Source organism: Oncorhynchus mykiss, chromosome 11 (genome assembly GCF_013265735.2).
Source record: "Oncorhynchus mykiss isolate Arlee chromosome 11, USDA_OmykA_1.1, whole genome shotgun sequence".
Lineage (NCBI taxonomy): Eukaryota > Metazoa > Chordata > Actinopteri > Salmoniformes > Salmonidae > Oncorhynchus > Oncorhynchus mykiss.
This window is the reverse complement of record NC_048575.1, coordinates 56,943,498-57,231,855: the sequence shown is the minus strand read 5'-3', so window position 1 is coordinate 57,231,855 and position 288,358 is coordinate 56,943,498. Positions and strand designations below refer to the sequence as shown.

General features: G+C 41.8%; 9 protein-coding genes across 24 annotated transcripts; 7 read left to right on the top strand and 2 right to left on the bottom strand.

Moving 5' to 3' along the window:
• Window positions 1–10,657: 10,657 nt before the first annotated feature.
• LOC110536043 (transcription factor 7-like 1-A) lies at window positions 10,658–57,560 on the bottom strand. Of its 5 annotated transcripts, none has more exons than XM_036935881.1 (13): window positions 56,603–57,560; window positions 56,362–56,434; window positions 56,129–56,256; window positions 31,396–31,479; window positions 29,686–29,897; window positions 17,211–17,346; window positions 16,931–17,033; window positions 16,111–16,194; window positions 13,152–13,298; window positions 12,739–12,901; window positions 12,499–12,606; window positions 12,209–12,260; window positions 10,658–11,566 (listed from the first exon to the last, which is right to left on the bottom strand). In XM_036935881.1, the coding sequence occupies exons 4-13, from the start codon at window positions 31,463–31,465 to the stop codon at window positions 11,091–11,093; spliced, it is 1,551 nt and encodes a 516-aa protein (XP_036791776.1). In that variant the 5' UTR covers window positions 31,466–31,479; window positions 56,129–56,256; window positions 56,362–56,434; window positions 56,603–57,560; the 3' UTR covers window positions 10,658–11,090. The 5 variants fall into 5 exon arrangements, with proteins under 5 accessions (XP_036791776.1, XP_021477228.1, XP_021477227.1 ...); XM_021621552.2 differs by lacking the exon at window positions 29,686–29,897 and having other exon boundaries at window positions 11,091–11,566; window positions 56,603–57,143; window positions 57,389–57,558; XM_021621555.2 differs by lacking the exon at window positions 29,686–29,897 and adding an exon at window positions 12,006–12,042 and having other exon boundaries at window positions 11,431–11,566.
• Window positions 57,561–94,211: 36,651 nt separating this feature from the next.
• LOC110536042 (ubiquitin-conjugating enzyme E2 D4) lies at window positions 94,212–102,536 on the top strand. 3 transcript variants are annotated; one of them, XM_036935878.1, is made up of 7 exons: window positions 94,212–94,469; window positions 98,085–98,148; window positions 98,377–98,408; window positions 98,514–98,591; window positions 98,690–98,795; window positions 99,641–99,734; window positions 100,310–100,773. In XM_036935878.1, the coding sequence occupies exons 1-7, from the start codon at window positions 94,446–94,448 to the stop codon at window positions 100,341–100,343; spliced, it is 432 nt and encodes a 143-aa protein (XP_036791773.1). In that variant the 5' UTR covers window positions 94,212–94,445; the 3' UTR covers window positions 100,344–100,773. The 3 variants fall into 3 exon arrangements, with proteins under 3 accessions (XP_036791773.1, XP_036791775.1, XP_021477226.1); XM_021621551.2 differs by lacking the exon at window positions 100,310–100,773 and adding an exon at window positions 100,823–102,388 and having other exon boundaries at window positions 94,214–94,469; XM_036935880.1 differs by lacking the exons at window positions 98,377–98,408; window positions 100,310–100,773 and adding an exon at window positions 100,823–102,536 and having other exon boundaries at window positions 94,213–94,469.
• Window positions 102,537–107,771: 5,235 nt separating this feature from the next.
• Window positions 107,772–122,822, top strand: LOC110536041 (drebrin-like protein B). Of its 6 annotated transcripts, none has more exons than XM_021621546.2 (15): window positions 107,773–108,031; window positions 111,056–111,111; window positions 114,372–114,484; window positions 114,590–114,664; window positions 116,100–116,246; window positions 116,773–116,850; window positions 117,695–117,846; window positions 117,959–118,013; window positions 118,626–118,700; window positions 119,052–119,187; window positions 119,510–119,626; window positions 120,038–120,154; window positions 120,350–120,429; window positions 120,627–120,708; window positions 121,371–122,822. In XM_021621546.2, exons 1-15 carry the CDS (start codon window positions 107,949–107,951, stop codon window positions 121,505–121,507), a joined length of 1,503 nt encoding a protein of 500 aa, XP_021477221.1. In that variant the 5' UTR covers window positions 107,773–107,948; the 3' UTR covers window positions 121,508–122,822. The 6 variants fall into 6 exon arrangements, with proteins under 6 accessions (XP_021477224.1, XP_021477221.1, XP_021477222.1 ...); XM_036935875.1 differs by lacking the exon at window positions 107,773–108,031 and adding an exon at window positions 108,161–108,225; XM_036935876.1 differs by lacking the exon at window positions 107,773–108,031 and adding an exon at window positions 109,112–109,175.
• A 12,705-nt stretch (window positions 122,823–135,527) lies between these two features.
• On the top strand, window positions 135,528–143,354 carry LOC110536040 (AT-rich interactive domain-containing protein 5A). Of its 2 annotated transcripts, none has more exons than XM_036935873.1 (7): window positions 135,528–135,635; window positions 137,094–137,176; window positions 138,591–140,150; window positions 140,376–140,428; window positions 141,025–141,122; window positions 141,219–141,378; window positions 141,504–143,354. In XM_036935873.1, the coding sequence occupies exons 3-7, from the start codon at window positions 139,997–139,999 to the stop codon at window positions 142,767–142,769; spliced, it is 1,731 nt and encodes a 576-aa protein (XP_036791768.1). In that variant the 5' UTR covers window positions 135,528–135,635; window positions 137,094–137,176; window positions 138,591–139,996; the 3' UTR covers window positions 142,770–143,354. The 2 variants fall into 2 exon arrangements, with proteins under 2 accessions (XP_036791768.1, XP_021477220.2); XM_021621545.2 differs by having other exon boundaries at window positions 139,995–140,150; window positions 141,504–143,353.
• An 82-nt stretch (window positions 143,355–143,436) lies between these two features.
• Window positions 143,437–147,519, top strand: LOC110536039 (DNA replication complex GINS protein SLD5). The gene is made up of 8 exons (XM_021621543.2): window positions 143,437–143,772; window positions 143,927–144,013; window positions 144,109–144,222; window positions 144,327–144,424; window positions 144,558–144,646; window positions 144,799–144,889; window positions 146,433–146,537; window positions 146,906–147,519. Exons 1-7 carry the CDS (start codon window positions 143,665–143,667, stop codon window positions 146,527–146,529), a joined length of 684 nt encoding a protein of 227 aa, XP_021477218.2. The 5' UTR covers window positions 143,437–143,664; the 3' UTR covers window positions 146,530–146,537; window positions 146,906–147,519.
• Window positions 147,520–159,426: 11,907 nt separating this feature from the next.
• LOC110536038 (phytanoyl-CoA hydroxylase-interacting protein) lies at window positions 159,427–187,148 on the bottom strand. The gene is made up of 6 exons (XM_021621541.2): window positions 186,997–187,148; window positions 179,492–180,162; window positions 168,360–168,539; window positions 166,512–166,686; window positions 160,628–160,745; window positions 159,427–160,528 (listed from the first exon to the last, which is right to left on the bottom strand). Exons 3-6 carry the CDS (start codon window positions 168,525–168,527, stop codon window positions 159,985–159,987), a joined length of 1,005 nt encoding a protein of 334 aa, XP_021477216.1. The 5' UTR covers window positions 168,528–168,539; window positions 179,492–180,162; window positions 186,997–187,148; the 3' UTR covers window positions 159,427–159,984.
• A 2,973-nt stretch (window positions 187,149–190,121) lies between these two features.
• Window positions 190,122–197,914, top strand: LOC110536035 (DNA-directed RNA polymerase III subunit RPC4). Its single transcript, XM_021621540.2, has 9 exons — window positions 190,122–190,296; window positions 193,517–193,685; window positions 193,788–193,831; window positions 193,949–194,106; window positions 194,213–194,337; window positions 194,440–194,611; window positions 194,727–194,977; window positions 195,069–195,221; window positions 197,019–197,914. The coding sequence occupies exons 2-9, from the start codon at window positions 193,518–193,520 to the stop codon at window positions 197,136–197,138; spliced, it is 1,191 nt and encodes a 396-aa protein (XP_021477215.2). The 5' UTR covers window positions 190,122–190,296; window position 193,517; the 3' UTR covers window positions 197,139–197,914.
• A 2,333-nt stretch (window positions 197,915–200,247) lies between these two features.
• LOC110536034 (glycerol-3-phosphate acyltransferase 4) lies at window positions 200,248–232,580 on the top strand. Of its 3 annotated transcripts, XM_021621539.2 has the most exons (13): window positions 200,248–200,404; window positions 201,724–202,340; window positions 207,448–207,517; window positions 207,606–207,906; window positions 215,222–215,296; window positions 215,410–215,499; window positions 223,097–223,190; window positions 223,474–223,589; window positions 225,154–225,209; window positions 225,351–225,436; window positions 225,514–225,642; window positions 231,578–231,657; window positions 231,824–232,580. In XM_021621539.2, the coding sequence occupies exons 2-13, from the start codon at window positions 202,167–202,169 to the stop codon at window positions 231,930–231,932; spliced, it is 1,380 nt and encodes a 459-aa protein (XP_021477214.2). In that variant the 5' UTR covers window positions 200,248–200,404; window positions 201,724–202,166; the 3' UTR covers window positions 231,933–232,580. The 3 variants fall into 3 exon arrangements, with proteins under 3 accessions (XP_021477214.2, XP_036791766.1, XP_036791767.1); XM_036935871.1 differs by lacking the exon at window positions 201,724–202,340 and having other exon boundaries at window positions 200,258–200,404; XM_036935872.1 differs by lacking the exons at window positions 200,248–200,404; window positions 201,724–202,340; window positions 207,448–207,517; window positions 207,606–207,906 and having other exon boundaries at window positions 215,224–215,296; window positions 215,378–215,499.
• A 1,427-nt stretch (window positions 232,581–234,007) lies between these two features.
• On the top strand, window positions 234,008–288,027 carry LOC110536033 (inositol polyphosphate-5-phosphatase A). Of its 2 annotated transcripts, none has more exons than XM_036935870.1 (16): window positions 234,008–234,993; window positions 269,998–270,039; window positions 270,476–270,576; window positions 270,908–270,995; window positions 281,678–281,741; window positions 282,377–282,480; window positions 282,724–282,776; window positions 283,360–283,479; window positions 283,594–283,678; window positions 283,781–283,876; window positions 283,974–284,048; window positions 285,428–285,501; window positions 285,613–285,724; window positions 285,834–285,902; window positions 286,007–286,066; window positions 287,198–288,027. In XM_036935870.1, exons 2-15 carry the CDS (start codon window positions 270,022–270,024, stop codon window positions 286,046–286,048), a joined length of 1,101 nt encoding a protein of 366 aa, XP_036791765.1. In that variant the 5' UTR covers window positions 234,008–234,993; window positions 269,998–270,021; the 3' UTR covers window positions 286,049–286,066; window positions 287,198–288,027. The 2 variants fall into 2 exon arrangements, with proteins under 2 accessions (XP_036791765.1, XP_021477213.2); XM_021621538.2 differs by lacking the exon at window positions 234,008–234,993 and adding an exon at window positions 248,058–248,495.
• Window positions 288,028–288,358: the final 331 nt, after the last annotated feature.

Here is a 288,358-nt window from a genome sequence, read left to right as displayed (position 1 = left end):
ACAAGATGTTTATCTTTCATTTGCTGTATTGGACTTGTTAATGTGTGAAAGTTAAATATTTCTAAAGAATATTTTTGAATTCCCTGCACCAACCTTTTCAGCTGAATGGGGGGGGGGGGGGGGGGGGGGACTTGCCCTAGGGGATCGCCTTGCCATAACAGGTTTTAATGTCTTGCCCACACAATCAACCTGATTGTAAGAGATGCTCTGAAGGTGATGAAGCCCAATGTGGACAAAGTGAAAACAGCTGTGGAATACTTCCACAGGAGCACAGTAGGTCTACACAATGCCAGATGGGGATGCCTGAGCCGAGGCCTAAACAACACTGCACTACAAAGTGGAATTCAACATGGATGCCGTCATCTCTACCCTGGCCATTGTCAATGCACCTGTTGATGCTCTGACCCAAGAGCAATGGGAGGTGGTGGAGGAGGTATGCAGAGTTCTGGAACCATTTGAGCAGGTCACTGTGGAGATAAGTGGAGAGATGTACAGTAAGCAGTTATTACTACATCATTATTCAACCCAGTATTATATACAGTGGGGCAAAAAAGTATTTAGTGAGCCACCAATTGTGCAAGTTCTCCCACTTAAAAAGATGAGAGAGGCCTGTAATTTTCATCATAGGTAAATATGATTTTGTCTGTCATAGTTGAAGTGTACCTATGATGAAAATTACAGGCCTCTCTCATCTTTTTAAGTTGGAGAACTTGCACAATTGGTGGCTGACTAAATACTTTTTTGCCCCACTGTACATGTATATGAGCAGCAGATGAGAATGTAGTATCAGTAGACAAAACATGAACCTGAACTAATAAGCTACTGTTCTCTCTTTTCAGCTATGTGTCAGCCTCAAAAATGATACTCCTGTGTAAGGGTCTGCAGCGAATCACAGCCAGCCGCCAGAGAAGCAAATGTAACCACAGGACATGTGACAGAGTTGATGGACACCCTATGTTCATCAAAGTTCCACAGAATGGAATATAATCACGTGCTATCAGAAACTGCTGCACTTGACCCCAGGCTTAAGAAGTTAGCCAACAGTGATACCAGAGCGATTGATGAGGCTCTTCAAAGAATAACCTCAGCAGCAGGGAGGGACAGCCCCAGCAGTCAGCTGGATCAGCACCAGGGCAACAGGAAGAATAGGGATCAGATGGAGCAGAAGCATCAGCAGTAGGGTCACAAACGTCTGCTGTTTGGATGCTGTTGAAGGAATCCCTCAGCAGATGCCATAATGGAGGTCCGATCCTATTTGGAGGAGCCCCTCCAAAGATCTGCAGATCCACTGAGCTGGTGGAAGAACAAGGCCTCTGTCTACCCATGGCTTACTAAAGTCATGACAGGGAGACTCTACATAGTGGCCACATTCGTTCCCTCTGAGAGGGTCTTCTCGAAAACAGGACAAATAATTACTGAGAGAAGAAACAGCATCAGCCCCTAAAGTGAGACAGCTTGCATGTCTGAATGCAAATCTCTCATAAAAAGCAAAATATGGTCAGCATTACTGTGTGCTGCCGGTCATAACATGGCAATAAAGAAGAGATAGGAAAGAGGGACAGTTTAATGTTTTAAGTGGGATGCTGCAATTTTGCACATTGTTATTTATTTTTTATTTATGATGCAATATTCTATTATTATGTTGTCCAGATTGTATTATTTTTGAAATATTACATTTACAGTTGAAGTTGGAAGTTTACATACACTTAGGTTGGAGTCATTAAAACTTGTTTTTCAACCACTCCACACATTTCTTGTTAACAAACTATAGTTTTGGCAAGTTGGTTAGGACATCTACTTTATGCATGACACGAGTACATTTTCCAACAATTGTTTACAGACAGATTATTTCACTTATAATTCACTGTATCACAATTCCAGTGGGTCAGAAGTTTACATACACTAAGTTGACTGCCTTTAAACAGCTTGGAAAATCCCAGAAAATTATGTCATGGCTTTAGAAGCTTCTGATAGGCTAATAATAATTTGAGTCAATTGGAGGTGTACCTGTGGATGTATTTCAAGGCTTACCTTCAAACTCAGTGCCTCTTTGCTTGACATCATGGGAAATTCAAAAGAAATCAGCCAAGACCTCAGAAAAATAGAGATGTAGAGATGACGGGGGAGTTGGCCTAGGGGATCGCCCTAGGGGATCGCCTTGCCATAACAGGTTTTAATGTCTTGCCCACACAATCAACCTGATTGTAAGAGATGCTCTGAAGGTGATGAAGCCCAATGTGGACAAAGTGAAAACAGCTGTGGAATACTTCCACAGGAGCACAGTAGGTCTACACAATGCCAGATGGGGATGCCTGAGCCGAGGCCTAAACAACACTGCACTACAAAGTGGAATTCAACATGGATGGAAAATAATTGTAGACCTCCACAAGTCTTGTTCATCCTTGGGAGCAATTTCCAAATGCCTAAAGGTACCACGTTCATCTGTACAAACAATAGTACGCAAGTATAAACACCATGGGACCACGCAGCCGTCATACCGCTCAGGAAAGAGACGCGTTCTGTCTCCTAGAGGTGAACGTGCTTTGGTGCGAAAAGTGCAAATCAATCCCAGAACAACAACAAAGGACCTTGGGAAGATGCTGGAGGAAACGGGTACAAAAGTATTAATATCCACAGTAAAATGAGTCCTATATCGACATAACCTGAAAGGCCGCTCAGCAAGGAAGAATCCACTGCTCTAAAACCGCCATGAAAAAGCCAGACTACGGTTTGCAATTGCGCATGGGGACAAAGATCATACTTTTTGGAGAAATGTCCTCTGGTCTGATGAAACAAAAATATAACTGTTTAGCCATAATGGCCATCGTTGTGTTTGGAGGAAAAAGGGGGAGGCTTGCCAGCCGAAGAACACTATCCCAACCGTGAAGCACCGGGGTGGCATCATCATGTTGTGGGGGTGCTTTGCTGCAGGAGGGACTGGTGCACTTCACAAAATAGATGTCAGGAGGAATTGGCCAAAATTCACCCAACTTATTGTGGGGAGCTTGTGGAAGGCTACCCAAAACATTTGCACTTTGTTTATATACATTCAAAAAGTTATACTTTAAATGCACGTGTAATAGCATCCTTCTTTTTACATTTATTTCAATTTGTGGGATGCTGCAGCTTTGATATGGTGCAAAATCTTTTTGAATGGTTAGATTTATATGCACTTTGTTTATATACCTTACAAAGGTATACTTTAAATGCAAATGTTTAATAGCATTCTTTTTCATAACAAACCAACGCATTTTTAAATACATTGTGGTAAAGGTAGAATATGATTTAATTTAATAATTTCATTAGAATTGTTTTAACACCAATCATAGTCAAACTATCGCAAACTGTTTGACTTGAAAAAATACAAAACATATATTTTTTTAAAGGGCCGTTTGGGAGCCAAAAGAGCCGGCTCTTTTTTGGTGAGCTAAGCTGAATGAGCCAGCTCACTAAAAAGAGCTGGAATGCCCATCACTACTTCCTTCACTGTTCATAGATGACAAAACCAGGGGTTTATTCATTAGTAGGATTCCGTTGAAAAACGTTTAGTAACAGAAACGTTTACTCTAGGAACCAAACGGAAGCCAAGCAAGCGAAACGGGGAAGGACCTACCATTTATTTGTCCACGAGAAACTCTCCGTTGCAAAACGTTTTGCAACAGGCCAGGCTAAGCAGGGTTGATCCTGGATGGGAGACCAGATGCTGCTGGAAGTGGTGTTGGAGGGCCAGTAGGAGGCACCCATTCCTCTGGTCTAAAAAAAAAATCCCAATTCCCCAGGGCAGTAATTGGGGAAATTGCCCTGTGTAGGGTGCTGTCTTTCAGATGGGATGTTAAATGGATGTCCTGACTCTCTGTGGTCACTTAAGATCCCATGGCACTTATTGTAGGGGTGTTAACCCTGGTGTTCTGGCTGAATTCCTAACCTGGCCCTCATACCGTCACCTAATAATCCCCAGTTTACAATTGGCTCATTCATCCCCTGTAACTATTCCTCAGGTCGTTTCTGTAAATGAGAATATTTTCTCAGTCAATTTACCTGGTTAAATAAATATAATCACTCAATCTTTTCTTGGCCAATTACAATATATGAAGGAATCCAGCAGAGGTCAGTACAGGCCTTCTGATGGTGTAATGAACCTTGATATTGATCATCCAGCTTGGCCTCAGAGCCATACGAAACATACTATACATATTTCTGAGCACCTACAAGACGTATGATGTACTAAAGGTCTAGTTATACTGAACAAAAATATAAACGCATGTAAAGTGTTGGTCCTATGTTTCATGAGCTGAAATAAACAATCCAAAGAAATGTTCCATATGCACAAAAAGCTTATTTCTCTCAAATGTTGCGAACAAATTAGTTTACATACCTGTTAGGCAGCATTTCTCCTTTGCCAAGGTAATTGACAGGTGTGGTGCATCAAGAAGCTGATTAAACAGCTGATTAATCAGCATAATCAGCTCCCGAAAGGCACTGCATCTTAGTGCTAGAGGCATCACAACAGACACCCTGGCTCGATTCCAGGCTCTATCACAACCGGCTGTGATTGTGAGTGCCACAATTGGCCCAGAGTCGTCTGGGCTTTGCCGGTGTAGGCCGTTATTATACATAAAAATTTGTTCTTAACTGACTTGCCTAGTTAAATAAAGGTTAAATGTAAATTAAAAGTTCCACCTTGTGCTGGGGACAATAAAAGGCTACTCAAATTGTGCAGTTTTGTCACAAAACACTATGCCACAGATTCCTCAAGTTTTGAGGGAGCGTGTAATTGGCATGCTGACTGCAGGAATGTCCACCAGAGCTGTTGCCAGGTAATTGAATGTTAATTTCTCTACCAACATTGTTTCAGTGAATTTGGCAGTATGTCCAACCGGCCTCACAACCGCAGACCACGTGTAACCATGCCAGCCCAGGACCTCCAGATCCGGCTTCTTCACCTGTGGGATCGTCTGGGACCAGCCATCCGGACAGCTGACAAAACCGAGGAGAAATTCTGTCTGTAATAAAGCCTTTTGTGGGGAAAAACTCATTCTGAATGGCCTGGCTCCCCCGTGGGTGAGGCTGGCTCTCAAGTGGGTGGGCCTATGCCCTCCCAGGCTGCGCCCATGCCCTTTCATGTGAAATCCATAAATTGGGGCCTAATTAATTTATCTCAATTGACTGATTTCCTCATTTGAACTGTAACTGTAAAATAGTGGAAATTGTTGCATGTTGTTTTTATATTTTTGTTCAGTATACATTTGACAGAAACAAGTAGTATACCGTGACATTCTAGCAATCCAAAGATTACGTGTTTGAGTCACAATGGGGACGACGACTATAGTGTTTTAGCTAAACATTCCTCTAACCTAGTTCTAACCTTAACCCACCTAACCTGCTACGAACATTCTCCTAACCTTTGTCGTTTTAGTTCTCCTAACCTTTTATGTCCTAACTATTGTCGTTAGTTCTAGCCTGGTCTCATAAACTAGACGTAACATAGTAAACATCAATCCGGGACACTCAAAATAGTATGATACGTTTACGTTTGGTATAGTTACATATTACAGGTGATTACTTAAGGCAAAAACGAAAGTAGGATGGGTGGGTAGACATATAACAGGAACATCTAGCAACCTAAAGGTGGGAGTTTGAATCTCTTCACAGAAATCTTCAGCATTTTAGCTAATTAGCAACTTTTCAGCTACTTACTAATTTTTAGCTACATTGCATGTTAGCAAACCCTTCCCTTAGCCCTAATCTTAACCTTTTTAGCTAACCTGAACCCTTCCTCTAACCTTAACCCTTAAACCTAACTCCTACACTTCACCCTAACCCCTAGCCTAGCTAATATTAGCCACCTAGTTAAAGTTAGCCACCTAGCTAGAATTCATAACATATCATACATTTAGCAAAATCGTAATGTAGTACATTTGCAAATTCGTAACATATTGTACGTTTTTCAAATGTATAACATATAATACAAGTTGTAATCCATAATATATCATATGAAATGGGTGATGGAAATCCAAATGAATACATACCATACACGTAACATATCATACTAAATGGATTATACAGAATAAAACTAAATGTTCTGAGACCAGGTTGTTAGTTCTCCTAACCACCAATGTAAATGTTCCCTGGAATTCTCCTAGCTTGTTCTGAAGCAACAAACAACCTGGTTTCAGAGAAAGATGTATAGTACTATATGTCCTCCAAGAGGGATGCAAAGTAACTCATCCAATTTGTATGCTTTTGTACGACAGGGTAAAACGTAGGAAACTATACGTCCTATATTTAATTTGATATTGTATGTATGACCGCTATTCCATTCATAATGTAGCCTAATGTAAAGTTATATATCATAGGCTACTAAATGCCGGGAATAGACTTGCATACCAAATCCGATGAATTATATGTATGTTTTATAAATGGTTTATATTTCCACAGACGCCTACATTTTGGGGGGGGGCATTTCATATTTAAAAATAGGCACATTAATACAATTGGATTAACAGAATGCTTCATTTGAGTCCTTCTCCACAGCTGTGAAAAACACACTGCATCACTGTTGCACTTTTAATTCAACATCAACTGGATTAATATTACCTTTGTGATACATTTCCCATCAGAATAGGCCTGTTAGTTGCAAGAACCTGTCACAATCTGTATACAAGAAAGGCCAGTTTGGAGCTAATGTCTAACGAAAGCTGTTTACAGACCAAACTTTTGTTGGTTCAAATCCCATGAGGAACATTTTGTTATCCTTCAAGGTGGTTTGGTTTAAGAAATCCATTGTTTTTAATAAGTAAAGGACTTTTTTCTTATATTGAATGAGGTATCCATGCCTGGCTACAGTGTTGTGAACGATCTTACTGTGAACACATTCTTATGCAAATGCTGAGGGATTCACTGGAGTCTGACTACTTCCATGGAGCTGTTTGCAATGTGTTTTGTCAATTTGTGTGATAGAAAGCTCTAGATCCTCCCAGGTACAGCCAAATAAATGTATTTCAGTAAGTGCAAAATCAAATAAATTGCAATTTGTTGGAGCACATAACCTGAGATTTTGGGGGACATGATAATCATCCAAATGTTAATGAGAGGTATTTGACATCTCAGCTGGAAATGGGAGACCTGTGGATTGTTGTAATGAATGTGTCTTAATTACGGTGTTTGACATTTAGAAATTCAGATGATCACTCTCATTCTTCAGTTCTATTTGCATTGCCTTCTTTAAGGTCAAATGGGTATGAATAATACATTAAGCAGGGGGTTCTTCAGCTCACAGCCAGCTCAGTGCCAGCTGAGTCTTGTCAAACTCATTGAACGTTGGGGATACAGTCAATTAATATCACGTTGGGAAAGCAGGGTAAAAGCACATACACTGGAACCTTCCAGACACTTCCAACCTCCTGTTGTATCTATCGATAGGAGCACCAAGATAATGACAAAGGAAAAAGGAGCCGTGATTGGATAAGGTTCAAGTTTTAATGAGTGCATAGAGACAGTGCAAAAATAAAATACAATGGTCAACTCAGTTAGTCCATGTAGCCATTTTGTTAGCTATTTAGCAGTCTTATTGCTTGGGGATAGAAGCTGTTCAGGAGCCTGTTGGTGCCAGACTTGATGCACCGGTACCTCTTGCCGTGTGGAAGCAGAGAGAACAGTATATTGCTTGGGTGGCTGGAGTCCAACGATTTTCGGGCCTTCTTTTCACACTGCCTTATATAGAGTCCTGGGTGGCAGGGAGCCCAGCCCCAGTGATCTACTGGGCTGTCCGCATCACCCTCTGTAGTGCCATACGATTGAGGGCGGTGCTGTTGCCTTACCAAGCAGTGACATAGCCAGTCAAGTTGCTCTCAATGGTGCAGCTGTAGAACTTTTCGAGGATTTGAAGGCCAGTGCCAAACCTTTTCAACCTCCTGAGGGCGAAGAGATGCTGTCGCGTCTTCTTCACGACTGTGAGCATGTGTGTGGACTATTTTAAGTCCTTAGTGATTTGGACACTGAGGAACTTAAAGCTGTGGTCCCGCTCGCTCCACTGCAGCCCTGTCGATGTGGATGGGGGATAAATACAGAAAGTTTACAATACAGGCTGTTCTAAAGTCAGTTTTACTGTATATGTAAACCCTTTGTATAATGTATTACTTTAGTTGACGATATGGTAGCCTCTGTTTGTTCTGGCTGTAGACAATAACACAATTTAAATTTGAGACTACACTAATTGTGTGTTTTGCAGCTCTGTCTCAGACTCCCAGGCTGTCCATGTAGAATGGCACTGGTTACTTACTCAACCTGACTTCTGTTATTATGGCTCATACTTGCTAGCTAGACCTGACTCGTTGTAGCCTATAGGCCACTCCTAGGATTTGATGTCCTTTTGACAGCATGCTACCAGCATATAACAACAGGATGTTACATTGTCTCCTGCATGCCAAACCAAATAGATTTTTCTCTATAATCACATAGTATGATATATCTCTAAGAATGAACCACTGATATTCTAACCTGAGAGGAATCATATTAACTCCTCTGTCTAATTGGGGACTTATTTGTGTCTCTACGGTGGAGATGTGTCTATGCAATGTCTCCACATCATGCATTTGAAATATCAAAGGGTTAACCTGGAATTCATTTGTGATCAAAGGAGGGCCCAAAAAATAACCTTGGCAAGAGACTGCAAGAATTTAATGAGCAAAATTAACATGTATTAAAGCTGACATTGTGCTTACATGGCAGATGTCTAGTAGAGCAACCAAATACTACACTTATTATTGCATAAACAATTCAGACTCCACAATGTTGTGCAAATAAAACTTAAAATACAAATATCAAGAAAAGAAAATGTCGTATCCTATATGTGCAGTATGAGGAAACAAATAGGAGAGGATTTGTTCATATATGAATTGTACACATTGCAGCTACATATGAAACACCAAAACAACTAACACTATTGCCTCATCACAAATTGTGAAGCTGTATTCCTGTGATAATTTTGAAACAATTATGCAATGGTGGATATTGACTGAAATTCATTGACAGTTATTAGATGGCTTGAAGCCAGCCTGGAATAGCCAGTGTGCTACATTTTAAGTTATTCACCTGGAGTCTCTCAGTTTCATAATTTGATACTGTCTAAGGAGAATGCAACATTACAATAGATCTGTAGCCTTGAGGAGGCAGTTTCACTGGCTGTGTTTTACAACTCATTACCTGTAATTTCAGTGACGGATAGGGGAAGCAGCTTGAGGGCAAGCAGACATGGCACCAGAGACCACGGCCTCTGCCTGGGATGAGGTAAGAAAGAGAGGCAAACAAGCAGAGACTTATTATAGCTAATGATTGGTTAAAACATTGCTGGGAGACTGACAGCTCAGTATCTCACCGCAGGGCAAAAAAGGCACAGTCTGTCGCTTGTGGTTCAGACCATAAAGAACCCAGTCTGAGAGAGAGACGCCCTTGTCTGAGGGCATTGTACTGCGTGTTGAGGAAATGGTTCAAGTTATGGCTTATGGAAAATACTAATGAATGACAGCTATTGGTATTGGCTGCATACATAAAACATTTGAATAAAACTCATTTTGACTCTGCTCCATCCTAATTAGGCTAATGTGTATGTTCACAGCATCTCTATAAGAGCTGATAAGGATACTGAGCATGGTAAGCAGATGAGAGAGTATGCATGTGGTTAACCATTGTTACTGTCAGACTCAGAAGGGGCTACACTGGGCCCTGGGGAACCCACAGAGCTGTGGGTTTGGAAGGCAGGTCAGTCTCCTACCATCTGGATGTTGCAGGAATACAACGCATCAACTAATTGCTTACGTCCATTTGTTTTTTTGAATTACCGAACTGCCAATTATATGGATGGGCATTTCAATGACAATCTACAGTCACAGCAGCTCTGCTTTCGCCCTTCTTTATAAGAAGTGTGGGTAAGGTCTAAAACATAGTCACAAGGTGAAGGAACTTCATGTGCCAGTCCTCCAGCTAGAGGCTAATTGGTCCATCCTTGGCACTGCTCCCCATGTCCAAAGCCACCAAAAACTGTAACCTACCGTGTGTATTTTTTACTAATTGAATTGCCTAATGAGGTCCCAGGGGCTACATCCCAATACCTCAGAGTTAATTAAAGCCTCAGCACTGTGCCAAATGGTGAATAAAGATGCAGTAAAACAGGGAGAGAGCGAAACGGGTTTGGTGTGCTGGGGACGAGTCTGACCTGCTTTTTTGTCGTTGTTATGGGACTCTACATTCCAGGAAGGAACAGATGCCTATTTATTTTTGTTGGCTTCAAATGTTGTTACCTTGGCACGGCTTTTCATTTTCCGGTGTGGTTAGCCTAAATTCACCCAATTAAAGATTAACTAGTGATTCTTCTCCCACTATCGTCATGATATTCATTATAAACAACTAAATTGACAAAAATACAAGATGAATGACCACTTCCAATATTTATCTTGAAGAATGTCAGAACTTAACAGCTGATGGAGTACTAAAACTCCCAGCAAATAGTCTTCTTCCAAGTTAGTATCTGTACTTACAGGTTTGAACCTGTAGGAAATATGTTAATTGCTTATATTGCATATATGTCGTCAAAATTATGTTATTGATTCATATATATTCAAATGAATGTGCGTGATCAGGCAGTGATGGAAGAAAAGAGAACCAGGCATTTCTAAAAAACAATCTCAAAGGTTTATTTAACATGTCAAAAGAAAGTCACACTCTTGGGAATTTAAAAGGGGCATTTGCAAGGACTGAAATTATTGTCCAGAACTATAAATCAAACTCAATACTAACATTAATAATGTTTTGGCTAAAAGGAGAGGGTGTTTTTTGTTCCTTTTCTTAAATTTTCTTTTATACAAGTAGTTTATTGGATAAATGCATCAAAAAAAGAAACCTGTTCTGCAGTAAACTTTACAAAAAATACATTTTGTTTCATTGGAGAGGAGTAGAAAAGGATGGGATCAAATATTGACCAATAATATTTATTCCTTTTCATCATTTAAAAAAAAGTTCTAATATCTATTTTTTGAAAAGTCAAAGCAATATACAGCACAATAAAAGAGAAAAAAAGAATTGCTTTTGTAGATTTAGTCAGACGATTTGGTTACCAAGGAGAGGGGCTGTGACTGGAAGAGGGCATGATGGGAATGTAGGGCTGCTTGATGGAAAGGAGAGGGCGGTGAGAGCATTGAGTGGTGCAGGGAGCTGAAGGGGATTGGCCGAGGGAGAATGGGTGTGGAGTGGCTGCCTGAAGTACCAATAGGGATGGAGATGCTTGGGTGGGAAGAGGAGGAGGATGAAGATGAAGATGACGAAGATGAAGCAGATCCAGAGGGTTTGCCAGTTAGAAAATGGTGGTGCAGGCGTCCTTCTGGTTTGGTGGTGAGGGACAAGGGCTGGGCCTGCTCTGAGTGTGTGGCGGCGGGAGCGGCCGGGGAGGCCAGAGCTGCAGAGGGTGTGGCTGGAGAATCCAGCATGCTGCCGTGAGACGAGGCAGGGCTGTCACACATTTTCTCTGAGGGCAGGTATTGTACACACTGCTTCTTGTTACTGATTGAGAAGTCTGGAGAAACAAAAGGAGGGGGCTTTGTCAATATTGCTGTTAAATAAGCCTATAATCTGTTACAAGTCCTTCAACAGTGCCAGTTCCCTTGCATACATGATAGTTGGCCAAAAATACAAAACATTCACAGACAATGTACAGAACATGGAAAACCAAAAGGTCTGGGACAAAAAAAATAACTTCTAATTAATGTAAAAAAAAGAAGAGAAAATAAAGAACACTACCGCAATGGGTGAAATGCACAACTAAATGGCATAGGTTTTTAGAAATTAAAAAGATTGGGTGAAAAAAAGTGTGTCTATGTCGATAACACATTAAATGCCTGCATGTAAATGAGGTTTGACTGCTGTGCTGCAACAGACCAGACCAAACCACTGTGTGTGGAGAGGAGAGCAGTGTCCTGCAGTTCAGCCTAACTGGTTCATAACAGCAGACATACCTGCCTCAACGCCACAATTAGCACTGAACTTCATATGCTGCTTGTGAAAGTATAGAGGGAAGAGAGGAGTTAGTTAGGAGTTAGTGGCAAGCCAAGTGTAGCTAGCAGCACTGTTTCACACAGGCCTATAGATGGAGTTCTTTCTGCCCTAAATAGAGAGGATAGGTCCAAGAGAAGAACAGAGAGAGAAAAGGACCCCTTACCCTCCGGTGTTGAGTCTGGCTTATTATCTCTCTTCCTCTTTTTCCGCTTTCCCTGCACAGATAATCAAAACAATGTAGTCAGAAAAAAAACAGGTTACTATCAAAATGAAAGCAACATGCTTCAACACTACAGCAAACAACTTCAGTGTATGAGAACAAAAGTCTTGTCGATCATTAGAATCACAGTATATATGGAATTATTTTTTAACCAACTGGAAATGAGGCGCTTACTTCCGTAACCCACATTTCCCTCCCTTGTTGAAAGATCCATGGGAAAAAGTCCTACTCACATAGTTATCTCGTGCTGACCAGCCTGGGTAGAGTTGGGAGTGGAGTTGCCTCTCTTTCCTTGCCAGCTCATAGTATTTGGCTTGCTCTTCTCTCGATAGTGAGTGCCACTGAACACAAACATGACAAAAGTCAGAACTGGCCAAAGCATGTACAGAATTTACACACACACACAAACACACCTACAAACTGTGGTGTGTCTTTGTGTGGTCAGGCAGTGTGTTGTGCTGTGCTGTGCTCACCCTTCGGCCCAGTATCTGGTTGATGGCAGCGCTCTCCTTCAGGGTGCACTCAGCCACCACCTTGGCCCTCATCTCCTTCATGTACAGCATGAAGGCATTCAGAGGCTTCTTGATGTGGGGCTTTTTGTCCTCCTCCTTCTTCACCGGGCCGGGAGACTTTCTGCTGAGACACAAAATACACATTGCAAATGTCACTTAAAATAGTCCTCCTTGTGTATGAGGTCTGATTCCCTTCCAGAAGACCTGGCTGACCTCTTACAAAGAAATAGGATGCTCTAGAATCCTGGCTCTCTAAATGGAATTATGAATAGAGACGGGATACTCAGTCAACAACCAATTTTAATAAGAGTAAATAAAGTGTTTATATGTTTGGATAAAGGTAAATGTGAAGAATCTCAGTTATTGGTCCTTACGAATGCATAGAGGGGCTCATGTGGTCATGAGTGTTTGGTTCCTGCTTGATGGCTGGTGATACGATAGCAGGATGAGGGATGCCAGTCTGGTGCATGCCGTGGGGGTGGTGGGGCATCATGTGGGGGGAGAAACGGCTGGACACCAAGCTGGAAACAACAAAGACAACACAACCCTAACGGTTAACAAACTTTCAACAAACTTCTTACACACTCTTTGGGTCTGACCTGTCAAGTCGACTGTTTGTCTGGAGTCTAGACTAAAGTAATGCCCACAATGAGCTACATATTTCTTTTTTTTTGTTCAAATAAAGGCTTTTTCAAAAGTCCCTTTATCCAACCATGCCTGGAGAAAAGTGAAGTGTATGGTAACCATGGTGACAGAGGGGACCTGACACCGGAAACCACTGCTTCCCGTGTTCAAAACCATGCAGGGTCTTTCTTCCACAGCTATCAGAACAGAACACCTTCAGATAGCTGTTGGAAAATGAGAGTGGTGCTAACACAATGGTACATTGTACATGGACAAAGGGGGAAATTAAGTTCCACGCTCCTCTGCCACACATTCTTGTTAAATGCATGAAAGGAAAATCCTTTAATGCTTCATAAAAATCTCAATTTAACAGACAGATATGGTTTTGAAAGTCCAAAATACACTATAAGCTTGTACTTCATGTGAGTGTGTCCAGACTTCATGTGAGTGTGTCCAGGCATTTTTCCTATTTTGTTGCCTTACAACCTGGAATTAAAATGGATTTTTGGGGGGTTGTATCATTTGATTTACACAACATGCCTACCACTTTGAAGATGCAAAATATTTGTTATTGTAAAACAAACAAGAATTTAAGACAAAAAAAATGAATAAAACTTGAGCGTGCATAACTATTCACCCCCCCAAAGTAAATACTTTGTAGAGCCACCTTTTGCAGCAATTACAGCTTCAAGTCTCTTGGGGTGTGTCTCTATAAGCTTGGCACATCTAGCCACTGGGATTTTTGCCCATTCAAGGAAAAACTGCTCCAGCTCCTTCGAGTTGAATGGGTTCCGCTGGTATACAGCAATCTTTAAGTCATACCACAGATACTCAATTGGATTGAGGTCTGGGCTTTGACTAGGCCATTCCAAGACATTTAAATGTTTCCCCTTAAACCACTCAAGTGTTGCTTTAGCAATATGCGTAAGGTCATTGTCCTGCTGGAAGGTGAACCTCCATCTCAGTCTCAAATCTCTGGAAGACTAAAAGACTGAAACAGGTTTCCCCTCAATAATTTCCCTGTATTTAGCGTCATCCATCATTCCTTCAATTCTGAACAGTTTCCCAGTCCCTGCCGATGAAAAACATCCCCACAGCATGATGCCGCCACCACCATGCTTTACTGTGAGGATGGTGTTCTCGGGTGATGAGAGATGTTTGGTTTGCGCCGGACATAGCATTTTCCTTGGTGGCCAAAAAGCTAAATTTAAGTCTCATCTGACCAGAGTACCTTCTTCCATATGTTTGGGGAGTCTCCCATGTGCCTTTTGGCGAGCACCAAACATGTTTCCTTATTTTTTTCTGACCACTCTTCCGTAAAGCCCAGCTCTGTGGAGTGTACGGCCTAAAGTGGTCCAATGGACAGATACTCCAATCTCCGCTGTGGAGCGTCGCAGCTCCTTCAGGGTTATCTTTGGTCTCTTTGTTGCCTCTCTGATTAATGCCCTCCTTGCCTGGTGGGTGAGTTTTGGTGGGCGGCCCTCTCTTGGCAGGTTTGTTGTGGTGACATATTCTTTTCACTTTTTAATTATGGATTTAATGCTGCTCCGTGGGATGTTCAAAGTTTCAGATATTTTTCATAACCCAACCCTGATCTGTACTTCTCCACAACTCTGTCCCTGACCTATTTGGAGAGCTCCTTGGTCTTCATGGTGCTGCTTGCTTGGCGGTGCCCTTTGCTTAGTGGCGTTGCAGACTCAGGGGCCTTTCAGAACAGGTGCATACTTAAATAAAGTCCACCTGTGTGCAATCTAACTAATTATGTGACTTCTGAAGGTAATTGGTTGCACCAGATCTTATTTAGGGGCTTCATGGCAAAGGGGGTAAATACACAAGCACGCACCACTTTTTTATTTTTATACATTTTTGAAACATGTTATTTTTTTCATTTCACTTCACCAATTTGGACTATTTTGTGTATGTCCATTACATGAAATCCAAATAAAAATCCATTTAAATTACAGGTTGTAATGCAACAACATTGGAAAAACACCAAGGGGGATGAATACTTTTACAAGGCACTGTACATACAGTATTATCATATATTTATGACAAAACTGTCAAATATTACATGAACAAGCCTTGTTCAGGTGGGACAGACGGCAAGACAAACTTTGTAACACTGTGGCAGGAGCTGAGAATACTATTGATCATACAGAGACCCTGATGAATATTTCATCCTATACTAACACCGGAAGGCTCGCTACAAATCTTTCAAATTTTGACAGTCGGGCAGAAAGTTCAATCAGATGGGAGTTGTCGGTTCAGATGAGCTTTGATTTGTCGTAATCGATTCTCAGCCCTTTCATCTGTGTGTGTGTGTGTGTGTGTGTGTGTGTGTGTGTGTGTGTGTGTGTGTGTGTAGCAGATCAACTGAGAACATTGGCCTGGCCAGGGTAGTATAGTTCACAGAAAAGACTGTGCTGTCTACAGCGTATGGTTCTGAATGCCAATAATCTGTTCACGCTCTCTTTGGAAGGAAGGCTGAGCTCGTTTTTAGAAGACTTAGCACCCCTATTCCTTTGTAGTCCCTACCCACTGGCTGTCCACGGTTGGATACCCCTGTCCTAAGACTGTTATAAACTCAGCAATGAGAACATCATAAACATGACTACAGAATGCATTACAACCACAAGATATTGCTCTCTTTTTGGGGATGGCTAGGATGATGGTGAGACTGGGTGACAAAGAGCAAAGCGATCCACTCACCTGGACATAGATGCATTCATTGCGAGGGTGGGATAGGGGTGCCGGAACCCCCCCGGGGGGATAGAGTACATGTGCTGGCCCTGCCTGAGAATCAGAGGAGTAGAGGAAGGCACCAGTGAGAAGAGGATCAGACACAGCTGACAGATAACGCACCAGCACTAATCCAGCACTCAACTGCAATCCCCTGCTTGCGGAAAAGCACCGTTCAAATTGGTTACAAGACCCATAGCAAAACCCATAGAATGTGAAGAATTTATCCTAAATATCTCAAATATGTCAGTGTTTTATTATCAAAATTGCATCAGAATGTGCCTATACCGCAAAGTTTGACAAACACTGTACATATACCGTATTCAAAGTTTCTCCTATACTATACCAGGTTAGGACTGTACTTTGAGATAAATGCACTTTAACAAAACTATTCTCCATGTCTATGAGTTAGGAGGATGTGGGTTACTCCACAGATACATGACATATTGCCATGGGGCAGAGAGGAAAATGTGCAGTTTTATAGCAAATCTCATGTTATTCTACATATTTTGCAATGAGGCTGAGGGTATTTTGCATTTTTATAGCTCATTTCCTACTATTCTACACATTTTGCTATGAGGCTGAGATTATTATATATTTTTTTTCTGTCATTTAATTTTTTTTTTGTTGCCATGGCTTATAACATATGCTATCTGGGGAGAAGGGTGTTTTGTGGTTGTGGCCCCCAGAGCCCATAGCAACTCCCATCCCTCTGCTGCAAGGGTGTATGGTATGCCAGTGCATAAATATGTATATAATACTGTTCTATTTAATGCTGTGTGTTACTCACTGTGGCACCAGCCATCCCAGAGGGTGAGGGATCTGTCCCACAGCACCTGGAGACAGGGGGTAGTACGGAGAGAGCTCTGATGGATGGGGAGTCCGAGGAATGCCTGAAGGGAACACAGAGGGGACAATTGAAGCAATAGATAATTTAAAGTCACAGTCAAGGTCATTTTCTCTAAGAAATTAATAGATATATAGACTGCAGTTTAAGTTTAATGCAAGCCATGTAATGCTTGCATTGAGGTTGTGTGTGTGTGTGTGTGTGTGTGTGTGTGTGTGTGTACCGGTCTTTGGGTCAAGGATCTCCGGGGAGAGGTGTGAGGGAGGGGTTCCGGGGGAGAAATGTTCATTGCTGTAGGTGATGAGGGGGGTCAACGGGTGGACGTGGTGAGCATGCTGCACCACTGGGACCTTGTTGGACTGTAGGAGAGACGAGAGGAGAGGAACACACAGAGGGGCTTTAGACACCAGAAAGAGAGAAGACTAGATAGACCAGGGTTTTAATAGTCTCCCTGGGTCTCCAAAGACTCAAACAGAAACAGGCTCATTCATAAGTCTGACATTTGTTGTGCCTGATGCTTGCCATATATGACCAACATGCATAGCCCTCTGCATCCTAATGCAAACTGTTCCAAATCCACCATGGACTCTGTTGGCATAAAGGTCATGACACATGTTGTTGGTAGTCACTGTATCATGTGGGTAAAGGTGAGTCCCTATGCCTGAGAATGCTGCCCGTCTGCCTGCCTCCCTCCCTGGTAAACAATGCAGGCTGTGGCTGTGTGTGTGACAGGCCCTATGATGCAATCTGGATCCCCACCAAGACACAGTGAAAGCCTGCAGATGCATACCAACACCATTACGGCCATTACGTGGAGGAGAGAACTGTTTGTTCAGCCCAACAGGCAAAGCAACAGGGCCCAAGATCTGAAAGTTACACCAACACAAGCCCCCAGTACTGTAGGTAGCTCAATGCCCATACACATGGCTAATCCCTACTCTCAAGCCACTAACTTGCCCGCACACTATTCAGTTCTTCATTGATCCATGTAGGATGACATTAATCCTGAACAGTGTTTTTAGTTCCTCATTGATATGGTTTGAGTACACTGGTACTAGATCTATCGATCTAGTCTAAGAGAATCAAATCCTATACACTCAAAGCACTCACAATACAGCATCAATCACAATGGGAGGTGGGGTATACATACACTTCAAGGAGTTCAATAACTGATTTTGTTGGAGCAGACTCATTGTTATTTCAGCTATTTTAATAGGGCTGTGTGGTGGCAGAGAAACGCCATATGCCCTGACTCTAGTGCAGCTAGCTAGCGGACCTGGCCAGGACAGCCAGGATGATACGATGATAATAATAATAACCAGCGTCTCTACTTTCATTAGGCAGCGTTCGGCCTCACCGTTATTTCCTCTGGCTGCCCTGCTCAATGAAACGCTTGTTGGCCCAACTCGTCACATGTGAGGGCCAGGGGGGGGGGGGGGGAGAGAAAGGAGTCTTGTTCCTCCAACCTAACCTTTCTTCAGTATCCCTCCCAACCCCCTTCTCAACCTCTCGTCTAACCAACGAGGTCCAGGATGGAACAAGGTTTGCATTGAAACGACTGTACGCTCTCTTACTTCATGCTGCTTAGAATTGTTCCAAATATCAGGCATGCATTTTCTGCCCTTTTTTTAAAGCAGTTCCAACCTCTCCCCCTTTTTAAGTCTTTGCAAACGTGTTTCTCCTGCTTCCAAAGCCTGCTTGGATTTTAATAATGTCCGTTGTGATGAGGAAATTGCAGATGCAAAGCCTTGTAAAAGGTAAAGTACATATTAGATGTAAATAAAAAAATAAGCCAATGATACATGGATAAAGCTTTCATATTATAGGATTGCGTACGTACGATGATAATACATACATACATACATACATACATACATACATACATACATACATACATACATACATACATACATACATACATACATACATACCACCTAGTTGAAGTTTACATACACTTAGGTTGGAATCATTAAAAGTCATTTTTCAACAACTCCACAAATGTCTTGTTAACAAACTATAGTGTTGGCAAGTATACTTTGTGCATGACATCTACTTTGTGCATGACACAAGTCATTTTTCCAACAATTGTTTACAGACAGATTATTTCACTTATAATTCACTGTATCACAATAACAGTGGGTCAGACGTTTACGTACACTTTGCTTGACATCATGGGAAAATCAAAAGAAATCAGCAAAGACCACAGAAAAATAATTATAGAGCTTCACAAGTCGGGTTCATCCTTGGGAGCAATTTCCAAATGCCTGAATGTACCACGTTCATCTGTACAAACAATAGTAAGCAAGTATAAACACCATGGGACCACGCAGCCGTCATACCACTCAGGATGGAGATGCGTTCTGTCTCCTAGAGATGAACGTATTTTGGTGCGAAAAGTGCAAATCAATCACAGAACAACAGCAAAGGACCTTGCGAAGATGCTGGAGGAAACGGGTACAAAATTATCTATACCCACAGTAAAGTGAGTCCTATATCAACATAACTTCAAAAGCCGCTCAGCAAGGAAGAAGTCACTGTTCCAAATCCACCATAAAGAAGCCAGACTACGGTTTGCAACTGCATATGGGGACAAAGATCATACTTTTTGGAGAAATGTCCTCTGGTCTGATGAAACAAAAATAGAACTGTTTGGCCATAATGACCATTGTTGTGTTTGGGGAAACAGGGGGAGGCTTGCAAGCCGAAAAACACCATCCCAACCGTGAAGCACGGGGGTGGCACAATCATGTTGTGACGGTGCTTTGCTGCAGGAGGGACTGGTGCACTTCACAAAATAGATGGCATCATGAGCAAGGAAAATTATGTGGATATATTGAAGCAACATCTCATGACATCAAATTAATTACTGAAAAATCATACGTGATTTTCTGGATTTTTGTTTTAGACTGTCTCTCACGGTTGAAGTGTACCTATGATAAAAATTACAGACCTCTACATGCTTTGTAAGTAGGAAAACCTGCAAAATCGGCAGTGTATCAAATACTTGTTCTCCTCACTGTACATACAGTCAAAAGTTTGGACACAATTACTCATACCAGGGTTTTTCTTTATTTGTACTATGTTCTACATTGTAGAATAATGGTGAAGACATCAACACTGTTGTAAGCAAAAAAAAGTGTTAAATCTAAATGTATTTTAAATGTGAGATTCTTCAAAGTAGCCACCCTTTGCCTTGATGACAGCTTTGCATAATCTTGGCATTCTCTCAAACAGCTTCATGAGGTGGTCACCTGGAATGCATTTTAATTAATAGGTGTGCTTTGTTAAAAGTTAATTTGTGGATTTTTTTCCCTTCTTAATGCATTTGAGCCAATCAGTTATGTTTTGACAAGGTTGAGGTGGTATACAGAAGATGGTATTTTACCAAATAGGACTAAGTCCATATTATGGCAAGAACAGCTCAAATAAGCAAAGAGAAAATGACAGTCCATCATTACTTTACGACATGAAGGTCAGTCAATTCGGACATTTTTAAGAACTTTGAAATGAACTTTGAAACTCTCTATCATGAAGAACACCACAGGAATGGAAGACTCAGCGTTACCTCTGTTGCAGAGGATAAGTTCATTAGCGTTAACTGCACCTCAGTTTGCAGCCCAAATAAATTCTTCACAGAATTCAAGTAACACACACACACAACATCAACTGTTCAGGAGACTGTGTGAATCAGGCCTTCGTGGTCAAATTGCTGCAAAGAAACCACTACTTATGGACACCAATAAGAAGAAGAAGAGACTTACTTGGGCCAAGAAACACGAGCAATGGACATTAGACCGGTGGAAATCTGTCCATTGGTCGGACGAGTTCAAATTTGAGATTTTTGGTTCCATCCGCTGTGTAGGTGAATGGATGATCCCCGCATATGTGGTTCCCACCGTGGTGTGATGTGTGGGGATGCTTTTCCAGTGACACAGTCCCTGATTTATATCGAATTCAAGACACAATTAACCAGCATGGCTACCACAGCATTCTGCAATGATACGCCATCCCATCTGGTTAAGGCTTAGTGGGACTGTCATTTGTTTTTCAACAGGACAATGATCCAACACACTTCCAGGCTGTGTAGGGGCTATTTTACCAAGAAGGAGAGTGATGAGTGCTGCATCAGATGACCTGGCCTCCACAATCCTCTAGGCCTCAACCAAATTGAGATGGTTTGGGATGAGTCGGACCGCAGAGTGAAGAAAAAGCACCCAACAAGTGCTCAGCATGTGAAACTGTTGGAAAAGCATTCCAGATGAAGCTGGTTGAGAGAATGTGCAAAGCTGCCATCAAGGCAAAGGGTGGCTACTTTGAAGAACTAAAAATGTATTTTGATTTGTTTAACACTTTTTTCGTTACTACTTGATTCTGTGTGTGTTCTGTCATAGTTTTGATGTCCCCACTGTTGTTCTACAATGTAGAAAATAGTACAAATAAAGAAAACACGTTTTCCGGGATGGAAAAATGCCAACAATGTAAACTTAAAGGGATATTTGGGGATTTTGGAAATGAGGCCCTTTATCTACTTTCTCAGAGTCAGATGAACTCATGGATACCATTTTTATGTCTCTGCTTGCAGTTTGAAGGAGGTTGCTAACTAGCATTAGCGCAATGACGAAGTCAAATGGGTATCCCCTCCTTTCTGTGACTGTTGCCACCGCTGCTAAAGAAAACTAGAGAAAAAGACTGGATGGTCGCATAAAGCATTTATGCATAATGTAGAAAACCCAAAGCCCAAATGTCATGTATACTTTAGACATTCTTTGTTGTTCCACTTCATGTACAATGTGAGTGAATTTTCCCTATATTGTGGATGCTGTTTGAGACCTCTAGACCTGAGAGCCAACATTTTTGGGAAGCACTTCAGTGAGAATTGGAAACGATCGCCATTAATAATTCATACTTTGGAATACACCAATCATGTGTTCGCTCAGAAGAGAGTTTAAAGTTTAACAGCGCCAGTTTCAACATGAAGACCAGTCTGCATACGAGTAAAGCAAGCAAAAAAATGGAACAGAAATATGTAGACGTGGGCTGTCCACATGCAAAAGCATTTAGGCCAGCGGCCTACCTGCTTAAACCATCTTCAGAGGAGAGGTCCCATTGTGGTCTACCTTTAAGTACATAGATGGTTACCTCATCAACTTCTACTGGGTTATTAGGTGCTGACAGAAAAGCAATAAGCAAGTCCCTCCCTCTCGATCAGAATAATTGCGAGTAGTTACAATTAAATAAAAGCATTGGTATTACACTTCTTCATTCTGTCACATTGAACTTTCAGTTGGATAGCAGTTCAACAGTAGTTACCAGTTAGCCAACATGAAAAAAATGAATTGCCCAAAAACAAGTAGTCTTAATGTGTAAAAGTGAAGAACGCCAACTTAAATCATGGTTCTAAATAAAAGGAGGAACTCCCCTGCCCATCAATACCTCCATTCAGCCTCTAATTACCCCTTTTACCCATCACAACCTCACATGCTTGGGTTCATGAGCCGTGGTCAAGGTGTAATATGGAAACCACATGGAGCATGAGCTGTGTTTTAAATATAAAACAACATCTACGTGACGGCCGGGACATAGGAGCAATCTGGAGACAGACGGGACCTGCATTGACACACAGACATCGTGCTCTCTACATAGACCTGCCTGCTCGTTAAACTACCCAGTCCACTGTAACAAAGCACAATGCCTTCACAACTGACGTGTGGTAACACTGTTGAATGATATTGGATTCGAGTTGACACGGTAACAGGAAAATGAAAAATAGAAAAAAGTTGCTGAGCCAGTGCAGAGACAAGGTGGCTGTCTGTTAAGCGGTTTGAGGCAAAAGAGGCCAAGGTGGCAGTACCTCACTGGGCCGTTAAACTTGGAACACTGCTAAGAAAAGCTTAGTCCTTGGTCAATGTGGGTGGAGGGGTAGATTTCATTCAAATAAACATGTTTTTGGATCCTGCACATCTGAATTGAATTACTAGGCAAACAGCCGATGGGGAAGAGCGCTCAGAAGAAACTGAATAACCCCAGAGCTTTGTGTGTGCCTTTCTGCTACGTGACCCCTTCTGGGTGGGAGGCTCAGAGGCTTTTCAAAACTCCAGGAAAGAAAGAGTGAAAAGAATGCATGGCATGCTGAGAAATCCAATAATTGTTTTCAATGCCAACAGGAAAAAGGACATAAGAGTGGACTGACTGTCATATGCTTTTAGAACAAGCCCACCAAAAACTACAGCAGACAAGTTGCATCGCTTAAAGTCTGAACAGTCATCCCCACTGAAAGGGTCAATGGCAATTACATTTAAAGTTAACAAAATGGCTGTGTCACGTTGCAGTTGCTAGACACCAATAAATAATTTAGTGTTTCACCTAGGTCACGAGGAACTGAGAGGGCAAGCGAAAAGGCAAGCATTGACACAAACATAGTGACCACTAGTTACCACAGCCACAAAGTCATAGATTCCGGCCTATTTGTTCAACTTATCTTCTTTAAATGTGATTTCAAACCTAACCACACTGCTAACCTTATGCCTAACCATACCCTTAAAATAAAAACAAAAAGCTACATTTTTTTTTCATGAATTTGTGAATGTGGTAACTACTGGAAACCTACAAACATGGTGAAATTACTAAAAAAGGATGTAGAGATTATTCACCACTGATTAATCAAATAGCCGATTTTGAAAGTTTTGGTTTTCAGATGACTGTGTACTTAGATGTCGGGACCTGGTTCCTATATTTGACTTTCACTGAGGTACTGAGTCCAGTGTGTGTCTATAAAAGCAAGGTTTCTGCAGAGCCATGGAAGGACTGCAGCCTTCCCATCAGTATTCAGTTAAGGCTTTCCAAAACCTTTGATTTTATGATGGACTCTGGTTGTTTAATGCGTAATGCAACATGGCAAATCTCAGAGCACACCCAGTAAAACAAATTTTGACTGCAAGCTAGCAGAAAGTAGCTTTGCCAAAACCAACCTGTACCATTCTCATTCGATGTCTTACAAAAACTGCTATTCAGTCTAATGTGCCGAAAATATCAACGGAAACTCCATGGACAGGCCTTTTTTGGATGCACACCCATGTCAATGCTAAGCTCTTACTACTTCGATTCACTTAACAAGCAATCTGGTGACCTCCATCCTGCTCTAAGTGAGTTATGACAAGCTGCTGACAGTGACCAAGACCAACGCTCCTGTTGTCAACATGATTGTTCTGTAATGGGGTACTGAAACACAAGATAGAGGAATTCTTCTGTCTTTGTCAAATTCAGAGCATGAGGCCATTTTGTGCTGTGAGTACTGATGATCTGATGACTGGGCAGACAAACACTGAAGTTAGGGCTATCCGATCTCATTAGGAAGTCACATTCTTTGTAAACATCCCCCATTGATCTTTTAACTTTTGCTAGTGAAAATTATGTGGACACCCCTTCAAATTAGTGGATTAAGCTATTTCAGTTACACCCGTGTATAAAATGTACCACACAGCCATGCAAACTCCATAGACAAACATTGGCAGTAGAATGGCCTTACTGAAGAGCTCAGTGACTTTCAACGTTGCAGTCATAGGATGCCACCTATCCAACAAGTCAGTTCGTCAAATTTCTGCCCTGCTAGAGCTGTAAGTGCTGTTATTGTGAAGTGGAAACATCAAGGAGCAACAATGGCTCAGCCGTGAAGTGGTAGGCCACTCAAGCTCACAGAACGTGACCACCGAGTGCTGACGCACGTATCATGTAAAAATCGAGTCCTTGGTTGCAACACTCAATACCAAGTTCTAAACTGCCTCTGTAAGCACCGTCAGCACAATAAATGTTCATTGGGAACTTCATGGGATTCCATCACCAAGCAGCCGCACAGAAACCTAAGGTCACAATGTGCAATGCCAAGTGTCAGCTGGAGTGGTGTAAAGCTTGCCGCCATTAGACTCTGGAGCAATGGAAACACGTTCTCTCAAGTGATGAATCACGCTTCACCATCTGGCAGTCCGACAGACAAATCTGGGTTTGGCGAATACTAGGAGAACGCTACCTGCCCCAATGCATAGTGCCAACTGTCAAGTTTGGTGGAGGAGGAATAATGGTCTGGGGCTGTTTTCATGCTTCGGACTCAACCCCTTAGTTCCAGTGAAGGTAAATCATAACGCCACAGCATACAATGGCACAATTCTGTGCTTCCAACTTTGTGGCAAAAGTTTGGAGAAGGACCTTTCCTGTTTCAACATGACAATGCCTCTGTGCACAAAGCAAGGTCCATACAGAAATGTTTTGTCAAGATTGGTGTGGAAGAACTTGACTGGCCTGCACAGAGCCCTGACCTCAACCCTATTGAACACCTTTGGGATAAATTGGAACGCCGACTGCAAGCCAGGCCTAAATCACCCAACATCAGTGCCCAAACTCACTAATGCTCGTGGCTAAATGGAAGTAAGTCCCTGCAGCAATGTTCCAATATCTAGTAGAAAGCCTTCCCAGAAGAGTGGAGGCTGTTATAGCCGCAAAGGGGGACCAACTCCATATTGATGCCCACAATTTTGGAATGAGATGTTGGACGAGCAGGTGTCCACATACTTTTGTAGTGTATAAATACAGTGAAGGACACATCAGGGTTTCCATTAGGAAAAAGTGCCACGACATTTGACCGGTAACATTTGAATTTACTGGACATTTGAGAAATGTACCGGACCCATATGCATTGGGTGCATAACCTGATTAGGGTGTCCATTCACGGTGCTCAGAATGACACAAATCACATTTAGATTATGGTCATTCAAATTAACAGAACATGCAAGTCGAAGATGCAACAATGTGCGGTCCTTCTGACCAAATTCTGATGCGCACTTTGAAGATGCTTAGACTAACTGTCCACATGTACTTTTCCTCAGCCTACAAGAGGAGTAACGCACAACAAAATCACTAGCCTTTGTCAATCTACTATCCCCCATAGTAGGAAAGTTGACCTGTTCTATTTGGTCAGCTTGTTGAGAAGGAAATAGCCTATTCCAAACAGACTCTGGGACAGTTGTGGGAAGATTGATCCCAAATTCATACAAACAGTAGGCCTTGGCTACATCAAACAAGTTTTTTTTGTTTTTAAGCAATGCGTCTGATGAAACAGATCAGAACGTTTAGCTTAAAATGTTCTTCACATTATAAGCTCAGCAATCCACACAAGGCAGTAGGCTACACGTGAATGTTCGTTTCGCAATGCAATTAGCAGGAAAACACCATTGTCAAAAGGGCACTTTCATGTGAGAGGTTTCATGTGACAGATGAAAATATCCACTAAGAGATTTAGTAGCCTACTTTGAAGCAAGGAAATACATTCCTCATAATGTATTCAACCATTCAGGTTTCAAACAATGAACTATGTTGTTTTCAAAATGCCTATCCTACTGCCTCCAGCTCATTGCAGAGTGGTGTGTGACACGGTGATGAGGCCTTCCCTTGGCATTTGAGATGCAGCAGCAGCAGCTCTCGCGCTGTCTGACAGATGTCCCACTCAAAGACTCTGTATGCTGTACGTGTGTGATAAATAAGGTACATGATGAATATACTGCAGAATACACACTCGTCACTATAATTCCACTAAATTATGCCAATTAACATATAGACCGATAAGCATGACCAGTCAAATGAATTTCCATAGACTGGTATTTCCATCAATGAATAGGCTAAAAAGCATTACTTCGCAATGGGATTTTCATCTTTTCCTCGACAATTGGCCAGAACCAATTTGATTTAAAAATCGACTTATCTACCCTGGTACACACACTAAAAAGGTAAAAAAATATATGTTTTTAAGAAAGTAGTGTTTTTTTTAGACAAGGGCATTCCATGAGTTGGTACAGTGCCTTGCGAAAGTATTCGGCCCCCTTGAACTTTGCGACCTTTTGCCACATTTCAGGCTTCAAACATAAAGATATAAAACTGTACTTTTTTGTGAAGAATCAACAACAAGTGGGACACAATCATGAAGTGGAACGACATTTATTGGATATTTCAAACTTTTTTAACAAATCAAAAACTGAAAAATTGGGCGTGCAAAATTATTCAGCCCCCTTAAGTTAATACTTTGTAGCGCCACCTTTTGCTGCGATTACAGCTGTAAGTCGCTTGGGGTGTGTCTCTATCAGTTTTGCACATCGAGAGACTGAATTTTTTTCCCATTCCTCCTTACAAAACAGCTCGAGCTCAGTGAGGTTGGATGGAGAGCATTTGTGAACAGCAGTTTTCAGTTCTTTCCACAGATTCTCGATTGGATTCAGGTCTGGACTTTGACTTGGCCATTCTAACACCTGGATATGTTTATTATTGAACCATTCCATTGTAGATTTTGCTTTATGTTTTGGATCATTGTCTTGTTGGAAGACAAATCTCCGTCCCAGTCTCAGGTCTTTTGCAGACTCCATCAGGTTTTCTTCCAGAATGGTCCTGTATTTGGCTCCATCCATCTTCCCATCAATTTTAACCATCTTCCCTGTCCCTGCTGAAGAAAAGCAGGCCCAAACCATGATGCTGCCACCACCATGTTTGACAGTGGGGATGGTGTTCAGGGTGATGAGCTGTGTTGCTTTTACGCCAAACATAACGTTTTGCATTGTTGCCAAAAAGTTCAATTTTGGTTTCATCTGACCAGAGCACCCTCTTCCACATGTTTGGTGTGTCTCCCAGGTGTCTTGTGGCAAACTTTAAACAACACTTTTTATGGATATCTTTAAGAAATGGCTTTCTTCTTGCCACTTCCATAAAGGCCAGATTTGTGCAATATACGACTGATTGTTGTCCTATGGACAGAGTCTCCCACCTCAGCTGTAGATCTCTGCAGTTCATCCAGAGTGATCATGGGCCTCTTAGCTGCATCTCTGATCAGTCTTCTCCTTGTATGAGCTGAAAGTTTAGAGGGACGGCCAGGTCTTGGTAGATTTGCAGTGGTCTGATACTCCTTCCATTTCAATATTATCGCTTGCACAGTGCTCCTTGGGATGTTTAAAGCTTGGGAAATCTTTTTGTATCCAAATCCGGCTTTAAACTTCTTCACAACAGTATCTCGGACCTGCCTGGTGTGTTCCTTGTTCTTCGTGATGCTCTCTGCGCTTTTAACGGACCTCTGAGACTATCACAGTGCAGGTGCATTTATACGGAGACTTGATTACACACAGGTGGATTGTATTTATCATCATTAGTCATTTAGGTCAACATTGGATCATTCAGAGATCCTCACTGAACTTCTGGAGAGAGTTTGCTGCACTGAAAGTAAAGGGGCTGAATAATTTTGCACGCCCAATTTTTCAGTTATTGATTTGTTAAAAAAGTTTGAAATATCCAATAAATGTCGTTCCACTACATGATTGTGTCCCACTTGTTGTTGATTCTTCACAAAAAAATCCAGTTTTATATCTTTATGTTTGAAGCCTGAAATGTGGCAAAAGGTCGCAAAGTTCAAGGGGGCCGAATACTTTCACAATGGACTGTATGATGGGAAGTTGTGATGTCATCGGCCTCCCACTCCATTGCAATAGAGAACAAAAGAGGAAAGACCCACCCTCCTCCTTGTGATGTCATGACTTACCTGGACCACCTATTGAGATGTGCCTTTTGTTAACTAAATCAGGTGTTAAATGAGGTGAAAAGGAGACTGGAGTGCCACTTTAATGTTGAGTCACTTATAACTAATGACATGTCGAACAGTCTAACATGGACCAATCAGTAGGAATGGTAGAATGACCTGAAGGAGCGGTATTGGCAGCATGACCTCCATGATTATGATCGGACTGCATTACTCTAGTTTGAGGAGTGCGTTATTGCTGCTGTGCAAATGATCTGTGGTACCAGATGGCAGACAGCTCTCTCCCTGTCCAGTCTGCTCCAGCAAGGCCGGACACTACTGGTGGAGAGACAAGGCAAGGGCTGACTCCCACAATACATCAACTGGCCCTGCATCGCCATTGATGTATAATGAATGAAGAGGTAGCCCTCTGAGTATGATATGGGGGCGGGGGTGGGTATTCACAGACAAGCAATGTTCCCTTCTATTGTTCCCTTCTCCCTAGTCTGCCCACCCGTACCACCAAAAGCAAAACCAACTGAATGCTAAACAAACCTGTCTCGTAAATAATTGAGGATCTCGGCCGGAGCAGGCTCTGATTAGCATACAGGCCTTATGGACCCAATCTGCACAGCAGCTACAGGACAGAATTCCCCGTTCCACAGGCTTCTCATCTCCAAACAAGGGTTGAATTTCTTTTTCAAAGCTTCCTCTCGCTCATGGTCCACTAAGACAACGAGAGGAGTCCAAGTGAGACCAGCTCCATCATTCATTACAATTGACATTGTTGTCTGCTGCAGGCCAGGCACCGTGAGGGACACTTGATGATCTGAGTCACCAGGAATCTGATCATCAGCGATGGCATCATCATCTCATTACTGCTGTAGAACTGCTGCTAAATGACTAATTCATCAGCAAATACACGAAGGGGGAGAATGCCTTTCTACAAACACATTCTAGGGCAGATAAGTCATCAGTAAAAGGGCCATATGTGTATGAACAATTTAAGATTCTGAAGGTACATGCATGTGCGCATACTTGAGGGTCACCTCCAGGAGTCCCACAATCAATATCAGAGAAAAACGCTGTCTCCACGCCAGCCATCATGAATATACAATTATGACATGTAATGAGTGCTTGCAGAAGAGAGCAGGAATACATCAATATTGTGGTTGATGGAAGCCCTGCTGCTGTCCCCTGGCTCCCTCTCCTCAGGTCCCTCTGGCTGGTGTTGGCCCTGGCCCCTGGGCAGTAATCCCTGGACCCCCGTGTACCTCTGCATGTTCCCATCCGCTCCCATTGCTCTCATTAGTGCAGTGCTGGGGCCCTGCAGGCCTGGAGAGCCTGCCTCCTGCTCCCCCTCTCTGCTGCCTGGGTAATGAGCACATAATCAGCCTGGCTCCCTGGCAGCAGCTCACCAGAAGGGCATGTGGGTTTATGGCCGTGGTGTGTGTGTGTGTGTGTGTGTGTGTGTGTGTGGGGGGGGGGGGGGTAAGGGCACAGTGGGGTGTTTCAATCTGAATCCCCAGTGGCCCAGCCTTCCTTTGCTACACTCCCTCTGTATCAGAGGATGCTTCTGCTCACACATTTGATGACCCTTTGTCTCAGATCACCTGATCTAGAATGGCTACTTCCTCTTCTAATTCACATGACCCAATACTCTATTGCCAGAAAAGATTTAAGGGGAAGGACATGTAAAAAGTGAAAGACAGTGACTTGAGATGGGAACCAGCAAACTGTCCACTACCAAATCTAAAGTTAGGCAATTAAAATAAGTCAAATATTCTCCTTCAAAATTAGCTACAGTAAATCCCTCACGCCTGAATGGCAAAGTACACAATAAGTCTCTCTCTATTTGACCTTCCTGGTTCAATAGACGTCGCACAGATATAGAAGGCTCGCCACAACAGAGAAATCCAGAGTTCAGCCAAGGCAGGGCAGCATGGAACCAAGCCAGAGTCCTCAGTGTTCACGTCAAGTCTTCAATAGTCCCTTTCAATTCCTCCTGATTCACTTCCCATTACTCTGCTCCTTATTCACATTTTCTGCTATTCCATAATGCAAGACCATGCATTTCATAATGTTATATATTAAGTAAATAAAATAAAATCCATTGGCAGGAACAAAACAGGGCACAGCGGACAAACGAGCCATGCTCACAGAGTCACCGACAGGTCAGCACTTATTGTAATAAAATATATTTAAATTGGCTTCCAAGACCATTTTAACAGAGAGTGAAGTCAGCCACAGAGCAGCTCTGGATTCCCCAGGACAAGGCCTGCACTACTCCCACTGACAACAGCTTCCCATTGACACCACTCAATGAGGACTTTGTCAAGTGCATCATTGCGTTTATGAGATCCGACAAACACACCAAACTAAACAGACCCGTCTAGCCGGGATTACTGAGGTCACAGGCTGAGTCACTGTGGTTATTTTCCCACAGCGTGTTGACTGAGGCTGGTTCTCTCTGAGCACATCTACAGATCACTTCCCTAACCCCAGATCAGCAAGATATGCTGTTCTTTCTCTCCCCACTTCATGGTATGTTGATCCCTAGTGGCGTTTATCTAGTGTTATCACTAAAACACGGTTCCATATGAGGTGTAACAGGCCCAGCAGGTCCTGCATGTCCAGAGGTGCACAAAAGAGGCTGTGCCAAAACATAATCACGGATGACTTCTCTACGGAAAGGCATATGAACTGGCGGACGTGACCTTAAATTATATGATAATTAATGATAAATTATGTATTGGCCTGGCATGGTATGGAATGACTAGATGACTGTTGTGTAATGATGTAGTGTAGTGAAGGGTGCTGTGAGCTGTTACTAGACCCAGTGGATGGATAGATGGTATGGTGTACTCACTAGGTGTCCTGGGGTGGGGGAGCGGGAGTCTTTGAGTCCAGCAGCTCCAGGGACATCCAGCAGAGGCCATTTCATCTGCAGGTACTGTGGGGTGAAGAAGGAGTAACATGAAATCAGGATTATTTAGATAGATTCAAATGAAAGCGATCACAGAGAAAAGGAATGTATTTCTATACCTAATCTGCTTCATATACAGGGTAAAGCTACAAATCACACAGTTTTACACCATATGCTATTATCGAACTTGCTATAATGTGTCGAGACTAACTCGCTAATGCTTGTTGAGAATGAATAGCATGAAATATGGTTTAGCTATTCCAGAACAGACCACAGTGTAATAAATGGTGTGGGAGCCAGCAGAGAGCCATAACTCTGACAGACACCTGTATGAGACTCATATGCTGTTGGAGTCAGACACCGGCTTTTGGCAGCAGGGGGAGAGGGATGTGAACACAGCGGACTGGAGGGGGACTGTGAAATCGCAGTTTGTCAGGGTAAAAACAAGATTCCAGCTGTGGGCGCCCATCGACTAGCGGGTGGGAAGGGACAGCTGGAAGGAAGCTCCATCAGGAGAGGGGAAAGGCAGGGGTGGGGTCTCCGCACTAAACCTATGGCATCCTGGTGAATTGTTTTGGCCTTTTGACCCAAACCAAACTAATCCACTTTTATTGTTAGCATTTTTCAACTTGCTATCATAGTTGTTATCATTGGCTTAAACATTACTGTTTTCTTTTCCATTTTTTTGGCACAGAGTTTAACACAATTGTTCATTTATGGCCGCCCAGCCCATGTGTAACTCCCCATGGAACAGGGTCATGTATGGAGGAGTTGTTTTATTTCCTCCTGAAAGCAACACGTTTAAAATAGATTTTCTAGATCAGTCTTGGTGCGGTGTGTGGAGCTGGTGCTCAGACCGATGCAGAGCTCGGCCATCTGGTTTGTGAATCAGTTTAAATACCGAATACAGCAGACTGTCATACATGTGCATTTTCTCCATGGTATCCAACGATTTCAAATGAATTAAAAAGGTTTTCCTTTCAGTTTCTGCTGCATTTGTGGTATCATAGATATTCTACATTGCCTTTTTACATTTGCCTCAGCCTGTGTCAGTAGTAATGTAACAGCATTGCTGTTTAGTAATTGCGAGTTGTTTTACACATTACTCCGTAGTTTAATTTATGTTCACTATGACACTCCCCAAAATGGCTGGGTCAGCAGTAGGCTAAATAGAGAAGGAAGAACGACGTGCATCTCAGAGTCCCCATAATCAACCTCTGTCACTGGGGCTTGGGTTTTATCAGGCAAACTTTGACTGTTTCGCTGTACTGATTTTAAGGGTTTAAGACCATTTTAACAGTTTAGCTGTTTCAGCTATTTTACTCATCTCTCTCTCAAAATCCATATCCCAGATTAAAATAAAATATCTATTTTGCATGGAAAAAAGCCATATTGTACAATAAGACATGGTACGTTTCCTCATCTTACATAAACCAAGGCTGTGCACTTAATACATTGTACTGTTGCAAAGTCTATAAGGGGGAGAACTCGCTGCATGCATGTGAAAGATGACAAAAACCTTTTCAGGGCTTAAAAGGAGTTGACAATCATCTGTGCAGGATTAGATTTTTAAAGCTTCATTCATCACTCTGAGTTCATAGGGAGGAAGGAAGCTTGGATGACTGCAGGTTAAAAATGGAAAAGACATAACAGGAGGGGGAAAGGGAGAGAGGGAGAAAAACATTTTCAGGAATGAGTTTGTCGGAGCAGGCAGAGGGTATTGTTTCCTGACAGCTGGGGCCCAATAGAATACTGAGGGAGGGGGGGAAAGGGGACCCTTATTCCCATCCAAAATGGGGGGGGGGATTCTTGGAGTTGACATCAGTCCTCTTCATTTTCACCACACTGCTCAAGGCTGAATCGCAGGTCCTAATGGGCCCAAGTCCATACAACTGTCAGGAGGCCCTTGCTTTTAGATGCTGCTAGCTCCCTATTGAAACTTTATTTTGTTCTGTGCATACTGCCTAATGAATGCTGCTTTCTGGAGGGATAACCAAAACAATACATTTTTCACTGTCTAATCTATGTCAATCACAAGTCCCTCCACAAATGAAACAAGCCCTATTGTGAGCATTTGGTCTACCCTGGCCTGACCATGCCAGCCCCCAGCTCTCCCACCCCCTCCTTCCCTTATTGGACAGCTTCTAAGGGGACTGGGGAACATACCCTGAGGCACTTTTAAATGTCAAATGAGCCAGCCTCCTTCATAGAATTGTCACTGTACTCGATGCAGCGGCTAGTTAGAGAAAGACCCCTTCAAAACGTCCATCTTCCCCAACCCTCCCTGTAAAATGTCTACCTCACACAGCCAGTATCAGCAGTTCCTACATCACTGTAGTCAACTACACACCAGCCGCACACTACGAGAGAGGGAGAGGTGGTAGGGGATCAACTCAGGGGGGCTTCAGAGTTATTCAACTGCTTTCTATAAATCTTTCCACACACACAGGTCAGTGTTCCTCATGCAGGAAAAGCTGAGAGTCTAGATTTTATATAGATATTTCCTACACTCCAAGTTCGGGGCAGAAGCCTCAAATTAAAGTGGGAATGCAATGTTCTCTCTTCAAAATAACAGAACATTTAGACTAAGAATCAAGGGACCCTTATTCAATCAAAATCAATGAAAAATTCTGTTTGACTAAAAACACAAAAACCTGGTCAACAGATTTGAATAAATCACCCCAAAATAAATACACGTACATAAAACCCAGAAAGGAACACATGGTAAATGAGAAGATACTGTTAAAATGGTTATTCCCATGGCTGAAGTCTTGAATAATCTGTAAAAGATTGAAACAATTGAAACTAAAATCAGCAATTACACTTTACAGTAAACTTCAGGCAGTCAAGTAATGCTTTGTAGATGCCCTTAATTTCATTAGAAACAAACAATTTGAGCAGGCCTACGTTGGCCTCCATAGAGACACTGGTTTCACTGTAGAGTCTGCTCTGGTGAAGAGTTTCAGAAGCTGTGAGAGCTGTGCAAATAAAAGTCAACTTCTGCAACTATCTGATCCATTTCCATGCCTCTAATTGTCTTCCAGCCTCCCTCTGCCTCCAGAACTCAGAATAGACATCAGTAGAATACTGTGCTACTTATCAGGGACCCAGATGCAACAAAGGTGGCAGAGTCACCACAGAAAATTTCCCAAAAGCCAAGATGAAGCCCTTTGGTTTTTCGAACAGAGAGAATACAACATATGCTCTGGGGCATGCGGACTGCCAGAGTTGGGTTCTAATTGTTACATTTCTCTCACAGAGCAGGGGGAAACATGGCCAAGTGTCTTTGTCATCTCTGAAGTGTGTGCCGTCATACTGCTGGCAAGGCAACAACATCAGAGCATGGAGGAGAGGAGAGGCAGATGTCTGGACATTTGTTGTCAAAGTAAGTCAGACACTCTGCCAGAGACCGAAAAAACAGCCCAAACTTTTCCACTAACTATCTGCCGTGTCGTTACAACTCCTTGAAAAGGTTTAATCAAATCTGCGATTGACACATCCTCAGGTTCTTTTGTTCTATAGTCAATCAACTATAAAAATGTGTCTTTGAAAATGTCTACAATGTCTATTTTAAGGGACCACACACACTGCACCAAATGCTGATCTGCCGTTCATTCGGCACGGTGTGTTTTAGGGTTCACCCACTGGTGGATGTCCTTTCTGCACGGTTCTACATGTAGAATGGGTTTGCACTAAGTTTCTACATTATGGCCGGCACTCTGTTCAGACGTTCTAAGTACTCTCGGCCAGCAAACGCTACCGTGTGTCTGTGCCGAGCAACCTTGGCTAAAATACTATTTCTTGCTCCCCACATCACCGTGAATCTCAGTGTTTGGAAATCCCTGTTTAATGTTCTAACTTTTGATGATGTATATAAAGTTAAAAGTTGTAGCTGATGACATCTTTTTTTGAAATGCGTATTTTTCGCATACAGTATGTTGACACTGGTATTGTGCTGGAGATAATAAAAATGAGGTTGAAAAGTGGTGGAGTTGCCCTTCCAATACCAGCAGATGAATTGACAGGGACACTCCAGGGCAGAAAACCTGCCTGGCGGGCAGGGTGTCTGCTCTGGGCTGGGGCCATCAACCCCACTCTCAACACTCTTCTCCAAACAGCAGGGAAAGAGAAATGCTTCCAGGGATTGCTCCAGCATATATGTCAATCACCTACTTTGTGGAGAGCCCCTCCCCATTGTTTTCTTTTGCCCCTCAACAGAAAATGGGCCACACAGCTTGCTGTTAAGAGTGAGCTGTTAATGATCCTCTACCTATATGAACAGCAGCACCACACAATGGCCTTGCCAATCCTTACGCCATAGTCCCTCCCTGTTTATTTCCGCTCAAATCACCTGCTTATGCGAGCCATTGCCACCTCTCCTTGATCTATGCATGTCATAAAATGAAAAACAATGGTCTAAATTTGAATTAAGATCCATTGTTTAAGGACATTACAGGCAATTACATAGACAATTATTAAGCAAACTCCAGCCCTCATTGTGCTAATTAGTGGTTAACTGACAGGGAAACGATGGGAAGTTATGCTGGTCAGCTTGGCTGCTACTGGCCACAGAAATAGCTGTTAGTGGAAAAACAGCCCATTATCCAGTCTGCAGTAAAGTGGATTACCTTATAAGAGGAAGTTGTCCATAAAAACAATCCTCAGGAAAACGAAGGAACTTACACAGAGAAAATATTATGGTGCCTACATAATTGATGGAAATAACAATTAGTTACCGTGAATATATCCACACCCTGTATTTACCATTTCTTATGTAAACATAGATATACACTGCTCACCTTCATGGAGTTGTCAGCTATTAACAACAATGTTTTTACATGAAAGAAAAACATGACCTTGAATAAAAGTTGATGAGCTAATCCAATGCAACAACAACTAGAAACACTATCAATTCACTTTCAAAGCCCCAGAAACAGTCCTTTAAGGATAAACTGTGTGCCAAATGCACAAGCCTTCAAATGAATACATTGCAAACTATGCCATTTTGAATCTGAGAACATAAAAATGATAGATGTGTTTGGTAGGATATGTGAATAGCGGGGTGATATTTCCCAACGCCCCAGCCCAGAGCAGACACCCAGGTTATGCATGGGGTTAACCCCGAGAAGGCTGCTGTCTCAAGCAGTGTCACTAGCATCCTTCTAATGGCTAGCACATTCAAAGTGTCCATTAGTACGTGGAGGAGTGAAGTTAAGTGACTGTGACAGGGGCACTCCCTCAGCTCTCTGGGCCTCTATTGTGACCAGGTTGGTCGCCCTGCTCTCTTATTCACAGCCAAGGAAAAACTGGGTCAAAGGTCAGCCATCCAGAGTGCACTGGTTTCTATGGCAACATGGCCTATTAAGGCCAGGCTCATAGGCCTCTTAACATGCTCTTGTATACAAAAGAACTATTAGCGCAAAGAGGGAAAGAGAAGAGTGAAGAGGGGAGGCAGCATGAGGGAGGTCTTAAAAACACAGTGGAGGGGCTTTGCCAAGATTCTAAATCAGTTACACACTGTGCCAAACAGTCCCAGATAAATCCAACATAACAACCATCCATGCTTTCTTACAACCATCAGTCTTGGTCAAATAAAGAGGTGACATCACTGGCCCATGCTCGTCTACAAACTACAAAGTTGACGTTTAAGACACAGAAAAACAAAGAAAAACTTGCAGAATCATCAACACTTTTTTTTTAAAAATTCAACTTTTATTTAACTAGGCAAGTCAGTGAAGAACAAATTCTTATTTACAATTTTGGCTTACCTATGCGATGCTGGGCCAATTGTGCGCCACCCTATGGGACTCCCAATCACGGCCAGTTGTGATACAGCCTAGAATCAAACCAGGGTCTGTAGTGACGCCGCTTCGACCGCTGCGCCACTCAGGAGCCTAATTGGTTTGATGCTCAACAGTAAAAAGGCAGCTTGCGTTCTTCTACACATGCATTAGATTCATTTGTAAGGAATTCTAAATGACACAAAAACGAAATAGATTAAATTGTATTGAACTCAGTGAGATTTAGTGTCATATGACTAGTTCATGTATATTCTGAAAAATGCCATACTGGTCTGCAAGCCCTGATTGATTTAGGCTGTTATTTAGGCTGCTAAAAATCAGGTTCTGTTTGTAAAGTCCCCACTCATGAATTTTGACTTCCGTCTCATTCCACTAGGCTAGCTGCAAAAACAAATGTATACAGAATCTATTTTTACACAAACAAACAGTGCAAGCCCAAGATATACCTCTTATTTTGGCCTTTCTGAATAGTGCCTTGAGGGTTTTACTAGAGAGAAAAAGACTGTTGCTTTAATGACTGTTGCTTTAATTTTTTTGTATCTCAAGCAGGTATCAGGGTCAATTTGTATTTGGGGGGGGGGGGGGGGGGGGGGGGTTGACATGATCAAGAATTATTGCCAGAGTTTAACGAGTGTTGCTACAGCAGAACAGTGAATGTCTCTTTAAACGAAGTACAGTATCATTTTACTTTAAGGCAATTTCAGATCAGATGTGGTTAGGAAAATAAGCACTTGTTGGGGTGAAAGTTTGGAATAAGTTAGCAATTGTATTACAGAAAACAACGGCAGGCTGGTCAAATAAAACAATGTATAATTAGAGCCACAAGAAAATAATGTGTCTGGCAGGAGGCTCACTTTCTCATTCAAAGAGAGTAGGCAGTCACGCTGTTACACTCAATTATTTGAAGTCAATTATGTGGTATCTGGTTTCAATTGTGATAGACTACCCTGGTAAACTCAGTATTAATGCGGTCCAATGTCAAGCCATGCTACACTTTTAACGGAGGAGACATTGTCAGCCTTTCACGTAATTTCCCCTGGCACCGTTTGTCCAGTAACACAACATTTTATTGTTTGGGGAGCAGCCTACTTTCATTGAAATGCACAGCCATAAACCTCTGTAATTAACTCCAGAACTAGTTGTGACTAACAGTGGTTGGCTGGATGTTTAATGTAAAGCTCAAGAGAGAAATCAAATTAACTCTCTCTCTATGTGTGTGTGTGTGTGTGTGTGTGTGTGAGCTAAAAAAGTGCAATATCTACACAAATGACATCAATGAAACCTGCATTTTTCATTTATACACAAACACAAATGTACTGACAGAGACAGCATGGGTTACCAACATAATAGAGTGTGTGGTGCCAGCCAAGCAGGTTATGATGCGATAATAAGTCCACCATACACCCCCACACAACAGGGTAAATACCTCTACACAATAATCACTTCTAAACTGAGGTAGAAACAAAAAATACACTTTTTCCAGAAAATGTAGATAAATATTTACACATCTGGGTAAATTTGATCTTAAACGAGGACAAGTCTGCCAACTTTTATATAACTCCTCAGACCAGCTGACACAGGCAGGAGGCCATGAAGCATCTTTGAGAAAAAGTCAGTATAAAAAGAGGAGTGGTTAGGTGGGGTGCTGGGGAGAAGGAGAGAGAAAAAGGGCCTAAATTAAACACATTTGTTTCTGCTCTCACATACCACAAGTCTTATGAAAACAGAGGGTTGATTGTGTTCACTCTGCAGCCCCCCCCCCCCCCCCTTCCCTGCCCCGAGCACCAGCCCCTCCCCCCACACACAGCTGCCTGCAGATGCCTCCTGTGTTTGCACTGAGAGTAGGCACAAATCTCAGGGCCTGAAGTCTCAGCCCTGCCTCATCTCAGTTTTACTGCCTGACACCCCTCTCACCCCACTGCTAACCTAGTCTCTCTCTGACACACACACTGTGGGTATGCATGCCTGAACTTGCAGCCAGAGTTAAGTTGTTCAAGTTTAATATGGCAGCATTTTGGACTTTTAAAAAAAACATTCACATAAAAATGAGTAATCAAACAAAGTCAGCCCTTATTGCTGATTCACCTTTTTAGAGATCAAAATGTGTAAAAATGCACCAAACAAAGGAAACAAATATTCAAATGTTCACTAGTACAAACATATATAAAATGACACTTTCCAAAGAAAGTGACATTTCTGAAGAATTTAGGCCAATGGAAATCACCCTGCCTGTCCCCTGCCTGACAGTCCCGATTCCAGAAACATCAATCTTTAGGAGGGACACGGAGCAAAACGAGCCTGGGTCATAAGGTCCTCTACCTCTTCAAGGTTCACCAAGTCGTCAGAGCAAAACAACGGAGTAGTAAGCATATGCAAGGAACCTTCCCCTTCCTGAGCACACAAGAACCGCTCAGTCCCTGTCAACACTCAGGAAAAACCTCTGGAACAAATACTTTCCGGAGTGTTTGGCGAAAAAGGGAGGAGAATGAAATTCAGTGAGCTTAAAGAAAGAAAAAAAATCTTTACGGATAATAAATGCCATGTCAAATTAAATCAAATGATCTGTATCTGAAAGGGATTATAGGAAGTACCAAAAGGCACAATGCTAGCCAAGAGTCCTGATGAATGCCAATGATATCATGGAGATTTTCATGATATCAGGGAGAATGGGGGCCACTAAATGTCAATGGAATGACATTGAATCAGAGTTGGGGTCAATACCATTTACGTTCCAGTCAATTCAGAAAGTGAACCAAACTCCAACTAAAAAGCATTCAAGAGAATTGGAATTTTAGTGTACTTCCGGAATTGACTGAAGTTAAATGAAATTGACCCCAACCCTGATAGAAATCCATACACCAACTCATGGTTAACCTTGCCAATTTCAAAAAAATATTCCAGTCTTTGCATATTACTATCATTCAACCTGAATACATTCTTATGAGAGGGGAAAGGTGATTATGACCAGGGGCTGCAGCAAATATCAGATTCCCAGGCAGGGGCAGAGCTAAGGGGAGGCCCCTATCAATTACACTGAGTGTTCAGGAAAGCGGAGCCAAGACCATGCTGCCACAGACCTACCTGAACACCAACCACTCTCCACAAATCACCAATCACCACTAGAAATACTGCGTATACTGTTCAGCTCGCATAGTAGTTTTGTTGAGATTGGAGAAAAAAAATATTTATATCTTGATATAGTCTTTCCTAAAAACAAAACAATTCTCTCCCACTTCACAATGCAACAACTTCTTCCAAATCCAAAGTGCTCACTCCTGCAAACAATTAGAGATGACCTGAGCACTGTAAGCTGTGTGTGTCAGATAGAGAGGGGGAGAAGGAGCTGATGGAGGAACGAAGGGGGAGAGAAGGGAGAGGGGTGCTTGTGCACAATTACAGCAGGGATTTATGGCCTGAGAAACAATTTATAAATCACAGCGCCTGAGCTAATGTGATCCAGATTGCTCGCCATGCAGCTGCAATTTTGGTCTGTGTGAAACTGCATAATAAACCTGACTGGAGGTCATTTGTTGGGTGGTGGTGGGGCGGAGAGAGACTGGAGTTGTGGGTGGGGGCTAACGAGGGTGAGGTCTTTGGCTCGCAAACTCTGGAGGTGTTTTGGACAAACATGCTGGGAGTCTTATATGTTGGGTGGGAAGTTTTGCTGAGGTGCAAAACAGGATTGTTGATCTTGACAGATGCTCGAGACGAAGTGTTCTTGCGTAAACCTCACAATGACTTTTCACATGCAAATAATAAGTCAGACGTTTATAAAAAGCTCAGTAAATCAAAATGCCATTTTGTATTGCGATGAAAGGTAATTGAAGGAGAGCAGCAAAGCAGGCCTCTAGCAAAAAAACTAATCTTGTCTTTGAACAAATCATATTTATACAATGGTACTAGCCTAGCTTGCAATAAGACGCTATATTCATGTCTCAGGCACAAGTTCTAAGCCAATGTCATTGCACCCATGTGAAAGAATTTAGCCACCATAATCAAATCAATGAATTAGACCTGAAAATGAATTTTAGATTGTGATGAGAAAAAAAGAATAGTGTGGCTTTTCCCCCTCTCTTTTCATATCTTAGGGCTGGTGTGAAAAAGGGAACGGATGTGCTCAGTGAACCCGGGGCTTTGGTGACCACTCAGCAAACTGGCCCTGAACCTTGACCTCTCACCCTTCACCCTGGGGTGCAAACAAAGCTCTGAGTGACATCTGAAACAGGAGACCCTATGGGGAGAGAGTGTCTGGACAGGGCTGAACTGACCCATTAACTCTGCTGATAAGACTTAGTGCCTTTTTTGTTGTTTTATGTCTTAAACCATGGGGTAGCACACAGCTCAATCAAAATAACGAAGCAAGCAACTAATTTGAGGTTAAAGTCTTCATCTCATTTATTTGCCAACGCCTCCATATTATACGAAAACAAACAAAAACTGTTCCCTAATGAACGACTTCACCCGCCTGACGCCAAGCTTAGCTGTGATTACCAACAACAAGCAGGAGGGGGGTTCCATGGAGCTAGCGTTAATACATGTTTAACGAGGGGCTTTGCTAAACCCAGATTAATATGAATTATAGCAAAGGAGGAGGTGGGAGAACAGAATAACATGGCAAAACACATTACTGAAAAATACAATAAAAGATGAAACAAACAATTCCCAGTCTGTTTATAAGGAGCTCACTGAAGATTATTCACCACTCTTCCAAAAGGTTTCAACACAATAGCTCATGTAAATAGCCTTCTAGCATTAGCATGATGTAAACAAAAACACTGGGGAAAGTTGGAGAATATGGCGTATAGAAGAGATGTGAGCCTTGGTCTCCAGAATGCTTAAAGCCACTGTAGTATTTAAATCAGGCAAGGAGGGAGGAAGACTGGGTGAAGGCAGCATTCTGTAGCTCAGCTGTGAGGCTCTAAGCCGTTGCCCTAGGGTCTTTGTCCTGCCTTTCAGGGCAGGTCTGAGGTAGTCAAAGACCCTATTCATGAACAGCGCTCCCCCTGCCAACACCCATACAGCCCCAGTCAACTCAGCCCACAGCTATAGAGCCTTTCCATTTCACACGAGAATCAGACTTGCCCCCAAAGCCTGCTTCAGGGATTTCCAATAGCAGGCCTTTCCAGCCCATGTACAAATCAAACAAAAGGATTCCTTGGACTATTCCATGTCATATAGGCTTGATTAGAGCTATTTTTTAAATGTAGCTAGCTGGTCTGACTATGCAGCAAATAAGTCATTCACATTTGTAAGGATTTTGTATCAAAGCATGTCAATTGATGAGGGATTATGCCAGTGGAGGTGTAGAGGGGTGTGCATCCCAAAGAGTCGGCCATATTGCAACTGAACATAGAGACCCCACACTATATGTTTTTTAGAACACATTTCAAGTCTTATTCTTTAGTATACCATTGATCAATCATGCTAGTGGGACAACCATTTAAAAATTCTGAAAACATATTTGAAGACAAATATGGAAAAGTGTCAAATGAAGGAATCACAAGGACAATCCAAGGCAGAAGGAAAAATCCCAGTATCACTTGAAACCGATGCTTTAGGATCTCAGCTGGAGTTCGTCGGTGTGTAGAACAGTGCATCATGGTTTTAAATATGCCATGAAAGGCCATAAAACCACAAATCAAACTATGAAAAGCTGTAAAAAAAAATGTTTTAAAAAAAATTAAGAATATATACATACATAAAATATACACACATCTCATCTGACTAACTGGATCCATAAGTCTAGGTGGAGACAACGAAGCTACACATTTCAGATTACTTGAGTCTTCGCTTTGGCTTTAATCAAATTTGACGCTCTGTAGAACATTGTGACTCCTTAACAAGTACAATTGGTTTACAGGGGTTATGTGGAGGTAGCTAAAGTGCACCCAGGGGCAATAGAGAATTGCATGTTAGGACATCATCCACATCAACAAGCTGAATGATAACTAAATAACCATTTCCGTTATGGCGTTACACCGAAAGCTCTGTCAGCATCCATCAGCTGTGCTCCTAGGACAGACTGTCACAATGTGCAGAGCTGGTGGTCCAAAACTGCTGTTCCACCTATATGCCTTATCCCAGAGCAACCTTGGTTTTTTATTTAACCCACCTGGAAGACCAGGTGTGTTGAATTTAGGCAATCACTGAACTGATCAATTAGCACAGTTGGTCAGGTGTGGGGCCTAGTTGGACCAAAATCCTGCAGTACCTGCGACACTCCAGGAACAGGGTTGCCTACCCCTGCCTTATCCTAAGAACCTTGTCTGGGGAAGATGCAACACTTTCAAACATGAACACTCATATTTCTGACAAATGTTTTGAAGTGTCATGTAATCACCTAGGTATGTACAATTTATAACCGAGGAACACTTATGTATGCCCAAGAAAACACATTTTCATCCATCTGTGTTAATGTGGCATCTAGGACCTTTCTGTAGCATGAATGCAGGTGCAATGTGCTGTCTCGACATCCCTTATCAGGAGACTTGAGCCGGGACGAGCAGTGCAAAGCCACAGCACCGTTATGGGGATTTGCTTTTCTGGAAGGAGACAAACTGATTTACAACTTCAACAAGAAGAGCAGCTGCTCCGCTCACTAAACTCATCCTGGAAAGATACCCATTCATGTATTTTTATAAACTGGGTGGTTCAAGTCCTGACTGCTGATTGGCTGAAAGTCGTGGGATATCAGACCAAATGCCACAGGTATGACAAAACATGTATTTTTACTGCTCTCATTACATTGGTAATCAGTTTATAATAGCAATAAGGCATGCATTGGGTTGTGCCTAAGAGAAGCCCATAGCTGTGGTATATTGGCCATATAGCACACCCCTTCAGGCATTATACAGTGGAGCAAAAAAGTATTTAGTCAGCCACCAATTGTGCAAGTTCTCCCATTTAAAAATGAGAGGCCTGTAATTTATCATAGGTACACTTCAACTATGACAGACAAAATGAGAAGAAAAAAAACCAGAAAATCACATTGTAGGATTTTTTTATGAATTTATTTGCAAATTGTGGTGGAAAATAAGTATTTGGTCAATAACAAAAGTTTCTCAATACTTTGTCATTGCCAACAAAGGGTATATAACAGAGGTCAAACGTTTTCTGTAAGTCTTCACAAGGTTTTCACACACTGTTGCTGTTATTTTGGCCCATTCCTCCATGCAGATCTCCTCTAGAGCAGTGATGTTTTGGGGCTGTTGCTGGGCAACACGGACTTTCAACTCCCTCCAAAGATTTCCTATGGGGTTGAGATCTGGAGACTTGCTAGGCCACTCCAGGACCTTAATGCTTCTTACGAAGCCACTCCGTTGCCCGGGCGGTGTGTTTGGGATCATTGTCATGCTGAAAGACCCAGCCACGTTTCATCTTCAATGCCCTTGCTGATGGAAGGTTTTCACTCAAAATCTCACGATACATGACCCCATTCATTCTTTCCTTTACAAGGATCAGTCGTCCTGGTACCTTTGCAGAAAAACAGCCCCAAAGCATGATGTTTCCACCCCCATGCTTCACAGTAGGTATGGTGTTATTTGGATGCAACTCAGCATTCTTTGTCCTCCAAACACGACAAGTTGAGTTTTTACCAAAAAGTTATATTTTGGTTTCATCTGACCATATGACATTCTCCCAATCTTCTTCTGGATCATCCAAATGCTCTCTAGCAAACTTCAGACGGGCCTGGACATGTACTGGCTTAAGCAGGGGGACACGTCTGGCACTGCAGGATTTGAGTCCCTGGCGGGATAGTGTGTTACTGATAGTAGGCTTTGTTACTTTGGTCCCAGCTTTCTGCAGGTCATTCACTAGGTCCCCCTGTGTGGTTCTGAGATTTTTGCTCACTGTTCTTGTGATCATTTTGACCCCACGGGGTGAGATCTTGCGTGGAGCCCCAGATCGAGGGAGATTATCAGTGGTCTTGTATGTCTTCCATTTCCTAATAATTGCTCCCACAGTTGATTTCTTCAAACCAAGCTGCTTACCTATTGCAGATTCAGAACCTACCTGTAGTTACTATACTTACTGTACCCTGCGTTCTTGGAAGTAAAGATTGCAGAGTAGACCCAGAGAAAGCATTTCCATGGCCTTCATATGAACTTAGGTGAAACCAGATTAATATCTGAGTACCAAGGAATCTAGAACTGTACGATCTGATAGTATCATGCAGCTGTCTGATTGGCCTGCAAGGGAAGGGCAATGCATTCTGGTCCACAGCAGAGTAGTGCTCTGTGGGGGAGAGAATCCCTCAGATAAGAGGGCCTCAAGGTCTGGAAGCTGGCCGACCTCAGGATAACAACCAAAAGAATAGAAAGGCCCATATCTACCCCAGTTTATGCTCCCACCACCACCACATCTCATCAACAATCTCTCCTCTTCCCTTCTCAGCTCCCTCTGTCTCCTGCAGAGCTTAAATTAAAACCAGCTGTTTGGAATACCATACTGATGAAAACCTATTCAGATTTTTTTCTTCCTGCTGTACAATCAGTTTTTATAGCGTGGAGTGAGGACTTTAGTGTACACTTTAAGAGAGCTAACGTTACTTAATGTGCTATAAAATGGGGCTCCACGACATGAGGACCACATACAGAAGGAATCCCAAAGCCCTGAGTAGTGGTGCCGTCACTGTGTCCCATCCCCATCCATCAGCCAGGGCCCAATCACCTGGGAGGCAGATTGATTACCCAGACCCCTTGATAAAACCAGGGAGCCAAACTCCCTCCTAAACGGAGGCTTACTCCTAATACCGGAGACCATAGACATTAGTGAGCATGAGACATGCTGGCATTAACATGATATATTATCCAGCCTCCACAACCTCCTGCTCATGTCATGACAACCATTTTGTTTTCAATACAATTAACAGCTGTATGGCCTTGCTAGGAGCTCCATTGTTTAGGGGAGGATTCCACATATCACGATGGTGGTGTCATGGCTTAGCCCTTACCTCCATGCCGAAGTTGACAAGTTTGTCTCCGAGACTCAAATTGCATTGCTTCTACCTTAGCTCATCTGGCTCTCTGAGCCCCATGACGGCCCATCCCGAATACGCTAGAAAAATAAGAGCATCTGCTAACAGAGTGCTGTCCATGTACACCACACAGCCTGTGGTATGTTGAGAGCTCTTTTCCCTTTAGGCATGGGGGAGGTCAGGAAACTGCCTTCACAGTGACAGTGTTGAAGTTATATTATGTGGACTGAGTGGCATACAGGCATACATGATCCACACTCTGATGTCCTGAAACCTGCTGCTGGGGTTTAAATTGATAGTTCGAGATTTTTTTTTTATCTACTTCCCCAGAAGCAGATAAACTTGTGGATACCATTTGTCTCTGCATTCAGTGTGAAGAAAGTTCCCAACTTGCGTTAGCACAATAAAATGGAAGTTTATGGGAAGCTGTTCCTGTAGACTGCCAGTCATTGCACCAACGCTAGTTAACATTTGCTCGCAAAACTACCTCAAACTTGGTTCATACTGGACAGAGGAGTTCAGCTGACTCCGGGCAGTAGATAAAGGGCTTCAGAGCCAAAATCCCGAACTATCCCTTTACTGATCCGCAACATTACATTGACTCAAGCCATTGACACATCTCACCTTTTAAATGTGATAAACACTTACTTGCTACACTTATTCAGTCGATCCACAGACCACACCGTCATTTACCATGTGTGCGCTTGGGTGGTCTGTTTTTTGGAACAATGCACATCTTTTGGTTAACCCGTTACCGCAACGGTCCATGCATTTCTAGACTCCCAAATAGCAAAATTCACAAAGGGGCGATAGCAGAGATTCTTGTTGTCTTCTCACGTTGGAAAGATTACCAGCACTGTACACTTATTTTAAAGAAAACCTACTGCATATTTAAATAATAACTACATGTAATGAAAGTGTAGTTGTTTTTTTTAACATTACCTTGCTACTCCGCTAGCAGCTTGCAAGCTAGCTGGCTAAAAACAGCAAGCAAGCTAGCCTTTTATCTTAGCACATCTCCCCCATGTGAAATAATATGCCCTGGAAAATATTATTATACTTGCCAGTGTAACCTACATCATCCCAGTTTGATATTTTTGTATTTAATTAGGCAAGTCAGTTCGATTAGCCTTCGAGTCGGCCCAACGCTCTAACCACTAGGCTACCTGCCGGCCCTGCTATGCTGCTTGAATGCATCAGATAAAAATACAGCACATAGTTACAGCTGTTTTTACCCTTTCAAAATAGCCTACAATCATGTAATTATTGCTTCTAAACTAGGGGGGGGTTCTATTAAGGCTATAATGTTGCTTGGTTTATTGTTTTAAAACAGTCGCTGAGATTATAATTTGGTTATCAATGCAAAATAGACTGCCAGTTTGATGCATATAGATCCGATCAATGAACCAAGCGAGTTGGTTCAGCCTCATCTTCACCACACTGCCCCTACCCGAAGGAAGGAATAATGCGATGCAAAATTTGAGTGCCGTATGCAGGCCTACGTACTACAAGAGGCCGCCCATTTTGTGATGAAAAACGACATGCATGTAATGCGCTACGATCTAAGGTGCCTGTCAACCAGCTCCTTACTTACACCTGTAAAAGTAGGCACAGTGAGTTTGTGTTATATATATATATATATATATATATATATATATATATATATATGTGTGTGTGTGTGTGTGTGTATATATATATATTTTTTTTTTTTTACAAACATGTTATTTCTACATACTGTATCAAGTAAAACAGACACTATCAATGTGGATTTGAAAGGTATTCATGCTTTGGCTGGCAGATCTATCAAGTTCAACAAAAAGTAGTCCCGATTTTTTTCATGAAGAAAAGTACTGTACCACATCTGAAACTCTGAAGTAGTTCTGGCCAGACCTAATGGATGTGAAAAACACATATCTGGGATAAATAAATTGATAAAAACACATTTGCACACATATTCATCTTGGCACTTCAAAGGGATTCATTGATGTCACAGAACGTAGGGAGTCTGTGGCTGAGGGGGGGGGGGGGGGGGGGGTTATCCTTTCCTCAAAGGGTGCTGAGATGCTCCTGATGGGCCCTGCTCTTGAGAAGCCAGCGAGTGCTATAAACAGAATTTCTAATGGCAGGCGGGAGGGTTGGTGGGTAGGTGGTGAGCTAGCAGGAGAGGGGTGGCGGATGGAATTGAAGCCAGCTCATGCTTTTCCACAGAGACCAAAGAGGGAGGAATAGAAACCAGGACTGGCACCATTTCACACACACTTCAATACAAGTGCTGTTATGAACTGTACATGAACAACCCTGAGTCTGAAAGATGAAATACAGAGAAATATCCCTCCTCCCAGAGACACCGGAAAAGAGGTAGGCTGAGATTCTAGAGCAATGACCTAAGTAGCATCTTCACCACTTCATGAAGTAATCAGTAGAAATGTTAATGCCAAAACAAATGCAAATGCCTCATATCTCAAGTGTAAAACCAAGTTCCTATAGTGTTAAAAGTGGTTTGTACTCTTTTCATTCAATTACTATAGAAGGGGTGGGTACGCCTACTAGAGAAAGGTTTTCATACAGACTTTAGGACATGCAGTGCCTTCAGAAAGTATCCGAATCCCTTGACTTTTTACACATTTTGTTGTGTTACAGCCTGATTTTAAAATGCATTACATTGAGATTTGGTGTCACTGGCCTACATGTCAAAGTGGAATTATGTTTAGACATTTTTTACAAATGAATTACAAATGAAAGGCTGAAATGTCTTGAGTCAATAAGTACTCAACCCTTTTGTTATGGCAAACCTAAATAAGTTCAGTCGTAAAACTTTGCTTAACAAGTCACATAATAAGTTGCATGGACTCACTGTGTGCAATAGTGTTTAACATGATTTTTTAATGACTACCTCATCTCTGTACCCCACACATACAATTATCTGTAAGTGAAATTCATGCACAGATTCAACCAAAGACAAGGGAGGTTATCCATTTTCTCGCAAAGGGCACATATTGGTATATAGTTACAAATAAAAAAAAAACAGACATTCAATATCCCTTTGAGCATGGTGAAGTTACTACAAAGATACAGGTGTCCTTCCTTACTCTGTCACCAGAGAGGAAGGAGAGGGCTGCAGGTAGCCTAGTGGTTAGTGTTGGGCCAGTAACCAAAAGGTTGCTGGATCGAATCCCCGAGCTTTCATGGTAAAAATGTCACTGTCCCTGAACAAAGTGGTTAATCCACTGTAGGCTGTCATTGTAAATAAGAATGTGTTCTTAACTGATTATATAAAAAAATAAAGTTAAATAAAATAAGAAATAGGAATCCGCTCAGGGATTTCACCACGAGGGTGACGGTGACGGTGACTTGAAAACAGTTACAGAGTTGAATGGCTGTGATAGGAGGAAACTGAGGATGGATCAACAACATGGTAGTTACTCCATAATACTAACCTAATTGAGCTTTCCACACAATTCAGGTGTGAAAAGCCCTTAGAGTCTTACCCAGAAAGACTCACAGCTGTAATCACTGCCAAAGGTGTTTCAACAAAGTATTGACTCAGGGGTGTGAATACTTATGTAAATGAGGTATTTCATTTTCAATACATTTGAAAAAATGTCTAAAAACTTGTTCATTATGGGGGAGATGGGTGAAAAATATATTTAATCCATTTTGAATTCAGACTGTAAATGTGGAATAAGTCAAGGGGTATGAATACTTTCTGAAGGCACTATCAGAACTTTAATCTGGGTTACAGCTGGATATTAAAAAGTGTTAGTAGAACACGGTTACACAGAACCTTATTTTCCTTTAGTTTAGCCAAATAAACTTGTAGGACATTTCATTTACCCATTGCAAGCAGTAAGCCCACTTATGACAAATACTGTATACCATTTTAGAGGCGAGATGTTTGCAGGCCTTGACGTTCCTGAGGGCGCATGCAATCTTTTTTAATCGAAATGCTGCCACTAAATTGATGTAGATGTGTTTGCCTTTGAAGAAGAAAAAATCCTTTCCAAAACATAAACCTAGTCCAAAATGTTGCTCTGTTTACACAGTCCTTGGTTAAAAAAATATTTGCAAGCTTACATCGAGATTACTTTCAGCAGTCGCACACAGCATCGAGGCTTGTCAGAATGAGAGCTCTGGACACTGTTCCCTCTGTAGCAGAGCACAGACAGAACCTCCCCTGCTGCTCTCCTCACCACACCCCTCCATCTCCACCATTGGGACTGCAAGGTGAGTGGAAAAGGCAGTGTTCTACCTGATTAAAAGACAACTCCACACAAAATGCCACACTTCCGACTTACCCCCACACCAGTTTGTTGCCAGTGTTTTGTGTTAATGTCAACTCTAGTGTAATTGTGTTTCCATAGCTAGGCCTGACAGTGAGACTTGTGAAGAGCAGAATCAACATCCTCTGCATAATCAAATCAGTTGCTTTGTGAGAAGGTGTTAAAGTTCATAGTTAGACATTGTTATGTAAATGGTGGCTGAAAAGTACCAGTGGCCTGTCTGGCTTTGGCCCCAGGTGAAAAACTGGTCCGCCGGAGCCATGGCCCAGTGAGACATGGGTGCCAGCCCCCGTAGATGGAAACAGAAAAGTCTGAGCCTTTTGGGTAAAACACTGACGTAAATCCTCAGTGGAAATGCGCCAGAATACTGTTTGCTTATACAAGGTGAGGCCCTTTTATTCAACAAGACAATGTCACTGTTTACTTTTCTTTGTCTACATATTTTTAAGCACCAAAAAGACTGGAAAAGGGAAGACGTCAGAGAGGCATGCAATTGTAGTACTGACATGTTCAGACATTGTAGCAGCACATTCACGCCCTGATTGACTAGCACACATGCATTTGATTCAGTTGTATCCAGGTGACTTTAGCCTACCTGACAGACTGCACACACAAGAGATAATTCACTGTTTACTGATACAACATTGTAAAAAGGGAGTCTCTTTAAAATAAAAAAAAAATAAAAAATCTTGACTGGAATAGAATAGGGCCAATAAACATTAGTGTTTTGAACAATTCCCCCAGCACTCTTCACTGAGAGTTCCTAATCACAGCCATCTACAATAGGCCTAAAAAAACAACACTGACAGTCTACCTCACAGGGGGAAGCCTTCTTGGCCCTCACCCATGACAAAAGTCTGGTGAAACATCTTTCCAAAAGCAAAGTTCCTCCTGAACTCTCAGCGGATTACAGCGGAATTTCAGCTCAGAACAGCCACTAAATCAGTTATGCTTCACCCTCTAGAGATTTGTGTTGTGCTGAGCCAAAGTGTCTTACATTGCTCATGATAGGGTTGTCATATGCACATTCTAACGTTGTGCCTCAAAACAATAGACATACCATACTAGATGAAACCAGAAACACTGGACTCGGGTGTAAAAACAAGGCGTAACTCTACAGAAAGCATGCAGGTCTCTTGAGAAAAGCCTAAGAATAACGCTTATTCAGCTGTTACGGTTTACTTCATCTGGGTATTACATTACTTCTAGAAACATGGAATATCAATTGATTGAAAATACCCACCTATTGTCCTAGAAATACATATTTGAGTCATTTAAAGACCATCACATAGCTTGCAATTATTTTATCCAGTTACGGGGAGGCCAGAAGGGGGAGTTGTTGACAGTATTGTTCAAGAGAGAGAATGTACCATGGGGAGAAAAAGTAAGACTTCCCTAACAGTCTCACCTAAAAGTGAGATGCAAAATTGGCAAGGCAGAGTTGTTGAAGCATCTCTACTGGTCCTATGGTTGTGTTTCCGTTCCCTTTTCTGATCCACAGGTATTCTGAACTTCTGAACTGAGTTGTATTCTTATTCCTGATATACATCTTTAAAAACAGACACTGCAGGCCAAATCCATTGTTGTTGTTGTTTATTTTTTATGTAGTAACTGTTCAGAGCTGGAGAGCAACATATTTTCAACACCAGACTACTGTATGAAACAACTTTCCCCCCCCTTTGGAATTAAAACTTGAAATCTGCAGCTTGAGGGCTATTAGGTATTCTGTTTGAGAGGCTTAACTTTTATGCCCTTCATTTATATACATAGGAGAGGACCAATCTGGAGCAATGATGTCAAAGTCAACAAGACAAAGTTTTGGTATGAGCCTGTATAGAGATCTCAATCACAGTCTCCAGCTAACGAACCAATTAGGAAACATTGCAGGTATGTAAACAGAGCAAATGTTACTGTGGAACTCATTAGTTTAACAAACTTGTGTACCCAATGTTTGAGCAGAGACCAATGACCAAGTATTTGCCATTAAATGCAGCTGTATCCAACTCGGCATACCAATTTTAAAAACTATCATTGTAGGCTAAAAAGATTATAAATTCAATATCAGATTATTCAAAGTCAGAGCATTTTCTACTAAATCCCAGGCAGTGAGTTTTATTCAGCTCCATATGGCAATACCAGTAAACCAGTCACAGTTTAAGACTACTTGTTCAGTAAATATCCAGAGTATTCCAGCCAGCCATTGTCTCAATGTGGCTTCTCTACCATGGTGGTGCTCTTTGACAGAGCGGGTTCAACATGGCCCATTAACCTGATTCTTTCCTCCCCCTATAGTTTGGGGGAGCTCCAAAAGTATTGGGACAGTGACACATTTGTTGTTGTTTTGGCCCTGTACTCCAACACTTTGGATTTTGAAATGATACATACATAGTCCCCCCCCATTTTAGAGGATCAAATGTATTGGGACCTCATTTACCTTTATTTAACTAGGCAAGTCAGTTAAGAACAAATTCTTATTTTCAATGACGGCCTAGGAACAGTGGGTTAACTGCCTGTACAGTATGTGTATTAAAGTATTCAAACGTTTGGTATCTGGTCCCATACTCCTACCAAGCAATGATTACATCAGGTTTGTGACAAAAAAAACTTGTTGGATACATTTGCTGTTTGTTTTGGTTTCAGATTATTTTGTGCCCAATGGAAATTAATGGTAAATATTATATTGTGTCTTTTTGGAGTCACTTTCATTGTAAATAAGAATTGAATACGTTTTTACATTAATGTGGATGCTACAGATGCACACATATCAAAATGCTAACCTCACCCGTTATTGTAACGGTGAGAGGCTAGCATGTCTTTGGCATATAATATGTGTCTGTATCTTTCTAACTCATCATTATTTATGATTAATTCAGGACTATCCATAATCATAGTAGCATCCACATTTATGTAGAATTGTTCAGAAACACACGATTCTTATTTACAATAGAATTGACTCCAAAATAGCACAATACATTATTTAGCATTCATTTCTACTGGGCACAAAATAATCTGAAACAACTAAAACAAGCAGCGAATGCATCCAACAAGTTTGTAGTCACAAGCTTGATGTAATCCTTGCAAGCTAGAAATATGGGACCAAATACTAAACTTTTGACTACTTTAATAGACAGTGAATTTTTCCCCAATACTTTTGGTCCTCTAAAATGGGTAGACTATGTGCAAAAAGTGCACCTCATTACCTCATAGTCATAGCATCATTTAAAATCCAAAGTACTAGTGTACAGAGCCAAAACAACAAGTGTGACTGTCCAAATCCTTTTGGAGCTCACTGTAGCTCCAGCATTGGTACACTTAAAGGGAATGTGGATCCCTCCCTAAAGCAACTGAAATTGAGAAAGAAAACCGACAGCCCTCCCGACTCACTTTTTGTTTAGGAGTTTTTTTCCCTTCTTTTTCTGAACAAAATCAAAACCATGGTGGGAGGTAGCGCTCTGGGTCCCAGCATGCTTTGTGAGGGGTCATGGAGGAACAACATGAGGTCAAGACAGGGTTTACCAAAATGTTATCATTTCCCTCACTCAACATAATAAATAGGATATTTATGCTAAAATACTAAGTCAATTTTCTGTATCTGGAATTGGTTTTCGTTGTAAATAACATTAGTATTTGGGGTCTGGCACATTTACAAAAAACACCCAGAAAAAACTATTTCACTGACCATGGATATGTTTAACATTTTGGTAAACTTGCACACAAAAGACAAAGGGAGGAGAAAGGAAGGAAAAATATCCAGAAGGAAGCAACAAGAGGGGAAATATTGTATATTTGTCCATACAATTAATATTATTGTGATGTGAGTGAGGTGCATGGATTGCTTGCAAAAACATGGATCATACAAAATGTTCTAAACAAAATGGTCTTAATTTTAAACAACTTTTCATCTCATTGCCAAATTCCAGATATGAATCCACAAAAATTATTAAAATGATAATTTTGGTTCCTTCGATCTAAGATTAAGGCAAACATCTGAATGTATCCAGAAAATTTTCAAAAAGGGACATATGAGTGAAAGTACAAGCAGAAAACACAGGCCTTCTACTTAAACTACTATTTTATTTTGACTATTCATAAAAAAAATTAAAAAACATGACTTGAGGAACAAACAAATATCTCCACAGTGGTATGAACCTTGTGTGTAGAGAGTAGCCATTTAGTTAATGAGCCCCAATGGAGACCTCCAATGAAGCCATCAAGCGCCTGCTCAGAATAACAATGGTCAACTAACGCCTCACTAATTGAATGGAAGGTCCATGGAGGAAGGGAGAGTTGGTTTGAAACAGTGAAAAGGAGACAGAAAAAAAGCAGATAAAGGAAGGGGGTTATTGCTTTTCAGTGAAATGCTTCACTGGTCCCATCCAAATCACTCGCTTTTGGGGCTGAGAGAAGGATTGTGGGATGGAAATGCTCTTAACAACAACAGTATTTTATTAGGTGGTGTTTCAGGGAAGTTTATGCTAGCCACATTGTTTTTTAGTTGATTTGATGCACAGAAAGGATATTTTCTTTAACTGTTAATTATATACAACGGATAACAATATCTACATGAAATGCATACAGAAATCTGAAGTGTGTACATAATTCTTCCCTATAAGCAGGCCTCGTAATAGTGTATTAGATTAGTGCACACTGTTTTTCCATAATATGCCACACAACCTGCTATATATTGTGGTATATGGAAAATAGATTTGTGGCAAATAATGTCATTACAGTAGGCATCATTTTCTTTGGGGGGGGGGGGGGGGGGGGTGACACTTTCTAAATCATGGGCATATGATTTTGGGTAAATAACTGGTCTAAAGCTAATGCTGACATGACAGTTAATTGAAGAAAACAGGGGCATTCAGCAAGATAGCTTATGGGACACTACTGTGACCTACTGCATCTTGTTTTGATCAGGTATTTAAACTGCAACATCTGATGCCATGTGCATCAAGTGTCTAAGAGTACAGGTATCATGCACCCATAAATTATTGCCAAGGTTTGTTTTATGCAAATTGTTGAATTTGGGCTCTAAGGAACATTGAATGGGCTTGAAACTTATGGATCTCAATGTAGTATGTACTTAGTTCTGGAGTCTGATGAGTTTTGCTGATAACTACTTTATTGAGGAAAAGTGTAATTACTATGCCTGCGATATGTGGTTGTCCCACCTATCTTCAGACGAACGCACAAACTGTAAGTCACTCCGGATAAGAACGTCTGCTCAGTGACTGAAATGTAACAAGTTGTTGCTAACCAGGCCAGTGCCACAGCTTCAGTTGAAGAATCACATTTACAAAATGACGATACTGCTCATATCTATCATATCATATATACGTGTCCTCCTCTAAATAAATAGATCAATGTCTTGATTAATCATGGACTTCATGAGAATTGGAAATTGAGTCTAAATTGGCAGTTAGTATCCTACAGAAGGCTGACGGGGGAAAATCCCCAAAGAACAAAGAACTAGTTACTCCTTGAGAGGCCACACTAAGGGAATATGGCGGTCTGGTTATGCAGAATTAACTTTTACGCATGCCTTCAGTGGACAGCAGATGCAGATTAGTGGCAACACTGAAGAGTAACTTTTGCTGGACTTTGTTATGGCCACTCACCGTTCTTGCGCTAGGGGACAGGGCCCCATTGGATAGGTAGGGGTTGGTAAGATCTGGGATCATGAAAATCGGGTACCCAGGATAATGGGGACTCTTGAAAAAGCCACCATCTTGCTGTCTTCTGAATGCTGTAGGGACAGAGCATGGAAGTCAATATAGAAAAAGGGACATCACTGTAAAGGTAATGCATTAAACATATATTAAGCAACAGCATTGCAAGAGGTAGTTTTTACCTTCACTAAAGTAATCCCTGGTTTTCTCGTAACTGTCTAAATCTGGTCTTGGTTGAGGGCGCCTCTCTGCTTGCTGATAAGGACAGAGGCACACACAGAACAAGAAGGGAAAACATGTTATTGTAGGCTCGTCTATTTCAGCAATACGTTCATACCAGAAAAATATTGTTTGAAATGTGATGTATGTGGCCTATTTAGGACAAGCTGTTCAGTAGATCACCCTTCACTGCAACGTCCTTACCTCGGAGTCTGATGAGCTACTGTTGTTTTCCGATTCGTTTACTAAAGAAGACTTCAGATCATCCAAATCCCTCTCGGCTGATACATTTTCGGATATTTTTTCCTCTTGCTCCCCTTCATCTTTGAATGATATCATTTCATCATTCGCCCCTAAATCATCGCCGCCGCCTCCGTTAAGTTGTGGCATTTTGTGGATAAAAAAGTTTCTCCCTGATAAAGTTGGCAAGAAGGCGCGATCGCTCCAACAATCCGAAATAGTCAATTTGCAAAGAAGAAAAGTCCAGTTTGCGCAGTAGTATAAACAACACTGACAGTGTGAAAACAAATGCCACGTTTTCACATCTCCATTTTGATATACTGAATCTCCCACTTTTCCATGATGATGAGCTCCAATAATCCACCAAATACAACTGTTTTAATTTCGGCGTCAATATCCGGATAAAACAATTTCGCAAAGTATCTTCTTCACTCTTCCCAGTCGGTTACCTGTAGCCCACTCTCCCTCTGTATGGGTGCTGAAGAATGCAACTTCGATATTCTTCCTGAAACGCACACAGGCAAACAAACTGGGTACGAACCAATTGAAATTGAAGACTGACGTCCAATTTCACCTCCTAAAATCCATCCATACGTGAGTTACAATTCGACAGACAAAATATGTCTTATTATAAGCATGGAACTCGAACCACATCTATTGCTTTTTTTCTCAGGTCACTCTCTCGTTAGTAAATATAGTTTCGACCAAAACTATATTTAGTTCGAGGAAGTTTACCTTGTTATAACTAACCTTCGTAAGTTCAAAACATGAACTGAAATTATATCCGGTGCAAAATCGATATTTTCGGGTAGGTCGACCGAGGTGTTTCCCTCCACATTAGCTGACGGGGAATGCGCTCAAAAACTACTTGGTTGTTCAAGTGGAAGTAAAAGCGCAGCCTGTTCAGAATGCAGAGGAGGAGTTAGCAGAGAAAAACGACACTTAATTTATCATGTAAACGGGGAATGCTTAAAGGAACAGTTTGACCATATTATACATGACAAAGTTACCATTCAGATTGAAATAGTATCCTGTTGTTTCAACATCAGTAAGATATCGATGGTTATGTGACTAACAATTCTTCCAAGATCTATGACAATGTTATAGGTATTTCACTTTAATTTAGACCTTTAAAATGACAGTTTATTAGGCCTAGCTACATGCCTACAATCCATTTAGTTGTATCTTATTTATTATGCTAATTATTCTATGAAATAAATAAAGTAATATTCATAAACGTTTGTTCTAGGGTGCACTTACTGACAGAATTTGGCAGAGAGAGTGAAGTTGGACTTTCTATCAAGAAAACCAAATATTATGGAATTTCTCTAGGAGGGTATAATAACTCCTATTATAATAGCCTATGCAGTAATCTTTAGAAATACTTAATCCTCCAACAACAGTGTATATATTTTCTTTGTGCTGCTGTGTCCAGAAGAAGCAGCACTGTCTTTCATCCTTGTGTGTTCCCATGCAGCCCTATCTCCCGTCCAAGCTGTGAACCCAGCAGCAGCCATGCTGCCTACAGCCATGTGATAATGACAGGCTCAGTAAAAGAGTCTTAATTACACGCTGCCATGCTAAATGTGTGTTGGTGTGTGTTCTTGGAACAATGCACTTGGAAAGGCAAGGCCCAGCATCATGGGGATAAACATGGTCTGTTTGCAGGGCTTTAGGTTTGGCTTGGTAATAAAAATCCTCTCACTATATGAGGTTGGATCCCCAGCCCTCCCACCCAGACAGGACTGTCCTGGTCATATCACTAACATTGCCTGCTTGATGCCCTCTGCATTGAGTTGGGGCTTTTGGATGTACCATTGAGAGGAATCTACATGTGTTTTGTGATGTTGACTAATGAAGACGCAGCTAACGACTGGAACGAGCTGTAACAAACACTCAAACCGGACAGTTTTATCTCAATCTCTTCATTTAAAGACTCAATCATGGACACTTACTGACAGTTGTGGCTGCTTTGCGTGATGTATTGTTGTCTCTACCTTCTTGCCATGTGTGCTGTTGGCTGTGCCCAATAATGTTTGTACCATGTTGTGTTGCTACCATGTTGTGTTGCTAACATGTTGTTGTCATGTTGTGTTGCTACCATGCTGTGTTGTCATGTGTTGCTGCCTTGCTATGTTGTTGTCTTATAGGTCTCTTTTTATGTAGTGTTGTCTCTCTTGTCGTGATGTGTGTTTTGTCCTATATTTATATTTTACATTTTTAATCCCAGCCCCCGTCCTCGCAGGAGGCCTTTTGGTAGGCCGTCATTGTAAATAAGAATTTGTTCTTAACTGACTTGCCTAGTTAAATAAAAAATAAATATTGAGGGATTTTGCCTGCTGCAGCTAATATAAGTAGTAGCAATATATATATATATATTTTAAATGTAACTAGGCAAGTCAGTTAAGAACAAATGCTTATTTACAATTACGGCGTACCCTGGCGGTGCTGGGCCAATTGTGCACCACCCTATGGGACTCCCAATCACAGCCGGATGTGATGCAGCCTGAATTTGAACCAGGGACTGCAGTGCTGCCTCTTGCACTGAGATGCAGTGTCTTAGACCGCTGCGCCACTCGGGAACCCAATACATTTTTACTGAAATTATTCTACTAATCTTATATATTTCCAACGAGTTGTGCTATATTCCCAAAGATCCCAGATAAATATGTTTTTTAAATTGTAATTCAAGATAAAAACGCACCCCCCTTCGATCATCATCTATTATGAATCAGGAATAGCTGTCACTGTTACTTGTACATCAGATCAGATCAGTTCAGAGAATGTGGCAAAGAAGAAAAATAGTCAAATGATTGCTATTAGGGGGATACCTGTCACTGTGCATGAATGTTATAGCATCTACCTGCCACAGGCAATCTTTACCTAACCCACATTCTTCTGTGACAAAAAAATACAGCCCTGGAAATTGTGCATCTTTCTAGGCTGAGCATGACATATTGGTGTGGCCTAGTGCATGAAAATGCATAGCTGATCAATTCTGTTATATCAATAACAACAAATGTACAACTGTGAAACTGAAGCTTACCAAGGAAAACTTTATATATTCAAGCCATTTTTTCCCTGCATGGAATCTATCTATTGATCTGTACTGAAAACATAAATTGTGAAGTGTCAGTGAGGATTGGTATAAATGTTACAACGATTACAACAACTGTCATGATCATTTAGTTGAAGTCAGAAGTAATTTGCCCTGATCTGATGCGCATAATGAATGATTCATAGTAAACAGATCGACAATATTATTCTGTGGCACAACAGAAAATACTATATATTTTTGACTCAACCCCTCTTTCCTTCTGCTTTTCCTCTTCTTTCCTCATGTCCTCTCAAACTTCCCTCTTCATCTTTCTCACTGAAACTTCCGATTCCCTTCTCTTCTGATGCAATCTGACAGGCTTCTCTGTTTGAGAAAATCTTATTGAAGTTGTCGACCGTGTGTCGGCTAGCAGAGGTTTGATTGACAATCCAGCAGGGTCTCCAAGGGCCTCATTAGAGTCCCACTCCCCCTGTATGTATGTGTGTGTGTGTGTGTGTGTGTGTGTGTCCATGGGCATGTGTGTGTGATCGAGCAAGAGATATAGTGTGTGAGATTGTGTATGTGTTTTGCAAGTGCATAACATCTCACTATGAAGTGCATGTATGTGGATCATGAACAATAGACCCAGCTTAAAGTTCCTCACACAGGTGCATTTTTGCCCCAATGCCTACATCTTAGTGTCTTCCCCTACTGCCGCATACCCAGCACATAATACAAAACCTTTCCCTCATGATGCGTAGAAAACTCTTGCACTATTGTATTTCCAAATGGATAACCTAACCATAACCGCAATAGTTACTCCCACGATTGTTGGTGCTTACACAACTTTTCAGGTGTTAATTACCTTACACAAGTCCATTATCATGAAGATACTTACAGGACAAATTATAATGTTCTTTGTTTCAAACAATTATTTTAAAGGATTTTTGATTTCTAATCACTGAAGGGCACCTTGCATCACATTACATATTAGTCCTTCCAGTGGTGTGTGTTTGTGCGTGTCCCAATACACATAATTAACTTAATTCACACACCACACACTTAAAAAATAATTTATTCAATCAAATATTAGATGATAACCTTAGAAAATGTATTACAATTACATATATTTGAGGTTTTAGCTCTTCCTGAACCAAAAATCTCCAACACACGAACACTTCTAATGCATGCATCAATGACACTGAGTACTACTGCTGTTGTACATTTAAGAACCAACAGCAGCACACTGCAACATGGCACTTATAAGATGAAGTGAAAACTCAAGGGAGTATACAGAAAATTAATTACTAATACAGTAGTGTTTCGTCAATACGTATTTTTCTTGAAGACAATTGCAGTCTGTTTTACCCATTATAGCACTTCTACAGTTGATTACAGGATCTCTATCTCTTCTAAATATCCACTCCTATCATATCATTCTATCATTTTCTCCATGTCTCCCTTGTTGATAGGGATTTGTTTTAACTGGGAGCTGATGAGGGGTCAGGAGAGATGCGAACCACCACAATCTTAGCCGGAGGGCAGATCGACTAGGGGCCAGAAAATGTATTCAGAGGGTGCTGTCCCTGCATCTGCCTTACTTTGAAGTGGCTCTCTCAACTCTGGCTGAGAGAGAGGGAGAAAGAAAGAGAGAGCGGGAGAGAGAGGGATACTCAAGGTCATTCTTTCATGTTTTGCCAAGCTTCGCTCAATCAGTTTCCCATCAAAGTAATGCTTAATTCAGAGCTAATTCCAGCCTCCTAGTCACGAATTTGCCTCACTGTTGTCTAGGTGTTAGGGGTGCTATTTTCTGTGCTCTGCTCTGCAGTGCTATGTTGAACACATGGCCTGCAGAGCCCATCTACTCACTGTGTCATGTATGTGTTGCTGGATAGAGACATGTCAGACTCCACACTGGCTGTCCCCTTCTGTCACAGTCAACCCTTACAGGTTCAAGTTTTACTCCACTGTCCACAAGTTAAAAGCTTGATCCACATATAACACATGTGCTGTTTTATTACCCTCAGGCCCATTCAGTGTCACAAATGTAACAACAAAGCCAGTGGATATAACTACTGATATAACTGGTTTCACAGGTGGAAGAAGAATACGTTTATATTTTCTGTCACACTGATCATTGATCTACTTCAGAACATATACATTCTCTCCTTAAGTGGGATTTTTCCATAATACCTTTATTGTTATTCAAAGAACTTCTTTATGACAGTTGTTGCCGGAAGTTACTCAGGCACCCAATGTATAATCTTCTCTCTGTTATTCAGAGAGAATGTTTTCTGATGTTTTGTTGATTGACAGGGCTACCCACAATCCTACTGCCATGTCCCCATGTTTATATAGTTGTCTCTCTCCCCCTCCTATCTCTCCTCCACACACATCAGTCAGACTTTTAGTGAGAGTGCCTCATGCAATCATGCATTTTATTAAATTACACCATATCCGTTTTTCTCGAAAGAAAGACCTATTTTTCAAGCTGGTGGGGCGTGCGTGCTATTTAAGACTGCATGAGGACACTATATTAGGTGACAGTTTTCACTGCCCATAGGGTGTAACTGAAACACTAAACTATGCAGAGAAGAGAACATTTTAAAAAGTGTTTTAGCATGCTATTCCTCCTTCTGTTTCTCTTTAGAGTTGTATTTCACTTAAAGTATTCATTTGCAAAAAGCTGTATTTTTCAAGTTACAGTATCCACAGGTGTCAATTCTCACACACACAATTCACATTATCTCTGTCTAAATTCAGTGAATCTTAACACTGTATATAATCCCAATTTAATCAGTTTTAAAGCTCATATGAGCACAATTACATTTTTCATACTGAATAATCCTGTCATACAGTATACAGTTGTACTTTATATGCAAAACACTGTCGAGGAAAAAGATGAAACATGTATCAGTGCATCTTCCATTGTGGGTTTACGGTTTATATAGCTGCCTACAAGTGGCCGAGCCTTTGATTGAAATACCCGTTCGTGTTCTCTGTAATGCAGAGGATGCTTTTAAGGAGCATTATTTCTGAGAACTTCAAAGCTTGCCAAATGCACTCTGCTTGTGAGTGTGCGGCCTCTTGAAAATGTCCTTATATTTTCCAAATGGACAGGAAGAGGCACTCACTGGTATTGAGGTGATGTTAATGCAGTGCAGTGCTTGTTTTCCACATAACCCTGTTTGTCCCTGGTGACTGAGCCAGCACTGTACTCAGCCCTATTGAGATCATTTATATGCAACTCTAGATTAACCTTATTTACCATCTAATGAAGAGGGAAGAGTGCCATGCATGACAACATAATGTTACTAACTACCCTGTAAAAAAAATACTTGATGCTTTCTACATTTGCTCGAAGCAATTCCTTATTTTCAAAACTGAAAAAAATATCTGGTACAAAATGTAAAGTTACATCATCATCAAAGTTATATCATCAACTATATCCTCTGGCTAGATTATTCACAATTAGTTCAGTTTGCATGCAATGTAATTGACCTAAATCACTGTTAAAAATGTAATATACTCTATTGTACTATTGGACTGTGCAAAATAAATTGATGCCCTCTCTGGATACAGGACTCTCCCGTGCTGCCGTCAAAAAGTATATTTATCCAGTTAAAGGCCCAGTGCAGTCAAAAACGGATTTCCTGTGTGTTATATATATTTCCACAGGTTGGAATAATACTATGAAATTATGAAAATTATGATAATGCCCTTTTAGTGTAAGAGCTGTTTGAAAATACATTTCAGCCTGTTTTGGTGGGTGGAGATTTGGCCTTCCATGGTGACATCACCATGTGGTAAATTACTTTATAGACCAATAAAAAAAGGGTTCCAAACCTCTCTGCCAATAACAGCTATTTTTCAGTTTTCCCCTCCCTATTCAGACCACTCCCAGACAGTCCTAGTAAAATTCTTGCTTGAGAAATTACCCTATTTTTGTTTATTTTTGACCATTTAATTGAGAACAATCCCAGTAAGGTACTTAATTGTTACCCAAAAATTATTTGATATTGAGATAAAAATGGCTGCATTAGACCTTAACATGATCAGTTACAAGACAAGCCCTCTATCTGTCTGATGTTTTGTCAGCTGAAGATGCACAGCAGAGCTCCTTGGAAGATTGGAGGTCCTTTCCTGTGATGTAAACCCTATACAAGTGAGAAGCTGTTGACTTTATTTCATATGTTTCCCAGATTTTATGAGTTTTACGTGCATGAGATGGTTTGCATTATGCATGAACCATATGTTGAGCAGTGGCATGCATCACTGTAGACAGCTGGAAGTAACTCGAGCCACTTAGTCACTTATCAGTACTGGCATCCTTGTCATTTCCCATAGCCATCCTCAACCAAGAAGAATCTACCCATTGTTTTAATTTCTGTGAGCCCTGTGTTAACCCAGCAATGCCTTGCTGATTGCTGCAGAGATATTTAGGAACATTTTAGATTTGTCTTTGTCCACATAACACTCGTCTTGTGACATCCAAGTCTGTGTGTGTGTGTGTGTGTATTTGTTTGTGTATTGAGGGGGGTCAGTTGGTAGAGTTTGAGAGAGAAGCTGCACCTGCCCTATATTTCAACACAGGGGTCTGGAGCAGACACTCAAGTAGAGAGATGGCTTTCACACCACTGCCCTCACTAAAGCTGCTTACTTTTCTAAGACAACAATAACCGCTCTGCTGTGCTGTGGAATGGCCAGGGCCAGGGCCATTCTTCCACACAATAACCTGGGCGCCTGCTCTGTGTGGGCCCCAGATTAACTCTCGACTGAGCCTTGCTATGTTCAGGTTTACTGGCTTTCCTCATGTCCCCTTGTTTTTTTGGGTTTAGAGATTCCTGTATGCTTTCTAACTGTCTGTTTTACGCATAGAGACAGGATCCCCCGTGGGGGGTTGTTTAGAGGTTACAGCGGGGTAGTAAAGAGGTCAGGGAGAAACTGTCAGTCTATTTCCTTTCTCTGGCCTTGGGAAACAGCACCACAAGTCGTTTGCATATTTTTAGTGTCAGAGCTGTTTTTCTCAGAATGAATCCACAGGAAAAGATGCAGTTATTTCCACTTTATAGGATCTTTCATTTCTCTGATGGATTACTTTTTAGTCTCTTTTTTCTTTCCCTTCTTCACATAAGATCATGTCCAGCACAGAGTTGGTCAATATAATAGACTGGAAGCCATCATTTTTATGTGCTAGTGTTTAAAACTCTGGACCATAAAATTACTACACAACCTTCTTCAGACATTTGCTTCATGCTGCTGAGTATCAACCGTGTGCCTTCAGCTGTGATTTGGGTGTGAAAGGAATGTAGGCCTTAGTGTTATTTATTTTCTCTTCGCCATCGGTGAGACTATACTAATGGGCACACATCTCTTTATGCCGATCTGAGATACCTTAATGTATTACCTCAGATAGTAAACACTATAGGCTAAAAATATATACAGGGGTTATTTTCTGATGTGGAACTTTACTGAAGGCTCTCTTCAAAATGTAGAAGTCATCATGTTTGAATGGACAACTTGTTTTTCTTTTTTAGTGTTAAGGGCTGGCATAGAATTTCTGTTTTGGTAAAGTGCAAATCAGGATATTCAGTTGGGGCTGACCCCTCTTCCCTCTGTGACAGACCAATCCTTCCCAAGGCCTTGCCAGGTATTGAGAGGGTGCATTCAGATGTGAAGGTACTCATAAACCTTGTAAGCAGTCATGCTGATTCACATTAAACCTGTCTCACCGATTGCATGGCAGATATTATCCACAGACATCCTACCTGCCCCTCCACATTCCTCCTTGTGTTTAGGAATTACACATGCACATCACAATACCACCCACTACTTCACCATGTTCTGTCATCATCTGATGATTGACAGACTGACCAATCGCCCTATTGTGCTAGCTGATAGTGAAGGTCACACTGTTGTGTTAAAAAAGCTACTGTAAATAAAAATACTAATAGCAACGCCTCCCGAGTGGCACGGTGGTCTAAGGCACTGCATTGCAGTGCTAGCTTTTGCCACTAGAGATTTTGGGTTCGAGTACAGGCACTGTCGCAGTCGGCTGCGACCCGGAGACCCATGGGGAGGCGCGCAATTGGCCCAGGGGAGGGTTTGGCCGGCAGGGATGTCCTTGTCCCATCGCGCACTAGCGACTCCTGTGGTGGGCCGGGTGCAATGCATGCTGACACGGTTGCCAAGTGTACTGTGTTTCCTCCGACACATTGGTGAGGCTGGCTTCCGGGTTAAGTGGGCATTGTGTCAAGAAGCAGTGTGGCTTGGTTGGGTTGTGTTTCGGAGGATGCATGGCTCTCGACCTTTGCCTCTCCCAAGTACAGGAGTTGCAGTGATGAGACAACACTGTAACTACTAATTGGATACCATGAAATTGGGGAGAAAAAGCGGTAAATAAATAAATAAATACTAATAGCAAAAAAATGATCAAAAACACCCAATTACAGAAAACATATTTGTGCACATTAAAATTGTCTTAACCAGACTGTTGTCCTTTTTCTCCACTGATTCTGCAACGCAATTATCACTTATAGTGAAAGGACTTGTACATGCCAATAAAAACAAGTAATTTCTGCTTAGCATTGGCCTACTTACTTTCTAATGCTTGGCTGTGCAGCTGCACTGTGCTCTGAAAAACAAACAGTGCTGTGCAGCTGGGCTCTTCAAGACACAGGGAAAGGGGAATTTTAATCCCATGTTTTTTTTGTTCTTTGGCACCAGTCAAATGTATTTGGTCGTAAGAGAGGAAATGCACCGCACCATCTGAAGGGGCTGGGGAAGTGGGAAAGTCATGCCACAGCCAGTTGTAGACGAAGAAACACAACGTGCCAGGAAATTAATCCAAAGGGGTCAAAGTGCACCCAGAATATTCAAACCACACAGAGCCTAATCAGTTCAGTTAGTGGCACATTGCTAGCATACCTTAACATTTTAGGCCAATGGCCCAGTCCCAGAAACACACATGATGATGAACACTACTCTGGGTTTGCTATTAGTTTATAAAAGCTAACATGCAGCAATATAGGTTTTATAATAGTGACAGCATTGTATGCCTCCTAAACATGTGACAAAGTACTGAAACCAGATCCATTTCCTGTAGCCTGATATGAAAATAAACTCTCCATGGACCCTAAAACCAGTAGTAGTAGTATTCACTGTAGCATTTACTGTGGTATACTATAGTATATTGTAGTATTTACAGTTAACTATGGTATTTACTGTACTGTTTTTGCAGACTAATATACTGTTGTGTTTTGCAGACTGTAATATACTGTAGCATTTACTGTAGTGTTTTTGCAGACTGTAATATACTGTAGTATTTACTGTAGTGTTTTTGCAGACTGTAATATACTGTAGCATTTACTGTAGTGTTTTTGCAGACTGTAATATACTGTAGTATTTACTGTACTGTTTTTGCAGACATTACTGGGTTATTTTTTAAATTATCTTTAACATCGAAGTGGAGGCTTTCTCCTTCAGGAAACCCACTGGAGAAATACTAGAAGAGCAAATGTTCCATAACCTGTACAGTTGTGTCCAAAAGTTTTGAGAATGACACAAATATTAATTTTCAGTCTGCCGCCTCAGTTTGTATGGTGGCAATTTGAATATACTCCAGAATGTTATGAAGAGTGATCAGATGAATTGCAATTAATTGTAAAGTCCCTCTTTGCCATGCAAATGAACTGAATCCCCCCCAAAACATTTCCACTGCATTTCAGCCCTGCCACAAAAGGACCAGCTGACATCGTCAGTGATTCTCTTGTTAACACAGGTGTGAGTGTTGACGAGGACAAAGCCGGAGATCACTCTGTCATGCTGATTGAGTTCAAATAACAGACGGGAAGCTTCAAAACATGGTTACTTGCAAGGAAACGTGTGCCATCATCATTGCTTTGCACAAAAAGGGCTTCACATGCAAGAATATTGCTGCCAGTAAGATTGCACCTAAATCAACCATTTATCGGATCATCAAGAACTTCAAGGAGAGCGGTTCAATTGTTGTGAAGAAGGCTTCAGGGCCCCCAAGAAAGTCCAGCAAGCACCAGGACCGTCTCCTAAAGTTGATTCAGCTGCGGGACGGGGCACCACCAGTACAGAGCTTGCTCAGGAATGGCAGCAGGCAGGTGTGAGTGCATCTGCACGCACAGTGAGGCGAAGACTTTTGGAGGATGGCCTGGGGTCAAGAAGGGCAGCAAAGAAGGCACTTCTGTCCAGGAAAAATATCAGGGACAGACTGATATTCTGCAAAAGGTACAGGGATTGGACTGCAGAGGACTGGGGTAAAGTCATTTTCTATGATGAATCACCTTTCCAACAGTTTGGGGCATCTGGAAAAAAGCTTGTCCGGAGAAGACAAGGTGAGCACTACCATCAGTCCTGTGTCATGCCAACAGTAAAGCATCATGAGACCATTCATGTGTAGGGTTGCTTCTCAGCCAAGGGAGTGGGCTCACTCACAATTTTGCCTAAGAACAAGCCATGAATAAAGAATGGTACCAACACATCCTCCGAGAGCAACTTCTCCCAACCATCCAGGAACAGTTTGGTGACGAACAATGCCTTTTCCAGCATGATGGAGCACCTTGCCATAAGGCAAAAGTGATAACTAAGTGGCTCGAGGAACAAAACATCAATATTTTGGGTCCATGGCCAGGAAACTACCTAGACTTTAATCCCATTGAGAAGTTGTGGTCAATCCTCAAGATGTGGGTGGACAAACAAAAACCCACCAATTCTGACAAACTCCAAGCATTGATTATGCAAGAATGGGCTGCCATCAGTCAGGATGTGGCCCAGAAGTTAATTGACAGCATGCCAGGGCAGATAGCAGAGGTCTTGAAAAAGAAGGGTCAACACTGCAAATATTGACTCTTTGCATTAACTTCAAGTAATTGTCAATAAAAGCCTTGGACACTTATGAAATGCTGGTAATTATACTTATTCCATAGTAACATCTGACAAAAATATCTAGACACTGAAGCAGCAAACTTTGTGGAAAATGTATATTTGTGTCATTCTCAAAACCTTTGGCCACGACTGTAGTTAGGTAGGACTTGGGTCTGAAGGGATCGTTCAGCGCTTCTGGTATTTATTATAACCTGTAGGGAACAAAATATATGGTCTATACTTAGCATGTAAGTTTCTCACTTATGGGCACAAATTGTGATATGGGGAGGGGAATGGACACGATATATGCTAATTAAATGTTGGAGAAATTACTATAGTTAAAAAGTGTGAACTGTAGTGTTTTTGCAGACATTACTGTAGTATTTACTACAGTATTTATTTTGCGGATAATACTGTAGTATTTACTATACTATTCTAAAGTATACTACAACATTTTATAGTAAGATCTACACATGATCGAGAGATACTACAGAATTTTATAGTTAATACTGTAGTATTCTATAGTAACTGTAGTATTTATTCATGAGGGTATGTAACTCAAGCTGCAAGTATCGTGCTCAGAATTGCCTTTGAATGGAACAAATAAGCCTAGCCACATGTAACAACTACACTGGATCATATTTTAGTTGCCTATCACTTTAAGCCATCACACAAATACAACTACAAGGAACACAGAATAACCATTTTCTGTGTGCAAAAACAGTTTGAATACTTTAGAAGTAGAATGTCAATCTATTGAGTAGCAATTGGTTCATAGAAGTAAGAGCTTTAAGCACTTTGAGAGCTGCAATATTATTACACAAATATTGTTAACCATTTTCAATCTTTATAATTGACTGTAATGTACTGTAACAACCTGTGACCTGTGTGTTGATGACATAACAGATAACATGTCAAGATGAACATGCAGTAAGCTTGGCCAAAGAGCATCTGAAATTTCACACAAAGCTAAAGTCCAGGTACCATTAAAAAAAGATGAATGTGTCTCTGAGAATGTCCAGAGACAACACATAGACTCGTCCCAAACCCTCAAGACACAAGATTTGAGGACAGACTGGAGGTCTTAAATCTCTCTTTGGTTAAACTGTACTAAGCTCAAGGGCAAAAGCATGTGTGCACTGAATATAGAATTAATTAACTTATGCCCCTATAAAGCAAGCAGAAAATGTAGCCCACATCAAACTAATTTAGATTAGGCTATGCACAATTATTTTATGAGAAATGTTGTATTGTAAAAAATAAAATAAATAACACACACACCAAAACAATAACCATAACATTTTACTTTTTTTATATGAAACATTATTAAAACATTGTACTCTACTGCTTTAGATGTATCCTGGCTGTCATACATTTCCGCCACGTCTCTCTCTCTTGGAAAATCACTCTTTCCTCCATATACTGGGCTTCTATTATTCTGATTTTAAGCCACAGGTACCCACTGTAGCTAAAAAAGCTCTGATGCACTTATATGCCACACTTCAGTTGAGTGCAAGGCCTCTCCTATAAACTATAATAACTTCAGCAAGAGCCTCAGCTTGAGAAAAGGTCTAGGAGAATGATGCATTATTGAGTTGAAGTCGAAAGTTTACATACACTTAGGTTGGAGTCATTAAAAATAGTTTTTCAACCACTCCACAAATTTCTTGTTAAACCTCTCTGGGATCGTTCGGGACGCTAGCGTCCCACCTTGCAAACAGCCAGTGAAATTGCAGGGCGCCAAATTCAAAACAACAGAAATCTCATAATTAAAATTCCTCAACCATACAAGTATTTTACACAATTTTAAACATACACATCTCGTTAATCCAACCACAGTGTCCGATTTCAAAAAGGCTTTTCGGCGAAAGCAGAACATATCATTATGTTAGCTCAACAACTATTCACAGAAAGCATTCAGCCATTTTCCAATCAAAGAGAGGTGTCACAAAAATCAGAAATATAGATCAAATTAACCACTAACCTTTGACGATCTTCATCAGATGACACTCCCAGGACTCAATGTTACACAATACATGTATGTTTTGTTCGATCAAGTTCATATTTATATCCAAAAACCACAGTTTACATTGGCGCCATGTTCAGAAATGCCTCCAAAATATCCGGAGAAATTGCAGAGAGCCACATCAAATAACAGAAATACTCATCATAAACTTTGATGAAAGATACATGTTTTACATAGAATTAAAAATAAACTTGTTCTTAATGCAACCGCTGTGTCAGATTTCATAAAAGCTTTACGGCAAAAGCACAATATTCAATAATCTGAGAACAGCGTTCAGCCACAAAAGCAAGCCATACAGTTGCCTGCCAAATTGTGGAGTCAACAAAAGTCATAAATAGCATTATAAATCTTTACTTACCTTTGCTGATCTTCGTCAAAATGCACTCCCAGGACTCCCACAAGAAATGTTTGTTTTGTTCGATTACGTCTATACTCATGTCCAAATACCTCCGTTTTGTTTGCTCGTTTAGTTCACTATTCCAAAAGGCACAATGCGCGAGTGCAAAATCCAGACGAAAAGTCAAAAGAGTTTCATTACAGTTTGTAGAAACATGTCAAACGATGTTTACAATCAATCCTTAGGGTATTTTTATAATAAATCTTCAATAATATTCCAACCGGACAATAGCATATTTATTACAGAGGAAAAATAATGAACGGAGCGCCCGCATGACCACGCAGTAAACAACTGATTGGCCTCAGCCTAGTCCACTTGTTGAAACAGCTCTTATATCGACACCCTTCCACAATAGAAGCCTCAAACAACTTTCTAACGACTGTTGACATCTGCTGGAAGCTGTGGGAAGTGCAATCTGGCCCCAAAAACACAGCATATTGGATAGGCAATCACTGAAATGAAACTACAAACATCAGATTTCCCACTTCCTGGTTGGATTTGTCTCAGGTTTTCACCTGCCATATGAGTTATGTTATACTCACAGATGTCATTCAAACAGCTTTATAAACTTCAGAGTGTTTTCTATCCAATACTAATAATAATATGCATATATTAGCATCTGGGACAGAGTAGCAGGCAGTTTACTCTGGGCACCTTATTCATCCAAACAACTCAATACTGCCCCCCTGTCACCAAGAAGTTTTAAAAAACTATAGATTTGGCAAGTTGGTTAGGACATCTACTTTGTGCATGACAAGTAATTTTTCCAACAATTGGTTACAGACAGATTATTTCACTGTATCACAATTCCAGCGGGTCAGAAGTTTACGTACACTGAGTTGACTGTGCCTTTAATTAAACAGCTTGGAAAATTCCAGAAAATTATGTCATGGCTTTAGAAGCTTCTGATAGGCTAACTGACATAATTTGAGTCAATTGGAGGTGCACCTGTGGATGTATTTCAAGGCCTACCTTCAAACTCAGTGCCTCTTTGTTTGACATCATGGGAAAATCAAAAGAGATCAGCCAAGACCTCAGAAAAACAATTGTAGACCTCCACAAGTCTGGTTCATCCATGGGAGCAATTTCCAAATGCCTGAATATACCACGTTCATCTGTACAACCAATAGTACACAAGTATAAACACCATGGGACCACGCAGCCATCATAGCGCTCAGGAAGGAGATGCGTTCTGTCTCCTAGAGATGAACATACTTTGGTGCGAAAAGTGCAAATCAATCCCAGAACAACAGCAAAGGACCTTGTGAAGATGCTGGAGGAAACAGGTACAAAAGTATCTATATCCACAGTAAAACGAGTCCTATATCGACATAACCTGAAAGGCCGCTCAGCAAGGAAGAAGCCACTGTTCCAAAACCGCCATAAAAAAACAGACTACGGTTTGCAACTGCACATGGGGACAAAGATCATACTTTTTGGAGAAATGTCCTCTGGTCTGATGAAACAAAAATAGAACTGTTTGGCCATAATGTTATGTTTGGAGGAAAAAGGGGGAGACTTGCAAGCCGAAGAACTCCATCCCAACCGTAAAGCACGGGGGTGGGAGCATCATATTGTGGGGGTGCTTTGCTGCAGGGGGGAATGGTGCACTTCACAAAATAGAGGGCATCATGAGGTGTGACAATGATGTGGATATATTGAAACAACATCTCAAGACATCAGTCAGGAAGTTAAAGCTTGGTCACAAATGGGTCTTCCAAATGGACAATGACCCCAAGCATACTTTCAAAGTTGTGGCAAAATGGCTTAAGGACAACAAAGTCAAGGTATTGTAGTGGCCATCACAAAGCCCTGACCTCAATCCTATAGAAAATGTGTAGGCAGAACTGAAAAAGCATGTGCGAGCAAGGAGGCCTACAAACCCGACTCCGTTACACCAGCTCTGTCAAGAGGAATGGGCCAAAATTCTCCAAACTTATTGTGGGAAGCTTGTGGAAGGCTACCCAAAATGTTTGACCCAAGATAAACCATTTAAAGGCAATTCTACCAAATACTAATTGAGTGTATGCAAACTTCTGACCCACTGGGAATGTGATGAAAGAAATAAAAGCTCAAATAAATCATTCTCTCTACTATTATTCTGACATTTCACATTCTTCAAATAAAGTGGTGATCCTAACTCACCTAAGACAGTGAATTATTACTTGGATTAAATGTCATGAATTGTGAAAAACAGAGTTTAAATGTATTTGGCTAAGGTGTATGTAAACTTCCGACTTCAACTGTAGGTATGCATTACCAAACAAGCAGTTATGGTCAGCTGCCGTTGTTTTACACAGCAGTTGCAAGAGAGAACAAGTCTGAGATGTTTCTGCTTCTTCTTTGTATACACAATTTCCTTCAATATTCTTCTGATAAAGCTGTTCATTATCAACTCTTCAGCATGATTTTCAGACAGTATTGACTTTGCCAGACCTGGCGCTCTGTAGCTGAGGTATAGTATTGTGTGCTAGAGAATCCAAGATACAAGCAGTCCTTTCTTAGTTGCTTTATCTCTTTAATGATCTATGTTATGCCCAATTTGGTCAAAATGCATTACCCATACTTCTGTGGGAAAGCATGTATACTATGTCCCATCTGAAGGAAATCACTATATTGAAGGACCTAATAAAGACATACAAAGAAAGCAAAGAGGGAACAGTGGTCTACTCAGATGAAGAGTTGACTAAAGGCAACCAGGAAATGTATCATGAAATGGTCAGTCATTTTATTGTAGCCAGAAACCCTGAAACACATTCTTGAAATAACGGTGTTTCAGAATAAAAGAGAAAGGCAAGAGAGCAAAAATAATCAATTTTAATGTTTTATTGTTTCCAGAGGGGAAAGCTCTTTATCATGCTTCACATCCAACCTCTCACCTCCCCCTTTCGGCCTTAAGGAGCATCCTGTGACCCCTAACCTCCTGGACAATGGAGGCCAGGACATTTCCCAGTGAGCAGCGACGTAGCCAACAACAGGAACATGAGATGTGCTCCTGGGAAACAAACTGTTTATTGTGTGACAGGATGGACAAGGCCCTCCATCTCCCACTCACTTAGTTTCACACACACTCATGTGCACATAGTTACATACACACTCACAAATGCCTCCTGTTGATTCGGGAAACGCAAGAACGTCTCCACCTACACTACCATTCGAAAGTTTGGGATCACTTAGAAATGTCCTTTGTTTTTGAAAGAGACACTTTTTTTTATAAATAACATCAAATTGATCAGAAATACAGTGTAGACATTGTTAATGTTGTAAATGACTATTGTAGTTGGAAAAGGCAGATTTTTATGGAATATCTACATAGGCGTACAGAGGCCATTATCAGCAACCATCACTCCTGTGTTCCAATGGCACGTTGTGTTAGTTAATCCAAGTTGATAATTTTAAAAGGCTAATTTATCATTACAAAACCCCTTTGCAATTGCTGGCACAGCTGAAAACAGTTGTTCTGATTAAAGAAGGAATAAAACTGGCCTTCTTTAGACTAGTTGAGTAACTGGAGCATCAGCATCTGTGGGTTCGATTACAGGCTCAAAATGGCCAGAAACAAAGACCTGGCCAGCATCCCGGAGTCGCCTCTTCACTGTTGATGTTGAGGCTGGCGTTTTGTGGGTACTATTTAATGAAGCTGCCAGTTGAGGACTTGTGAGGCGTCTGTTTCTCAAACGAGACAATCTAATGTACTTGTCCTCTTGCTCAGTTGTGCACTGGGGCCTCCCAATCTTTCTATTCTTGTTAGGGCCAGTTCGCTCTGTTTTGTGAAGGGAATAGTACACAGCGTTGTACCAGATCTTCAATTTCTTGCATGGAATAGCCTTCATTTCTCAGAACAAGAATAGACTGACGAGTTTCAGAAGAAAGGTCTTTGTTTCTAGCCATTTTGAGCCTGTAATCGAACCCACACATGCTGATGCTCCAGATACTCAACTAGTCTAAAGGACAGTTGTATTGCTTCTTCAAACAGAACAACAGTTTTCAGCTGTGCTAACATAATTGCAAAAGGGTTTTCTTATGATCCATTTTAAAATGATAAACTTAGATTAGCTAACACAACTTGCCATTGGAACACAGGAGTGATGGTTGCTGATAATGGGTCTCTATACCACTATGTTGATATTCCATTAAAAATCTGCCGTTTCCAGGTACAATAGTCATTTACAACACTAACAATGTCTACACTGTATTTCTGATCAATTTCATGTTATTTGAATGGACAAAAATATCTGCTTCTCTTTCAAAAACAAGGACATTTCTAAGTGACCCCAAACTTTTCAACAGTTGTATATGTCTTGTCAAAACCTGTTACTCTGAAATGTTTTACAACAAATAGGGATTCTCTCTTCACTTTTCTGTGGGCTTCTGTGTCTGGTCATATGGGGGATGGTCCTCGGTTTCTGGTAAGGAGTGGGGGGACATATATTTTTCACAAGATATTGCATACATCCAAGTGCATCAACTAAACATGTTGAAGGACTTTAGTTTTCTTTTTTGCTAGCCTTATGCCTTTCTTTTTGTATTGCTTGACTGTCCCCCTTCTTTTGTGGTCGACTCATGAAGTAAATGGTCCTTCTCTATCTTTTGTTGTTTTTATTCAATAAAGCATAAAAAGCCCTGTGTCTGTTCTTGGTTTCAAGGACACAGTCAATAGGGAGGGCACTTCTTTTGTGAAGAAATAAAGTGCATTTTCTTACAAACCCCCTTGGTCCTGTATGGCTCAGTTGGTAGAGCATGCGCTTGCACCGCCAGCGTTGTGGGTTTGGTTCCCGCGGCCACCCATATGTAAAATGTATATACGCATGCCTGTAAGTCACTTTGGATGAAAGCGCCTGCTAAATGTTATATTAATTTCATGTATATTTGAATAAACACAGTTGAGAATCTCCCCTTAGGAATGTAAGCACTTAGAATCAATTGACGAAGACAACGGCCAATGCATGTAAACATTTCTGTCCACAGTTTTCTTTAATACCCCATCTACAGGAAATACGAGTAAAGAAGTAAATAGAAGCTTGTAAATTCCACAGGGTTGTGGCAGCAGTATTCAGAAACACTTCTTCTTCTCGTAATGGAAGGTGAGTGTCAGCATGGTGTCAATAAACACAGCAAAGCCCACAAATACTGCCTTCCCACTGGGCACAGATGTCAGTTCCATGTCTAGTTTTTATTTACGTTTGGTTGAGTTGGCAACTAACGTGAATTCAACGTGAAATCAACAAAACGTTTCTCCATGTCATTAGGTTAAAAGTTGGGTTAAAAAAATAATAATAATCCCATTACATCTTTTTTGTTGAAATGACGTGGTTCAACCAGTTTTTGCCCAGCGGGATCTGTCTGTCTGCTCAGCATCAAGACATGTCTGAGACAACAGAAGAGCTGCACTATGGTCTCATGTTACTGCTTTTTTATTATTATCATCACATGGCTGGGTTGGTTCAGGTAGACAACAGTTAACATCAGTGTAGTACATCACTGGCTGATTAGACTTGTACCAGATGTACTATTTGGTACTGCCACGGTCTGTCTATTTGAGAGGAAATGCCTTATTTGTTTCTAAAAGAAGCTTAGCAAAATTGGACAACCTAGATATATTTTTTTAAATACACTTTTTTCTCACTTTTCCTACTAGCACTGACTTTGCAGATAACTACTTTGTTGGTGAAAATGTACTTGCTACGATTGTGATATTTTGTTGTCTCACCTAGCTATCTTCAGAGGAATGCACTATTGTAAGTCGCTCTGGATAAGAGTGTCTGCTAAATGACTAAAATGCATGAATGTAAATGTAGAAGACAAACAGCATGAAAACATTTACTTGTGTTCAGGCTGTGACTGTTCCAGAGACTGCAACAACTGTGTCAGTTAATGCTCAGGACTATTCATTAGTAAGGCTCTGGAGACCACTCATAGCAAGGGCAGTGTAGTAAAACAACTTTTCCAGCAGGCACATTGCCAGCCTTGCAGTTAAACAGACAGACACAGGGGGTGCAATGCTCCTCCCTAAAATGCTTACCCCCCAAGGATTACTGGCTCTGGTTGAGTGTGAAAGTTTTCCTCGTTCCTCAACATGTTTGATGGGTTGAATATCACATCGAGAAAGAGAGTCTTTATTGTTTTGGAACTTCTGTGACTGGTTGTTTATTATTCATTTTTTACGTTTATTTCACTTTTGTACATAATCTACCTGACTTGCTTTGGCAATGTTAACATATGTTTCCCATGCCAATAAAGCCCCTTGAATAGAATAGAATAGAGAGAGAGAAAGGGGGGGGGGGGGGCAATTTGGCTCACTATCTCCTCATCCAATGTATTTTTAGAAGCTCTGAGAAGTTCTTCGGGCCGTAATGTTCATAGCTCCTTGGGGGGATGGGTACTCATGTCTGTCTGAGACTATGGGGGGCTGGAATAAAACTTGGGGGAGGGAGGAGGGCTGACTGCGCTAATTGTTGTTACAATGGTCTCCCTGATAAATATGCTGATGTAATCCTGTGAAGGACAATGGGATTCGTTATTTGACAAAAAGGTGATAAAAGTGTTCATGATGGCTATGTTTGATTTGGCCCACCTCTTTTAGCACATCCTCTTCTTTACTTTATATTAGTCAGTTACAGAGGTGTTATACAGAATACCTTTACTTTATATTAGTCAGTTACAGAGGTGTTATACCTTTACTTTATATTAGTCAGTTACAGAGGTGTTATACAGAATACCTTTACTTTATATTAGTCAGTTACAGAGGTGTTATACCTTTACTTTATATTAGTCAGTTACAGAGGTGTTATACAGAATACCTTTACTTTATATTAGTCAGTTACAGAGGTGTTATACAGAATACCTTTACTTTATATTAGTCAGTTACAGAGGTGTTATACCTTTACTTTATATTAGTCAGTTACAGAGGTGTTATACAGAATACCTTTACTTTATATTAGTCAGTTACAGAGGTGTTATACCTTTACTTTATATTAGTCAGTTACAGAGGTGTTATACAGAATACCTTTACTTTATATTAGTCAGTTACAGAGGTGTTATACAGAATACCTTTACTTTATATTAGTCAGTTACAGAGGTGTTATACCTTTATATTAGTCAGTTACAGAGGTGTTATACCTTTACTTTATATTAGTCAGTTACAGAGGTGTTATACCTTTACTTTATATTAGTCAGTTACAGAGGTGTTATACAGAATACCTTTACTTTATATTAGTCAGTTACAGAGGTGTTATACAGAATACCTTTACTTTATATTAGTCAGTTACAGAGGTGTTATACCTTTACTTTATATTAGTCAGTTACAGAGGTGTTATACAGAATACCTTTACTTTATATTAGTCAGTTACAGAGGTGTTATACCTTTACTTTATATTAGTCAGTTACAGAGGTGTTATACAGAATACCTTTACTTTATATTAGTCAGTTACAGAGGTGTTATACCTTTACTTTATATTAGTCAGTTACAGAGGTGTTATACCTTTACTTTATATTAGTCAGTTACAGAGGTGTTATACAGAATACCTTTACTTTATATTAGTCAGTTACAGAGGTGTTATACAGAATACCTTTACTTTATATTAGTCAGTTACAGAGGTGTTATACCTTTACTTTATATTAGTCAGTTACAGAGGTGTTATACCTTTACTTTATATTAGTCAGTTACAGAGGTGTTATACAGAATACCTTTACTTTATATTAGTCAGTTACAGAGGTGTTATACCTTTACTTTATATTAGTCAGTTACAGAGGTGTTATACAGAATACCTTTACTTTATATTAGTCAGTTACAGAGGTGTTATACAGAATACCTTTACTTTATATTAGTCAGTTACAGAGGTGTTATACCTTTACTTTATATTAGTCAGTTACAGAGGTGTTATACAGAATACCTTTACTTTATATTAGTCAGTTACAGAGGTGTTATACAGAATACCTTTACTTTATATTAGTCAGTTACAGAGGTGTTATACCTTTACTTTATATTAGTCAGTTACAGAGGTGTTATACAGAATACCTTTACTTTATATTAGTCAGTTACAGAGGTGTTATACCTTTACTTTATATTAGTCAGTTACAGAGGTGTTATACCTTTATATTAGTCAGTTACAGTGGTGTTATACCTTTACTTTATATTAGTCAGTTACAGAGGTGTTATACCTTTACTTTATATTAGTCAGTTACAGAGGTGTTATACAGAATACCTTTACTTTATATTAGTCAGTTACAGAGGTGTTATACAGAATACCTTTACTTTATATTAGTCAGTTACAGAGGTGTTATACCTTTACTTTATATTAGTCAGTTACAGAGGTGTTATACAGAATACCTTTACTTTATATTAGTCAGTTACAGAGGTGTTATACCTTTACTTTATATTAGTCAGTTACAGAGGTGTTATACCTTTACTTTATATTAGTCAGTTACAGAGGTGTTATACCTTTATATTAGTCAGTTACAGTGGTGTTATACCTTTACTTTATATTAGTCAGTTACAGAGGTGTTATACCTTTATATTAATCAGTTACAGAGGTGTTATACCTTTACTTTATATTAGTCAGTTACAGAGGTGTTATACAGAATACCTTTACTTTATATTAGTCAGTTACAGAGGTGTTATACCTTTACTTTATATTAGTCAGTTACAGAGGTGTTATACAGAATACCTTTACTTTATATTAGTCAGTTACAGAGGTGTTATACCTTTACTTTATATTAGTCAGTTACAGAGGTGTTATACCTTTACTTTATATTAGTCAGTTACAGAGGTGTTATACCTTTACTTTATATTAGTCAGTTACAGAGGTGTTATACCTTTACTTTATATTAGTCAGTTACAGAGGTGTTATACCTTTACTTTATATTAGTCAGTTACAGAGGTGTTATACAGAATACCTTTACTTTATATTAGTCAGTTACAGTGGTGTTATACCTTTACTTTATATTAGTCAGTTACAGAGGTGTTATACCTTTACTTTATATTAGTCAGTTACAGAGGTGTTATACCTTTACTTTATATTAGTCAGTTACAGAGGTGTTATACCTTTACTTTATATTAGTCAGTTACAGAGGTGTTATACCTTTACTTTATATTAGTCAGTTACAGAGGTGTTATACCTTTATATTAGTCAGTTACAGTGGTGTTATACCTTTACTTTATATTAGTCAGTTACAGAGGTGTTATACCTTTATATTAATCAGTTACAGAGGTGTTATACCTTTACTTTATATTAGTCAGTTACAGAGGTGTTATACAGAATACCTTTACTTTATATTAGTCAGTTACAGAGGTGTTATACCTTTACTTTATATTAGTCAGTTACAGAGGTGTTATACAGAATACCTTTACTTTATATTAGTCAGTTACAGAGGTGTTATACCTTTACTTTATATTAGTCAGTTACAGAGGTGTTATACCTTTACTTTATATTAATCAGTTACAGAGGTGTTATACAGAATACCTTTACTTTATATTAGTCAGTTACAGAGGTGTTATACCTTTACTTTATATTAGTCAGTTACAGAGGTGTTATACCTTTATATTAGTCAGTTACAGAGGTGTTATACCTTTACTTTATATTAGTCAGTTACAGAGGTGTTATACAGAATACCTTTACTTTATATTAGTCAGTTACAGAGGTGTTATACCTTTATATTAGTCAGTTACAGTGGTGTTATACCTTTATATTAGTCAGTTACAGTGGTGTTATACCTTTACTTTATATTAGTCAGTTACAGAGGTGTTATACCTTTATATTAGTCAGTTACAGAGGTGTTATACCTTTATATTAGTCAGTTACAGTGGTGTTATACCTTTACTTTATATTAGTCAGTTACAGAGGTGTTATACCTTTATATTAATCAGTTACAGAGGTGTTATACCTTTACTTTATATTAGTCAGTTACAGAGGTGTTATACAGAATAACTTTACTATATATTAGTCAGTTACAGAGGTGTTATACAGAATACCTTTACTTTATATTAGTCAGTTACAGAGGTGTTATACCTTTACTTTATATTAGTCAGTTACAGAGGTGTTATACCTTTACTTTATATTAGTCAGTTACAGAGGTGTTATACCTTTATATTAGTCAGTTACAGTGGTGTTATACCTTTACTTTATATTAGTCAGTTACAGAGGTGTTATACCTTTATATTAGTCAGTTACAGAGGTGTTATACCTTTATATTAGTCAGTTACAGTGGTGTTATACCTTTACTTTATATTAGTCAGTTACAGAGGTGTTATACCTTTATATTAGTCAGTTACAGAGGTGTTATACCTTTACTTTATATTAGTCAGTTACAGAGGTGTTATACAGAATAACTTTACTATATATTAGTCAGTTACAGAGGTGTTATACAGAATACCTTTACTTTGTATTAGTCAGTTACAGAGGTGTTATACCTTTACTTTATATTAGTCAGTTACAGAGGTGTTATACCTTTATATTAGTCAGTTACAGAGGTGTTATACAGAATACCTTTACTTTATATTAGTCAGTTACAGAGGTGTTATACCTTTACTTTATATTAGTCAGTTACAGAGGTGTTATACCTTTACTTTATATTAGTCAGTTACAGAGGTGTTATACAGAATACCTTTACTTTATATTAGTCAGTTACAGAGGTGTTATACCTTTACTTTATATTAGTCAGTTACAGAGGTGTTATACCTTTACTTTATATTAGTCAGTTACAGAGGTGTTATACAGAATACCTTTACTATATATTAGTCAGTTACAGAGGTGTTATACAGAATACCTTTACTTTATATTAGTCAGTTACAGAGGTGTTATACCTTTACTTTATATTAGTCAGTTACAGAGGTGTTATACAGAATACCTTTACTTTATATTAGTCAGTTACAGAGGTGTTATACCTTTACTTTATATTAGTCAGTTACAGAGGTGTTATACAGAATACCTTTACTTTATATTAGTCAGTTACAGAGGTGTTATACCTTTACTTTATATTAATCAGTTACAGAGGTGTTATACAGAATACCTTTACTTTATATTAGTCAGTTACAGAGGTGTTATACCTTTACTTTATATTAGTCAGTTACAGAGGTGTTATACAGAATACCTTTACTTTATATTAGTCAGTTACAGAGGTGTTATACAGAATACCTTTACTTTATATTAATCAGTTACAGAGGTGTTATACAGAATACCTTTACTTTATATTAGTCAGTTACAGAGGTGTTATACCTTTTACTTTATATTAGTCAGTTACAGAGGTGTTATACAGAATATCACACAAATGGGTGTGCCTGGCATCTACTACCATACCCTGTTCAAAAGGTACTTAAATATTTTGACTTGCCCATTCACCCTCTGAATGGCGCATACACAATTAATGTCTCAAGATTTAAAAATCCTTCTTTAACCTGTCTCCTCCCCTTCATCTACACTGATTGAAGTGGATTTAAGGGACATCATACAGTGCATTCAGAAAAAATTCAGACCCCTTCACCTATCCTACATTTTGTTACATTACAGCCTTATGCTAAAATTTATTCAATCTTTTTTCCCCCTAATCGTTCTACACGCAATACCCCATATTAACAAAGCAGAAACAGGTTGACATTTTTGTAAATCTATTAAAAATACAAAACTGGATTATCAAATTTACATAAGTATTCAGACCCATTACTCAGTACTTTGTTGAAGCACCTTTGGCAGCGATTACAGCCTCAAGTCTTCTTGGGTATGACGCTACAAGCATGGCACACCTGTATTTGGGGAGTTTCTCCCATTCTTCTCTGCAGATCCTCTCAATCTCTGTCAGGTTGGATGGGGAGCATCGCTGCACAGCTATTTTTAGGTCTCTCCAGAGATGTTTGATCGGGTTCAAGTCCGGGTTCTGGCTGGGCCACTCAAGGACATTGAGACTTGTCCCGAAGCCACTCCTGCGTTGTCTTGCCTGTCTGCTTAGGGACAGTGTCCTTTTGGAAGGTGGACCTTCGCCCCTGTCTGAGGTCCTGAGCACTCGCAACAGCATGATGCTGCCGCCAGTATGCTTCACCGTAGGGATGGTACCAGGTTTCCTCCTAACGTGACGATTGGCATTCAGGCCAAAAAGCTACAACTTGGTTTCATCAGACCAGAGAATCTTGTTTCTCATGGTTTGAGTGTCCTTTAGGTGCCTTTGTGTTCTTGGGGACCTTCAATTATGCTGTTTTTTGGTACCCTTCCCCACATCTGTGGCTCGACACAATCCTGTCTCAGAGCTCAAGGGACAATTCCTTCAACCTCATGGCTTGGTTTTTGCATTGACATGCACTGCCAACTGTGGGACTTTATATAGACAGGTGTGTGCATTTCCGAATCATGTCCAATCAATTGAATTTACCGCAGGTGGACTCCAATCAAACTCTAGAAATATCTCAAGCATGATCAATGGAAACAGAATGCAACGGAGCTCAATTTCGAGTCTCATAGCAAAGGATCTGAATGCTTATGTGAATAAGGTAATTCTGTTTTGCATTTTTTATACATTTGAAAACATATTTCTAAAAACCTGCTTTCACTTTGTCATCATGGTGTATTGTGTGTAGATTGATTAAATAAAAAAATTCTCAGCAATTTTAGAACAAGGCTGTAATGTAACAAAATGTGAAAAAAGTGAAGGAGTCTGAATATTTTCCAAATGCACTGTAGCTTTCACCTGGTCAGTCATTGCCATGGAAAGAGCAGTTCTTAATGTTTTGTACACTCAGTGTATATAAAACACAGAAAATCACATGTTTGACTGAACTGGGCCTTTAACATATTTCCATATTGGAATCCCCAAAGTAAATTATCTACCCCCTCTCCTACTGGTGGATCACTTCCACTGAAATTGAAAACACCAGTGGCCGATAGCGGGTCTCAACCCTGAGCTGTGTCTATAAATGGCATGTCTGGGATCCTGGGCTTTTAACTTTGTTAATCATGTAAATAAATAAATAAATGAGGCGTTATTGGGCAAGGATCCCTGCTTCTAAATTAGATGCCCCCTCACCAATTAAGCCAATTGAACACAACAGAGTTCACTTTGGTAACTGTTAAAGACAATAATGGCATTTAATGAGAACGTCCCTTTTATATATTTTTATAATGTATTTAACTAAACAAGTCAGTTAAGAACAAATTCTTATTTACAATGACGGCCTACCCCGGCCAAACCCTAACGCAGGGCCAATTGTGCGTCGCCCTATGGGAATCCCAATCACGGCTGGCTGTGATATAGCCTGGAATTGAACCAGGGTCTGTAGTGACACCTAACACTGAGATGCAGTTGCGCCACTCGGGAAACCCTAAGGTAATAAATGTTTACACCACTTTATCATAACAAGTTTTGCAAATCTGAACATGCCCCTCACACAACAAAACCATGCAGGCCAATGCTTAGTCCTGCACTAGTTGGTTGGAATTTCCAATGACTAAGATAAGGAGTAGCTACTGTAGACCTTTATACTGCACCATGAAAATGTTTAGAAGAAAATACACAATATATACAAAAGTATGTGGACACCCCTTCAAATGATTGGATTTGGCTATTTCAGCCACACCTGTTGCTGACAGGTGTAAACACATTTTTTTGAAAAATTTGAGCACAGCCATGCATTCTCCATAGACAAACATTGGCAGTAGAATGGCCTTACTGAAGAGCTCAGTGACTTTCAACGTGACACCGTCATCAGATGCCACTTTTCCAACAAGTCAGTTTGTCAAATTTCTGCCCTGCTAGAGCTGCACAGGTCAACTGTAAGTTCTGTTATTGTGAAGTGGAGCAACAAGGGCTCAGCCCAAAGTGGTAGGCCACACAAGCTCACAGAACGGGACCGCCAAATGCTGAAACGCGTAGTGTGTAAAAATTCTGTCCTCTGTTGCAAACTGCCTCTGGAAGCAACATCAGCACAATAATTGTATGTCAGGAGTTTCATGAAAAGGGTTTCCATAGCCAAGCAGCCGTACTCAAGCCTAAGATCACCATGCGCAATGCCAAGCGTCGTTGAAGTGGTGTAAAGCTCGCCGCCTTTGTACTCTGGAGCAGTGGAAAGGAGTGATGAATCATACTTCACCATCTGGCTGTCCGCCGAATGAATCTGGCTTTGGCAGATGCCAGGACAACGCTACCTGCCCCAATGCACAGTGCCAACTGTAAAGTTTGGTGGATGAGGAATAATGGTCTGGGGCTGTTTTCATGGTTCGGGCTAGGCCTCTTAGTTCCAGTGAAGGGAAATCTTAACGCTACAGCATACAATGACATTCTAGACGATTCTGTGATTCCAACTTTGTGGCAACAGTTTGGGGATGTTGCTTTCCTGTTTCAGCATGACAATGCCCCCGTGCAAAAAGCGATGTCCTTACAGAAATGTTTTGTCAAGATCGGTGTGGAAGAACTTGACTGGCCTGCACAGAGCACTGACCTCAACCCCATCGAAAAGCTTTGGGATAAATTGTAACACCTACTGCGTGCCAGGCCCAATCGCCCAACCTCATTTATGTTCTTGTGGCTGAATGGAAGCATGTCCCTGCAGCAATGTTCCAACATCTAGTGGAAAGCCTTCCCAGAAGGGTGGAGGCTGATTTGGCAGCAAACTGGGGACCAACTCTATATTAATGTCCATGATTTTGGAATGATGAATGTTCGACGAGCAGGTATCCACATACTTTTGGTCATGTAGCGTATATCCTGTAACTGAAAGTTTAAGGTGAGGATTATCATGATGCCCATCTACTCTGGGAATCTGATTAGAGACCAGGGGGAGGCAGAAATGCACTTCAGTTTAAGAGTCTTTATACATTTTTCGGGTAATGGAAATGACAGTTGTGGCCAAATATATTGGCACCCTTGCACATTTTTCAAATAATGCACCATTTCTTCCATACACCTGTTGAAATTTAAACATATATTTTGGTATCCACATATGTATGTCTTTGGTGTGCAGGGGAACAAAACAAAATGTTAAAAAAAATATCTGAATCTTAGGATTTCTTTGTCGAATAAGCTAAAATGGCCCAGATACAGTGCCTTGCGAAAGTATTCAGCCCCCTTGAACTTTGCAACCTTTTGCCCCATTTCAGACTTCAAACATAAAGATATAAAACTGGTTCAAAAATAAACATATCCAGGTGTTAGAATGGCCAAGTCAAAGTCCAGACCTGAATCCAATCGAGAATCTGTGGAAAGAACTGAAAACTGCTGTTCACAAATGCTCTCCATCCAACCTCACTGAGCTCGAGCTGTTTTGCAAGGAGGAATGGGAAAAAAATTCAGTCTCTCAATGTGCAAAACTGATAGAGACATACCCCAAGCGACTTACAGCTGTAATCGCAGCAAAAGGTGGCGCTACAAAGTATTAACTTAAGGGGGCTGAATAATTTTGCACGCCCAATTTTTCAGTTTTTGATTTGTTAAAAAAGTTTGAAATATCCAATAAATGTCGTTCCACTTCATGATTGTGTCCCACTTGTTGTTGATTCTTCACAAAAAAATATAGTTTTATATCTTTATGTTTGAAGCCTGAAATGTGGCAAAAGGTCGCAAAGTTCAAGGGGGCCGAATACTTTCGCAAGGCACTGTAATTATACCTAGCAATACAAAGGAATACACACAAAATCCAAAAAGCAAAAAGAATGAAATATTACAGTCCAGAATATATATATATATATATATATATCATGAGGTAGTCACCTGGAATGCTTTTCCAACAGTCTTGAAGGAGTTCCCACATATGCTGAGCAGTTTTTGGCTTCATTTCCTTCACTCTGTGGTCCAACTCATCCCAAACCATCTCCATTGGGTTGAGGTCGGGTGATTGTGGAGGTCAGGTCATCTGATGCAGCACTCCATCACTCTCCTTCTTGGTCAAATTGTCCTTACACAGCCTGGAGGTGTGTTGGGTCATTGTCTTGTTGAAAAACAAAATCATAGTGCCACTAAGCGCAAACCAGATGGGATGGTGTATCGATGCAGAATGCTGTGGTACCATGCTGGTTAAGTGTGTCTTGAATTCTAAATAAATCACTGACAGTGTCACCAGCAAAGCACCCTACACCATCACACCTCCTCCTCCATACTTCACGGTGGAAACCACACATGCGGAGATCATCCGTTCACCTACTCTGCATCTCACAAAGACACAGTGGTTGGATTGACTGACCTTCATGTCTTAAAGTATTGATGGACTGTCGTTTCTCTTTGTGTATTTGAGCTGTTCTTGCCATAATATGGACTTGGTCTTTTACCAAATAGGGCTATCTTCTGTATACCACCCCTAACTTGCCACAACACTACTGATTGGCTCAAATGCATTAAGAAGGAAAGAAATTCCACAAATGTACTTTTAACAAGGCACACCTGTTAATTGAAATGCATTCCAGGTGACTACCTCATGATGCTGGTTGAGATAATTCCAAGAGTGTGCAAATCTGTCATCAAGGCACAGGATAGCTACTTTGAAGAATCTACAAAAAAATATATATTTTGATTTGTTTAACACTTTTTTGGTTAATACATGATTCCATATGTATTATTTCATAGTTTTGATGTCTTCACTATTATGCTACAATGTAGAAAAAAATAAAAAATAAAGAAAAACCCTTGAATGATTGTGTCCAAACGTTTTACTGGTACTGTACATGTCAGTTGTTTTGCTCTAGGAAGCCCACAAGCTCCAGAAGACTCATCTGAAGGTGGCCCGGTACCAGTTTAAAAAATGAATGGAAGTATACAGTATATGGAAGTAGTTTAGTGCCAAAAACAAATTGGTTAAATATGAGTAAAAAAAATGTATAATTATAATTCCATGATCTTTCTTATATCTTTCAGAGATAGGACAGACACCTAAAAACAAACATAATTTTGATCTGTTTTTCCATGTATGAATCTGTTATTCAATGCGTTTCTATGGGCTAATAGCAGTAAGGGCAAATTAATTTGTTAATGTATTTTTTTTATACCTAAAGTGGTCCTAAAATTCTACATCAAATAGCTAAATGATCATTGGTATGAACATCTTAAAACAATTCCATATGTTAGCTTAGTAGTAGAACCATTTTTTTGTCATTTTCATTTTCCATACTTCACACTAATGTGTGGTATGATATCCCATGGTCTTTATTAATATACCTGCTTGGTCAAAGAAACTGTGTATGGGTGGACTGTTGGTCTGATTCCATGCGGTTCCATAGCTGGCTATTGGCTTATTGAGGCCAGAACCAGGCTAAATAAATGCTTGTGTGGTAAGTTACCAGGGAACTCTTGCGTGTCAGTCTAGCTGTCAGAACCTTTATAGAGCAGGGGGTTTAGTCAGTCTGAGAAGGATTTGGTATGTCAGATTGGTAGGTTATGGTAAACATCAGCCACACGAGGGCCCACACACTGTCATGAGGAATAGTTGTGGACGGATTCAGACCTTCTTTAGACTGGGTCAAAGAGCCATCGGCTGCAACCTAAACGTTGACAAACAAAATCAAATCAGAGTCAAGGAAATGTGCCATGAAACAGTGATTGCACTGCACATAATGCCCCTTTATCAATAGCCTAGTTAAAGAAGCATGGGATTGTGCCCAGAGATGCTGACTTCACTGCAAACATGACAATTGGCTCCACACAATCGTGAGTGTATAATCAAATCAGGAACATTGATACAGGGAGTGTACACATATCTATCTGTAAGTTGGAACACTGGATCTTTGTTCCATATAAAAACTGAGAACAGCCATGGAATGGGAGAAGGTAGAGCACCTCTACGGGCTCTCAGAGGCTGTGCTCAGCTTGAACTTTTTTGAGCTTTTATTGGATAATTTCGACATTAGCAGGACCCATTTAAAATTATTGTGAAAATGATTGTGAACATGTGCATTCCCACTGGGCAAAAAAGGATTGAATCAATGTTGTTTCCACGTCATTTCAACCTAAAAAAATCTAGGTGGAAAACTAATTGTAAGGGCATTTAGTCTTTTTTTCCACCAAACTTTTAACCTAAATCCAATGACATGGTGAAATGTTATGTTGATAACATGTTGAATTCACTTTAGTTTACAACTCAACCAAATGTAAATCAAAACTAGACGTTGAACTGACGTCTATATCCAGTAGCTTGTCACAGCAGGTTTGACTAGGATTGATGGTGGAGACTAGCTCAACAAAGGAACATGTTAAAATGTAGCTTGGGTATAAGTTATGAAAGGACAAGAGCCCTTAGTTTCTGACAGTGAGACAGACATCCTCTGATGAAGATTCTTGGTTTGAGAGAGACATCTCATAAGAAACACACTGCCTTGTCCATGATCTCTAATTACACCACTATACTCCATTGTCTTCAGTTGAGAGAGAGGTCAGCCAACCCCCCCACCCCAACACCTCACCCATATCATACTTGTCCCAGGGCATCCACTGCAAGACATATACATCCCTTTAAATCCAGGGGACGCCAATGGTGTAACTAAAAACTCCCCACTGCAGGGGATAGGTGGGGATTTCCCTAACCGATGGTAATGGGTTACCCAAGAAACAAGGAAACTACATCTTGTTCTCTATCTAGAAGGTTAGTTCTCTACCATATCACCATGACAGACAGTCTTTGATGGCTATTATTGCTGGATGGTACGATAGCTTAGGGCTCTCTAGTGCAGGTGTGTCAAACATATGGCCCTAAAATTACATTTTAAAAAATCAATATACTTTAAAATGACAAAAACCAAAGTTTCTTGACTGTCCATCTCGCTAATAATCACTGTGCACAGCCAATGGACCTATATTCATACAGTTTCTTGAGTGTTCAGCTCGCTAATAATCACTAGACAGTCAGGGAGCGTAAAAAAATCCCAAAACAATTGATAGAGGATTATTTTGTTCAAATTTTGACAGCAAGGAAATATAACCAATTTTCAGTGTAGCCCTCCGGACCTCGTTGAAGAACGAGTCCGGCTCCCAGGTAAAATGAGTTCGATACCCCTGCTCTAGTGGTAGTCACCCACATTATCTTGGTTTAAAAGCCCAAAGTAGCCAAACAGTGCACATTGAAATTTAAGGAGACAGTGGTGGAATGACTGTGGGAAGCTTTCAAGCTGAGGCTTGAGGCCAACAGAGAATGTTGGGGAATCCACTCCATGCTGATAAATGTCCTTTGCAAGTAGGCAGAGTCAGCGCACGAGGCCCCTGCTGCACAAGGCCCGGAACTGCCACCTCTACTGCTGGGCTGGCTGAATCTGATTACAGGCAGGCCCTGAGGACAGTTGGGTCATTGAGTGCCCAGAGATGAGCAAACAATAAGATATTATCTGAAGGAATCTCTAGCTTTCCAAAGGAAAATGGTCCTTCTCAGTGTCACATTGACGATAGGATCCTCAACCTGACATTGAATCAGTCATTTAAGAAGAATAAACACTGCCACCCATTCATAGATACTCACTAAAATAATGAGAGCTCTTTTTTCACCCTTGTTTAAGACATATAAAGGGAAACTCATGGGGCTTTGCAAGACAAGGCTGTGCAGAAATTGGAGCATGCAGCTGACTCACAGATGAATACGCCTTTACAATGATTGGATATTGACTGAACAATCCCTTGGTCTATCACCATGGTACTTGACAAAGCTATATAGAAAATCTAATATAAAGCAAATGTATGTGGTTTCTGCAATTGAGTGTGCGTGACTATGTAGTGTAGCCTATTGGCTAAATGATTTGCACATTTCATCAAAACCCTAACAACTTACATAACTGCTGTTTTGTATAATACCGAAGAAACATAATACACTGAACAAAAATATAAAAACATGTTAAGTGTTGGTCCCATGTTTCATGAGTTGAAATAAAAGATCCCTGAAATGTTCCATACACACAAAGGTTATTTCTCTCCAATTTTCTGCATACATTTGTTTACATCCCTGTTAGTGAGCATTTCTCCTTTGCCAAGATAATCCATTTAAATTGACTGATTTCCTTATATGAACTGTAAGCCGGTAAAATCGTTGAAGTTGCTGTATGTTGCATTTATATTTTTGTTCAGTATAGAATGCATGCACATCTGAATCTATTTAATCTAATCTACTCAAGAATGCATGGCGAATATAGATCCACTATAAAATAGGAAATGGAGCTATATCCAACTACATGGTTATAAGTTGCAAAAACTATAAATTCAAGGTGTTTATACATTTTTTTATTTGTTTTATTTATTCATAGAAACTTTGGATCCACAAATATGTTTCTTTCCCCCCAAAAAATATTGTTGACAAACTGTTATAGCTTATATTAAGCTCAAGCTATGAGTACAGTTATGTTATTGGTGTGCATGAATCGTCAGATGTGTGTTTTCTGTGTTAACTGTAGTGCTTTCCTTACCATCTTAAATAAGCATGTCCCATTCAAAAACATAGAACCAGGAACAGATATAGCCTTTGGTTCACTCCAGACCTGACTGCCCTTGACCAGCACAAAAACATCCTGTGGCGTACTGCATTAGCATAGAATAGCCCCCGCGATACTTAACTTTTCAGGGAAGTTAAGAACCAATATACACAGGCAGTTAGGAAAGCAAAAGCTAGCTTTTTCAAACAGAAATTTGCATCCAGTAGCACAAACTCCAAAAAGTTCTGGGACACTGTAAAGTCCTTGGAGAATAAGAGCACCTCCTCCCAGCTGCCATGCACTGAGGCTAGGAAACACTGTCACCACTGATAAATCCACGATAATTGAGAATTTCAAAAAGCATTTTTCTACGGCTGGCCTTGCTTTCCACCTGGCTACCCCTACCCCGGTGAACAGCCCTGTACCCCCCACAGTAACTTGTCAAAGCCTCCCCCATTTCTCCTTCCCCCAAATCCAGATAGCTGATATTCTGAATGAGCTGCAAAATCTGGACGCCTACAAATCAGCCGGGCTAGACAATCTGGACCCTCTCTTTCTAAAATTATCTGCCACAATTGTTGCAACCCCCCTCTTCAAAGGGGGAGAGACTCTAGACCCAAACTGCTACAGACCTATATCTATCCTACCCTGCCTTTCTAAGGTCTTCAAAAGCCAAGTTAACAAACAGATCACCGACCATTTCGAATCGCACCGTACCTTCTCCGCTATACAATCTGGTTTCCGAGCTGGTCATGGGTGCACCTCAGCCACGCTCAAGGTCCTAAACGATATCATAACTGCCATCAATAAGAGACAATACTGTGCAGCTGTATTCATCGACCTGGCCAAGGTTTTCGACTCTGTCAATCACCACTTTCTTATTGGCAGACTCAACAGCCTTGGTTTCTCAAATGACTGCCTCACCTGGTTCACCAACTACTTCTCAGATAGAGTTCAGTGTGTCAAATCGGAGGGCCTGTTGTCTGGACCTCTGACAGTCTCTATGGGGGTGACACAGGGTTCAATTCTCGGGCCGACTCTTTTCTCTGTAAACATCAATGATGTCGCTCTTGCTGCTGGTGATTCTCTGATCCACCTCTACTCAGACGATACCATTCTGTATACTTCTGGCCCTTCTTTGGACACTGTGTTAACTAACTTCCAGATGAGCTTCAATGCCACACAGTTCTCGTTCCATCGCCTTCAACTGCTCTTAAATGTAAGTAAAACTAAATGCATGCTCTTCAACCAATCACTACCCACACCTGCCCGCCCGTCCAGCTTCACTGCTCTGGACGGTTCTGACTTAGAATATGTGGACAACTACAAATACCTAGGTGTCTGGTTAGACTGTAAACTCTCCTTCCAGACTCACATTAAGCATCTCCAATCCAAAATTAAATCTGGCTTCCTATTTCGCAACAAAGCCTCCTTCACTCATGCTGCCAAACATACCCTCGTAAAACTGACTATCCTACTGATCCTTGACTTCGGCAATGTCATTTACAAAATAGCCTCCATCACTCTACTCAGAAAATTGGATGCAGTCTATCACAGTGCCATCCGTTTTGTCACCAAAGCCCCATATACTACCCACCACTGCAACTTGTATGCTCTCGTTGGCTGGCCCTCGCTTCATATTCGTCGCCAAACACACTGGCCCAAGGTCATCTATAAGTCTTCGCTAGGTAAAGCACCGCCTTATCTCAGCTCACTGGTCACCATAGCAGCACCCACCGTAGCACGCGCTCCAGCAGGTATATTTCACTGGTCACCCCCAAAGCCAATTCCTCCTTCGGCTGTCTTTCCTTCCAGTTCTCTGCTGCCAATGACTGGAACGAACTGCAAAAATCACTGAAGCTGGAGACTCATATATCCCTCACTAGCTTTAAGCATCAGCTGTCAGAGCAGCTCACAGATCACTGCACCTGTACATAGTCCATCTGTCAATAGCCCATCCAACTACCTCATCGCCATACTGTTATTTATTTTGCTCCATTGCACCCCAGTATCTCTACTGGCACACTCATTTTCTGCACATCCATCACTCCAGTGTTTAATTTCTATATTGGCCTATGGCCTATTTATTGCCTTACCTCCCTCATTTGCACACACTGTATATAGACGTTTTCTATTGTATTATTGACTGTATGTTTGTTTATTCCATGTGTAACTCTGTGTTGTTGTTTGTGTCGCACTGCTTTGCTTTATCTTGGCCAGGTCACAGTTGTAAATGAGAACTTGTTCTCAACTAGCCTACCTGGTTAAATAAAGGTGAAATAAAAAAATAAAAAGGCCCTTAAATCAGCTGGCCCTGACTATCCCTGAAGTAAACAGGGACATCTTGTGGACAGAGGTGTGGTTTATTAAGTTGTTGTGTGTGCGCCTGCTTGCTAAATGATTTCCCCAGTAAATGTATGCTTAGTATGGTTATTTTGTTTGAGCCCTCCATTAAAATTCATTTGAAAATGTTGTACCCACCTCATCTACATTTTAGAGTCAGAGTCTTGTTGGAAGGGGATCAGAGTCTTGTTGGAATAGGCTTGATGTTGAATGTCTTTGGCATAGTGGTCCAAACAGGATAACAACTTCGAAAACAATTAAATTAATGTTTGGTTCTTCTTATCCAGCTAATTATGCACAATAATAATCTGCACCACGCCTGACCAAAATAAATTACGAATCAATAATTACAAAATTATCAAAAGGATATAAATCTTCTTTCTAACAAAGGTATTGCAATCAATTAATCGATGGTCATGTGTAACTGCCTTCATTGTCAGGAGATAGGGTACTTAGGCCTAAATTAATTTCAATCAAAATAACAAAAAATTGTCAGCTGCCCAATTAATTCCTTGTCTCGCGATATTCTGGAAATGCTTTCCAGCAGCAGATGCTGCCAGTGAGTGGAAGGAGAGAGGGGGGTGAGAAACCTAACAAAACCGCAACCTTCTACCGTGGAAACTGCAGTTTTATTCGAAAACACCACGATTGTTACATTATTTATATACACACAACGTGACTGGTTTGAAAAACATCGTAATTTAACCCAAGGTATCTGTGCCAAGTGTATTAGAGACCCATATCTAATTAAACTAGCAATGGCGTTGAAAAGAATTCAAAAGGTGAGTTTTTGTTTGCTTATTTCTTCCTGCCATCCTGCGTTGCAACTAGTCCGCTAAATTGTTAGCTATGTTTACAATAAGTATGGTTCTCCAAAATCGTTTGCCACATTTCATGTAACAAGCACTTGTTTGTGCTCCCCTTGAAAATACTTGGCAGATAGACAGACAAAGACGAGAAACCAATGGTGGCCTTTTGCAATTGACGCATTTCATGCTGCCTATGCTAAGCTGTTAGCTTCACAGGACATTATTTTTTTGCTTGCTAGTTAGCTGTCCTCACTTAACGTTAGCAGCTAACTAATGTAACGGGCCTGTACCTACCTAACGGCATTTGGTTGGGGTGCAAGTAATATGACTACCTTGTGAGTGTAAAATAAATAAGCAAGTTAGTCATGTATTTGTGTCTGGCGACCCGGGTGAGAAAGTACAATTTTGAAGCTAACGTTAGCTTGCTAATGGTACCTATCTTTTGCCATCTTGAATGAATGAGTGTGCTAGAAGGTAATGCGCACGCGTGACATGACAGCTGTTTGCTTGTTGCCAAATGCTTAACCCCAATGTTGCCATATATGGAGTAGCAAATGGGGCGCTGTGGCAAGCAAGTGTATTTATAACAGAATGGACAGCGTTTTCATAAAATGTTAGCTAACTAGAATATTGAGAAAGTGTACTACTTTATGTACAACAAGTGATGTCATACTATATTACCTCAAATGGTACACGGCTAGTGGACCATAACAGTTCAAATATGTCATTTTGGTGAACAGTTGAAACAACAGTGGTCTGTTTGTATTTTGTCTGTATTGTCAATGTATTAAAAGTTGAGTAGGGATACTTGGCATGGTGTAACAACTTCACAGTATGGTACAATTAAGTCAGGGCCTGTGTAGTGAAACCAATCTGGACTCGGGGATAGATGTGAAATGAAGCCGGAGACTCTCCAGTTAGTATATGTTACCGTTTGTATTGTATGTATTCATTTGTGGATGTCCATCCATTTTGTACAAATTTGCAAAATGTATGTAATGTTAAGAATTCCAATTTGTTGTGGCTAGTGTTAGCTAGGGTTAGGTTAAAGGGGAAGGATTACATAACATGTTAAGTAGTTGCAAAGTAGCCAAAAGTTTAGTTGCTAATTAGTTATAATGCCAACCTTTCGGTTGCTAGATGCTGGCGTTATATGCTCACACATCCACCCCAACCAACCACCTTCTGTCTTATGTAGCCATATCAAACGTAACATACAGTGCCTTCGGAAAGTATTCAGACCCCTTGACTGTTCCACATTTTGTTACATTACAGCCTTATTCTAAAATGTGCATCTTTTAAAAAAGATCCTCAGCAATCTAGACACAATACCCCATAATGACAAAGCGACCAAATGTTTGCGAATTTATAAAAAATATAGAACAGGAAATAGCTTATTTACATAAGTATTCAGACCCTTCGCCATGAAGCTCGAAATTGAGTTTAAGTGCATCCTGTTTCTATTGATCAGCCTTGAGATGTTTCTACAACTTGATTGGAGTCCACCTGTGGTAAATTCAATTGATTTGACATGATTTTAAAAGGCACACACACATCTGTCTATATAAGGTCCCACAGTTGACAGTGCATGTCACTGCAAAAACCAAGCCATGAGGTCGAAGGAATTGTCCGTAGAGCTCAGAGACAGGATTGTGTCGAGGGACAGATCTGGGGGAGGGTACCAAAAAATGTCTGCACAGTTGCCTCCATTATTCTTAAATGGAAGAGGTTTGGAACCACCAAGACTCTTCCTAGAGCTGGCCGCCCAGTCAAACTGAGCAATTGGGGAGAAGGGCCTAGGTCGGGGAGGTGACCAAGAACCCGATGGTCACTCTGGCACTCTGTCAGACTTTCTCTGTGGAGATGGGAGCACCTTCCAGAAGGACAACAGTCTTTGCAGCACTCCACAAATCAGGCCTTTATGTTAGTGGCCAGACCGAAGCCAGTCCTCAGTAAAAGGCACATGAAAGCCCACTTGAAGTTTGCCTAAAGGCACCTAAAGACTCTCAGACCATGAGAAACAAGATTCTCTGGTCTGACGAAACCAAGATTGAAAACTTTATCCTGAATGCCAAGCGTAACGTCTAGAGGAAACCTGGCACCATCATTAGGGTGAAACATCGTGGAGGCGGCATCATGACGTGGGGATGTTTTTCAGCAGAAGGGATTGGTAGACTAGTCAGGATCAAGGCAAAGATGAACAGAGTACAGAGAACCTGCTCCAGAGTGCTCAGGACCTCAGACTGGGGTGACGGTTCACCTTCCAACAAGACAACTACCCTAAGCACTCAGCCAAGACAATGCAGGAGTGGCTTCGGGTCAAGTCACTGAATGTCCTTGAGTGGCCCAGCTAGAGCCCAGACTTGAACCCGTTCAAACATCTCTGGAGAGACCAGAAAATAGTTGTGCCGCAACGCTCCCCGTCCAACCTGACAGAGCTAGAGAGGATCTGCAGAGAAGAGTGGGAGAAACTCCCCAAATACAGGTGTGCCATGCTTGTAGTGTCATTCTCAAGGCTTTAATTGCTGCCAAAGGTGCTTCAACAAAGTGCTGAGTGAAGGGTCTGAATACTGTAAATGTGATATTTCAGTTGTATTTCTTTTCACAATTCTAAAAACCTGTTTTTGCTTTGACGTTGTGGGCTATTGTGTGTAGAGTGATGGGAGGGGCGGACATACATACATTTTTAGAATGAGGCTGTAACGTACCAAAATGTGGAAAAAGTCAAGGGGTATGAATACTTTCCGAATGCGCTGTATTATACTAATTAGTGTCCCGGAATTACATTTACTATATTACGTCTAGTCTATGAGACCAGTCTGAGTAAAACTGGTCATGTAAGCCTAAATGTCAAAGTTGAGGAGAGGCTTTGGTTGTTAATTTGGCAGTGACACCCTTCACCCCAACTCCGTGCTCAACCAGACAACCGTCATCAAACTGATGTAGGGCTAGCCTATTTATTTTTCCCTATCTGAATGTCAGTTTTGTCACATTGTTGCTCAGTGTCTGAATCAGGGTTATATTCATTACAAATAGACTGGAACTGGGAGGGACTACCTGAACTTGTGCAATAAGAAATTGGAATTTGTTGCAAAGCAATGGTGTGCACTAGTGAATGTGACTACCTATGCAATCTGTTTATAACATGTATAGCAATGACAGTTATACCCTATTTTATGCTACTGCTACTCTCTGTTCATCATATATGCATAGTCACTTTAACCATATCTACATGTACATGCTACCTCAGCCTGACTAAGCGGTGTCTGTATGTAGCCTCGCTACTATATATAGCCTCGCTACTGTATATAGCCTCGCTACTGTTTTTCACTGTTTTTATTTCTTCACTTACCCATTGTTCACCTAATACCTTTTTTTGCACTTGGTTAGAACCTGTAAGTAAGCATTTCACTAAGGTCTACCTACACCTGTTGTATTCGGCGCACGTGACAAACTTTGATTTGATATCCATGACTGAATTTTCTACTTCCTGGCCACATCATTTAGTAGTGGATACAAAGGTGAATTTTAGACACTGCTATTTATTTATTTATTATTATTATTATTATTATTCTAATATCTCTTTAGGAACTGACAGATTTGCAGAGGGATCCACCTGCACAGTGCTCAGCGGGACCAGTTGGAGATGATTGTAAGTAGGGATGAGCTAGGGAATAAATGCTTTATATTAATGTCATATTTGCCATGTCGGAATGTTTTTTTAGAACAGTTCCAGTCTGTCAGACATTCAGTATTGTGATTTGCACAGATACACAATACATACATTTTAGGCAACTTTTGATGGGCAGCAACGTGATGGGCGAGGCTGTGACATTGCATTGTTCGGTATTAATTGTAACCCATTTGTAATTTTATTTAGTGTTTCACTGGCAGGCAACAATAATGGGTCCGGTATGTGATTTAACTTCCCTTTGTCTTATTAGCACATAGCTTAGCATCAATAAACTTTAAGGGTATTCTTATCCTCTTTCTAAACATGTTTTTATTTTATTTTAGAATGACAGTCCTTATCAGGGAGGAGTGTTCTTCTTGACTATTCACTTCCCTACAGATTACCCCTTCAAACCACCAAAGGTGAGTAAAAAATCACATAAGATCAGTTGACATTAGGAAACACAATTCATAGTGCTAGAAGTAAGTGCTGGTTTATAAAATACTTAATTAAATTGCAGGTTGCGTTCACGACAAAGATCTACCACCCTAATATCAACAGCAATGGAAGTATTTGTCTGGATATATTGAGATCGCAATGGTCGCCTGCACTCACTGTATCAAAAGGTAAGCCACTGTGAATATTGGTGTAATATCTGACATGGGGTTGGAATGTATCTTTATGTACATATTCTTTATCCCTTTACACTTGTGTGTATAAGGTAGTAGTTGTGGAATTGTTAGGTTAGATTACTCGTTGGTTATTACTGCATTGTCGGAACTAGAAGCACAAGCATTTCGCTACACTCACATTAACATCTGCTAACCATGCGTATGTGACAAATAAAATTTGATTTGATTTTAATATTTCCTGTCATTACATGCAGTATAACTATATAGTCATATTATTAATGGACAATAAATGTAAATATAATGCAGAGGACCATTGGTTTTCAGAATATTATCCCTCTGTCTTATTTTAAAACTAAGCATACAAATTTAGGTGGTTTGTTAAAAAGCAGTAATTTTATATTTTTAAGATTTGGCTTAACAGTTTTTAAAGAAACAATTGTTGGACCTAGTCAATGTCTCTCCTGGTAATAATGTACAAGACAATTGGGGATCAAATTCAGCAATCCATTGTTTTATTTTCTACTTCAAATAGTTGTCAGAATAATAGATGTACCATTTTTTACTTGAAAAGGGCAATCGTCATGTGCCACTTTATGGCTCTCAGATAGAGGTGGTCAACAGTAATGGTTGTCAAAGCAATATGGATGTGAGCTGTTGGTAGGTGTATCAGGGCTTATCATTCCCTTAAAGAGCATGCATGGTTAATTGGTTTACTTTTTGGATAATAAAATATATTGGATATTTTTTGTTGTTGATTGTTGTCATGTATGTCTGCAGCTGGAGGGGGTTTAGCTGCAGCTATCCGAAGTTGATTGTTTTTATTTTCCATTCCTTATTAGTGCTCTTGTCAATCTGCTCTCTGCTTTGCGATCCGAACCCAGATGACCCGCTTGTACCAGAGATTGCACACACCTACAAAGCTGACAGGGAAAAGTGAGTGTGCCATACAGTATTTGATTCCCTTGCTTTGACACTCCAGCATACTGGTATTCTTGAATAGGGCCTAGTCCACAAACAATTAAATATCTTTAATTCCAAAGTTTTGGTCAATAGACATTCATTTCTTCCCAACGTTTCAGTCAACCCTGGTGAAGGTCTTTTCACCATAACATTGGTATTAGTAGATAGGTTTCCATCCAATTTGTGACAGATTATCATATGAATATTTTAAAATCTGCATAAAAACAATATGTAAATTTTCCCACCAAAGATGTTTCCATTAAATTGACCTTTTGTGGATAGATAAAATTAACTTTTGTGGTTAAATTACCTGAATAATGTACTGAATAAAAAACACAAGTTAAATGGGTTTCCATTGCATTTTCAACTCTACTGATGTTTTTGTCAGAAAATGTTGAGTTACATTGCGAGTGTGCCCACGCTGGTCTTAGCATGTGCGCTCTAGCCAACAATTCGCAGATACGGTGTGGGTAGGATAGCCTTCATGATAAGATTATGGACAAAAGAGCAAGATTATTATTATTATTATTATTTATTTTGTCAAACAGCAGCCAAGCATTGATCATCATGTCACCAGAATAAGACCCTCTATTTTTGGAAAGGAGCATCATCACTCATTACCGTGCACTTTCACCACCCTGTGAAGTTCATTATAATTTATTTAATCTGTAGCGTCATAAACTGCATGCTTTTCCGAGTTGTAGTGGGAGGACCACACATATTGTGACTCCCAAGTTTACTTCAAGATGATGGTTATTATATCAATATTTGCACATAAAGGCATTACCATCGTCTTCTCGCATAATTAATTTTACAGACAGTAAGATCTCTCCTTGTCTCATGTTTTGTTGACATTTGGAATGTGTTTTATTTTGGGGGGCTGTTCCATCAGGCCTGTCTTGAGTTTAAGTTTTTTTTTTTTTTTTTTTAAATCTGTACTTTCCAAAAAGGGTTGTATGGAAACCTGGTTAATGATGCATTAAATTATTTGTGGAATATTCAAGAATACAGGTGTGCTAGTTTTTTCTGGTATCGTGCAAACCTTCCATTTTGTTTTACAGGTACAACAGACTAGCAAGAGAATGGACACAGAAGTATGCAATGTGAAAATGCCTGTTAAATTAAAACACTAAAAGAAGAAAATAAACATGTTTAATATTAACCCAAGGCAAAGGAACAAGAGGGGAAACATAACTAGACACTCGGGTTGGAGAAGGAAGCGATAAAATAAGGGACAGTGCAACCTGGCTGCTAAGTGCTGAGCTGCTGCCATGTGCTGTTCTTCATGACTTGTATGGATCTGCTGAGGAACTCCTGAAAGCACTCCCTTATGGAATACTGGAACCTCCTCATGTTCCAAACCACCACACCCAGACTTTAACTATTACTACTTCTATTGTGACTATTATCAGTGTTACTATTCATACTCTTATTATGATCACTGTTGTTATTATCATAATGATTGTGTTCTACTGAATGCTAAAACATTGGGTTTGAATTTGGAGGGGACTAGTTAGCGGCTTGGTTCTCCCTCCTTTCAAAGGTACTTTCTTTGTCCCTCTGGATGTCTTGTTCATGTATTCAGTGGCCTTGCTGTATTATTGTAATAACCTCTTCTCAGATGTTAGCTGTGAAATTGAGGTGGAGTGCTCAGCACAATGGCGCATGGCTATATCCAGCAGCGTGGTTCTATTGCCCACAAAGTCTTGAAATACGGTCTCGGGTTGGTCTCAAACCCAGACATAATGTAAGATAAGTAATTTTGCTTCCCCCTGAGCCAATTTTGTTTTCATTCAATGCATTTGGAAATGTCCCAAATGCAGTGACAGGTGGTCTTTGAAGAGCCTGGAGAGAGGTGCAATCAAGGTGAGCTGGACTGGTATCTGTGCTCATGGGAAAGCGACCAGGGAAAAAGTTCTGAAACTGCCACTACTTTTATCACTTGTCATCTATGTTCCCTTTTCTTGTCCTAGATCCATCCAGGGCTAGCATCTTGTCATATAACATCCAACTGTAAAGACACTTAAACTCTGGTAAAGCTAATCTCTGAGATTAACTCCTCCCAGCCATACAATGCCACTTTCTAAATACAGTAGCTCAGGTATATATCCAACCCACCTGTCTGAAATGGCACTGTAGTGACCTGTGGTGTGAGAAATGATCAGACCTGTTTTGCACAGTGAGTTACTGCTTTAATCCAGAAGTTGTGTTTTTGGATGTCTGACATGGGTCATTCATTAGCTTTCCCCTTCTCAATTTATCAAATTGTTTTACTGTACAACACTGATGTGAATGTTTTCAAACAGGTTTTGTTAATGCTTGGAGAGACTGCACATGCTAATGTTTTGGATATGCCATTGGTTAAAACTAGAGTATTTAAAAAAACAATTTTTATTTTTTTTTTTTTTTTTTTTTTGAATCTCCATTAGATGGGAGTTTAAAGACTTCCTTTAATGAAAAACTGTTGCAGATTTATGAATAAACATTTAGTTTTGTTTTTAGTTTGACTAAATTCAGATGTATTTGTCATCATGGTTTGTTGTCAAGTTTCACAAGGTGTTTCACACATTTCCCGTGCCTTTTACATCTTACATTGTAACATAAACTGTAACATGAGCTCTAACCTGGATCTTGGCAGCTGCATATTTGTTTTAGCATCATTGGAACCTTACTTTCGCTTTATTTTTCCAGAGGGTCTCCAACAGTGTACATGTGCAATGCATTAGTAACCTAGTATTCTGCAAGCTTGATTGTATGCCATTAGTGATTAATCTGCCATTAGTAATATCAAATTCAACGTCAACATAATCCTGTGCAGGTGCTGGATTATTTAGACGGCATCTGTGTTGCGCCATAGATTGGTTAAAAATAAAGTATAACTGTCGCCGTGGAAAGGGAATAAAAAGTATTGGGGGGGGGGAGTATAAGACATTTGGCCGTTGACGTGTTAATAAATCGATTTCAAGAGGAGTTTTAAGATTCAGAAGACACTTCAGGAACTTCCATATATGGGCATTGTCTTCTGTATTGGAATGTAGACTTTGAGCAGGAACTCCATATATGGGTACAGAGCTCATATTGAAATGTGGCCCTGAACAGGAATGCCACACATCGGCACCAACATTAATATTGCAATGCACCCCCTGAAGCAGGAACACCGTATGGGCCCAGACACACATTGGAATGAGGCCATTACCAAAACTCCATATATGGACATAGAGCTGTGACCATCCCAATTTGCATCTAATCTTCATTAGCCACAACCTGAATCCCCTTGCTTAATCAACCACCCTCATAGTATTTAAATTACATCCATTGTCATGCCTTTACATTGGCCTAACAAACAGGCCGTACTGCAAGTTTGTGATGAGCCATTGGCCCGCCACACTGAGTGGCTTCCTGCACAATGGTGGGCCAGCTCAACCCTGGTCCATGATGGGGTGCTGGTCCTGCCATCAGGCTCTTCACAACTAGGGGTTGACTCTATCGGGAAGCAAGGTACTAACCCTGATCATGACCAGGGGCTGGCCTCCCTGTCAACAACCCTCATACCAAACTCTATCAACTATTATTCCTTCTGAAATGTTTGTCAGGTGGCGAGAAGCCAAACTTGTGAAATGCTTGATATTGTCGCAGTGACTGTCTTTCCATAGATTTAATGAAGGATCAGTTAGGTTGACTGGGCTGGAAAAACATGTTCTAGACTATAGACTGTTTTTTTACTTACTATGGAGCTCAATGCATACGTTCTCATTATGACATTTAGAATAGGTCATAAGGCTATGATTTTGGCACAAAATGCCTTTTCAAAATTGTTCTACAATTTAGCTGCAATGGATTGAATATCAACTGAATACATCAGAATCATCTGGCAGTAAAACCAATTCTTAAAAAGACAGGCAGTCAGTAATGCCACTGGACAAAACTTGGTTGCTGATTTCGCTCTTTATATTTGTTTGGTTATTTATTTATTTGTCTTCCAGTTGTCCTTTTTGAGTGCAATCAGCATCGATCCATCAAATGTCCCTTTCAGAATAACATCTTGGTTTGATCCAAAGAGATACAGACTAGAATGATCTCAATGGAGGTCATGATAGGCAGCTTGGCATGCTTTGCAAAATGGAGAACCTTTTCACAGCCATTTGCCAGATATCAGGGATTTCTTTACAATTAATTTGCCTGACACCTTTAATTAAAATCTTAGACTTTACCATTTTGTGTATAGATAATGTAAATTGCTATCAGGGCTTGTTTTCCCCAAAGGGACATTTATTTCATTTGATCAGTAGATACTTGCCATGTAAATTTAAATACATTTACAATTTTTATTTTTTAAATGTACAGACTTGCTAACTTGAAATTCAGGACCAGCCTTTTAAAATAAATGCATCTCAAATGTAGTATCTGTATGTGATTAAGACTTTCCAACACCATAACTCTTTTCTTGACTATAAAAATATTTAATCAAATCAAAGACCATTGTTGATACACAAACTGTTGACTGTGAAAAACTCAGCAGCGTTGGAGTTCTTGACACAAACGGGTGGCCCTGGTATCTACTACAATACCCTGTTCAGAGGAAAATAAATCCTTCTTTAACTTTCTCCACTCCTTCATCTACACTAGGTATTCCCAAACTGGGGTACGTCAAATAAAAATGTGATTCACATTTTAAAAAATACTTTTTTAAATAAAACATTTTCAAATAGTCCATTTATATTTTTCGAACGGGGCTGTACATTTGGGTGAGTTTTTTCTCTCACCTTTAGTAGACTCGTTTCACTGCCAAAAATAACATTCAACCATCTCGTGTTCAGCGAAGTAACAACACAAATACAGGTAGCCTAGTCAAATAATTGGAGCGGCAAGTAGCTTAGTAGTTAGAGCGTTGGACTAGTAATTGAAAGGTTGCAAGATCGAATCCCCGAGCTGACAAGGTAAACATCTGTCATTTTGCCCGTGAACAAGGTGCAGAACCATTATTGAAAATAATAATTTGTTCTTAACTGACCTGCCTAGTTAAATAAATGTTTTTATTTTATTTTTTTTACATCCAATCACATTAACTGTTACTCTCTCACGGGAATTCCACTAACAGTCCGTATGTAGCCAAACGTAGCTGCTGCTCATGTTGGTATCTGTACTGATGGCGCAAAAGCCATGACAGGGAGACTGGAGTGGTAACGCGTGTGCAAGCAGTTACTCCCGACGCCACTTGGGTACACTGCAGCATCCACACGAGAGGCTCTTGCTGCCAAGCCTGACAGTTTGAAAGATGTTTTGGACACTACAGTAAATGTGGTTAACTTTGTTAAAGCAAGTCCCCTGAACTCATGTATTTTCTGCACTATGCAATGATATGGGCAGCGACCATGTAACGCTTTTACAACATACAGAAGTGAGCTGGTTATCAAGGGGCAAAGTATTGACACGTTTTCTTAAAATAATTTTCACTTGTCTGACCGGTGCACAACTGAGCAAGAGGACAAGTACATTCGTGTCTAGTTTGAGAAACGGGCGCCTCACACATCAACTGGCAGCTTCATTAAATAGTACCCGCAAAACACCAGTCTCGAAGTCAACAGTGAAGATGCGACTCCGGGAGGCTGGGTTCTTTTCCCCAATCTTAATCTTTTATTTTTATTGGCCAGCCTGAGATATGGCTTTTTCTTAACAACTCTGCCTAGAAGCCCAGCATCCCGGAGTCACCTCTTCACTGTTAACGTTGAGACTGGTCTTTTGTGGGTACTATTTAATGAAGCTACCAGTTGAGGACTTGCGAGGCATCCGTTTCTCAAACTTGACACTCTAATGTACTTGTCCTCTTGCTCAGTTGTGCACCGGGGTCTCCCATTCTTTCTATACCGGTTAGACAGTTTGCGCTGTTCTGTGAAGGGAGTAGTACATAGCGTTGTACGAGAACTTCAGATTCTTGGCAATTTCTCGCATGAAATAGCCTTAATTTCTCAGAACATGAATAGACTGATGAGTTTCAGAAGAAAGGTCTTTGTATCTGGACATTGTGAGCCTGTAATCGAACCCACAAATGCTGACGCTCCAGATACTCAACTAGTCTAAAGAAGGCCAGTTTTATTGCTTCTTTAATCAGAACAACAGTTTTCAGCTGTGCTAACATAATTGCAAAAGGGTTTTCTAATTATCAATTAGCCTTTTTAAAATGATCAACTTGGATTATCTAACATAACGTGTCATTGGAACACAGGAGTGATGGTTGCTGATAATGGGCCTATGTAGATATTCCATTAAATCAGCAGTTTCCAGCTACAATAGTCATTTACAACAGTCTACACTGTATTTCTGACAAATGTTGTTATTTTAATGGACAACAAATGTGCTTTCTTTCAAAAACAAGGACATTTCTAAGTACCCCAAACTTTTGAATGGTAGTGTATGTATGCACAGTTGAAGTCAGAAGTTCATACACCTTAGCAAAATACATTTAAACTCAGTTTTTCACAATTCCTGACATTTAATCCTAGTAAAAATTCTACAATAATAATTGTAGAGTGATTTATTTCAGCTTGTTCATCATGTTCCCAGTGGGTCAGAAGTACGCAATTAGTATTTGGTAGCATTGCCTTTAAATTGTTTAACTTGGGTCAAATGTTTCAGGTAGTCTTCCACAAGCTTCCCACAATAAGTTGGGTGAATTTTGGCCCATTCCTCCTGACATAGCTGGTGTAACTGAGTCAGGTTTGTAGGCCTCCTTACTCGCACATGCTTTTTCATTTCTGCCAACAAAATAATGTTCTATAGGATTGAGGTCAGGGCTTTATGATGGCCACTCCAATACCTTGACCTTGAAGCCGTTTTGCTACAACCTTGGAAGTATGCTTGGGGTCATTGTCCATTTGAAGACCCATTTGTGACCAAGCTTTAACTTCCTGACTGATGTCTTGAGATGTTGCTTCAATATATCCACAATTTTCATTTCTCATGATTCCATCTATTTTGTGAAGTGCACCAGTCCCTCCTCCAACAACGCACCCCCACAACATGATGCTGCCACCCCCGTGCTTCACGGTTGGGATGGTGTTCCTCGGCTTGCAAGCATCCTTCTTTTTTCTCCAAACAAAACAATGGTCATTATGGTCAAACAGTTCTATTTTTGTGTCATCAGACCAGAGGACATTTTTTTTTGTCCCCATGTGCAGTTGCAAACCATTGTCTGGCTTTTTTTAATGGCGGTTTTGGAGCAGTGGCTTCTTCCTTGCTGAGCAGCCTTTCAGGTTATGTCAATATAGGACTCATTTTACTGTGGATATGGATACTTTTGTCAATTAGCCTATTAGAAGCTTCTAAAGCCATGACATCATTTTCTGAATTTTTCCAAGCTGTTTAAAGGAACAGTCAATTTAGTGTATGTAAACTTCTGACCCACTGGAATTGTGATGCAGTGAATAAGTGAAATAATCTGTCTGTAAACAATTGTTGGAAAAATTACTTGTGTCATGCACAAAGTAGATGTTCTAACCGACTTGCCAAAACGATAGTTTGTTAACAAGACTTTTGTGGAGTGGTTGAAAATCGAGTTTTAATGACTCCAACCTAAGTGTTTGCAAACTTCATATTTCAACTATATATATATATTCTAATATATATATTCCATTGTCTGTGTAGTTTTCCATGTCTGGTCTAACAGTCTGTGTTATCAGGGTTAGATCAACTTTGTTACTAATATCAGAGATTAGGGATGTTTCTACTTTGGGTCTGTAAAACCTTTTTTTGGAACATAAACAATAATACGCTTATCTAGAACGCTTGGCCCCACTCTACATCCTGCTAACTGTAGCTGCCCCAGAGAACTCAACATGTAAAGTTTATTTTACAAGCAGAAAAGTTAACAAAGTCTACTTTAAGACACAAATTGGGGTTGCATGTAGCCTAGTCAGTGTATGGAAAAGAAAAACAGTATATACATTACTTGCATAAATGGTACAGAAAGAGTACTGTAAACATGACCAGTTTCACGTCAATGTTCCATCAGAGGGCGCCTAGTCAGAGTGGATTATGGTGGAATGTTCTGTCATAGATATCTCTGGTTCTGTTCATGTTTTGAGACGAGTTTCCTGTGTGCTCATTCTGAAGTGAATCGATTCTACTTCCTCCATAAAGTAGCTAGGACGGGCGTTTTACAGCTTGCACAAGTGTTTGAGCGAACGAAAGATGGCAGTGAACTTAAGTAAAAACGGAATTTCCCTGACAAATGCTTACAAAGAGGTTGTAGATGAGAAATCCAACACCAACTGGTAAGGACGGTAGCTAGCTTTAATTGCCTCGCCATAACATGTTGCATCCGCTATGTTTAAGTAGCTAGCTCCCTAGCTAACATTTATTTCCCCCCGTACTTAGCTATCATATCAGTTAACTAGCTCGCTAGTTGTGCAATGAAAATGAATTGTGTTACAACGAAGCAGTATGATTATTGCCATGTTTCGTCGAGGTAAATCTGATGACCTTGTAGTCTGGCAATTTCCTTAGCTTGTTAAGTAGCTATCTAACGTTAGCTAACTAGTTAATGATGGTGCTATATAACATGACTGTTTGAGTTACCTGTTTTCGTTTTATTTTATTGGATTCATTCACATTGCAATGCCTAAACTTGTATGCAGCTAACTCATTTGGCTAATGTTAGCTAGCTACAGTAGCTAGTTAGTCAGAATTTGTACTAGAGAAAATACGTTTCTGGAGCATCAAGTAAATTTTCTGTGTCACTTCAAATAAAACCTGTTGGTGTAGGTGTTTAGATTACCTTAATTAACCTGCTTTAGTTGTCAAGACGGTTTATCAAACCCAGAGGGTTTTAGTCTTCGCACACATCCTGTTGCTGAATTTAAAGTTATTTAGCTCAACCATGGCATAGGGACCAGACTTGACTAACTAAAAGAGGAAGCTCTCATAAGTGTTTTTAGACATTTCTCACCATATCATTACACCGAACAAAAATAAACGCAACATGCAACAATTTCAAAGATTTTACTGAGTCTCAGTTCAAAAATAATTGAAATGAACTAATTCGGCCCTAAGCTAGGAATTTCACATGCCTGTTAGTCACAGATACCTTTAAAAAAAAATGTAGGGGCATGGATCAGAACCAGGTGTGACACATCTCCTTTGCATAGAGTTGATAAGGCTGTTGATTGTGGAATGTTGTTCCACTCCTCTTCAATGGCTGTGCGAAGTTGCTGAAATTGGCTGGAACTTGAACATGCTGTTGTACACGTCGATGCAGAGCATGCCAAACATGCTCAATGGTTGACGTGTCTAGTGAGTATGCAGACTATGAAACAATGGGGACATTTTCAGCTTCCAGGAATTGTGTACAGGGCTGTGCATTAACATGCTGAAACATGAGAGGATGACTGGCACGACAATGGGCTTCAGGATCTCATGGTATCTATGCATTTAAGTTTCCATCGAATTAAAATGCAATTGTGTTCATTGTCCATAGCTTATGCTTGCCCATACTATAACGCCACCATGGGGCACTCTGTTCACAACATTGACATCAGCAAACCGCTTCCCACGTCACCATACGGTCTGCCATCTGCCCGGTACAGTTGAAACCGAGATTCATCTGTAAAGAGCACACTTCTCCAGCTTGTCAGTGGCTGTCGAAGGTGAGCATTTGTCCACTGAAGTCGGTTATGACACTTCAGTCAGGTCAAGACCCTGGTGAGGACGACGAGCACACAGATGAGCTTCCCTTTGACGGTTTGTGCAGAAATAATTTGGTTGTGCAAACCCACAGTTTCATCAGCTGTCCGTCCGAATGGTTGGTCTCAGATGATGCCACGGGTGACGAAGCTGAATGTGGAGGTCCTGAGCTGGTGTGGTTACATGTTGTGAGGCCGGTTGGATGTACGCCAAATTCTCTAAAATTACGTTGGAGGTGACTAATGGTAGAGAAATGAACATTAAATTCTCTGGCAATAGCTCTGGTGGACATTCCTGCAGTCAGTATGCCAATTGCACGCTCCCTCAGCTTTAGGCATCTGTGGTATTGTGATACAACTGCAAATTTTTTTAAAGTGATATTTTATTGTCCCCAGCATAAAGTGCACTTGTAATGATCATGCTATTTAATCAGCTTCTTGATATGCTACACCTGTTAGGTAGATGGATTATCTTGGCAAAGGAGAAATGCTCACTAACAGGGATGTAAAGAAAATTGTGCACAACTTTTAAAGCAATAAGCATTTTGTGAGTATGGAACATTTCTGGGATATTTCAGCTCATGAAACATGGGACCAACACTTTACATATTTTTGTTTGGTATACATAGCTCTACAAAAGCTCTACATTTTACACACTAAGTTGCATTAAGCTGAAATCGCTCCGCCATTTCCTGTTTGTTCAAATTCTAATAGTTTGCCTAATTTCAGTATATGTGACAATACAAGCAAGTATAGTGTACAATCTAAACCGAAAATATAGTATTTTCAGCTCTTTGAAGCTGATGTACAAAACCGAAAGTAAAAGATGCAAAAGTGAAACTTAAGAACGGGAAGCATAGAATTGGCTCACATAGACCACTGCACCACTCTGGAGTCTAAGGCACTGCATTGTGGTGCTTGAGGCATCTTTTAAAGACCCGGTTTGATCCCGGGCTGTGTCGAGACCGGGAGACCAATGAGGCAGTGCACAATTGGCCCCGCATCACCCGGGTTAGGGGAGGGTTTGGCTGGCTGGGATTTACTTGTCCCATTGTGCTCTAGCAACTCCTGTGGAGGGCCTGGCACATGCGCGCTGATTTTGGTTGCCAGTTGTATGGTGTTTCCTCTAACAAATTGGTGCGGCTGGCTTCCAGGTTAAGAGATCAGTGTCAAGAAGCAGTGCGGCTTGGCAGGGTTGTGTTTCAGAGGATGTATGGCTCTCGACCTTCGCCTCCGTACGGGAGTTGCCGCGATGGGACAAGACTGTAACTACCAATTTGGCTATCATGAAATGGAACAGGTCTACCGCTTCTTTGACTTGCTTTCAATGAGGATGATAGATCTCTCACTTTTCAATGTGAATTTGGTGGGTCACCCAAAAAGTTACATATTGCAGCTTAATGGTTACGAGCCGAAGTTATGCAGTTCAATCAAGTGTCATGTTTTGAGTAAGGCACATCACTTAGCCAGGTTGCTTCAGGATGCTATTCTGCAATAGCTTGCTAAGTTTGGTTGTGAATACTGATGCTGACAGTCTATTTAAACTGCTTATTAGGCTACCAATCTACAATTTTGCAATGGTTGTGTGATCCTGTAACCTGGCGTTCTTCTCTGCAGGGCCTTGTTCACCTACGAGGGGAACACTAATGATATACGATTGGCAGAGAAGGGAGGTGAGTGTGGTAGACAGAATCTTTTGCAGTAGTGACACATTTGTATTGTTTGGGTAAGTCTCCCAGACAGTTTTCTTTCAGAAGATAACTATTTGCATATGTGAAAAGAAAGATAACCAAGCATGTGTAATGTAGTAGGGGAAAACATTTACATTTTAGTCATTTAGCAGACGCTCTTATCCAGAGCGACTTAGTTTAGAGTTAGTGCATTCATTTTAAGGTAGCAAGGTGAGATGACCACATGTCAGTCATATTAAGTTGGCAAAAAATGTCCTCAAAGTAGCTATCATTAAGTAGAAAGTGTACCCAATCGCGCTTTAGCCAAGATTGAAAAATAAGAAAATCAGGTGCTTGACTGAGGTACATGAAAATCCCCAAAAGAATCCTTGCCCCAGGACACTTCAACAGGTGACTACAGGAATATAAAGAAAATGAGCACTCTGTTTCTGCATAGATCTGATAATTAATTGACGTGGTATACAAAAAGGCTTCCGCTGGTGTATTCGCCTTTTTGGGGGGCAGGGGGATTAATCAAGATACTTACAACTATGGTTGCAAAGAGTTGGAAACTGCAGTAAAATTCCGGCCTGGAATTTTGCAAAAATTCATCAAAAAAAGTTAGCTTATGACAACAGTGAACCTTTTTTTTGTGGGATACACAAGTAAATTCTAGGTCTTGTGGCATATTTTGGTTAAACTATCCCCAATTCAATGGAATTGCAACCCTCTGCTCATTATTACTCATTCTTTTCATAATCTTAACAGGAAAATGCTGCGGCACCATCTGATGTGGAGACATTTCACTACAGCTAATGTAGAAGGAAAAGCTGTGTACATTTGCAAAAACTGTGCCAACTCGTATGTGAAGAATGCAAGAAAGATGCTGAATCATCTGGCCAAGTGCATCAAATTCCCTCAGTTCTCACAACAAGCGACCTCTGACAAAAGTCCCTCTACTTCTATTCGAGGTGAAAAGGATGAATCAGAAACTTTATCGATAGCAACAGCTCATGGTTCTCCTAGAATCAGAAGGTTTTTTTTCACTCAATGGAGGAACGTAGTCAGAAATGCTGATGAATGTCTTGCTTGAGCCGTGTATGCAACTGGTTCACCTCTGATGCTCACAGGCATGGTGTATTGGAAGAGAGTTCTGAATGTTCTTTGCCCTTACACCCCTCCAACCAGACATACGTTATCTACTCATTTTCTGGATGCAGAGTTCAACAGAGTTTAAGTGCAGGTCAAGCAAATCATAGAGAAAGCAGACTGTATTGCAATCATCTCTGGTGGGTGGTCAAATGTTCATGGACAAGGAATAATTAACTACATCATCTCCAGACCTAACCAGTATTCTACAAGCGCACAGACACAAGGGACAATAGACACACTGGTCTCTACATTGCAGATGAGCTGAAGGCAGTTATCAATAACCTTGGACCACAGAAGGTATTTCCACTGGTGACAGACAATGCTGCGAACATGAAGGCTGCTTGGTCTAAAGTGGAGGAGTCCTACCCTCACATCACACCCATTTGAATCTGCTCCTCTAGGATATCATGGTACTGAAAACAATGGATACACTCTACAAGAGAGCCAAGGAAATGGTTAGGTATGTGAAGGGTCATCAAGTTATAGCAGCAATCTACCTCACCAAGCAAAGTGAGAAGAATAAGAGCACCACATTAAAGCTGCCCAGCAACACCCATTAGGGTGGTGGTGTCATGTTTGACAGTCCTGGAGGGGAAGGTGTCTCTCCAAGAAATGGTCATATCATAGTCTGCCGATATGGACAGCCCCATCAAGAGAATCCTCCTGGATGATGTATTTTGGGAGAGAGTGGTAAGCAGCCTGAAACTCCTGAAACCTATAGCAGTAGCCATTGCACAGATTGAGGGAGACAATGCCATCCTGTCTGATGTTCAGACTCTGCTTGCAGATGTAAGAGAAGAAATCTGTACTGCCCTGCCCACTTCACTGTTGCTCCAAGCAGAGGAAACTGCAGTTCTGAAATGCATCAAAAAACGTGAAGACTTCTGCCTGAAGCCCATACACGCCGCCGCGTACATGTTGGACCCCAAGTATGCTGGCAAGAGCATCCTGTCTTGTGCAGAGATCAACAAGGCCTATGGTGTCACTTAATTGCATGAAGCTGCCAGTTGAGGACTTGATATGTCTGTTTCTCAAACTAGACACTAATGTACTTGTTCTCTTGCTCAGTTGTGCACCGGGGCCTCCCACTCTTTCCATTCTGTTTGGAGCCAGTTAGTGCTGTTCTGTGAAGGGAGTACTACACAGCGTTGTACAAGGTCTTCAGTTTGTTGGTAATTTCTTGCATGGAATAGCCTTCATTTCTCAGAACAAGAATAGACTGATGAGTTTCAGAAGAAAGGTCTTTGTTTCTGGCCATTTTGAGCTTGTAATCGAACCCATAAATGCTGATGCTCCAGATACTCAACTAGTCTTAAGAAGGACCGTTTTATTGCTTCTTTAATCAGAACAACAGTTTTCAGCTTTGCTAACATAATTGCAAAAGGGTTTTCTAATGATTAATTAGCCTTTTTAAAATGATCAACTTGGATTAGCTAACACAACGTGCCATTGGAACACAGGAGTGATGGTTGCTGATAAGGGGCCTATGTAGATATTCCAATAAAAATCAGCAGTTTCCAGCTACAATACAATACATTAACAATGTCTATACTGTATTTCTGATTAATTGTGTTATTTTAATGGACAACAAATGTGCTTTTCTTTAAAAAACTTGAATTTCTAAGTGCCCCCAAACCTTTGAATGGTAGTGTATGTTGAAAATGTTTTTGGGAGATGTGACTGATCATTCAATATTCCCTTTCTTTTGTTGTTCAGTGAAATCATCCCATGTGAATAGTCAACTCATTTAATTAAAAGTTCAAATTGTAACATTTTTTTTCCCCCTATTGGAAGGATTTAATCATTTGCAATTATGTCTACTTATGATAAGGTCAAATGTTTGTTTCTGTTGCCATATGGTAAATATATCCAATGCAAAAAAAACATATACATTTAAATGGTATTAATTCCCATGGAAAGTTTCCACCTCTGAATATTCCCCAAAATCTGCAACCCTACTTACAACACACACTGTCAAAAATAGAGCATGTTGAAAAAGGGAGTCATTTGCCATATATTGTGTACATAAGGTAGGCTATAGACAGTCATGTACATGACAGACTTTGCATAGAACATAAATTCTACAATATTCCTGATACTGGTGTTTTCAGATGGTGGACTGGAGGAACTGGTGGAGGAACTTAGCAGCGGTAAAATAATGTACGCTTTCTGTCGTGTCGAGGACCCAAACTCTGGCCTGTGCAAATACGTCCTGATCAACTGGGTGAGTGCTGCACTACACTCCCTTTTCTTCCAAAGGTGGCACTCCTCTGTATTTTGTAAATCATGTTGTCAAGTTGAATGAATCCTATGAGTATTTGTGTTTCAGACTGGAGAAGGTGTGAAAGACGCCAGGAAAGGACTATGTGCCAATCATGTCAGCTCCATAGCTAATTTTCTCAAGGTAATATAATTTGGCATGGTTTAGACCACTCTAACTCTGGACCTCGAAGCCAGTTCCAATGCATTTTTTAAATTATTCCCTTCAAATTAGGGACTGATTTAGACCTGGGACACCAGGTGTGGTGTGTGCAATTCATTATCAGGTAGAACCGAACCAGCAGGCTCCGGACCTCATAGGCTAATAGTTGAGTACCCCTGGTCTAGGCATTTTCTCCATACAGACTGCTTATGTTTAGTTAATGATCAAAATCAACTACTTTTGGTCATGTAGTGTAATTCTGTAGTATGTGGACACCTGCTCATTGAACATCTCATTCCCAAATCATGGACATTGATGGAGTTGGTCTCCCCTTTCATGCTATATCAGCCTCCACTCTTCTCGGAAGGATTTCCACTAGATGTTGGAACATTGCTGAGGGAACTTGCTTCCATTCAACCACGAGCATTAGTGAGGCTGGTTACTGATGTTGGACGATTGGGCCTAGCTCGCAGTAGGTGTTCCAATTCATCCCAAAGGTGTTCAATCGGAACTGCCAGATGGTGAAGCATGATTCATCACTCCAGAGAATGCATTTCCACTGCTCCAGAGTCCAATGGCGGCAAGCTTTACACCACTCTAGCCGACGCTTGGCATTGCGCATGGTGATCTTAGGCTTGTGTGCGGCTGCTCGGCCTTGGAAACTCATTTCATGAAGCTCCCAACGAACAGTTATTTTGCTGACATTGCTCCCAGAGGCAGTTTGGAACTCTGTAGTGAGTGTTTCCACCGAGGACAGAGCTTGTGTGGCCTACCACCTTGTGGATGAACCATTGTTGCTCCTAGATGTTTCCACTTCACAACAGCACTTACAGTTGAGTGGGTCAGCTCTAGCAGGGCAGAAATTTGACGAACTGACTAGTTGGAAAGGTGGCATCCTTTGACGGTGCCACGTAGAAAGCCTGAGCTCTTCAGTAAAGCCATTCAACTCCATTGTCAAACATTTGCAGTATTCATGGCTGTACACCTGTCAGCAATGGGTGTGGCTGAAATAGTCTAATCCACTAATTTGAAGGGGTGTCAACATACATTTGTGCATATATAGTGTATTTATGTGTACACTTGCAATACTAACCTCAACAGGACATGAAATTAAGAAGGAATGACTGAGTAGACACCCCTGTTAGTGCCAGTAATAGCTTTTGAGTGTTTAAGAGTTCAGCAGAAGTTGGATACTACTTATGGTAAATTATTTTTTGTGGTTTCTGAATCAGCTCTTGAAGTGGTCTGTTATCAGTTGTTATCATGAAAGTCACCTTGCTAACTGCATGTCAACAAATCCTATGGGTGGTGGCTGTCAGATATCAAATATCCCTCTTATGGACAGCTCTTTCATGGCCTTATCTGTCTAATGTGTGACGCATGTTGTTTGTAGCTAAAATGTCTGCTGTAACTCCAGGGAGCCCATGTCACAATAAACGCCCGTTCAGAGGAGGATGTGGAACCTGAGGCTATTATGCAAAAGGTGGCCAAGGCCTCAGGGGCCAACTACAGCTTCCACAAAGAGTCCAACAAGTTCCGAGACGCTGGTCCTCAAGGACCTGTGGTACGTACCAAATAATTAATCTTATCCTTTTGGAAATTAAAATCAGAACATTTTAGTTATGCATTGAGTTTGTTTCATCAGATGTTAAGTGTCTGTAGAGATGTTTTGTACAGGCAGGTTGCACTGTTAGGCAAGTTGCTTTGTGGTCAGATATACTCTCATAACTAATTTGTTTCGGTTAATAACTTGTCTGCCTGTGGACATTTTTGGTAAGATTCATTGCACAAGGCTGCGGATGAGAGATTTTCAGTGTGGGTTTGTTTTCAACATGTTGGATGTTGTGATGTGCAGAGCAGGTTGTTTACAATGACTCATGTGCAGTAGAATCCAGGGGCTTAGTTGAGCTCATGATTGTTGGCCAGGGCTGGAGCCAGAGAGGCCAGGCCAGGACAGGCTGTTTAAAGCCTGTTAACTCTGCATAATTAACTGACATGCTGTGTCAGTACTGGATCTAGGTGGGGGGTTGCTGTCTAGGAGTGCCAATTAGTTTTTTGTTGTGTTTAACGCTTTTATTTTGTTGTGACAGGGCTCTGTGTATCAGAAGACCAACGCCATGTCTGAAATCAAACGGACCAATAAAGACAACTTCTGGGCGCAGGCAGAGGTGAGTCAGTCCCAACACCTTACTGCCACTACAGGGACTCCACGGTATCCCCCTCCCAGAGTGCAAAGAACCTTGGTGTGGCTCCAGCAGGTTAATGCTCTACAACATCCGTAGAGTATGACCCTACCTCACACAGGAATGGCGCAGGTCCTAATCCAGGCACTTGTCATATCCCATGTAGAATACTGCAACTAACTCTCTGTTGGCTGGGCTCCCCGCTTGTGCCATCAACCTTCCTTAGTTCTCCTTGTCGCATTGTCCTCCACACACGCCACTGGTGTCCAGTCGACGCTTGCTTCATCTTCCAGACCCTGGTACTTGCCTACATAGCAGCAATGTGAAGTCCCTCCTTACCTTCAAGCTATGCTCAAACTCTATATCCCAAACCGAGCACGCCACCTCTGGTCTCTTGGCCCTCCCACCCCTACAGGGCAGCTCCCACTCAGCCAGTCAAAACTCTTCTCTGTCCTGGCATCCCAATGGTGGAACAAGCTTCCCCCTAAAATAAGGACAGTGGAGTCCCTGCCCATCTTCTGAAAACATTTGAAAACCTACCTCCTGAAGAGTATCTTAAATAACTCTCACGTGCTTTTTCTACTTGCACTGACTTTGCTAATGAGGGAAAATGTACTTGATACGATTGTGATGTTGTCTCACCTAGTTATCTTAAGATGAATTAACTATTTGTGAGTCGCTCTGGATAAGAGCGTCTGCTGAATTACAAAAATGTACATTTCAATGTAAATACTGGTTAGATTTGCTTGTGTTGCTCAGCTTGTTCTGATTATATAGTCCTTTATGACAGTGAATACCCTAACCTGGTCTCGTGTTCTGTGTGTCTCAGAAAGATGAGGAGAAGCGGCAGCGGGAGGAACGCAGCAAGGCAGATGAAGAGCTACACAAGCTGGAGAAAGATCGGAAGGATCGAGAGGCCAAGGAGGCAACTCTCAGAGAGAAGAGAGACAAGGAGAGGGCCTCTACGATTGACCAGCAGAAGTGAGTAAAATGGTGGTTAGTAAACTTAGCTGGAGGTGGTTATCTTATCGGGTTGACCTTATTAAGACAGCCAGGTTTCCATTAAGTCTGCATTTTCCCATTTGTTTAACAGGAAGTACCAGCAACAGCAGGAAGCTGAGAGCAGAGACAATGAAAAACAACAATGGGTGAGTTGTCTGCTGACTCACAGCAGGACAGGCCGGCTGACTGAGGAGAATCCAAATCAAATCAGCTATGTTTAACTGCTGTTTCATCTTCATGTAGGGGGCAGCAGATCTGTTTATGCAACATGCACCCTGCCAGAACTGGGTTCAAATACATGTGTATTTGTTATTTAAATAGGCCTACATATTTTCAAATAATGTAGACTTACTCAATTACTTCTATTGGAATTATTTTCAAATAATTTCCTATAAATAGCCTACTATTTAAATGCATCTTCAAATACTATTTAAATACCTGGGTTAAAAGCATGGGAGTGTATTTGAGTCAGTATATTTTAAAATACATGTCAATACTTTCCAAGTGTATTTCCAAATGCATTCAAATATTCAACTATTAGTTTTTTTCCCCAAAAAAATATCTGAACACTTTCTTTGAAATGTATATAAAAGTAATTGAGATATTTGAACTCAGGTCTGCACCCCACCTAAATGATCTGTTTTTAAATGTGAAGGCACACATTTAGGACGTAAGTATAACACAAGAACAAACTATACAGAACCGGTAGGCGTAGCCTCGTGGGTAGTGTTGAATTATGTGTGGTGTATCATTATCAGGAGGAGCAGGAGAAGGACTTCCAGGCAGCTCAGAAGAAAGGAATGAAGCGTGGTGAATCTGTAGAGAAAGCCAATGTGAGTTAACTGTGGCCCCCTGTAGGTTTAATAATTGTTTAAAGGTTCCCTATACCCTGTGACTCAGAACCCTCTGTTTCCTGCTTCCCTTTCCATTGACACAACCAAATCTGCTCCTTGCTTGAATCTGAACTCCCCATAGCTTCACTCACCTTCATTTTCCTGTTTGTACATTCTTTCTGCTCTACTACCATTTACTGTGGTCATGACTTCTCATCTTTGAACATCATTCAGAACACCTTTATGCATACAGTAGATGGTATTGTTCCCTTTTAATAAAGAACACATCTGGAATGTTGCTATGGCTATACAATACCCAGTGTGTCTGTCTGACCACATGATGTGTTTCAGGAGGCGGCCTCCCTGATCTCTCAGCGCTCTATGAACCCCAGAGAGATGTTCAAGCAGAGAGAGAAGGGCATGGCCCCCAGCACTGCAGACACCGACACCCCTGCTGCTGCCCACACCCCTGCCAGCCCCCAGCCAGGTATGCCACCAATTCAATACAACTGTTTGCTGTTTATATACATAGTGTAGTTCTTAAAATGTTTTTTTCCATGAGTGTTTCCTAGCTGGGCTTTCTAGCTCTGTCAGGTGGGGATGTGGTCTTGCAGCGAGATCAGGGGATTGTCTGGGCCATGTTGAAACATGCAGGAGGCGAATCTTGTCGCATTACTCTGCCTTCATCAACTTTAACTCATTCTCATATCACATCTTGTCTCTAGTCCACATCTGCTTTGTGTTGTCTCTGCTCTGCTGGGTAACCTTCCCGGCCAACCTGTCTGTCTGCTCTGGTGTGTGTTTCTCAGGGCGTTTGAACAGCCCTTTTCTCTCTAAGCAACCATGCGAGCCCGAGCCGTCCCGCTTGCCCCTGCGCCAAGCCTCCCCTCTGCCCACAGGCTCCGCCTCTCCTGTCCCTGCTGCAGGTCTGAGTTCACTCATACTGCTGACACAAACTGACCCTTTCCCCACACACACATACTTCACACGTAGGTGACTGAGTGACATACAATTGCTATGTTTGTGTTTTGGTCAAATACCTACCTGATGCTACTCGCTTTAAATCCATCAATCTAAATGATTGACCTGATGCTACTCCCTTTCATCTCTTGTTGTTCAATTGAAATATCACCCTCATGGCTCATAGGCCATGTCCATCATTAGATCACTGTACATCATCAATCTCATTCAGTGTCTTGTTGTTTTCCATGAGACTTGACAGATGGTTTTATAATTATTCAGTGTCTGAATATTTGAGTGCATGCTTTAGTATGATTGTACACTGTGTGTATCTGTGCTCGTATATAATTTGTGTGTCATAATTGTGTCATAATAAGAACCCAGTGTGGATGAGCCCATTGTGGATGAATCCACTCCCAGTGTGGGTGAGCCATCCCAATCTGAGTGCTTGGATGAGCAGGATGCAACCCCTGAGGATCAGTGGCAAGATGAAGGTGGGCCCTGCTCCCCACACACCTCAGTCTGAACACACAACAGTCGGATTCATCTCTCATCTGTGTTTCATCATGACCCTTTCTCTGGACACTTCATAATTACTTTGTACTCTGGATCCCTGGTGTTGCTGCTGCCACCTGTTGGTAGAAAGGTATTCCTTTTCGGATAAAGACAATGTACTTTTTCTGTTTCAGTAAAGGCAACGGCAGCTCCCACTGAGCACAACCATGCCACAGAGCCAGCCCAAAACAACCTCTATGAGGAGCCCCCAGAGGTAAATATTTGTCAGCACATGAGCAGTGAGATTCATTATTTGTAAACAGCAATAGTATACTTTTTTATCAGAATATCCCTTATCACCATCATTATTGAAATACCATTTAAGTCCAGAGGACTTTGGTAAAAATGTGCGCTTGGACTTAAATGTGAAGAGCATTCTCAGAGGTATAGCACCCCTTGTTGTTCGCTCAGGTGGAAGAGAACATGAATGAGGTGGCTGCAAAGAAGACCGACCGAGGCGTCTGTGCCAGGGCTCTATATGACTACCAAGCTGGTAAGCATTGTTAGTCACGGCCTACTGACAATTTACAGTAGACACTCTGCCCACTGAACTGGTTCTCTGTGTGAACAATGTGTAACCGTGATGTATTTCCCACATGGAGAATGTGGGTGAAACTGCTAGATGGAAACTGGCAGTCAGTGAGCAGTGGTTATTACCCTAGGATTTTTTTCAACAACCGTGGCAAATTTGTGGGGGGGGGGGGACGGCGGCATGGTTTTAGAGGCACTCTTCTTGGCCCCATTGACAATGTTTCTATTTTAAAGCTAATTTCCAGAAATTCTACACATTTTGCCATGGGGCTGAGAGAAACTGCAGTTTCAAAACTAATTTCCTGCAATTCTACACTTTGCAATGTCTTATGCCTTGTTTTTATGCTATCTGGGTGATTCAAACATAACAACATCAATGGGAGCCACATGGCATGACATTTTGGGAATTTATGATTCTCTCGTTTTTATTTTGGTGAGTTCACAAATATTGTCTTATAAAATAATATATAGGTCCATTATCCTTTCTACATACTTCCTGTTTTTTTAAGTGGGGTTCACGAAATCAGGGAAACATTGGCGACGGAATAGACACCTTACAATAATACAGTAACAGATATCCGAATGGACATGGTGATCTAAGGTATTGCTCTTTTCATTCCACAGCTGATGAGACAGAGATTTCCTTCGATCCTGATGACATCCTCAATGGCATCGAGATGATTGACGAGGGCTGGTGGCGGGGCTATGGCCCAGACGGTCATTTTGGAATGTTCCCAGCCAATTACGTGGAGCTGGTCTAAGTTCATACCTTGCCCGCTCACTAGATCAGCATATAGGAGGCAGAAGAGAACCCCCCCCCCCCAGAAGAATTCGGCAGTAGGAAAACTGCTAGTTCCAGAACACAGCATGTCAGAAGTAACTCAACAGTGAACTTTTCAGAGTCTATTGCTGAACTGTATCCTTCACATTATGGACCAATGTATGAACAGTGACCAGGGGGTGCTCAAATCTATCCCTGTTGATGAGAGAAATGTCATTTATGTTGTGAGAACTTAGGTGGCATTGTTTAGGTTTTGATGAAATCCCAAACTGAATCTCGTACCTTCTGTGATGCAGTAAATTGTCAGCCTTTTTTAAAATGTTTCAATTCAAGATTCCATTGTGAACATTAATAGCACTTGTACATCACATATCTTAAAAAGTGAAGCCAGTTTTGTTCCAGGTGTACTTTTTTGTTTATTTGTATCATTCACTCATGTCATGTTCAGGATAATAACATTTCATAGCTCACATAACGGTACCAAATAAATATTTTCTTGCCTTTTCCTCAGACTGACATTTTATGTGAGTTTGCTTAAATAATCCTGCGTGAATTTCAAACCATAGTTTGGTATTGCAGTTGAATATTAGAAAACCAAAATGTTCTATATTTGCTGTGCTCTCCTGTGTGGCTGAATTCAAGAAAAGATGGGGGTGAAAATGACACCATCATATCCTTGTGCAAAAGTATTATTATTTTTAAATATGTAATGATTATGCTACAGAACTTGTCCCCATACCCTCCCTCCGCCCTCTTTTGCCCCTAGAGAATTTTAATGACTGACTGTTTCAGGGACCAGTTACACGAAACAAGGAATGAGTGATCTTTCCTGTCGTGTTGTTGAATCGTCTTGTCATTATCTGTGTCTTGGGTACAATTTGTCTCTGCTTAACCTGTCTTTCACAGTCCAGCTTTCATCAAAATACAGGTCTGTGAATGGCTTAATTTAGCAGGCTTAAGAGAGCAATGATCAGATGCTGTTATCACGTGAGAGTGCCAAATGAGGGTAAAGTAGTGGGGTGATGATGCTGTCCTCTGGAAAGTGCTTTCTCTCATTCTAATCTGTGTGGAAACTTCATAACTGTTATGCAACTTCCCTGCTTTTTTAACTTATAATGAAATCATTGCAATAAAAAGTTTGTGGGACATTGTCACTTTAAATAAAGATTTTAAAAAATGATTAAAAAGGGTCACTGTAATTTCAAGGTGCATGATGTATCCATTGTCCTTGTTTTTCAAGAGTATATTGTAATGCAAATACTTTCGTCATAATAAAAGAGTTCAAGTAAAATGTGTACAAGTCTTACGGCATCTTTTGTAAAATGTTGGTTGTGGCGGCAGTAAGTTGATTTAAACATGGGAGGGCAGTAGTAGCTAGCTGATAGAATAGAATGGTGTGAAAGGAGTGAAAGCATTGGGGACATTCAAGGAGCTGTTTGATACTGTTGCTACAGTTAGGAGTATCACTTTTAGTCTCATACATAATAAACCTTAGCTGTGATATTTCTATATATAAGCAGTTTCCTGGAATGAGAACATAAAGGTAACGGCTGGGGATTTTTGTTATTACCTCAGTTTCAGTTTCACATGAACGGCCAGTTTTAAGTTAACGTTTTTTTCCCATCGTTTAAGATAAGATCTCACTTTTTTTCCCTCATCTGAAAAGACATGCCTTAAAGCCTCACAAAGTGCACTTTCTAAAATTATTAGTTCATCATGTTACTGAAAATGGCTGAAACTTACAAGAAACCTAAAGTCACACGAAAAATGAAGAACTGAAAGTATAGGCCTATATTTGTTTTCTAACGGTAGAATACAAAGTGTAACTAGAAAGGCCATTTGATGATGGGTTCCAAACCTAGAGACCGTTCTGTGAGTCAAACCCAGAGACTGTTCTGATAGGAATGGCAAAACAAATTCTCAACTGTTTCTGTTAACAGTCTACTGACCCTCTTCACTGAAAGGCTGAGATAAATGTCATGGGATCTTTTACATTGAATTTCTCACTGTAAACGCTCAGTTTAACTTGGTATTAACATGAATATGTCATGTGGCATGCATTATGTCTCTAAGATTTACATGTACAGTGCATTCAGAAAGTATTCAGACCCCTTGACTTTTTCCACGTTATGTTACAGCCTTATTCTAAAATGGATTAAACAATTTTTTTTGCTCATCAATCTACACACAATACCCTATAATGACAAAGCGAAGAACACATTTTTTTATGACATTTTTACAAATGTAAGACTATGTAAATAAGGTATTTGGATAGTGACACAATTTGCATCATTTTAGCTTTGTACACCACCACAATGGATTTGAAAGGAAACAATCAAGTTGTGCTTTAAGTGTAGACTTTCATCTTTAATTGAAGTTTTGTCTTTAATTGAGTTTTGTCAAAATGATTGTATGAACCGTGTAGGAATTACAACCATTTTTATACATAGCCTGCCAATTGTAGGGGCTCAAAAGTAATTGGACAAACTAACAATCATAAATTAAATTGTGAGTTTTAATATTTGGTTGCAAATCTTTTGCAGTCAAGGACTGCCTAAAGTCTAGAACCCATAGACTTGGAACCCAAGGATTGTTTTAAGGTGGAGATATGGTTCTTCTGTTGCAGTCATGCGCAGTGTTCTTGGTTGGTCATCAATCGACAGGATAATTGAAAAAAACATGCTTATTTTATTTCATAATATACATAATATAAAACGGCCAAGTTCTATTCACAGTGGTATTCAGTTGGTAAGAGACAGACATTCCGTAAATACAAGGAATAGACTGTCCACCATCTATGCGTAACCCAGACAGAAAAGAGAAATAGGCAAAATAACATTTCGTTTTAGAGCAATAAAGAAATGGAATAAATTAACTGAGCAAACCAGAAACCTTTCAAAATATATATTTAACATTATTTTAAAACAACTTAAATATAATTCATAGAAATGTTGTGGGACTATAGTAGGTGAAGAATCAATATTTTTTAGATTGAGTATTTATTGGGTCATTGTGTTAGTATGTTATGTATGTTTGTAATAAATAGTGTGTTATATGTGAAAATGTGTTCGTATTATAAATGGTATTTTAATGTTTGAGGACTTTTGGAAGATTAGTCCAAATGGGGACAAAAAGAGATCCAAATTAAACCAATCAAAAATCAAAATAGACATCACTAGATGCTGGGATTCTTCTCCGGTGATGTTCTGCCAGGCCTTTACTGCAGCTATCTTCAGTACCTGCTTGTTCTTGGGGTGTTTTGCTTTCAGTTTTGCCATCAGCAAGTGAAATGTATGCTCAATTGGATTCAGGTCAGGTGAATGACTTGGCCATTGCAGAACATTCCACTTCTTTGCCTTAAAAAAGTATTGGGTATTGCACTGTGAAGGGCCATCCAATGAGTTTTGAAGCATTTGGCTGAATCTGAGCAGATAATATAACACTAAACACTTCAGAATTCATCCTGCTGCTTTTGTCAATAGTCCCCATCAATAAATACAAGGGAACCAGTTCTATTGGCAGCCATACATGCCCACGCCATAACACTACCTCCGCCATGCTTCACAGATGAGGTGGTATGCTTCGGATCATGAGCAGTTCCTTCCCTTCTCCATACTCTTCTCTTCCCGTCATTCTGATACAAGTTGATCTTTGTCTCACCTGTCCATAGGATGTTGTTCCAGAACTGTACAGGCTTTTTAGATGTTTTTTGGCAAAAAAATCTGGTATTCCTCTTTTTGAGGCTTACCATGGTTTACATCTAGTGGTCAACCGTCTGTATTTACTCTGGTGAAGTCTCTTGATTGTTGACTTTGACACAGATACGCCTACCTCCTGGAGGGTATTCTTGATCTGGACAACACTGTTGGTAAGGGGTTTTTATTCACCAGTGAAAGAGTTATTCTGTCATCCACCACAGTTGTTTTCCATGGTCTTCCGGGCCTTTTTGTGTTCCTGAGTTCACCAGTGTGTTCTTTCTTTTTAAGAATGTACCAAATAGTTGATTTGGCCACACCTAATGTTTTTGCTATCTCTCTGATTTGTTTGTTTAGATTTTTCAGCCTAATGATGGCTTGCATCACTGGCAGTGACAGCTCTTTGGACTTCATATTGAGGGTTAACAGCAACAGATTCGGAATGCCACACTTGATATCAACTCTAGACCTTTTATCTGCTTACTTTTAAATGAACTAATGAGGGAATAACACACACCTGGCCATGGAACAGCTAAGCAGCCAAATGTCAATTTACTTGTGGTCCCTTAAAAAGGGGGGGACCACATATAAAAAGTGTTGTAATTGCTACGTTGTCCACCCGATTTGGATGTAAATACCCTCAAATTAAAGCTCAAAGTCTGCACTTTCAGCTCATATTCATTCAACTCCAATATGCTTTGGTATATGATGTTGTAGACAGCTAAAATAATAATAACTTGGTCAATGTCCAAATATTTATAGACCTGACAGTAAGTATTTAGACTCTCTGCTATAAGACTCGAGAAAGAGCTCAAGTGCATCCTATTTCCATGGATCATCCTTGAGATGTTTCTACAACTTAATTGCAGTCCACCTGTGGTAAATTAAATTGATTGGACATGATTTGGAAAGGCACACACCTGTCTATATAAGGTCCCTCAGTTGACAGTGCATGTCAGAGCAAAAACCAAACCATGAGGTCGAAGAAATTGTCTGTAGAGATCCGAGACAGAATTGTGTCAGGGCACAGATCTGAGGAAGGGTACCAAAAAATGTCTGCAGCATTGAAGGTCCCCAAGAACACAATGGCCGCCATCATTCTTAAATGGAAGAAGTTTAGAACCACCAAGACTCTTCCTAGAGCTGGCTGCCTGGCCAAACAGAAATCGGGGGAGAAGGGCCTTGGTCAGGGAGGTGACCAAGAACCACTCTGACAGAGCTCCAGTGTTCCTCTTTGGAGATGGGAGAACCTTCCAGAAGGACAACCATCTCTGCAGCACTTCATCAATCAGACCTTTATGGTAGAGTGGCCAGATGGAAGCCACTCCTCAGTAAAAGGCACATGACAGCCCGCTTGGAGTTTGCCAAAAGGCACCTAAAGGACTCTCAGCCCATTAGAAACAAAATTCTCTGGTCTGATGTAACCAAGATGGAACTCTTTGGCCTGAATGCCAAGCGTCACGTCTGGAGGAAACCTTGCACCATCCCTACGGTGAAGCATGGTGGTGGCAGCATCATACTGTGGGGAGACTAGTCAGGATCGTGGGAAAGATGAACAGAGCAAAGTACAGAGAGAGATCCTTGATGAAAACCTGCTCCAGAGCACTCATGACCTCAGACTGGGGCGAAGGTTCACCTTCCAACAGGACAATGACCCTTAGCACACAGCCAAGACAACGCAAGGAGTGGCTTCAGGATAAGTCACTGAATGTCCTTGAGTGGCCCAGCCAGAGCCCGGAATTGAACCATTGAAACTCCCCAAATACAGGTGTGCCAAGCTTGTAGTGTCATGCCCAAGAAGACTCAAGGCTGTTATCTCTGCCAAATGTGCTTCAACAAAGTACTGACTAAAGGGTCTGAATTATTATGTAAATGTGATATTTAAAAAATATATATTTTTATACCTTTGCAAAAAATTCTAAAAACCTGTTTTTTCTTTGTCATTATGGGGTATTATGTGTAGATGGATGAGGGAACAAAACTATTTAATCAATTTTAGAATTAGGCTGTGACTTAACAAAATGTGGAAAAAGTCAAGGGGTATGAATACTTTCCCAATGCATTGTATCTATTTGAGTTGTATCTATTTGAATGCTATCATGTATGTACAGTTGAAGTCGGAAGTTTACATACACCTTAGCCAAATACATTTAAACTTTTTTTTTTTTTTTTTTTTACATTTAAAGTTTTTCACAATTCCTGATATTTAATCCTAGTAAAAATTCCCTGTATTCAATCAGAATAATAGTAGAGAGAAGGATTTATTTCAGATTTTAGTTCTTTCATCACATTCCCAGTGGGTCAGAAGTTTACATACACTCAATTTGTCACGAGTCCGACCGAGGGTGTTTCCCTTTCCCGGGCAGGTGGCGCTCGGCGGTCGTCGTCACCGGCCTATTAGCTGCCACTGATTGTTTTTCCTTCCCCTCCTTGTATGTTGAGTGGTAGCACCTGTGAATGTGTAATTAGTTTGTCTTTATTAGACAGCCGGCCCGCCTGGTTGTTGTGCGGGATTATTTCATTGTAAACCTTCGGCTCTGTGGTATAGGCACGTTGTGTCCCATTTGTACATTTTGATTCCCTGTGTTTTGGGAACGTAACGTTTTTGTGAGCACCCTGTGGTGCATTGGTGCGATTAAAGGACGCGCAGCATTGAACTCTCTGTCTCCTGCATTTGACTCCACACCCACGACACCCGGAGCATTACAGAATCCCGCACCCATCAAATTGATGGAGTCAGCAGGAGCAGCAGCCAACCCTCTCCCATCGATGGAGGAACGGGTTCTCCACCACACCACCGTCCTTCATCGGATCGGATCCGCGATGGATCAAGTGATGGAGAGAATGGACAGATGGGAGAGGAGTGGGCTCCTCTCTCCACCTTCGGCACCCACGGTTCCGGACTCCCCATCTCCCGACTCCAGCACCCTCCGTCTGACGCTACCGAGGGCTTATGATGGAGCGGCGGCGGGTTGCCAGGGGTTTCTGCTCCAGCTGGAGCTATACCTGGCCACCGTCAGACCCACTCCCTCAGGAGAAGAGAGGGTGAGTGTCCTCATCTCCTGCCTCACGGGTCGTGCCCTGGAATGGGCGAACGCGGCCTGGAATGGTCCAGACTCAGCGCGGGAGCACTACCCAGAGTTTTCCCGTCGCTTCCGCGCCGTGTTTGATCACCCTCTAGACGGCCGAGCGGCGGGAGAACAACTATTTCACCTCAGGCAGGAGAGGAGGAGCGCCCAGGATTACGCGCTGGAGTTCCGGACCTTGGCAGCCGGATCTGGGTGGAACGACAGGGCTCTCATGGACCACTACAGGTGTAGTCTCCGAGAGGATGTCCGCCGGGAGTTAGCGTGTCGGGACACCACTCTGTCACTGGATCAGCTGATTGACATGTCCATTCGACTGGATAATCTGCTGGCTGCCCGCGGGCGTTCAGAGAGGGTCCTGTGCGTTCCACCACCCAGCCCCTCCGCTCCCATTCCGATGGAGTTGGGAGGGGCTGCGCCGAGGGGTACCGGAGGAGGAGGCCTTCCCTGCACCAACTGTGGTCGGAGAGGACACACGTCTGATCGGTGCTGGGGGGGTCCGTCTGGGAGTAGAGATGGCAGGCGGAACGCTTCTCGGTCACCCCAGGTGAGTCAGCATCAAACTCACCCAGAACCCCCTGTTGGCCACATGTTTGTCTTAACTTTTTTCCTTCGCTTTTTTCCCTCTTCCCAGCATAGGGCGCTCGTCGATTCAGGCGCAGCTGGGAACTTTATGGATCGCGGACTCGCCCTTAAGTTAGGGGTTCCGCTGGTGCCGATAGATTCTCCTTTCCCCGTGCACTCCCTAGATAGCCGGCCATTAGGGTCAGGGATGGTCAGGGAGACCACGGTCCCACTGGACATGGTGACGCAGGGGAATCATAGGGAGCGTATCAGTTTCTTTATTATTGACTCGCCTGCGTTTCCAGTGGTGCTGGGGACTCCCTGGCTGGCCCGGCACAATCCTAAAATTTCGTGGAAACAGGGGGTTCTCCAGGGGTGGTCAGAGGAGTGTTCTGGAAGGTGTTTGGGAGTTTCCATCGGTGCCACGTCGGTGGAGAGTCCAGACCAGGGTTCCACGGTGTGCATTCCCCCCGAGTATGCCGATTTGGCAATCGCTTTCAGTAAAGTGAAAGCGACTAAATTACCACCTTATCGACCGGGAAGGGATTGTACGATAGATCTCCAGGTAGACGCTGCGCTTCCCAAGAGTCACGTGTACCCGCTGTCCCAGGAGGAGACGTTGGCAATGGAGACATATGTCACGGAGGCGCTGGGACAGGGGTACATTCGGTCCTCCATTTCACCCGTCTCCTCAAGTTTCTTTTTTGTGAGGAAAAAGGAGGGAGGCTTGCGTCCGTGTATCGATTATAGAGGTCTAAACGCCATCACAGTGGGGTATAGTTACCCTCTACCTCTCATCGCTACGGCGGTGGAATCGTTCCACGGAGCGCAGTTCTTCACAAAACTGGATCTCAGGAGCGCGTATAGTTTGGTGCGTATTCGGAAGGGAGACGAGTGGAAAACCGCATTTAGTACTACATCAGGCCACTATGAGTACCTCGTCATGCCGTATGGGTTAAAGAATGCTCCAGCCGTTTTCCAATCCTTTGTAGACGAGATTCTCAGGGACCTGTGCGGGCAGGGAGTGGTGGTTTATATCGATGACATTCTGATCTACTCGGCCACTCACACCGCGCATGTGTCTCTGGTGCGCAAGGTGCTTGGTAGACTGCTGGAGCATGACCTATACGTCAAGGCTGAGAAATGCGTGTTCTCTAAACGAGCCGTCTCTTTTCTGGGATATCGCATTTCCACCTCGGGGGTAGTGATGGAGGGTGACCGCATTAGGGCCGTGCGTAATTGGCCGACTCCGACCACGGTAAAGGAGGTGCAGCGTTTTCTGGGTTTTGCCAACTACTACCGGAGGTTTATCCGGGGTTTTGGCCAGGTAGCGGCTCCCATCACCTCACTGCTGAAGGGGGGCCCGGTGCGTTTGCAGTGGTCAGCAGAGGCGGACGGAGCATTCAACAAGTTGAAGGCGCTGTTTACTGATGCGCCCGTGTTGGCGCATCCGGACCCCTCTCTAGCATTCATAGTGGAGGTGGACGCGTCCGGGGCTGGGGTGGGTGCCGTGCTATCACAGCGCTCGGGTACGCCACCAAAACTCCGACCCTGCGCTTTCTTCTCAAGGAAGCTCAGCCCAGCGGAGCGTAACTATGATGTGGGGGACCGGGAGTTGCTAGCGGTGGTTAGAGCTCTGAAGGTGTGGAGACACTGGCTTGAGGGGGCTAAACACCCCTTTCTCATCTGGACCGACCACCAGAATCTGGAGTATATTCGGGCAGCTAGGAGACTTAACCCACGTCAGGCAAGGTGGGCCATGTTCTTCACCCGGTTCCGATTTACTTTGTCTTATAGACCGGGCTCCCAGAACGTGAAGGCTGACGCACTGTCCCGCCTTTATGACACGGAGGATGGGTCCACCGAACCTACTCCCATCCTTCCCGCCTCGAAGCTGGTAGCCCCAGTGGTATGGGAGGTGGACTCGGACATCGAGCGGGCGTTACGGGCTGAACCCGCGCCTCCTCAGTGTCCAGCGGGGCGAAGGTACGTGCCGCTTGGTGTTCGGGACAAACTGATTCGGTGGGCTCACGTCCTACCCTCCTCGGGTCACCCTGGGGTGACGAGGACAGTGGGGAGCCTTCAGGGGAGGTATTGGTGGCCTACGTTGGCTAAGGACGTTAAGGGTTATGTCTCCTCCTGTTCAGTGTGCGCTCAGAGTAAGGCTCCTAGGCACCTTCCTAGAGGGAAGCTACAACCCCTCCCTGTTCCACAGCGGCCATGGTCACATCTGTCCATAGATTTCCTAACCGATCTCCCGCCGTCTCAGGGGAACACCACGGTTCTGGTAATTGTGGATCGGTTCTCTAAGTCCTGCCGTCTCCTCCCGTTGCCCGGTATCCCTACAGCCCTACAGACTGCGGAGGCGTTATTCACCCATGTCTTCCGGCACTACGGGGTGCCGGAGGACATCGTTTCTGATCGGGGCCCCCAATTCACGTCCCGGGTATGGAGAGCGTTCATGGAACGTTTGGGGGTCTCTGTCAGCCTGACCTCCGGTTATCACCCCGAGAGTAATGGGCAGGTGGAGAGAGTGAACCAGGAGGTGGGTAGGTTTCTGCGGTCGTATTGCCAGGATCGGCCAGGGGAGTGGGCACGATACATTCCCTGGGCTGAAATGGCTCAGAACTCACTACGCCACTCCTCTACTAACGTGTCCCCTTTTCAGTGTGTGTTGGGGTACCAGCCGGTCCTGGCACCATGGCATCCGAGCCAGACCGAGGCTCCTGCGGTGGAGGAATGGGTACAGCGCTCCAAGGAGACCTGGAGGGCCGTCCAGGAATCTCTACGACAAGCGAGTGGACGGCAGAAGAGGAGTGCTGACCGCCACCGCAGTGAGGCCCCCGTGTTTGTACCGGGGGACAGGGTCTGGCTCTCGACCCGAAACCTACCTCTCCGCTTGCCCTGCCGGAAGCTGGGTCCGCAGTGTGTAGGGCCCTTTAAAGTCCTGAGGAGGATAAACGAGGTGTGTTATCGATTACAACTCCCTTCCTATTATCGTATTAACCCCTCGTTTCATGTGTCTCTCCTCAGGCCGGTGGTAGCTGGTCCCCTGCAGGACAGTGAGGTACCGGAGGTCCCTCCCCCCCCGCTGGACATCGAGGGGTCCCCGGCGTACACGATCCGGGCCATTCTGGACTCAAGACGCCGGGTGAGGGGCCTGCAGTACCTCGTGGACTGGGAGGGGTACGGTCCGGAGGAGAGGTGCTGGGTACCGGTGGGGGACATCTTGGATCCCTCCATGTTGAGGGATTTCCATCGCCTCCATCCGGATCGCCCTGCGCCTCGTCCTCCGGGGCGACCTCGAGGCCGGTGTCGGCGCGCTGCGGGAGCCACGCGTCAGGGGGGGGGTACTGTCACGAGTCCGACCGAGGGTGTTTCCCTTTCCCGGGCAGGTGGCGCTCGGCGGTCGTCGTCACCGGCCTATTAGCTGCCACTGATTGTTTTTCCTTCCCCTCCTTGTATGTTGAGTGGTAGCACCTGTGAATGTGTAATTAGTTTGTCTTTATTAGACAGCCGGCCCGCCTGGTTGTTGTGCGGGATTATTTCATTGTAAACCTTCGGCTCTGTGGTATAGGCACGTTGTGTCCCATTTGTACATTTTGATTCCCTGTGTTTTGGGAACGTAACGTTTTTGTGAGCACCCTGTGGTGCATTGGTGCGATTAAAGGACGCGCAGCATTGAACTCTCTGTCTCCTGCATTTGACTCCACACCCACGACACCCGGAGCATTACACAATTAGTATTTGGTAGCATTGCCTTTAAATTGTTTAACTTGGGTCAAACTTTTCGGGTAGCCTTCCACAAGCTTCCTGCAATAAGTTGTGTGAATCTTGGCCCATTCCTCCTGACAGAGTTGGTGTGACTGAGTCAGGTTTGTAGGCTTCCTTGCTTGTACACGCTTTTTCAGTTCTGCCCACACATTTTCTATAGGATTGCGGTCAGGGCTTTGTGATGGCCACTCCAATGCCTTGACGTTGTTGTCCTTATTAAGTCATTTTGCCACAACTTTGGAAGTCATTGTCCATTTGGAAGACCCATTTGCGACCAAGCTTGAACTTCCTGACTGATGTCTTGAGATGTTGCTTCAATTTATCCACATCATTTTTTCCCTCATGATGTCATATATTTTCTGAAGTGCACCAGTCGCTCCTGCAGCAAAGCACCCCCACAACATGATGCTGCCACCCCAGTGCTTCACGGTTGGGATGGTGTTCTTCGGCTGGCAAGCCTCCCCTTTTCCTCCAAACAAAACCATGGTCATTATGGCCAAACAGTTATATTTTTGTTTCATCAGACCAGAGGACTTTTCTCCAAAAAGTACGATCTTGTCCCCATGTGCAGTTGCAAACCGTAGTCTGGCTTTTTTACTGCAGTTTTGGAGCAGTGGCTTCTTCCTTGCTGAGCTGCCTTTCAGGTTATGTCGATATAGGACTCGTTTTACTGTGGATATAGATACTTTTGTACCTGTTTCCTCCAGCATCTTCACAAGATCCTTTGCTGTTGTTCTGGGATTGATTTGTACTTTTCGCACCAAAGCACATTCATTTCTAGGAGACAGAATGTGTCTCTTTCCTGAGCGTATGACAGCTGCGTGGTCCCATGGTGTTATACTATTGTTTGTACAGATGAATGTGGTACCTTCAGGCGTTTGGAAATTGCTCCCAAGGATGATCCAGACTTGTGGAGGTTTACATTTTTTTTCTGAGGCCTTGATTTCTTTAGATTTTCCCATTATGTGAAGCAAAGAGGCAATGAGTTTGAAGGTAGGCCTTGAAATACCTCCACAGGTACACCTCCAATTGACTCAAATTATGTAACTTAACTTATCAGAAGCTTCTAAAGCCATGAAATAATTTTCTGGAATTTTCCAAGCTGTTTAAAGGCACAGTCAACTTAGTGTATGTAAACTTCTGACCCACTGGAATTGTGATACAGTGAATTATAAATAAAGTAATCTGTCTGTAAACGATTGTTGGAAAAATTACTTGTGTCATGCACAAAGTAGATGTCCTAACCGACTTGCCAAATCTATAGTTTGTTAACAAGAAATTTGTGGATTGGTTGAAAGACAAGTTTTAATGAATCCAACCTAAGTGTATGCAAACTTCCGACTTCAACTGTATATACACTCTGTACAAAACATTAAGAACACCTTCTTAATATTGAGTTGCACCCCCTTTTGCCCTCAGAACAACCTCAATTTGTTGGGGCATGAAACACTCATGCCGGTGAGCATGTCACCTACTACCATACCCTGTTCAAAGGCACTTAAATACATTGTCTTGCCATTCACCTTTCTGAATGGCACACATACAAAAACCATGTGTCAATTGTCAAGGCTTAAAAATCCTTCTTTAACCTGTCTGCTCCCCTTAATCTACACTGATTTTAAGTGGATTTAACCAGTGACATCAGTAAGGGATCAAAACCTTCACCTGGATTCACCTGGTCAGTCTATGTCATGTGTTCCTAATGATTTGTACACAATGTATTTTGTGTATGAAAAATGTCCATGTTTTCATCAGCTTAATAAAAGTAAATTGTGAGTCAAATTAAATATTTAATCAACTGACATCAATATCACAATTGCACGAACCAGTAACAATCGAAATACAGTTATTACATATTACTTAACTATTTGATGTGACAAAAGCTAAGTTCTGTGAGAGCGCTCAGCACCTGCCCAAGTCATTAGTATATAAAATGGAAGAATTAATGTAGCGGGTTGAATCAAGGTAATTATTTTACACCCATCCTTATTTCAAACAGCAGTGAAACATGTGTTTTGTCTCAAAAAACTCCCTTTGAGATCCGGCCAGCCAACTGATAGGTTTGTTATTTTGACATTTAAAGGTTAAACATATATCCAAATGTCATACTCTATCTTCAACAAGTGGAAGACTACGGCCTATGCATTTCACTGAGATTTGAAACGTCTCTAGAGCAAAGCTGGATAAATAGTATCCTGCACCAATATTGACAGCTGTATTTGATTTGCTAGGTTTTTTATTGAATACCTCCTAATTTTATGCATAGATAAATTATGATTCAGCAAACCATTCCCATGGGTTAAATGCACATTTCAGTGTGGTAGAGACAGTTGTGTTATATGTAGGCCTAATCTTAGCTCATTTCAATGACTATCTAGACAAAATGTTTTTATTGCTATTAGGTCAACATGTGGATTGAAATGAAATGATACTAGATTACTTTAGAATATTTTGGGGCTTTGACTGATCAGATCAAATGATGACATAAAGAGCCGTTGTGTTGAAATGCCGTGCGATGTTTATTAACAGTGAGAATCGCAGAATGGTGAACTTACTAAATGACTGAGAGTTTGACTGTGTGATATTAGATTGCTTCTTGTGTAAATATTTTCTGTCTGGATTTTTAATGATTTGACTACAATGATCAAATATATCATCTGTTTTTGTTTTTTCATCTGTGTAGACTAGTCTAGTAAAACACATAAAATATTGCCTCAGGTAATCAATCTGAGAAAGGCTACATGAGAGTAAACAATTATAAAAACTGTGCTTCAATGTGCCTTGAGCCTATTATTAGGTGTTCAGAAAGCTGCTATCAAAAACTCTAACTCCCAGACTCACTTGCTGTCCCCCGAGACATGACGAACCAATGATGATCCACTGAAGACGTCTTATTTCGAGGTGTGCTGAATTAGAGGCGCTTCTTGAATAAGGTTGTGCTGAAACAAAGTAAACGATCTTCGGGATTCAACGTATTGTTTTGTAATGAGTAAGTATTTATTTTTAAATGTTAAGTACCATCAGCTTTCATTGTTTTAGTTGGAGAAGAATCTAAATGTTTTGGCAAATACACTTAGTTATAATGATGATGTAGCCTGGAAATTGTGGCACTGTTTAATAACATTTGCAATCAGACAACAGCCTATTTTTTTAGTAACGTCGATCACACATTCACATTTTAATAATCCGAAATAAATGTGATGAGAGGTTGTGAAATTGTGCTTAAGGTAGAGGATATTGTAAGGATGCAAGTTAACTGACAAAGTTTTTTTTAATAGAGACATAAATTACAAGCATGTACGTACGTTCATACATGACAAGGGAAGTTTATGCAAATGTTATAATTTGTATATTAAATTAACTTTTTCGTTTAATAAAAAGCACTAAGCAGAAACATTTGAAATGCCTTATTCAAGCAATATAGAAATATTAGTAGCATTCCTAATGACTGGTTTGGAGCTTATAACACTGGAATACAACCCAGATATGGTCAATTGCAATTTATCAAGACTTAAGCAGGTTACTTTAAACTGTAGATTCATTTGAATGAGATAGGAAAATACTTGTGATTCATTGGAAGTACCTCAATTACATATCTTTTTCTTTAAAAAAGTCCTTCATACATTGACCAAAGTACATATTTGAACAGATGAAATAGAGAAGTTCTATAGAAAGCATGATTCATGCTGTAAACCACAGCTCAGGAAATGGCTGATCTCGAAAGAGAAGCATATATTGGGTGAGGAAGAGATAAGAATGTGGTTGTTCACAGTTCATGGACATTGACAAATACGTTTGACAGTTGTCAGGATGGAACATGGACCGATTCGCTTTCAACCATTTTATGTCGTATACATTCGGATCAGTAATAAGGTTTTTCTCTGGCAGCTAACAATGACATGTTGTACCTAAAAATGATGTAGGGATTTGGTCTTGGGTTTGGTGTATGATCATTTGTTTTCATTTATTCACCAACACATGCAAATGAAAAACTGAAAACCAAATAAAACTGTATGCCTTTTACATTACATTTCTCATTTTCATTCATGTTGTAATGCTTTCATATCAGGAAGGGTACCACATAACTGCGGTTAGACTCATAAGCAGGAAGTGGTTTTGTAACCATGTGGTTTTATATTAGAACTGAATTTTCTTTTGTCGGTACTGGAGTGTGTGTTAGTTTACAAAATATTCAGTAATAGATCACAAGTCCACTCTTTCTTGCTGCTGGCACAGGACTGGAAATGCAACCATAGGGGAACTACAGAATCAGCCTTTCACATAGGAAGGGTTTTATTGTGTCTTGTTCTGGATCACCTGGTCTGCCTGATGATGAATATGGGACATACACCATTCTTTGCTTACAGTTCACACATGCCCTGTATGGAGTGGAGGGTGTGTGCTCTCGCATAGTTGTGACGATTTTTCCCCCTGTGTTCTGTGGCAGTATTAGATCCTGAAGGGGAGCGAGACACCAGTAAGAGACCAGTCAGGGAGGAGGGCAGAGGTGTGGAGGGGACACTGAACCAGGTGAGACGAGACACTGTCATTTATCACTCATAAGGACTCCAGGCAGCTTGAGACACTTTCAGTACGCTCACATCCTTAATTTCTTATTTGTGTTTCATTTCCCCACTGCTTTCAGTTCTCTATTTCTTCAAAAATCAAATAAGCATATAAACTATTAGGCTTGTGTAAGGGGTGAATTTTCTCTGAAACATTTAATGTTTTCTTCTTCTTTACAGAAGTTGTAAAATAACAAAACCACAAGTCACCTGAAGTCACATGCATGTCTTCTCTGATATGTCTGAATTCATGTGTGGCCATACAATTTAAAAACACAAATATATCTAAAGGGAATGATTTCTACAATTAGAAAATTAAATGGAATGTGAAGTACAGAGGCTACCGAAAGTCGAGAGTTTGTTATTGATAAGTGTATTTTATGTTTATGGTTTGCGTATGTTCATTGTGGCATAAATTCACAATTTTGTTTTGTCATCATCATAGGAAATAATATTGCTAAGTGTCATGTTGCAATATCACAAGTCTGAACGTTTCAGCTTATTCACAAATGAGTAATAGGAGGAAGGTGATTATTTTATGTGGGAGTTAAGTGGGTGGTGTATTATGGAGTGTGAAAGAATATACATACACATTTCCCTGTAATCTATCTACACATACAGAAACTGCAGGAGTTCCACTCAGACACACTTCTGGTAATTGAAGATTTGAAAATAAAAGTTAGAGCAGAGAAGCATCAACTTTCCAAGACACTGATCTGAGATGAAAGACTGTGGTTTCTGTGGTGACAAGTGGCCTGTTGATAGCATCAACCTGGCACCAATCAACGTGACACCAATCTCCTACGCCCTTTTCCAAAATGTGAATGTGGGGGAAATGTAGAGGCTGTTTACTGACAGTCTTTCAGCGCGATATTCATGCTTATTTTAGTGTGTGGTTTACTGTGATGTATATTGTATGCTGGGCTTCTTGACTCGGACTGCAGTTGTTTCCTGAATGAAACCAATGTCACATGGAGCTGACTGACATCTCTCTGTTTTGTGGTCCAGCCATGAATAGAATGCATTTACTCAATATAGTATACAAATAAATGAACAACTGGCTTGCTTATCTTATAGTACTTACTGTAAACCTGTTCCATAGTCATGTGCAACTAATGCATTCCGTTTTTAGAAAAATACTATTGAATATTTTCTGGAAATGTATTGCCCTATATGACTAATCCATATTCCAGTCATACATGCTTTGTCTTTGTTCTTATGAAATTTGCATTGTAACTCATTGACTAACAGATTAGATGTGAAGATGGCTGTGTATGTCATTAACAATTATTCTACAACTCTGTAAAGTACTTAACCATTTAAAAATATATATTTTGTTGAAAATGACCTAAAACGCAACGTAACTCATCTATCCATAGCAAGAGAAAGAGTTGCAGCTGGCCAGTCAAGGCAGGAAGAAGAAAGTGAGAGAGCATTGCATGGTGTTAGTGGAGAAGCTCATGGATGAACGATGGGCTGTTGTAGCTGGGAACTGTATCTATGGGACAGCTGTAAAGAGCTGTGAGTCAGTCAGTGCTATCCCAAATAGGGGCCTACATCTTCACTATGACTCACCACTGGGTCCCGCTTCTCGGAACCAGTAACCACAGATAGGAACCTGATTCAATATGAAACTCTGGTTGACTTTTGCCTACAGTGCAGCATACACCACCGAAACAAAATAGTCTCTGTATTTGGTGATTCAGACTGGGATATTGTATTTAACATATGTTTTCATTTTCTACTCTCATTTGATGTAAATGCAATAAAAAAATATCAAACCTCTACACTATCTGTCCATAACCCTGTGCAAATTGAACCTGTATGAATGAACCTGTATACAAAAACCAATATTTTCCCTTTCAGAATTTGGACTGTTGCCAAAAATGATATTTTGACAATATTTATAGTACAATCAAATTATGATACGGTATCAGCCGTTTTGGGAATTTCAGCTTCCTATACTTTTGTTATGTTAGTAAGTGTTAGTTTGATCAGTTTAAAGTGTCATATACACTTCTCATCCTGACGAGTGCAGTGAATTTGAGGACATTTATTGGTGAGCACTGGGGTTAATTTCTGCTTGCCTCTACTGTTTCATTTCTCATTTGGTATCCACCGCATGTTGTGACTTTTCTACTCGTTAGTGTTTGCTTACACAAAGCTTAAACAGAGTTCATAATAATCAATTCCTGAAATATGCCTCTGAAAACAACTCTATGCTACACCAATAGCACTACTGATAATTGCAAACAAAATGTTCTTACTTCACTTTTTTTTGCATGGAACAGATTCTAATCATGTGAACTACTTCCTACGCTACTCAGTCTTTGTCATTTCTAAATTACATTCATCCCATTCACTTTCATGTCAGTGGAAAATATATGTGTAACAAAGGGCTTGTGAGTAAAGGCTTTGTGGGGGAAAGAGGCCTTTCATACTGTGTAAAAAAAACTATTCATACCTTCATATTTGTTATTACCAGGTCTAGACCATATGTCTGTTGGTTTCCCTTTTGTACAGGATGTATGGTTACTTATTGAAAGGGGTGGTAAAAGCCAACTCAAATTCTAGTTGTCCAAGAAAGGACAAGTAGTCTGAGAACAGACTTTGTTGCAATCAACAACATAAAAATTATTTCCTATTTTAAGATTGGTTTATTTGCTCATTGCAGTTCTGTTTTGAATAATTACATGCAAAGTAATAGTATGCATTCCTGGAATTGGATTTGCATTTCTATAATTTCTCTCCCTCTTTTGTCGTTCTGGTGGTCTCTACTGCAGCGATGGAGATTTCTGACTCGGCCAGTGACTGTGAGGAGAGTCCCAGTTCTAGCCCAATGGAGCCAGAGGAGAGGTCCTTCACAGCAGGTTTGCACTGTTTCATGAAGGACCGTGGCACACCCATCGAGAGGATACCACACCTGGGATTTAAGCAGAGTGAGTCCATGTTCAAAGCATATAGCCATAGCTTTATCACTCAATCTCTATCTGCATACATTATTATATAGATTCATTTCCTCTGCTCAGAGCACCTCAATCTCGAGCGTAGTTTTAAGTAAATGCATGTGTTAAGACCATCTCATCATACTGTAGCTTCATAGCGAACATTATTAATTATATCATTGTGCAATGTCCCCATGGAGTTCAAATTTCTACTTGCAGTTAACCTGTGGAAAATCTACAAAGCTGTCGAGAAGCTTAGTGGTTACGACTCAGTGAGTACACCCATATATAGTACAGAATCATTCAATATGTTCACCAGACATAGGTTGTTGCTGTTTTTTTACACTTGACCTGATTGTTGATCATACATACAGAGATGGCAGTGGCAGCTACTCTCCTTGTATATATGTGTTATGTTGTCAAAGAGACCACGCAGCTTAGCATCTTGTGTGGCACATTAGCTTTAGTTGACAGGATGTTAACATGATTGTTCCTACCACATTAAGAGCCGAGTCCACACTAGGCTGCCAACATGAACCTGGCCATGTAGCCTACCGTTCTACTGCTTTGTTCTCTTTGGCTGAATGAAGTTTCCACTCTGTGGCATGTGTACACGCCCAATGCGCTGAGAGAGGAAGGGTTTCTCTGAAATGCCACTTGAGTCAGATTTCACAGGAGCTTGGCCAATAGGACCTTGTTCTCTATTTTAGTAATGGGCCATTCATTTAAGCTCCCTCTATGTATTCTTAATTAGTTCCAAAATACAGATTAAGCATTGTCTTATACTGTACGTCAAATATAGGAATAGTGATTCTGGATGAGTGTCTTAAAGGTGCATGTTTGCTCACTATGGTGTATGATCCAACAGGTGACATCGCGGCGGCTGTGGAAGAATGTGTATGATGAGCTGGGCGGCAGCCCAGGCAGCACCAGCGCTGCTACCTGCACCCGCAGACACTATGAGAGGTGAGGACAGATACTGCTTTGCTCCCGCTAACCTGTCAGTCAAATCACTCCATCTCTACCTGTTTTCATGGTGTCATCTGTTTGTGTTAAATACAGGCTTGTTTTACCCTTTGAGAGACAGTTGAGGGGGGAGGAGGACAAACCTCTGCCTCCAAGCAAACCGCGCAAACAGTATAAGAGGAGTCCAGACGGCAAGGGGAGCAGGTCTGAGGGCAAGAGGAAGAGGCCCCATCTGGAAAAGGAGACAGACTCTGAGGTACCTCACCTTTTACCTGTTAATGGCCATTGTCATAACAAAGTCACTTCCTGTTCTTTATTACTCCTGCCTATGTACCCCACCTGTATGAGTGGAAATGACCTCTACATGTTGTCTTGTTACAGGGCCAGGTACATTCTACTCCATTGTCTCCATGGACTACTCCATCTGAAAGCCTCCACCCAGACCATCCTCCACCAATCAGTGAGACTACCGTGTGTGACGACCTCTCTTCCTCAGCATGCACCCTATCCGGCCCAGCCCAGGGCCCTACCTCATGCCCCTGGAGAGGAAGTCAGCTCCAGTCTGCTGCTGCAGATATCATCTCTCCTCTGGAGAAGAAGAAGCGTATGGCCCAGGCCAGCCTGAGCGAGTCCCAGGACTCACAGAGCGCCAGACAGGGGGACTGTAAGGGTAGGCCCTCTGTGATCCACTGCTCCCAGTCCCCAGGGCTGTTCCTTCCCAGCCGGACACGCACTACCTCTGAGGGCTCTCCTCTCCCTCTGTCCTCCTCCTCCTCCCGTAGCCCGTCCCCCTACTCCATCTCTTCTGAGGACTGTCCAGCACTAACTGAAGACAGGCCCCCAGTACCAAAACCAGAAGTACCCCTTCATTTTTCCAGCAACCCTGTATCTGCCCACAGTGGGGTCCACAAGCCTCAGACCTGCAGCCCTGATGTCAAGGAATATGTTGGCTTCCCTGGAGGACAAAGAGATTTCCCTCAGGTCAGCCCCCTACCAGTTGAAACTGTCTCTATCAAAGGTCGAAGTAAAAACTCTGTATGGAGCCCTGTCTGCAATGGGAGTAACAGACATCCAGCTCACCAAATACCCCCACCAACGTCTTGCACATATACTGTGAGGTCTTGCTTGGTTCCATCAACCTCTAGTTTCACCAAGGTTTATCCCAAGTCTATGGAGTCTTTGCAGCCTATACCCTTTCAGCCAGGTTACACATTCCATCAGAACCCAAATAGGCCCATGTTGCATGATGACCGTCTGATCTATAAGAAGAAACTACAGATGGTCCCTCGACATTATCAGACGGAGAAGAAGCAGAAGTCCAGGACAATGTTGCACAAGCCACTTCCAACTCAACAGCCTGTGTTCCATCCTAATGCCAGCATCCCAGTGTCCTACCTCATCCCAGCCTATGACAGGACAAGGGGAGACTCTGGGCAGAAGCCACCTGTACACCCTCTCTTTATACCTACCCACGTCAGACTGTCACAGTCCCAGACCAGCCCTATGTACCACCATGTCCCAACGGGACACACACATACTTCCTCTTATGAGCCTGCTCTCTACTCCTATCCCTTTCACATTCCTATGTGTAATCCCCATACTGGATACAGCATCACTGGTGTGCATTATCCTCACACCAGGCTTTGATAGCCCCACTCTCAGACTCAAGGCCTATTGACAATGTGACAAGTCAAACAGAGATAATGACAGTACCTGCTTCGTTCTAGACATTTTCAAAACTTGCCTCGAACACTGCTGCATTCTATGTGAGTGATCAACAGGGAAACATTGTTGTGATTGTTATGCTGAGACGTGCTCCCCTCCATGGCAACTGACAGAATTGCACTGATAAAAAGGACTATACTTTCTGTATTTGTAACAATAACTTTGAGGTTTACTGCTATGCACATGTGCTTTTACAGTATGATCCAATCATTTTACATTGATATAATATATGAAACAACACAGATTTATTTTTCTATTTCTGAATAAAATCTAAAACTATTCCTGTCTCATCCTAGCCTGTATTCTTTGGTAAGTAACCATGGTATTTTTTTCTACAATATTTGAATGACATTGGAGCCAAATTAAACTTCAAATTAACATGCTCCGTGATAAATGTTTGAGAAATGGGACATAGCACTTGATCCATGGAAAATAAACTACTGTTCATTAAATTAAATATTTCATAAATGTCCCTAGCACAGGGCAATGCCAGAGCTGAAATAAACATAGTTTTGCAAATAATACTTGTATTGTATTTACTGTAGGCGTAAACCAAACACTGCGCGTTTGTTGCGCACGTTTGAATGTCTCCGAGGCCTTCACGCGTTGTATTCCGTTGGCGGGAACTTTAACCGGAAGTGTGTGGTTTTTGTTTGTTGTTTCTGTGTTGTGCTGTCGAAATCGAGCTTTACAGTATTGTTATTTGTAGTTGTAATGTAGAATGTTAACATTCTGCGTAGTTCAGCAGAGTACCAACGTTTTCTGGTCTGCCGTTGAATAATTATTGTAGACTAAGCAAGTCCGCTGAAGAGCAATCATGTCGGATGCGATGTCTGATGATCATGATGCCAGCGACATGAGCGGAGGAGATGACGGCCAAGAAGATGTGATGACTCCATCGGAACTGATTAGGAAACTGGAAGAGGTAGATAACTAACTAACTAACTAGCTAGCTAGCAATGTTCACTATACTGTAGCCAGACACACATGTTTTGCAATGCACAGATCCTGTCAATACAAAAAAAGAATGCTACTCTATCATTGCGCGTGTGTGTGTGTGTGTGCTCCTCTGTCCCCAGGCTTGGCTGAATGAGAAGTTCTCTCCTGAGCTTCTGGAGAACAAGTCAGAGAGGGTGGAGTGTGTGATGGAGCAGCTGACTCACATGGTAAATGGTGGTGGGGTGCAGCAGCTGTGTCTCTGTGAGCATGAAGGTTCCAGTAATAATAACAGGACTACTACCTTGTGTGATTCTGTTGACAGGAGGCCAATCTGCAGCGGGTTAGGAAGGGTGATATGAAAGCCAGTGTCCACCGCATGGAGATTGACAGGATTCGCTATGTCCTCAGCAGCTACCTCCGCTCTCGCCTCCAAAAGGTAACAACATCCCAGCATGGTGTTTGATGATGTTCTTATGAGAGGGACTATAAATCAACGCTCGGGCTGACACCGTTCTCTCTGGTCCTTTGTTACCTATGTAGATTGAGAAGTTTTTCCCTCATGTCCTGGAGAAAGAGAAATCTCGAGCGGAGGGAGATGCTTCGTTCCTGTCTCCAGAGGAGTTTGCCTTTGCCAAAGAGTGAGTGTTTTGTTGACGTTGCCGTTTGTGGTTATAATGACTGTAGCTGGACGAAAGTCTGTGCGTTGTTTGAATGTCTTATTTACTTCCATTATTACTATCGTATGTGCTGTGTTCCATCTCTTCCATTCAGATATTTGGCCAACACAGAGACCTATCTGAAGGCTGTAGCTCTGAAACACATGCCCCCAAATCTACAGACAGTGGATATGCTAAAAGCAGGTGAGGCCTGGCAAGGTATTATTTACTATAAACAATATTCTGATGGGCTGCTTGTAAAAAATATCAGTGGCATAATGTTTAATGTGCATGGATGGAAGCATTGTATTCACATGCCACATGATTAACTCCCATGTGTAATGATGTGTACCCAGTGCCAGAGCCCTGTCTGGACTCCTTTGTGTTCCTGCGTGTGAGGGCGAGACAGGAAAACATCTTGGTGGAACCTGAGACAGACGACCAGAGGTACAGTATCACATGAGCATTGGACTGATTGATGGGTGCTACAGCTTCACGAGAGCAGCTCCATTTTTATTTGGAAAGGCTTACTACTATCTCATTTTGATGATGAAGTATCAAGATTCAAGAATAAAGTCATGATTTGGATGTTATTTATGCAGCATATGTGGCAGAATATGTCTGTATACAGTGTCTTGCAAAAGTATTCATCCCCCTTGGCATTTTTCCTATTTATTTGCATTACAACCTGTAATTTAAATAGATTTTTATTTGGATTTCATTTACTGGACATACACAAAGTAGTCAATTGGTGAAGTGAAATGAAAAAAATGACTTGTTTCAGATTATTATTATTATTATTATTATTTTTTTTTTTTAAACCACTGAAGTGCTGCATGCATATGTATTCACTCCCTTTGCTATGTAACCCCTAAATAAGATCTGGTGCAACCAATTACCTTCAGAACTCAGATTAGTTAGATTTCACACAGGTGGAATTTATTTAAGTGTCACATGATCTGTCACATGATCTCAGTGTATATATATATATATATATATATATATATATATATATATATATATATATATATATATATATATATATATATACACACACACACACACCTGTTCTGAAAGGCCCCAGAGTCTGCAACACCACTAAGCAAGGGGCACCACCAAGGAAGCGGCACCATGAAGACCACGGAGCTCTCCACACAGGTCAGAGACAAAGTTGTGGAGAAGTACAGATCAGTGTTGGGTTATAAAAAAAAATACACTCCCCAGAGCTGGGCTTTATGGAAGAGTGGCCAGAAAAACAGCCATTGGTTAAAGAAAAAAAATAAGCCTACACGTTTGGTATTCGCCAAAAGGCATGTGGGAGACTCCCTAAACACATGGCCATCAAGGAAAATGCTACGTCTGGTGCAAACCCAACACCTCTCATCACCCCAAGAACACCATCCACACTGTGAAGCATGGTGGTGGCAGCATCATGCTGTGGGGATGTTTTTCATCGGCAGGGTCTGGGAAACTGGTCAGAATTGAAGGAATGATGGATGGTGCTAAATACAGGGAAATTCTTGAGGGAAACCTGTTTCAGTCTTCCAGAGATTTGAGATTGGGACGGAGGTTCACCTTCTAGCAGGACAATGATCCTAAGCAAACTGCTAATGCAACATGCGAGTGATTTAAGGGGAAACATTTAAATGTCTTGGAATAGCCTAGTCAAAGCCCAGACCTCAATTCAATTGAGAATCTGTGGTATGACTTAAAGATTGCTGTACACCAGTGGAACCCATCTAACTTGAAGGAGCTGGAGCAGTTTTGCCTTGAAGAATGGGGAAAAAATTATTTTAATTCCAGGTTGTACGGCAATAAATAGGAAAAATGCAAAGGGGGGTGAATACTTTCGCAAGCAACTGTATATGTGTTTTCTATTTACTGTTACTATCTGCAAGAATATACCAGCGTACTCCACAGATATTGTTTTGTTATTTATTGATATTCCTGGTCTTTTACTATTTGACATTTTTTGTCCATTTTCTTTCAGAGAGTATGTTGTGGATCTTGACGAGGGTTCTCAGCATCTGATGCGGTATCGCACAATAGCACCTCTGGTTTCAAGTGGAGCAGTACAGCTAATTTAACTGTCAAGGTACTCAACTAATAGGCCACACTGTTTTCCCTCATATCTAATCTATGACACACACACACATCCATACTATGTTTTTAAAATATGTTGGAGTGTGCATGATTCCAATCCAAATCTTACGTAATAGACTGCTTTGTACTGTCATCATTTACATTTTTAGCCTTTGCTTTTTGCCCTGAACATGGTCTCTTGGCAGGTAACCAAGTTGGATTCTCTCTCTTAGAACGTTTGCTTGAACAACGCGTTACCAACACAACGGCAATGCGGCAATTTGCCTCTGAACTGCAACACAACAGGCAGTATATTATGCTAGCACGTTTGCAGATCTGTCTCTGTAATAACATAGGCATACTCTATTTGGTCTGTTTTAGGTCCCTCTGTCCTTTGTTCAGTTCCACTTGTGATGGCTGATGACCAGAGGAACACTGACTCCCTTCATTGAACATTGCCTATATTGATTGAAGTGCATTGAGGAGGGCTACATGGGTGTTATTTGTGGACTACCAACTCTTCAGGAGCCGGGCATGAACTGGATTGTCTTTTAAATATGTTACTGATTTACGTACCTGAGGACACTCATATCTCTCACATGAAGCCTGCTTTGAGTTGTAATGGTGATCATTGGATATATAGGAGGCTATAAGTGAGAGAGACTTGAGGATGACAGGAATACAATCATGTTATCTACATGTACATTATAAGGTTGAGTGGCACAAACAAATATAGTGGGTGTGTTTGTTGCTTGTACAATAAATGCGATTTGAATGGTGTAGAGACTGTCTCAGTGGTCATGTACAGTGTACACATATAATTGCCATTTGCAATTATATGTGAGAATACTCTTGCTTTCCAACCACGATGCAAGCATGCCATTGCCATACATGAATTTGTATTTAGAGTGCTGTTGCTGCCTTGGTCTTATGATGTGGTCTATTTCAAATCTGGGTGTGTGAATTGCTTAGACCAATAGAAATAAAGATGTAGATTTATGTTTATAGATAGACTGATATTAATACTTTGACTCCATGGTATGATGTCAAGTCCCCTGTTTTGGGGACCTGTGTGTTTCTGGTGCCGGTTCCGATCGCTTAAATCGATATGTGGACACAAAATGGCTTGCATTGAGCGGTAGCCCTGATTTCTCACGGATAGGAGTATGTCTCTTCTGCCTTTGTGAAGCATGATAAGAAATCTGACACCACTTGAAGCTGGGATATCCCTCCTACCATTTAATTTGGTCTTCCGACTGTCAACTCCTGCCTGAACCCTACGTCACAGCCGCTAACAATGCATATTCCTGGAATCCTTACATCGTAACGCAGCAGGAGAGGGGATTTGTCGCTGTAGCACATTCAGAGGTCGGTTTATAGCCAGCAATCTAAAGTAATTCATAGATTTATGTTTGTCATAGATGGACAAGATTAATATGAGATGAAAGGTGAGTTCCTAACGAGTTCTGGAAGCCAAGCTAGAGCTCTTGAGATGTTCACAGTGATGGGGGCAGACGTGTAGATCAAGAGAGACCTTTAGAAAATATGTACACTTTCTCTAACACTAAATATATAAATATGTCTTTTACAGTTATACTATAGTTAGAAAAAGTACAAGTCATTTCAAGTCTTATGCACACAGTTTTGTGGAATAGTAAATGTATCATATTTGTACTGTGTATTTGAGCTTGTGCCCTCAACTGACTATACCTAACTATTTTTACCAGAAAGGTGAGATTTGAACCTTTCTTGGAGTATGCAGTGTTATTGTTTATGGCCCTCTCATGACAAATCATTACTTTTGGGGACTACGTAGAATACATTTTCAGTTACATTTAAGAGGTTAAGTCTTTAGGAATAGGACCTTTTCTCACGTTGCCCCCTAGTAAATAATGGTTGATCAGCCATAAGCTGTGCACCAACGGTCCACAAAGACACAAGCTGTTTGTAGGTGAGAAGAACACGCCTGCATCATTACATAAATGAATCTTACACACATCCAATGATGCCCAGAATCCCTCTCTTTCTATGCATCAGTAAAAACATCTCATTTGTGTGATCATTTATGAAAGGTCATGCACATACAAACTATGTACTGTACAGTACCTTCAGGAAGTATTCATACCTCTTCACTTATTCCACATTTTGTTGTGTTACAGCCTGAATTCAAAATGGTTTAAAAATACCCCATAATGACAATGTGAAAACATGTTTTTTGAAAATGTTAGCACATTTTTTGAAAATTAAATGCAGAAATGTCTCATTTACATAAGTATTCACACCCCTGAGTCAATACTTTATAGAAGCAACTTTGGCAGGAATTACAGCTGTGAGTCTTTCTGGGTAAGTCTATAAGAGCTTGCCACCCCTGGATTGTGCAACATTTGCCCATCATTCTCTGTCAAATTGGTTGTTGATCATTGCTAGACAACCATTTTTAGGTCTCCATGGATTTTCAAATACATTTACACTGAGTCTCCAAAACATTCTATGACACAGACTGACCAGGTGAATCCAGGTTAAAGCTATGATCCCTTATTTATGTCACCTGTTAAATCCACTTTAATCAGGAGAGGAGACAAGTTAAAGAAGGATTTTTAAACCTTGAGACACTTGAGACATGGATTGTGTATGTGTGCCATTCAGCTGGTGAATGTATAAGATGAAATATTTAAGAACCTTTGAATGGGGTATGGTAGTAGGTGCTAGGCACACCGGTTTGAGTGTGTCAAGAACTGCAACACTGCTGGGTTTTTCACACTATCAAGAGTGGTCCACCACCCAGAGGACATCCAGCATACTTGACCCAACTGTGGAAAGCATTTTAGTCAGCAAGGCCAGCATCCCTGTGGAACGCTTTCGACACCTTGTAGGGTCCATGCCTCAATGAATTGAGGCTGTTCTGAGGGAAAAAGGGCGTGCAACTCAATATTAGGAAGGCGTTCTTAATGGTTTGTACAGTCAGTGTAAGTCAAAACTGTAACTCAGCCACTCAGGAACATTCACTGTCTTCTTGGTAAGCAACTTCAGTGTAGATTTGGCCCTGTCTTTTTAGGTTTTTGTGCTGCTGAAATAAAGGTGGATTCATCTCCCAGTGTCTGGTAGAAAGCAGACAGAACTAGACCTCTAGCATTTTGCCTGTGCATAGTGCTATTCTGTTTTTTTTAAACCTGAAAAAAATCATGCCCTTAATGATTACAAGCATATCCATAACATGATGCAGCCACCAGTAGACTTGAAAATATGGACAGTGCTACTCAGTAATGTTTCATTTTGGATTTGCCCCAAACAGAACACTTTGTATTCTGGACAAAACAATTACTTGCTTTGCCGCATTTCTTTGCAGTATTACTTTAGTACCTTGTTGCAAACAGGATGCATGTTTTGGAATATTTTTATCTGTATACAAGCTTCCTTATTTTCACTCTATCAATTGGGTTAGTATTGTGGAGCAACTACAATGTTGTTGATCCATCCTCAGTTTTCTCCTTTCACAGCCATCAAACTGTTTTAAGATGACTATGGGCCTCATGGTGAAATCCCTGAGCAGTTTCCTTCCATTCCAGCAACTGAGTTAGGAAGGATGCCTGTCTCTTTGTAGTGACTAGGTGTATTGATACACCATCCAATGTGTAATTAATAACTTCACCATGCTCAAAGGGATATTCAGTGTATGCTTTATTTGTATTTTTTTTTTACCAATCTACCAATAGGGGCTCTTCTAAGTGAGGGCATTGGAAAATCTCCCTGGTCTTTCTGATTCAGTCTGTGTTTGAAATTCATTGCTCGACTAAGGGACCATACAGATTATTGTGTGTGTGAGGGGTACAGAGATGAGGTAGTCATAAAAAGAATAATGTTAACCACTAGTCCACATGGAACTTATGTGACTTGATAAGTAATCTTTTACTCCTGAACTTTCACTGAACAAAAATATAAATGCAACATGTAAGGTGTTGAAATAAAAGATCCCAGAAATGTTCCATACGCACAAAAAGCTAATTCTCTAAAATGTTGTGCAAAAGTTTGTTTACATCCTTGTTAGTGAGCATTTCTCCTTTGCCAAGATAATCCATCCACATGACAGGTATAGCATAGCAAGAAGTTGACTAAACAGCATGATCATTACACAGGTGCACCTTGTGCTGGGTACAATAAAATGGCACTCTAAAATGTGCAGTTTTGTCACAAAACACAATGCAACAGATGTCTAAAAATTTGAGGGAGTGTACAATTGGCATGCGGACTGCAGGAATGTGCCATTCATCTGCAGCCATCACCTCATGCCTCAGCATGATAATGCACGGCCCCATGTCTCAAGGATCTGTACACAATTCCTGAAAGCTGAAAATGTCCTAGTTCTTCCATGGCCTGCATACTCATCAGCCATATCACCAATTGAGCATGTTTGGGATGCTCTGGATCAACGTGTACGACAGCGTGTTCCAGTTCCCGCCAATATCCAGCAACTTCGCACAGTCATTGAAGAGGAGTGAAACAACATTCCACAGGCCTCAATCAACAGCCTGATCAACTCTATGCAAAGGAGATGTGTCGCGCTGCATGAGGCAAAAGGTGGTCACACCAGATACTGACTGATTTTCTGATCCACGCCCATACCTATTTTTTTAAGGTATCTGTGACCAACAGATGCATATCTGTATTCCCAGTCATGTCAAATCCATAGATCAGGGCCTAATTTATTTATTTAAATGGACTGAGTTCCTAATATGAACTGAAACTCAGTAAAATCTTTGAAATTGTTGCATGTTGCATTTATTTTTTTATTGAGATTATTTATGCTTGTCATAACAAAGGGGTTGAATATTTATTGACTCAATTTCAGCTTTTCATTTTTAATTCATTTGTTGAACTGTCCAAAACCATAATTTCACTTTGACATTATGGGGTATTATTGTGTGTAGGCCAGTGACCAAAAGCTAAATTTAATCAATTAATCAATCAATTAAATTCAGGCTGTAGCACAACAAAATATGGAAAAATTCAAGGGGTGTGAATACTTTCTAAAAGGCACTGTAGTTTCACCCACTATATTTGGACAAATATTGAATCATACATTGCCATTAATGCTGATATTGCAGAGCTTAAATGCTTGTGATTAAATATGAACTGAAGGTGATGCAAGTTAGAATGGGTCATGTTTAATATCTCAGTTTTTAGTAGTCATGGTTTTTCCGGTTATTAGGCTACATCTGGTTGACTCAATATCATCCGCTCAGGGTTCTTTATGGCTCATTGGAAAGATAATCAACCAAGGGTTGTAATTGCATCAGCGTCACAGTATGGGGAACTGCAGCTCATCCTCTTCTAAATAACTAGGTCATTGAGTAATACTGTGTGTGTGAGATAGTTTTGATGGGGAAATGATATGTCCCTAAGCAAAACCTTCTGAAGAGATAGACATAGTGGGGTTTTTATAGGAAGGTAGTGTGTTGCATCATTTGTTTTTTCTGAAGCATTTCAAAAGTAATATATTTTCATTACATCACCAGTTGAACTATTAAACTTTAATACTATGAGCCAGGGATCATCAAATAGATTCAGCCGCGGTCCGTTTTTTCATGACAGGATGGTCGGGGGACCGGAAAACCTAATTACAAATCATTTGTAGACTGCAAATTGACTGCAAGAAGCCAAATCAGATATGTTTGACTGAAACAGAATCATTTCAAACCTTGCTTACATTTGCATACAATCACATCTCTCTGTTATGCATGGGAATACTTGGTAACCGATTCCTTAAGTTAAAATCACTTGGAGCTAATTTCCTGTGGGTTTTACAGTCGTATGTCCAACAATACAAATTCCACAAAAAAATGCATTTTTTTATTTTAATTTTTTTCCCCAGAAGACTTGGGGGGCCAAATAAAACCACTCGCAGGCCAAATTCAGTTGGGGAACCCTGCTATAAGTCATACCAGGGTGGCGTGGCTGGAACGATGTCCTTCAAAGACTGAATGATTTGATCATAATAATGATAGGTTGGCTTCTTCTTGGCTTACTAATTTAACAGCTGAAAGAGAAGGGCTCACACTGCCATACCAGAGAGCTCATGGTCTTTGAGACAGAGTTTAGCTATGTGCTGCAGTACATGCCACAACACATTATTAGGCTACATCTGGTTGACTCAATATCAACAGCTTAGGGTTCTTTACGGCTCATTGAAAAGATAATCAACCAAGGGTAGTAATTGCATCAGCGTCACAGTATGGAGAACTGCAGCTCATCCTCTTCTAAATAACTAGGTCATTGAGTAGTACTGTGTGCGTGAGATGGTTTTGTTGGGGAATTGATATGTTCCTAAAGCAATACATTCTGAAGAGATAGACATAGGCGGGGTTTACAGAGAAAATCATCACTTGTTTTTTCTGAAGAATTTCAAAAGTGATATACAGTGCCTTGCGAAAGTATTCGGCCCCCTTGAACTTTGCGACCTTTTGCCACATTTCAGGCTTCAAACATGAAGATATAAAACTGTATTTTTTTGTGAAGAATCAACAACAAGTGGGACACAATCATGAAGTGGAACGACATTTATTGGATATTTAAAACTTTTTTAACAAATCAAAAACTGAAAAATTGGCCGTGCAAAATTATTCAGCCCCTTTACTTTCAGTGCAGCAAACTCTCTCCAGAAGTTCAGTGAGGATCTCTGAATGATCCAATGTTGACCTAAATGACTAATGATGATAAATACAATCCACCTGTGTGTAATCAAGTCTCCGTATAAATGCACCTGCACTGTGATAGTCTCAGAGGTCCGTTAAAAGCGCAGAGAGCATCATGAAGAACAAGGAACACACCAGGCAGGTCCGAGATACTGTTGTGAAGAAGTTTAAAGCCGGATTTGGATACAAAAAGATTTCCCAAGCTTTAAACATCCCAAGGAGCACTGTGCAAGCGATAATATTGAAATGGAAGGAGTATCAGACCACTGCAAATCTACCAAGACCTGGCCGTCCCTCTAAACTTTCAGCTCATACAAGGAGAAGACTGATCAGAGATGCAGCCAAGAGGCCCATGATCACTCTGGATGAACTGCAGAGATCTACAGCTGAGGTGGGAGACTCAGTCCATAGGACAACAATCAGTCGTATATTGCACAAATCTGGCCTTTATGGAAGAGTGGCAAGAAGAAAGCCATTTCTTAAAGATATCCATAAAAAGTGTCGTTTAAAGTTTGCCACAAGCCACCTGGGAGACACACCAAACATGTGGAAGAAGGTGCTCTGGTCAGATGAAACCAAAATTGAACTTTTTGGCAACAATGCAAAACGTTATGTTTGGCGTAAAAGCAACACAGCTGAACACACCATTCCCACTGTCAAACATGGTGGTGGCAGCATCATGGTTTGGGCCTGCTTTTCTTCAGCAGGGACAGGGAAGATGGTTAAAATTGATGGGAAGATGGATGGAGCCAAATACAGGACCATTCTGGAAGAAAACCTGATGGAGTCTGCAAAAGACCTGAGACTGGGATGGAGATTTGTCTTCCAACAAGACAATGATCCAAAACATAAAGCAAAATCTACAATGGAATGGTTCAAAAATAAACATATCCAGGTGTTAGAATGGCCAAGTCAAAGTCCAGACCTGAATCCAATCGAGAATCTGTGGAAAGAACTGAAAACTGCTGTTCACTAATGCTCTCCATCCAACCTCACTGAGCTCGAGCTGTTTTGCAAGGAGGAATGGGAAAAAAATTCAGTCTCTCGATGTGCAAAACTGATAGAGACATACCCCAAGCGACTTACAGCTGTAATCGCAGCAAAAGGTGGCGCTACAAAGTATTAACTTAAGGGGGCTGAATAATTTTGCACGCCCAATTTTTCAGTTTTTGATTTGTTAAAAAAGTTTGAAATATCCAATAAATGTCATTCCACTTCATGATTGTGTCCCACTTGTTGTTGATTCTTCACAAAAAAATACAGTTTTATATCTTTATGTTTGAAGCCTGAAATGTGGCAAAAGGTCGCAAAGTTCAAGGGGGCCGAATACTTTCGCAAGGCACTGTATGTGGATATTCCATTGAAAATCAGCTGTTTCCAGCTACAATAGTAATTTACAACATATTTTCTTAGCTTTATTTAACTAGGCAAGTCAGTTAAGAACAAATTCTTATTTTCAATTATGGTCTAGGAACAGTGGGTTACATGCCTTGTTCATGGGCAGAACGACAGATGTTGTACCTTGTCAGTTCGGGGATATGATTTTGCAACCTTTGGGTCACTAGTCCAACGCTCTAACCACTAGGCTATGCTGCTGTCTACCCTGTATTTCTGATAAATTTTATGTTATTTTGACAAACAAAAAAATAGCTTTTCTTTCAAAACCAAGGACATTTCTAAGTGATCCCAAACATTTGAACGGTAGTGTACGTTACCTCAATTACCTCGACTAACCGGTGCCCCCGCACATTGACTCTGTACGGGTAGGTACCCTCTGTATATAGCCTCGCTGCTGTTATTTTACTGAGGCTCTTTAATGATTTGTTATTTTAATTTTGTATGTTTTATTTATCAATTTTTTACTTAACACTTATTTTTCTTAAAACTGCATTGTTGGTTAAGGGCTTGTAAGTAAGCATTTCACTGTAATGCTTACACCTGTTGTATTCGGCACATGTGACAAATCAAATCCCACTACAATTTGGGAAACCATGCAGTTTATTAGGCTGTGGATGAAATAAATGAGGATGAACTTCACAGGGTGGTGAAAGTGCACAGTGGTCTTGATACTCCTTTCCAATAAATATCAAAGGTCTTATTCTGGTGACATGGATGCTTGACTGCATTTGACAAATAAAAATATTCTCACTCTTATCGATAATAATCTCATGTACACTAGCCTACTCGCACGGTATCTGCAAATGGTTGGCTAGAACGCAAAATGCCAAGTCCAGAGTAGTCATATTTGTTATTTAACGCAACAGGTTTTGGGACAAAACTATCGTTAGAATTGATGCGATGGAAACACATTGAACTTTAGATTTTTAGCCGGTACATGAAAACTTAAGAGAAAAAGTACATTTTGTGTGCACTATGTTGTCAAACACTGATTTTTATCCACGATATGTCCATTTGGTGAAAACACACCACTGGTGGGAAAACTGAAGTGAGAGACACAATAACTGGATGATTGGATTTTTTTTGAATAAACCTTGAGTTACAGCGTTTTTAGATTGACTGTTGCAATTACTGTTTTTAACTCACAATATATAGGTCCAAGGTTGCTTCATGACACGTGTGAGGTTTTTTCTAATTAAAAGTTTAAAATATATATTTTAGCAAATTCTAAAATCAGAATGTCTATGACTAATTGCTGTATTTTATAGTGTCATTCTAACTGACATCTATACCTTTATGATCTTCTTACTACAAAATATATCCCAAAACAACAGAAGATGGCCTGTACAACATAATAATTATTATATTATCTTGATGTTAATGATTTATCATGAATCTGTAGAAGATTATTCTTTTGTATTGACTTGACTCATCTTTATCCTACATAGGGTATTAATTATGAATGTTTGGTGATCAGTCTGTGGGACCTCTGGATATTGCTGTAAGGCTGTGGGACCTCTGGACATGGCTGTAAGGCTGTGGGACCTCTGGATATTGCTGTAAGGCTGTGGGACCTCTGGACATTGCCGTAAGGCTGTGGGACCTCTGGACATTGTCTTAAGGCTGTGGGACCTCTGGACATTGCCGTAAGGCTGTGGGACCTCTGGACATTGTCTTAAGGCTGTGGGACCTCTGGACATTGCTGTAAGGTTGCGGGACCTCTGGACATTGCTGTAAGGTTGCGTGACCTCTGGACATTGCTGTAAGGCTGGGGGACCTCTGGACATTGCTGTAAGGTTGCGGGACCTCTGGACATTGCTGTAAGGCTGTGGGACCTCTGTGTCACGTCCTGACCATAGAAAGCTTTTCCTTCTCTATGCTGGTTAGGTCGGGGTGTGCCTAGGGTGGGTCATCTAGGTGATTTATATTTCTATGTTGGCCTGGTATGTTTCCCAATCAGAGGCAGCTGTTTTTCGTTGTCTCTGATTGGGGATCATATTTAAGCAGCCATTTCCCCTTTGTGTTTTGTGGGATCTTGTAACGGCTGTCGTGGGTTGAAGAAGGTGAGGACCAAGGTGCAGCGTGGTACATGGTCATCTTTATTTATGAATTGAACACTGAATGAAAAAAACAACAAAAGACAATCAACGAAACCAAAACAGTTCTGTCTGGTACAGAATACAAAAACAGAAAACAACTACCCACAAACACAGGTGGGAACAGGCTACCTAAGTATGGTTCTCAATCAGAGACAACGATTGACAGCTGCCTCTGATTGGGAACCATACCAGACCAAACACAGAGAAATACAACACACAGACCAAAACATAGAATGAAAAACATAGAATGCCCACCTCAACTCATGCCCTGACCAAACCAAAATAGAGACATAAAAAAGGAACTAAGGTCAGGACGTGACAGATCTTGTTTTTGTGTAGCTGCCTGTGAGCAGCCCAGAACGTCACGTTTTGTTTTTCTTCTGTTTTTGTTTGGTGAGTTTATTTATTATTAAACATGTGGAATTCTACGCACGCTGCTCCTTAGCCCAATCATTATGACAAACGTGACACTCTGGACATTGCCAGAAGGCTGGGGGACCTCTGGACATTGCCGTAAAGGCTGGGCGACCTCTGGACATTGCTGTAAGGCTGTGGGACCTCTGGACATTGCTGTAAGGCTGTGGGACCTCTGGACATTGCTGTACGGCTGTGGGACCTCTGGACATTGCTGTAAGGCTGTGGGACCTCTGGACATTGCTGTAAGGCTGTGGAACCTCTGGACATTGCCGGAAACGACAGTGGGTGGTTCGAACTGCACCGTCAGGAATTTCAGTGAAGAGAGCAGGCTGCATATGGGCTTCCCACAGCCCTCTGCAGACTTCCTGTGTTTCCATGCCAGGCTGAAGGAGGGCATGGTTCTCCTGGAGAACTGCAGTGTGACTGCACTGGCCCTACACGGAACAGTCCGTATGAAGAACCTGAGCTTTCAGAGTGCTGTGTGCATCCCAATCACCTTTGACTCTTGGCACAGCCACCAAGAAGTGCCCTGTGATTTCCTGAAGGAAAGCTATGGTGTACCTGACACAGACATTTGAACTGGACATCACCCTGCCCAAGCTCCTAGATGAAAATATAGAATGATGTGTGTCTTATCTACCTGATAGGTACAGCACCCCATTCTGGGAAAATATCATTAGACAGAATTACAGCATCTTTGTCTCTGACAAGTCTAAGGCACACTGGGGCATAATCTGGACAACAGAAAGACTGCACTAGGTTACTCTGAACCGCACAGTAATATTTCTGTTTAGACCCCAAGGTGAACTTTAATATGCTAAAATGTGAAAAAGACCTGGCTACTGCACTACATCTAATCAGCTTATGAAATAAACTATTTATGTTTGAATTATGTGGATTTTCATATTTTTCACAGCGTGTGCTGCTTGTTTTCTGGAATAAAAGTAAATTGAATAGAATAGTATTGGAGATGGCTCTGTGCTTATTCCGTTTTAAACAATCATTGAAAACTTTTATATTTGCAATATTTCCAACATGGCTGGAGGGAAAGCCTGATGTTTTCTAGTCTTCTATACTTCTGTCAGTGTGCAATGCAATTCAATCCCCCCTTCCCCAAAACACTTGTGAATACTGGACTATATATAAATTGTGCGTTCCTGTATTATACTTAAGCTCAAATGTTCATTCTATTCCACTGAGCCATGTACTTTATGTTTGTATTCTTATATTTTATTATTTCTTATTGTTGCATTGTCGACAAGGAACCAGCAAGTAAGCATTTAGTTGGACGGTGTATACCATGTGTACATACTACTAATACAACTTGATCCCTCAAAGGAGAGAGTGAGATAATCTTATCCCAGTCTTGTACTCTCTAATGCCCACATGACTAAAGCCTGGTATCATACGCTATAGGGATCAGGTATTGTTCCTGTGGTATTATCCTTCCATAGATCTAGACAGCCAGAGACACAATATCGTTACTTATCGACTAAAAGACAAAAGGAATGATGGCAGAGGCAAGCTGTGACTGGACATGCTGCCCACTCAGAATGGGTCCCTGTGTACATGATGATCAGTGTTCTAAAGTACTTAAGCAAAAATACTTTAAAGAACTACTTAAGTCATTTTTTGAGGTAACGGTACTTTACTTAAATATTTATATTTTTGACAACTTTCACTTTTATTTCAGTACAATCCTAAAGAAAATGATGTAATTTTTACTCCATACATTTTCCCTGACATCCAAAGTACTCGTCACATTTTGAATGCTTAGCAGGACAGAGAATGGTCCAATTTGCACACTTATCAAGTGAATATCCCAGGTCATCCCTACTGCCTCTGATCTGGCGGACTCACTAAACACAAATGCTTGGATTTTAAATTATGTCTGAGTGTTGGTGTGACCCTGGCTATCTGTAAAAAATTAAGAAAATTGTGCCGTCTGGTTTGCTTAATATAAGATTTTTTTTATTATTCTTACTATTACTTTTGATACTTAAGTATATTTTAACAACTACATTTACTTTTGGTAAATCCAGAACTTGCACAGTTGGTGGCTGACTAAATACGTTTTTGCCCCACGATATATTTCAACAAAATACTTTAAGACTTTTACTCAAGTAGTATTTTACTGGGGGACTTTCACTTGAGTCATTTTCTATTGAAGTATCTTTACTTTTACTCATACTATACTATGAGTATTGAGTACTTTTTGCACCACTGTACATGATTCACAGCTATTGTGTCACTCTGAAAATGGTTTAGTAATGTCTGATCACAGGAATCATGACACATCTGTTGTGGGCATTGGCATCCTACAGTCAATTCAAATCTTTATTATTCACTTATCATAAGCATTGACTCAATAACAATGTTTGAACATTTTCAAATAGTAATTCAGTTGACAGTGTGTTTTAACGTACAATACATTTTGGAATCATCTAAGACCAACAGGTACTGTAAGGAAAATATGGAAATATCATACGAATATATATCATACGAAATGTTATTCGACAAATACAGTGTTACACAATGTGTACATCACAGCTTCCTCTAGCAATGGAGGATCTCAAACATATGGTCCTCTGTATCAAACTGTAAGCCCATAATCTATCGTGCCTTTCTTTGGGTCCACATGATGATTGATGATTTTGGAGATTTTGAATACTAGTAGCGACGGAGAGGGATGGGGCAGCCAGCATGCACATACCCCAAGAGATGGGCTGTCACAGTCGTGTTACTTTACCTTACACTATGAGATAGATGAAATCGCTCTGCACATTTCTCTACATCTGCAGCTATGCCTACACAAATCCTCACTGTTCTCTAAAGCCTGTCAGTCCAGCCCGTTCTCTCAGCGGCCCACACTGATGTTGCACACCTTGCAGCTGGGGTCCTTCTTGGCGTTGGCCGTCGTCTGGCTCATCTGGTGGTGGCCACTGATCTTCACCACACTGCCCTGCTCCAGATGTATCGGCTCTGTGTACAGCACCTCCAGGATGACATCACTGGCGTGGCAGAACAAGGACTCTTCCTCTTGCCTCTGAGAGGGGATGTATGTCAGGAAGGGGTTGGCAGTCAAGTCCAGCAGGGGGAGACTGGTATGGCAGAAGTTATCCCCCTCTGAGCCAGCAGGGGCCAGTACCAACACCACATAGTGATAGGCTGTGTACATACAGTAGAAGTCAGCAAAGTAAAGATTGGTGTTGGGATTCAGCAGGTTCCCGGCCGGGATCTGGAAACGCAGGGGGCCGTAGGGGGAGTCGTTTGGAGGAAGACCTGTGTCAAACTCAGTGTTGCAGCTGAGGAAGACTCCCTGCAGTTTGCTGTTGATAGGAGAGCCATGGCTTCCACTATTGTCTTTCATGGCTGGGCGCATCAGCCCCCCACACTCAGTTCTAACAGAAGAGGAGAAACATTTGTAAGTTTTGTTATTGAACTTCACAGCACATCCATATATACCTGTGTGTATTTACAGAGTATGGTATAGAACTGACCTGACATATTGAAAATAATCAGGGTGCTGGTTGCGATAAAATACAGAGAACCTTAGCAATCTTCCAGCAGAACCCTTCGCTTTGCCAAGGAGCTGTTTGAGGTGGTCCATGGCATAATCTGTGTCAAACAACAACTGTCAGTTATGAAGTTCCTGCTTCAAATCCTTTTTTTGGGCAAATTCAATTGAATCTATACTCTAAAGCTGGTTGTACTGTGTGTATGTAAATACTGTATATACAGTTGAAGTCGGAAGTTTACATACACGTTAGCCAAATACATATAAACTCAGTTTTTCACAATTCCTGACATTTAATCCTAGTAATAATGCCTTGTCTTAGGTCAGTTTGTATCACCACTTCATTTTAAGAATGTGTAATGTCAGAATAACAGTAGAGAGAGACATTTATTTCAGATTTTGTTTCTTTCATCACATTCCCAGTGGGTCAGAAGTGTACATACACTCAATTAGTATTTGGTAGCATTGCCTTTAAATTGTTTAACTTGGGTCAAACGTTTCAGGTAGCCTTCCACAAGCTTCCCACAATAAGTTGGGTGAATTTTGGCACATTCCTCATGACAGAGCTGGTGTAACTGAGTCAGGTTTGTAGGCCTCCTTGCTCACACACGCTTTTTCAGGTCTGCCCACAAATTTTCTATGGGATTGAGGTTAGGGCTTTGTGATGGCCACTCCAATACGTTGACTTTGTTGTCCTTACGTCATTTTCCCACAACTTTGTAAGTATGCTTGGGGTCATTGTCCATTTGGAAGACCCATTTGCGACCAATCTTTAGCTTCCTGACTGATGTCTTGAGATGTTTCTTCAATACATAATTTTGGGAGCAATTTCCAAACACCTGAAGGTACCACGTCCGTCTGTACAAACAATAGTATGCAAGTATAAACACCATGGGACCACACAGCCGTCATACCGCTCAGGAAGGAGACGCGTTCTGTCTCCTAGAGATGAACATACTTTGGTGCGAAAAGTGCAAATCAATCCCAGAACAACAGCAAAGGACCTTGTGAAGATGCTGGAGGAAACAGATACAAAGGTATCTATATTCACAGTAAAACGAGTCTTATATCGACATAACCTGAAAGGCCGCTCAGCAAGGAAGAAGCCACTGCTCCAAAACCGCCATAAAAAAGCCAGACTATGGTTTGCAACTGCACATGGGGACAAATATCGTACTTTTTAGAGAAATGTCCTCTGGTCTGATGAAACAAAAATATAACTATTTGCCATAATGACCATCGTTATGTTTGGAGAGAAAAGGGGGAGGCTTGCAAGCCGAAAAACAACATCCCAACCGTGAAGCACGGGTGTGGCAGCATCATGTTGTGGGGGTGCTTTGCTGCAGGAGGGACTGGTGCACTTCACAAAATAGATGGCATCATGAGGAATGAAAATTATGTGGATATATTGAAGCAACATCTCAAGACATCAGTCAGGAAGTTAAAGCTTGGTCGCAAATGGGTCTTCCAAATGGACAATGACCCCAAGCATACTTCCAAAGTTGTGGCAAAATGGTTTCAGGACAACAAAGTCAACATATTGGAGCGGCCATCACAAAGCACTGACCTCCATCCCATAGAAAATTTGTGGGCAGAACTGAAAAAGCATGTGTGAGCAAGGAGGCCAACAAACCTGACTCAGTTACACCAGCTTTGTCAGGAGGAATGGGACAAAATTCACCCAACTTATTGTGGGAAGCTTGAGGAAGGCTACCCAAAACGTTTGACCCAAGTTTAACAATTGAAAGGCAATGCTACCAAATACTAATTGAGTGGATGTAAGAATGAAATAAATTAAAGCCAAAATAAATAATTCTCTCAACTATTATTCTGATATTTCACATTCTTAAAATAAAGTGATGATCCTAGCCGACCTAAGACAGGGAATTTTTACTGGGATTAAATGTCAGGAATTGTGAAACCTGAGTTTATATGTATTTGGCTAAGGTGTATGTAAACTTCCGGCTTCAATTGTGTATATACACAGTACCAGTCAAAAGTTTGGACACACCTACTCATTCAAGGGTTTTTATTTATTTGTACTATTTTCTACATTGTAGAATAATAGTGAAGACATCAAAACTATGAAATAACACATATGGAATCATGTAGTAACCAAAAAAGTGTTAAACAAACTAAATATATTTTATATTTGAGATTCTTCTTCTTGCCTTGATGAAAGCTTTGTACACTCTTGGCATTCTCTCAACCAGCTTCAACTGGTATATATATACACAGACGCCTCACAAGTCCTCAACTGGCACCTTCACTAAATAGTTCCCACAAAACACCAGTCTCAACATCAACAGTGAAGAGGCGACTCCAGGATACTGGCCATTTTGCCCATCTTAATCTTTTCTTTTTATTGGCCAGTCTGAGCTATGTTTTTGTCTTTGCAACTCTGCCTAGAAGGCCAGCATCCCGGAGTCGCCTATTCCCTGTTGACGTTGAAACTGGTGTTTTGCGGTTACTATTTAACGAAGCTGCCAGTTGAGGACTTGTGAGGCATCTGTTTCTCAAACTAGACAATATAATGTACTTGTCCTCTTGCTCAGTTGTGCACCGGGGCCTTCCAATCCTCTTTCTATTCTGGTTAGAGCCAGTTTGCGCTGTTCTGTGAAGGGAGTAGTACACAAAGTCGTACCAGATCTTCATATTATTGGCAATTTCTCACATGGAATAGCCTTCATTTCACAGAATAAGAATAGACTGACCAGTTTCAGAAGAAAGTTATTTGTTTCTGGCCATTTTGAGCCTGTAATCGAACCAACAAAGGCTGATGCTCTGAATACTCAACTAGTCTAAAGAAGGTCAGTTGTATTGCTTCTTTAATTAAAACAGCAGTTTCAGCTGTGCTAACATAATTGCAAAAGGGTTTTCTAATGACCAATTAGCCTTTTAAACTTGGATTAGCTAACACAACGTGCCATTGGAACACAGGAGTGATGGTTGCTGATAATGGGCCTCTGTATGCCTATGTAGATATTCCATTAAATATCAGCTGTTTCTAGCTACAATAGCCATTTACAACATTAACAATGTCTACATTGTATTTCTGATAATTTTGATGTTATTTTAATGGACAAAAATGAGCTTTTCTTTCAAAAACAAGGACATTTCTAAGTGACTCCAAACTTTTGAATGGTAGTGTGTATGGACCCCAGTCAGGGTCTCAACTTATTATTGAGAGTAAGAATAGTAGAATACACCATGTGCATTTTCTAAATTTGGTTGTGGATCAGCAGTTTTTCTCTTGTTATGTCAGTCACTGACAGTCACTTAATTAGCCATGTCAGCTAACAATGTTTTGAGTTGTAGTAATAAACTTGTAGTAATCATTCCCAAATATTGACTAGTCACGCAGGGCATGTGTCCACGGGCCCTGACCTCCATGGGGCCCCCATTGATTTTGTTAGTCATTCTCACTCGGATCATATTTGTATTTGTTTAACCCTTATTTTACCAGGTAAGTTGACTGAGAACGCATTCTCATTTACAGAAACAACTTGGGGAATAGTTACAGGGCAGAGGAGGGGAGATTGATGAGCCAATTGGATGCTGTGGATGATTAGTTGACCATGATGGTATGATTGACACATTGGGAATTTAGCACCCCTATTTAACACCCCTAGTCTACAATAAGTGCCATTGGATCTTTATTGACCACAGAGAGTCAGAACACCCGTTTAACGTCTTATTGAAAAGACAGCACCCTACACAGAGCAATATCCCAAATCATTGAGCTAGAGTGCCTCCTACTGGCCCTCGAACATCAATTCCAGCAGTATCTGGTCTCCCAACCAGGACCAACCCTGCTTAGCTTCAGAAGCAAACCAGCAGTGGGACGTATGGTGGTGTGCTGTTGGATAAACATGGCAAAAGTCATTACTTTAAAATGGCAAAAGTTCTCTCTCTGTCCCATGGCAAAATGTGTGGAGTTGCAGAAAACTTTCTGTAAATCTGCAACATTTTCTCTACGCCCCTTGGCAAAATGTGTAGAATTGCAGGAAATGTACTTACAGTGCCTTGCGAAAGTATTCGGCCCCCTTGAACTTTGCGACCTTTTGCCACATTTCAGGCTTCAAACATAAAGATATAAAACTGTATTTTTTTGTGAAGAATCAACAACAAGTGGGACACAATCATGAAATGGAACGACATTTATTGGATATTTCAAACTTTTTTAACAAATCAAAAACTGAAAAATTGGGCGTGCAAAATTATTCAGCCCCTTTACTTTCAGTGCAGCAAACTCTCTCCAGAAGTTCAGTGAGGATCTCTGAATGATCCAATGTTGACCTAAATGACTAATGATGATAAATCCAATCCACCTGTGTGTAATCAAGTCTCCGTATAAATGCACCTGCACTGTGATAGTCTCAGAGGCGCAGAGAGCATCATGAAGAACAAGGAACACACCAGGCAGGTCCAAGATACTGTTGTGAAGAATTTTAAAGCCGGATTTGGATACAAAAAGATTTCCCAAGCTTTAAACATCCCAAGGAGCACTGTGCAAGCGATAATATTGAAATGGAAGGAGTATCAGACCACTGCAAATCTACCAAGACCTGACCGTCCCTCTAAACTTTCAGCTCATACAAGGAGAAGACTGATCAGAGATGCAGCCAAGAGGCCCATGATCACTCTGGATGAACTGCAGAGATCTACAGCTGAGGTGGGAGACTCTGTCCATAGGACAACAATCAGTCGTATATTGCACAAATCTGGCCTTTATGGAAGAGTGGCAAGAAGAAAGCCATTTCTTAAAGATATCCATAAAAAGTGTTGTTTAAAGTTTGCCACAAGCCACCTGGGAGACACACCAAACATGTGGAAGAAGGTGCTCTGGTCAGATGAAACCAAAATTGAACTTTTTGGCAACAATGCAAAACGTTATGTTTGGCGTAAAAGTAACACAGCTGAACACACCATCCCCACTGTCAAACATGGTGGTGGCAGCATCATGGTTTGGGCCTGCTTTTCTTCAGCAGGGACAGGGAAGATGGTTAAAATTGATGGGAAGATGGATGGAGCCAAATACAGGACCATTCTGGAAGAAAACCTGATGGAGTCTGCAAAAGACCTGAGACTGGGACGGAGATTTGTCTTCCAACAAGACAATGATCCAAAACATAAAGCAACATCTACAATGGAATGGTTCAAAAATAAACATATCCAGGTGTTAGAATGGCCAAGTCAAAGTCCAGACCTGAATCCAATCGAGAATCTGTGGAAAGAACTGAAAACTGCTGTTCACAAATGCTCTCCATCCAACCTCACTGAGCTCGAGCTGTTTTGCAAGGAGGAATGGGAAAAAATGTCAGTCTCTCGATGTGCAAAACTGATAGAGACATACCCCAAGCGACTTACAGCTGTAATCGCAGCAAAAGGTGGCGCTACAAAGTATTAACTTAAGGGGGCTGAATAATTTTGCACGCCCAATTTTTCAGTTTTTGATTTGTTAAAAAAGTTTGAAATATCCAATAAATGTCGTTCCACTTCATGATTGTGTCCCACTTGTTGTTGATTCTTCGCAAAAAAATACAGTTTTATATCTTTATGTTTGAAGCCTGAAATGTGGCAAAAGGTCGCAAAGTTCAAGGGGGCCGAATACTTTCGCAAGGCACTGTATAAAACTTAGTTTTTTTTCTTCACCGTCAAGAGGGGTGCCACTAAAATGTTTTGCCGCGAGGTGAGGTGCCCCCCAACTAAATCTTGCTTAGGCCCGGCTCTAGCCTTTTTGTGCTTCTATAAAAATTATAATAGATTTATTTTATATAGTGCTTTTCATACCAAGTACAATCTCAAAGCCACTTTAAAAACAAAAAAACGTAACTTAAACAAATGTAGGGATCTGGCAGACATACCCCCTGTGCAGAACTCGACCACCTGGCTCCAGTCAGACACCAGGTACTCTCCATCTGCCTGTCTTACTGCTGTCTGCACAGCAACACAGTACTCTGTCCGCGGGCTCAGGAACCAATGGCCTCTCACTGCCATGGGTAAGGGCACCGCCTTGGCCACCAATTTGGTGGGCACATCCTAATGGGTGAAACAAGGATACACGTTAATTCAAGTGACTCATTAGTTGAATTACAAGAGTACAGCAATTCATTGAAACAAATGCCATTTTCGGTAGTTTCTAAATGCTTATTATGTTATCATACTCGTGAATTTTACATTTCTGCCACATATTGTGGCACAAACTGGTCTAGCTAAACTGCTGTATATCTAACCAAATTAGTGGTTGTCACACCCTGACCATAGTTTGCTTTGTATGTTTCTATGTTTTGGTTGGTCAGGGTGTGAGCTGGGTGGGCATTCTATGTTACATGTCTAGTTTGTATAGTTCTATGTTTAGCCTGATATGGTTCTCAATCAGAGGCAGGTGTTCGTCATTGTCTCTGATTGGGAACCATATTTAGGTAGCCTGTTTGGTGTTGGGTTTTGTGGGTGATTGTCCTTATGTCCTTTTTCTGTTGTGTGTATGTGCACCAGTATTAGGCTGTTTTGGTTTTTGTTACGTTTATTGTTTTGTATTGGATTCGTGTTGCTTCAGTTTCATTAAACATGGATCGCAATAGCCACGCCGCATTTTGGTCCGACTCTCTTTCCCATACAGAAAACCGTGACAGTGGTTTTGTTTTGGCCAGGGGCTCTAAGAAGCAACAAGCTCAGAACTAATTGCAACAAGCTCAGAGGGGCCACATATCCATGGCAACCACCCTGGTGCAAATTTGTTTGTCACTTTGATTCCTGAGTGATAGAAACACGCTTCCAATCAAGTACTCGGCACAGCTCTGGACAACGGAAGTCAGGAGCTAAAGGCTGAGGGGAGAATAAGACAAAGTATATTGATCAGAAATGAAGAAAAATGAATACCTTGCATTGCTGACTCAAATGTGTGAAATACAGAAAGGACTTATGAGATAGAAATTACAATAAATAGAGAACCTTACCAAAGTAGGTAATCAAGTATCTAACGTGTGGATAGAGTAGGTGTAGAGATAAGTAAAGCTCAGAAGCACCCATTTAGGGATGACTGAGCATGACATCTTTTATTTCAATCATTCAAATTCTCCTTCTGTCACAAGATAAGAGATTACCTCAAATAATAGCCATAGGTCCTTCCAACAGTAAGGCAATTGAATCTGCTGCAATGCATAATTTCCGTCTGTTAGGAAGGATCCCATTGAAAATAACGGTCACTTAATTTTCTATTTCAAACATTCTTGTATTTTATATAATGATTGCAATTAGCTAAGCCTATATATTTTTTTACCCCTAACATGTTAAGAAAATAAAAGGAAATTATGGTAGTGTAGAGTAGCTCAGTTCAACGATTGGTCTGGAATAAAATCACAGTTCATAGCGAAGAGAACAGAGCTGCAGTTTTTAGGCTTTGTCAGTTTTTAGCCATTGAAGAGGAAAGAAATGTGACAATGAGCTGCTTGCCCAAAGCTGTTTTGCAGCACACAATAGACACTGCATAAACACTGTCTCATGTAAGGCCATCTCTGGTTATATCAAAATATATCACATCCCATGTTGTAGTGTTTTATTGGAGAACAGGATGGAATGACGTAAAAAACATGGCTCTAGACAGTGGGAGTCAGAGTCATGATGGTAATGGTCATTGAGTTAAGGGGGAAGGATGGGGGGGGCCGGGGAAGGTTGTATGAGGGAGAAAAGCAGTCACAGTCTGTCAGACAGACCCTGTGCTTGAAGCGGTTGGGATCCCCGCCCTCCTTGCGGCTGAGGTCAATGAAGAAGTGTGTGGCCTTGGCAGTATCCTCAGGGGTCATGTCCCAGCCGATGCGGAAGGAGTCGCAGGTCACCTCACAGATCTGGATATTATGGGGGGTGGAAAGGGCTGTCTCCATGGTTATTAGCTGCTGAACAAGAAGAAAAAGGAGATCAGATGGGATCAGATTGTAACATTGTGATAAAGATTTATAGGTACAGGACTGAGAACATTTTATAGAATAAAAAAACCTCTAGTGAAATAGCTATGTTGCAATATTTTCCCATGTCCAATCTCAATTCCTTCCTTTCAAGCTATTTTTGATCATTCTAAATCCATTGTGACTTTTAATACTAATCAATGAATCACGATTGGATCTATTGACTGTTAGATTAGTTTCACTTTCTCAACTTCCTCATCATGCATAGAGGGCTGGGACAAATACTGTGCTAAAACACCAAGATGGAAAGATTAGACAACAATGACACTGCCAGCTACGGAACATGCCTCAGACCAAATTCAATTAACCTTTAGTTAGGGGACCTGTCTGTGGCCACATCTCCTCTCCTCTGTCGTATTTGCTGCCCTTTTCTCTCTCTCCTCCCACCCTCTTTCACCCTCCACTGGCTTTTCCTTCATAACAATATACAACCCTATATTACGCCCACAGCCAATTGACTGGTCTCTGCAGGTTCTCCTTATTTCATAATCCACCAACAGCAGTCGCCTGGCAACCAGGCAGCATCGGCCACCATGTTCAATCCTCTAGTTTTACATTACCTCATTTACCTCATCTGCAAGTCTAAAGAAATGGTCCTACAGTCAGAGCTTAAAGGTCCAATGCTTAAAGGTCCAATATCAAATCATTTCTGGGTAACAATTAAGTACCCTCCTGTGATTGTTTTCAATCAAAATGGTACAAATAAAAAAAAAACATCTTAGTAAAGAGCAATTTCTCAAGCAAGGATTTTGCAAGGACTGTCTGGGAGTGGTGTGGGGAGGGGGAAGCTGAAAACTAGCTGTTATTGGCAGAGAGGTTTGAAACTCTCTTTCTTATTGATCTATTTAACTAATTTACCTCCTGGTGATGTCACCAGGCAGCACAAAACTCCATCCCATCAAAACAGGCTGACATTTCAGGTGGTCTTTTCCAACAGCTCTTACACTAATAGGACATTATCATAATTTTCACAATTTCATAATTTTATTCCAAATATATACTGTGCATTCAGAAATTATTCAGACCCCTTGACTTTCACATTTTGTTAGGTTACAGCTTTATTCTAAAATGGATCAAATATATTTTTCCTCTAATCAATCTACACACAATATCCCATAATGACAAAGCAAAAACAGATACTTTTATTTAATTGTTTTGCTAATTTATTCAAAATAAAAAACGGAAATATCACATTTACATAAGTATTCAGACCCTTTACTCAATACTTTGTTGAAGCACCTTTGGCAGCAATTATAGCCTTGAGTGTTCTTGGGTATGACGCTACAAGCTTGACACCTGTATTTAGGGAGTTTCTCCCATTCTTCCCTACAGATCCTCTCGAGCTCTGTCAGGTTGGATGGGAGCTTTGCTGCACAGCTATTTTCAAGTCTATCCAGAGATGTTCGATCAGGTTCAAGTCCGGACTCTGGCTGGGCCACTGAAGGACATTCAGAGACTTGTCCCGAAGCCACTCCTGCATTAACTTGGCTGTGTGCTTAGGGTCGTTGTCCTGTTGGAAGGTGAACCTTCACCACACTGAGGTCCTGAGCACTCTGGAACAGATTTTCATCAAGGATCTCTCTGTACTTTGCTCCACTCATCCTGACTAGTCTCCCAGTCCCTGCCGCTGAAAAACATCCCTACAGCATGATGCTGCCACCACCATGCTCCAGCGTAGGGATGGTGCCAGGTGCCAGGCTCTGGGGAAGAGTCTTGGTGTTCCAAACTTCTTCCACTTAAGAATGATGGATGCCACTGTATTCTTGGGGACCTTCAGTGCTGCAGAAATGTGTTGTTACCCTTCCCCCTATCTCTGCCCCGACACAATCTTCTCTCGGAGCTCTACGGACAATTTCTTAGACCTCATGGCTTGGTTTTTGCTCGGACATGCCCTGTCAAATGTGGGACCTTATATAGACAGGTGTGTGCCTTTCCAAATCATGTCCAATCAATTGAATTTACCACAGGTGGGCTCCAAGTTGTAGAAACATCTGAAGGATGATCAATGGAAACAGGATGCACCTGAGCTTAATTTCAAGTCTTATACCAAAGGCTCTGAATACTTACGTAAATAAGGTATTTTTGTTATTTATTTTCATAAATTTGCAAACATTTCTATAAACCTGTTTTCGCTTTGTGATTATGGGGTATTGTGTGTAGGTTCATGATGACATTTCTTTTTTTAAAATCCATTTTAGAATAAGGCTGTAATGTAACAAAATGTGGATAAAGGCAAGGGGTGTGAATACTTTCCGAATGCACGGCATAAAACAAGAAAATCACGTTTTTGACTGCACTGGGCCTTTAACAGAACTTCTGAGTAAAATTGAATCAAACTTTTATTTTTTAAGTTGGATGTTATCTCTGATTGAATGTATTTCCTATGGTGCTCAGAGCTCTATGAAAGCTGAGCAAGCAGAACGAGTGCAACTCAGGGGATATGGCATCTGACGTGTTGGAAGAAATAGAAAAACCGTGAATTGACAGGATAAGGTTATCTATGTATGGTCTTATTTATTTGCCCATAACAGCCAGGGGATTCAGGCTGGTGAACATAGCCTTGAAGACTGGAGTGTGTGTAATCTGTGGGTTAGCCTATTGTTTTTGATTAGCTGTCACATTCCCTCTCCTGAATTGATGATGCCATTGATGTGCCTTCCAGGGTAAAAACAATTATCTCCCTCTCCGGTCCTGGCTGCTGTGAGTATGAAAGACAGGCAGGGAAGGCATCAACTTGTGAACTCCACTCTACTGGCTTCTTTTCAGTTGCATGTTTTCACCCTCAGTAATTCCTGAGAGGAATTATCATGATATAATGATATAAATGTTAATGTCTCCTCACCAGGATCCTTGACCTGGGGAAAGGTTATTGGGTTTCCTGTATGTTCCCGAGTTGTCTTTGAACTAGCCTTTGATGTAATAAAGTTTTCTGCAGACCTAGCAGTTGGATTAAATATGAATCATCGAAATGAGAAGTTGTTCGGTTCATCTTTATATCCATGCCTTACACTTAGAATATAATGTATCTCTGTCATCCTTCTTTACCTTCCATGTCCTATTTTTCTCCCGTCTCATAATGCCAATAGCTTGGTACAACACGACATATGGCCCATTTTCCTGATTATAAGAACAGACACATGTAACATGTGCTGTAACAGTTTGATGCTCAGCAGTATGCGGCTAGCAATAAACAGTAGTAGTACAGACAGCATCTCTGTTATATTGTGTGATATTTGTTTATTAGTGAGAGTGGACGTTACAGTGAGTGGATGGTGGAGAGACTGCGTGTGTGGTTTACAGTATGTGAGGTTCACTGTGTCACACATGGGTGTACATACTGCCTGGTCCTGTAGTGCATCTGCTTACCTAGGGCTGTGGCGGTCATTAAATATTGTCAGCCGGTTATTGTCATGCAAAAGACTGCTGGTTTCACAGTAATTTACTGTTAATTAACATAAACACCTATATCGTCTACAGGCCTCCACGCACACAAGCCGCATACAAGCCTCTGTCGTGCGCCTTTGAAAAATCTACATTTGAAAATAGTCTAATAAATCAATTGAATATACACCATCACAATAAATCAATTTCAGAAGAACAGAATATGACTTGGATTACTGAATGTTATTCTGCCATGCCATAGGCCGTAGGCAATGTTAATTTGGCATACAATATATCATTATAAGTCCTGTACCATTATTATATTGTATATTGTATGATTTTATAGGAAGAAGAATCTAGTTGAACTTAGCTGAATAAAATAGAAAGGATATTTTTCCCATTCTGGAGCGAGTGCTCATATGAAGCCGCTATGGTGAGAATAAACCTGATCATTTGAAACAGGACCAAAAAACTAGATTTAGAGTTATTTGGTAACTGTAGTTGTGAATGATACAATAGAACGCTTTAGAAATCAAAAAATAAATGGCCTGCATGAAGCTACTAGGCTATTGATGATTTGAGAAAGTCGCAAAAAAAAGCTTGTCGTCTGTTCCTTGCCTCAAGGTGCACATGCTATTCTCTGATCAAGTGATGATAGTTTCACCCATCAGACTATTGTCAATTTAATCTTGTCTTTACTAATACAGTACAAGTCAAAAGTTTGGACACACTTACTCATTCCAGGGTTTTTCTTTATTTTTTACAATTTTCTACATTGTCGAATAATATCGAAGACATCAAAACTATGAAATAACACATGTAGTAAACAAAAAAGTGCATTTTATATATGAGATTCTTCAAAGTAGCCACATTTTGCCTTGATGACAGCTTTGCACACTCTTGGCATTCTCTCAACCAGCTTCACCTGGAATGCTTTTCCAACAGTCTTGAAGGAGTTCCCACATATGCTGAGCACGTGTTGGCTGCTTTTCCTTCACTCTGCGGTCCAACTCATCCCAAACCATTTCAATTGGGTTGAGGTCGGGTGATTGTGGAGGCCAGGTCATCTGATGCAGCACTCCATCACTCTTCTTCTAGGTCAAATAGCCCTTACACAGACTGGAGGTATGTTGGGTCATTGTCCTGTTGAAAAACAAATGATAGTCCCCCTAAGCACAAATCAGAAGGGATGGCGTATCACTGCAGAATGCTGTAGCCATGCTGGTTAAGTGTGCCTTGAAGTGTGCCTTGAATTCTAAATAAATCACTGACAGTGTCACCAGCAAAGCACTCCCACATCATCACACCTCATCCTCCATGCTTCACAGTGGGAACCACACATGCGGAGATCATCCGTTCACCTACTCTGCGTCTCACAAAGACACTGCGGTTAGAACCAAAAATCTCAAATTTGGACTCATCAGACCAAAGGACAGATTTCTACAGGTCTAATGTCCATTGCTCGTGTTTCTTGGCCCAAGCAAGTCCCTTCTTATTATTGGTGTCCTTTAGTAGTGGTTTCTTTGCAGCAATCCGACCATGAAGGCCTGATTCACGTAGTCTCCTCTGAACAGTTGATGTTGAGATGTGTCTGTTACTTGAATTCTGTGAATAATTTATTTGGGCTGCAATCTGAGGTGCAGTTAACACTAATGAACTAATCCTCCGCAGCAGAGGTAACTCTTGGTCTTCCTTTCTTGTGGCAGTCCTCATGAGAGCCAATTTCATCATAGCGATTGATGGTCTTTGCGACTGCACTTGAAGACATTTTCAAAATTCTTAAAATGTTCCATATTGACTGAACTTCATGTCTTAAAGTAATGATGAACTGTCCTTTCTCTTTGCTTATTTGAGCTGTTCTTGCCATAATATGAACTTGGTCTTCTACCAAATAAGGCTGTATACCACCCCTACCTTCTCACAACAAAACTGATCGGCTCAAATCCATTAAGAAGGAGTGTAATTCCACAAATTAACTTTTAATTGAAATGCATTCCAGGTGACGACCTGATGAAGCTGGTTGAGAGAATGCCAAGAGTGTGCAAAGCTATCATCAAGGCAAAGGGTGGCTACTTTGAAGAATCTCAAATTTAAAATACATTTTGATTTGTTTAACACTTTTTTGGTTACTACATGATTCCATATGTGTTATTTCATCGTTTTGATGTCTTCACTATTATTCTACAATGTAGAAAATAGTAAAAATTAAGAAAAAACCTGGAATGAGTTTTGACTGGTACTGTTTGTAAAATTTGTTGAGATTCAGAATGGCCCATTATGAAATGGGCAGGAACAGGGGCAAGAGAAAAAATACATATCATCCTTATGCACTCGATTAGCGAATAGATGCCACTTTCCCACCGGTTCATTTCACTCATGTCAGGTAAGCTACTCCAGTTATTTTGTTGTGTGATAGGTGATATTTATCCTAAACTCCGTATACCATGGACTCTCCAACCCTGTTCCTGCAGGTACCTCGTGCTTAATTTAGGAATCCAAGTGAAATCTCTCCGGGAACATCAACAGTAACATGACACATATTTCATTGAACTGTTGACAGCCCCTCACACTGCGTGCTGGAAAAAGGAATGAAGGAGCGAGGAGAAGATGGAAACGCACAGTTGTGAGATATTCTGTAGCTAAAGGTAATGTGTCAGCCTAGTATAAAAAATGCCTTGTTACTATGCCCTATTATTCAAAATCAAATACAACTGCAATATAATTGTAGGCTCTCTCTGAATTAGTTTAATTTAGGCTAGACCAATTATGTACCAAAGATATCTTAATCAGTATATTTTTGTATTTTTTTCTGTTTGTTTTGAGGGTTGGGCTCATTTATATAGAGTTGAAGTCGGAAGTTTACATACACATTAGCCAAATACATTTAAACTCAGTTTTTCACAATTCCTGACATTTAACCCAAGTAACAATTTCCTGCCTTAGGTCAGTTATGATCACCACTTCATTTTAAGAATATGAAATGTCAGAGTAATAGTAGAGAGTATGATTTATTTCAGCTTTTATTTCTTTCATCACATTCCCAGTGGGTCAGAAGTTTACATGCACTCAATTAGTATTTGGTAGCATTGCCTTTAAATTGGGTCAAAAATGTCAGGTAGCCTTCCACAAGCTTCCCTCAATAAGGTGAATTCTGGCCCATTCCTCCTGACAGAGCTTGTGTAAATGAGTCAGGTTTGTTGGCCTCCTTGCTCGCAAACTGTCACGAATCCCGCTTCCTGAGTCTGTGTTTGCCTGTGTTTCTGTCCTGGAGTGTGTTTCCGGTGTCCTGGAACGCACCCTGTCTGGTTGCCGGGCGAATTAGCTTGTTGGGAGATCGATGTTCACCCGCACCTGTATCCCATCAGTAATCTGCACACCTGTCCTGATCATCACCTCTCCCCTTCAAAAGCTCTGACCTGACATCCATTCCCTGCCGGATCGTTAGCCATGAACAGTATGTTGTGCCATAGTATCAGCCTCAAGTTGGATAGAATTTGTTTTGTTGTTTTTTACCTATTGCTTGCCTTAAACTTACCTCCGTTTGATCTGTCTTTAGTTACTCACCCGGATCATTTACCCCATTCCCGCCTGGTCGTTGGAGGATTCCGCTACCCCATTGGATCCACCTATTTACTCCCATCAACTCACCATCGCTGCCCGCTACGCCACCTGGATATATCTACCCATTCACATTCACTTGTAAATAAATACTCACCTTCTTCCTACTCTCCTTGTCCTGGTCTGCTTCTGGGTTCGATTTTGAAAGAACGTGACACAAACACTTTTTCAGTTCTGCCCACAAATGCTCTAAAGGATTGAGGTCAGGGCTTGTGATGGCCAGTCCAATACCTTGACTTTGTTGTCCTTAAGCCATTTTGCCACAACTTTGGAAGTCTGCTTGGGGTCATTGTCCATTTGGAAGACCCATTTGCGACCAATCTTTAACTTCCTGACTGATGTCTTGAGATGTTGCTTCAATATATCCACATAATTTTCATTCCTCATGATGCCATCTATTTTGTGAAGTGCACCAGTCCCTCCTGCAGCAAAGCACCCCCACAACATGATGCTGCCACACCCGTGCTTCACGGTTGGGATGTTGTTTTTCAGCTTGCAAGCCTCCCCTTTTCTCTCCAAACATAACAATGGTCTTTATGGCCAAAAAGTTATATTTTTGTTTCGTCAGACCAGAGGACATTTCTCCAAAAAGTACGATCTTTGTTCCATGTGCAGTTGCAAACCATAGCCCGGCTTTTTTATGGCAGCTTTGGAGCAGTGGCATCTCCCTTTGCTGAGCGGCATTTCAGGTTATGTCAATATAGGACTCGTTATACTGTGGATATAGATACTTTTGTACCTGTTTCCTCCATCTTCACAAGGTCCTTTGCTGTTGTTCTGTGATTAATTTGCACTTTTCGCACCAAAGTACGTTCATCTCTAGGAGACAGACCGCGTCTCCTTCCTGAGCGGTATGACGGGTGTGTGGTCCCATGGTGTTTATACTTGAGTACTATTGTTTGTACAGATGAACGTGGTACCTTCAGGCATTTGGAAATTGCTCCTTAGGATGAACCAGACTTGTGGAGGTCTACAATATTTTCCTGGGGTCTTGGCTGAGTTCTTTTGATTTTCCCATGATGTCAAGCAAAGAGGCACTGAGTTTGAAGGTAGGTCTTGAAATATATCCACATGTACACCTCCAATTGACTCAAATTACGTCAATTAGCCTATCAGAAGCGTCTAAAGCCATGACATAATTTTCTGGAATTTTTTAAGCTGTTTAAAGGCACAGTCAACTTAGTGTCTGTAAACTTCTGACCAACTGGAATTGTGATACAGTGAATTATAAGTGTAATAATCTGTCTGTAAACAATTGTTGGAAAAATTACTTGTGTCATGCACTAAATAGACTGTAGTTTGTTAGCAAGAAATTTGTGGAGTGGTTGTAAAACAAGTTTTAATGATTCCAACCTAAGTGCATGTAAACCTCCGGCTTCAACTGTTTGGCCTATGCATTTGCATAAGCTCTAATATGCACATAGTTGTTTTTAATTAATCATCACGTTAGAAAGCACTGTCCATTTAGTTGTGTTAGGCTTTGAAACAACATCCACAAGTTCAATGTTTTCCACTCAGTTTCAACCTTTTTTCAAATTGATCAAACACAGTGAGGTATGTTTTAAAAGCACCTACTATTTTGATGATGTGTTTGATGTGATTTTAGATTGTATTTGCATTGATGTCAGAGTGGTTAGAGGGACAATACAATAGAGCCCTTAGTACCAGACCATTAGCACCCTGACTATCATTAGTGAGTTGGGTACTACTTACACATGTCCAGAGTGAATAAGAGATTACCATGACTAAATGGTCACATAGAACATTATGACTCATGACTGCCGGTGTGGCGGTAATATGGTCACCGCAACAGCCCTATGTGTACCAGAGGGAGCCGGTGGGAGGAGCTATAAGAGGACAAACTCAATGTTATGGCTGGAATGGAATAAATAGAACTGAGTCAAATGTGATTTCCATATGTTTGATGTGTTTGATACCGTTCCTTATATTCCATTCCCTTATTTACAATGTTCCTGTCCTCCTATAGCTCCTCCTACCAGCCCCCTCTACTATGCACTGTATGTGGCCTGAAGAGCCATTGTGTTCTGGTCCACCTCATGATGGCGGCAGCTCATTAAAGCCACAGAGCTATGAAATGTGTGAGCTAGCTTGTTCACACCAGGGATGAGGGAGCTGGCTGTGGCACCACACACATTCCCTCCCTGGGTCTCCTGTGTTACCCAGCTGCTGCCTGCCTGTCTGCTCCTCTCCCTCTTTTCACACACACAGAATTTAGGGCAAGAGGAGATTCTCATAGAGAGAACCATCAAAGCCTCCTAATTTCCAGTTGTGCTTGCTCCACTTTCTGACTGAATATGTCTGAACACAGTTCAAACGCAAGTCCCCCACATCATTTAAATAGTCCTCCCTAACCTCTTAATTATATATCAGTATGCTAAATAGAGAGAAATTTCATTCCACTGTCTTTCCCCTATCTAATTGCCCATAATCAGCTAATTAGATCTGCATGAAAACAGACTATAGATCAATTCCACTCTTGGGTAAAGCAATTGAATATAATAATAACAATAATTATTATTCTTGCCTCTGGTCTTTGATAGTAACACATTTTACAGTTTGACTCATATATTTGTTTGTTATGTAAATATGTGATGTGTTCACAGTGGGAACTGTGAAGGGCATATTACTCATTCTCATTCTCCAGTGATCTAGAACCCTGATGCATACATTATCACTGTGCTGTGACAGTGTGGTGATGAATGCTGCTGCATACACCAAAAATGAATAGTGTACGCACAGTAAGCAGCTCCATGCCTCAAAGGCTGCATTCATTCAGGCAGACCAATTCTGATATTTGTTTCACTAATTGGTCTTTTGACCAATCAGATCAGCTCTGAAAAAGATCTGCTGTGAAAAGATCTGACGGGATTGGGGAAAAGATCAGTTAGTGGAAAAAATATCAGAATTGGTCTGCCTGTGTAAACACAGCCTTTGACATTTTTCTACTAGAATAGTGGGTATCAGGTGCATATAAGATACACGTCATGGGATGTGTCCTATAAGGTGGAGGGTCATACATATGTGACAGTCAGTTGACTGAGGTTGAGGAAATGAAGCGACAGAGAGGCAAGTTTAGCGTGCCTTCTGCTCCACATCAGGTCATGGTAGAGGGACTGTGTGATCTCAAATTAACTGTATCCTCTGTCTACACCATATGGTGTACTCTACACTGAATCACTGTGTGGTAATCACTGTGTGGTAATCACTGTGTGGTAATCACTGTGTGGTAATCATTGTGCGGTAAACACTGTGTGGCAATCATTGTGTGGTAATCATTGTGTGATAATTGTGGTAATCATTATGCCATCATCAAAAAGGATCCTATTTGCACAGTGGTTCTTGTAATCTCTCAAAGCTCGTTTGTGATTGTGACTGTTTAATACATATTTCAGCCAGGTTATTAATGACTGTCAGTCATAGACAGATCTCTACACATGGGCTGATGATAATCACACCTGCATTGGGGCAAATTCTAAATGCCTGTACCACAGCTGAGACTCAAAACAGTTTATTACAAGATCATTGGCTTGACATAATGCACTAACTGCAAAAACACAGACTGCCTGATAGCATAATATAAGAATTCGTTCTACCTCAATAATAAGAAATGTAAACAGGCATTCTAACACTAAGCACACTCACATTATCAGTGGATCAATGTATCTACAGTACATAGTGTCGAACAGTAAATGGAGAATGCCCTGGTAATAAGCATGGAAAAAAGAGCATGCAATTTCCAGCATATAAATGAACAAACTGTCATCCTATTTACTGTGGCTCTACAATAGGTGTTGTTTACCTTCTGAACACTTGATGCATTAAGAGACTGACTTGAAGAGAATCAGATGGAAATATAGCCTTACCTCCGTGCGGTAGGTGAGTGTCTAATCAAACAAAATGCAATAGGTCCTTAACCAGAGAAGATGACTGCAGAAATCTATTCTATTTTACCCCTTTATTTTCTTCTGCAGTCGTTGATAGATTCCCCCAGGAAAACCGACTAGGAAGTAAAATGAACACTCCTTTTCTCTTACTCTTATTCTCACTTGATCTTCCTCTACTCTCCCTCTCTCCTTCTCTCGTTCCCTCTCATTCTCTCTCTCTATCACACACGCTCCCTCCCTCTCTCTCCTCCTCTAGCTGGGCTCTGATAGGGATATTTACTGGACTGCTGTACAGCTGCATCGCCTAATGCGAAACAACTGCTGATGCTGAGAACACAAACAAGAGATTTGCAACTGAGGTGCATGAGCAATTGGGATAAGCCATTCACCGACATCAGCACCAACTTGCTGACAAATGGCAACGCAATTACACATCACTGACGAGCATGCCTCTAATGGGACAGGGACAGCAGCTTTACATAGCTGACAGTAGCTGACAGAGAAATCATCCTACATCTGACTTCCCAGACTCATACTGTATATCCGATGATGCCAGGAGGGGATGGAGGGGGTTCTGAGGATGCATGTAGTCCAGTGCTTAAGCTCACAGAGTTACACCATATGGACAGGAAGAGACTGGTACTAGATGCCTGCAAAGAAAAATATTATTGAAGATAGAGATGTGCTTGCATATTCTAAACATTGTGTGTTGGTCCGGCTGTAAGTGGAAAGAGCAACCTAACCCTTTGAAGAAATCAAATGAAAAGGCTGATATTGCCACAGGCCTATATTATGTGGCCGTTTGAGGCTGAAATAACACATATAATCATTGAATCATAAAGACAGCGTAGGACTAAATGGAATCTGGAAAAACATGTGTAGACAGCCTTAGGTGAGGTGAATGAGTGCATATTGGACATTCATAAAAGCTGTTCATTCTCTCTACGGCATTGTTGACTAAATACTTTGTTTGCTGCAGCATTGTCTTTATTTAAAGATACACTCTGTGATTTCCCAGGACTGGACTGTGTGAGTTATCACCCAGCACCCAGGCTCTTTTATAAGGCTTGCCAGCCACAACTTACTGATTCCATCAAAATGCAATCATTCATCATTAGACATTCCAGCCATGCAAGGGCAAGATGGAGGGGGCTGGAGCAGCAGGGGGAGGGAGCAGGGTCACAACACAACTTATGCCTCATTTACATGCTAGTCGGAACTAGGAAACTGACATTCGACTTGCTAACTGCTTGAACATAACACAGCACGTATACTACAACCAGTTAGCAAGTTGGAGTTTCCTAGATTCCACTAGGACGTGGACACAGCATTAACGCGTTTAAACGCTTCCCAGACAAAACTGTAAGAGTTTGTGCATATATTGTAACGACATGTAACGTTTGTTGGTTTGGACTTTGGTAAAGTTTTTTTCGGCTGATCGGACACACATTTCTTCTGAGGCTAGCAGAAGTTAGGGAGCCAAAGGCTGTGATTGGTCAACCTTAGAGATTCTTCAATTAAGTCTTTGTTGACTCATTTTCATGCACATTTTGCACATCAAAATGAATACAGTTTCTTGAGTTATTTTAGCTTAATTCTGACTCCTTTGAGGACGTGTATACTGGCTACGGCTTCTCAAAATGGACAAACAGTAGGCCTACTATTGCACTTCTTTCTAGTTTTTGTCATGTATTGTCATGTTGTGTCTTGTTTCTGTCCTTTCCCTTCACCCTGTCTCCCTCTGCTGGTCGTTATTAGGTTACCTTTTCTCCCCCTCTTTCCCCCAGCTGTTCCTTGTCTCCTCCTAACTACCTCGTCACCCCTTTTCCCACCTGTTCCCTTTTTCCCTCTGATTAGTCCTCTATATCTCTCTCTGTTTTTGTTCCTGTCTTTGTCGGATTCTTGTTTGTGTTTTTCATGCCTGAACCAGACTATCGTCATGTTTGCTGCAACCTTGTCCTGTCCTGTCCTGTCGGAATCTGCCGGTCCATCTGAGCCTACCTATGTTTTGTTATTAAAGAAGTTCTGTTTACGTTAATTCGCTTTTGGGTCCTCATTCACGCACCGTGACAGAAGAATCCGACCAAGAATGGACCCAGCGACTTCGGATCCTCTCCACTCAGCCGTCAAGATCCAGGGAGCGATGCTAGGCAGACACGAGCAGGAATTGTCTGCTGCTCGACATGCCGTTGAGACCCTGGCCACCCAAGTCTCCAACCTCACAGAACAGGTTCACCATCTCCGCCTCGATCCACCGGCCACTTCCAGGGCTTTCGAATCTCCGGAGCCCAGAATCAATAACCCGCCGTGTTACTCTGGGGAGCCCACTGAATGCCGCTCGTTCCTCACCCAGTGTGATATTGTGTTTTCTCTCCAGCCCAACACTTACTCCAGGAGCACTGCTCGTGTCGCCTACGTCATATCTCTCCTTACTGGACGGGCTCGTGAGTGGGGCACGGCAATCTGGGAGGCAAGGGCTGAGTGTACTAACCAGTATCAGGACTTTAAGGAGGAGATGATACGGGTTTTTGATCGATCTGTTTTTGGGGAGGAGGCTTCCAGGGTCCTGTCTTCCCTATGTCAAGGTAATCGATCCATAACAGACTACTCTATTGAGTTTCGCACTCTTGCTGCCTCCAGTGGCTGGAACGAGCCGGCTTTGCTCGCTCGTTTTCTGGAGGGTCTCCGCGCAGAGGTAAAGGATGAGATTCTCTCCCGGGAGGTTCCTTCCAGCGTGGATTCCTTGATTGAACTCGCTATTCGCATTGAGCGACGGGTTGATCTTCGTCACCGAGCTCGTGGAAAGGAGCTCGCGTTCTCCGTTGCCCCCCTCTCCGCATCACTACCATCTTCCTCTACCGGCTCGGGTGCTGAGCCTATGCAGCTGGGAGGTATCCGCATCTCGACTAAGGAGAGGGAACGGAGAATCACCAACCGCCTCTGTCTCTATTGCGGTTCTGCTGGTCATTTTGTCACTTCATGTCCAGTAAAAGCCAGAGCTCATCAGTAAGCGGAGGGCTACTGGTGAGCGCTACTACTCCTGTCTCTCCTTCAAGATCCTGCACTACCTTGTCGGTCCATCTACGCTGGACCGGTTCGTCAGCTTCCTGCAGTGCCTTAATAGACTCTGGGGCGGAGGGCTGTTTTATGGACGAGACCTGGGCTCGGGAACATAACATTCCTCTCAGACAGTTAAGGGAGCCCACGGCCTTGTTCGCTTTGGATGGTAGTCCTCTCCCCAGGATTCAGCGTGAGACGCTACCTTTAACCCTCACTGTCTCTGGTAATCATAGCGAAACCATTTCTTTTTTAATTTTTCGTTCACCTTTTACACCTGTTGTTTTGGGCCATCCCTGGCTAGTTTGTCATAATCCTTCTATTAATTGGTCTAGTAATTCTATCCTCTCCTGGAACGTCTCTTGTCATGTGAAATGTTTAATGTCTGCTATCCCTCCTGTTTTCTCTGTCTCTTCTTCACAGGAGGAGCCTGGTGATTTGACAGGGGTGCCGGAGGAATATCACGATCTGCGCACGGTGTTCAGTCGGTCCAGGGCCACCTCTCTTCCTCCACACCGGTAGTATGATTGTAGTATTGATCTCCTTCCGGGAACCACTCCCCCCCGGGGTAGACTATACTCTCTGTCGGCTCCCGAACGTAAGGCTCTCGAAGATTATTTGTCTGTAGCTCTTGACGCCGGTACCATAGTCCCCTCCTCCTCTCCCGCCGGAGCGGGGTTTTTTTTTGTCAAGAAGAAGGACGGGTCTCTGCGCCCCTGCATAGATTATCGAGGGCTGAATGACATAACAGTGAAGAATCGTTATCCGCTTCCTCTTATGTCTTCAGCCTTCGAGATCCTGCAGGGAGCCAGGTTTTTCACTAAGTTGGACCTTCGTAACGCTTACCATCTCGTGCGCATCAGGGAGGGGGACGAGTGGAAGACGGCGTTTAACACTCCGTTAGGGCACTTTGAATACCGGGTTCCAGGCATTAGTCAATGATGTCCTGAGAGACATGCTGAACATCTTTGTTTTCGTTTACCTTGACGATATCCTGATTTTTTCACCGTCACTCCAGATTCATGTTCAGCACGTTCGACGTGTCCTCCAGCGCCTCTTAGAGAATTGTCTTTTTGTGAAGGCTGAGAAGTGCACTTTTCATGCCTCCTCCGTCACATTTCTCGGTTCTGTTATTTCCGCTGAAGGCATTAAGATGGATCCCGCTAAGGTCCAAGCTGTCATTGATTGGCCCGTCCCTAAGTCACGCGTCGAGCTGCAGCGCTTTCTCGGCTTCGCGAACTTCTATTGTCGTTTCATCCGTAATTTCGGTCAGGTGGCAGCTCCTCTCACAGCCCTTACTTCTGTCAAGACGTGCTTTAAGTGGTCCGTTTCCGCCCAGGGAGCTTTTGATCTCCTCAAGAATCGTTTTACATCCGCTCCTATCCTTGTTACACCTGACGTCTCTAGACAGTTCGTTGTCGAGGTTGACGCGTCAGAGGTGGGCGTGGGAGCCATTCTTTCTCAGCGCTCCCTCTCTGACGACAAGGTCCACCCATGCGCGTATTTTTCTCATCGCCTGTCGCCGTCGGAACGTAACTATGATGTGGGAAACCGCGAACTGCTCGCCATCCGCTTAGCCCTAGGCGAATGGCGACAGTGGTTGGAGGGGGCGACCGTTCCTTTTGTCGTTTGGACTGACCATAGGAACCTTGAGTACATCCGTTCTGCCAAACGACTTAATGCGCGTCAGGCGCGTTGGGCGCTGTTTTTCGCTCGTTTCGAGTTCGTGATTTCTTATCGTCCGGGCTCTAAGAACACCAAGCCTGATGCTTTATCTCGTCTCTTCAGTTCTTCAGTAGCCTCCACTGACCCCGAGGGGATTCTCCCTGAGGGGCGTGTTGTCGGGTTGACTGTCTGGGGAATTGAGAGGCAGGTAAAGCAAGCACTCACTCACACTCCGTCGCCGCGCGCTTGTCCTAGGAACCTTCTTTTCGTTCCCGTTCCTACTCGTCTGGCCGTTCTTCAGTGGGCTCACTCTGCCAAGTTAGCCGGCCACCCTGGCGTTCGGGGTACGCTTGCTTCCATTCGCCAGCGTTTTTGGTGGCCCACCCGGGAGCATGACACGCGTCGTTTCGTGGCTGCTTGTTCGGTCTGCGCGCAGACTAAGTCCGGTAACTCCCCTCCTGCCGGCCGTCTCAGGCCGCTTCCCATTCCCTCTCGACCGTGGTCTCACATCGCCTTAGATTTTGTCACCGGACTGCCTTCGTCAGCGGGGAAGACTGTTATTCTTACGGTTGTCGACAGGTTCTCTAAGGCGGCTCATTTTATTCCCCTTGCTAAGCTTCCTTCTGCTAAAGAGACGGCACAAATCATCATCGAGAATGTTTTCAGAATTCATGGCCTTCCGTCAGACGTCGTTTCGGACAGAGGTCCGCAATTCACGTCTCAATTTTGGAGGGAGTTTTGCCGTTTGATTGGGGCTTCCGTCAGTCTCTCTTCCGGCTTTCACCCCCAGTCTAACGGTCAAGCAGAACGGGCCAATCAGACTATTGGTCGCATCTTACGCAGTCTTTCTTTTCGCAACCCTGCGTCTTGGTCAGAACAGCTCCCTTTGGCAGAATACCCCCACAACTCGCTTCCTTCGTCTGCGACCGGGCGATCTCCTTTTCAGAGTAGCCTCGGGTACCAGCCTCCGCTGTTCTCATCTCAGTTCGCCGAGTCCAGCGTCCCCTCCGCTCAGGCTTTTGTCCAACGTTGCGAGCGCACCTGGAAGAGGGTCAGGTCTGCACTTTGCCGTTATAGGGCGCAGACTGTGAGAGCTGCTAATAAGCGTAGAACTAAGAGTCCTAGATATTATCGCTGTCAGAGAGTTTGGCTCTCCACTCAGAACCTTCCCCTTAAGACCGCTTCCCGCAAGTTGACCCCGCGGTTCATTGGTCCGTTCCGTATTTCTCGGATCATTAATCCTGTCGCAGTGCGACTTCTTCTTCCGCGATATCTTCGTCGCGTCCACCCGGTCTTCCATGTCTCCTGTGTCAAGCCCGTTCTTTGCGCCCCCGCTCGTCTTCCCCCCCCCCCCCATCCTTGTCGAGGGCGCACCCATCTACAGGGTCCGTAGGATTTTGGACATGCGTCCTCGGGGCCGTGGTCATCAGTACCTAGTAGATTGGGAGGGGTACGGTCCTGAGGAGAGGAGTTGGGTTCCCTCTCGGGACGTGCTGGACCGTGCGCTGATCGATGATTTCCTCCGTTGCCGCCAGGTTTCCTCCTCGAGTGCGCCAGGAGGCGCTCGGTGAGTGGGGGGGTACTGTCATGTATTGTCATGTTGTGTCTTGTTTCTGTCCTTTCCCTTCACCCTGTCTCCCTCTGCTGGTCGTTATTAGGTTACCTTTTCTCCCCCTCTTTCCCCCAGCTGTTCCTTGTCTCCTCCTAACTACCTCGTCACCCCTTTTCCCACCTGTTCCCTTTTTCCCTCTGATTAGTCCTCTATATCTCTCTCTGTTTTTGTTCCTGTCTTTGTCGGATTCTTGTTTGTGTTTTTCATGCCTGAACCAGACTATCGTCATGTTTGCTGCAACCTTGTCCTGTCCTGTCGGAATCTGCCGGTCCATCTGAGCCTACCTATGTTTTGTTATTAAAGAAGTTCTGTTTACGTTAATTCGCTTTTGGGTCCTCATTCACGCACCGTGACAGTTTTACTAAGCAAAGGTTTTAAGGGAGTATGCAAGCACACTTGTTCGGTTCACCAAGCCCAGCCGAACTGAAGCATAGGCCTACTGTCACGATCATTATATAAATAATCAGACCAAGGCGTTTAGTAGTAGTGTTCCACATATTTATTACAGTGAAACTTCACCACAAAGACTTCACGAACATGCAGTACGCAGCGCACATAGATACAAAAAAACAAACAAAAAACAATATCCCACATCGCAGGTGGGAAAAATGACAACCTAAGTATGATCCCCAACTAGAGGCAAAGATATTCCGCTGCCTCCAATTGGGAACCATACTCACACACCAACATAGAACTAAAATGACTAGAAACCCCCCACTAGTCACGCTCTGACCTATTACACCATAGAGAACCCCAAGGGCTCTCTATGGTCAGGGCGTGACACCTACTGCAAATGTTGCAGGCTTGTTAGACTATTATTATGTTTTCATGTGTCACGTTCTGACCCTAGTTATTGTGTTAATTGTTTGTTTTAGTTGGTCAGGACGTGAGTTGGGTGGGCATTCTATGTTTTGTGTGTCTAGGTTGTTTTTCTGTGTTCGGCCTAGTATGGTTCTCAATCAGAGGCAGGTGTCGTTAGTTGTCTCTGATTGAGAATCATACTTAGGTAGCCTGGGCTTCACTGTTGTTTCCTTGTCTGTGTTTTACACCACACAGTACCGTTTTCGGTTTCGGTTATTCACATTACGTTTATTGTTTTTGTATGGAGTGTTCAGTTTATGTGTTTAAATAAACAACTATGGACACTTACCACGCCACATATTGGTCCTCCAATCCTTCTCGCCTCTCCTGTTCAGACGAAGAGGAGGAAAACCATTACAGAATCACCCACCAAACAAGGACCAAGCGGCGTGGTAATGAGCAGCAACAGCGGCCGAAGACACAAGACTCCTGGAAGTGGGAGGAGGGGGAGTTTGTGCATATACTCCAGGGGAGTGTCGCTGTCCCAAGGTGCAGCAGGAGAAGCAGCAGCGGCAGGAGACGAAGAGGAGGAAAACTATTACATCATGCAATTCCTGAACTATATAAAAATAACACCCAAAAACAAACACATTCTTTGTTTATAAAAGGTATGTTGATCTATGGCTTTGTAAATATACATGTTTTCTGTTTTCAAATAGTCTTACCAAACTCAAATCCTGCGCACAAAGAGACCATGTGTAAGGTTCTGTATTTATTTTCTTAGTCAACCTTGTGTTGTGTTCTTGAACGTAGCCCTGTCTTTCATTTTTGTTCATTGATTTCACCTGTGTTAGTTACTCACCTGGTCTCATCAGCTCCTTATTTAGTTCAGTTCATTCTGTTTGTGCGTTTGAGGTATTGTTCATTTTGACTATGCTTAGCCTTTGCCTAGCCCATTTGTAAGAAACAGTTAGACTTAATTCCCAGTTTTGATTCACCTGCCTGTCTACCTGTGTATGACCATTGCCTGCCTGTGACCACTATTCCTGCCTTCTGTGAATGCAAAATAAACACCTGCTGTGCTCTGCGTGTGAATCTACACCTTTTTCTTCCTGAGTATTCATTACACCATGTTATTGAAAGTACTGGTGCTTCTAGTACAGAGAGTGTGGAGAGTGATGGTAGGGAACAAGAGTAATGATGTATGTATTGTGGAAAGTTGTGATGTTTGTCACCACAGGGCCGCATCTACACGCTATCCGATTAACAAATTACGTAAAGAAAGAGGTGATGTAAAACTAGCCCGGTTCATTGGAAATGGTAGACTGCTAATATTTTGTGTTAGTCATGCTCAACAAGGGAAGATTCTTCAAATGGAAACTCTCAATGGGAAGAAGATCAAAAGCCATGTCCCTGGAGCTTATGCTAAGTTGAGGGGGAAAAAAATGTGCCAACCCACTGGGTACAGAGGTCAATTCAACTACTAGTTTTGATTTACATTTGGTGGATGCCAGGTGCAGAGAGGCTAGAGCGGCCCAGAGATATAGACACAATCATGTCTCATATGCAGAGGCTGTAAGACCGATTGGAACTATTTGGACAATTGAGCTACCATGGCTGCTCTCCTAGTAAATGGACCTTCTGTAAGAACTGATGCTTCTAAGGCCTGTTCAGAAATCTTGCTCCCATATTTGTGCTGTGTCAAAGGACACTGATTGTAAATAAAATTGACTTAATAGCATTCATTGGAAAGGTTATCAACACAACTTGGATTGTGGAAAGCAGAAATGCCAGGTTAAAGATTGTAGATATGTCAAAGATGTTAAGTAACAGATGTCATGGTTGACATGATTTTTGAATTGCTGAATAATAAGGATGAGTCTCGGCATGATAGAGATAATGTTTGAGGTTGGGAGGGTTTTGTGGAGGGGGAAGGTTTGTTAAGTATTTATACTGAAAAATAAATAAACGCAACATGTAAATTGTTGGTCCCATGTTTCATGAGCTGAAATAAAAGATACTAGAAATGTTCCATAAGTACAAAAAGCTTATTTCTCTCTTGTTTTGCACACATTTGTTTACATCCCTGTGAGTAAGCATCTCTCCTTCGCCAAGATAATCCAGCCACCTGACAGGTGTGGCATATCAAGAAGCGAATTAAACAGCATGATCATTACACAGGTGCACCTTGTGCTGGGGACAATAAAAGGCCACTCTAAAATGCATTGTCATGCCACAGATGTCGCAAATTTTGAGGGAGCATGCAATTGGTATTCTGACTGCAAAAAGGTCCACCAGAGCTGTTGCCAGAGAATTTAATGTTCATTTATCTACCATAAGCCACCTCCAATGTCATTTCAGAGAATTTGGCTGCTCGTCCAACTGGCCTCACAACAGCAGACCTCTCCAACAGGTTTCTTCACCTGTGGGATCGTCTGAGACCAGCTACCTGGAAAGCTAATGAAACTGTTGGTTTGCACAACCAAATAATTTCTGCTCAAACTGTGTCAGGGAAGCTCATCTGCGGGCTCATCATCCTCACCAGGGTCTTGACCTGGCGTCGGCGTCGTAACCGACTTCAGTGGGAAAATGCTCACCTTTGATGGCCATTGGCATGCTGGAGAAGTGTGCTCTTCATGGATGAATCCCGGTTTCAACTGTACCGGAGCAGATGGCAGACAATGTGTATAGCGTTGTGTGGGCGAGCACTTGCTGATGTAAACATTGTGAACAGAGTGCCCCATGGTGGCTGTGGGGTTATGGTATGGGCTGGCATAACACAACAGACAATGAACACAATTGCATTTTATCGATGGCAATTTGAATGCACAGAGATACCGTGACGAGATCCTGAGGCCCATTGTCGTGCCATTACCTCATGTTTCAGCATGATAATGCACGGCCCTATGTTGCAAACACAATTCCTGGAAGCTGAAAATGTCCCAATTCTTCCATGGCCTGCATACTCACCAGTCATGTTACCCATTGAGCATGTTTCCAGTTCCCGCCAATATCCAGCAACTTTGCATAGCCATTGAAGAGGAGTGGGACAACATTCCACAATCAACATCATGATGAACTCTATGCGAAGAAGATGTGTAGAGCTGCATCTGGCAAATGGTGGTCACATCAGATACTGACTGGTTTTCTGATCCACGTCCCTACCTTTTTTTGTTTGTTATCTGTGACCAACAGTTGCATATCTGTATTCCCAGTCATGTGAAATCCATAGATTAGGTCCTAATGAATTTAGTTCAATTGAACGATTTCCTTATCTGAACTGTAAAATCTTTGAAATTGTTGCATATTGCGTATATACTTTTGTTCAGTGTATTGTCTTTGTTGTAGAGAATTAGGCAACCCATGATTGATCGCACAATCCAGCACAGTAGAAGGCAGCATGCACATTATACGGTTGTTTGTATAGCACCTTTATACCATAGAAGAAGAAGAAATCCTGCGCATGTTTGATCCGCAAAAATACACGAGATGCAACGTCACGTCTATCTGTCATGGCGCTGTACGGCAGTCAATGTTGACTTTTTGAGTAGACCACTGGCTGAAGAAATTGACACGGTTTTACTCATAGAAGGGCTACAGTACATTTAAACGCAATCTTGGTTTGGTGAACATCTATAGAAGTAATCAGGTAATTGTAATAAGACAATATCTAAACGCAGTCAGTCCTTGCTAACTAATGTAACCAGCATGCATTGTTGCCATGTGTTGACAACTTCTTGATTCTCAGTTGTGGTAGATATAACTTTGTCTAACTACCAATAGCATAGGCTATATAAAACTTGAAGAATGTGGTATCAAAGACAAATATAAAGCTATGCGCATTCCATTCAATTATTTATATAAGTTATACAATAGATGACGCTACTTTGAAGCCTTCATCTTGGCACTCCCTTACCATTATAGTTTTTGGAACGTTTATTCTATCGCGGACACCATAATGTACATGTATCAAACTAATTCCACAGATGGCCGAGTGTCTGCGGGTTTTCGCTCCACCCTTGTACTTGATTGATGAATTAAGGTCACTAATTAGAACTCCCCTCACCAGGTTTTCTAGGTCTTAATTGAAAGGAAAAAAACAACCTGCAGACACTCGGCCCTCCTTGGAATGAGTTTTGACACCTCTGTCTTCATGTATACTTTTTAAATTACATTGTGAGCTAAACAAAAAATATATAACATTTTCCTTAAAGTACAAGTTTTAGAAATGACTAACGATACTGTCCCCACTACCAAAAAAACAATAACAATTATATTTGGCCTTAATATTTAATAGAAATACTGTAGAATTCCATTAATTCCTATGGAGGACTGCTCCTACTGGGGAGTGTTATTGAGAACCCAAGGGGGACTTTTAACATGGGGACCCCTCAAGGGTGTGTGCTTAGTCCCTCCCTGTTCACCCACGACTCCAACACCATCAAGTTTGTTGACGACAAGACGTGGTAGGCCTGATCACCTTCGGCAATGAGACAGCCTACAGGGAGGATGTCAGAGACTTGCATGCTGACCACACCGGCTCGCGTTGCGTGGGTGAGCGTTGCAAAATAAATATACACATGTTATTCAGTCATTGCACCCTCATTGCTCGCAAGCGTCTGCGTAGCCAGTCGCTAAAATAGAGCTTGGTTCTATTTGTGACTCTTAACGCTCTGCAAGTCCCACCTCTCCCAACTCCTCATTGGTTTTTAGGAGTTTATACCTACGTGGGTGATTGAAAGATGAACTGAGGTGCACGCTCCAGTTGGTAGTGGTTATGCACCTTAAAGTTGGTTGCCAACTGCCATATAAAGTCCAAAGAAGAAGCCTGAAGGAGGAGAGATTACTAGAAAACAAACTTTTACCCTTTTATCTGTGGATTAATTGTCGGAGTAGAGGACCTTGTGCATTTCAGGTAAAATAACAACCCAATGTTTATATCCCAGGACAAATTAGCTAGCAACAGCAAGCATGCTAGCTAAATTGCCATAAATGTTTAATGCTTTTTGACAAGTCCACAAATTGAATATAGGTTTTTCAGAGTTTGTTTGATATTTCAACCTGCTTGTCCTGATTGCGTCTGGTGTGGGGGGACAAAATCAACATGCGCGCGATGGCTCAGCATGTTAGTAGTGTGGTACCAGGATAACAACCTCTCCCTCATCGTCAGTAAGACCAAGGAGCTGATCGTGGACTATAGGAGAAAAGGGAGAGCTCTCCCCCAACCACATCGACAGGGCTGTTGTGGAGCGGGTCGAGCGTTGTATCATGGTATGGCAAATGCACCGCACCGCCTTCAACTGCAAAGTGCTACAGAAGGTGGTGCTGACAGCCCAGTACATCACTGAGGCCGAGCTCCCTCCCATCCAGGACCTCTATCAGGTGGTGTCAGAGGAATGCCTGAACAATTGCCAATGACTCTAGTCACCCAAGCCATAGACTATTCACTCTGCTACCGTCTGGAAAACAGTACCGGAGCATCGGCTCTCGGACCGACGAGCTCAGAAACAGCTTCAACCGCCCCCAAGCCATAAGACTGCTAAATAGTCAATTAATGGTACCTAGTGTGTGGTGAATGTGTGTGGGAGTGTCAATATAGTGTGTGTGTGTGTATATATATATATATATATATATATATATATATATATATATATATATATATATATAGTCTAGTGAGTGTGCGTAGGGTCAGTGCAAGATAGTCAGCGCAAATAGTTTGGGTGCCATTAATACGCATACACACACACATACCAATGCAACACAAACATACAAATTACGCACACACATTCACACTTTTACTCATCAGTATCTGCTGCTACTCTGTTCTTTATTTTACTCCTTTCTATCCTGATGCCCAGTCAATTTACCCTGCCTTTATGTACATATTTACCTCAAATACCTCGCACCCCTCCACATTGATCTGGTACTAATACTCCCTGTATATAGCTCCATTCTTGTGTATTTTATTCCTCTTGTGTTATTATTTTGAAACGCTGTATCGTTGGGAAGGGCTCAATAAGCAAGCATTTCACAGTAAAGTTTACACCAGTTGTATATGACAAATACAACTTGATTTGAAGGCCAGCGGGTCCCCCTCTTGGATTCTCAGCTGAAAGTATGGACCACAGCTGGCTTCATGTGAATCCCCAATCCTGACGCTCTGTTTTAACGTTTAGAAACTTTATTAATCCTTGCTAGTGATACGGTTTTGTAAACCTTTTGGGACTTTATATGTTTATTGCTCGCACACACAGTTTAGCAGCGGTTATAGCAGGTGCAGTGAAATGCTTATGTTACTAGCTCCTAACAATGCAGTAAATGTCACAGATACACAAATAATAAATACACATTTTGTAGGCAGTTTGGACCTTGTGGCTGTGGAATCTGACTTTGGCTGTGTTATCTAGTGGACACTTGTGCAAAGATTGTTATTTTAATACCTCAATGGCTAAAAGAGAATCTGGCACGAGCAAAGGACCAGTGAGAATTTGCAATCTGTGAGCTTTATCATGCTGCGACTTTACAATCACTACCAATCACAAGCGTAAAAAGAAAGCTAATCATTGATTGTGAGCCATAGCTGCGGGAAGTAGTTCGGGGGTCGGGGTGCTGCGATTTATTAACTTATTTTTTCCCCGCGGTATTTCACGCTGTGAACTTTTTTACATGATATCGGGCAGTGTCACATCAGGGCATTTACCTCAGGCAGCATATAGATATGTGGAATGACCCAATGGAATTGTAGTCATGATAAGGGCTACATGCAGATATACTGTAGGTGTTCTTGTGAAGACTTATTGAATGAGGCCGTGTGGATAGTTATCCATTTAGCTTTCCTATACAATTTTCTCCCTAATTGCTTTGTCCAGGATGGCGGAGCCAGGCTCAAGCGACCCTGGTGGCCCCTCTAGCACTCCAGCAACGCCTGGAGGGAGTGGCAGGGGATTAGTGATGGGACGCCGGCTTCCAGCTACCCTCTCCACCGGCCGCTTCCCTTCCATGCGCACCAAAGACCTCACCTTAGGAGGGGTGAAGAAGGTAGGCTCAGTGAATTGTATGGAGTGTTTTTAATGGTCTATCACCAGCACTTGTCTATTTATTTAACTAGGTCCATCTTGACTTCAATGTTTTATGTTTCAGAAAACCTTCACCCCTAACATTATTGGCAGAAAAGCTAAAGAAGAGTAAGTTCAGTTGTTCTGTCTGTGACAATATATGTGATTGCATGATACTGAAATGTTTTCCAGCACATACTAAAGGACCATATGTTGTTAACAGAGTTTTACTTTCTTATACTATAGGCAGAAGGTTGAGTCTGGGCAAAGGAGGGAAAGGAGAGAGAATGATCGGGGTCGTGAGCGAGGTGGTAGGGGTGGTCGGGGCCGGGGACGTCCAGAAGTCATCCAGTCCCACTCTATCTTTGAACAAGGGCCTGCAGAGATGATGATGAAGAAAAGAGGTAGAATCAGGGTCATTCAGCTGTAATTACATAACATTTGTTATATGGTATCATTACCATAATGATGTATCATTTCGTTTGAACTTTCTTCCTGTGCTCTATTCAGGTGGCTATGAAGGTGAGAGAGATGCACCAAGTGTGGGTCCCTCACCCATCATCAACATTAAGAAGGAGAAGAGGGAGACAGAGGAAGAGACCAAAGAAATTTTGCGCAATCTGGAACGAGACAATGTGAGTCCTCCATGTACCTATGTCTCATCATACTGTCTGTCTGTACAATAATTGTCTAGTTTGTTGTCCACTTATGAGTAATTTACAACTAATTTCCACCAGTTCCTGGATGACCCTCACCTAAGGAGTGATGTAAGGAGCTGCCCTGTTCAGCTGCCCCTGGCTGTGTCAGGGTGGGGATTCAAGGAGGAAAGTGATGTCACTGATATAGCCTTCAAACCAGACAAGTCTGAGGAGGACATTGAGGCCACGGAGGGAACAAATGCAGTCAAAGGTAACTATAATCACAGCTCTTACATCGCCAACGTTCATGTCAGTTCAAATGAAACAGAATGGCAAAACAATCTACTATAACTGTCTAATTTGTCTCCCTCCCTCCCTCTCTTCAGTGAAGCAGGAGCCAGAAGATGCTCCAGAGGTCAAGAAGATGGAACCCACTTTCAGACGACCTCCACTCCCTGAGCCTGAAGTTTTACCTGAACTGCTGGACACCTGGAGTCAGAGCAAAGTGGAGGAGCTGTTCTTCATCCAGCTCCCCGACTCTCTACCAGGGCAGCCGCCCACCCGAGAGGTCAGGCCAGTGAAGACAGAGATGCAGTCAGAGGATGGACAGTCCATGCTATTGAAAACTGAATCTCAGGTAGGTATTCAGGTCTATTAAATATGTGGTTCAGAGAGCAAGGCTTCTGTGTACGATCAGTTTGTTTGTGTGTGTGTCCTCTGTGGAATAGGAGGAGCAGCAGGAGGAGAACAGTTGCCATCTGAGGGACCTGCAGGAGGGTCTGGTGGGACGACTGTTGGTTCGGAAGTCTGGTCGGGTGCAGCTCATACTGGGGCATGTCACACTAGATGTGGCTCTGGGAACCTCATGCGCTTTCCTCCAGGTCAGAGAAAACACAACCTTTGGCAGCTCATAATTGGTTGAAATTAGTGTCTACGGATGATGTCACCGGAAACACTTATCTTTTTCTATTTTGTTTTACTACAAAACATGGAAATCTGATGTTTTCATATACACTATATATACAAAAGTATGTGGACACCCCTTAAAATAGGGGATTCGGCTATTTCAGCCGGACAACGTCTGTCCTCGGTTGCAACACTCACTACCTAGTTCCAAACTGCCTCTGGAAGCAATGTCAGCACAAGAACTGTTCGTCGGGAGCTTCATGAAATGGGTTTCCATGGCAGAGCAGCCACACACAAGCCTAACATCACCATGCAGAATGCCAAGTGTCGGCTGGTATGGTGTAAAGCTCGCCGCCATTGGACTCTGGAGTAGTGGAAACGCGTTCTTTGGAGTGATGAATCACGCTTCACCATCTGGCAGCCCGACGGACTAATCAGGGTTTGGCGGATGCCAGGAGAATGCTACCTGCCCCAATGCATAGTGCAACTCTAAAGTTTGGTGGAGGAGGAATGATGGTCTGGGGCTGTTTTTCATGATTCGGTCTAGGCCCCATTTAACGCAACAGCATACAATGACATTCTAGATTATGTACTTACAATGTTGTGGCAACAGTTTGGGTAAGGCCTTTTCCTGTTTCAGCATGACGATGCCCCTGTGCACAAAGCAAGGACCATACAGAAATGGTTTGTCGCGGTCGGTGTGGAAGAACTTGACTGGCCTGCACAGAGCCCTGACCTCAATCCCATCTAACACATTTAGGATGAATTGGAACGCTTACTGTGAGCCAGGCCTAATCAGTGCCCGACCTCACTAATGCTCTTGTGGCTGAAATAGAAGCAAGTCCCTGCAGAAAAATTCTAACATCTTAAGGAAATTCTTCCCAGAAGAGTGGAGGCTGTTATAGCAGCAAAGCGGGGACCAACTCCATATTAATGTCCATGATTTTGGAATGAGATGTTCAATAAGCAGGTGTCCACATACTTTTAGTCACGTAGTGTATGTTGATGTTGGTGATGAATTTGATGTTGGAAAAAGGGTGGAATTTCCCTTCAAATCTTCACTTCCCTGTAGTTGTATGTAAACATACAGGTGTGGCCAATTAATATGGGCTCCTTTGCACTTTTCTTAAATAATTCCCTATTCTAAAATAAGTTGAAATTGAAAAACACTTGGTCACACTTGTTATCGGATTTTCAACATTGCAGAAACAATTACATTTTTTAACTTAAGTTTACAATTTGAATAAAAAAATATAAAGACAAAGGGAATGGACAAAATGATTGCCATCCCGGAGCTAGTACTTGGTTGCACAGCCTTTGGCCAAAATATCTGCAGAAATACACTTATCGTAGCCATCAATAAGCTTGCTTCACCTTTCTACTGACAATTTGGCCCACTTTTCAGCAGCAAACTGCTCTAATTCTTCAATATTTGATGGGTGCCCTCCATCAACTACTGTATTCAGAGCTCGCCATAGGTTTTGATGTGATTCAGATCTGGAATCTTCGCTAGACACTCAAGAACAGTCCAACATATCCTCTTAACAATTCCTGTGTGATTCTTGATGTGTGTTTGGGGTCCTTGTCATGCTGGAAGACCCACAACCTTCAAAGGAGACTGGACACTTGGTTGAACATTGGACCACAAAACACCTGACACTCTGCTGATTTCATGATGCCTTTTCAAATTAAACTTATTTTAGACAAATTAGGAATTTTTAAAGCAAAGTGCAAGTGTGCCAATATAATTGCCTCTCCCCCCACCCCCTTAGGAGCTGGTGTCAATTGGAACAGGAGAGGGCCGGACTGGTGACTTGTCAGTGCTGGGTCACATCAAACACAAATTGGTCTGCTCGCCAGACTTCGAAGCCCTGCTGGAGAACAGAGTATGACAAACCAGGACAGGACTAACAGGACAAATATAAGCACCCACCAGTAGGCCAGGGTTTCTACAGTACAGTGGGGACCACATACAGAATAACACAGACCGTGCAGCATAAGGTCTATAAGGACAGTAGTACCACAAGCAAACATGGCACCTAAAACCTATACATGTTTTTTCAAGTGTCCATTGTTGTAACTTGGCCCTGGATAGTTTCAGAATGCGAAATAGAAAGTCTTGTAAACAGATTTCCTACCACTAGTTTGTATGAAAAGCTGGCTTGTTTACAGAACATTTTATTTATTTTTCTCTGCTGAAAGTGATGGGGAAAGATGACCTTGTTTGAGATGTGTGCTAAATGACTCTAATAAAGGGATGGTACAGTATTCTCTCATTCAAAATGATTAGCCTACATGAATGTGCCAAATTCCAAATGTCCTATTTAGTGATGTAGTGATAAAGAAAATAGGTGGGTAAACTCTGATTGCCGGTCGTGCTGTAAAAATGAACGTGATCTATGCTTCCATTTTAATTTTCTTACTGTCATACAAAAAAGGTCGGTAAACTGTCACATGAAAGGTAGGTAAACTGTCTCACAAAGGTACACTGCATTTACTTGTGTTTACCATCCACTACACCACTGGTCCTATTCCAGTTTTGTAAGCAGATCACACTATCAGGTCTAAACTTGGGAGGGATAAGTAGACCAGTAATATTTCCCATGTGGTATCCTGTATACCCATACCTAAATGACTGGATGTAAGATGAATAAAAATAACAAAAGTTCCTGTGTGCTTTATGTATTCATATACAGTGCCTTGCGAAAGTATTCGGCCCCCTTGAACTTTGCAACCTTTTGCCACATTTCACGCTTCAAACATAAAGATATAAAACTGTATTTTTTTGTGAAGAATCAACAAGTGGGACACAATCATGAAGTGGAACGACATTTATTGGATATTTCAAACTTTTTTAACAAATCAAAAACTGAAAAATTGGGCATGCAAAATTATTCAGCCCCTTTACTTTCAGTGCAGCAAACTCTCTCCGGAAGTTCAGTGAGGATCTCTGAATGGTCCAATGTTGACCTAAATGACTAATGATGATAAATACAATCCACCTGTGTGTAATCAAGTCTCCGTATAAATGCACCTGCGCTGTGATAGTCTCAGAGGTCCGTTAAAAGCGCAGAGAGCATCATGAAGAACAAGGAACACACCAGGCAGGTCCGAGATACTGTTGTGAAGAAGTTTAAAGCCGGCTTTGGATACAAACAGATTTCCCAAGCTTTAAACATCCCAAGGAGCACTGTGCAAGCAATAATATTGAAATGGAAGGAGTATCAGACCACTGCAAATCTACCAAGACCTGGCCGTCCCTCTAAACTTTCAGCTCATACAAGGAGAAGACTGATCAGAGATGCAGCCAAGAGGCCCATGATCACTCTGGATGAACTGCAGAGATCTACAGCTGAGGTGGGAGACTCTGTCCATAGGACAACAATCAGTCGTATATTGCACAAATCTGGCCTTTATGGAAGAGTGGCAAGAAAGCCATTTCTTAAAGATATCCATAAAAAGTGTTGTTTAAAGTTTGCCACAAGCCACCTGGGAGACACACCAAACATGTGGAAGAAGGTGCTCTGGTCAGATGAAACCAAAATTGAACTTTTTGGCAACAATGCAAAACGTTATGTTTGGCGTAAAAGCAACACAGCTGAACACACCATCCCCACTGTCAAACATGGTGGTGGCAGCATCATGGTTTGGGCCTGCTTTTCTTCAGCAGGGACAGGGAAGATGGTTAAAATTGATGGGAAGATGGATGGAGCCAAATACAGGACCATTCTGGAAGAAAACCTGATGGAGTCTGCAAAAGACCTGAGACTGGGATGGAGATTTGTCTTCCAACAAGACAATGATCCAAAACATAAAGCAAAATCTACAATGGAATGGTTCAATAATAAACATATCCAGGTGTTAGAATGGCCAAGTCAAAGTCCAGACCTGAATCCAATCGAGAATCTGTGGAAAGAACTGAAAACTGCTGTTCACAAATGTCAGTCTCTCGATGTGCAAAACTGATAGAGACATACCCCAAGCGACTTACAGCTGTAATCGCAGCAAAAGGTGGCGCTACAAAGTATTAACTTAAGGGGGCTGAATAATTTTGCACGCCCAATTTTTCAGTTTTTGATTTGTTAAAAAAGTTTGAAATATCCAATAAATGTCGTTCCACTTCATAATTGTGTCCCACTTGTTGTTGATTCTTCACAAAAAAATACAGTTTTATATCTTTATGTTTGAAGCCTGAAATGTGGCAAAAGGTCGCAAAGTTCAAGGGGGCCGAATACTTTCGCAAGGCACTGTACTTATATTAGCACTGAATCTCTAAGGTAACTTGTTATACTTCAAACATTTTCATTGTGATATATATATATATATATTTTCAACTTTACATGATGCGAGATGAGGATTTATCAGGGTCTAGCATGGATTGCGTAAGTATTTTTTGGGGGTATATGTACTTTACTATTTATATTTCTGACAACTTTTACTCCATTGCAATCCTAAAGAAAATAATGTAATTTTTACTCCTTACATTTTCCCTGACACCCAAAAGTACTCGTTATATTTTGAATGCTTAGCAGGACAGAAAATGTCTAATTCATGCGCTGATCAAGAGAACATCCCTTGTCATCCCTACTGCCTCTGATCTGGCAGACATGCTTCATTTGTAAATTATGTCTGAGTGTTAAACTGTGACCCAGGCTATCTGTAAATTAAAACATTTGTGTTGTCTGGTTTGCTTAATATAAGACATTTTAAATGATTTATACTTTTGATACTTAAGTACATTTTAAAACCAAATACTTTTAGACTTTTACGCAAGTAGTATTTTACTGAGTGACTTACTTTTAATTGAGTCATTTTATTTGAAGGTGTCTTTAACTTTTACTCAAGTATGACTATTGGGTATTTTTTCTACCACTGTATTTACGCAACTATATCATGTGTGATTGCCCTCACTGGGCCTACTGTGATGTATTTAATTACATGTATTTTGTGTTCAGCGTTAAGTAATGCGCCGGTGCTTCCACGTCCTACCACCAGATGTCCGTTTAGAGACGAGGAAGGATGTTTTTGTTCTTGCTGAAAAACGAGACCACAAAACCGACGAGATTCTCGCAGGAACATCTGATGCGCACCATCATCTTTCCATCACCTTACGTCTATGCCGCTGTCCGTTGGCCACGAGTGGAGACAACAATGTTAGGTGAGTACATTCATGTAGCTATCTACCCACGTTTCAGGAAATTGTATCTCATCTTCCATGATAGAAAGCTAACGTAGCACAAAAAAATCGACTGCTTGATATTGTTTGTGAATAGATAGATGGTGTACAGCGTCAATGGTTACCACAGCCACAAAGTGTTCGTCTAAACCAGGCCTATTTCTACAATTGTCTTGTGATTTTTAACCTAACCTTAACCACACTGCTGACCTTATGCCTAATCTTAAATTAAGATACATGAGCAAAGTTTTGTTTAATGAATGTGTACTATATAGCTAACCAATTGTTACTTTGTGGCTGTGGTAAATAGTGACAGAGTACAGCAGGTTAGAACTAAGAGCATTTTTAGCTAACCATAACCATTTTCTTAACCTATGTATCATAAACTGCTATGTTACTTCTAAACTAATGTGTAATTTCTAAAGTGCTAAGAAAAAGTCACTTCTGGTCGTAGCTGCATTCCACCTAGTCAGAGTACTCAATACTAGCCTAGCTAGCCATGCCGACTCAACTCTATGATTTAAGAATAGCCCGCAATTAATGTGTAAATGCAGGCTATTTGGCTGCTGAAATCCATCCCGCCCACATCCGTAGCAGCTCAAGTCCGTCGTAATTTGTTAAATTGCTCAACTCATTGTAATTCGTGGAGTTTAGTTTAATTGGCTAGCCTAAAAGTGTGATACGGATTGAATGCATAAATCGTGACACATTATTAGCTAGAATCCGTGTAATTTCTCCCTTCCTGGTCTGCTGGAGTTGGTGTTAAATTATTGCAACAGTCAGAAAATTTACGTACATAATTTTCTCGATTCTCATACTGTGCAATAGCAAGCCCCTCACCAAAATGTTATCAGCCAGCCAGCTACCGTTACGTAGCCAATTTGCCGGCTTCCGATGTTATAATAACATGTCGTGACTGGAGCGAGGAGTGATGTTTAGTGGAAATAGTAGCGTATTTTTTAAAAATGTATATAGTGGCGTTAGTACTTGCAACTAGCTACAAAGAACTAACGTTAGCTAACTAATGTTACGAAGAACAGACTTGGCTGGCCTGACCATCCTAACATTTGAGTCATCATAATCTGAAGGAGAGAGACGCCACGCTAGCATCATGGTCGTGTCCATCATGCGCAGTTAATTTTATTTTACATTATTTGCGTAAAGCTTCATATTGGTTGATTATGATACTTCCCAAGTGGGACACATTTCTACAACGAGTTAGCAAATCAGAAATCTCTGACCTTCCTAGTATCGACCAGCACTTAGGCCTGACCTTGTGTTTTTGTTTACATCTCTTTCAGGAACATGTGATACTCAACTAAACAGTTGCAACTTTTGGATTCTTTCAATGCACAATATTCTCAAACCCTTTCTGGGTCCATAAAAAAATGTTTGGTAGTAGTGGAGTTAAATTAAACCCAAATTCATTGTAGACCAATGCCCCACAATAAGTTTGAATGATAAGAAGCTACAGAAAACAACATCACTGATAGACTGGAAGGCCCAGTTGCTATAACATATCTATAAAGCTGGGAGACAGCAGCAAGATGCTGTCCTCTACAGACATTGATTCACTGACCAGTGTGAGGAGGAATCTGGTCCCTCAGATGTCTTAATGAAGGCACTGCTCTGACTGAGACTGAGTCCTAAAAGGCGGACAAGTGCGACACTGTCTCCTCCTGCTTTTGGGTAGCCTTTATATTCTGTGTAGTAGGATCTCCCCATTGCCCCCTAAAGCCTCAAGATGGGCCCATTCTTAGACTTCAACCCTTTTGATAACCTGCTGTGCATTCTCTTGGGCATCTCCTTCACTGTGTGGTTCACCCTACTGCTCGTCTTCATCATCGTGCCTGCCATTTTTGGAGTGTCTTTTGGCATTCGCCGGCTCTACATGAAAACCTTACTGAAGATCTTTGAGGTGAGTGGGAACCACTTCACTGTTTGCTGGGGTTCACAGATGTTATCAGTTTGTGGTCAGATAGGACATCACATCAGACATTTGCACATGCATAATTCATTTGAATGATCGAGAATAGATGGTAGGCATATGTCACACAACATTTATGACTGACATAGACTTGAGTGGAGTGCATGAATTATACAAATCAAAATCAAATCAAATTTGTCACATACACATGGTTAGCATGTCTGTGATTTTATTTATACTCACTGTGTGCAGTGATGTGGTACTTCCTTGTTTGACAGTGCACCTGACCCAAACTGGGATTTAGCAATGGGAATTTAGTTTAGTGTAGGTCATGTGCACCTCCCCACCTTCAATCCCTCCCTTTCAACATCAACTCTCTATTGCGCGAGTTCAGTTCAGGTCCATATTTACAATGTGCTTCACATGAAGTCACGACAAGCACCTTTGTTGTCACAGAGATGCCGAAGCAGGACATGTCATATAAGATGGGTATAATGAGTGTGTAATAGCAATAGCACACAAGTATAAAGTTAGCACCACTCTAATCAATGATTCAACAATATAATGGGTCACTGCCAAGAGAGTCAATAAAAACTTTGCTGGCTGGCCACTATAAGTCAATTGTTAGTGGCACTCTTCACAACTCTGGCTTCACAGTGACCTTTTATCACTAGTACCCAGACAGCCATGCATTCAGTGGTTGGTGGGTGGAGATTACATGATGGCCAGGGGCCCTGCCTCCCCCTCATTATGTAACTATGGAGAGACCAGAGAGAACGGTACAGACCTGGGTACTAAAAGTCTTTATCTGGCTACATGTTTATGGTATGAACATGACTTTGTGGGATATGTGCTTCTGACCCTACATTATCAACATTCACTTTCTTGTTTGGCCTGCTGATGGGCTCAAGTGTCTCTCAATATGATTAATCAAAGGTTTCAATGGTTGTTGGGAGTTAGCCTAGCTGTCTGTTCACCTCTCACTAGTGAGATGAAACCAGAGAAGGTTATCTCCCTCTGTCATCTTCTGCTTTATGTGCTGACTGTAAGCCTGTGAGCAGTTTCCAGTCAACCCCTTTAACCCCTTTGAGAGAAAGTTCTAGTGGCAGAAATAATTGGGCTGGAGGGAGATGGCTGGTGATATGAGAGGTTTCTCAGCTCGCAGTAGCGCCAAGCCTAGTCTACCAGCATTTTTATGAGAGAAATAAGCTTACAGGCTGACCACACCGCTCACTTTGCAAAATAAATGTAGGAATCTATGTTATTCAATTATTGCACCCACACTGCTTGCACGTGTCAATGAGTGTCTGCGTTGCCAAGGGCTAAAATTGAAGTAATTCCTATTTCTGATGCAGATTGCGCTGCAAGTCCTGCCTCTCCCATCTCCTCATTGGTTTATAGAAGCAGGTACCCACGTGCAGTCTCCTCATTGGTTATACCCACGTGGGTGATTGAAAGATGAACTGTGTTGCCGGTCGGTGTAGTAATACTATGAAAGTTTAGATGCCAATCACCATATAAGTTCAAAGATGAAAAAGCCTGCAAGGAGGAGAGATGACTAGAAACGATTCGGTTGACCGTTTTATGTGTGGATTAATTGTCGGAGGAGAGGACCATGTGCATTTCAGGTCAAATTAAAAACTCAAATGTTTATATCCCAGGACAAATTAGCTAGCAACAGCAAGCTAGCTAAATAGGACAAATTAGCTTGCAAGTGCAAGCTAACTAGCTAAATTGCCATAATTGTTTAATGCTTTTTGACAAGTCAAATTGCATCAGCTGCAGTGTTAGAGAATGGGAAGGAGAGAATGAACAAGGAGGACCCTGTAACTCCTACTCAATCTAGTCTATGAAGTGAGTGTAGAGGTATCACACACCAGCTCTTTTTTTGGTTAGTATTATATAATCCTGTGCTACCACACCCCTTTGTCCTAAGCCATGTGCTGGCCTTGATTTGCCCTGTTCCAGTTCAGACTCAACAAGATTGCTATGTTCGTCATCTACTAGCCTAAACCAAAGCAAACACATTTGTGTCCCTATAAGCTGCACTTTAGTCTTATGATTCACATGTAATGGTATTGTCATGTCAGTAAGGATTTTGTTGCGGCCAACCAACTGTAAAATCTCCCCTCGGTGAGCAGTGTTATCATTTCAAAAGGTGGGATGGTCAATTTCAGTTTCTAAAGAGAACTGTGTCCTTCGTCCTGTAGTGTTGTTGACATTGGCCTGGCACTGCTAAGTAGCAAAGATGCTTTGCCTCTTACTATGTTGTTGTGCTCCTGTCCACAAGTGGTCAGTCTTGTAAATGTCCAGTTTACCTATCCTGTCAGAGGAATGTTGTGAAGTTGATCAGGTGAACCTTAACTGCTGTCAAGGCCTGTTGCCTAGTAAAGCCTTTTAGAATGTGAACACAGTCTATACACTTTTTTTTTTTTTTTGCTAGGTGCCCTGATCTACTTCCATTAGCCATTTGGCTCAAATAACTGTATTGGAGTGTAATGTATGTGTAAGATAGATGCTTGAGCAGATTGGAATGTTCTGGCAGCAGAATTCTGCTCCTCTTTGCCCTGTCTGTGAACATCAGGATCCTATAAAGATGTGATGTGTTGTGTGAACTTGCACCCAGCTCAGTGCCTGAGGTTGAAGTAAAAGTTTGAGAACAGTGGATCCCCTCCCACTTCCTCCTCTCCTCCCTGCTCTGCCTGTTGTTGCTAAGGTATTTGCAACATTGTCCATTTCCAGCCTCATACTTTAGTGTTTGTCTAGGTGTGCAGATACAGTATGGACATCTGCACTTCGTTCAGCTTACGTGAGCATGGTCTTTTTGGCCTACATAAAACGGACAATTACTATGTGAATGCATTTAATAAAGAAATAGAGAAAACAAATTATTCTAATGATTTCCATGGGGACAGACTCCTCTCATAATCGCTAGCTGCCCTGGAATAGTAATATCAAACTAATGGCAAAATACCTTATCAACCTAATAGAATTAACTGCTTTATGTTATACTGTGTTTGTCTTGTGCAATATCAGCCTATTGGAAATGGCACTTTTTGATAACATGTCCGCAATTTACTGCACATCTTTATAAACTCAAGTGTTGTAGATAAAATATAATGGACATATCAATGTAGGCCTATCTGTAATTGAATTATCTAACCTGTCAAAATGCCACATAATTCCCGTAATACAGCATGAAGCTGTTTTGGTCATTTTATGTGACATAAAGTAAAAATGGGAAGTCTATTATTTAGAATTTGATAATTGTCTGAAGGAGGTTGAGGCAGAATGTTTCTCTAGGAAGTAACGGGCTAACACCTGCAGGATCTTTTCTGGGTCAAAAGGGGGTTTAGGGGCCCGTGGCAGGGGGTGTGGAAATTGGCGCTGTGTAAATATTTTGGCGGTGTAGAGAAATGTGTTCATTTCCTGCTATTCAAAACATTTCTCCATGGAGCTGAGACATTTTAGCAATTTCTAAGGTAATTTCCTGCAATTGTACATGTTCTGTCATGGAGCTCAGAGAATGTTGCCGTTTTAAAGCTAATTTCCTGAAATTCAAGTAATTTTTGCCTTGGCTAATGCTGTTATTTTGCTCAAACCTAACAAAATCAATACTGCTGACTTCATTGTTTTTGGAATTTTAAATTCTCCCTGACTTTCTAGCTTTTATTTACATTTTTCCAGTATTATACAGTAGGGGTTTTTCTTTTCTTTTTACTATTTTCTACATTTGTATAATAATAGTGACGACATCAAAACTATGAAATAACACACAGAATCACGTAGTAAGCAAAAAAGTATTAAACAAATCAAAATATTTGAGATGCCTTGTTAATTTGGAATTTCTTTCCTTAAAGCATTTGTGCCAATCAGTTGTTTTGTGACAAAATAGGGTTGGTATACAGAAGAGAACCCTATTTGGTAAAAGACCAAGTCCATATTATGGCAAGAACAGCTCAAAAAAGCAAAGAGAAACAACTGTCAATTACTTTAAGACATGAAGGTCAGTCAATACGGACAATGTCAAGAACTTTGAATGTTTCTTCAAGTGCAGTTGCAAAAACCATCAAGTGCTGTGATGAAATTGGCTCTCATGAGGACCATCTCAGGAAAGGAAGACCAAGAGTTACCGCTGCTGCAGAGGATAAGTTCATTAGTTACCAGCCTCAAATTGCAGCACAAATAAATGCTTCAGATTTCAAGTAACAGACCCATCTCAACATCAACTGTTCAGAGGAGATTGTGTGAATCGGGTCTTCATGGTTGAATTGCTGCAAAGAAACCACTACTACTAAAGGACACCAATAATAATAAGAGACTTGCTTGGGCCAAGAAACACGAACAATGGACCTTGGGCCTGACGTTTCCAAATTTGAGATGATTGGTTCCAACAGCTGTGTCTTTGTGAGATGCAAGAGTTCGTGAACGGATGATCTCTGCATGTGTGGTTCCCACCGTGAAGCATGGAGGAGGTGTGATTGTATGGGGGTGCTTTGCTGGTGACACTGCCTGTGATTTTTATTTAGAATTCAAGGCACACTTAACAAGCATGACTACCATCGCATTCTGCAGTGATGTGCCATCCCATCTGGTTTGTGCTCAGTCCCACTATCATGTATTTTTCAACAAGACAATGACCCAACACACCACAGGCTGTGTAAGGGCTATTTGACCAAGGAGAGTGCTCCAGCAGTTGACTTAACCTCCACAATAACCTGACCTCCACCCAATTGAGAGGGTTTGGGATGAGTTGGACTGCATAATGAAGGAAAAGCAGCCAACAAGTGCTCAGTATTTGTGGGAACTCCCTCAAGACTGTTGGAAAAGCATTCCAGGTGAAGCTGGTTGAGAGAATGCGAGCAGTGTGCAAAGCTGTCAAGGCAAAAGATGACTACTTTGAAAAATCTCAAATATTTTGATTTGTTCAACACTTTTTGGTGTTCTACAATGTAGAAAATAGTAAAATAAAAACCCTTCAATGAGTATGTGTCCAAACTTTTGACTGGTAGTGTGTATATTTTTAACTACAGTTTGGACTTTGGCAACTCAAAATGACAGAAAAATCCCTGACCTGTCTACTTTACTTTTCTTGTAGTGGGCCACGCATAGAATTGAAAGAGGAGCCAAGGATAACAACCATCTCTTGTACAAGCCCTACTCGAATGGTGAGTGATAGGCTGTGTGTTCTGTGTTGTTGAGTTTGTCTGGTGTATAGGTGTTAACCATTTCCCATGTCTCCCTGGGATATTGCAGCCATCATTGCCAAGGAGCCCACCTCGCTGGAGGAGGAGATTAATGAGATCCGGCGCCGCGGCAGTAACCGGGACCTGGACTCCGCTTCTGAGTTTGAGATGTCTGACATCTTCTACTTCTGCCGGCGAGGAGTGGAGAGCATCATGGACGACGAGGTGACCAAGAGGTTTTCTGCTGAGGAGCTGGAGTCATGGAACCTGCTGACCCGTAGCAACTATAACTTCCAGCACATCAGCCTGAGGCTGACGGTCCTGTGGGGGCTGGGGGTGGTGATCCGCTACGGCTTCCTGCTGCCTCTCAGGTAAGACAGGGTCCAGGTTAGCTCAAGGGATCAGATGGGCTCTAACTAATAAAAGTAAGGAACACAACATAGAACTTTAGAAACCAGAATTTTTATTTTTATCGATTGAGCTATACAGTAACCTATTGTATGGTGTTCACCCATAAAATGAATAATTCTTTCAAGGTTTATAAAAATGTCCATTCAATAGGTATTTGCGTCCGAAAAACAATCGTCCAAACCCCATGTCTCTACCATACAGTACGTTCCCGAAAGTATTCAGACAGCTTTACTTTTTCCACATTTTGTTACGTTACAGCCTTATTCTAAAATGTATTGAATCGTTTCCCCCCCTCATCAATCTACATACAATACCCCATAAAAAGCAAAAACAAGTTTTTCAAAATTGTAGCAATGTATAAAAAATAAACAGCTTATTTACTTAAGTATTCAGACCCTTTGCTATTAGACTTGACAGTTTGCTCAGGTGAATCCTGTTTCCATTGATCATCCTTGAGATGTTTCTACAACTTGATTTGGAGTCCACCTATGGTAAATTCAATTGATTGGACGTGATTTGGAACGGCACACACCTGTCTATATAAGGTCCCTCAGTTGACAGTGCATGTCAAAGCAAAAGCCAAACCATGAGGTCAAAGAAATTATCCATAGAGCTCCAAGACAGGATTATGTTGAGAAACAGATCTGGGGAAGGGTACCAAAAACTTCCTGCAGCGTTGAAGGTCCCCAAGAACACAGTGGCCTCCATCATTCTTGAATGGAAGAAGTCTTGGTGGTTCCAAACTCTTCCTAGAGCAGGCTGCCCAGCCAAACTGAGCAATCGGGGGTCAGGGAGGTGACCAATAACCCGATGGTCACACTGACAAAGCTCCAGAGTTCCTCTATGGAGATGGTTGTCCTTCTGGAAGGTTCTCCCATCTCTGCAGCGCTTCACCAATCAGGACTTTATGGTAGAGTGGCTAGACGTAAGCCACTCCTCAGTAAAAGGCACATGACAGCCCGCTTGGAGTTTGACAAAAGGCACCTAAATGACTCTGACCATGAAAAACAAGATTCTTTGGTCTGATGAAACCATGAAGCCTGAATGTCAAGCACAACTTCTGGAGGAAACCTTGCACCACCCCCATGACCATCCCTACGGTGAAGCAAGGTGGTTGCAGCATCATGCTGTGGGGGTGTTCTTCAGTGGCAGGGACTGGGAAACTACTCAGGATCAAGGGAAAGATGAACGGAGCAAACTCCAGAGATCCTTGATGAAAACCTGCTCCAGAGTACTGGGACCTCAGACTGGGGTGACGGTTCACCTTCCAACAGGAAAATAACCCTAAACAAACAGCCAAGACAACGCTTGAGTGGCTTCAGGATACGTCTCTGAATGTCCTTGAGTGGCCCAGCCAGAGCTCGGACTTGAACCCGATCAAACATCTCTGGAGAGACCTGAAAATATCTGTGCAGCGATGCTCCCCTTCCAACCTGACAGGGCTTGAGAGGATCTGCAGAGAAGAATGGGAGAAACTCTCCAAATACAGGTGTGCCAAGCTTGTAGCATCATACCCAAGATTCAAGGCTGTAATCACTGCCAAAGGTGCTTCAACAAAGTACTGGGTAAAGGGTCTAAATACTTATGTAAATGTAATATTTCAGTCTTTTTATACATTTATACATACATCATCGACTACAGCTCGGCATTTAACACCATAGTGCCCTCCAAGCTCATCATCAAGCTCGAGACCCTGGGTCTCAACCCCGCCCTGTGCAACTGGGTACTGGACTTCCTGACGGGCCACCCCCAGGTGGTGAGGGTAGGCAACAACATCTCCACCCCGCTGATCCTCAACACTGGGGCCCCACAAGGGTGCGTTCTGAGCACTCTCCTGTACTCCCTGTTCACCCACGACTGCGTGGCCACGCACGCCTCCAACTCAATCATCAAGTTTGCGGACGACACAACAGTGGTAGGCTTGATTACCAACAACGACGAGACGGCCTACAGGGAGGAGGTGAGGGCCCTCGGAGTGTGGTGTCAGGAAAATAACCTCACACTCAACGTCAACAAAACTGAGATGATTGTGGACTTCAGGAAACAGCAGAGGGAACACCCCCCTATCCACATCGATGGAACGGTAGTGGAGAGGGTAGTAAGTTTTAAGTTCCTCGGCGTACACATCACAGACAAACTGAATTGGTCCACCCACACAGACAGCATCGTGAAGAAGGCGCAGCAGCGCCTCTTCAACCTCAGGAGGCTGAAGAAATTTGGCTTGTCAACAAAAGCACTCACAAACTTCTACAGATGCACAATCGAGAGCATCCTGTCGGGCTGTATCACCGCCTGGTACGGCAACTGCTCCGCCCACCGGGGGCAAACTACCTGCCCTCCAGGACACCTACACCACCCGATGTCACAGGAAGGCCATAAAGATCCTCAAGGACAACAACCACCCGAGCCACTGCCTGTTCACCCCGCTATCATCCAGAAGGCGAGGTCAGTACAGGTGCATCAAAGCTGGGACACGAGAGACTGAAAAACAGCTTCTATCTCAAGGCCATCAGACTGTTAAACAGCCACCACTAACATTGAGTGGCTGCTGCCAACACACTGACTCAACTCCAGCCACTTTAATAATGGGAATTGATGGGAAATTATGTAGAATATATCACTAGCCACTTTAAACAATGCTACCTAATATAATGTTTACATACCCTACATTATTCATCTCATATGTATACGTATATACTGTACTCTATCATCTACTGCATCTTTATGTAATACATGTATCACTAGCCACTTTAACTATGCCACTTTGTTTACCAACTCATCTCATATGTATATACTGTACTCAATACCATCTACTGTATCTTGCCTATGCTGCTCTGTACCATCACTCATTCATATATCTTTATGTACATATTCTTTATCCCCTTACACTTGTGTCTATAAGGTAGTAGTTTTGGAATTGTTAGCTAGATTACTTGTTGGTTATTACTGCATTGTCGGAACTAGAAGCACAAGCATTTCGCTACACTCGCATTAACATCTGCTAACCATGTGTATGTGACAAATAACATTTAAAAACTTTTTGCTTTGTCATTATGAGGTTTTTGTGTTTTTATTTATTTTTAAAATCCATTTTAGAATAAGGCTGTAACCTAACAAAATGTGGAAAAAGTCAGTCTGAATACTTCCGAATGCACTGTATATGGTTCAAAAGTTAAGACTATTTACTCTGAGAATTTAGCATCAACTTAACTCTGTGGCACTGCTCCGTGACAACGGGACTGACTTTGAACATCAACTGACAACCTAACTAGCGGCTGCCGGTTTGTGATCGACATGGGCTTTTTCTAAATGAAATCTGAAGAATGCAAAATAAGGACTAAATATATTTATTTCCAAAGCTAACAGACTGCATTTTAATATCCACCCCCTGAAGACAGTATTCCTGTTTTCATAGTGTATTTCTGATTCTTTCCCTTTAAATTGCCATAGAAACTCTCAATGTAGATTGATCGCCAATGAAAGCTATGGATCTGGACATGAAAATGACGAGGGTATCAAGTTGATTTTAATTGGTCCAACCATCGGTAACGCATCCAAATGGTTCCACCTCCAAATGCTGGATAAACAGTATTTCTTTGTGGCTGGGCTTTCGGTCAGTGGACCTTCATCAGAGCACCTCCCAAAGCCAAATATGAAAGAGATGCGACGAAAGTCTAAACTAGCAACGGTCAAAGCAATTTACATTTCTTATTTCATCAACACTATCAAGTACAAGTATATTCAATTACAATATTGTCGAGAACAATGATTAATTTCTTGATTTATAAAGACAGGGAAATGACTGTTTTGAGATTCATTTCATAGCATCCTCTGGAATTGCCCCTTTCTCTACATTCTAGAGAATTGAGTGAACGTACAGTACCAGTCAAAAGTTATACATTGAAGAATCTCAAATATATTATTATACAAAGCATTTACCCTTTGCCTTGACGACAGCTTTGCACACTCTTGGCATTATCTCAACCAGCTTCATGGGGCAGTCACCTGGAATGCATTTCAATTAACTAATCTAGGGTAGTGGGCAGCATTGGGAATTTTGGATGAAAAGCATGCCCAAATTAAACTGCCTGCTACTCAGCCATAAAAGCTAGAATATGCATATAGTTAGTTAGATTTGGATAGACAACACCCTGAAGTTTCTAAAACTGTTTGAATGATGTCCGTGAGTATAACAGAACTCATATGGCAGGCGGCAACCTGAGAAAAATCCAATTAGGAAGTGGGAAATCTGAGGTTTGTAGTTTTTCAACTCTTTGCCATTCCAATAAACAGTGTAAATGGGGTCATATTGCACATCCTAAGGCTTCCATTAGATGTCAACAGTCTTTAGAACTTTGTTTCAGGCTTTTACTATGAAGGGGGAGAGAATGAGAGGGGATTGAGAGAGGTGTCTGGCAGAGTGCCTGAGGCGCGGTCACGAGAGCGTTAGCTCTCGTTCCATTGCTTTTCTACAGACATAGGAATTCTCCGGTTGGAACATTATTGAAGATTTATGATAAAAACATCCTAAAGATTGATTCTATACTTAGTTTGGCAAGTTTCTACAACCTGTAATATTGCTTTTTTAACTTTTTGTCCGACGTTCGTCTGGACCTGAAAGCGCGTTTGGATTTGTTTACCGAACGCGCGTTTGGATTTGTTTACCGAACGCCCTAACAAAAGATGCTATTTGGACATAAATGATGAACTTTATCGAACAAATCAAACATTTATTGTGGAACTGGGATTCCTGGGAGTGCATTCTGATGAAGATCATCAAAGGTAAATGAATATTTATAATGCTATTTCTGACTATTGTTGACTACACAATATGGCGGATATCTTTTTGGCTGCTTTGTTGTCTGAACGCTGTACTCAGATGATTATTTTCTGTAATGTTTTTTTAAAATCTGACAAAGCGGTTGCATTAAGGATAAGTATATCTCTAATTCCATGAATAACACTTGTATATTCATCAACATTTATGATGAGTATTTCTGTAAATTGATGTGACTCTCTGCACAATCACCGCATGTTTTAGAACTACTGAACATAACGTGCAAGGAAATGTAAAAGGAAATGTTTTGATATAAATATGTACTTTAGCGAACAAAACATGTATTGTGTAACATGAAGTCCCATGAGTGTCATCTGATGAAGATCATCAAAGGTTAGTGATTTCATTTTTATTTCTTTGTGCTTTTTGTGACTCCTCTCTTTGGCTGGAAAATGGCTGTTTTTCTGTGACTTGGTGGTGACCTAACATAATTGTTTGTGGTGTGTTTGCTGTAAAGCCTTTTTGAAACCAGACACTGTGGCTGGATTAAGGAGAATTTTATCTTTAAAATGGTGTAAAATACTTGTATGCTTGAGGAATTTTAATTATGAGATTTTTGTTGTTTTGAATTTGGCGCCCTGCACTTTCACTGGCTGTTGTCATATCATCCCGTTAACGCGATTGCAGCCCAAAGAGGTTATCCTTTTCACATGTGAGTTCCATATATCGCTAACGGTCGCCCCCAGCGCGAGTTTTATGCACGTGATGTCAGAATGCACTCACTGTTCCAAAATGTGATTGTTACGCAACAGAACAGTTAACCCGCGCTGCCTGCTAATTATCTATAGGCTGTTTTAACTTGTCAAATTTCGAATGATTTTCTAACACGAGTTTGAATTGAGGTGTGTTCTGCCTCATTAATTCACAGAAGTAGTCAATTTCGGTGACGTGAACAACTTATGTTTGAGACTTTACTGAGTCAGACTTCACTCTTCAAGGAGAGCCCTTCCGCATTTTTCCCACATCAAGTATGCCGACACTTGTGAAGTCTTGCACGAACTGGATTTTTTTTTGTTGATTGGTGCTCGCATTGTTGTTTTCCTTACAAATAATAACTTTGGATATGTGCGCGTTCCAATCAAAATGTGTTATTTTCTGTATACCATGTCGTTTCTACTGTATCATCATACAGTATTGTATGTAAACTCAGCAAAAAAATAAACATTCTCTCACTGTCAACTGTGTTTATTTTCAGCAAACTTAACTTGTGTAAATATTTGTATGAACACAAGATTCAACAACTGAGACAAACTGAACAAGTTCCACAGACGTGACTAACAGAAGTGGAATAATGTGTCCCTGAACGGGCGGGGGGGGTCATAAGTAAGTCACAATCTGGTGTGGCCACCAGCTGCATTAAGTACTGACTGTAGTGCATCTCCTCCTCATGGACTGCACCAGATTTGCCAGTTCTTGCTGTGAGATGTTACCCCACTCTTCCACCAAGGCACCTGCAAGTTCCTGGACATTTCTGAGGGGATTGGCCCCTAGCCCTCACATTCCGATCCAACAGGTCCCAGACGTGCGCAATGGGATTGAGATCCGGGCTCTTCACTGGCCATGGCAGAACACTGACATACCTGTCTAGCAGGAAATCACCAACAGAACAAACAGTATGGCTGGTGGCATTGTCATGCTGGAGGGTCATGTCAGGATGAGCCTGCAGGAAGGGTACCACGAGGGAGGAGGATGTCTTCCCTGTAACGCACATTGTTGAGATTGCCTGCAATGACAACAAGCTAAGTCCAATGCTGTGACACACCGCCCCAGACCATGCTGTAAATCGGGCATTTGTTGTCGCCATCCTGTACCTGTTCTGCAGGTGTGATGTTCGGATGTACCGATCCTGTGCAGGTGTTGTTACACGTCTTAACGACCGTTCCACAGGTGCATGTTCATCAATTGTTTATAGTTCATTGAACAAGCATGGGAAACTGTGTTTAATAAACCCACAGTGAGCTACTTAAGTCAGTGGTCTGAGTCTGTTAGCCTCATTCACCTCCTGACATACACACACCTTTCCTCACGTGATGTGGAGTTAACGAGCTCTGATAAATCTAAATCTGCACATCCTTTATCCAGCTTTGTGTGAAGTGCGGATTCACCTGGATTAGACTTGCTGCCTCTGTCTGTCTGCATGCCCGCCAGCCAGGGAAAGTGGAGGCAGACTTGGTGTAGGATAACATGACTCTTATTAATGAAAGTTTCAATCAGATAAACGCAACGTAATTTCGTATCCAGAGTAATCCATGTTCATTTGGCATTTATCATTAGGGAGAGTGAAAGCATTGCCGCAACTGTCTGTTAAAGACACTTTGAAAATGTCTTATGTTGTGTGATATGCACATGAGCTCAAACACAGAAATCATATGATTAGAATTGGCTGAATGGGCTGTACTGAGCTGTGTTTGACTGGAGCTCTGTGTGTTCTCTGACAGGGTAACTCTTGCCTTCACCGGGGTGGGTCTTCTCGTCGTTCTCACATCCATCATCGGGTTTCTTCCAAATGGGAGGTAAGGATTTCTCATTGTAACACTTTCCTTCTACCTGAGTCGTAACAGTAATTATGGTAGTAACGACATTGGTGTTGCTAGGTACCAAGCTGTTTCCTGTGTTCTTCCTGAAGGATGAAGAACTTCTTCAGTGAGCAGGTGCATCTGATGTGTTACCGTATCTGTGTTAGAGCGCTCACTGCCATCATCACCTACCACGACAGGTAAGCAGCAACCACTAGGCATACACATGGAAAGCATGTTGATGCATCTGGTCATGATTGGGAGTCCCATAGGGCGGCGCACAATTGGTCCACATTTTCCGGGCCGTCATTGTAAATAAGAACGGACTTGCCTAGTTAAATCAATGAATGTTTACCCCCTTTTTCTCCCCAATTTCGTGGTATCCAATTGTTTGTAGCTACTATCTTGTCTCATCGCTAGAACTCCCGTATGGGCTCGGGAGAGACGAATGTTGAAAGTCATGCGTCCTTCGATACACAACCCAACCAAGCCGCACTACTTCTTAACCCGGAAGCCGGGTTGGAAACACCGTTCACCTGGCAACCTTGGTTAGCGTGCACTGCGCCCGGCCCGTCACAGGAGTCGCTGGTGCGCGATGAGACAATATCCCTACCGGCCAAACCCACCCGGACGACGCTAGGCCAATTGTGCGTCGCCCCACGGACCTCCCAAAAGGTTATTTTGTTGGCATTTACATTACCAGTAAAACATAATCAAAACCTATTTCTTTCATTTGCTTGCTGTGCTGTTCCGTTCAGTCGTTTCATTTTCAACCAGTATTTCTATGGAACGCCGTTTGGGTCTTGGCGTGTCAAAAAAGAGACGTGTCAAATAACACTATTCCACTATTGTGCCTAATCCGTACTGTGTCTAGCTTCACAACACAACCCGGTCCGGTCAAGCCTCACAAGACAGACGCTAGCTGGCTGCTTATAACGTTAGCTGTGGGCAACAGGGTTAAGTAGCTGGATAGCCATTTATTTTTATGAACTGAAGATCAATTTCAATAGGTGAACAACAGGTGCCAACCTAGCTAATACTTACACACAAGGATTCCTAAATCATTGCTAAGAATAATGAAAATGACTCAGTTTCTACTGTTCATTGTTATCGGGCTGGTTATTGGTGCTAGCTAGCTACCCCAGAAATTGCGGTTGAACAAATAATGCCTTATTACCAACGCGCTATTGTAAACACATCGTTCGTGGCCGGTGTTTGCAGACTTTTTTGTGCAGCTTTGACAGGGCTACTATATCTTTTTGAACATGCACATACCCAAACGGCGTTCCATAGTATGTATGTCGTGAAGCTAATAGCAGTGACGCTATTACTGTGTAACTCCGGTAGGACAACATCTGAAAAATAGTGCAGTTGGCAGTGTGTACTGGTGCTCGACCAGTCGGCGAAAGCCAACATCACCCACAATAGAGAACGGCTGATTGTCTAGGGCAATGAATTCCATTATCTTGGCGTTTTTAATGGATTTCGCCTTTTGAGTTGTCTCGCTGAAATGTGCTTACTCTTTCAAATGACTGCTCGACTTGTTGACCGCTCGAGCCACACAGCAGACAATGTGTGGGCTAGGTTAGGAATGCTGTGTTGCACGTGTAGTAGTGCAACATTTTACGTGGCGTCATTACGTCATGTAGGTATGCATGTTAGCTTTGACATCGGTTTTTAACATCAACGTTAAACTAGACATCGGCTGATTCCGATATGTTCACCGAATTTATATCGTACATCCCTAGTTAGTACAAAAAGGGTAAATGCAGATGGTTAACTGGACTAACTATTTAGCCATCTTATGGCTTGGGGGTAGTAGCTGTTCAGGGTCCTATTGGTTCCAGACCTGGTGCATCGATACCACTTTTTGTGCGGTAGCAGAGAGAAGTCTATGACTTGGGTGGCTGGAGTCCTTGACAATTTTTAGGGCCTTCCTCTGACACTGCCTGATAGATATAGAGGTCCTGGATGGCAGGGAGCTCGGCCTTAGTGATTTACTGGGCTGTATGCACTACACTCTGTAGCGCGGTCGGATGCCAAGCAGCAGTTACCATACCAAGCGGTGATGCAGCTAGTCAAGATGCTCTCAATGGTGCAGCTGTAGAACTTTGAGGATCTAAGGGCCCATGCCAAATCTATTCAGGCTCCTGAGGAGGAAGAGGCATTGTTGTGCCCTCTTCACGACTGTGTTGGTGTGTGTGGACCATGATAGATCCTGAGTGATGTGGACACCGGGGAACTTGAAGCTCTCGACCCACTCTGCTATAACCACTGTCAATGTGAATGGGTGCATACTCGGCCCTCCATTTCCTGTAGTCCACGATCAGCTCCTTTGTCTTGCTGACGTTGAGGGAGAGGTCATTGTTCTGGCAGCACACTGCCAGATCTCTGATCTCCTCCTTTATAGGCTCTCATTCTCGTCGGTGATCAGGCCTGTGTTGTCGGAAAATGTAATGATGGTGTTGGTGTCGTGCGCGGCCACACATTTGTGGGTGAACGGGGAGTACAGGATGGGACTAGGCACGTACCCCTGAGGGTCCAGCGTGGTGGACTTGTTGTTGCCTACTCTCACCACCTCAGGACGGCATGTCAGGAGGTCCAGGATCCAGTTGTGGAGGGAGGTGTCCAGTCCCAGGGTCCTTAGCTTAGTGCCCTCCAAGCTCATCACTATAGTGTTGAAAGCTGAGCTGTAGTCAAAAAACGGCATTCTCACATAGGTGGCAAAGAGCAGTATGGAGTGCAATAGATTGTCATCTGTGGATCTGTTGAGTTGGTATTGGAGTGGGTTCAGGGTGGTTAGGATGATGGTGTTGATGTGAGCCATGACCAGCCTTTCAAAGCATTTCATGGCTACAGATGTGAGTGCTCCAGGGCAATAGTCATTTAGACAGGTTACCTTGGCATTCTTTGGCACAGGGACTATGGTTGTCTGCTTGGGACATGTTGGTATGACAGACTAGGTCAGGGAGCAGTAGGAAATGTCAGTGAAGACACTTGCCAGCTGGTCAGAGCATGCTCTGAGTAGGCGTCCTGGTAATCCGTCTGGCCTTGCAGCCTTGTGAATTATACCTGTTTAAAGGTCTTACTCACATCCTCGACTGCGAGCGTGATCACACAATAATCCGGAACAGCTGGCACTCTCATGCATGGTTCAGTGCTGCTGGCCTCAAAGCGAGCATAGAAGGCATTTAGCTCTTCTGTTAGGCTTGAGTCACTGGGCAACTCGCGGTTGGGTTTCCCTTTGTAATCCGTGATAGTTTGCAAGCCCTGCCACATCCAACGAGCGTCAGTGCCGGAGTAGTAGGATTTGATCATAGTCCTGTATTGTTGCTTTGCCTGTTTGGTGATTTGAACAAGGCAATCACATTTAATCTAGGTCTGGGGTAGACTACCCTGAGAGGAACCCAGCACAAACTGCTGCCACAGACTTTACCAGGCTAGGTGTCACTAAAGGCACTAGCGCCAGAGAAACATCAGCAAATCCTTCATTGTTCAGGCATTAAAAACCCGATGTTCGCACCCGGCGGAAATCTGTTTTAGCATAATTAAATAAATCCCACTTCTGCATCTGCTGTCAAAGGTAACAGTGAGCAGTGTTTGTCAGACCATGAGACATCCCGAAAATCGGTCTTCTCAAAATTGTCTGTGATGTCCAAACAGTTTGGCCTATAAACTATTATGACCCCTCTATGGAAAGACTCACGAACGGCCAAAATAAATAATGGAAGTACAGTGCATTCAGACCCCTTGATTTTTTTCAGCCATATTTTGTTACAGCCTTATTCTGAGATTGATTGATGGGGGGGGGGGGAAATATTTAATCTACACACAATACCGCATAATGACAAAACAAGAACAGGTTGACATTTTTTGCTCATTTATATATAAAAAAAAAAGTATTCAGACCTCTTACTTAGAACTTTGTTGAAGCACATTTGGCAGCGATTACAGCCTGCAAGCTTGACACACCTGTATTTGGGGCGTTTCTCCCATTCTTCTCTGCAGATCCTCTCAAGCTATCAGGTTGGATGGAGAGCATTGCTGCACAGCTATTTTCAGGTCTCTCCAGAGATGTTTGATCGGGTTCAAGTCCGGGCTCTGGCTAGGCCACTCGAGGACATTGAGACTTGTCTCGAAGCCACTCCTGTTTTGTCTTGGCTGTGTGCTTCGGGTCATTGTTCTGTTGGAAGGTGAACCTTGGCCCCAGTCTGCTCCATAGCGCTCAGGACTTCGTTAAGGATCTCTTTGCGCCGTTCATCTTTCCCTTGATCCTGAGTAGTTTCCCAGTCCCTGCCGCTGAAAAACATCCCCACAGCATGATGCATGCTTCACCGTAGGGATGGTGCCAGGTTTCCTCCAGATGTGACACCTGACATTTAGCTCAGAGTTTAATCTTGGTTTCATCAGACCAGAAAATCTTGTTCACGTGCCTTTTACTGAGGAGTGCATTCTGTCTGGCCACTCTACCATAAAGGCCTGATTTGATGAAGTGCTGCAGAGATGGTTGTCCTTCTAGAAGGTTCTCCCATCTCCATCAAGGGACTCCAATCAAGTTGTAGAAATATCTCAAGGATGATCAATGGAAACAGGATCCGCCTGAGCTCAATTTCAAGTCTCCTAGCAAAGGGGCTAGCTAATACTTAAGTAAATAAGGTATTTCTGTTATTTTTATCAATTTTCCAAATTCTAAACCTGTTCATCGTCGTTATGGGGTATTGTTTGTCAATTTAAATATTTTCTCAATCAATTTTAGAATAAAGCTATAACTTAACAATGTGGACATACAGTCGTGGCCAAATGTTTTGAGAATGACACAAATATCAATTTTCACAAAGTCTGCTGCCTCAGTTTGTATGATGGCAATTTGCATATACTCCAGAATGTTATGACATGAATTGCAATTAATTGCAAAGTCCCTCTTTGCCATTTAAATTAACTGAATCCCCAAAAAACATTTCCACTGCATTTCAGCCCTGCCACAAAAGGACTAGCTGACATGTCAGTGATTCTCTCGTTAACACAGGTGTGAGTGTTGACAAGGCTGGAGATCACTATTTCATGCTGTTTGAGTTCGAATAACAGACGGGAAGCTTCAAAAGGAGGGTGGTGCTTGGAATCATTGTTCTTCCTCTATCAAACATGGTTACCTATAAGGAAACGTGCTGTCATCATTGCTTTGCACAAAAAGGGCTTCACAGGCAAGGATATTGCTGCCAGTAAGATTGCACCTGAATCAACCATTTAACTTATCAAGAACTTCAAGGATAGTGGTTCAATTGTTGTGAAGAAGGCTTCAGGGTGCCCAAGAAAGTCCAGCAAGCGCCAGGGCTGTCTCCTAAAGTTGATTCAGCTGCGGGATCAGGGCACCACCAGTACAGAGCTTGCTCAGGAATGGCAGCAGGCAAGTGTGAGTGCATCTGCATGCACAGTGAGGCAAAGACTTTTGGAGGATGGCCTGGTGTCAAGAAGGGCAGCAAGAAGCCACTTCTCTCCAGGAAAAACATCAGGGAAAGACTGGGTACAGGGATTGGACTGCTGAGGACTGGGGTAAAGTAATTTTCTCTGAATCCCCTTTCCGAATGTTTGGGGCATCTGGAAAAAGCTTGTCCGGAGAAGACAAGGTGAGCACTACCGTCAGTCCTGTGTCATGCCAACAGTAAAGCATCCTGAGACCATGTGTGGGGTTGCCTCTCAGCCAAGGGAGTGGGATCACTCACAATTTTGCCTAAGAACACAGCCATGAATAAAGAAGGGTACCAACACATCCTCCGAGAGCAACTTCTCCCAACCACCCAGGAAGAGTTTGGTGACGAACAATGCCTTTTACAGCATGATTGCCATAACAGCACCTTGCCATAAGGCAAAAGTGATAACTAAGTGGCTCGGGGAACAAAACATTGATATTTTGGGTCCATGGCCAGGAAACTACCTAGACCTTAATCCCATTTGAGAATTTGTGGTCAATCCTCAAGAGGCGGGTGGACAAACAAAAACCCACCAATTCTGACAAACTTCAAGCATTGATTAAGCAAGAATGGGCTGCCATCAGTCAGGACGTGGCCCAGAAGTTAATTGACAGAATGCCAGGGCAGATAGCAGAGGTCTTGAAAAAGAAGGGTCAACACTGCAAATATTGGCTCTTTGCATCAACTTCATGTAATTGTCAATAAAAGCCTTTGACACTTATGAAATGCTTGTAATTATACTTCAATATTCCATAGTTACATCTGACAAAAATATCTAAAGACACTGAAGCAGTAAACTTTGTGGAAATTAATATTTGTGTCATTCTCAAAACCTTTGGCCAAGACTACTTTCCGAATATGGAGACTGTTTAGTGCCAGAATACATGTAAAAATATATATATTTTTTCTAAACATCTTTCAGATATAGGACAGACACTTCAGAACAGACTTCCTTTTAGATTTCTGTTCCGTGTAGTGAATCTATTATTCAATGTTTGTATGAGCTAATGGCAGTAAGACCCAAAATTAATTTATCATACTTTTTAAAATATACTTTCAAGGGGTCTTTAAAGGCAAAATCAAATAGCTGAATGATCCTTGGTATGACCTGCTTAAAACAATTCCATATAACTTAGTAGAACCCCCCCCACCCACACCCCCAGCTTGGATAGGGCTTAGACTGTTATGGGTTTAACACCCACAGTGTTATAGCCTGTGCTCTGGGGGAGCTGTTTGTCACAAGACCCATGGTGAGACCTACTGTTCAGGCTGGCTGGCACAGCTCAACAGGAAGTAGTACAGGAAGTTAATCAGATGATTTATATTTACCTGACTCTAAATTAGTTTATGCTATAATTTGTGTTTGATTAGTCTAAATTCGAAAAGCACAAAGTGGACATTCCCTTTGACATGATGCAGGCTGTTTGCCGACAGTTCAAATGTCCTCGAGTGGATTTTATTGACACTCAGTTTCTGTGGTGTGAGGCAATGCCAGACAGTGCCCAAAGCCTTGGCTTGATGTGTTGATTTTAATACATGCTGGAGAGCAACACTCTACAAAACCATTAGTCACATTTATTTGTCAAAGCCCTTACTAGCCAAATGCTCATGTTAAAGAAGAAAATTATGGGAAATGTTGCAAAAGAGATGTCTCAATCAGATTAAGAAATAGTCCTTACCACCAACTCTAGGTCAGAGAGGGAACTTGTCATATGAACTTGTCAATATAGCCTTTGTTTTGCAGGGACTGTATTTAACCCGTAGGCCTACTCATTCAAATAAATCATTATTTCCAAGACCAGGAGGGTTAGGTTCGTCTTTGTCCATGAAATTGGCCCTAAGTGCAAATGTTTTCAAAGACTTATCCATCGGTATGAAAATAACTGCTCATAAACATGTTTCTAATAGGCCAAACTGTCTAAGAATGTGGTGTATTCAGTATGGGTTATGTCCCCTGAAGGAATCTACATGTAGCGCTGGGCCTGTTCCAGCATGTTCTTCTGCCTAGTCTGGGGGCAAAAAATACTGAAGTGGTGTAAGAGGGGCTCTGTTTTGGTAACAATACAACACGATCACCATTTATCTCCTGAATGTAACCTCGTACTCCAGTCCAACATGCTCAGGGGGTCAGGCTTTGAATGCCAACCTCATTTGTCTTCTCTCACGTTCATGTTAATTAGGGAGGGGAGAGGGAGCCTGGCTTCTCCCTCAAACCCATTTTCCATCATCCACAGGTTTCTTAGGATCTAGTTTACACTGGAATGGTCATTTCCTGATAATGTCTTGTTTACTGATACTCATCCTGTCCTCTCTCTCTCTATCTATCCAGTGAAAACAAGCCCAAGAATGGAGGGATCTGTGTGGCCAACCACACCTCACCCATCGACGTCATCATCTTGGCCAGTGATGGCTGCTATGCAATGGTAAGGCCCATGATGAACAGCACAGCAGTCAGACACAATGCTACCTACCACAGCACTGAATGACTGCTGTCAATCATTGAGTTAGTGTCAAATTAGAAAGTTACTGGTGTGCTACTTACTACCATAACACAAAATATTTTAGAAGCAAGCTCTCAAATTTTCTTACTGAGAATTTACCAAAGAATGTAGAATTCAAATAGTATTTTAAAAAGGCAGGTGTGAGATTGTTGACCTGTATCATCAGATGTTTGTTAAACCACACCTGTGTGTGCGTCTATTCCAGGTTGGGCAAATCCATGGTGGTTTGATGGGCGTAATACAGAAGTCTATGGTGAAAGCCTGTCCACACATTTGGTTTGAACGCTCTGAAGTCAAAGACCGACATCTAGTGGCCAAAAGGTAGTAATGCACATCTGCACTTTTGGGTTGGAAGTCACTCCGCTCGAGTCTGGTAGGTACCAAACTCGGTCCTCCTGACTAGAGTCTCGGAAGCTGCTTGATGTCAGCACGATGCGTCAATTATAAAGGGGGCTGTGGCTTTACTGGTTGGTTCAGTCTTTCCCACTCAAAAAAAGTCTATCCCCTTGTAAAAAAAAAAAGAAGTTTGAGAAAACCAATCAAAGCTCGCTCTATTTCTAAGCAAATATATACGCACAAAAAATAATCCTGTGCAGACCTGTGGGGCACAGCTCAACCTCGCTGTGTACCACGTTAGTCGTGTCAGCCAGGCTAACTCAGCTGTACCTTAGCTAAGACCTAAAGAATCTATACTGAACAAAAATAAACGCAACATGTAAAGTGTTAGTTTCATGAGCTGAAATGAAAGATCCCAGAAATTTTCAGAATGTATAAACTTATTCTCAAATTTTGCGCACAAATTTGTTTACATCCCTGTTAGTGAGCATTTCTCCTTTGCCAAGTTAATCCATCCACCTGACAAGTGTGGCATATCAAGAAGCTGATTAAACAGCATGATCATTGCACAGGTAGGTGCACCTTGTGCTGGGGACAATAAAAGGCCACTCTAAAATGTTCAGTTTTGCCATACAAACACAATGCCACAGATGTCTCACGTTTTAAGGGAGCATGAGATTGGCATGCTGACTGCAGGAATGTCCACCAGAGCTTTGCCAGATAATTGAATGTTAATTTCTCTACCATAAGCCACCTCAAACGTAATTTTAGAGAATTTGGTAGTACGCCCAACCGGCCTCACAACCACAGATCACATATAACCAGGCCAGGAACTCCACATCTAGCGTCTTCCCCAGCGGATTCGTCTGAGACCAGCCACCTTGACTGAGTATTTGTCTGTAATAAAGCCCTTTTGTGGGGAAAAACTCATTACGATTGGCTGGGCCTGGCTTCCCAAGTTTGTGGGCCTATGGACTCCCAGGCCCACCCATGGCTGTGCTCTTTCCCAGTCATGTGAAATATATAGATTAGGGCCTAATGAAGTTATTTAAATTGACTGATTTCCTTATATGAACTGTAACTCAGTTGCATGTTGCGTTTTTTTGTTAAGTATAAATAGATAATTGACAAATCCATTGACGGTTTACTGTGACCATGTTTTGATTTAACGACTATTTTGGGTTTAGTGTTTGTGTATTGGTAAAGACTAGTCAAGCTGTATCTAATCAATATACTGTACACTCGAGCTGGGACGATAAATCTCAAATTTGACACCAACCAATCCGACCACTCATCGAAGACATTTTACTGATAACGATAAGTAGCCTATACTAGAGAAATGTGAAGTTTGAAATAAGTCTTTAATTTGGGCAATTGCTAACTACAACATTCAAAGTAGTAGTAGCAATTACAAGTATACAAAAGTAACTGGTGCACGTTATTGTTAAACTTATTGTTCTATCTTGAGAATTCAGTTAATTTATCGGGATATAGATTTGTCCATATAGCCCAGTTCTACTGTACACTTACAACACCTCTTGTGTTGCAGATTGAGTGATCATGTAGAAGACACAACTAAACTTCCTATTCTCATTTTCCCCGAAGGTGAGTTGTTTTTGTTTTTCCTTAGTTACTGCTTTGAACACAAGTTACAGTAGTGTTGATTACTGCATTTCTACTGTGGAAATAAGTTAGCTTTAATATAATTTCCTATCCCCATTTGTTAACACTGACTTTTCCCCATAGGCACCTGCATCAACAACACTTCAGTAATGATGTTTAAAAAAGGCAGCTTTGAGATTGGCTCCACAGTCTACCCTGTGGCCATCAAGGTGAGTGTGTGTCGTGAGCTTGCGTGTGATGTTTTTACCGGTCTCCCAGTATTAATCAGATGTCCCTGTCCCAACAGTACGACCCCCGCTTTGGAGATGCCTTCTGGAACAGCAGCCAATTTGGGATGGTCAACTACCTGCTGAGGATGATGAGCAGCTGGGCCATTGTGTGCAGTGTGTGGTACCTGCCACCCATGACCAGAGAGGTTAGTCTGGGAACAACCTCACCGTTTTCTTTTTAAAATCCATCTTCTTGAAAATATCGCTAAAAGGCTTAAGGGTTGCTTTGACATTGATTCAAGACTCTAAGCTCAGTGGTGTTTTTGACTGGCAATTGTGCGTTGTTTAATGATGGCTGGAACATGATTTGATTAGCACACTCTAGCCCCAGTAAAATTAATACTGTAAAGCACGACCCATTTAAAAAAATGTAGAACCAGGAACAGATATAGCCCTTGGTTCACTCCAGACCTGACTGCCCTTGACCAGCACAAAAACATCCTATGGCATACTGCATTAGCATCGAATAGCCCCCGTGATATGCAACTTTTCTGGGAAGTTAGGAACCAATATACACAGGCAGTTAGGAACGCTAAGGCTAGCTTTTTCAAACAGAAATTTGCATCATGTAGCACAACCTCCAAAAAGTTCTGTAACACTGTAAAGTCTATGGAGAATAAGAGCACCTCCTCCCACTGCACTGAGGCTAGGAAACATAGTCACCACCGATAAATCCGTGATAATTGAGAATTTAAATAAACATTTTTCTACTGCTGGCAATGCTTTCCACCTGGCTACCCCTACCCCGGTCAACAGCCCTGTGCCCCCCACAGCAACTTGCCCAAGCCTCCCCCATTTCTCCGTCACCCAAATCCAGATAGCTGATGTTCTGAATGAGCTGCAAAATCTGGACCCCTACAAATCAGCCGGGCTAGACAATCTGGACCCTCTCTTTCTAAAATGATCCGCCGAAATGTTTGCAACCCCTATTTACTAGCCTGTTCAACCTCTTTCGTAATGTCTGAGATCCCCAAAGATTGGAAAGCTGCGGCGGTCATCCCCCTCTTCAAAGGTGGAGACACTCTAGACCCAAACTGCTACAGACCTATATCTATCCTACCCTGCCTTTCTAGGGTCTTTGAAAGCCAAGTTAACAAACAGATCGACCATTTCGAATCCCACCATACCGTCTCCGCTATGCAATCTGGTTTCCGAGCTGGTCATGGGCACACATCAGCCACGCTCAAGGTCCTAAACGATATCATAACCACCATCGATAAGAGACAATACTGTGCAGCTGTATGCATCAACCTGGCCAAGGCTTTCGACTCTGTCAATCACCACATTCTTATCGGCAGACTCAACAGCCTTGTTTTCTCAAATGACTGCCTCGCCTGGTTCACCAATACTTCTCAGAGTTTAGTGTGTCAAATCGGAGGGCCTGTTGTCCGGACCTCTGGCAGTCTCTATGGGGGTGCCACAGGGTTCAATCCTCGGGCCGACTCTTTTCTCTGTAAACATCAATGATGTAGCTCTTGCTGCTGGTGATTCTTTGATCCACCTCTACGCAGACGACAACATTCTGTATACGTCTGGCCCTTATTTGGACACTGTTAACTAACCTCCAGATGAGCTTCAATGCCATACATCTCCCCTTCCGTGGCCTCCAACTGCTCTTAAATGTAAGTAAAACTAAATGCATGCTCTTCAATCGATCGCTGCCCGCCCGTCCAGCATCACTGCTCTGGACGGTTATGACTTAGAATATGTGGACAACTACAAATACCTGGGTGTCTGGTTAGACTGTAAACTCTCCTTCCAGACTCACATTAAGCATCTCCAATCCAAAATGAAATCTAGAATCTGCTTCCTATTTCGCAACAAAGCATCCTTCACTCATTGCTGCCTAACATACCCTTATAAAACTGACTATCCTACCGATCCTTGACTTCGCCGATGTCATTTACAAAATAACCTCCAACACTCTATTCAGCAAATTGGATGCAGCCTATAACATTGCCAACCGTTTTGTCACCAAAGCCCCATATACTACCCTCCACTGCGACCTGTATGCTCTCGTTGGCTGGCCCTCACTTCATATTCGTCGCCAAACCCACTGGCTTCAGGTCATCTATAAGTCTTTGCTAGGTAAAGCCTCGCCTTATCTCAGCTCACTGGTCACCATAGCAGCACCCACCGTAGCACGTGCTCCAGCAGGTGTATTTCACTGGTCACCCCCAAAGCCAATTTCTACTTCGGCCGCCTTTTCTTCCAGTTCTCTGCTGCCAATGACTGGAACGAATTGCAAAAATTACAGAAGCTGGAGACTCATATCTCCCTCACTAGCTTTAAGTACCAGCTGTCAGAGCAGCTCACATCACTGCACCTGTACATAGCTCATCTGTAAATAGCCCATCCAACTACCTCATCCCCATACTGTCATTTTATTTATGTTGCTCCATTACACCCCAGTATCTCTACTTGCACACTCATCTTCTGCACCTCCATCACTCCAGTGTTTAATTTCGCCACTATAGCCTATTTATTACCAGAGTTACACATGGAATGAACAAAACATACAGAAGGAAAAAAAAGAAAACAAAGTCTATATACAATGAGTGCAAATTAGGTCAAATAAGGGGGTTAAGGCAATAAATAGGCCATGGTGGCGAAGTTACAATATGGCAATTAAACACTGGAATGGCAGATGTGCAAAAGATGGATGTGCAAGTAGAGATACTGTGGTGCAAAATAAACAAATACAGTATGGGGATGAGGTAGATAGATGGGCTGTATACAGATGGGCTATTGACAGTGCAGTGATATGTGAGCTGCTCTGACAGCCGGTACTTAAAGCTAGTGAGGGAGATATGAGTCTCCAGCTTCTGTAATTTTTGCAGTTCGGTCCAGTCAGTGGCAGCAGAGAACTGGAAGGAAAGGTGACCAAAGAAGGAGTTGGCTTTGGGGGTGACCAGTGAGATATACCTGCTGGAGCGAGCGTGTGCTACGAGTGGGTGCTGCTATGGTGACCAGCGAGCTGAGATAGGGCGGGGCTTTACCTAGCAGAGACTTGTAGATAACCTGTAGCCAGAGGGTTTGGCGACAGGTATGAAGCAAGGGCCAGCCAACGAGAGCGTACAGGTCGCAGTGGTGGGTAGTATATGGGGCTTTGGTGACAAAACGGATGGCACTGTGATAGACTACATCCAGTTTGCTGAGTAGAGTGTTGGAGGCTATTTTATAGATGACATCGCCGAAGTCAAGGATCGGTAGGATGGTCAGTTGTTGCGAAATAGGAAGCTGATTCTAGATTTAATTTTAGATTGGAGATGCTTAATGTGAGTCTGGAAGGAGAGTTTACAGTCTAGCCAGACACCTAGTTATTTGTAGTTATCCACGTATTTTAAGTCAGAGCCGTCCAGAGTAGTGATGCTGGATGGGCGGGCAATGATCGGTTGAATAGCATGCATTTAGTTTTATTTGTGTTTAAGAGCAGTTGGAGGCCACGGAAGGAGAGCTGTATGGCATTGAAGCTCGTCTGGAGGTTAGTTAACACAGTGTCCAAAGATGGGCCAGAAGTATACAGAATGGTGTTGTCTGCTTAGAGGTAGATCAGAGAATCACCAGCAGCAAGAGCGACATCATTGATGTTTACAGAGAAGAGAGTCGGCCTGAGAATTGAACCCTGTGGCACCCCCATAGAGACTGCCAGAGGTCCGGACAACAGGCCCTCAGATTTGACACACTGAGCTCTATCAGAGAAGTAGTTGGTGAACCAGGCGAGGCAATCATTTGAGAAACCAAGGCTGTTGAGTCTGCCGATGAGGATGTGGTGATTGACAGTTGAAAGCCTTGGCCATGTCGATGAATACAGCTGCACAGTAATGTCTCTTATCGATGGCGGTTATGATATCGTTTAGGACCTTGAGCGTGGCTGAGGTCCACCCATGACCACCCCGGAAACCAGATTGCATAGCGGAGAAGGTACGATGTGATTTCAAAATGGTCAGTGATCTGTTTAACTTGGCTTTCGAAGACCTTAGAGATGCAGGGTAGGATAGATATAGGTCTGTAGCAGTTTTTGGGTCTTGTGTCTCCCCCTTTGAAAAGGGGGATGACCGCGGCAGCTTTCCAATCTTTGAGAATCTCAGACAATACGAAAGAGGGGTTGAACAGGCTAGTAATAGGGGTTGCAACAATTTCGGCAGATAGTTTTTTAGAAAGAGAGGGTCCAGATTGTCTAGCCCTGTTGATTTGTAGGGGTCCAGATTTTGCAGCTCTTTCAGAGCATCAGCTATCTGGATATGGGTGAAGGAGAAATGGTGGGGGCTTGGGCGGGTTGCTGTGGAGGGTGCCGGGGAAGTTGACGGGGTGGGGGTAGCTAGGTGGAAAGCATGGCCAGCCATAAAGAAAAGCTTATTGAATTTCTCAATTATAGTGGATTTGTCGGTTGTGACAGTGTTTCCTAGCCTCAGACCACTGGGTAGCTGGGATGAGGTGCTCTTATTCTCCATGGACTTTAGTGTCCCAGAACTTTGAGTTTGTACTGCAGGATGCACATTTCTGTTTAAAAAAAGCTAGCCTGAGCTTTCCTAACTGCCTGTGTATAATGGTTCCTAACTTCCCTGAAAAGTTGCATATCACGGGGGCTATTCAATGCCAATGCAGAACGGATGTTTTTGTGCTGGCCAAGGGCAGACAGGTCTGGAGTGAACCAAGGGCTATATCTATTCCTGGTTCTACATTTATTTTGAATGGGGCATGCCTATTTAAGATGGTGAGGAAGGCACTTTTAAAGAATAACCAGGCATCCTCTACTGTTGGGATGAGGTCAATGTCATTCCAGGATACCCCGGCCAGGTCGGTTTAGAAAGGCTTGCTCGCTGAAGTGTTTTAGGGAGCATTTGACAGTGATGAGTGGTGGTCGTTTGCTCGCAGTGATGAGGGTTGGTCGTTTGCTAAATGAGAACTTGTTCTCAACCTACCTGGTCAAATAAAAAAGCATTTGTGTAGTCAAGCTACCCTCCCTGAAGTTGGCTGTTTTATGTGGTTGATATTATTGCCATTGTGCAATCTATCATTTCAATACACCAGTAGGTCATATTGAATGGATGCATATGATGCACACCTTCCTTTGACCTTAGCCTGGCATGATTTACCTAGGTTATGTTCAAGCTACCCAGAGTTTGCATTTGGTGATGCAAATAAATCCTGCTCTCAGTGGGTTTTCAAATCAGCATTCATCTCATTGTACGGTTGATAGCCTCTCAGCTTCCACCCCTGATTCTAAGGAAATATGATTCAAATCAGTATTTTGAGATGCTAGTATGGCTGCCTCCTTTAGACGCGCTGGCTTATGCACTTGTTGGTTTGTTTCATGTTAGGTTGCCTTTCACAGTACATTCATGCTGATTGCACAACCAGAGCTTGACAAAGCAATTTGTACCAGGATTGTGGATGACCATTGTGTGTGACTTGGTATAATGATTTTAGTATTTTGAGCCGGGTGTGGATGTGAACTTGGTCAGACCTCGCTCATGAATAACAGGAAAGAGTTGAGTACTACCACCCACTTCTAAAACAACATGTTCAGCGGCAGGGGTTGGCTAGCTTTGTGGCCCTGGCCATTGACCGACGACTGTCCCATTTTGATGTAGAAAGCAGAGGGAGGGAAGATTGGGACATTTTTCTTTAAATGTCAGAGTTGAAGAAACTTGGGCTGGGATCCAACTGGTCCTCAGAGGTGTCCTGCCCTTTGAATACATTTTCCACTTGCTGCTTGAAGGGAAACTAGTACTTGGTGCAGACATTTGGAGCAGCCATCTTCTCCAGTCTCTTTGTAACCTGGAGATCATAGTCACACAGAATCAGAACACTCCATTTTTAGAGATTCTTCTGTCCTCTTGATGCATGGCCCATGAATTGCACTGTGCTTGATTTGATATCCCAGTTTGTCAATTTACTTGATACTATACTACAATATGCCAATTTTGCCCGTTAGTGGCTGTAGCCATTGAATAGGATAGGTCCTTCATACATTATGTGCACTGAGACCCTTTCCAGCACATGTCTGATGCTCAGGTGGCCCAGTCCCCTTTGTGTGTCAACCTGGTCTTCATCTTTGTTTTCCTTTCTGAACAGGAAGGCGAGGATGCAGTCCAGTTTGCCAGTCGGGTCAAAGCAGCTATCGCCAGGCAAGGAGGGCTGGTGGACTTGCTATGGTGAGTAACCCATAGCAAACATCTGTGAACATATGTACACATGGGTTATAGGCTTATAATATCAGGTCTGTGTCATTGTTAAACCCAGCTTAGTTTTGCTCAGCTGTATTCCTGTGTGAGCATCAGAGTACTGTGTAATGGATTTGTGAATGATGTTGCTTTGTAGGGATGGCGGTTTAAAGCGAGGGAAAGTAAAAGATACATTCAAAGAGGAGCAACAAAAGTTATACAGCAAAATGCTAGTGGGAACCCAAGAGGACCGCAGTCGTTCTTGAAGTGAAACGTACAGAGTATGAGATGATCAGAGACCCACTTGTGGACAACAGAGTGGACAGTCTTCTGCACCCTTAAGGATTTTTTTGACCTGGAATACTCCAACCCTCATGTCAGGAATTCTTCACTTGGCTTCCTCGGTCAGTGCCTCAGCTTGGCATATTAAGTTCTTATTGCTGTTACAGCCCATTCTGGTCACTGTCCTCTGATTCTAATGATTTGACAATGGACTGGCCTCTACTGCACCAGCCTGTCATGATGCTGTGCACTAAGAGTTCTCTCACCATCAGGGAAGATAACACACTCTCTTTTGAGTGACTAATATATTTATGACCTTCGTTGAGTTAATGTATATGTTTTGTTTTTATCCGGTCTCTCTGTTTATTGTTAATAGTATTATGACAGTTATCATAATTGTTCTTTAAGTTACAAGTGATCTGCCAGGGGACGTAGCAGTGCAGCATAGATAATTATTGGAGAGCTTGTACTGAAGGGGAAATCTGTGACCATGTTGTTCAACAGACTGAGATGGCAAGGTACCACGTGAATGTTTCTAATACTTTTTTTATTGTTTTTATTTTCAATGAAAACCTTTTTTTTTTTAAAGCATTGTATTCATGTGTAAAATATAGGAGTTATGTTAAAGTGGAGCTTGGGTTTTGTTTTTTGTTTCTGTTCTTGTGTCCATGAAATGTGGAAGACTGTTCACATTATGATGTGGAGAATATACATTCTCAGTGACTGAGGGTTGTTGAAGTGTAGTAGATACCCCACCTTCGTCTCATCTAAACTAGCCTACATAATCTAAACACTCACGTCTGCCTCCCATCCTAATTGACCATGAAGCTTATTTCTGAGCTGTCTGCCACCTCACGATAGCTGTGGTTTAAGCACCATTCTGTGCTTTTACTTACTTACAGTGGCTTGCAAAAGTATTCACCCCCTTGGCATTTTTCCTATTTTTGAATTTCCAACCTGGAATAAAAAAAAAGGGGGGGGGTTGTTTCGTTTAATTTACCCAGCATGCCTTCCCCTTTTGAAGATGCATATTTTTGTGTGAAACAAATAAAAACTGAGAACTTGAGCATGCATTCACCCCCCCCCCCCCCCCCCCCCCTCCAAAGTCGATACTTCGTAGAGCCACCTTTTGCAGCAATTACAGCTGCAGGTCTCTTGGGGTATGTCTCTATAAGCTTGGCACATCTAGCCACTGGAATTTTTGCCCATTCTTCAAGGCAAAACTGCTCCAGCTCCTTCAAGTTGGATGGGTTCCGCTGGTGTACAGCAATCTTTAAGTCATACCACAAATTCTCAATTGGATTGAGGTCTGGGCTTTGACTAAGCCATTCCAAGACATTTAAATGTTTCCCCTTAAACCACTCAAGTGTTTCTTTAACAGTATGCTTCGGGTCATTGTCCTGCTGGAAGGTGAACCGCTGCCCCAGTCTCAAATCTCTGGAAGACAAATGGGTTTCCCTCAAGAATTTCCCTGTATTTAGCGCCATCCATCATTCCTTCAATTCTGACCAGTTTCCCAGTCCCTGCCAATGGAAAAACATCCCCACAGCATGATGCTGCCACCACCATGCTTCACTGCGGGGATGGTGTTCTCGGGGTGATGAGAGGTGTTGGGTTTGCGCCAGACAGTGCTTTCCTTGATGGCCGAAAAGCTCAATTTTAGTCTCATCTAACTAGAGTACCTTCCATAGGTTTGGGGAGTCTCCCACATGCCTCTTGGACACCAAACGTGTTTGCTTATTTTTTTCTTTGAGCAATGGTGTTTTTCTGTCCACTCTTCCGTAAAGCCCAGCTCTGTGGAGTATACAGCTTAAAGTAGTCCTATGGATAGATACTCCAATCGCCGTTGTGGAGCTTTGCAGCTCCTTCAGGGTTATCTTTGGTTTCTTTGTTGACTCTCTGATTAATGCCCTCCTTGCCTGGTCTGTGAAGTTTGGTGGGTGGCCCTCTCTTGGCAGGTTTGTTGTGGTGCCATATTCTTTCCATTTTTTAATTATGGATTTATTGGTGATCCGTGGGATGTTCAAAGTTTCAGATATTTTTCATAACCCAACCCTGATCTGTACTTCTCCACAACTTTGTCCTTGACCTGTTTGGAGAGCTCCTTGGTCTTCATATTGCCCCTTGCTTGGTGGTGCCCCGTGCTTAGTGGTGTTGTGTGTGTATATATACTGAGATCATGTGACACTTAGACTGCACACTATTTAACCACTGATCTAACTTCTGAAGGTAATTGGTTGCACCAGATCTTATTTAGGGGCTTCATAGCAAAGGGGGTGAATACATTACCACTTTTCAGTTTTAATTTTTTTTGAAACAAGTAATTTTTTTCACTTCACCAATTTGGGCTATTTTGTATATGTACATTACGTGAAATCCAATTTTAAATTACTGGTTGTAATGCAACAAAATAGGAAAAGTGCCAAGGGGGGTGAATACTTTTGCAAGGCACTGTAGGTATAACATGGAATTAATGTGATATACTGGGCCACGGATGTTCAAAATGCCTTGTTCCCTTGCTGCTGAATCTATTAATATTTCTATGAAAGCTTCTCATCTACTGTGGGAATCCTCTTGCCAAATTCACTTCAGAAAGTGACAGCTGTTAGCTGTCATGTTTTTTTAATCAACTATCTTCCCATAGCTTGGCAGCTTATTTAAAGGGGCCTTACGGAGAGGGAGTGCAGAGTTAGTCTTATGCCCTGCTATGCTGCAGTGCAAGCCTAGTGGAAATCCTTGGGCCTCGACTTCCTCAAACTCCTGTTTTGGTTCTTTCATCCCAGTACTGTACCAGGGGTATAAACGTTCCAGTGTTGACCAATAAAAATCCCTGGGTGAAGACATCAAACTTGTACAAGTTTAGTTGATGTAGAATGAGCTATTGGGAGCACTTGTCGACTCAAGCATATGCCATAATTTTTTTGTTCTCATTAGTATACAAGAATACACACTTGGACAGGCTTGTTGAAAAGAGTGGCCTTTGTCCTCTGGAACCCCTAAGAAGAAGGATTCCATCAGAATTCAAAGCATGAAGCTGGCATTCAGGTAAGGAAGGTGTCCGGCTGTGGGCCTGCTGGACGGCAGTGGGTATGTTGGCTACATTTGACCCTGTACCAGGTTTCTTTTTCATATTTTGTTGGCTACCTGACTGATATTGCTTTGTGTTCTTGATGCTTCACAGTAGTGTTATTCAAGTATTCCTGTTTCTGAATGTCATCCAAAAAACTAAGTGTTGCTTTAGTAATGGTTGATGGGGTTGAATAAATCATTTATATGTGGGGATCATTTCAAGTTCCTTTTAAGGCGGGTATTCCCAAACTGGGGTACTGGGGGTACACCAAATAAAAATGTGATTCACATTTAAAAAAATATTTTACATTTTCCAACGTGGCTATACATTTTGGTGAGTTTATTTCCCCTTGCCTGAGTAGCCTCGTTTCACTGCTAAAAATATAATTAAACCATCTAGTGTTCAGCGAAATAACGTCAAATATAGGTAGCCTAGTCAAATAATTAACATCCAGTCACGTTAATCGTTACTCTCTCACGGGAATTCCACTAACGGTCCGTATGTAGCCAAACATTGCTGTTGCTCATGTTGGTATCTGTACTGATGGCGCAATAGCCATGACAAGGAGACTGAGTGGTAACGCTCGTGCAAGCAGTTGCTCCAGACGCCACTTGGTTACACTGCAGCATCTGAGAGGCTCTTGCTGCCAAGGGAATGCCTGACAGCTTGAAAGATGTTTTGGACACTACAGTGAAAATGGTTAACTTTGTTAAAGCAAGGCCCCTGAACTAGTGTGCATTTTCTGCACTATGCAATGATATGGACAGTGACAATGTAACTCTTTTACAGTGACAATGTAACACTTTTTGCTGGTTATCAAGGGGCAAAGTATTGACGTTTTTTTTTTTTAATTGCGAGATACGAGCTTTGTTTTTACTGACTAATTTTCACGTCTGACCGCTTGCATGATGAGTTTTATACGACTAGCCTATCTGGGTGATGTTATTTTTCGCCCAAATGATCTAAATCTAGGATTACAGGGACTCTGCAACTATATTCAGTGTGCGGGACAAAATTGAGGCTGTGATTTAAGAAGTTAGAGCTCTTCTCTGTCTGCATTAACAAGGACAACACACAGGTCTTTCCATCATTGTATGATTTTGTGTGCAAATGAACTCAAGCTTATGGACAATGTCAAATGTGATAAGTGCTTCGATATGAGTGAGTTGGGTGCTCAATTACGCAGGTACTTTCCAGAAACCGATGACAAACTGGATTCGTTATCCCTTTCGTACCCTGCCTCTAGTCCCCTTACCGATATCTGAACAAGAGAGCCTCATCGAAATTGCAACAAGCGGTTCTGTGAAAATTGTATTTAATCAGAAGCCGCGGCCAGATTTCTGGATTTGATCTGCGTTCAGAGTATCCTACCCTTGGCAAATCGCTCTGTTAAGACGTTGATGCCCTTTGCAACCACGTACCTATGCGAGAGTGGATTCTCAGCCCTCACTAGCATGAAAACTAAATACAGGCACAGACTGTGTGGAAAATGATTTGACTGACACACTCTCCAATACAACCCAACATTGCAGAGTTATGTGCATCCTTTCAAGCACACCCTTCTCATTAACATTTTTCGATAAACAAATAAGGTTTAATATAGAAGATGGTTAAATAATGAGCTAAATAATGAGCCCTGGTCCTATAAGAGCCCTGTCACTTCCCACGAGCCAGGTTGTGACAAACTCGCACTCATTCTTATGTTTAGTGTGTGGCAGGCTTACAATGATGGCAAAAAAACATTTGCAAGTGTGCTGTCTCTGGTGCTAGAGGGGGTACGCAGCTGGATTGAATGTTTTGAAGGGGTACGGGACTAAAGTTTGGGAACCACTGCGTTAAGGGATACATTAACCAATTAACACTAAAATAACTAGTTTTGAGTCTCCGGAGGTATTGCAGGTGGTGTGGGATATTTTCTTTAAAAAAAATTGTGAATATGAATATCGCTAGCAACAGAAACCAATTGAATTAAATACAGTAGAAAAGAGAATAAAACTGCTGGTATGCTTTGACATGGGCTTACACTTTTGCCAACCCATGACTGAACTTTGTTAAACCAGCTAAACAACTGCTCTTAGTGAAAACGTGTTTGGAGTTACCTTTCCAGCTCAAGGAGTACCGGTACTGAGTCAATGTGCAGGGGTATGATGATGTTGAGCTAATATGTACATGTAGGTAGGGGTAAAGGTGACTAGGCAATCACGATAGACAAACTGTAGCAGCAGCGTATGTGAAAGTGTCTATCTGTAAGTGTCTCGTGTGTGTGTGTATGTGTGGGTAGAGAGTCTGTCCAAATAAAAAGGGGGTCAATGCAAATAGTCAGGTAGCCATTTGATTAACTGTTCAAGCCATAAGACTGCCGGGGGTAGAAGCTGTTCAGGAGCTTTTTGGTCCGAGACTTGGCACTCTGGTACCGCATGCCGTGCGGTAGAAGAGAGAGAACAAGGTGCTCTCAATGGTGCAGCTGTAGAACTTTGAGGATCTGAGGGCCCATGCCAAATCTTTTCGGCCTCCTGAAGGGGAAGAGGCGTTGTCGTGCCCGCTTCACGGTTGTGTTGGTATGTATGGACCATGATAGGTCCTTGATGATGTGGACACCCAGGAACTTGAAGATATCAACCCACTCCACTATAGCCCTGTTGATGTGAATTGGGGCGTTCCCGTCCCTCTGTTTCCTGTAGTTGACGATCAGCTGAAGCGTTACAGATACTGCGCTAGAAATGTAAAGGTCATTTCCAATTTGAGCTGAGATATGCAGCATTTACTTGTCGTCAATGAAGGTGTTAGAGTTGAGTGGGGCCACGCAGTCGTGGGTGAACAGGGACTACAGGAGGGCTCTAAGCACACACCCCTGAGGGGCCCCCGTGTTGAGGGTCAGTGTGGCAGATGTGTTGTTGCCTACCCTCACCACCCGTCAGGAAGAGGGAGGTGTTCAATCCCAGAGTCCTTAGCTTAGTGATGAACTTGGAGGGCACTATGGTGTTGAATGCTAAACTGTAGTCAATGAACAGCATCCTCATGTAGATGTTCCTTTTCTCTATGTGGGAAAGGGAAGTGTGGTGTGCAATAGCAATGGTGTCATCTGGATCTGTTGGGGCGATATGTGAATTGGAGTGAGCAGGGCAAGGGTCTCCAACCTTCTAGCAAGAGTGCTACTTAAAAAAGTGCTTACGAGCTACAACTTTTTTTCCCTAGCGTTCAAATAGGCACATTCTTCTCTTTGCCTCACCCCTGCAACTCTTACCCGGGTCCTTAGTGTAAAATAGAAAGTAGTGCACTGCTTTCTGTCAATATACCTGGTAAAATGGTTAATAAACAACTCTAAAGGGGGCCGTATAAAATCTGTTACACCCCCCCTCCCCCAAAAATGGTATATTTTCCCAAATTATGTAGCTTTTTTTTTTTTTTTTTACTCAAAATTACAATTACCCAAGGAGAAAGAGCAAAAAAAATTGGATGTTCTGACTACATGGCAAGACATTTTTTTTTTGAAAACTAACATTTTCATTCTTCAGTGTAATTGCGCATCTAGCGAGTGAGGAATGTGCCTTCTAATGTTCAGGTCTAATGATGGTTCTGTACTGCTGCTGCTAATTTCCTGGCAAAGCTAGAAAATAACATACTAGATACAAATGATACTTCTGCCAGGTAAGCCTACTTTGCAGTTAACATTTAGTTGAAGGTTTTAGGTAAAGTATTTCTGTCAATCAACAAGACAGTTATCACATCAACTGGCTACACAAGAAGTGATGGACAAACGCATGCACCACAGACAGACGGGCAATAGTGCTGGAAATGAATTGCCAGATATTGTGTTAAGTTTGGCTTTTTAAGCCAATAGTGGCTCACCAGGGGTGGGATAATGTCAATGTTGCATTGATTAGATCGTAGCTGGGAGCGTGCAGTCTAATATTTGTGAAATTTATGATAGTTTGCAGTGGAACACGTGTGAATTGCATGTAGTGTACTTTCAGAATTGTTTGGCGAGCTACTCATAAGTGTGCTGGTAGCTTGCGATCGACCTGTTGGAGACCTCTGGTCCAGGGTGCCTGGGATGAGTGTGTTGATGTGAGCCATGACAAGCCTTTCAAATCATTTCATGGCTACAGATGTGAGTGCTATGGGGCGATAGTAATTTAGACAGATTACCTTGGCATTCTTGGGCACAGGGACTATGGTGGTCTGTTTGAAACATGTACACGTCCTGGTAATCCGTCTGGCCTTGTGGCCTTGGGAATGTTAACCTGTTTAAAGTTCTTACTCGCATCACCTATGGAGAGTGATCACAATCATCTGGAACCGCTGGTGCTCTCATGCATGTTTCGGTGTTGCTAGCCTCCAAGCTAGCATAAGGCATTTAGTCACTGGGCAGTTCTCGTGGCTGGGGTTCTCTTTGTAATCTGTGATAGTTTGCAAGCCCTGCCACATCCAACGACCGTCAGAGCCGGTGTAGTAGGATTTTATCTTAGTCCTGTATTGACGCTTTGCCTGTTTTTCGGAGTATCTTAAGTGTCGCAATAGGCTATGGTAGTTGACACTTTCTCTTCCAATTATAGGATGTGAAAATAATGATTACTTCTCCTTTCCATTCAGTCATCTAATGAAAAGATAAGTGTGCTAACGTACGATGGTTTGCCTTGGAGGGGGTCCCTGTTCTATGTCGATTCATTATCTTGCCATGCACTCAGTGACATGTTGTCCAGCCAGGACTCCTTTCAGCCAGGGTAAATTATTGCCAGTGATTCTGCTGAGACCCCATCCAGTACCCAGGTGGCATCCCAACAGTGAGGAACTGCCTCAGTAGCCTTTCAGGGGAATTTCCCTTTTAGGTGGCTTTGTTTCCACTGCTGATGGACAGGGCAGCATTATGTTCTGCCTCTGTGTGCTGCAATGGCTTCAAATGGATCCATTGTCCAGCATGCAATACACAGAGGAGCAAGAGGAAGCAGTGTGAGAACCTTAAACCATGGCATGGTTTACACAACCAACCTTTATCAACTCGTTGCAAGCACTAGGGAGAAGATGTTTTCGGCCTCTGCACCCTTTCAGTGCTTTACTATTTTGACTCGTTCTGTGCAAATTCAGACTGAGGCAAGTTCAAGACCAAAATAATGGTTGCAACCCCACTTGGAAGAAAAATACATGGTTAGGAACTGTGAAAGCAACATTTTGTAGAATGTACTGCATTTAATAAAGAGTGCTTCTGCTGAGAGCTTCACCTAATCCTTGAATTATCTGGCCTATTCACCACAAGGTTAAACATTTTATCTGACCTTCCCCATAGGCCTATGCCATTTTTATACACTTCCTTAGGTCTGACCGGGTTATTCAACAGCTCACCATAATAAGTGGGGTGTTGTTTATCCTGTTATCAAGTAAGCCCAATAGAGTAGGCTGTGAGGTCTATGACAACATGAGGTAGGGGCAGAATTCTGCTCTTTCACAATATCAGTGTATCACTCAAGAATGTGGCTGTTTTAGTGCAGAACTGTCAATGTAGTGTCTGCTCAAAGATCATAGCATAGTGTAAAGCCAAAATGGATCATATTCAGTCAAAACACTTGAAAAACATAATAGTTCTGCCTTGTCAGGCATGGTGGCAGAAAGTGGTGGGCACATGTCCAAATGGAGCTAGTCACGAATAAAAGGATGGTGAGATGAGCTCAATCCAGTTAAAAGTACACCGCTCTGCTCTTTTGTTTCCATCATTGAAAATAGTCAACCAGTTATGTTTTACAACAACAGTGTCTGAGTTTGATGGATAATTTAAATCAGAGAACTGCGTCTGGTCTTTCATCTTCTATTCTTTGAACATTTTGCCAGGCCACTGATAACAGGTTGAACATGATCCACAATCTCTATAAATTAATAGGTTACATGTATATTAATGTTGCTTAATTGTTTATTTGTTTATTTGTGAAGTAGCTTAATATCTGGTTTTTGATAGGCCCAACCATTCATAATAATTTCCCCCAGTCTTAGACATACACGTGTGGGTTATATGTTAATGTGGTAACCTCATGGGCTACTATCTGTATAAATGCTACTACTAGCCTATTATTTTTAGGGACTGGATGTGGATTTAGTTAAACTTGACTAAGAAAATAGGTGGGCATTATAGTCCACCCGCTGGGTACAGACATCAATTCAACGTCTATTTCACGTAAATTCTACGTAATTTAGTTGAAATTATGTGGAAACAACGTTGATTCAAAACACCGTCTGCAGAAAATAAGTACTCTGAGTGGACTTTTTAGTCCGACTTAGGAGGTGCGCACAACATCCACCGCTTCAGAGTATATTACTCGCTAATGTTCAACAATGGATAAAAAAAGGGCAGGGGTGTATGTTTCATGATTATGTCATGACGTTGGCCTGGGGGGAGGTTTATGACAGTCATACCTCTTCCCCCCCTTTTCCTCTCTGCCCTACTGATGTTACATTTGCAAACACCTTGGTTAACATAGAGATTCTGGGAACATCAGAAGGTGGGGGGAAATGAACTATATTCTGGTAATCCGACCAATTGAACATATGTGGTGGTACTTAATAAATATGATGTCAGTTCGGTTGTCATCTGAGACGTTCTCATCAGTGGAAAGTCTACACAGAGTTATCGGATTCACATGGAATTGTTGTTCAATTTAAATGTTTGAATATGAAATGATTTGATGGGATGAAATGTGATTTTAGCTTCTAAAATTTGAGAATTTTTTTTTTATAAGGTTTAGGGCTCTGCTCAATCAGTGGCCCGCCCCTGTGAAGGGACATGGGCTATAAAACTTTTCAAACACGCCCTCCTCTCCCTTCCTATATAAAGCCTTGACGACAAAAAACCTGCTGTTCCGAGGATGTGAGGACGACGGTCCGATGTCAGAACGGTTCAGATAATAACTACAGAACGAAGCCAACATCAGCGTGAGCTTTGGTTGCGAATGGTATGAACTTTGAACTCTTATTCACTACAGAAGTGATACCTCCTAGCCGTTGAGTTAGCAACAGCAAATGCAGGTTAGGAAGGAACAGACAGAGTATCCCGTCTACCACACTAAAACTACTACAATGTATCCAATTTACCAGCAGAGCCATTCTTCAAATGACTCGGTTGTGCAACACGGCCTTCCATCTACCACAACCTACCGAAGCGCAGCTCAGAGTAAATATTTATTGCATTTTCCTTTTCCAAATGGGCGGTAATTTCGAATGCATAAGATTCTGTATTTACGATAGCACAGCTTCGCCCCTTGTTCCTCAGTCTTCCCGCTCTTTCACTCAAACCCAGCCCTTTTCTTTTGTGTAACCAGCTGTCATATCTGTTCCGCCCGCTAGGGACGTTTTCCTTTATGATGTAATTTGTAATCAAGTTATGATTTAATTATGTGTAATTCTGTGTGATTAGTTAGGTATTTAGTAAATAAATAATTAAACCCAATTTTGTATTGCTGATTCAACTTCTTAGCCAGGGTTTGTGCAGATAACCAAGAATTTACAACTTTCAGATGAGACGGAATTAAGATGACGATTAATATTGACTGCTATTGATGTAAAATATTACTAGGTCTTTAAGAGTTTATTCGGAAGATAACAGCTCTATAAATGTTATTTTGTGGTGCCCCGACTCTAGTTAATTACATTTACATGATTAGCTGAATCAGGTAATATTAATTACGGAGAAATTATTTTATAGAATAGCATGTCATATCACTTAATCCGGCATAGCCAAAGACACGACAATTAACTACTCATGGTGTGATTGTGATAACATACAGGAACTTAAGTCCTTTTGTTCACCCGACCTAGAATACCTCAATCAAATGCTGACCGTATTACCTCCCAAGAGAATTCTATTTGGTTATAGTCACAGCCACGTACAGTGCCTTGCGAAAGTATTCGGCCCCCTTGAACTTTGCAACCTTTTGCCACATTTCAGGCTTCAAACATAAAGATATAAAACTGTATTTTTTTGTGAAGAATCAACAACAAGTGGGACACAATCATGAAGTGGAACGACATTTATTGGATATTTCAAACTTTTTTAACAAATCAAAAACTGAAAAATTGGGCGTGCAAAATTATTCAGCCCCCTTAAGTTAATACTTTGTAGCGCCACCTTTTGCTGCGATTACAGCTGTAAGTCGCTTGGGGTATGTCTCTGTCAGTTTTGCACATCGAGAGACTGAAATTTTTTCCCATTCCTCCTTGCAAAACAGCTCGAGCTCAGTGAGGTTGGATGGAGAGCATTTGTGAACAGCAGTTTTCAGTTGGATTCAGATTCCGCAGATTCTCGATTGGATTCAGGTCTGGACTTTGACTTGGCCATTCTAACACCTGGATATGTTTATTTTTGAACCATTCCATTGTAGATTTTGCTTTATGTTTTGGATCATTGTCTTGTTGGAAGACAAATCTCCGTCCCAGTCTCAGGTCTTTTGCAGACTCCAGGTTTTCTTCCAGAATGGTCCTGTATTTGGCTCCATCCATCTTCCCATCAATTTTAACCATCTTCCCTGTCCCTGCTGAAGAAAAGCAGGCCCAAACCATGATGTTGCCACCACCATGTTTGACAGTGGGGATGGTGTGTTCAGCTGTGTTGCTTTTACGCCAAACATAACGTTTTGCATTGTTGCCAAAAAGTTAAATTTTGGTTTCATCTGACCAGAGCACCTTCTTCCACATGTTTGGTGTGTCTCCCAGGTGGCTTGTGGCAAACTTTAAACAACACTTTTTATGGATATCTTTAAGAAATGGCTTTCTTCTTGCCACTCTTCCATAAAGGCCAGATTTGTGCAATATACGACTGATTGTTGTCCTATGGACAGAGTCTCCCACCTCAGCTGTAGATCTCTGCAGTTCATTCAGAGTGATCATGGGCCTCTTGGCTGCATCTCTGATCAGTCTTCTCCTTGTATGAGCTGAAAGTTTAGAGGGACGGCCAGGTCTTGGTAGATTTGCAGTGGTCTGATACTCCTTCCATTTCAATATTATCGCTTGCACAGTGCTCCTTGGGATGTTTAAAGCTTGGGAAATCTTTTTGTATCCAAATCCGGCTTTAAACTTCTTCACAACAGTATCTCGGACCTGCCTGGTGTGTTCCTTGTTCTTCATGATGCTCTCTGCGCTTTTAACGGACCTCTGAGACTATCACAGTGCAGGTGCATTTATACGGAGACTTGATTACACACAGGTGGATTATATTTATCATCATTAGTCATTTAGGTCAACATTGGATTATTCAGAGATCCTCACTGAACTTCTGGAGAGAGTTTGCTGCACTGAAAGTAAAGGGGCTGAATAATTTTGCACGCCCAATTTTTCAGTTTTTGATTTGTTAAAAAAGTTTGAAATATCCAATAAATGTCGTTCCACTTCATGATTGTGTCCCACTTGTTGTTGATTCTTCACAAAAAAATACAGTTTTATATCTTTATGTTTGAAGCCTGAAATGTGGCAAAAGGTCGCAAAGTTCAAGGGGGCCGAATACTTTCGCAAGGCACTGTATATTCCCGCTCAAGCTGAAACCACGACAGCCCTCAAAGAACTTCACTGGACTTTATGCAAACTTGAAACCACATATCCTGAGGCCGCATTTATTGTAGCTGGGGATTTTAACAAAGCAAATTTGAGGAAAACGTTACCGAAGTTCTATCAACACATTGACTGTAGTACTCGCGCTGCTAAAACACTTGACCACTGTTACTCCAACTTCCAGGATGCCTACAAGACCCACCCTTTGGCAAATCAGATCACAACTCAATTTTGCTCCTCCCTTCCTATAGGCAGAAACTCAAACAGGAAGTACCCGTGCTAAGGACAATTCAACACTGGTCTGACCAATCGGAATCCACGCTTTAAGATCGTTTTGATAACGCGGACTGGGATATGTTCTGTGTTGCCTATGAGAACAACAAACTCAGTCATCGTATCAGTGTGTTCGTCTATCAGGAAGTGTATAGGTGATGTACCCACTGAATATTAAAACCTACCCTAACCAGAAACCATGGCTAGTTGGCAGCATTCACGCAAAACTGAAAGTGCGAACCATCGCATTTAAACATGGCAAGGTGACTGGGAATATGGCCGAATACAAACAGTGTAGTTATTCCCTCAGTAAGGCAATCAAACAGGCAAAATGTCAGCATAGAGAAAGTGGAGTCGCAATTCAACGGCTCAGACACGAAACGTATGTGGCAGGGTCTACAGACAATCACGGACTACAAAGGGAAAACCAGCCACGTCGTGGACACTGACGTCTTGCTTACTGACAAGCTAAACACCTTCTTCGCCTGATTTGGGGATAACACAGTGCCACCGATGCGGCCCGCTACCAAGGACTGTGGCCTCTCCTTCTCCGTGGCTGACGTAAGACATTTAAGCGTGTTAACCCAGACGGCATCCCTAGCCGCGTCCTCAGAGCATGCGCAGACCAGCTGGCTGGAGTGTTTACGGATATATTCTATCTCTTCTTATCCCCACATGCTTCAAGATGTTCACCTTGTTCCTGTAACCAAGGAAAATAAACTAAATGACTGTCGCTCGTTGCACTCACTTCTGTCATCATGAAGTGCTTTGAGAGGCTAGTTAAGGATCATATCACCTCCACCTTAACTGACACCCTAGACCTACTTCAATTTGCTTACCCCCCCAGTAGATCTGCAGATGATGCCATCACACTGCACACTGCTCTATCCCATCTGGACAAGAGGAATACCAATGTAAGAATGCTGTTCATTGACTATAGCTCAGCATTCAACACCATGGTACCCTCCAAGCTCATCATTAAGCTTGAGGCCCTGGGTCTGAACCCCACCCTGTGCAACTGGGACCTGGACTTCCTGATAGGCCGCCCCCAGGTGGTGAAGGTAGGAAAAAACACCTCCACTTTGCTGATCCTCAACACGGGCCCCACAAAGATGTGTGCTCAGCCCCCTCCTGTACTCCCTGGTCACCCATGACTGCATGGCCATGCACAGCTCCAACTCAATCATCAAGTTTGTAGACGACAACAGTAGTAGGCCTGATTACAACAATGACGAGACAGCCTACAGGGAGGATATGAGGGTCCTGGGAGTGTGGTGCAAGGAAAATAACCTTTCACCCAAAGTCAACAAAACCTAAATGGAAACAGCAGAGGTAGCACCCCCCTATCCACATCGACGGGACTGCAGTGGATTAGGTGGAAAGCTTCAAATTCCTCAGAGTACACATCACTGACAAACTGAAATGGTCCACACACACAGACAGTGTGGTGAAGAAGGCGCAACGGCGCCTCTTCAACCTCAGGAAGCTGAAGAAATTTGGCTTGGCAACTAAAACCCACAAACTTTTACAGATGCACAGTTGAGAGTATCCTGTCGGGCTGTATCACGGTCTGGTACGGCAACTGCACCGCCCGCAGCCGCAGAGCTCTCCAGAGGGTGGTGTGGTCTGCCCAACGCATCACCGGGGGCAAGCTACCTGCCCTCCAGGACACCTACAGCACCCGATGTCACAGGAAGGACAAAAAGATCAAGGACAACAACCACCCAAGCCACTGTCTGTCCACCCCACTATCATCAAGGAGAGGTCAGTAGAGGTGCATCAAGGCTGGGACAGAGAGACCGAAACAGCTTCTATCTCAAGGCCATCAGACTGTTAAATAGCCATCACTAGCCCACTAGTGGCTGCTGCCCTATACACATAGACTTGAAATCACTGTCCATTTTAAAAATGGAACACTAGTCACTGATAATGTTTGCATTACTCATCTCATCTGTATATACTGTATTCTATCCTATTCTACTGTATTTTAGTCTATGCCGCTCTGACATTGCTTGTCCGAGTATTTATATATTCTAATTCCATTCCTTTAGATTGTGTATATTGTTAGATATTACTGCACTGTTGGAGCTAGAAACACAAGAATTTCACTACACCCACAATAACATCTGCTAAACACTTGTATGTGAGAAATAACATTCCTCTTTTGTTCTCCATCTCTCCTCTACTGACAGGTTGGTTGTTTAGCTACAAAATCAACGCCAAAGATTTGTATAACTAACCCAAGATAGACCACGGCCTGTTGTTTCCAATAGGAGCAAATTAATCATAGTGGGCAGAACAAGCAAGGTGGGCAGAGCCAAGCACGAGCTAGCGAAAGCCTGTTGGCGTGTTCTAGCATGTATTTGCATATTTCTGTAAGGGAACGCCTACTCTGAAGCACGCATGTGCAATAACTCAATTCGGCCTTGCACCACTAAACAATGCAATTGTTTAAAGCTTTCGCAAAGGGTAAAGTCTACAAAACAGAAAATTGTATTGAGATCAAATGTTTAATCGATTAGTAAATTTGCATCTCACTCCATCTTCTCCCACTGCCGGCCACTGAGTTTCCTCTCACCACCATATTTGGTAATGAGTAGAAACGCCAACAGGATTTCTCAGTTATACATCTGGTGAAATATCTGTACTGACTGACGCGTGCGAACTATGGGGCAAAACAGGCGGGTGGCTTAGATTGTTGACAACATGTAAACTATATTTCTTCGCTGATGTTTATTGAAAACAGATACATTTGCACAATGAGCACTTGTCTTTCAAATACATCGTTACAGTTTTTGGTTACCTAGCAAGTGCATTTGTGCCAAATTAGCATTGACATGAAATCAGTCAAGAAGACATGGTATCAATAACTAGCTGAAACGAGTCACTTACGATTCCCCACATGGCAGTTTGTCATTGTTGGTAGCTATCTGGCCATCCAGAATTACAACTCACGAACTTCTGCCCCATTGAAGCGTGCACATCGTTGTGATATTTGTCATCTAACCCATCAGTTCATGCAAGCAAGCGGGAGACGGATGACATGAGACTCAAGAGGGCCCCATCAGACCAACAACTCCTTGAATGGCCTACTACTCCATGAAGTTTGCACTTGTGTCTAAATAAACACATTGTTTTACCATAGTGGGTGTACATTACTGTATTTACACCTGGGATATTGTTTTTCAGAAATTGTTGGAATGTGTCTTTAATAACTGGGTGCCGTGGGCGGAGCTCCGAAGTTCATGACACAACATTGACAACAACTGCTTGATCTGGTCGCGCGGGGCAGAACTGTTCTGGCGCAGGCAGCAGGTATAAATCCAATTACAACGAAGATAGATAGAAATCCTGTCCTGCTATTTCTCAGCAGACATGGAAGATAAGTCTATCATTGTGCAGGAGTTAAGACGACAGACGACTCACGCCATCAACCAAAAGCGGGCAAGTTAAAAACAGCAGAAACAAATGATCAAGATGAATTATACGACCGACTTCTTCAGCGACATATACAATACAGCACCGTATCAGTAAGCTGTTTGTAACACACGCAAAGGATTTTGCCATCGCGTCTAACGGAGTTCTTCCCGCTGACTATTTCTGGAATTCGATCGTTATCATGGAAATGTACACTGACGTCCTACTTGTCACTGCAAATGTTGGATCATTATTCGACAATGTAAGTATTAAACACATGTTTACTTGACTATATACTGCTTTAAGTCACTTTGAATGGCGATTATTATTTTTTTCAGTGGAACAGCGATATTCCTATGTAAGCAGTTAGATCTGCCGGAGAACACTAGAACCGTACAAGACCAAATTCTACTGCCTGTAACAACATTCCATAGATTCGAAATAAGACAAATTCAAATCCCACAGTCTGTCTTCGGGCATGCGATCCAATCCACTATTTAAATTGATCATTAATAGGCCTTATAAAGAGTTATTTTTCAACATCAGGCTTTCTTTGACTATTCATTTTCATCATGAAAACCATTATTTATGTAGCCTAAATAGTTTATTTTCAATCGAAAATGTATTTACTTCGTTCGGCCTACAACTGCAATTTCCTCTGCCTAGTAATTCACATTCAACATTTACCGAGTTTTTTTGCGGCATGATTATTGAGGTTGTGTGAGTGTTCTCACATCAGATCCGCGGAGAGAACCATTAAGCAACAACGGGTCCAAGACAGTTTAAATCAAACAGGAAATTGATGGCGTGCAACAACGTCACATTTAAAGGAGAAGTTAACTTGTTTTTTTCGGGGTTTTTTTTAGAACTTGATGTTTGACTCACCCTGAAAGTAGTCTATGGGCCAGGATAAACTAGTCTATAGTTCTGTTTTTGATAGGGCAATATTTAGATTTCTGCCTAAATAGATGTAACTATTTTTCATGGCCATAAATAATAACTGGCAATGTAGCATAATGCAGCATCATTTTTTAGAAAGGTCTAGTCAGGAACTCACCTTTCTGGTAAAAAAATAGTTTATACATTACTGAGGTGTACTCACTTTTGAAGACACAAGCTCAAGTACATAGTACATATATTATGAAAAATCATGATTCCCCTATTCAACAAAAGTGGGGCAATAGGGCTTGAAATGACAAATGCGTTCTAAATACAGTAACAATAAAATGATAAACAACTTACTATAAGATTTCACCTTACTTATAACTGTCAAATATGATCATAAAGTACAATATTGGCACCATTTCATATAACTGAAAACAGAATTTCTCAAACATCCACTGAGCACTGCAGACACCTTTGAAATGTGTGCAGGCTTGTCACAACAGGGCAATTCCATGGTAACGGAATGAGACTCCGATTTTTCACTTAAAATGTATGCCAAACAAAAACCAATGATTTTAAAGTTTAACAAACCATACAGCTCAATGCACAATAACTACTTTTAACAATTTTCACTGAACATTTTACAAGACACATTTACTGAAATAAATTTGCAGTTGCAAAGTTTTTCGGTAAAATCTCCCTTTGTTAAGTGACCAGATTATCGAAAACCTTAAATATCTGCTTTGAATTAAGATTCAAAGATGTCTGCAGAAAGAATAAGGTGCTAGCTATGACATGACACCTTAAGTTTGAAAAAAATTAATATTTTGGTTATTAAACTACAGTAAGGGAAGTGGATTTATACCAAGTAACAGCGGTAACAGAATGTTCTTCATGGGTCCCTGATCTGTACTACACAGAAATGCATAATTATGGATATACATTTCATTCTCTTCATGGTGATGTATCCTAAATAGGTAGAAATATGCAATATCCTTCTTTGCATATTTGGGTATTATTCCACACACAGGCTATTAATTTAATGAGCTTTGCCACCAAACGACCAAATTTGGTTGGTCTGAATTGGACCAAATATGAACCAATCGAAGACTTCCATGTTTCACTAGTTTGGACATCAAAGTACAGCACACTAGAGCTCAGTATAGTACATTACATCACAGCACAGTAGAGCTCAGTATAGTACATTACAGCACAGTAGAATAAAGTCTAGTTCAAGTCAAATGTTTGACCATTTTAATGGAAAACAATCACAGGAGGGTACTTCATTGTTACTCAGAAATTATTTGAAATTGAGAAAGTCTGCATCAAACCAAATATGGAGTTGATTTCAGTTGTTTTGGACATTACAACATGACATTTAGCAGATGCTTTTATCCAAAGCAACTTTTTCCCCCCTTTTTCATATGGGTGGTCGAACCCACTTTCTTGAGTTCCACTGTCTCATATTCCCCTGTCCACGCTCTACCAACTGAGCTACAGAGGACTATCTCTCTTCCATTTATTTTTAGCTAGCGGTGGCAAAAGTTAGCTGAACTTTGTAATGGATGTTTAAGGAACTGAACCATGGATTGCCTTTGCTCCTGGCCCATAGACTATTTTCAGGTTTTGGTACCATCTACCATCAAGTTGTAAAATAGTGCACTTCTCCGTTTAAGTTATTGCAGCGAAAGTGCAGTGCATAACTTTTTCAGTCACCAAGCTCCCTCTGCTTCAGCTACTATATAATTTGTAACCTAGGCTACAGTGTTGGCAATTAGATGTGTTTGCCTATAGCATATTGTTTCAATAACGTGGGCCTAACACCTGTTATTACTGTGTAACAACATATCAAAAACAATGCTGGTACCAGAGTAGGCCTACAGTGTAACAACATATCAAAAACAATGCTGGTACCAGAGTAGGCCTACAGTGTAACAACATATCAAAAACAATGCTGGTACCAGAGTAGGCCTACAGTGTAACAACATATCAAAAACAATGCTGGTACCAGAGTAGGCCTACAGTGTAACAACATATCAAAAACAATGCTGGTACCAGAGTAGGCCTACAGTGTAACAACATATCAAAAACAATGCTGGTACCAGAGTAGGCCTACAGTGTAACAACATATCAAAAACTATGCTGGTACCAGAGTAGGCCTACAGTGTAACAACATATCAAAAACAATGCTGGTACCAGTGTAGGCCTACAGTGTAACAACATATCAAAAACAATGCTGGTACCAGAGTAGGCCTACAGTGTAACAACATATCAAAAACAATGCTGGTACCAGAGTAGGCCTACAGTGTAACAACATATCAAAAACAATGCTGGTACCAGAGTAGGCCTACAGTGTAACAACATATCAAAAACAATGCTGGTACCAGAGTAGGCCTACAGTGTAACAACATATCAAAAACAATGCTGGTACCAGAGTAGGCCTACAGTGTAACAACATATCAAAAACTATGCTGGTACCAGAGTAGGCCTACAGTGTAACAACATATCAAAAACAATGCTGGTACCAGTGTAGGCCTACAGTGTAACAACATATCAAAAACAATGCTGGTACCAGAGTAGGCCTACAGTGTAACAACATATCAAAAACAATGCTGGTACCAGAGTAGGCCTACAGTGTAACAACATATCAAAAACAATGCTGGTACCAGAGTAGGCCTACAGTGTAACAACATATCAAAAACAATGCTGGTACCAGAGTAGGCCTACAGTGTAACAACATATCAAAAACAATGCTGGTACCAGTGTAGGCCTACAGTGTAACAACATATCAAAAACTATGCTGGTACCAGTGTAGGCCTACAGTGTAACAACATATCAAAAACTATGCTGGTACCAGAGTAGGCCTACAGTGTAACAACATATCAAAAACTATGCTGGTACCAGTGTAGGCCTACAGTGTAACAACATATCAAAAACTATGCTGGTACCAGAGTAGGCCTACAGTGTAACAACATATCAAAAACAATGCTGGTACCAGTGTAGGCCTACAGTGTAACAACATATCAAAAACAATGCTGGTACCAGAGTAGGCCTACAGTGTAACAACATATCAAAAACAATGCTGGTACCAGAGTAGGCCTACAGTGTAACAACATATCAAAAACAATGCTGGTACCAGAGTAGGCCTACAGTGTAACAACATATCAAAAACAATGCTGGTACCAGAGTAGGCCTACAGTGTAACAACATATCAAAAACTATGCTGGTACCAGAGTAGGCCTACAGTGTAACAACATATCAAAAACAATGCTGGTACCAGTGTAGGCCTACAGTGTAACAACATATCAAAAACAATGCTGGTACCAGAGTAGGCCTACAGTGTAACAACATATCAAAAACAATGCTGGTACCAGAGTAGGCCTACAGTGTAACAACATATCAAAAACAATGCTGGTACCAGAGTAGGCCTACAGTGTAACAACATATCAAAAACAATGCTGGTACCAGTGTAGGCCTACAGTGTAACAACATATCAAAAACTATGCTGGTACCAGTGTAGGCCTACAGTGTAACAACATATCAAAAACTATGCTGGTACCAGAGTAGGCCTACAGTGTAACAACATATCAAAAACTATGCTGGTACCAGTGTAGGCCTACAGTGTAACAACATATCAAAAACTATGCTGGTACCAGAGTAGGCCTACAGTGTAACAACATATCAAAAACAATGCTGGTACCAGTGTAGGCCTACAGTGTAACAACATATCAAAAACAATGCTGGTACCAGAGTAGGCCTACAGTGTAACAACATATCAAAAACAATGCTGGTACCAGAGTAGGCCTACAGTGTAACAACATATCAAAAACAATGCTGGTACCAGAGTAGGCCTACAGTGTAACAACATATCAAAAACAATGCTGGTACCAGAGTAGGCCTACAGTGTAACAACATATCAAAAACAATGCTGGTACCAGAGTAGGCCTACAGTGTAACAACATATCAAAAACTATGCTGGTACCAGAGTAGGCCTACAGTGTAACAACATATCAAAAACAATGCTGGTACCAGTGTAGGCCTACAGTGTAACAACATATCAAAAACAATGCTGGTACCAGAGTAGGCCTACAGTGTAACAACATATCAAAAACAATGCTGGTACCAGAGTAGGCCTACAGTGTAACAACATATCAAAAACAATGCTGGTACCAGAGTAGGCCTACAGTGTAACAACATATCAAAAACAATGCTGGTACCAGAGTAGGCCTACAATGTTACTACATAAGTATTTTAGACATGTATAGACTGAAATGTAGTAGACTGATCATGGTCAGCATGGAATTGCCCAGACTTGGGTGTGTTGGGTGTACTCACATTATGCACACTGTGCAGTAGCCTAATGCAATTACCTCTGTTCCCTAGACAACATTTATTGTGAATTGACTTATTTCCTTTCATTCCGAGGAAGGCAGTGACAAACACTGTGAGGCTAAAATGTTTGCACAACATTTTATTTTCTTTGAACTGATTCTGATTTTCCACTAAATCTGGCCAAATATTTCAAGAGACTAGTGGTGGGAACACTAACACTAAGGTAACCTGCCTAAATGACTACCGACCCGTAGCACTTACATTTGTAGCCATGAAATGCTTTGAAAGGCTGGTCATTCCTCACATCAACACCATTATCCCAGAAAACCTAGACCTACCCTAATTTGCATACTGCACCAACAGATCCACAGATGACGCATTCTCTATTGTACTCCACACTGCCCTTTCCCACCTGGACAAAAGGAACACCTATGTGAGAATTCTATTAATTGACTACAGCTCAGCGTTCAACACCATAGTGTCCTCAAAGCTCGTCACTAAGCTAAGGATCCTGGGACTTAACACCTCCCTCTGCAACAGGATCCTGGACTTCCTAACGGGCCGCCCCCAGGTGGTAAGGGTAGGTAACAACACATCCACCACGCCAATCCTCAACACGGGGGCCCCTCAAGTGTGTGTGCTCAGTTCCCTCCTGTACTCCCTGTTCACTCATGACTGCATGGCCAGGTACGACTCCAACACTATCATTAAGTTTGCTGATGACACAACAATGGTAGGCCTGATCACCGACAATGATGGCAGCCTTTAGGGAGGAGGCCTGACCATGTGGTTCAAGGACAACAACCTCTCCTTCAACGTGATCAAGACAAAGGAGATGATTGTGGACTACAGGAAAAGGAGGACTGAGCACACCCCCATTCTCATCGACGGGGCTGTAGTGAAGCAGGTTGAGCGCTTCAAGTTTCTTGGTGTCCACATCCCCAACAAACTAACATGGTCCAAGCACACCAAGACAGTCGTAAAGAGGGTACGACAAAAGCTATTCCCCCTCAGGAGACTGAAAAGATTTGGCATTGGTCCTTAGATCCTCAAAATATTTTACAGCTACACCATCGAGAGCATCCTGACTGGTTGCATCACTGCCTGGTATGGCCACTGCTCGGCTTCCGGCCGCAGGGCACTACAGAGGATAGTGCGTACTGCCCAGTACATCACCGGAGCCAAGCTTCCTTCTATCCAGGATCTCTATACCAGGCGGTGTCAGAGGATAGCCCTAAAAATTGTCAAAGACTCCAGCCACCCTAGTTGTTGACTGTTCTCTCTGCTACTGCACGGCAAGCGGTACCGGAGCGCCAAGTCTAGGTCCAAGAGGCTTCTGAACAGCTTCTACCCCCAAGCCATAAGACTCCTGAACAGATAATTAAATGGCTACCCAGACTATTTGCACCCCCCCCCCCTTCTACGCTGCTGCTACTATGCATAGTCACTTTAATAACTCTACCTACATGTACATATTACCTCGACACCGGTGCCCCTGCACATTGACTCTGTATAGGTACCCCCTGTATATAGTCAATTTTTTTTGGGGGGGGGGAAATACCCTTAACTGCATTGTTGGTTAAGGGCTTGTAAGTAGGCATTTCACTGTAAGGTCTACACCTGTTGTATTCGGCGCATGTGACAAATAAAATTAGATTTAATGGCCAGTGGGGGCCATGCTGAATCTGATGTTTGGTCATGATCTAGAGCTAGGCTACTATGCTGGAAGATTTTATTCACATACTCTGCTTGTAGGCACCAGGAACCCTTGTTGTCACAATTACCTGTAATATATACATTTACCTATCTGTATGATCTTAAGCATCTCAGATACCTTCCCAGCTGACACACTGATAGTGATAGGCTACTGGAAACACTGGAAACACCAGTACACAACACCACTGCCACAGCCTTATTAGTCACATGGTGTGTATTGTGATTTGAGATCCTGGAGACGGTTGCCTTAATGATATGATACTTTGTGTGTGTGGAAATAATAGTAAGGAATCAATATAATATATGAGTAGAGAGTGATTCCTCATGAAACCCAGGACAAAAAAAGGCTAGGATTTGGGGGATTTTCATGAAATGTAAGGAGGAACAATTGTGTCAACAATTCTATCTAAAAGTATAATTGTGAAATAATTTATCAAAGTTGGCATATTTATTACATTTTGGCCTTCCACAAGCTCATTGGCTCATTTATTAGCATTGGTCAGAAAATGTTGCCAGCATGTTATGTAGTTCAACAAGTGGATAATTTTGCTCTTCACTCCAGTCACTTAGTAGCCGAGGCCTACTCCTGACCAAAACCCTGTGACGTGTCTTAATCAATCAATGTGATTTTGTTTCACTGAATCTCTGTCAGTATATTTGGTTAATTCTATGGCGGGGCAAATAAGTGGAAGTGGTGTAGCTCATCTATTTGTTTGCTCATCTGTCACTGATCAGAAACATTTAGCATGTAATAATGTAGCCTAAATCTAGTGTAGGTCTATTATTTTGCTGGGTCGCGTTTAGGAAACTCCACAAGCCTGCGGAGGCTGTGAAATATGACGCAAGTTGTGTGGTAAAAATATAATTTGTATTTGTTATTTCATTATATTCTTAACCTAGTATGAAATATGAGTGTGTTGACTGATCGGGGTAGCCTAAGTGTGTCTTGTCTGTTTAATTAACAAAATAACTATTGAGTCCATGCTGCAGCCATATAGTCTGCACAGACCAGTAACATCACCAGTAACATCATCAGTAACATCACCAGTAACATCACCAGTAACATCACCAGTAACATCATCAGTAACATCACCAGTAACATCACCAGTAACATCACCAGTAACATCACCAGTAACATCACCATTAACATCACCAGTAACATCACCAGTAACATCACCAGTAACATCAACTCAAAATGTGCCATTCTATTCTTTTGAAAATACATTTTATTAGTCTTATAATGTTTCTTGGGAACTGCCTAAAGAAATTCATGGATTTATTTTTGATGGTGTATATTCTCAATAGATTTATTAAAATAGACGCCCACCCACATCTGCACTCCACTAATACCATTCGTTGCCGGCATGCTCATGGGAGTTATAAAGTATGGTAAAAATGGGCCTGTTTGTAAGGAGGTCATATAAACATTGCCCAATTTGTTTTACAAGTGAAATACCATAAATCCTATCTGAAAGCAGTATCATATTACAGAGCAAGTGGTAAAGCTTCATATGACACCAATGTTTGCTTTGTAACACCAACAGATGGAACACTATGGAGTCTTAAAGGAGGTCTGGGTAAGGCGAAAATGTCATAAATATGCCATAGTCTTTCCACTTCAAAAAGCACAAGAAAGAGGATTTGACACCCACCATCTCAGATTGTTCTGAAATAGTTTCTGTTAGAAACAGATAAAATGAGCATTCCTGCAACATTATTTTGTTGAAATATAATTTGATCTCTGACAAATGAAGCTAATTGATTGCATCCAAATGGGCCATTTTAAATTGATAGGATTCATATATCATTCAATAATTATAGTACCTGACATAGTACCTGTACCAAACTTCTAACAGTGAGCTTTAGACATGTGGAATCCAGAGGAATGGTGAAAAGCCACCCATGGACCCCCTACACCAATCCCACCCCAACAACAAGTATATAGTATCAGTTATCTGTGTCTGACAAGTAGTAGGGAGCTGCGGCTCAAGTATTGTTGTATGTAATGTATTCTCAGTGAATTTGGTGATGCGTCCCCCCCGTTCAGAGAAATTAGTAATTGAAGTTGTTAGCTGTATGTCCCATCCTGCATCCTGATATTACCCGTTTCTGACCACTAGATTGTGCAGTACCTGCTATTAGGTACCTGCTACACGCTTGGCATTCTATCAACCAGCTTCATGCTGTAGTCATCTGGAATGCATTTTAATTAACAGGTGTGCCTTGTTAATTTGTTGAATTTATTTCCTTCTTAATGCGTTTGAGCCAATCAGTTGTGTTGTGACAAGGTAGGGGTGGTATACAGAAGATAGCCCTATTTGATAAAAGACTAAGTCCATATTATGTCAAGAACAGCTCAAATAAGCAAAGACAAACAACAGTCCGTCATTACTTTAAGAAATGAAGGTCAGTCAATCCGGAAAATGTCAAGAACTCTGAATGTTTCTTCAAGTGTAGTTGCAAAAACCATCAAGTGCTATGATGAAACTGGCTCTCATGAGGACCGCCACAGGAAAGGAAGACCCAGAGTTGAACACTTTTTTGGTTGGTACATGATTCCGTATGTTATTTCAATGTAGAAAATGGTAAAAATGAAATAAAACCCTTGAACGAGTAAGTGTGTCCAAACTTTTGACTGGTACTGTATATTAGCATTTTCACACGTCATGTTCAAATCATCCTAAAGTATACAACAATAGATTGAGTTACACAATGTTACTAATAGATGGTTTGGATATGAAACGCCCAAATTATTTAGTTACCATTGACTTGAATTTGTGCCACAAATGCTCAAACGTTAGCATTTGAAACAGTGGCCAGGGAAACAAAACCAAAGCGTGGGTTGTTGTCATACCTTTTCCATAGACTGGAAACTCATTTAGGTCATTTAGTAATTTGCTTTAACTATCCCTTTAACATTGAGAGATTATTTTTTTTTAAATCTAGTGGTCAGAACTTGGTAATATCAGGATGTAGGATGGGACATTCACCTAACAACTTAAATTTCTCTGAACTGGAGGGGGAAAATACATTACCTAGGATGAAGAAACAATACTCAGAGCCGCAGCGCCATACTTCTTGTCAGACATTGAGAACTGATACTGTATACTCATTGTTGGGTTGTGATTGGTGTGGGGGGTTCGTGGTTGACCATTTCTTTGGATTCCTCATGTCTTTATAATTTTTAGAATTTGTTTTGGTCCAAATCGGATGTTCTTTATTTATTGAATATTATATGAATCCTATGAATTAAAATGTCCGATTTTGGCGCAATCAATTAGCTTAATTTCTCAGAGAGTAAATTATATTTGAACAAAATCACGTTGAAGGAATTCTAATCTTATCGGGTTCTAACTACTTAAATAAAGGTTAAATATATATATTTTTTAACTAGGCAAGTCGGTTAAAAACATTTTAATTACAATGGCAGCCTACACCAGACAACGCTGGATCCGAACCAGGGTGTCTGTAGTGATGCCTCGAGCACTGAGATGCTGAGATGCAGTGCCTTAGACCGCTGCGCCACTCGGGAGCCCCAACGATTTCATAACAATCTGAGATGGTGGGTGTCATGGCTTGCTGAAACAACCCGCCAACTTTGATAAATTATTTTGAAGTTATGCTTTTAGATGCACATGTCAAATATAAGTCAACAATCCTTACTCAAAGACTATTCTATGGATTGCATTATATGAAAACCTCAGTCTTTTTTTTGGTCTGGGTTTTGTGAGGAATCACTCTAGCCCTACTTTAGGTGGTTGTGCTCTGATAAACTCCATGTTCGTTAGTCTTTAGCTTTGGGCTGTGATGTTTGGGAAAAAGGGGCTTGGCTGTCATTGTGACTGAGGGGGAGGGAGGAACTTACACTCATGGAAATTTGGCTCAGGACCATGTTTCCGGTTGCCGTATATGGCACTGTTGAAAACATGTTAGATCCCATTGGCTGGCCTCGCTTTTTAGGGCCTGTTTACACGAAGGAAAAAAGTGAGGGGTCTGCACTGGAAATCAAGGTTTGTTAGGGCTAATGTGTACATTTAAATCAAATCAATGTACATGAAAGTCACCAGGCCATGAAATGAAAGGACATTTTGTTGTTGAGGAGAACAGTATAAATCACCTCTAGGTTTAGAATAATTTTTATGTTGACTGACTTTTCTTTAGAGGGCATGATGTAGCAGAGATTGATGGTTGTACAGGACATGGATGATGGGTCAGGGTCAATTACAGGTTTTTGCTATTAAACATGCCTGGTGTTGTTGCCTCTGTCAGCAGACATCCTGTTGGCACAGTACCGGTATACAGTTAAGGTCATAGCAATGGAAATAATATAATTACCCTGGTCAGAAAAACAGTCAATGTTAGATGGACATAGGGTCGGAAACTTTGCGGTAAATTTTCCATGGGAAGTTAAGCCCTAGAATTTGGGGAATATTGCTTAAATTCATAAAATAAGTTAGCTTATAACAGTGAACCTTTTTTTGTGGGATACACATGGCAATTCTAGGTCTTGTGGCATATTTTGGTTAATCTATCCCCAATTCAATGGAATTGCAACCCTCTGCATGCCCAGTGCATTCTTCCATCACATGTACAGTTGATTCTCAAGATCTTGCACACTAATGAGATGCTATTGAGGCCACTACTACACTGTCTGAGCCAAGGACTACATGCTTTCTGGTAAGTTTTGATTACAATAATGGGTGGGGTGAATATACACTGCTCAAAGAAAAATAAAGGGAACACTTAAACAACACAATGTAACTCCAAGTCAATCACACTTCTGTGAAATCAAACTGTCCACTTAGGAAGCAACACTGATTGACAATACATTTCACATGCTGTTGTGCAAATGGAATAGACAATAGGTGGAAATTATAGGCAATTAGCAAGACACCCCCAATAAAGGAGTGGTTCTGCAGGTGGTGACCACAGACCACTTCTCAGTTCCTATGCTTCCTGGCTGATGTTTTGGTCACTTTTGAATGCTGGCGGTGCTTTCACTCTAGTGGTAGCATGAAAAGGAGTCTACAACCCACACAGGTGGCTCAGGTAGTGCAGCTCATCCAGGATGGCACATCAATGCGAGCTGTGGCAAGAAGATTTGCTGTGTCTGTCAGCGTAGTGTCCAGAGCATGGAGGCGCTGCCAGGAGACAGGCCAGTACATCAGGAGATGTGGAGGAGGCCGTATGAGGGCAACAACCCAGCAGCAGTACCGCTACCTCCGCCTTTGTGCAAGGAGGAGCAGGAGGAGCACAGCCAGAGCCCTGCAAAATGACCTCCAGCAGGCCACAAATGTGCATGTGTCTGCTCAAACGGTCAGAAACAGACTCCATGAGGGTGGTATGAGGGCCCGACGTCCACAGGTGAGGGTTGTGCTTACAGCCCAACACCGTGCAGGACATTTGGCATTTGCCAGAGAACACCAAGATTGGCAAATTCGCCACTGGCGCCCTGTGCACTTCACAGATGAAAGCAGGTTCACACTGAGCACATGTGACAGACGTGACAGTCTGGAGACGCCGTGGAGAACGTATTGCTGCCTGCAACATCCTCCAGCATGACCGGTTTGGTGGTGGGTCAGTCATGGTGTGGGGTGGCATTTCTTTGGGGGGCCGCACAGCCCTCCATGTGCTAGACCTCATGTGGCTGGAGTGTGTCAGCAGTTCCTGCAAGAGGAAGGCAATGATGCTATGGATTGGCCCGCCCGTTCCCCAGACCTGAATCCAATTGAGCACATCTGGGACATCATGTCTCGCTCCATCCACCAACAGACTGCACCACAGACTGTCCAGGAGTTGGCGGATGCTTTAGTCCAGGTCTGGGAGGAGATCCCTCAGGAGACCATCCGCCACCTCATCAGGAGCATGCCCAGGCGTTGTAGGGAGGTCATACATGAACGTGGAGGCCACACACACACTACTGAGCCTTATTTTTACTTGTTTTAAGGACATTACATCAAAGTTGGATCAGCCTGTAGTGTGGTTTTCCACTTTAATTTTGAGTGTGACTCCAAATCCAGACCTCCATGGGTTGATAAATTTGATTTCCATTGATCATTTTTGTGTGATTTTGTTGTCAGCACATTCAACTATGTAAAGAAAAAAGTATTTTATCTTACGAAGGAGTTGTTTAATTTAACTATTTATCTGTACATGGAATTGTATCTGGGTTTTTTTAACATTTTTTTTCTAATCTTTACAGGAATATGCCACAGGCACTTTGATGTTGGGAGACGTTTCACCGCAGCTAATGTTGAAGGAAAAGCTGTATACATTTGCAAATACTGTGCCAAATCATATAATATGTGAAGAATGCAACAAAGATGCAGAATCATCTGGCCCAGTGCATAAAGTTCACTCCGCACTCACAACAAGCAACCTCTGACAAAATTCCCTCTACTTCTATTTGAGGTTAAAAAAAAAGATGAATTGGACACCTTATCAATAGCACTTTGACTCAATGGAGGAACGTAGTCAGAGAAATGCTGATGAATGTCTTGCTCGAGCTGTGAATGCAACTGGTTCACCGCTGATGCTCACAGGCAATGTGTATTTCTGAATGTCCGTCACCCAGCATACACCCCTCCAACCAGACATGCTTAATATACTAATTTGCTGGATGCAGAGTTCAACAGAGTTCATATCTGCTGATATGGACAGCCCCATCAAGAGGATCCTCCTGGATGATGTATTTTGGGAGAGAGTGGTAAGCAGCCTGAAACTCCTGAAACCTATAGCAGTAGCCATTGCATGGATTGAGGGAGACAATTCCATCCTGTCTGATATTCAGACTCTGCTTGCAGATGTAAGAGAAGAAATCTGTACTGCCCTGCCCACTTCATTGTTGCTCCAACCTGAGAAAACTGCAGTTCTGAAAAACATCAAAAAGTATGAAGACTTCTGCCTGAAGCCCATACACACCACAACGTACATGTTGGACCTCAAGTGTGCTGGCAAGAGCATCCTGTCTTGTGCAGAGATCAACTAGGTCTATGGTGCCATCACTACCGTGTCTCACCACCTTGGCCTGGATGAGGGCAAGGTTCTTGGCAGTCTGGCGAGGTACACTTCCAAGCAAGGGCTTTGGGATGGAGATACAATATGGCAGTCGTGCCAACATATCTCATCAGCCACCTGGTGGAAGGGACTTTGTGGATTTGAGGCTCTTTCCCCTGTTGCCTTCATCATCCTCCAAATCCCACCAACATCAGCCACCTCAGAGCGTAACTGGTCCTTGTTTGGGAACACACACCAAAGCACGCAAAAGGCTGACCAATACAAGGGTTGAAAAATTGGTGGCCATCTGGGCAAATGTGAGTTTTTTTGAGTCTTACAACAAGCCATCCTCAACAAGGTTGGAAAGTGACAGTGAAGATGAGGCCTCAGAGTCTGATGTTCAAGAAGTGGACATTGAGGAGGTCCAGGGAGAAGACATGGAAGCCTGAGAGGAAGGCAACCAAGCTTTAGTTTCTAGACTATTATTTTACAGATGTATGTTGAAAACGTTTTTGGGAGATGCGATGAATGAGTCAACTCATTTAATTAAAGTTCAATTCGTAACTAATATTTTACATTTGATTTCTATTGGAAGGGTTTCATTATTTGCAATTATGTTTACTTATGATAAACATTTGACCTTATGTTTCTGTCTCCCTATGATATGGTAACTATATCCAATGCAAAAGACTTCTACATTTGAAATGGTATTAATACTAATTCCCATATATTCCCGTTAATTCCCACAGAAAGTTTCCACCTAAATATTCCCCGAGATGTGCAACCCTAGATGGACATACATTTATCTTGGCGTTCTCTACCTTTTAAAGAGCATTGTGTCAATTAATATTGTGTTTGGATCAGAATAGGGAAAGTTTCACTTTCTGTAGCAAACCCTTTCTGTTACTTCGAAAGGACTTAAGATCAAGATCAGAGGGATTTACTAGAGTGCATTGGATCCTTTTGTTTGTCATTTCATATGATCTTTGGGTGGGTTTTCAGGATTTCGAATTTTTACCTTGTTACATCTTGCTGTGTCTTTATAAAATAGTCTACCCTAAGAAACAGAAGAAAATGGAAATACAGCACTGTAATGAAATGTTGGTTCAGACACCAAACCTTCAATAAAATGCTTTACAATTTCAAATTGCAAAGCTTTTTATTGAATCTCAGCATCTGTTAGACCAAACCATTATGTTTTTATGGATGAGTTTCACTGGACAAAGATAATACTGTCCCATGAAGCATGAGGACACATGCAGTTGGGCTTCTTCAGTCAGACACCTGTATTATGGATGAACACCCCTCCTGTCAGGTCTCATAGCCTGGGTACGGTGGGCAGCAGCAGTCATTCAGCCATGCAAATGCCCTATGCAAAGCCAGTGTGGTGCTGCTACTACTCTGGCAGGTTGGCCTGGATCAGGCTGGCCCTGGAAAAGACAACACCATCTGTATTCTGGTCTGGCATTGCGGGGAAACACCAAAACACCCCCAGTACTTTGGATACTCAGTTGCTCACAGGGTTTCCCTGGAAATGTTTCATTGAATAACAGTCATTAACCTCTTGGATGCAATTGCGAAATGTTGATTTCCGCCTAAATAGACCCCCCAAATTAACTGCTATTTGACACTTAGTATATTTGGAAAGATGAGATCTGGGTGATTGAGGAAATTATAAGAATATAGGAGTTACATAGTTCAGAATACACAAGACCAAGCACACACAAAATAACAGTTATTTTATTTTAAAAGTAATCTAAGTGCTATAAGTGAATTATTGATGCCCAGAGCTGGAAACACATCAGATGGCTTCCACAACATGTGAACAATATCAGAAGAAAAATGGGATTGATAGACCTAACAACTAGAAATGGGCAGATGTTCTAGTAAGTGGTGTCCCTAAACCTTTCCAAAGTGGGAAATGTCTAAACTAGATAATTACAGTGCTATTACATATTCACAATCCCTAAATGCTATTTGTTCAGTATAAAAACACCATATCAACCTCACTCATACATTGTGGTGGTGTTATGGTGTATGCAGGATACATTCAAGTGTCCTTTCAACTGCTTCAAAGTGTCTGAATGTGGTAATTGCACTGTTTTTGCACTCTGGGTGTGCCTAAAAGTTAGTGTTCACTATAAAAAAATTCTACAGCATCATCCTCTCTCAAATATTGTGGTGGTGTTGGGGGATATCCCATCGTTTTTTTTTTCAACCTCTCCAAAGTGCCTGAATGTTTAGCCTAGGCATATCCAATGTATTGGTCCCACATACAAATGAACTGTTAACAAAAACAATATAAAAGTAACAGAGACATAAAAAATATATATAAGCATGTTTTATCAAACAAACTTGGTTACACACGTGTCCTTCACTAAAAAAGGTGCAAATATAGAAATAAGCTGAACTATTTACAAATGGCATTCGTGTTCGTTTTACATTCCAGGTGTAGACAATTATATTTCACTTTCAACTTAGCTTGTGCATGTCGTGATAGTCTTTGAAGCAGTCCCTCTCTGCCAGGAAACAAAAAGCAAACTGGCATTTCGGACAGAAGATCAGTCATTTCACCCCCCCCCCCCCCCCCCCCATGTGTTTTGTGCAATGCTTTCAGTTCTTCCTTTTCTCTTTTGGCATGTGTGTTGGATACTGGCGCTCACCTTGAGTGGGTGGTATTGTGATGGTTGCTTTGGTCCCCCAATTCAGCCATTTCCAATACCAGCTGCTCTTGGAAGGCAAACTAGGAGAGAGGGATTTGACCTTTTGCTTTGGCCATCTGCTTGTGGAGAATGGAAGCATTTACTGTTGCAATGTCCACAAAGTAGTAAAAAAAAGTCATACCTCTTCCTGGTCTTGTGGAGGACCTGGTAGTAGCCTATCGGAGCATCAGATAGGTCGACATCCCCCATGCTGGCATTGTAGTCCTTCACAAGAAACAGGAATGGGGACATTCTTCCTTTTTCCCCATCCTTGGGACATGGTTGTTATTGAATGCCTTATGCTGTGTGGTGAGCATGGTTACTTTCCTAGTTTCCTTCCATTTCACAAAAAGCAGCTTGTTAGTCCTGATCCAACGTATGGTCCCCCTCTCTGCTGTCTTTGTCATGTCTTTTACCTTGGTCTTGGGGAACCCGATTCTGTTAGGACGAATGGTGCCACAAACACCATTTTCTTTTTCAAGAGGTCTATGAAAAGTGGATGGAGAACCATCAGACGGGGTGATTGACATAGCAGTGGGGGGTAAAAACCTTGACCGTTGGGGGCGCTTGCTGAGAGGGGTGGCTCCCAAACATCACCATCCAAATCATCTGCATTCTCCACTCTGTGGTGAATAAAAAAAGAAATATTGTTGTAAGACACACAGAATTACAGTTGACAAAATTTACAAAATGACATTACTGTGAGTAAAAAAATAAAAAAGCCTAAACTTTATCTGTACAGTGAGTGATGATGGTGCCGGAGGAGATGGTTTCCGTTTTATGGGCTCCTCACCAATTGTGCTATTGTGTGTGTCTTTTCGCATTATTTGTAACTTATTTTGTACATAATGTTTCTGCCACTGTCTCTTATGACAGAAAAGAGCTTCTGGATATCAGGACAGCGATCACTCACCTCATACTGGACGAAGATTTTTTCTTTAACGAGTCAGACGTGGAGGATTTACTTCAGACACCCGACAAGGCCCAAATCCCCGTCATTCGCATGAAGAAGAGACAGAGATATCGGGGACGTAGGTCGGGGTGCCTTGTAAGGATCTGACGGCGAGTGAGTAATCCCCCTCTACCATCAGTCCTATTAGCCAAAGTGCAGTCATTGGATAACAAAATGGATGAGCTCCGATCAAGACTATCCTACCAACGGGACATTAACTGTAATACCGAACGATGACATAGATAACATACAGCTGGCTGGATTTTCGGTCCATTTGGCAAATCTGACCATAACTATCCTCCTGATTCCTGCTTACAAGTAAAAACAAAAGCAGGAAGTACCAATGACTCACTCAATAAGGAAGTGATCAGATGACGCAGGTGTTAAGCTACAGGACTGTTTTTCTAGCACAGACTAGAATGTGTTCCGATATTCTTCCGATGGCATTGAGTACACCACATCAGTCACTGACTTCATCAATAAGTGCATCGATGAGGTCGTCCCCACAGTGACTGTATGTACATACCCCAACCAGAAGCCATGGATTACAGGCAACATCCGCACTGAGCTAAAGGGAGCGGGACGCTTATAAGAAATCCCGCTATGCCCTCCGACGAACCATCAAACAGGCAAAGCATCAATACAGGACTAAGATTGAATCGTACTAAACCGGATCCGATGCTTGTCGGAAAAGCTGCCCATTGACATGAGCCTACCAGACAAGCTAAATGGCTTCTATGCTTGCTTCGAGGCTAACAACACTGAAGCATGAGAGCATCAGCTGCTCCGGACAACTGTGTGATCACGCTCTCCGTAGCCGATGTGAGTAAGACCTTTAAACAAGTCAACATTCACAAGGCCGCAGGGCCAGACGGATTACCAGGACTCAAAGCTCATCACTAAATGAAGGACCCTGGGGCTAAACACTTCCCTCTGTAACTGGATCCTGGACTTCCTGACGGGTTGCCCCCAGGTGCTAAGGTTAGGTAACGACATCTGCCACGCTGATCCTCAACACAGAGGCCCCTCAGGGATGCGTGTTCAGTCCCCTCCTGTACTTCCTGTTCACCCATGACTCCAACACCATCATTTAAGTTTGCTGACGACACAACCTGATCACAGACAACGATGAGACAGCCTATAGGGGAGGTCAGAGACCTGGCAGTGTGGTGCCAGGATATCAACCTCTCCCTCAATGTGCTCAAGACAAGGAGATGATGTCGACCACAGGAAAAGGAGGACCGAGCACGTCCCCATTCTCATCAACGGGGCTTTAGTGGAGCAGGATGAGAGCTTCAAGTTCCTTGGTGTCCACATCACCAACAAACTATCATGGTCCAAATACACCAAGACAGTCGTGAAGAGGCCATGACAATGCTTATTCCTCCTCAGGAGATTTGGCATAGGTCCTCAGATCCTCAAAAAGTTATACAGCTGCACCATGAAGAGCATCCTGGTCGCGTCACCACCTGGTATGGCAACTGCTCGGCCTCCGACCGCAAGACACTACAGAGGGTAGTGCGTACGGCCCAGTACATCACGGGGGCCAAGCTTCCTGCCATCCAGGACCTCTATACCAGGCAGTGTCAGAGGTTAGCCCAAAAAATGGCCTAACGACTCCAGCCACCCTAGTCATAGACTGTTCTCCCTGCTATTTCATGGCAAGTGGTACCGGAGAAGGTCCAAAAGGCTTCTTAACAGCTTCTACCCCCAAGCCTTAGGACTCCTGAACAACTAATCAAATGGCTACCCGGACTATTTGCATTGTCCCCCCATCCCCATTTTTACGCTGCTGCTTCAGTCTGTTTATTATCCATGCATAGTCACTTTACCTCTACCTATCAGTACACATTAGCTCAATTACCTCACCTAACCGGTGCCCCAACATATTGACTCTGTACTGGTACCCCCTGTATATAGCCTCGCTGCTGTTAGTTTATAGTTGCCCCTTAATTGTTATTTTTCTATTTTTCTTATTTTTTTTAACTTCAGTTTATTTTAGTAAATCGTTTCTTAACATGTTTTTCTTATCTGTATTGTTGGTTAAGGGCTTGTAAGCATTTAAAAGGTACCTTTTGTATTCAGCGCATGTAACATAGACAATTTGATCTGATTTGACTCGCATAGAAGGTGTGAAGCACGCACGCACGCACGCGCACACACACACATTGCAAACAGTAACACTTTGGAGACAAAGGCAGAGGTGAGAACCACAATTAAACAATGGCCATGAGAGTGTAATGGTCTCTCCAAAGATAAAATAATTTAACTAAGAACAGTGAACTAATATGAAACATGGACAGTAACTACTTTGGAATTATATAACATTGAAATTACTTATTACATAGGCCTATAAACTAAATCTAAAGCACAAAAATCAGTCAACATATTAAAAAAAATGAAATAAATATAATACATTTGCTATTTAAAGTTATGAAAATAATTGACTTACAGATCAAAAATTTTATCCAATCCTTCTAGAAAACAATCTTCGTCGGCCGAGTCGAAATCCTCGTCCAAATCATTCCCCTGATCCGAGTCCAACTCCAGTATACATTTTCAGAACTGCCTCTTTTTAGCTTCCTGTTCGATATTCTTAGTTTTGACCTTTTTTTTCCCCCCTTGAGAAACCATCTTTTATGCTAAAATTATGAAATTAAAGCTATGAAATCTGTTTACAATGTAATGTAGCGTGCCCGATGCGTCTCGTCTCTGAGTCAGGTAGCAATAGTTCGCATTACACTTCGATCACACCGACAGCATTATTGCATTTTGCTACATCAGAATTACATTAATTTCCAATTAAATGCTGCGTTTGCCTTGCAGCATTGCGTTGCAGTTGTAGAGTGGTGCATACTTTAGATTTATCGAACATATGTGTCAAACTGTATGTGTGACGGCTTGACAGGAATGATAGCAGAAGGTGAATGTTTCACTTTTGTTGCATTCATATCCAGATGATGCTGCGTGCTATTTTGCGCAAGGATGCTGTCGGTGTAATCGAAGCGTTACACATAAGGTTTTAGGCCTTGCTTTGTCCCACCCAGGTCAACTGCATATCCCTGGAAAGCTTATCTCATTGGCTACAAGACTGTCAATGTGCCATAGTAGCCAATCCCCTGCGTAATGGATGGCTACGCCACGTAAGCAGGACACATCATATTTTTCATGCGCTAAGATAATCACTCTGTGGACATTCGATGTTGCCATTAAGTTATACATCATCAGATAATATTGGAAATATGTTAGATTTGTTCCTACCAACCTAAGGATTAATTTCATAACCCCATGTAGTTATAGCTCAAACACAGACCAAATCGAAGCTCACCTTGTAAGATGTTTGACATAAACGTTGTATAAAATAAACATTTTGACTCTGTTATTGTGATCAATAACAGTAGGTCACAAGCAGACAAATAAGACATCCCCATGATCTGTGGAGTCCCGGCTTTCGGTGTGAATAAACGTATTTCCTGTTTATTTCCTTCATGCTTCACAACACTAACCGGAATGTAGGTAGCAGCCATCTTGAAATTAGGCTAATCTGCTCTGCGTGCCCTTATACATTCGTATGCCAATATATGGTAGTAAATCACACCAATGATTAAGGCACATATTAATAACCAAGACACTCAGCTTTCCGCATACACCATGCTTTTGCAGATAGGGGCTACTGTTCTCATACCAGACTGAATTGAATTTTTCAAAATCTAATAGGGTCACCAAATATGGGAACTTCACATTTAAGAGGTGAAACAAAATGGAAGGACAAATAGCTAGTTTAATCTCGCATTAACATTGTGTATTGCATTAGTTAAGTGTTCAACATATAATCTTACCTGTTTGGTCAATCATGGTGGGTGTCTGCCTAAACCTTACTGTATTTCCCACCGAAATGTTTGACAAGACTGTGTTGTGTTTATCCACCTTTCTGCATGTTTTATATCCTCCACTGTCAAATGCTAATATATTATTAAACATGGTCAGTGGAGAGGAAAGGTGCCTGGTCAGGTTGATTGGTACACCTGGGTTGACATGATAACTTCCGGGATCTCATTTAAACCATTATGTTTATGTCCTTTGTGTTGTATGTCTCAACTGTTCAGTTATTATACTTGACTGTAGGCTAAGTGGTAGAAACCATGTGTGAATTTAAAATGTTTATGTTTTTAAACCAACAGGTGGGTGAGATTGAGAGTGACTGGATGCGAGAATTCTTTGGGGTGAGTTTGGATCCCTCTCAGGTGTCCACTATAGAATGGATCCTCAAGTAAAACAAATATCTCTGTGACTCTTCCTTACTGTAGGTCAGCTGTTTTACTGTTCAAATGCAAACACCTTAAGTCACTCACTCATTCTGTGACCAAACCATGAGCACTCCTGGATGGTGGACTTTGACCAGATATGGACATTATAAACTGTCCTTGCTACTCAAGCTTTTCTATGTCAGTCATTAGATACTGGCTCCATTCCCAAAGGTGGAAAAGACACTTTCTACTATTTAGCCAACACATTATGTCTTGTAAAAGTCCAAAGTTGTAAAAGTAATCTTAAGAAATAATATTTACTTACCGGAATTCAGTAGATAGCCCCACACTTACCACTATGGCACATGATTGTGGTAGATTGACAGCCTGTCTGATGTCTGTTTTTTCACAGACAGTCCAGAGTCACAAACCACGCTTCATCGCCCTGCATTTCCAGGAGGTTGGAGGGAAGGACTACATGGTCAACATGGGCCATGCAGAGAACTTCTTTTGGTAAGATATCACTCACATCACTGTGCCAAACTCCATGGTTCATGTGCCAAAGTATTCATAAATGCTGCCTAGACTCATTATAGTTTTCTGACTATTTTATCTGATCAGCAGTATAACTCTCATAATTTATCTGGCAGGTGATGTGCCAGAAGGGATTTTAACTGTGAACATTTTTATCAAATCTATGTGAAAGACTATATGATGTTATCATAACCTCAGACATCTACTGTCCACACCTCCCACCAGACAACCAAGTCCCTAAAAAGTGATGATACTGTGATATTGTATGCAGCAATATATTCAGCCTATTCTTCTCTCCTCTGGTCTTCAGTAACATTGAGTCCAATGAGGAGATGAGGGACTTTGACAGGGTCTGCACCTATGTGGACAACCACTTCAAGAACGTGGACAGCTTCACTGTAAGTTCTACAGTGATCAACTGACTGAAGTTGAATTGAGAGACTCTCTGTAACCACCATGCTTGGTCTAGGGTTACACCAATTTCAGTTGTTTGACATGAACATCGATATAGTAATGCAGTGGAGCTTGATGGACATGACGCCTAGGTAAAGCAATAACATGTTGTGTAAATCCTTACAAGAGTTACCATTGGTGTCTTTGTCTTTCGGGCTCAGACACACTAACAGCATTTGCTGGCCGAGATTACTTAGCACCTCTGAACATAATTTGTGATCTGAGTTTTACATGTAGAATCGTGTGAAAATTAGGCTGTCAGACATCTACAGCGGGTGATCCCTAAAACACAGTGCGGTGAACGATCAGTAGATAAATGCTAGATCCATATTCGGTGGAATGTGTGCCAACCTTTAGAAGAGCTTGTATTTCCTACGACAGTCAAATTATTGTTCAGACAGCAGTGTACCTCTGTGACCACAAGGTGGGGCCCTGCTCCATACTACTGCTCTACTGAGGGCCAGAGGCCTTTTATAAATGCCCTGTTGTTTATTTTTAGACTGAGAAACAGAGGGAATATTGCATGTTAGAATATCAATATACATTTTATGCTTGCCAAAGCAAAATGCTATCTTCAGGACATCCGTTCTGTAAAGGTCTTACTTAAATCATTTGACATTTCTTTTCAAGCATACCTGATACACTCACCTTGTTGAACATGATATGAGTATTTTAAACATGATCATAGGGTGAGGCTTTACATAATTGTTTCATTACATAGACAGGGTAGCCATATTTATTTGACAAAAAGCTTGTCATTAAATATATAAGTATCTGCTTTTCTCAATAGTATAATCTGAGGACCAAGCTTCAACAACATGAAAGCAGTCAATGGTGGTGGACCCTAACCCACCGGAAAGCTCAGGTTTATCATCGACTTAGGGTCTCGCAGTTTATTTGACCATTGAAACTAGGGTGACTGAACAAAAATGTAAATGCAACATGTAGTGTTGGTCCCATGTTTCATGAGCAAAAATAAAAGATCCCGGGAAATTTCCCATACACACAAAAAGTTTAACTTCTCAAATTTTACATTGGATAAATGTAGAGACGCCGAGCTAGAAAATGGTATGTCATACACGGCAGTTGAGGAACAATGGGAAAGTAATTCTGCTTTGAAAGTTGATCAACTTGTAACCTCACTTTTGAGAAAATGTCCCTTGAATGTTTTGGTACACCTACAGGAGAGCTCTTCTTTGTCTACACCCATTCCACATTGTTCACACCCTCTTAAGCCTTAGCCCCACCCATCTCTTTAAGGATTCACATGTGAGGCCATCTGGTAAACACATACTCTGTCAATAAAATGTAAGTTTATTTGTCACATGCACAGGATACAGATGGTGTAAACGGTACACTGAGATGGTTACTTGCATAATAGCAATATCAAAATAAGAAAGTGTCCAGATCAAAATATTTGATACATATTTTATAATTATTAAATTATTACCCGACACACTTGTCTAATTTGATGTGTCATGTGAAGGAAATGCTATAACCACCCCCCAGCCACATCTAGCTAAGTGGATGGGTCACTATTGTCTAGACATGTATACATGTTCATAAAATACAATAGATGGCCATAATCACCCCTGGCTAATTTGATGGGTAGTGTAATAATCCGGACGAAGTGGAGTATTTTGTTTAGACATGTAGCTAGCTACATAGCTAGCTAGCTAAACAATGAACCGGCACAATCCCAACTCATACTACTACCAATACAAACATTGTCATAGGTGTAGTATGAATCTGCAGGTAGCTAAAGCTAACAAACTAGGTTCAATGTTAGCTAGCTAACATTAGGCTATAACTAGCAATGCAAATAGATTTCTGATTTGAATAATATTACTACACAGATCATACATGTAACGTTAACTCGCGAGCCAGTAAGCTAACATTCGCTAGCTAAATAACAGTACACTTTAACTTGCAATAAAAACAAATTTCTGACAAAATTAGAAACTTATATCTGAAAATGTAGCTAGACTCTTACCCATATACATGGATAAACGCTTCACGTCAGACTGGAATCATTTAACTCCGTTTTGTTTGTGGCCAGCATTGTGTCAAGTCACTCCGATTCACACTGACCGTGACATGTGCAGAAAGCAGAGGTGGGACCAAGTCATTGTTTTACAAGTCACAAGTAAGTCTCAAGTCTTAGCACTCAAGTCTCAAGTCAAAACCGTCAAGTCTCAAGTCTTTAACTTTGAGTTTCAAGTCCTAAACAAGTCAATAATGTGCTCTTTTTTTCACCTTTATTTAACCAGGTAGGCTAGTTGAGAACAAGCTCTCATTTACAACTGCGACCTGGCCAAGATAAAGCAAAGCAGTTCGACACATACAACAACACAGAGTTACACATGGAATAAACAAACAGACAGTCAATAATACAGTAGAATAGGTAATATACATTGTGTGCAAATGAGGTAAGATAAGGGAGGTAAAGGCAATAAATAGGCCATGGTGGCGAAGTAATTACAATATACCAATAAAATACTGGAGTCATAGATGTCATCTACAAGACCCTGCTAGGTAAAGTCCCCCCTTATCTCAGCTCGCTGGTCACCATAGCATCTCCCACCTGTAGCACACGCTCCAGCAGGTATATCTCTCTAGTCACCCCCAAAACCAATTCTTTCTTTGGCCGTCTCTCTTTCCAGTTCTCTGCTGCCAATGACTGGAACGAACTACAAAAATCTCTGAAACTGGAAACACTTATCTCCCTCACTAGCTTTAAGCACCAACTGTCAGAGCAGCTCACAGATTACTGCACCTGTACATAGCCCACATATAATTTAGCCCTATCAACTACCTCTTTCCCAACTGTATTTAATTAATTTATTTATTTTGCTCCTTTGCACCCCATTATTTTTATTTCTACTTTGCACATTCTTCCATTGCAAAACTACCATTCCAGTGTTTTACTTGCTATATTGTATTTACCTTGCCACCAAGGCCTTTTTTTGCCTTTACCTCCCTTCTCACCTCATTTGCTCACATTGTATATAGACTTGTTTATACTTTATTATTGACTGTATGTTTGTTTTACTCCATGTGTAACTCTGTGTTGTTGTATCTGTCGAACTGCTTTGCTTTATCTTGGCCAGGTCGCAATTGTAAATGAGAACTTGTTCTCAACTTGCCTACCTGGTTAAATAAAGGTAAAATAAATAAAAAATAAATGTGCAGGTGATGAATGTGCTCTTCACCAAATGTAATACCATTTCATATTTTTAACAAGAGTAATAGTTAGTACAGTTAGTATATTACATTATTATATATTACATATATCCACATAATTTTCCTTCCTCATAATTTTCCTTCCTTTGTGAAGTGCACCAGTCCCTCCTGCAGCAAAGCACCCCCACAACATGATGCTGCCACCCAGTGCTTCACGGTTGGGATGTTCTTCGGCTTGCAAGCCTCCCCCTTTTTCCTCCAAACATAATGATGGTCATTATGGCCAAACAATTCTATTTTTGTTTCATCAGACCAGAGGACATTTCTCCAAAAAGTATGATCTTTGTCCCCATGTGCAGTTGCTAACTGTAGTCTGTTTTTTTTATGGCGGTTTTGGAGCAGTGGCTTCTTCCTTGCTGAGCGGCTTTTCAGGTATTGTTGATATAGGACTCGTTTACTGTGGATATAGATACTTTTGTACCTGTTTCCTCCAGCATCTTCACAAGGTCCTTTGCTGTTGTTCTGGGATTGATTTGCACTTTTTGCACCAAAGTACGTTCATCTCTAGGAGACAGAACGCATCTCCTTCCTGAGCGGTATGACGGCTGCGTGGTCTCATGGTGTTTATACTTGCGTACTATTGTTTGTACAGATGAACGTGGTACCTTCAGGCGTTTGGTAATTGCTCCCAAGGATGAACCAGACTAGTGGAGGTCTAAAATGTTATTTCTTTCGTTTTTCCCATGATGTCAAGCAAAGAGGCACTGAAATTGAAGGTGTATGTCAACTTGTGATACAGTGAATTATAAGTGAAATAATCTCTGTAAACAATTGTTGTAAAAATTACTTGTCATGCACAAAGTAGATGTCCTAACCGACTTGCCAAAACTATAGTTCGTTAACAAGAAATTTGTGGAGTGGTTGAAAAATGAGTTTTAATGCCTCCATCCTAAGTGTATGTAAACTTCCGACTTCAATTGTAGGTAGCAGCCTCTCCGTGTTAGTGATGGCTGTTTAACAGTCTGGTGCCCTTGAGATAGAAGCTATTTTTCAGTTTCTTTGTCAAAGCTTTGATTCAACTGTACTGACCTCATCTTCTGGATGGTGGTGGGGTGAACAGACGGTGGCTCAGGTGGTTGTTGTCCTTGATGATCTTTTTGGCCTTCCTGCTGTAATACAGCCTGACAGGATGCTCTCAATTGTGCATCTGTATAAGTTTGTGAGGGTTTTAGGTGACAAGCCACATTTCTTCAGCCTCCTGAGTTTGAAGAGGCGCTGTTGCGCCTTCTTCACCACACTGTCTGTGTGGGTGGACCATTTCAGTTTGTCCGTGATGTGTACGCCAAGGAACTTGAAACTTCCCACCTTCTCCACGGCTGTCCCGTTGATGTGGATAGGGGGGTGCTCCCTCTGCTGTTTCCTGAAGTCCATGATCATCTCCTTGGTTTTGTTGACATTGAGTGAGAGGTTGTTTTCCTGACACCACACTCTGAGTGCCCTCACTTCCTCCCTATAGGCTGTCTCATCGTTGTTGGTGATCAAGCCTATTACTGTCGTGTCGTCTGCATGCCTGATGATCGAGTTTGAGGCGTGCATGGCCACGCCTCATGGGTGAACAGGGAGTACAGGAGGGGGCTGAGCACGCACCCTTGTGGGGCCCCAGTGTTGAGGATTAGCGAAGTTGAGATGTTGTTTCCTACCATCACTACCTGGGGGAGGCCTGTCAGGATGTCCAGGACCCAATCGCACAGGGAGGGGTTGAGACCCAGAGCCTCAAGCTTAATGATGAGCTTGGAGGGTACTATGGTGTTGAATGCTGAGCTGTAGTCAATGAACAGCATTCTTACATAGGTATTCCTTTTGTCCAGATGGTATAGGGCAGTGTGCAGTGTGATGGCGATTGCATCATCTGTGCACCTATTGGGGCGGTATGCTTATTGCAGTGGGTCTAGGGTGACAGGTAAGGTGGCTGTGATATGATCCTTGGCTAGTTTCTCAAAGCACTTCATGATGACAGACATCAGTGCTACGGGGTGATAGTCGTTCAGTTACCTTTGCCTTCTTGGGTACAGGAAGCATTTGGGGACAGCAGACTGGGATAGGGAGAGATTGAATATGTCTGTAAACACACCAGGCAGCAGGTTTGCGCATGCTCTAAGGACACAGCTAAGGATGCCGTCTGTGCCGTTTAAATGTCTTACTCGCGCCGGCCACATGCGTCTCTTGTCTGACCCGTTGAATTGCGACGCCACTTTATCCTTATACTGACGTTTCACTTGTTTGATTGCCTTGCGGAGGGAATAACTACACTGTTTGTATTCAGCCATATTCCTGGTCATCTTTCCATGGTTAAATACGGTTGTTCGCCATCAATCCACAGTTTTTGGATAAGGTATGTTTTAATAGTCACAGTGGGAACAACATCTCCTATGCACTTCCTCATAAACTCACTCACTGAATCGGCGCATAAATCTATGTTATTCTCTGAGGCTACCCGGAACATGTCCCAGTCCGCGTGATCAAAACAATTTTGAAGCATGGATTCCGATTGGTCCTCGTCACGGGTACATCCTGTTTGAGTTTCTGCCTATAGGAGTGGAGAAGCAAAATGTAGTCATGGTCGGATTTACCGAACAGAGGGCGGGGGAGGGCCTTGCATGCATCACAGATGTTAGAGTAGCAGTGATCCAGTGTTTTGCCAGCCCGGCTACTACAATCTCGGCTTGAATTTTGACTCCAAGGGAGCTTGACTCAGGAAAGTTTGGTGACCATTGTTCTAGAGTTTTTCCTGTTAACACTGTTAACGTTTCCCTTTACTGTGGCAATTGTGATCGAATCAACTCAATATTAGCCACTTTCAATGCAACATACCAAAACAAAATGAACTATGCAAGAGATTTTGTTGTAGGCATACACATCAGAGTAGGATTCTATTGCATTGACACGCACTACTCAGCTCATACTCTACACAGACAATGCGGCATAAACAATCAGAGCTGCAGTAGGCCTATAGGCAAATAGACCATTGCAAAATATGGATCTGTGCCATTTACTTTGAACTGGACTTTGTTTTCAGCATGAGCGGTCATGAGTAGATGAGCTTGTTTTGAAATTAAAGCGAGAGCTGCATGTAGCCACGTGTGCACATTTTGTTCATATCCTTTGCTTGTTAGTGAGTTATTAGCCCAGTTCTAGATCAATTGTAGTCAGCAATAGGGGAGTGATTGTGTTCTACAAGAGCACAAAACGTATACATTTCTAGACATCTTTGAAAAGTCAGGTAAATTGCTTTTTTTTGTCTTAAAGGGGCAGTGTTGTAGCCAATGGGCAGATGGCAGCATAATTTGTCTGATTCTCTGTAGTAATGGTATTTTATTTTGTAAAGTGGTTTCTTGCATCAAACACAATAACATTTTCAGTCACCTCCTTGTCTGAAGGACAAGTGGATAAACAGTTAATATCAAGCCCTGCATGTTTTTTTTAAAGTATCATGGAATGTAGGCTTACATTAAACACCACAAATTGGATACTACTGAATGCTGAATGATATAACAGCTATTTCCATGTTAAAATGTTATGGGATGCATTTTCTCTGTTGTTTTTGATGATGGGCCACTCTGGTCGGCCTACATTATGACCAAAAAGTCACAGTAGCCTACTTGGCCACAGTTAAAACTGTAACTTAAAGTGGGTACAGCTTCAGTGTTCACAGTAAACACACACTGGAAGTTGCACAATGTTCAAGTTTGTACTCAGCAGACCAGAAATTAGCTCAGTGCTACATTTTTTTAGAAGGAACATTGCATGTCACCCATTGAGCATGTTTGGGATGCTCTTGATCAATGTGTACTACAGCGTGTTCCAGTTCCCGACAATATCCAACAACTTTGCACAGCCATTGAAGAGGAGTGGGACAACATTCCACAGGCCACAATCAACAGTCTGAACAACTCTATGCAAAGGATATGTGTCGCGCTGCTTGAGGCAAATGGTGGTCACACCAAATACTGACTGGTTTTCAGATCCACGTCCCTACCTTTTTTTACAAGTTATCTTTGACCAGCAGATGCATATACAGTGGGGCAAAAAAAGTATTTAGTCAGCCACCAATTGTGCAAGTTCTCCCACTTAAAAAGATGAGAGGCCTGTCATTTTCATCATAGGTACACTTCAACTATGACAGACAAAATGAGGAAAAAAAATCCAGAAAAATGAGGGGAAAAAATCCAAAAAATCACATTGTAGGATTTGACTTACAGAAAACGTTTGACCTCTGTCATTGCCAACAAAGGGTATATAACAAAGTATTGAGATAAACTTTTGTTATTGACCAAATACTTATTTTCCACCATAATTTGCAAATAAATAAATTAAAAATCCTACAATGTGATTTTCTGGATTTCTTTTCCTAATTTTGTCTGTCATAGTTGAAGTGTACCTATGATGAAAATTACAGGCCTCTCTCATCTTTTTAAGTGGGAGAACTTGCACAATTGGTGGCTGACTCAATACTTTTTTGCCCCACTGTATGTATTCCCAGTCATGTGAAATCCATAGCCTAATGAATTTATTTACATTTCCTTATATGATCTGTAACTCAGTAAAATCTTTGAAATTGTTGCTTGTTGCCTTTTATATACAGTGTCTGTTCAGTATAGTTTGACCTAGGGTTGCAAAATTCCTGGAACTTTCAATAAATTCCCTGGTTTTCCCTAAATCCCAGTTGGATGTTTCCCTGGTTTTGATCTCTGTGTGTGATCTCTGTGTGTGATCTCTGTGTGTGATCTCTGTGTGTGATCTCTGTGTGTGATCTCTGTGTGTGATCTCCGTGTGTGATCTCTGTCTGGTTTTGATCTCCGTCTGTGATCTCCGTCTGGTTTTGATCTCCGTCTGTGATCTCCGTCTGGTTTTGATCTCCGTGTGTAGGCAGGACCTTGGGTTACATGCTGAGCTTGTATATTTGACCTGTGAAAGGAATAGAAAAACCAACACACTTAACTGTTGTATCCTTTTGTAGAGTTCATTGCAACGTGACAGTATGTGGGTGGGAATGTTTCTCAAAGTTATAGTATGATGAACTGTATATTCTGAAAGCTACAAGGTGTTAGTACACACAGAGGCCATGTGTTTAAAGGCTGGTTTATACACTTGGTCTTGGCTCTATCCTCTGGCCCCCCACCTCTCTCTAAATGTAACTACAGTATATGACTGTGCGTCAGTACAGCACTAAACTGCCATTATAGAGCTGTAGGAGGCTGTCTCTGTCATGGACGCTGTCTCAATCTCCACACCTGTCATACTGCCAGCTCTCAGACCAACTCTATCTTCAGCCTCCTTTCCAATGGCCTCTGTACCAGGAATAAGGACTGTTTGCCAGCGTTTTTTAATTCTGAGCCACATTGTAACTGTCATAGTAGAGCCTGGTTCCTAATGGTCTGGCAGGTCAACACAGTAGTTGTTGCATAAATCCAGTCTTGGGAGGGTCCATCCCTATCACGTGCAGAGTGTGATTAACCCTAACCCCACCCAGGTGAGACCCTAACACTGGAGCCCTGACAGTGGGGGTCAATGGATCTGTCCACACTCAAGAGTGTGTGAAGTGGAGGGGAAAGTCAATGGCCAGGTGTGGGGAGACAGGCCAAAGTCAATAAATTTAACTCTAGATTAAAACTATTGATCCCAGGCCATTTGTAAACAATAAATAAGGGCTGAGGGGAGTGGTGGACAGCTGGGACTATGTTTCCGCTGTGCTGGGGTGTCTGCGCCCCTCCTCCCCTGCCCTAAGAGGGCTGCAGCCCCCAATGCCTCATTCTCATTTCTCCTGTGCCACCCACATTGATTTTCAATTTGTTTCTCTTTGGCTGTGGATCATCAGCTCCCTGGCCAGGAGAGGCTGAGGGATAGGGGGGAGGGGTCTCTGTTCAAAGGGGCTGTGAGGAGGGAGGCAGGCATGCAGGCATTCCCTGTACAAATGGTGTTTTGATAAAAAATCACTTGTAAGTCGATAGTTTTTTATTAAACTGTGCACAAACCTGATTGATGAAGATAGGTGGTTGGCAGAGTATGTGGAGGAGAACCTTTCTATGTGTGTGTGTGTGTGTGTGTGACATTAAGGTTTTTGAGAAAAGGTACAGCAGACTTTTACAGTCATAAAACAGTTTTATGGTTTTAAGAATATCAACAACAAAAACATCCAATGCTATTGATACCTTCACTATATATACAATACATTATACAATGTTTCTTAGGTCGGTAAACACTCTTAAAACTGCCACCATGTTTTCTTCAAAACTGAGCTAATGCTCAAGCAAAATAAAATGTGATGTAATTTAATAACTGCTATAACCAAGGGATTCAGTTTAGTTAGTCGATGTTAGATCGAATTTGCGAGACCCTCCGTTTAGTCCGTACCCCCTCTCTCTCCTCTAACCCCCAGCTAACCCCCCTTCCTCCCCCAACATAACATGGACAGGTCTATCCCTAATCGCTGGTCACCCGGGCTAGTTGGAGTAGGGACAGCTCCATCCCATTAAATGAGGATTGCTCTGGCAGTGAAGATGAATGGTCTCTTCAGGGAGAGATCTCTCTTGCCGTCACGCCTGAGACCCTCTGGGTGCCGCCATATTTTTCTTCGTCCCCGAGTCGCAGCCGCCAAGGCGGCAGTCAGCAGCCGTACTGCTTAATACCTTTTAAATTGTTTTAATTTTCTGTCTTTATTGATCTCAGGGTTTGATTAATCAGATCATTGAAGCAGGCAGTTAGTACAATCAAAATTGTCAGCCCATGTCAGGGATGATTAGGTGCTAAAGTGTGTTTGTGTGCTTGCGTGTGTGTATATGTGCGTGTGCCCGTTTGAGTGTGTACTGTGTACATGTTATTGCAGTAAGACTGTATGTTTCTGTGGAGAAGAGTGAGTTGAGCATAATATAATTGCTTGAAAAAAGGGGAGGATTGAAGGCCGGGTGTGTGTGGCAGGAGACTAGATCAACTGTAGATTGGGATGGTTCATGATAATAATGGAATCAGAATCAGATCATGTTGGATGACTCAGACATTGGGTTGTTTCTTTAGGTCAATATGACTGTATTTTACCACTGAAGCCTGAGTGCTGCGTCTGACCAACATGGTCTCCTGAGCATGTCGAAGTGAATGAAGCTGTTTCGCAAGAAATGATAACGTTGAAACTTGAAATAACTATTTGGCATGGATTCAAACTATAAGTGAGAACTGTACAAGGTATTTCTTGAAGGATGCAATATTGGAAAATCAGACATTCTATATTCACTAACAGAAGAAAAAAAATCTGTATACCTGTACTGTACTAGCTAATGTACATAATAAAATTGCAACCTTAAATCAAACTCTATACTATCATCAATACAGCAAACTGCCATTCTCAGCGATTGTTTTAAATGAGCTTGTATTTTATTATTTGTCCTTACAGGCCTTGGGAAGCATGTACTTCATCCATAAGTCATTGAAAAACATCTACCAATATGATTTTAATGGTAAGGACATTACAATCATATCTGTATGACATCATTATTGACTTTGAATAACAAAAGATTAATGACATTTTGTTATCACCTTATGATGGATCACTTCCATTCAGGCCCTGCACATGGCGATAATTTCAGAACATCTGCATCAGTCCTGGTGTGCAAACTTGGCCCTTTGTAATATATCATGATTATAATATAATTAGAGTTTGGCACAAAAGAGTTTAGGAGGAAGCAAGATCAATTTTGTATGTCAGTCTGGAGATTCGTGTCTGTATTTTTATACAATGTGTCTGATCATCTTTTGAATGTCGCCGGGGGATGGACACCTTTTTTGGCCCAGACGTATCAGTGAATCTGAATTGAAAGTGGGATGTATTATTTTCTTGTTGCATAGTCCAGTCACGTTAGGCATGGAAAAAGCTCTTCAGAAAAGGCTTATGGAAGAGCCATTAACATCCCAAGCCTGCCATGTTCTGTGTCGCCAGTCAGATCAGTGCACAGTGACCAAACACTGCCTAATGGCCTGATTATAGGTTCTCTGATCACATATGGTGCTGTTATAAGCTAAACGTCACTTTATTGATTAGTGTTTGCATGTTTTCTCACTATTTTACCCTTCCACGCCTCTCTCCCCCTCACAGTTAAGGATTTCAAAGCAGTGTCTGGACAGAACAAGTATGTAGGCTCCCTGGATGAAGTAACCACAGTGGAGAAAGAAAAATTCCTGAAGAATTTCTGGCCCGATGTAAGTGTGTGTGTGTGGGCTGGGAGAGGTCAGGGTGGGCTGGGATGTGTTGGGACAAATGGGTCTATAGGGGCTGAAGGGGGAGTCTGCCCAATCTGACAGGGATATGAGACAAATTGTATTGAATAATCAATAATTACCAGAATGGCCCTCCAATGAGTTAGTTAAATGGTGCTATTTGTTGAACATTTCACATACAAAACATTCATCGGTATAGCTTCTGTTGTGTGATGTGTTTTGCAGTTCAAATGGTCTAGGAAGGGCTTTATGAGGACCCGGTGGATCATTCACAACCAGTACGTGCTCTACTCTACTCTACATTACTCTACTCCACTGTCTACTATCACAGCTCATCAATAGACAGGGACCCACAGAGAGAGAGGCTGCTCGAACAGTCACAGCCAGCTGTCAGCCCATTGCTCACTGCTACTGCAGTGGTTGAAGCTGAAGCTCAGCAAACACCCTCGGTTTCCTCTGCACAATAGTTACTATTTGCCCTCCTGTGTCACTACCACCGGGTCTTAGACAAAAGGAGTTCATGGGCAGAGTGCTACAAGGTCACCCTGTAAGTAAACACAGCCTGCCAGTTGTATGCACATTAATTGTGTTCAGGTGGCAGCAGCAGAAAAGGAGTTAATGCTTGGCACAGGAGACAAATGTGTTTCTTTGTGGACTAGCATGGACGTCGAGTGCACTCACTAATAAGTAAGCTCTTCATAACTACCACTGAACAGTTCCACACATACACACGTGTAGATTTGATCGAAGGCAATAACAAATGTCTTCCCAATAATTTAGTTTTTTCATAGATCTGCCTGCCACTTCTCACTTTGTGTGTGTGTGTGTGCTTGCGTGCGTGCATGTGTGTGCTCTCGGCAGGGGTCTGGACCTAGTCAACGTACACCTCTTCCATGATGCCTCCAACCTCATTGCCTGTAACGCCAGTCCCTCCATTTACTCAGACAACCGCCAGAAGGCCCTGAGATATGTCATCAACAGGTAGGCCTGTCCATTCTCAGCTTTGGAGAACAACTCAAGTGCAACTACTTGAGAGATATATAAGGCTTTTGCATTGAGCCCACTTCGATTAATATCACTGCTGTTTCCTTCCAGGATATCAGACAGCAGCTACACCCCACTCCCCTTCTTCCTGTTTGGGGATTTCAACTTCCGCCTGGACACCCTTAGCCTGGTCCAGGTATTATTACATGGCCCACTTCCTTAAAAATTTCACGAGAATCTTTACTAATGGTTAGATAACTATTGAGTTTTAGTTGACCGAACTGTGTGTGTGTTCCAGAACTTGTCCACTTCAGCAGTGGTGCAGACAGTGAAGAAGGACAGCAGTAATGAGGTGGAAAAAATTATCTGTGAGCAAAAGGACAATGACCACAAGGTGAGTCTCCACACCCATCAACTTCTTCCATCCTACTGTTTCCCTGTTGTTATTCAGATTTGGACGTTTACTCTATCCCCTGTTCCTTCATCTCAAGGTTCTTCTCCATATTGAGACCAAGATATTTGCCTACCTGCACCAGGCAGTGTTCACAGAGGACAACGGCAGAGCGGTGAGAACATTATCTGCTGTATACAACAACCCCACCCATATTAATCTCATGGGCTACCACTCGCTGCCTTGACAGCAATCATTAATGCCTTGGCGCCGATGACGTGGATGTCGTTTAAGGCAGCACCCCCCCCACTTCTCTGATTCAGACGGGTTGGGCTGAATGTGGAAGACACATTTCGGTTGAATGCATTCAGTATCCAACTGACTAGGGAGCCCATTTCCCTTTCCCGTCCCTACCAGTTCTAAACCGAAAACAACCACAGAAAATACTTCATTAAATGGGGGCTGAACTTCCTGATTTGGCCAAATGTTTTGGCTTGGTCATTAAGAAATGCAGCGGCCATGACTGAAGCCACACGTCTTGTGATGGTGGTTTAATTTGGGTGTCTCGTGTGTATGTGTGTGTGTGTGTGGTTGCACATGGCAAGAGTGTGTACATTCACTCTGTCAAAACAGTACACAGTTAGTCACTCACCCTTCCAGATAACTTGAAACAGTCTAACCAGGTCTTGTCTTGAAGTCACCTAGGCTAGCTAGTGCTTGCCAACTTCTTTCACCAATTAGCTTCAGCCGGCTGGTGTGCAACGGTGGCAAAGTTGGTTTGACATTGGGTAGCCTATCTCTAGGGCGAGTTGGGAACAATCAATAAATTACACAATGTAAATGGGACAATATTTTCATGTTGCACATCTTTTAGTTGTCTCATTAAATGCTTTCAATATTTGTATATGAACTTTGACAATTTATAGTTGGTTTTAGGTTTTTAAGTCGTTGAAATTTGGAGCTATTGACATAAAAAATATATTGTCCCATGTATATCGTGTAATTTACTGATGGTCCCTAACTAAACTGATATGGATATCAAATGTCAAACTAAATTGACCATGGGCATTATGATTGGGTTGGCTTCAGCTGCACCCGACCCAATCACTTGGATGCTGCCAGCTGTGGGCATGTGGCCAGGATTGAAATGAAACCTAATGAAAACTGTTATGGTACACTTCATGCTGAGGAGTATTTCTGTCTGGAAAAAAGCCATTTTATGAGTAAAAACTCATTCTGATTGGCTGGGCCTGGCTCCCCAGTGGGTGGGCCTGGCTGCCAAGTGGATGGGCCTATGCCCTCCAAGGCCCACCCATAGCTGCACCCCTGCCCAGTCATGTGAAATCCATAAATTAGGTCAATTGACTGATTTCCTTATATGAACTGTAACTCAGTAAAACATTTGAAATTGTTGCATGTTGCGTTTAAATATTTTTGTTCAAGTAATGGTGAATTCTAGGTGAAATTGAATATTCACATTATGCAGATCTTTATGGTTTGCAGATACCATGTTTTCAGACCTCCAGTAATTGTTAATCCTTCTATATCCCTCAGATTCTGAAGTATGACAAGGAGATCTCAGCCTTTCATGATGTCATTACAGAGGAAGACATTCTGTTTCCACCCAGGTAAGCCTCATCCCTGGCAGGCCTGGCACTATTACGATCAATCCCTGTTACTATGCCTAAGGAGTGTTCCTGCTGACACTATCACTGCCATGCTGTGTGTCTGTCTGTCAGTTACCCATACTGTGAGGACTACACTAAACCCACCCAGTACATGAACACTCGCTGCCCCTCCTGGTGTGACCGCATTCTCATGTCTCACACTGCCCAAGATATCATCCACAGGGTGAGTCACTTGGCAACACTCTGCCATCCACACTTCATGGATTAATTGATGTATTTACCATAGATCCATGTTCTACAGGCCTATTAAACAGCTGTGTGCTTCATTTTAGAGAGATGAGGGAGCGAGCAGTGTTGTTTACAACACAATGGGCCCTAATGTCTGCATGGGAGACCATAAGGTAATGTTTTTTTTAATATAATGTAACATGTCTGGTCTTGAAAACGGCCCTTGATAAACAGAAGGAAACTTATGTACCATTGTGTATTCCTCCTTTTTTCCTAGCCTGTTTTCTTGTCCTTTGCACTGAAGACGCATGGCCATTGACAAGGATCCCGCTCAATGGTAAGAGTATATGTGCTAGTGAGTGTGTAGTATATGTTGTGTAGGTATACAGGACCATAACCAGGGGGTCACTCTGAAAGAGCGATTACAGGCCAAAATCATTTCCAGCTCCTGGGCCTTATTCCCCAGAGAGCCAAAGGCCAGGCTGGTCCAGTGGAGTGCTGTGGGGATGAACTAAGATGAAGTGGCTCTGTGGACAAACTGTCTCCTTTGTGCATAATGTAGTTTAATGTCACTTCTGTTGATCTATGCCTATAGAATGTTCTCTTCTGTCACTGTGTGTAGCTACACCAAGCCCAATGTGGGACCTCTGTTCATTCATTACCAGACAGATCGCCAGCCAGAGAGACATGCATCGTGCAGAGCAGTGTATTGGCATTTTTAAGCCCGTGATTTTGTTTTGCTGCCTGTTATATGGCTTTTTCATAGGATGGTTCTCTCCTCTATGAGGATTCCTCTTCAGGAGGATCTAAAGGTGATGAAAGCCATTTCAGAAAGGAAACGCCACATAAAAATATGTTTAACCATTTATTAAAGAATTAATAATGCAAGTCTTGGCGATATAGGCTCTGCTCCTTCAGGGTAGCTCACAGCCCAAGCAAAGCATCAATATATAAAATGACCTACAAGCAGTGAGCGTGGATGGCTATACCAATCCCCCAGCAGGAAAACAGAACCTAACCGGTGGAAGCTGGTTTGGTGGTGGGAGCAAACGCATACTAGCAGTAGCAGCAAGCGGCAGTAGGATGTTTGAACAGATTCCGTCAGTTTAAATGGACCGCCAAATAAGGTAAGCGGGATTGTTACTAGCATCTAATTAGATGCACTCAGGTTCCCTTTCTGAACTGGCTTTGCTTTATGCATCGGAAGAACTCAGGGCTGTCAATGAGCTTTTCAATGAGATGGACAGCATTCCAAATCATATGTGATGATCTGGTCTGCCATGCCTCTCCTCGTTCCATCTATGAATCCAGTAGGATTTCACCCAATTTGGACTTTTATGTTTTATTTTTTTGTAACTCCTTTAACCAATCTTATATCATTCATTTACACATTGAAATAACAAATTATTTATAGATGTTATGTTTTCCTTGTGGATGGTAAAGAGTGTATTAACTTTTCTCCCTTTAGGTATGCCAGTATCTATCCAACACAAGTCCCACTGGCCATCACCATCACACTCCCACTCCACTATCTGTACCAGAGGATAAACAGAACAGCTCCTAGCCAGTCACGGGACCCAGCCTCTCCCTGATGTACATGCAGTCAGTCAGTATCCACCCAACCAGGTTTCTCATGTTCTCTTCTCCTCTCACTCCAAGTTATTGATTGCCATGGCTTGGGTGACATCACCACAGATTTGATCATCAGCATTATGGATTTTTTTGACGGACAATTTGCTCTGTCCTGTGCTCGGCCATATATCTTAAATTGTCTGACCCCAAAATACACAGAGATGCAGGGGTATTTTCTGGAGTCCTACCTTCAGTGCTCAACCATTGGAACCAGAGTATGTGTGGCAGTTTGCTGGATGGAATAGGGCCAACGAAAAGACAATGTGGGACTGCTGGTCTTGTCATGGAGGGCACCGGTCTGTCCCAATGGGATTAAAGAGACATGTGAGGGGACACACACTGGAATCTTGCCAAGTAAATACCCTAACTTCAGCTGATCAAACGGTTTTCAAGTGTCAAGGGTCTTCGGTTAAGTATTCCTTCTGACATCCCTGAATGGAATATGCATGCATGCTTTTCAGTTGTATTTTAGTAGTCTTTCATTTTACCTATTTATTTTCTAACTTTTAACTGGTTACTATCAATATAAGTATGCTTAAATCAAATATTCAGAAACACAATAAACAAAAGCTACCACAGTATTTCAAAACACCGTCAGCATGTTTGGCCAGGTTGCGTCCCTCTTCAGAATAGAGCAGTAGCATAATACACATTTCTCTGTGCATTCTCATGTTGTGTTGTCTTTTGTTCAAAACATACATTTCACTAGTACATACAATGCCTTCAGAAAGTATTCATACCCCTTGACTTATTTCATGTTGTTGTGTTAAAGCCTAATTCCAAAAATGGATTCAATTTTTTAAAATCTCACCCATCTACACACAATACCCCATAATGTCAAAGTGAAACATGCTTTTATACATTTTAGCAAATTTATTGAAAATGAAATACAGAAACACCTCATTTACGTAAGTATTCAGACCCCTGAGTCAATACTTTGTAAAAGTCGATTACAGCTGTGAATCTTTTTGGGTAAGTCTCTAAGAGCTTTGCACAC

Excerpts from the sequence above, each read along its gene's own strand:
- LOC110536043 (XM_021621552.2), bottom strand. The coding sequence starts at position 56,788 with ATGCCACAACTTAACGGAGGCGGCGGCGATGATTTAGGGGCGAATGAT. Across the intron at positions 31,480-56,128 it reads TGTCCCCTAGCGCAAGAACG|TACCTGCAGATGAAATGGCC; the intron begins GTGAGTGGCCAT and ends TTCACCCCACAG. Across the intron at positions 11,567-12,208 it reads GCCAGACTCAACACCGGAGG|ACTTCTCAATCAGTAACAAG; the intron begins GTAAGGGGTCCT and ends TTGTTTCTCCAG.
- LOC110536042 (XM_021621551.2), top strand. The coding sequence starts at position 94,446 with ATGGCGTTGAAAAGAATTCAAAAG. Across the intron at positions 94,470-98,084 it reads CGTTGAAAAGAATTCAAAAG|GAACTGACAGATTTGCAGAG; the intron begins GTGAGTTTTTGT and ends ATATCTCTTTAG. Across the intron at positions 99,735-100,822 it reads TACAAAGCTGACAGGGAAAA|GTACAACAGACTAGCAAGAG; the intron begins GTGAGTGTGCCA and ends TTTGTTTTACAG.
- LOC110536041 (XM_021621546.2), top strand. The coding sequence starts at position 107,949 with ATGGCAGTGAACTTAAGTAAAAACGGAATTTCCCTGACAAATGCTTAC. Across the intron at positions 116,851-117,694 it reads ACTTCTGGGCGCAGGCAGAG|AAAGATGAGGAGAAGCGGCA; the intron begins GTGAGTCAGTCC and ends TGTGTGTCTCAG. Across the intron at positions 118,014-118,625 it reads ACAATGAAAAACAACAATGG|GAGGAGCAGGAGAAGGACTT; the intron begins GTGAGTTGTCTG and ends TATCATTATCAG.
- LOC110536040 (XM_036935873.1), top strand. The coding sequence starts at position 139,997 with ATGGAGATTTCTGACTCGGCCAGTGACTGTGAGGAGAGTCCCAGTTCT. Across the intron at positions 140,429-141,024 it reads AGCTTAGTGGTTACGACTCA|GTGACATCGCGGCGGCTGTG; the intron begins GTGAGTACACCC and ends ATGATCCAACAG. Across the intron at positions 141,123-141,218 it reads ACCCGCAGACACTATGAGAG|GCTTGTTTTACCCTTTGAGA; the intron begins GTGAGGACAGAT and ends TGTTAAATACAG.
- LOC110536039 (XM_021621543.2), top strand. The coding sequence starts at position 143,665 with ATGTCGGATGCGATGTCTGATGATCATGATGCCAGCGACATGAGCGGA. Across the intron at positions 143,773-143,926 it reads TGATTAGGAAACTGGAAGAG|GCTTGGCTGAATGAGAAGTT; the intron begins GTAGATAACTAA and ends CTCTGTCCCCAG. Across the intron at positions 144,223-144,326 it reads TCCGCTCTCGCCTCCAAAAG|ATTGAGAAGTTTTTCCCTCA; the intron begins GTAACAACATCC and ends TTACCTATGTAG.
- LOC110536038 (XM_021621541.2), bottom strand. The coding sequence starts at position 168,527 with ATGGAGACAGCCCTTTCCACCCCCCATAATATCCAGATCTGTGAGGTG. Across the intron at positions 166,687-168,359 it reads CCAACCGCTTCAAGCACAGG|GATGTGCCCACCAAATTGGT; the intron begins GTCTGTCTGACA and ends TTCACCCATTAG. Across the intron at positions 160,746-166,511 it reads GGTCGAGTTCTGCACAGGGG|ATTATGCCATGGACCACCTC; the intron begins GTATGTCTGCCA and ends TGTTTGACACAG.
- LOC110536035 (XM_021621540.2), top strand. The coding sequence starts at position 193,518 with ATGGCGGAGCCAGGCTCAAGCGACCCTGGTGGCCCCTCTAGCACTCCA. Across the intron at positions 194,338-194,439 it reads GCAATCTGGAACGAGACAAT|TTCCTGGATGACCCTCACCT; the intron begins GTGAGTCCTCCA and ends AATTTCCACCAG. Across the intron at positions 194,612-194,726 it reads GGGAACAAATGCAGTCAAAG|TGAAGCAGGAGCCAGAAGAT; the intron begins GTAACTATAATC and ends CCCTCTCTTCAG.
- LOC110536034 (XM_021621539.2), top strand. The coding sequence starts at position 202,167 with ATGGGCCCATTCTTAGACTTCAACCCTTTTGATAACCTGCTGTGCATT. Across the intron at positions 202,341-207,447 it reads CCTTACTGAAGATCTTTGAG|TGGGCCACGCATAGAATTGA; the intron begins GTGAGTGGGAAC and ends CTTTTCTTGTAG. Across the intron at positions 223,590-225,153 it reads CGACATCTAGTGGCCAAAAG|ATTGAGTGATCATGTAGAAG; the intron begins GTAGTAATGCAC and ends CTTGTGTTGCAG.
- LOC110536033 (XM_021621538.2), top strand. The coding sequence starts at position 248,436 with ATGGAAATGTACACTGACGTCCTACTTGTCACTGCAAATGTTGGATCA. Across the intron at positions 283,679-283,780 it reads ACACCCTTAGCCTGGTCCAG|AACTTGTCCACTTCAGCAGT; the intron begins GTATTATTACAT and ends TGTGTGTTCCAG. Across the intron at positions 285,502-285,612 it reads GACATTCTGTTTCCACCCAG|TTACCCATACTGTGAGGACT; the intron begins GTAAGCCTCATC and ends TCTGTCTGTCAG.